At 36.8% G+C, this 244,925-nt stretch overlaps 3 protein-coding genes across 7 annotated transcripts; 1 reads left to right on the top strand and 2 right to left on the bottom strand.

Annotated features, from left to right (window-relative positions):
• Positions 1-7,355: 7,355 nt before the first annotated feature.
• LOC128863168 (uncharacterized) lies at positions 7,356-95,704 on the top strand. Of its 3 annotated transcripts, none has more exons than XM_054102166.1 (6): positions 7,356-7,859; positions 82,367-83,034; positions 83,119-83,313; positions 89,306-89,437; positions 89,590-89,902; positions 95,141-95,704. In XM_054102166.1, the coding sequence occupies exons 2-6, from the start codon at positions 82,714-82,716 to the stop codon at positions 95,341-95,343; spliced, it is 1,164 nt and encodes a 387-aa protein (XP_053958141.1). In that variant the 5' UTR covers positions 7,356-7,859; positions 82,367-82,713; the 3' UTR covers positions 95,344-95,704. The 3 variants fall into 3 exon arrangements, with proteins under 3 accessions (XP_053958141.1, XP_053958143.1, XP_053958142.1); XM_054102168.1 differs by lacking the exon at positions 7,356-7,859 and adding an exon at positions 41,875-41,993; XM_054102167.1 differs by lacking the exon at positions 7,356-7,859 and adding an exon at positions 73,260-73,529.
• A 10,076-nt stretch (positions 95,705-105,780) lies between these two features.
• LOC128863362 (39S ribosomal protein L13, mitochondrial) lies at positions 105,781-112,451 on the bottom strand. Of its 3 annotated transcripts, XM_054102488.1 has the most exons (7): positions 112,305-112,451; positions 112,117-112,240; positions 109,133-109,386; positions 108,921-109,072; positions 107,434-108,172; positions 106,415-106,743; positions 105,781-106,349 (listed from the first exon to the last, which is right to left on the bottom strand). In XM_054102488.1, the coding sequence occupies exons 1-7, from the start codon at positions 112,326-112,328 to the stop codon at positions 105,887-105,889; spliced, it is 2,085 nt and encodes a 694-aa protein (XP_053958463.1). In that variant the 5' UTR covers positions 112,329-112,451; the 3' UTR covers positions 105,781-105,886. The 3 variants fall into 3 exon arrangements, with proteins under 3 accessions (XP_053958463.1, XP_053958464.1, XP_053958465.1); XM_054102489.1 differs by lacking the exons at positions 112,117-112,240; positions 112,305-112,451 and adding an exon at positions 109,464-109,690; XM_054102490.1 differs by lacking the exons at positions 105,781-106,349; positions 106,415-106,743; positions 107,434-108,172; positions 108,921-109,072; positions 109,133-109,386 and adding an exon at positions 111,278-111,777 and having other exon boundaries at positions 112,305-112,449.
• Positions 112,452-119,250: 6,799 nt separating this feature from the next.
• Positions 119,251-241,922, bottom strand: LOC128863010 (insulin gene enhancer protein isl-1). Its single transcript, XM_054101890.1, has 9 exons — positions 240,057-241,922; positions 152,464-152,653; positions 135,296-135,426; positions 134,923-135,111; positions 123,195-123,315; positions 121,605-121,767; positions 121,273-121,488; positions 121,000-121,183; positions 119,251-120,900 (listed from the first exon to the last, which is right to left on the bottom strand). Exons 1-9 carry the CDS (start codon positions 240,190-240,192, stop codon positions 120,521-120,523), a joined length of 1,710 nt encoding a protein of 569 aa, XP_053957865.1. The 5' UTR covers positions 240,193-241,922; the 3' UTR covers positions 119,251-120,520.
• Between the last annotated feature and the right edge of the window lie 3,003 nt (positions 241,923-244,925).

Here is a 244,925-nt window from a genome sequence, read left to right as displayed (position 1 = left end):
TCTCTGAGAGTGAGAGAGCGAGGCTACGAGTTTTGGGTTCCGATGTCGGAATATTTACAGGGGGATATTTACAGATTTGCCAAAGAATCTGGAAAATTCTCACAGGACTAACTACCTTTATCTCTGTCTATATTCTTTCCTATTTCTTTCTCTGATACTTTTCTCTTTCCCTCCTTGACTATCTACCCTCTTTACAGAGCTCTAAATAAAATGGGCTTTTTAGCCTGAGTGTTTTAGGAGCCACCAAATCTCTTGGTGCTCCTTGGCTCGACCTATTCAAATTTCAATTTCAAGTTGCTAGCAGTAATGGGAATGAGTTCTCCAGAGGACTCCAACAATTTTCTACGCATAGACACTAAAACTTATATGGAGCTGCTTAATTCTGTATCTACTTTTACAAAAAAAGAAGTATACTCTGCGGCAAGCAATCACGCCAAATGAAAGATTTTGTGCTTGATATTCCTTGCCTCTGGTCAAAGTTTTGACGATTTTTTCCACTCTGTTTTTTAATAATTCACTTTTTATTTATCGTAATGATGGCTCGTTTTTGAAGTACTCTATAAATACTTCTAACAATTTTTTTATCAACACTTTGAATTTTTTCCGCTTACTCTCATCTCGACGACGGTCAGTAAAAATATGAGAAAATTCACAAACTGCGCAACAAATCCCTGGTAAATGAAAATTTTCAATTACTTTGGATTTGTGCCTGTACCTCGCCATATACGATGGATTTTCTTCCAACTGCAATAAATCGCTGGAAATTGTACCCTGTTTGTGGCCAGCTTAAGGGGGTAGTATGGTATTTTTTTTTTTTTTCATTTTTTTTTTTTTTTTTTTTTTAAATTATTCTATAACATCTTAAGATTATTGTGTGAAAGTTTTAAGTGCATTAGAGTAAAATTGACAAAGACACAAAGGATTAAGTATCTACCTCTCCAACCGGATTTTACGCTGCCGAAAATCTTTAAACGCGTTTTTCTCACACTTGCCTTTTTTACGGTCGGTGTCCACTGTAGATTCATATCTACTGCACCGATTCTTTTCAAATTTGGTTTTTTTGTTTCTTTACTTTATTCACAAGGTAATGACGTCGAGTTTTTTTTTTTTTAATTTTGTCATATTTTAAAACAACAAAGTTTTCAAGTTTTTTTTATGAAAAATCGGTGTTTTGACTTCAAAGCGCTTTAAAAAATTTAAAAAAAAAAAAAAAAAAAAAAATCGACGTTGTTACCTGCGAAACTTTATTAGCTGATGAAATCAATTTGGTTTTTTGATTTTAGTTGATCCAGTAATGAGTTCTGAGGGACACCGCAATAAAACTTTTTTATGAGACGTCCGCGAAGATTCGCTGCCACCAACTCATTTCTTCATAAAAATCAATGAAAATTTCACACAATATTCTTTAAATATGACTTTATAATGAAGTAATTTTAAAATTTTGAATAAATCAACTGTGTCGACAAAAAAAATTTCGAAAAATCCCCCTACCCCCTTAAGGGGGTAGTATGGTTAATTCGGTGTAAAACAAGCATATTTTTCGAAATTTTTTTTGTCGACACAGTTGATTTATTCAAAATTTTAAAATTACTTCATTATAAAGTCATATTTAAAGAATATTGTGTGAAATTTTCATTGATTTTTATGAAGAAATGAGTTGGTGGCAGCGAATCTTCGCGGACGTCTCATAAAAAAGTTTTATTGCGGTGTCCCTCAGAACTCATTACTGGATCAACTAAAATCAAAAAACCAAATTGATTTCATCAGCTAATAAAGTTTCGCAGGTAACAACGTCGATTTTTTTTTTTTTTTTTTTTTTTAAATTTTTTAAAGCGCTTTGAAGTCAAAACACCGATTTTTCATAAAAAAAACTTGAAAACTTTGTTGTTTTAAAATATGACAAAATTAAAAAAAAAAAAAAAACTCGACGTCATTACCTTGTGAATAAAGTAAAGAAACAAAAAAACCAAATTTGAAAAGAATCGGTGCAGTAGATATGAATCTACAGTGGACACCGACCGTAAAAAAGGCAAGTGTGAGAAAAACGCGTTTAAAGATTTTCGGCAGCGTGAAATCCGGTTGGAGAGATAGATACTTAATCCTTTGTGTCTTTGTCAATTTTACTCTAATGCACTTCAAACTTTCACACAACAATCTTAAGATGTTATAGAATAATTTAAAAAAAAAAAAAAAAAAAATTAAAAAAAAAAAAAAAATACCATACTACCCCTTTAAGAGATACATATATCGCTTGTGTAGACCGCTCATGGTAAAAGGTATACGATATTAAGTACGTTATATCGTATGCTTTGATCCGCATGCCAGAAACTATCAAATTCAGGGTTTGACAGCTAATTCATCCAATTTACTTCGAAGCCAATGCAGCAGGAAACAGTGAAATTCGCAGAATAGCAACATTTGGGTATTCAATATTTTTGACGTGATAACGTTTTATAATTCGATTTAACAGGCTGCACGCACGAAAAAATGTGTCGTTACCTTGCTCATTAGTGTTACCTTGCTCATATTAGTGTTACCTTGCTCATATGTAGTTACCTTGCTCATTAGTGTTACCTTGCTCTTTAGTGTTACCTTGCTCATTAGTGTTACCTTGCTCTTTAGTGTTACCTTGCTCATTAGTGTTACCTTGCTCATTTGTCGTTACCTTGCTCATTGCATTGCATGAACTGCAAGCGAGAGCGCGGAACGAACGACAAAGCAAACAAAGCAAACGAACGGCAACGTTCGACATCTTGCTCTCTCCTACTTAAGTGAGCGTATATACGTATGTATATGCGCATATGTACATATATAAATTCATGTATTTGTATTTGCATATGCCTTCTTATTGATTATTATTAATTTGATTCACTCGAAGAATTTAAAATAAAACCAAGTTTGTTAATAATACCTGTTGTTTTAATGTTATTATTATTAATTTTTTTATTATAATATATATGAAGGAAAAAATGTATGGTAATATTTACCACATACCTTATAAGATATGTTGTCTATACTAATATTATAAAGAGGAAAACTTTGTTTGTTTGTAATGAATAGGCTCAAAACTACTGGACCGATTTTAAAAATTCTTTCACCATTCGAAAGCTACATCATCCACGAGTAACATGGATTATATTTTATTTTGGAAATAGGGCTCGAGATATAGGTCAAAACGTGGACCCGGGTAACCTTCGGATGTGTATGTACAATATGGGTATCAAATGGAAGCTGTTGGTGAATGCTTTAGTCCAGAGTATTTTTCATGCCGCTCCGTGACTAGGGTCTCGAGATAGAGACCAAAACGTGGACTCTAGAATGTGTTTGTACAATATGGATATCAAATTGAAGCTGTTGGTGAATGCTTTAGTACAGAGTATTTTTCATGCCGCTCCGTAACTGGGGTCTCGAGATATAGAACAAAACGTGGACCCGGGTAACCTTTGGTTGTGTATGTACAATATGGGTATCAAATGAAAGCTGTTGGTGAATGCTTTATGATATGTTATGTTATGTTATGTTATGTTATGTTATGTTATGTTATGTTATGTTATGTTATGTTATGTTATGTTATGTTATGTTATGTTATGTTATGTTATGTTATGTTATGTTATGTTATATTATGTTATGTTAATGTTAACTCATTCTCTATATCCATACAAAATATCTATCAAACAAATAAAATTAAAATTTTCTTTTGAAAAATGCAACCATTCAATCAGTATTTTCTTATGACGTTATCACGTTAAACTATCGTCAGTAAACCGACTTTACAGACAACCTCTTTTTTTTTGATTTTTTTTATATTTCCAAAAATTTTCGTGTTAAAATTTTTTAATCTCATCGAATTGATTAAACATAAAATAAATATTATAATTGGAGCGTACATTTCTGTTAGTTGTTTGGCCGAACTGCTCCTCCTATTTGTGGTGTGCGTCTTGATGTTGTTCCAGTTTTAAGCCGACTCCGAATGGCAAATGGAGCTTTTTCTTGGCAGAAATACACCCGGAAGTTTGCCTTTGCCTGCCTAGGGATTTTATTAATTAATTTTAATTTTGCTCTTCACTACCTGGATGCCCCTTTTTAGGTTAGGTTAGGTTGACGTGGCTGGCTGAAAGCCATCACATAGACCTTTTGGTTCTTAGTGTTACCAAATGGAGCTAGACCTTTACGTTTCTTTGTAGTAGACATCGTGTAAAAAGCCTGCGTCTTTTGTGAATCTAAGGAAACTCTGAAGCTCTAACTCCGAGAGACATTCTAACTTCTCATATTGTAAAGCTCCTAAGAATTTCATTCGGGTTCTAGCTAAAGCAGGGCAAGAACATAAAGGTGTTCAAGAGTTTCCCTCTCTTCTAGTTCATTGCAAAATCTGCAGCTAGCAGTGTTTGCAATTCCCATCTTGTATGCATGTGCCGCTAACAAATTGTGGCCTGTCAGTATACCTACGATAGTTCCTCTATTTCGCTCGGTGGAGTGTTTTGGTTTTTTCAACTCAAAACGTTTTGCATTCCAGCGAATTGCTTCTCTCGACGACATATTTAAAATGAAATGGTATGCGATGAAATGCCCACAGAAAGATTATCTCTTCAGTTTGTATGTAAGAAAACTGACAGTTCGTATGCGATCGGCAGTCGCAGGTGTAGATGTGCAGTTATGCTGTAAGTTGCGCGTTTGGTTCATCATTTCATGCCGGACTAATCGTTTAATTGTTCAAATGACTTGTGGAATGTTAAATTGAAGAAGCGACTATATACGAGAGTTTCCAAGGCTCAATGAGCCGAAAAGGCCTGATGAATGTAATAAAAGGTAGTAAGGCGCACCATAGCGCCACGAGCTATAAAGCTATAATAAATAAAGCCGATAACAAGCTCAACTCGTAGCGCAAGTCCCTCCTCACTCTTCTGAAACTAATCCGACTATAATATTATAATTTCTAGTTTAATCAGTACACTAGTCTACACCGTTTTTCACATTTGACTATAATTTCTTTTGAAAAATTTTGCTCTGTATCCGAATATGAAGTTAGATAATAGAAAATATAACAGTTTTCCAGATATTCGAGCTGGTTCTGGCTTGGAATATACTTTATATTGTTTTGGTTGTAATCAACCGGAGAAAAAGGAAACTATTTTCTTGCTTTGTGAATGATCTGCCGAATGAAAGGTGAGGATGTTAACTGTTAACCCATTTTGAAAACCCCGAAGAGCTGGCTGGTATAGATGTGAACAACCTTATAAAATTTCTCAATCGCGCAGACTGGATGTAGTCGTGTAGGAATAACCCGTATAACTTGTTGGTAGCGAGGATGTGGCAACAAAATGCTGCGGAAGCGGTAATTATTGGGGAATAAGTTCATAGCGTTTTTATATTTTCTTTTATTTTTTCGATAGAACTCTTTCTGTTCGCCAAAACTATGTGGTTTGTATTTTTGAGTTATTTAGTTTTTTTTTGGGCTTAGAAATGGAATACCCGAGGTCAAAAAGCTGCAGAAGCAGCCCGGGACATTTGCGATGTGTATGAAGAAGATGTCATAGGCGAGTATACAGCCCAGAAACTGTTTGAAAAGTTGAAAAATGGCGCCTTTGACGCCGAAGACATGCCCACAGCGGAAGGCCTTCTGAATCAATGAAGAACATCTCAAATTACTTTTAAAGGAGAACGATCGCCAAACCAGTCGAGAATTGGTGGAATAAATGAACAGCGATAATAAAGCGATTCTCAATCACCTTCATTCAATGGAATTTACCGAAAAATTGGGAACCTGGGTGCCTCACGAGCTCAACGAAAAAAAATTAAAGAAAGTCGTCTTCAAATTGCTTCTCAGCATCTCGCACACCATCCAACATCCAACACACGGTCGTAAACATCGTAATCGTCACAAAAGATGAGAAATAGGGCCTATACAGCAATATGAAGCAAAGAAAGCAGTGAGTAGCTTCAGGAGATATGACAAAGTCGAGAGTCAAGCCGGATCTTCACACAAGAAGATCATGATATATGATTGGTAGTGGGACTGGGAAGGCACGGTGTATTGGGAAATGTTCGAAAAGAATGCCGCGGTCAACAATTTGACATGGTCAAACCATACTCCTTCACGACACCGCCAGGCCCCATGTTGCACAAGTCGTCAAAGCCGCACTCCAAAAATTTGAATTTGAGGTCCTTCAGCATCCGCCGAGTTCTGCGGACTTTGCACTGACCGATCACCATCTTTTCGATTTCCTGTCAAATAAAATGGGTCGATAACAAAGAGGTCTTTAAAAACTGGCCCAACAACTTCTTTGACATCAGACCAGGCGAATTTTCGCGAAACGGCATCAACAGATGGGTCGAGAGGTGGGAAGAGGTTGTAAACAGCAAAGGCGAATATATAATTGATTAACTCGTTGATATACCTATTTATTGTTTTTTGTTTAAATAAAAGTCTTCGGTAAAAACGCTACGAACTTATTCCCCAACCCAATAGTTATGTATATAATTGGCGCGTACACCCTTTTTGGGTGTTTGGCCGAGCTCCTTTTTCATGCCAGATATGTACTCGGAGGTTTGCCTTTGCCTGCCGAGGGGCGACCGCTGTTAATAAACCTTTTTTCTCAAACTAAACACTTTTTTTCATTTTGGTCTTTCAACGAGACTCGAACCTACGTTTTTTCTGACCAACCCATTCGGCTACGGTATAATAGTTGTATAATTTTAAACAAAATTTCATAAAGCTACTGACTTTATAGTAAAACTACGTCTTCGAAAAACATATTTATTAAATATTTATTATTTGTATTATTACAAAACTAAATCATAAATAAAAAATTAAAATATTTTCCTCGAAAATCGCTTTTCTTTAAAACAGCCAAACCAAAATTCCGACACATTGTTTTGCCTTACCCACCAGCACATGGTTTTTTGCGATGTTTTTTGACGTTGACGCTAACCAAAAAGCCATCAATGCAGTTATCCTTTTCACGCCTTAGTCCAAAGGAATGCTCAAACTGAGTTGTGAGTAGAGCGAGCGACAAATTAACCCGCTTGAGCTTGAAAGCTTTATGCGATGCTCTCTCAGAAGAGAAGGAGAACAAACAAAAGGAAGTGAGGTGAATACAATTGAGAGTTACGTGCACTTGAAAGGCAAAAATAAAAATTAGGATATGGTGCAGAGACCTCAACAGCCTCAATAGCAATGAACGGTGAACGGTGAACATGTGCATGTAGATGCGCATAGACAGAGAAGGAGAAACCGTAGAGAGCAGAGCGCGCGCACACTGCAGCGCTATGAACTGAACATCGAAGCATCGCACAAAGCATACAAATAGGCGCTTTTATACACTGCAGCGCCCGACTATATTGGGTTGGCAGGATACGTGAGCCTTTTGGCTTGGTGAGTACTGGCGTTGATGTTCGTGCGTTGTGGTCGTAGTCGTCGCCGTCGTTGAAGTCGTTGTAGTTCGCTGTCGGTGTCGTTGATAATTTGCTGTGCTGCGCCGCTGCTGTTGTGGATTTTGTTGGAATTAAAAGAAATTGTTTTTTTTTCTCGCTACAATTTTTATTCCGTTCGTTTCCCTTAATTCTTCGGTAACAATTTTCATGGTAGCAATTCACAGAAAATCACAAAAATGAAGCAAAGTTAAAATTGAAAATTGTGCAACACGAAAAATTGGAAAAATTACCTATTGCATATTACACATGTGAGCAGAGAAATGTGAAAAAAATGTGAGAAGAAAGAAAGAAAAAAAAAAGAATGTGAAAAATTATGAGTATTCTACGATTATATGCTGCAAGAAAATATATATATACGTAAAACCAGGAAGAGAAACGGAAATGTGTAACTGATCTATGGTTTTGTGTTACGCTGCCCATAAACGACGGTAAACACACAGAAAATCATTGCTTTGAGGTCTCGTTGCTTTCGTTTCATTTGGCTTGCTTTTTATTCAGTCGCATGCACTTTATCCTATTTCCTACATTTTTTTATTTTTTTTATGCCTTTTTCCTGGTAACTGTGTTGGTCGCTGTTGTCGCAGCAGCGCTTTGCAGTCGCTCGGTCGGCTGGTCGGTCGGTCGTTTGGTCGAACGGCTGAAAATTTTATAGAGTCCTTGTACTCATTCGTACGTCGGCTCACTTTTGTAGGAGTTCAATATAATATACTATATATATATATATACATACATATGTGTATGTGTGTATGCACATATGCACCACATACTTATATACATACATTCAGAAATGTGTAAGTATGTATTTGAGTGCGGGTGTAGTTTTTGTTGGCGTTGCCGTTGTGGTGGCGTACGAGCATAAGCATTTTTTCACAGTTACGCACGTTCGAGTGAGGGCAGAACTGGAGCTGGTACTGGAGCTACTTCCTTACTACGAACCATTCTCTTACTCACTTAATTTCCTCGTGCAACCGTCAGCCATACATCCGTCCGCCTATCCGTCCATTCATCCTGCCTGCCACCAGCAAAGATGATGATGATGATGATGAGACCTTAAACAAATGTTAATTTAACAGGGCAAGTGAATAATTAATTTTGAAAGCACCATTGGACCGCAGTGTCCACCGCAGTGCGTAAAACCGACCATCAAAAAGAATAACGAAGAAAAAAAAGTATCAAAAACAAAAACAAAAAACACAATGAAACTACTATGCGAGCGAAAAAAGAAGCAAGAATGTGTACAAAAGTGTCCTTTAGGGAGAGGAAAATGTGCAAAAGTGTGGAAAAATCGAAATATGAATAACTAATAAATATTCCTAAAGTCGCTAAAAAAAGGTGCACAAGTCGCTTTGCAAGTGTTGAAAGAGCGAAAGAATAAAAATGAAAATAAAATTAAAAAATTATATTCCAACAGAATTCACAGAATTGACATAACTTGCAATATTTGTTGTTTGTCAACTCTGTTTGCTGCCTTGCCATCAAAGGTGAAATGTTTGCTATGAAGCGACGAGCAGAAAAAGAAAACGCCACGAATAGATGCAGCGCGTCTCACAGAGGTCTCATTGACAATGTACAAAGCCGAGTGTCGAGCATGAATGGAAAGACATAATTCACCCCCTGCGACGAAAAATCACGCGCAAGCACATGCACACACACACACAGCTATATATCTTTGCATATATATAGGCGCGCATAGCGTACTCTCACTCTCATATACCATACAGGCACACCCATACACCCACATGGCATACACACCCACTACGTTGTACAAAAAAAAGAAAACGTACAAATATTCTGAAAGGCTCAGAAGCATTGACAAGCAAACATAGTATGTATGTATATATGTACACACATATAGGGTGTCTCATTGACATGCGCTTATATTGAAATTTTAAAAATAGAACACAATACTGCTTATTTGAAACTTTCTGCTGCTTTTGTTGCAGTGAATATATTATGAAAGCAAACTGCTTTTAATCGCCGCCTCCTGACTGCTGGCACTCTTTGAATACTTTGACGTAGTTTTTTGGTGATATTTCAATGTAGCGTCAGCGCGTTTTCATCAACGGTGTGGCGAAGCTCATTTTTTAGTTAAAAAATGTGTCTTGAGTTATTGACATATGGATGATTAATGTGTGCATGTATACGTATAAATAATTGGCGCGCTTATCCTTTGTTAAATACTTGGCCGAGCTACTCCTTCAATTTGCGTTATGCGTCTTAATGCTGTTCCATAAGTGTCAGGATCTACAGTTTCACTCCGGCTCCGAACGGCAGATGCTTTTTTATTAGAAGCTTTTTTATGGCACTAGCCCACTTAGAGGTTTTCCATTGCCTATAGAAGAACAATCACTAAAAACAAAACTTTTATACCATTTAATGCTTCATGCCCACAGTGAGTCTCAAAAAAAAAACGGACGCTATCGAATGGTAAAGTGAAACTCAATGCACAAATCCATTCGGCTACAGCGGTTTTCATTGCCATAAACTCGTAAAAAGGAAATCTAAATAGGTCTAATTTTAAAATGACTGACCACAAAAATTCTCATTGCTGCGTGATTGCAACATCCTCGAACGGCTTCCACAAAATATTCCAATGATGAGCGGCCGTGAATTTTCACAATGTTTGTACATTGTGCGCCCGAGTAATCCTTTTGAGTAAGCCAGAATGTTTACAAGGGTTATGTTGTCGAATTGTTTGCTGTGTCATTATAATCCACTAGCACTCGGGTTCGAATCCCGCGGCTTGAAATACCAAATGATAGAAAAAGTTGTTTTCTCATAGCGGTCGCCTCTCTACAGTCAATGCAAAACCACCAAGCATATTTCTGCTATGAAAAATCTGCTTTTAATGTTCAATTTCCTTAATAAATTTTGTACTCTACTTGCATGGACCACGAATTCGTTCTAAGTTACGCTATTACGCTCATAAAAAATCATTTGTCGTTCGGATTTGTCGTAAAACTGTGGGTTCCTCCATATGTGGAAAAACATCAAGACGCACACCACAAATTGGCGGAGAAGCTTGGCAAAACAAGCAACAACGTTGTACAATTGACCGAAAAAAGAAATATCATTAAGCTCAAAATTGCTATTATTATTATTAGTTCCTTTGGGCGCATTCAATTAAAATTCAAAATAATCTAAGTTAATAGGACACCCTTACATACATCACTGCTCCAGTTAATGATATAAGTGACACAGTGTGTCTGATAGTTAGTGTAAACTTAACAAAAAACCGGCTTGATTCTGCTGGAATTTTGCCTTTAAGCCCGTTTTTTTAACACTCAGGCCTATAGCATTGCCTTAATTGTGTAATATAATCATTTATAATCTAAGAGTCATACCTGCTTATCCTCATCATCATTATTTGGTGCTACATATCTGTGCGAGCCTTGGCCTGCTGCACAAAATGTCTCCATTTGCCCCGATATTTGGTTGATTTCTTCCAGTTGTTTACCTTGAGTTTCCGCCATGCCATCTTCTACTTCGTCAATCCATCTTGATCTTGGTCTGCCCATGAGGGGTCTATTCTCATGGTATGGCCTAGCTATCTTAGTCTTTGAACTTTGATGAATCGTACAACAAACTTCTCTTATAGGTTGGCCTAATTTATGCTTCCATCTAATACGCCAATCACCGTTGTATTTGACTGCAGCGAATATTAGCCTCAACATTTTTTTCTCGAATACTAAATTTTTCTCTCGAATACTTGTGGATAATTTGTTTTTGTCTTCTTCCCTTATTGTCCACGACTCCGATCCGTCGTAAAGAACTGGTCGGACTACAGATTTGTACAGCGGTATTTTGCAAGGTCTGTTCAACAGCTTTAATACTCGTATACAAAGTTTGCTAAGCGACTGGGATGCTCTAAATGCTGCTCGTATTCTCTCGTAGATTGTGATACTCGTTACGTTGCCGTGAATTAGTTTAAATCCCAAATACGCGAAAATTTTCAACGCTTCAAATTCATATGTCCCGATTTCGATTGTGTCATGTACCATCTCATTTTTGGACACCAACATATATTTTGTTTTTTTCTCGTTAACTCTCAATCCATTTTCACCGATGGCCTTTTCTATGTCACAAAAATTAGGTATTACGCATATCCATATTTGTGTTGCTTTGTTTAGTTTATGCCCAGTTCTTTTTGCATCAGTTACTGCGTCTATTGCGAAAGACGGTAGAAGATTAAAAATGGTTGTGGAAAGCGTGTCGCCTTGTCTAACTCCGGTCTGCATTGTAAATACCTTAGATATTCTGTTTTGTATCAATACTTTCGATTCGGTATTGCGCAGAGTCATCATTACCATGTGCGTCAATTTTTCGGAGATTCCGCATTGCTCAAATATTACGGGTATATTCATTCTGTCAATGCTTTCAAATGCTTGTTTAAAGTCTATGAAGAGCATATGCAAGTTCATGTTGTGCTCATAGCACTTTCCATTGACTCTTCCAGGGAGGAGGTCTGTCGGCGACCTCCCATATCTGAAAGCACATTTTTATTCCGATAACAACTTTTTGGCGTAACTAATGAGTTTCTTGTTGACAATTTTTGCGAGTAATTTATATGTTGTATTGAGAAGGGAAATTTCGCGGTAGTTTTTACACTTTGTTTTGTCGTCTTTTTTAAGCATTGTTATGTAAGTGACGTCAGTATACATCATTTCATCTTTTATATAATATAAATACCGCGCTTCCATTTTATTAAGCGCTCGCACCTAATTTCGTCTTCTCCAAGAGATTTAAAGTTTGTCTTTGGTTAAGCGCGTCATTGTTATCTATACTGTCTACATCCAAAACGATTTCATTTGCAGGCGTGACTGTTTTTTTGGCATTGATCAGTTCCAACAGTGCTTAACTCATCTTCTCATTACTTCTTCTGAGTCAGTAAGTATTTCATCCTGTTTCTACATATGTTGACGCGTCGCTCCAAACCTGTATTTTCAGTTTTTATTTGCGAATTTCTTTCATTCCGCAATCCTCACAAATGTTTGTAGGTTTTTCTTTAAGTCTCGCTTTTCTTCTTCTGACATATTATTAAGTCCATCCTGAAGTAATTAATAATCCCAAAGCGTTTATCATTCTATAGTATTTTTTTTTTGCGATTCAATTCTCTCTTCAATAAAGCTTACTTTATTAAGAAAATAAATATACAGGGTGCGGCATCTTTTATGTCGGTATGAAAACATTGAATAACTTTGAAAAAGAAAAACAACTGATTTGTTTAAGTGAGATATTTTTATTTAGTTTGGTGATTTACTACTATTTTTTGAATATAATATCAATTAAGTGGCCACCTTTATTAGCAATCACAAGCTGCGATCTTTTTTCTGCGTTTGTCATCACCTTGTCAAGCATTTCGGGTTTTATAGCGTCGATTTCGGCACGAATGTTTGCCTTAAACTGGTCAATATCTGCAGCTTGTTGGCGTAAACCTTACTTTTCAGATAACCCCACAAAAAGAAGTCCGGGGGGGGGGGTTAAGTCAGGTGAACTGGGGGGCCAGTCGATGTCGCCTCTTTTTGACACTAGACGTCCCGGGAATTTTCGTTGCAGAAACTAAATTGTTGCATTCGCAGTGTGGCATGACGTATCGCCTTGTTGAAACCAGTAACCGTCGAAACCTTTTTCACGCATTTGCAGGCAGACATAATGAGCCAACATCCATCGATATCGGTTTCCATCGACCATTTCGTTTTCTCGGTCAAAATATGGCCCAATGATGGTTTTGGGACAAATGCCATCCCAAACAGTTACTTTCCGGTCATGCAATGACGTTTCATGGATCTCGTGTGGATTCTCAGTTCCCCAAATGCGGCAACTTTGTTTATTCACGCTGCCAGAGAGGTTAAAATGTGCCTCGTCAGTCATTAAAATTTCAGCGCGTGGTTGAAATTGTACTGAATTTACGTATCGAAAACATGTTGTTGAAGTCGATCGGTTGGTAAATGACAAAGTTATTCAGCGTTTACATACCGACATAAAAGATGGCGCACCCTGTAGACATTGGTTGAGAGAATGTGAATTTTTAAAGGAAAATATATTATCTCTTCAACTTCATTACCCTTACTTCGCTGATACTCCATCTCTGCAATGATTTTCTGGGAAATCTGCAAAATACTGGTCTAAAGATGCACAGCTTCTGTCGCCGAAAAATGCTTTCCACGAAGGAACTGTTTCTGTGTAGTTTTTGAAGAGGTGGTAGTTGCTGGGAGTAAAATCTGCTGAATACGGTGGATGTTCAAGCAATTCGTTCTGTAAGTCATTCAATTTAGAGTATACTAATTTTTTTCTTCATGTCTTTCATGTCTTTTTTCACGATTTTTTTCATTCAGCTGACCTAAAAGCTTGCAATAATATTCAGAGTTGATTACTTCACAGTTTACTTTATAATCAATCAACCAAATTTCTTTCGTATTCCGAAAAATTATTTCTTTCTGACTGCACCTATTTTTGAGTTGAACAGCCAGCTTCTGTGCACTGTAAATGATCTTGTTTCTGTTTAGAAATATGGTGGTAGATGCAAGCCGCATTCATAGTTACATTTGTTATGTACAGTGAAGTAGAATTAAATCAGGTGTTGTAAATAAGAAACAGCTTGCTTTATTCACCTTGAAAATATCTGTAGTCGGTTAATAAATAGCAAATTTATCTTCAATAGAAAAACGCGAAAACGAAAAGAGCGACATTTTAGAGTAAGGTTTTTGGCCAGATGGGAAAACCGCCATAAACTGAAAATAGTTATTGGGTTAGCAATGTACATACACTGCTGAATCAATAATTAAGACACCTTAGGTAAGATTTAGTTATGTGTGGCAGTCGGCTTAGAATATCCAACTCACTTAGTCAATATAAGTATAGGTCCGTTGTGGTACCATTGTGTAACACGAGAACCTCAGTGTTTATTCATCAGGGAACCACTTAGACGTTTTTATGACGCATCCCAACAAGGATAGTTCCGTAAAAAATTCAGAAGAGTATTTTCCCAACTCTAGCTCTACTCCTAGCTAAGGCTGGACAAGAAGGAACACAAGCAGTGTTCTACTGTTTCTTTCTCTTCCTCGTCTCTACAACTTCTGCAGTATTCATGAGAAAATACTCTTAGCGCAGAAGAGTGCCAACCTTACAGCCAGAATGCCAATGATTGGTGACACAAGCCACAACCTTCGAGATGTTCTCTCTTGAGAGGTTGAGTACCCTTTCTGGCTAGCTCATGGGCTTTACAATTTTCTTCAATACATCTATGTCTCGGAACCCATATAAGGCTACCTTTGAAGACGGTGCTAATATCATTTAGAGCTGCCATGCATTCATGAGCAGTCTTTGATCTTAGTAAAAGTGCCTCTATTGATTTGATAGCCCTCTGGTTTTCAAGAAGATATTTATCGTAGTTATTGCTGCAGTGTGTGTGTGTGTTAAGGTACACAGTTACCTCCTTTATGGCTAAATCTTGTGCTTAGTAGACGCCACAGTATTCCGGTTATAAAGTCCATAGCCTACTTTATTTTCTGTCTTGGATTCATCCGTGTAAGAATTTATTTCCATTCTTCTCTTCTTTAGGGAAAGAGTAGTCGATTTCTTGATTATAACTACTCATAGTATGCAGTATAGAAACGTGGCCGAACCGCCGGGCCATCCATATTATTAAGTCTGAGCGTGTTTCCCTCCCAGATTTAACGCAGGCAGAGAACCTTAGACTCACCGATTTTTATTCATTTATTGCCAGATTCTGTAAGTTTAATGAAGAATTATTCTTTAGTGCACTATAATATGTCTGCAAGTCCATTGTAAATAAAATTCTAAATAAGGCTGACTATCAGTTCACAACCAATCTCACTACAATCCCGTAAGAATTCTCAAGGACAGAGGGTGCAGCTATTTTAAAATACTGGAGTGTGGAGTTTTAGATATTGTTTGCTGAATGGGTAGCATTTGACGTGCGTTGTTATTTGCTGGTCACTAGCTTGTTTTAAGAAGCATTGAATGTTGACCTGGAAACTTCTCTAATTCCTTGAGAGCAAGAATTTCATTCCCTTTGCCAGATTTTGTGCGTATTTTTCAAGCAGTAGAGCTTATTATTGATAGGTACCTCGGCATCTTCGAAGATAGCACATCGTTCGATGGCTAGGCTTAGTCAGATTAGGTTAGCTCTCAGTATAGCCAATTTGGACTCCCAGTCATCGAAATATTCCCACATGAATAAGTAAGCCTTGATAACTACCTTTTTAGCTATCGTTTAAAAAGATAAGTTTCTTATGCTTAGCCCTTTACTGCATGAATTAATGAAACGTTAAAAAAAACTGTTTCACGGTGGAAATAGCTTTATTTAATTACCACTAAGACATATTAAAAGAAAAATAATGAAAAAGTTTTATATTTTTGGTTTGTTTTTACCGAACCATATATAAAAACTAGTTGTAAAGTATAGAAATAGTTGAAAAGTGGAAAAATTATTATCCGACGAGAAAGATGAGTATATTGACTCCATGAAAATATTCTTTTCTTTGTTAAAACTTTGTACTTACGTTTTACACTGTTGTCGTTTTTTGAAAATGAATCACCTACTTACACAAAAGTGAGGCGAATCTATTAAAGGTGGTATCGGTAAGTCAGCTGATTTATTTTTTTCTTTCGCCGTGTCCGTATGACTGTCATCGCAGAATGAATCAAGGCGAATTCATTATTTGGTTTCTACTTTTCCAATACTTCGCTTTGACAATCGAACGTTCAAAGCATTGTTGTTGGTCGCCTTGATGAGGTTATTCCGAAATGTCATAAGATCATGGACACTTTTTTGCGTTTTATTATTGCTAATAATTCGGAAATAATTGAACTGGAAAATTTTAATTGAATCAACCCTGCAATACCATATATGGGCCTACATGATGTAAAAGGTTAAGAGCAAAATGTAGACGTTTAGATGAGACTAAAAGCATTTTACTGTAGCACACATGAAAGAAACTGTGTGTACTTCACCTGGAAGTATATAGATAAAAATTTGTCATTCTTATGTTTTTTGGCCAATAATAAATCCCATGAAAATACTCAAAATTTGGCATATATATATACACGCTTTTTGGGTGTTTAGCCGAGCTCCTCCCTTTATTTGTGGTGTGCGTCTTGATGTTCTTTCACAAATGGAGGGACCTACAGATTTTAAGTCGATTCCGAACGAGAGATAGAAATACATTCGGAGGTGTGTCATTGCCTGCCGAGGGACGACCGCTATTAGAAAAAAAACTTTTTCTTCATTGTGGTGTTTCACGGAGATTCCAACCTACGTTCTTCGAATTCCGAATGGTAGTCACGCAGCAATTCATTCGGTTACGGCCGAAATATAAAATTTTACATAGCTCCACCTTTTTATATAACTATGGCTTGATTCAGAGATCTGGATTACGAATGGAATAATTTAGACAAAAAAAAAAAAAAGTTGAGACAAATTTGGTTCACCCTCTGAGTTCATTTTAATGATGGTTGAGAACGTTTGGCGTTGACTGTTGCAGACTCAGCAGAATTCGTGGTCCTTCACAAACATACACACTCGTCTGTGTATATAGCCAACATAAATATAAATTAACTTAAGTATGAATTGTGAATTTGAGTGTACTTGGGAGTGCGTGTTTCGCGACTTTTTATAGTCATTTAAAGCACATAAAAAGGCAATTTTAGAAAATTCGTCATTGCTTTGTAAACATTTACACCTACACCAACAAACAACTTCACAAGCAAACAAAAGCCTCAAAGTAGGCAAGTGAGGAGAACAAAGTACGCGAAATTGCTGTTGTTGCTGCTACTGCGCTGCTGCATTGCTGCATAAAAAGGTGGGTCAAGTGCAGAAAGCAGGCAAACTGGTGAATGCTAAGGAGTTACAAACTCACACGTGTACATATTTATACGCATACATTTGTACATAATATATATGCACTCATACATATGTAAGCGCTTTGCAAAGTTGACATATGAATTTACTAAGCGTTTGTATGTGTGCTTGTCTACTCTTATATGCTAAAACCCATATATATGCACACACATACAAACACAGGCATGCACACATGTGCAAATGAAGCAACTTCTCGTTACGGCAAAGCTTGACTTTATCGCGGACAATTTACTACAAAAACAGTGACATTATTAGGAACATTAAATCATAAAATGAATCTCCGCGAAAACATATTGCTAATGGTGACCTAAAAAAGGCACGGAAAAAATCTTACTACATAGACATTTTTGTTTTTATGAAATATAGCCAAGTAAGTAATAATATATTCGCTGATACCAAGACTTTGCTCCATGTTTGGTGGCAGCCAATGATAAATTTATGTTGAGGCTGTGCCCAGTTTCTTTCATAAATTATCAACACGCCTGCGGCAGGACAAGCTATTGTAAGCACAATATGAGCGCGAATTCTTCATACCCGTACATACCTATGAGCTTACCAACAGCAGAGCCATTACTAGGTACCATACATATGTAAGTATGTAAGTTTGTTGTACAAACAAATGCGCCTGCATGTACGCGAATATGAAATTTATGCCCCAACTTGCCTGCACAAGCATTGATGAGTGCTTGTGTGTGTGTGTGTGGAAACCAGTGATGGCCTCTGCATAGCCAACATAAACTTTGATGTCGCTTGCCACAACTGCTGCTACTGCTTTTGTTAGCTTGCTGCATTGTTGTTGCTACATTTGCTTTAACATCATTGTAACAATAGCTGCTAATCCCCTCTCAGCGCGCAAGTGCGCGAACGAACGCTCTTCCATCCGTTGGACCAAACTTTGCTTTGGCTTAACTCTATTCTCGTGTGCTCCACATGGATATGTACGTGTCTGTATTGTATGTATGTTTGGTATTTTATGTTTGTGTGCTAATAAAAACATGTATGGTATCCATTGTTTTGTGGGTGATTCCATTAAAAATCCGCAACTCAGTCAACCAAGACTTTCTGTAGCCAATAATCAATAGTTTGTGTTGAAATTGTAACTGTGAACTGCGTTGTCCAAAATTATACTCCATTTAAATATTTTCTAAACAACTGTACATTGATACTTAACCCTTTGGAGTCCAATGTAACATTTGTATAGCAAAGCTTAAAAATTCCTCCAGTAATCTTAATAAGTCGTGAGATTTGCTAGGCAAATATGGCCAAGGTTAAATCTACGTCTGTCCAAGAATATTATAAAATTGAGTAGATTTCAAATTAGGACTTTAGTAGGGACCCTCACAAAACATTGTCTCATAGGAAATCATGCAAGGAGATTAGGCGTTTACATTCAAGATTTCTGTCATAGCTGTGGAATGAGGAGGAGTTGGAAACAATTCAACACCTCTTTTGCACATGCCCGGCTCTAGCCAGAGGCAGGGACCGATATTTAAGATCCTACTTCTTCATGAATATAGATAATCTTTAGATACCAACAACCTTTTACGCTCGGTCCAAAGCTCAGGATGATTCAAACCGTGGATGGCAAAACCTATCGACTTGTGTTAGTTTAAATTCTGTAAATCGCTAATAGCAACAAGCTTGAAGATGTGTAAATTAAAAAAAAAATTGTGTTGTAGTGTTATCTTGCTTGGTGTACTCGTAGCATTATATTAAAATAAATAAAAATATAATTTTAAAGCTTTTCGTTCCTCATAAGCATTTTTAGACGCTTTAACTCAGTGTTATAAAAATATTGCAATGCTAAAACTTAAATTTTTATTATTTAAAAAATTATTTTGTAAGTTTTTAATTTTTCAAGTGTATGTATGTATCTTTTATTTCTGTAAACCAATCCTTTTTCATAGAAATTTTACTTTTCAACTACCTTGGGCTACATAGGGTTAAAACAAAAAATTGAAAATAAGCTTATTGCTTGGTGTATTCGTAGCATTATATTACTATAAGCAAAATAATTTGTGAAAGCTTTCCATTCCTCATAAGCATATTTAGACTCTTCAACTCAGTGTTACAAAATGTTACACCCCTAAACTTTTATTTTATAATATTAAAAAAAAAAATAATTTTTAATATATGTGTTTTTAATTGCTATCAATGTAGGTATGTATTTTTTATTAGCCTAAAGCCATTTTACGTTTTAACTATCTTCGTCTACAAAGGGGTACATTTTTATAGTACCGTATGCATGGCAACTCTTTTAGTAAGAAGCCTTTTAAGATTTTCATATTAAAAATTAGGTGGCAATCCTGTATAATATTACATCTAGACCGGCCTATGTGTGATATCTTTTTTGTGATATTTCATTCAAATTTTTATTGAATTTGTATTTTTGTTTTCAACTTTTTTGAATATATTTTTGAAAGCAATTTTTTTAATTTTTAATATGTAATTTATTTTCGTTTTTTTAATCAAATCCTTTTTAAATATTTTATTTCGTAATATTTCATTTAAATTTTTAATAAATTTGTAGTTTTGTTTCCAACTTTTTTAAATATTTTTTGGAGTATTTGTTTTTAATTTTGAATAAATTTTTATTTTTATTTTAAAAGAGCTTTTTCAGACATTTTTCCATTGATACTTGAATAACTAGATAATAAGGTATGTTACAATAATATTTTCAGAAATAATAAATTTAAAATTTTTCTAAATTTTTTTTACATTGTTAAAAGGTAAATGGCAACCCTGTACGGAAACTTGTAAATCATATTTTATCTATTAACTTTATTTTGTTTTTTTACATAAAATGTTAAAATAGTTAATACTTTGTTTCCAAAATAGTTGGCAACCCTACTTAAATTTTTAGGCAATTGCCAATTTTTGATCTTTCTGTTGATACTAGAATATTTAAATTTGAGGTGTGTGTGTGTGTTGATATTTTCACAAATAATTTTTTTAAATATTTTGTATTAAAAATTAATATTTGTAATAAATATTTGTAAATTAAATTGCCTTTAAGAGCTCTATTTTGATTTTTTGTAGAAAATGTTAAATCAATTGATATTTCGTTTAAAAAATAGTTGGCAACCCTACTTAAATTTATACGGCAATTGCCAATTTTTGAAAATTGCTTCGTTTGGTACACCTGTACATATGTATATTGTAGTATATCACGTTAACTCCTGCGCTGATAGTTAAATTTTTCTTTTCAAAAATTGGGTGGCAGCACTATTTAAAAATTATTTCTGAATAAAAATATTTCTGAAAAATTAGATGGGAAGTCTATTCTAAAATATTCCTGAATAAATATAATATATTTCTGAGAAATGAGATGGCAACTCCATTAAAATATTCCTGAATAAAAATATTTCTGAAAAATTAGATGGCAACTCTATTCAAAAATATTTCTGAACAGAAATGTTCATAAATAAAGCAAACATTGCACTTTCCTGAAGCCGCATTTCTTGGTGAGCAAGCAGTGTACATCATATACTACACTGGGCTCCAAATCGAGCACGTCGGCGTGACACCCGGCTACCCACTTCTCACTTTAGTGAAAGTATTATATTATCTGTGCTAATGGGAATTGGGGTGCACTTCCAATTGATTGACAATCAAAATCTTGCCCAACTTGCGTTGATTTCTGCATTGGGAACCAAACTCCAGGTAATACGCCACAAGTCTTTCAACAAAAGTATGCTCCTCCTTATATTACACTCTTAATAATCCGTATTTTATATGACGTACTAGCAAAACCAATCTCGAATTAAGGGGTTAGGGGTAGTCAGAGGCCCGAAAAAATGATGATTTTCACGAATTTTTTTTTGCTACTTAATTAATTTATTTAACAAAAATAAAAACATAGCATAAAAACATCATGTTTTAACTTGACTTCACCAAAATTTCAAAAAAAAAAATTAATAATTGCAAAAGTTATCGCTGTTTGTGTGAAGCCCGTTTCTCCAGAAGTCCCTTGCGGTGAACATCACAAGTCCTTGCAGATTCATCTAAAGCCAATCGGATGAGAAAAATTATTTTTATTGATAGATAATCTCGAGCCGGATCGAAGCTTTTTTTTTTTTTTTTTCAAAATGAACAAAATGGCGGCCTCAGGAAATATTTTTCAGATTTTCGGGAAAAAACCAACAGTTAATTGTTAAAAAAAAATTGAAATTTTTGAAAAAAAAAAAATCCTTCGATCAGGCACAAGTTTTTTATGTTTTTCAAAAGCTGTATAAATTTTATTGAAATCTACGTAGCGGTTTTTAAGTTACAGTGTTCACCAGTTTGAAAAACATAGTTTTGAGAAAAACGCATTTAAAGTTTTGCTATCGGCTCCGGAGCGGCCGAGCGCCCTTTGTTAATTGTTGAATAACTTGAAAAGTATTTGTCGGATTCACTTCAAATTTTTACACAATATTTTTAAAACATTATACTTTAAGAAAATGCAAAAAAAAAATCGATTTTTTGAAAATTCTGACTACCCCTAACCCCTTAAGATGAGAAGGCAATAAAAGCATTCGAGAGCACTCACTGTTCTACGCTCTGCGTTACGGCTCTATCCGCAAAAGTAACGGAAACTGAACAAGATGGGTTGCTGAAATGTACGAGCTTCCCAAGGACATGTACATTGTACTAAAATAATGAAATGGTAAATCGGCTTGGCATTTATGGTTATACAGCGTCTGCAAACACAATAGATGGACCAAGTACAGAAGGTCTTGTCTGGCGATATATAAATGGGACAAATTGCGAAAGTAGCAAGAAAGAAAGGTAGCTGAAAGGTGAAGTTTCTTGGTTTCTACCTAAACGGACGAATAGTTGTAGAACCACATCGTAAGAGGTGTGATTACTTGCAGTTTACTTCCTCATTGACAGTTTCTTGGCACAGCAGATGACATTAAGATCACAGAACCTCAGCTACTGTACTTTGGCAAAAATTTCCCTCTTTCTGTTGGCAGTGACTAATACACTTTCAAATAATCCCTTTAGCCGACCGCTCTTACGAAGAAATGCGAGAATACAGACTCAGTTAGCCACAAAAACTGCCACCATAGCAAGAGACCATCTGAGCTATCCAGCTGAGATAAATATTATTATGAACCTCTGCGTTCAACAACTTGGCTGATCATGGCTGTGATCCGCGATGGACCAGAACTAGTGTTTAGTGCTACCAAGATATTACACCTTTGTAAAAGTTTAAGCCGGTTTTGGTTCAAAACTTGTGTCATTTTAGAAACTCATACCAAATTTTAGAATAATAGAAATTAATACTCTCCGCATATCGTAACTTGGCGGCGGAAAACTCAACATAATGAACATAGTTGTTGTAGTACAAATGACATATTGTGAACTGGATATTGCCATCAGTGGCCAAGATCATGGAAACAAGCGATCAATGCAGCACAAAATCCGGCTTCATAGGTATGCACCCGGCACTGTGCCTTAATAGTGCCGCGCCTCGTTATTTTTCTATAAATATTCAGGCATTTTTTTAACAAAAAAATAAACAAACAAAAGTCAAGATTAAGTACCACGTAGTATGCACTGGAATTGCCCTAAATATATTTCCTATATATACACATGTGTGTGTGTGTTTGCGCACACTCATGCACTCGTACATATTAACGGTGGGGCTAAGTAGCTAAAACCAGCTAACAGCCAACAATCCGTCGCAGCCGTCACATGAAAACGTGTTTCTTTTTATAGCTCAAAATGCAGAAGCGTTTCCACTTCCCTGAAGTGCCACCGCATATTCCGCATTCGCATACACAACCTTTTAAGTATTGTATGGCCAGTACTCTTGCTGTTTTCCTTTTGCTGCTTTTCTCTTCTTTTTCTCCTCATTGTTCCGTGGTGAAAAGCTTGCTGCTACAGCGCAAGCGTTCCATTATACGCACCTGCTCGCTTTGGCGTTACTTCAGCAGCTCCTGCTGCTCGCTCATATACTCGTACGAGCACACGTAGTTGCGCTCTCATAAGGACAAACTAACACATATGCGTACGCATTCATTCACTCTCGCATGGAAGCGAGCATTTGGCATTTTACATCGCACCTCAAATCCATGCTTCTTTGTTTTGTTTGTTTATTTTTAATTTCTGACAATTTCGCAGCACAGCACAAAGTTCGACCGATTGGAAGCATTGACTGACTCTGCTGGGTTGTTGGGTGGCTTGGTTGGCATTTGGGTAGTTGTCTGCTTGGTTTGGGTGAATTTTCATTGCGGAAGACGCTAAATATAAAACTTACCAAGCTATTAGAGTCGTACGACTATGAAATGTGTGCAAGTAAATGCACACATACACGCATACGAAGGTGTTGAGTTCTATGTGTTGGTAAAATTTTAGGGAACAATAAATTCATATGTGAAATTATTTCATATATCTCGCAAGGAGTGCGCCTGAGGTTTAGCAAGCTCATTAAAATTACGGAAAATTTAATCAAATTATAATATGCATATTAATACTCATTAAAAAAAATAGGAAGCTTAAATAGGGGTATCATAATTTTGTATTTAAATGCAGGCATATCCTTAATTTTTGTATGATGACTTGGGGGTTGTGAATGATAAAAAAAAATCGGTGTTTCTCAAAACTATTTTTTTTTTATTTAATTTTATATTTATAGTATATATTTAAAGAAATTTTTTATATTGTATATTTAAAGTATATTTTTTAAGAAAGTTCTCAGTTCACAAAATTTTACCTTAAATCCTTACAGGCTCAATTGGTCATAAGAAATTAAGCCTCATGACCAATTGAAATATCAAAACTTCTCCGAGTTGGCTCTGCAAAAATTATGCTATTTCTCCACTGAAAACACTTTACATTAGACGCTTCCATCAATCCGTTGGTTCAAGCGTATGCACCTACTTAAGGTTTTTATAGTCGAACTCAACTTATGAACTCAAGTATTCCATTAATAAAAAATCGTTATCACAGCCTACTGAATTTAAAATGATTCATGACTACTTCTAAATCTAAGTGGGTTAGGCAATTTCAGCATACGTTATGAACAGAAGCAGAAAGTAACGGAACCGGTCCATATTTTTTTCTTATGTTGGCAGGACTAAAAGGCACACATTTGTCACTTTTTAGCGCCATCAGATTATTAGTGCCTGCCAGGCCGGCCGGAAATGCGGGCAAACAATTCTGGGATTTTGCATGATGATAACGCGCCATCGCACCGAGCCCAAATTGTGCTGGATTATTTGACCAAACACCAAGTAAATACCATCGAGCAAGCACCATATTCACCTGATATGGCTCTGTGCGACTTCTTTTTGTTTCCCAAGTTGAACTTCAACACTTCGTAGAAGGAGATTTCAGGCGAAAGAGGACATCAAAGGGAATGCGACAAAGGTGCTGAAGGCCATCCCTTCGTCGGCCTAACAGGGGTGCATGGAGGACTGGGTTAAACGTTGGCACATACATATGTGTTGCTTCAGACGGGTCATATTTTGAAGAAGATAAAATAAATTTGCCTGAAATTTAACTCTGTGTTGTTTTATTTAAACATTCCCGGTACTTTCAGATCATAGGGTACATAAAGTTTAACATTCAAAAAGCGGTTTCCTCGCCAAACGAACCTTGCATCTCCTTTTAAGAATATGGTTTTATTTACAGAATTACTTATGACTAACTTTTAGACTAACAGTAAATTTTTAAATTTTATTATAATTAAATGCATCTACTTGTTAGCCCGTTGAGTAGGCTCTTTCTGATCAGCAAATCTCCGTGATATGCTGACTGTTTTCGTCATCGGGCATGAGTACTTGAGGATCTCTATGTCTGTTGGAGTTTTTGACATACCATCGTTTCAGGTTCATATGGCGGAATCCACTGAAGTTTCAATCGGCAAGCTTGAGTGTACGCGCTTGATTGGCTCTGCTAGGGGTCCGTCGACCCCCTCAGCCTTATTGTTATTAGCCGCGCTATTTGCATATGTACGTCTTTCGTTATCGTCGTTACCAGGATCGTCTTCTTTACGAGTCAAGCCACTTTTGTCATCCAGGCGAGTGGAGCAGTTCTCTCTCCATAATTTAAATATACTTAGACATCTTTCATTTGTTCATGAAGTCTTCTGTAAGCCACCGAACTTATTATACACTAACGTTACTTGACCTTTTCGTTTTGCGTTTTTCAAACCCATTTTTTTTCATCCATTCTCTATGCCCAACAGCGCTCAAAAATGACTCTCTTTGCATCCGATCGCGGGTTTGTTTTGTAGAATGCGTCTCTTATTTTTGGTAGACGGATTGGATTTTGGCAAATACGAGGGGTGCCTTTTATATGTCGGGATTAGAGAACAAAAACAAATTTTAATCATTGAAATCACTTTATTGTTTTTAGAAATATTCTCCATGAAGATCTATACACTTTTGCATGCGTTTGAACCAATTGTCGAAGCACTTGTGCCACTCTGAATAAGGTACCTCCAAAACATGCATTCTGAATGCCGCAACCGCTTCTTCAGGTGTCGAAAAACGTTGACCTCTCAGTTTGTTTTTTACGTACGGGAATAAAAAGAAGTCATTCGGTGCCAAGTCTGGACTATACGGCGGATACCCATTAATTCGATGTTTTGGGTGCTCAAAAATGCAGTTGTTTGAGCCGATGTGAGAGAGCTCGCATTGTCCTGGTGAAGAGTGAATTTACTGTTCTGCGTTGTTCTAGTGGTACGGTTGCGACATGCCCAGTTTTTCCGAAAAAAACAGGCGACCATTTGCTTGGAAGTGCTTCGTGCGCGAACAACTCTTGTTGGATGGCTCATCTTGAAACACCCATACAGTCGACTGCTGTTTACTTTTGGGCTCATACGCGTAAATCCATGATTCATCACCTGTCACGATATCATAGACGTGTTTCGACCAATCGACACGAGCCTTTTTTTTAGCGACTGACAAATTGTGTGGGATCCAACGCGAACAAATGTTTTTGACAGTCAAATGTTTATGCAATATTGAATGTATGCTGGTCCCACTAATGCCTAAGATTGTCTCAATCTCACGATAGGTCACATGACGATCTTGCAATATCAGTTCGCGCACAGCATCAATGGTTTTCGGAACAACAACTGATTTTGGACGACCTTCACGAAATTCGCCTTGGAGTGAACTACGACCACGATTGAATTCACCATACCATCGATAAACACTGGTTCTTGATGGAGCTTCATCGCCAAAAAATGAATTAAGTTCATCCATGCAATGTTGCTGAGTTAATCCACGTCGAAAATTGTAAAAAATAATCGCACGAAAATGTTCACGATTTAATTCCATTTTTGGACCGAGATGAATCTTTTAAGTTACTGTAAACAACACAAATATCGCTGGTATTTCAAAACGTTCTGAGTACGTAAAAGCCAAAAAATGTCAAACTTTGCGATACAGCTGTCAGTTGCCAAATTGCAACACCAGGGTTGCCAAATTCCGAAATATAAAATGCACCCCTCGTATGACTACTAAAAGGTGTTCGTTTCTTTCGTGTCTTTTCAATGTAATGCTGTGGCTGGCTATGGCTCTGGTTTTTTTAATGTGAATTTCACAGCCGGTTTCCAAATTACAGACCCATATTCCAGCTCAGTATTGATGAGATATATTTGCTTATAGGACTATCCATTGGGTAGAAAAGATTGGCGTTAGGTTGCTGACTGGCTAACGAACCGGTTACAATTGACCTCATTTTCACATACACCGATTCAATTTGTCTATTGACAGAGAGAAATTAAAAACATTTCAATTTTTGTGTAGTCGAATTGCTAAGAGTTTAAGCTCTTTGGCAGATTCGTTTTGTGTCTGTTACAGAGAGATAAAGAGCCGGATATCCCTACCAATTAATAAAACGGAATGGAGAGGCGTAACCCTCCATCATTTCTAGAAGGACTACTTGCTTCTGCAATGAAGTTATTGTAGCTTCTTATCTTAGATTGAATCATTCTCTTACTAACCTGGTACTATACTCCGATAGAACTTCCAGGTTTTATAGGGAGAAATATGAAATCGAAAAGCATGTTCGCCCTCACGCCTAGCACTGATGCATAAGCGGGACAAACATCTGGGTAAACATATTTTACCAGACGAGTAAATAAAACTATAAAATAGGTGCAAATACTAAAACGTATTGAGAAAGTACGCTCAGAGAAATATTGTGAAACCAGAGACCTTTTGTCAGCTCACAGTGTTAAACCCCTTAGTAATAATAAAAACAGTAATAATATACAAATTGAACGATATGAAGTGTTACCAACTTCACACTGCTTGTATCTGTAAAACAGCTCATGGCATCACAAATCACAACCAACCATTGTTCGTGAGCTCAGTCACTTCAAAGTGAATAAAATGTTTGTGTATCACACTATAAAACGTTAGAATGATACTGGTAGCATTGCAAAACGCTATGGAGGTGGACCAGCAAAAACTGCAACAACGGCAGAAATGGTTCGAAAAGTGAAGGTTCGACTTGAACGAAATACACGTGGAAGTGGAAGAAAAATAGGCAAAGAACTAAAAATATCGCAAGACAGCATTCGACGCATATTGAAAAATGAGCTCAAGGTCAAGGTTTACAAGTTCCAAAAAGCATACGATCTTCACCCCAGCAAAAAAAAGTTCGGTGCGAAAGAGCAAAGGAGTTGTTGCGTTTGCCCGAACGTGGCGAATTTCCTAACATTGTGTTTTCTGATGAAAAAAATTTCCCACTTGAGCAGTTCATAAACACTCAAAACGTTCGTGTTTACTTGACCGAACGCTCATACGAGAATTTGAGCCTACGTATAGCCACTCGAAGCAATTTCCCTTCGCAAGTAATGGTTTGGGCCGCAGTGACCGCTGATGGACGCTCTCCAATCGTTTCTATCAAGCCTGGTGTCAAAGTGAATGCGACTTATAATCGGGAAAATGTTTTAGAAGCTGCTTTAGAGCCGTGGACACGCAAACATTTTGGTCGTAGACCTTGGACGTTCCAACAGGACTCGGCACCGTCTCATAAAGCCAAGAATGGTTAAAAAATCATGTTCCACACAATGGCTTTCGAATTCGCCAGACCCAAATCCGATGGACTATTCCGTCTGGTCCATTTTGGAGAACAAGGTGAGGGCTAAAAAATATGCCAGTATGGATGCGCTGAAAAAAGCGATTATACGAGAATGGGCCAAAATACCTCAAGATCACATTCGTGCAGCATGCAACTCATTTTTTGACCGTGTGAAGGCTATAGTCAAGGCAAAAGGTGGTCATATCGAGCTAAAGTGAATATATGTCAAAATTGTAATCATTTTTGAAGAATTTTGTCTTTGAAATCTATAAAAACTCATTTCACACAAAAAAGTTATGGTGTTTTGAATAGTATACATTCTTATTACAGAAGTTGAAAGTTTCTTCAGCATCCAGGGTTGGAGACGTTTCACTGGAATACAACATACGTTTTGGGCATTTTTGTTCTACTGCGTAGAACATTTCCTCTTTCTATCATCATTCACATTGTTAGCTCAACAGCCCGGTCCGTATCTTGGCGCGCTGTAAGATTTGTATCCAGTTCGATTTATCCCTCGTTTGAGTTCTTGAACAGCGTATATCAAATAGCTCAGCGTCTTGATCTACGCCATCGAACCATCGGAGTTTTGGTCTTCCTTTTCGTCTATTTCTTTTGCACGTTAGCGAATATTTTATAAAAAATATTAACGAATGCCATCGATCCATAGTTCTCACACTTGTATTTGTTTCCCTTATTCTGGAGTGTGCTATTCCGGCTTTCCATTGTCTCGGCTTACGCTCATCCCGCCAAGCCTTTCTAAATACGTCGAATATTTCTCTCAGATATGTTTGACACATATATTTAAAAGTATATGGGCGTAATTCGTCTGCCCCTGGAGTCTTGTGATTTTTAAGGCGGGTTATAGCTCTTACAGATTCATCAAAACTTAGTTATTCTAAGTCTGAAACGCGTTCTGGAATTGAGAATTCAAATACATCCTCAGATACGCTGCTTCCATTGAGATGCTCATCAAGGGAATCTACCCACCTGTTTAGAATAAGATTAGTGTCACTAAGTAGATTTCTACTACTGTCCTTACAATAGATCATTCTAGCTCTAAAATGTGATCTGTCATCATTGATTTCTAGAACTGATGCGAATTGCTTAACATATAAAAATAGGATGAGTTTTTCTCTTATATTTAAAAAAAAAAAAATTCGGCTTCACATCTTCTTTCTCACTTAGATTGGGAGTTATAAATATGAAGCACAACTTATTTTTGTTTGTATAATGGTTTGCATCCATATAAAGAAACCCTTATACTGGATTGGTCCGACTACAAAGACTTTAAGGCTCCATTCTGTGGCTAATTTTACGATGAAGGAAATCTAAAAGTTGAAAGCCCTAGGACACACTAGCATTATTGAAAACTTTGAGTTCATCCCCATGGTGCTGGATCATTGTACACCCACGCTAGGTCCGAGCGGAATTTTTTCCACTCATATTCTCTCAAGGGATGAGTGGGTGGGTGTAACATTTGGCGCGAAGGCATGACAGATATGTTCACGGATGCTCGAAGTTGGACGGAAGGGTTGGTGGTGGAGTATTCTGTGAGTAATGAATGAGCTCCAATTCAGGCTTCCGGACCACTGTAGTGTTTTCCAAGCGAAGATAGCCGCAATTAAAGTAGCAGTGGTTTGGTTGCTTACTTCGATAATTACCGTTAAGAAAGTAAATATTACCTCCGATAGCCAAGCGGCAATTGGGGTCTTGGGCTTGTTGTTTGTGCGTTCGAGATTGCTCGGGGAATGTCCGACTTGCATCCGAATACTTCGATATCGGACTCATTTGGGTTCCCAGTCACAGCGACATAGAGGAAAACTGCTGGACTGATGAGCTGGCTGGACAGGGAACTTTGGAGATGGTTTCTGGAAAGATGAGCTTCGGGTCAACTCAGTGAGCGCTGGGCTAGTGTGCACACGTGCAACGTCGCGAGATCCTTCTGGCCACGGGTAGATCGGGGACGCTCAAGAGGACGCTCCTAAGGCTAACAAAGCCCCCTCTCGAATTTGGTGGGTATCCTTACCGGACATTGTCCGTTAGGTGTACATGCGGTGAGACTTGGGATTGCCTCAAGTCCGTTTTGCAGAAGCTGTCTTGAGGACGAGGTGGAATTATCTCAACGCCTTCTTCTCAACTGCCCTGCTCTCGTCTGGTAAAGATTTCGACATCTGGGCCCTCATTTTTTCGCTACGCCTGCAGATATATATATATATATAGTAACTAGCGCGTACACCTTTTTTGGGTGTTTGGCCGAGCCCCTCCTCGTATTTGTGGTGTGCGTCTTGATGTTGTTCCACAAATGGAGGGACCTACAGTTTCAAGCCGACTCCGAATGGCAGATATTTTTATAAGGAGCTTTTTCATGGCAGAAATACACTCGGAGGTTTGCCATTGCCTGCCGAGGGGCGACCGCTCTTAGAAAAATGTTTTTCTTAATTTTGGTGTTTTCACCGAGATTCGAACCAACGTTCTCCCTGTGAATTCCGAATGGTAGTCACGCATCAACCCATTCGGCTACGACGGCCGCCTGCCGATATAGCGGGTTTAAATATTATACATCTGGTGAAGTTCATCAGTAGCTTGACGCGGCTAATTACGAACGTAAATCCGCCACCGTCGGCGTCATCGTAAGTGCATGGTCTTCATCCTCTAAGGAGCCATGGGATCCTTCTTCCTTCCCTTCTGCTTTTTCATTTCCCCTGTATGGCTTCACAACGGACGAATTTTGAATATTTGTCCAAGTGGGCCCCAAGCAAGGGCAGCCATTTAACCTAACCTAACCTATCAGCCACTGAAAGGGAGGGAACAAGTAAAATATTAAAAAAAAAAAACAAATTGTTTCTCTGTTACCCTGTTTATTGAAAGCACTAAAGCCACTAGACCTGCAACTATTTTGATATTTATCGACAGCCCGTTATTTAAACTTAAGAACCGTATACAATTTTTAACTTCATTCGTGCCGGAACCCAACGGTAAGGTCAGCTTCGTTATTACTTTGAACCCATGAAGGAGCACAACCATAAAATGTAATTGTAAATCCTTTGTAGTCGGTAACAAAGCACCCTGTATGTGTGTAAATATATCTACTCAATTATTTATTTGTCTGCAACTGCAACATAAAGTAACCATTACCAACAATTAAGTCATAAATCTAATGTTAAAATGTAACGCACCAACCAAGAGACATTCACATCAGAGGCAAATGTCAGCACATTGTGCTGCATCAGCGTTCATGTAGTCCATCGGGTCCCAGCGGATTGCCACTTAATTGTTTAACACTGTTAGAACCTCATTACTTCCATACGAATACATAAATTATGCACTCACACATACATAAACAAGTAGCTTACACTTTTCCAAGTGAGAAATTTTCAAGTGAGTGTATGTGTGTTTGTGGCTGAGCTTTTATCTGAGGGCAAGTGATAAGAAATATGTAAAGTATATTGGGAGCATTGACTTGTTTAGGCAGTTGTTTACTTACACACAGACGAGTATATACGAAACGATAAATCGACAATTTGTTTGTTCAAGTAATTAGGGCTATGAGTAAAGGTGTATGCTTTTGTATTTGCACGTTTATATAAATTTGATTGATATGTCATAATTGTGTAAAGTAAATTCTTATCATAAATTGCCAGCTAAGTATAGCTCACACAGTTCGTTACAGTGTCGACAGTGGCTCCGTCAGAATTCGGGGTTTCTTGATGCGCATCGCATTCAGGCATTAATGTAGATGCGACAAGGCATAAATTAACTAATTCACGTATGTACCTACTACATACATACGATATACATAAAGTGATATTTCTGTTTGTTCAGAAGCAAGCAATGTAAAGTAAAACAAAAAAAAAAAAAAAATGGTAAATAAAAATTAGAGCCAAATAAAGCTACCCCTTACACTCATACGTATATACAATTTATATTGCATTTGCCGTGACTAGTAATTTTCGTTAGTATGTAAATATAATAACTTTCAAAATGTGCTGTATTCAAGCAATACATTTTCCAAAGGAATCATAAAAAATTGATTTTGTCGCTTCATTGGCTGTGGCGAGTGCATTGCGTTGTCTGCGATAAACAAGTGAATAGCTGGGTGGGTGTTTGGGTGCGTGCATACATACATACATACATACATACATACATCCATACATACATACATACTAATATGTTACCCACTTAAGGTCATACAACGTATTGGAGGTGGATGTGTGTGTGTGTGTGTGTGTTTAAACTATGTTACTGTTAGTATTTGTACATGCATATGTATTTGTGTTTATACCGTTATTTATATGCTAATGCTTTGTTTATTGTTTGTTGCCACCAAATATTCGGCCATTGGCATTGAAGCGAGCAAATGACGGTAAACTATGTGGCTACATAAGATTGTATGCAACTACAGGGTGTTGTATGCTCTTATTTTACTTAGGGATCGTATATTGAAATAGTACAAAAACCCGTCATCATATTGAGTAACCGATTGCATATATGTATGTATGTTGTGTAAAAAGCCCTAAATATGCGTAAAGTTCAGTTCAATAGGAAATTTGATACACTGGCAATTATTAAACAAAAAATTACTCATTTGGCTACTCATGCCAAATACGTGTGTAGGTATAATTGTAATTTATTCGAAGATGATTGTAACGCAGCCGCTGTAACCGTATGGGTTCTGGGTGATTACAATATGGTAAGACCTGGGTTCTAATAGCGATAGCCCCGCGGCAAGTAATGGCAAACTTCCACCGAGAAATTGAGGGAGAAGTTCGATCAAACACCCAACAAGGGATGTACGCTTCAATTAAATAGAGATATACTATGCGTATATATGTATATTTGTAATTCATTTCTTTCGAGCAAAAATGAAAAAAATATAGTATTTTTTATTTATTCATTGGATTTGATATAACAAAACGTAATCAAAATGATCTGCGCTCATCTCTCGAGAGAAAATGACGAAATACTTGAGTATTTTTAGTTCCAGATGGCAGACCCCTCAAAGGAAAAATAGGCAAGTAAGCATAAACGGTCCCTTAGTTATTGGGTTTTCTACATGGAAATGTGTTTATCAAAAACGAGTCTCGGAAAGGATTAAGTTAAACCATTAAAAGTAGAACTATCGATTGCGTATATTTTTGATGGTTAGAAAGCCCTAAAATGCGTAAACTTCCATACACTTGGAAGTTTTATACACTGGCAATTATATTTACAAAAAAATACTCATACGCCCTGGTGGTTACTTATGCCAAATAAGTGTGAAGGTATTTCAATTATATTAGGTTGGTGAATAAGTAAAGTATATTAGGTGGGTAATAAACAAAAAACAATAAATATATCAATAAGATAATCAATTATATAATCGCCATTGCTGTTTACAACCTCTTCCCACCTCTCGACACATTTGTTGATACCGTTTCGTCAAAAATCCCATGGTCTGATGTCAAAGAAGTTGTTGGGTTGTATTTAGACTCTTTTTTATCGACCCTTTATATTTGACAGGGAACGGAAAAGATGGTAATCGGTCAGTGCAAAGTCCGCAGAACTTGGCGGATGCTGAAGGACCTCTCATTCAAATTTTTGGAGTGCGGCTTTGACGACTTGTGCAACATGGGCCTGGCGTTGTCGAGAAGGAGTATGATTTGACCATGTCGATCAGGTGTTATCAGTCGAATAGCCTTAATCAGGCGGTGTACCTCTGCAATGTAGAGCCCCTTGTTGACCGTGAAATTCTTTTCGAACATTTCCCAATGCACCACGCCTTCCTAGTCCCACCAAACACATATCATGATCTTCTTGGGTGAAGATCCGGCTTGACTCCTGGCTTTGACGAATCTCCTGGAGCCACCCACTCCTTTCATTGCTTCATATTGCTGTATAGGCACTGTTTCTCATCTTCCGTGACGATTCGGTACAAAAAGCGCAGCTTATGATTGCGTGTTGCTGGATGGCTCGCGAGATGCTGGGAAGCAATTTGAAAACGACTTTCTTTATGTTTTTTTCGTTGAGCTCGTGAGACATCTAGGCTCCCAATTTTTCGGTAAATTCCATTGAATGAAGGTGATTGAGAATCGTTTTATGATCACTGTTCATTTATTCCGCCAATTCACGACTGGTTTGGAGACCGTTCGCCTACAAAAGTGATTTGAGACATTCTTCATCGAATTCAGAAGTCCTTCCGCTGCGGGACGTGTCATCGACGTCAACGTCGCCAATTTTGAACTTTGCAAACCATTTCCGTGCTGTAAACTCGCCTCTGGCACCTTCTCCGTACACATCGCAAATATTCCAGGCTGCTTCGGTAACTTTTTGACCCCGCTGAAAAGCAAAGAAGAGCAGGTGTGGAAAATGTTTATTTTTGCCTTCTGGGTATTGCATTTCTAAGCCTCAAAACTAATAAAAAATTAAAAACTCAAAAATATATTTAACATAGTTTTGTAGAGCAGAAAGAGTTCTATCGAATTGTTAAACATCAAATAAATCGTTGTAAAATAAATGAAAATATAAAAACGCTATGACCACAGGACTTTGTATTTGTAATAAGACCACTAAACACATCAAATCTGTTTCAACTTGAGCTGGTCTCTAAAATCTACTTATAATGCGCATTTTTTACAAATCTCTCGCCGTTGTTAATTTGTTGGGCAGAAAGTATGCGTGCATGAGTCTTATTTGCTTTTGTCACTTCAATTATTCAAGAGTATTAAAAAGGTGATGTTTCGCTATTCCAATTTTAAAATCACATACTTTTTTTTCGTACTAAAAACTAAAACCAAAATGCAAAATGAAATAGATACTTTATCTTGCTCTTGGCCATCTACATATCTTTGTATATACAGGTAACTCTCTTATAACACGGTAGATGGGTTCCTAGAAAATGCTGTGTTGTATGCGGCCCAGAGCCGGTACAAAAAATGGGGGCTATGTTCCGAAAACTTATTAAAAACAATTTGTTTTTAATTCTACATAAGCAACTCAATTTTTATTAAAAATATATGTATGTATGTATGTCTAACAAAAAAATATTATTTTAATTTAACACAACTCTATTTTAATAAATTTCAACCGAGAACGTTTTTTCAGTGGAATGATATAGCCTTCACTTTAAGAACTTTTTTCTTCATTTAAAGTTATAGCATATTCTGTCCTCTTACTGTAACTGTACTTTGGTTGCTGGTTCTTACCAGGTCATTGTAAATTTCTCGGTATGGAGCTAGACAGTATTGCAACTCCGTTTTGAATTTTCGGCTTCTTTCAGTAGAAGGGTCTGCATTCAAGAAAAATTACCCGAGATTTTCAGCTAAGATTGGGCCTTCTTTTAATTTTTTTTAATGTTAAATTATTAACTGCGAAATCTTCATCAGTGCTAGTGTCCTCAGAATCGATGTGGCTTACAGCTTCGCATGCCATTTCCAACAAATCTGCTTAGTCAACTTCTCCATCCACCAATAAATCTTGAACGTCCTCAATATCCCCACAGCCCTCGCTTCCGATTAATTTAGCAAGTTCTAATCAAACGATTCAGCCTCGTTTTCTATTTCAACTGAAGCGAGCCATATTTTCTTCTAACATGCATTTAACGTTGATGTTTTCAGTTCTTTCAGCGACGACAAAGATATGATATCGATGCAGTGTTTGATTGAAAATTTCTCCAAGCTTCCATTACATTAATTGATTTTGAGTCGGTTACGTCTAAAATTCACTGTAAAGTTCTTCTTAGTTTTAAGGATTTGGAGCAACGTAGTAGTGTTACCCAAGTTACCCAAGCTCTTGGATTTGCTCTTCAATATACCGGTAAGGTGTTCTTATTTACGCCTTGATGTGCTCGAGGATTTAAAGATCTATAAATTACTAAGGGTTTTGCCATAAAGTATCCCGTCGCATTACTGCACGAAAAGAGCATTAGACGATCTTTAGACCTTAAATCCGGGTGCTGCTTTTTCTTTTTTCGATATAAAGAGCCTACTGGGTTTTTTCCATCAAAGCCCAGTTGATCTGCCATGTATTCCTGCCCTTCTATAGTATTTTTAATTTTTTTTGGATACGTCCCAGTGGCTTCACGATCAGTCGACGCAAAAGGCTTTTTGAATTTTTCGAACGAACCTTTACTTGCCACAAAATCTGGGTTGACAGAGGCTTCTCATTGCTTTTTAAGATGTTTGTGGATTTTTAGTGCTTTTTTTTGATGATATTGCCATCTTTAGGAATTTTTTTCGACAGCAATCATCAATCCAAAAGCTGAGTGCCTTTTCCATTTTCTTAATTATCGACGTCCGGAGGCGAGCTGCACGTTTTGCGGATATCAATGATCCCGCAGTAACTGCATTTCTTATTTCTTTTAAATTTTTATTGATAGTCCGTACCGTTGCTTCATTCAAATTAAGGTTTTTTGCAATGTGCGATGCTTTTTTTCGTTTCAAAAGACGATTGGAAATCTGTATTTTTAAGAAAATAAATTTCCTCTTGAACGTTGTTTTTTTATCTTTCTCGGACATGGCTTGGGACTGAAACTTAATGTTAAAAAGTTATTCTTTAACACACCGCGACTCGACGCATACTGCCGACCACAGCGGAACTATGTTATAAGACGACGTGTTGAAGGACGCCCACCTGTACACATCTTTTCTTAATATAGTTCCGAAGCGATGCTGCCTGAGCAATTTACTTCTTTACTGCCTCAAATTTAATATAAGATCCATCCGCTCTGAACCCTCTTCTGGTATCAAAATGCGTGAAGAGGTCTTTCTCACTTCTGATAGAGCCGTCGATATTACTCAAGGCTGACCATATTTTGTATACTGTATTTCAAGTGCCTTATCAGCTCCTTGATGCTGTATTTGAAAGGGATTAAATTTTCAGAAAATAATTGTAATATTTAATTCTTTAAATTCTTAATATTTATATAGGGTGGGCCATGTAAAATTTGCTTTTTGAATCGGCTATAAAAAAAAAATAATCAATATTTTTTCAAACATTTTTTTTTAGTTTGAAGATTGAACATTGTCATCTATGAGTGAAAAATAATATCGTTCAAAAGACTGTCACGACTGGCTTTACAGTAGGTCATTCGATCAACCCAATTTTTAAGTACATTTTTGATCGTTTGGGCTCCAATTTCGTGTTTTAAAGCATCGATCGTCTCTGGGTGGTTCGCACAGCATTTGTCCTTAAAGACTCCCCACAAAAATAGTCCAACGGGCTTAAATCACAGCTCCGAGGCGGCCCATTGATATCGGAATTTTGACTGATTATTCGGTTTTCAAAAACGGTAGCCAAAAGTTCGAGTGTAACTTTGGCAGTGTGACAAGTTGCACCGTCCTGATGAAACCAAATGTCGTCCAAAAACCGCACCAAACAGTGACTCATTGTGGGTGCATTTGTTTCTCTACAGTAACGTGTGGATTTTCTGAGCCCCAAATCCGACAATTTTGCTTATTGACGTAGCCACCGATGTGAAAATCAGAAAAGAAGAGGAAGACTCACCACTTTGGAAATTGGTTTTCAATATTTCCCAATTTTGTTCAAGCGTATAGCGTCCCATTTCGTAAATGTCAAACATTTAAGTAAATTATGAACACATTTGACATGTCATTTGTGTTACCATTCTTAAAAAAATAGGTAGTTCAAAGAGCAAAGGCTATATGGCCCACTTTGTATTTCCTCTCTATTATTAATATTGGATTTTAAACGAAAAAGTGCAGTAGTGTCGTTACAAGAAAATACTTAGTCTTACCATAAATTCTATGACAGATTTTACAATGCATACGTCTTTTCGCCGTTAGAAGGCGTGGTGAAGTAGTTCTCTGTTCAATGGATAGCTTTGGATTTTCCAGCATGATTCCGCTCCAGCCCATGAGGCAAAAACCACCGAGCAGTGGCTAAAAATTAATATGTCTGGGTTCATAGCCGGAGAAGATTGGCCGTTTGGAATCCAGATTTTAATCCATTGGGTTACAGTTTGTGGTCAGAATTGGAGACATGGCCTGTCAATGTTAGCGTCAATATCCATGGAAACCGTACTTGCTGCAATAGCTGAGTGGCCTAATTGTTTGAAGGCGTGTGTAAAAGCAAATGGTGACCATTTCCACTGAAAATGTAATATCTTTGTTTGTTAATTATTACATAAAACCAACTTCATTAAAAAAGTTTTATTATTTCATATCTATAACGGACTGGGGTTAAGTTACGTTATCCTGGTTGACAATAAGCTACGCATCGTTCTCTTGTTCAAATGGTAGTCTAACAGCAATTTTTGCTATCTCATATACTATCTCGTTCCCCATAACGGACTTAACTTATAACAGAACTTATGGCAGGAGTAAGTATACTTAAGTTTCCTTAAAGTCTCTTAGTGAATTATTTGGAACAAATAAATTTAAAATATATAATACATAGCTAAGTTTCTTTCTTCTTGCTGTTTTATAAAAGCGTGCATAAAATGGCTGAAATTTCCTGCTATTAAGTGAAGTATACGCAATGAATTCCTCTTTCAAAATTTAAATTTCTTTAAAATATTAAATTGATGAAAAAAAACGTAGTATACGGAGTTACTAATGTGTTCAATATATAAATAAATTGTTACTAGCCTAATTATTTTTTTTTTTAAGTTGGTACCCTCTTCATATTAACGTATTTATGCGAAGCTTCATTTCAATCAGACAATTCATTTTTTGTTTATGGTACAAGCCATTTAGTGCCGACGTGTCACCGTATTTTCTGCAATGGAAAAAATCAAGTATCGTGAAGTGATTGAAAGCGATGGAAATTTATGAACGAATATTCAAAGTGTATAAGGACTTTTCGCCATCAATTAGTACAGTAGGGAGATGGGTTGCTGAATTTAAACAAGCAACAACAACGTTTTAGAAAAGCATTGAGTGACTGAAAGAGATTTAGTAGAAGCCTTAGGCATTTCATTGGGCAGGGTAAGCAATATTTTGACTGAAGCGTTGGGTCTCATAAAGCTGTGTGCACAATGGGTGCCGCTTTCGCTAACAATGGACAAACAACATTGGAATGCGTCTTCCTCAGCAACATTTAGAGCATTTTTGAAAGGATGGAGTGGATTTTGTGCGTCAATACATCACTATGAGATTTGGGTCTACTACCATGATCCTAAATCAAAGTAAGAGGCTAAAGAGTGGTGTGTTCCTGTTCCTTCAGCTCCGAAACGAGTTCATGCCCAGAAATTGGTCAAGAAGATGTTAGAATCAGTTTTCTGGGATGTGAAAGGAATTTTGCTTGTGGATTACTTACAAACTGGTAAAAAAATAAATTTTGAATATTATTGTAACCTTTTAGACCAGCTGATGCGAAAAATTCCTGAAAAAAGACCCATTTTGCAAACGGAAAAAATTCCTTTTCATTAAGATTATGGCCGTTGTCCCCTAGCGACTTCCATCTGTTTTCAGAACTAAAAAAATGCATTCGCGGAAAGCGTTTTTTATCAAATGATGAAGTGACAAAAGCTGTAGAAGCACATTTTGCAGCCCTTTCAGATTCTTACTTCACACATGGAAGTCATAAATTAGAATCTCGTTGGAACAATTGTATTAATGCTCCGGGAGACTATACTGAATAATAAAGTGTATTTTAAACCACAAAACTGGGTTTTACTTTCCTAGTATTATCTATGGTAAGGTTTGTAGTTTCAGGTGCATATGCATTTTTTTCTGAATAACAAATTCATAATTTTATGAATGAATTGAATTTTTTGAAGGCATTTTCGAATTATTTTCTGAATAACAAAAAGAAGGTCGATTTTGTTTTGATATGAGTACGGAGTGTCACTCTAATGACTGCGTGCCAGCCTTAGAACCCTCTGTAAGTCGCCGAGGTTTGGTGTATAGTTTTTGAGGGCTTCTTTGGTCATCTCAAGCCTTTCGCACTCATGTATTTGGATTTCCTTCCCCTTTGCTTCGAATGTCTCTACAGAATTCATAGAAATTTAACATTGACATCCTGCAGTCCGTACCGACAGTTGGAGATTTTTTTTTTCAATTAAAAACAGTAGTTACGGCGATAAAGATTTTCGTGAGTGGAAGGCGGTGAGTTGAAAACTATATTGAAGAGAAATTTAATAAATATATTTTTCAGTGGCAGTAAAGGTATAGCACTCACTATGTGAAAAGTGTATTTCTCTCGAGGGAGGTTAGGCTGAAAAATAAAAAAATATAAAACCAATATTTTCTTTCATTAAGTAACTTACGCCATGAGTAACTTATCATCCCCCCCTCGTATAGTGCATGTAAGTAGAGTGAAATGAACATAAACACAAATTTGTATTTGCTTTCAAATAGACCATTACTACTGGCACATAAATGCGCTCGTAATGGCTAAAAGATTATGTCCACGCTCACGATGCAGCGTCTGGTCGTTTCTTCACATTTGTAAATCTGTACGATTAACCATGGCTTTAAACCTACATAGTAAGTAAATGCATGCACTGGCATACATAGGAATGTATGTATGCGCATAAGGTATGTGTGTGTGTGTGTGGAAATGTTTATGCAGATACAAGTTAACTGGAACAAGGTCAACGGGGTTCCACACGACACAGCACAACCACGAACTCAATGCGCTACTATGCGCGACATACGATGTGCACATACATACACGCATACATACATACACACAAAGTGTGTATGGCAGGGTGCCATTGTGCTCTGCCACATACGACATGCGACTAGTGGAAATGAGCTTTCCTTCATTTTGGCGAAAGTGGCTAAACGCTAGCATGTGAAGTCGCGCGTTAAACTTGTCCAGCAGCAGCAGTGCAGCGGCGCGCAAGCAGTGGCATACGCACTGCCATCCTTCAATGCTGCTGCTGCTGCCACCAATGCCTGCACCTGGTGGTCGAATGGTTAGCTGCGCTCGCGTGCAAAGGGCGGGGGTGTGGCACTGGCAAGAGTCACTTGCTATTGACTTTAGTGCACTTACCTACATACGCGTGGCTTTGTGCCCTTATGTGGGTGTGCTGGTGTATGTGCGTCTCTATGGGTGAATTTATTTGTATGCGTATTGTGTTGTTGCTGTTATTTGTATATTCGCAGGTTATTCCGCTTGGGTGCAGCGACTTTGCGCGTCTTTTTCATACGTTTCGTTCTGTGTTTTTTATGTGCGTTTTTGTTTTTTTGTTTTTTTGTTTTTGTGATTTACTAATTTACTGTTTTACTATTTTACTTACTTTGTATGCATTTTACGAATGAGTTAAACCAAATAAAATCCAGCGATTACCCTTTTCGCGCACACTTCAAATACGCCATTTATATTATTTATTTTTCTGCTTTATTTTAGTACATTTTTAATTTTGCTTTTTATTTTTATTCATGCGAGAATGGGCCTCCTCCATTCACTTTGCGCCATTTACTTTTGAAATGCGCATAGTTTTGTTCACTTTTCATTTCGTTTTCAATTTCAAGCGTTAAAAGCAGCCCTTAGTTGCTGCCGTGAAAAGTTCGCGTGTCTAACATCGTCATTGTCAACTGTTTGATTGTCGCGCGTGTCAACTGTTTGCCAGTAGTTAGCAGGTAGGCAGGCGGGCTGGTCGGTCGGTCGGTCGGTCGGCCTGTACGCCAAGTCGGCAAGTCGGCCTAGCCGCCCTCCTCCGCCTGTTGACGTCGCGTTCATTCGTTCGTTCGCTCGCCCATTTGTAAGTATGTCAATATGTATCTGTGTGTGTGAGTGTACGAGCAAGCCGCGTTTAAGTACTTTTTTTACGACTTCATACTAATAAGCGCTACTCTTCTATTCACGTGTGCCGCGTGTACCTGCGCTTGTGCATTCTGCATGCCTTGTGCGTTTGTGTGTTTGTGTGCGCTATAATGTGCCTTTATGTGCTGCTTACTTTTCCAGCGTCAATCGCGAGTAAATTATAGTGCTGGAATTTCACTTTCGTTTTAGGCGTTGAATGCAAAGCATTTCTGCTGAACTTTCCTTGTATTTTCGTCCATTTTTGTTGGCTTTATGCACTCACATGAGCGCTATAATTGCAAATTCCCTAAATATTAGTAAGCGTGGCGCAATAAAAACTAAAGCAACATGCACCGAGTGCCAAGTGTGTGATTAACTCGCCATTAAGTGGATAATTAAAGGATTTCATGAATTATAATTAGTTTAGGACATTTTTCACACTAAAAGCATGTTTTGTATTGACACATAATTATGTGTGTGTGTGTGTGCTTCTATTTTCCAAAAGCAGTTTCAAAGCACAAGAAAATGAAAGGGAATAGTCATGCATAGAAATCAGTGGTTTACAGGTGGCGTACTTAAAGTGAATTTCTTTCCAGCTGCTTCTCAAACATGAAACTGGCAAATTTTAGTTAAGGGGTGGGTATTCGCATCAATTTTGTTGCCTTGGCGGTTTGTTAGTTGTCAGTTCGGCGAATGGTTTTCGATGTGAACGACCATTCCTGGTAGTTTGGAAATGTTTTTTCACACCAGCAGATTTATATTGGGTTGGGGAATAAATTGGTGGCAATTTTATCGTTTTAGCGTTTTTTTATTTAAACAAAAAACAATAATGATATCAATAAGTTAATTAATCAAATAATTTCCGTGGCTGTTTACAACCTCTTCCCACCGCTCGACCTATTCATTGATGCCGTTCTGCCAAAAGTCGCCTGGTCTGGTGTCAAAGAAGTTCTTGAGCCAGTTTTTAAGAACTCTTTGTTACCGAAGGTAACGCCCTCATATGCTTTGACAGGAAGTGAAAAAGATGGTAATTGATCGGCGCAAGGTACAGCAGATGCTGAAAGATCTCCCATTCGAGTTCTTGGTCGTCAAAGTCGCCATATTTCAGCTTTACAAACCATTTTTGTGCTGTAGCCCCGCATATGACACCTTTTCCATACACGTTGCAAATGTCCCAAGCTGCGTCGGCAGCTTTTTGACCCCGCTGAAAAGCAAAGAAGAGGAGGTGTCGAAAAAGTTGATTTTTGCCTCCTGGGTATTCCATTTCTAAGCCTCAAAACTAATAAAAAATTAAACAACTCAAAAATACAATTAACATAGTTTAGCAAAGCAGAAAGAGTTCTATCGAATGAATACCACCCTTTGTCAAACAACAAACAAATCGTTGAAAAATAAAAGAGAGTATAAAAACGCTATTGACTTATTCCCCAAACTAACAGCAATTGCGACCGTCGTAGCCGAATGGGTTGGTGCGTGATTACCATTCGGAATTCACGGAGAGAACGTAGGTTCGAATCTCGGTGAAACCAAAATTAATAAAAACATTTTTCTAATAGCGGTCGCCCCTCGGCAGGCAATGGCAAACCTCCGAGTGTATTTCTGCCATGAAAAAGCTCCTCATAAAAATATCTGCCGTTCGGAGTCGGCTTGAAACTGTAGGCCCCTCCATTTGTGGAACAACATCAAGACGCACACCACAAATACGAGGAGGAGCTCGTCCAAACACCCAAAAAATGTGTACGCGCCAATTATATATATGTATATATAATTTATATATATGTACATATAATAGCAATTTCACTATACAAAATTACAAATTAAAGAAAAAACTAAAACTGCTGAAATACAGCGAAGAACCAAAAATGTTTAATTAATTAATAAAAAAACGCTGCAGCATATACGCATTTCAATTTCACCATTCTCGGTCAAAAAAACTAAAATAAGACTCTGGGCCTCTCACTTCCTTTTTTGGAACCTTCTAGCGCTTGCAAATTAGTTTCGTTTCATCCATTGGAAGAAAATATCTCTGACATATTAAAGTTTTGACTACAAAAATGTCCACGATGGGAAGAATAATCAGTTGGCGTCTATCGTGATCCCGTTACTTTGCTCTCAGCAAATTTGGCAATATCAGCTGATTTTCATGTCGTCATAAGCGCCCAATTGGTGGACAGTGTACTGTCCGTAACTTGATTTAGCATTTTTCTGTTCTCTAGCCTAGGTTTTAGTTCTTTCTTCCGGACATTTTTCTAGCCTCTTATAATTAAAATGTGATATTTATAAATATGTAAAATCTGTCTGCAAGAACAAATCCTCAAAAAAAGTTCGTTTATTTTTGCTTTGGTTCGTATGCGTTGTCTACTCATAAATTGTACTCAGTTTCGTAGCAAATTTCGCTTGTTAACAATGGAGTGGGGAGCTAACGCTCGATCAATCGTTTTTACCCAAACGTCTGAAGTGACAGACAGAAAAAGGAGTGGTCGTCCTCGCGTGGTTCGAATAAGTGCAGCCATAGAAACCGTTCGAGAAAGAATTCGCAGAAGAATCCCATTAGAAAGCAGAAAGTGATGTCCAGGGAAATGAATATATCAATCAGATCCATCTCAGACTAATTAGAGAAAATCTCCACATGAAAACCTTCCGTCGCTCAAATCTCCACATGAAAGTCTTCCGTCTCTCACCTGGTCATCTGTTGGCAACGCGCTTGAAGACAATTAGACTCGACAAATGCAAAGACCTTCTTCGGTGGCACGCAGTCATAAGTAAAAATACAAAGTCAAGGCTAAAATTTCTAATGACGCAAAAAATATAGCTCCAAGGGTCCAGCATGGACACCACCCAGCCTCCGTAATGGTATACTGGGCCCCTTACTTTTTATACTTTTTATTAATGACATTTCTAGTTGTTTTAATAACGCAAATCTTCTCTTGTATGCCGATGATTTAAAGATATACTCGAGGATTGCAAGTACAGTGGACTCTTTAAACCTTCAATCTGATCTAGATAACGTTGATTCTTGGTGTAAAAGAAATAAGTTAGATTTAAATATAAGCAAGTGTTTTTATATTTCTTATTCTAAATCTTGTTCTCTTATACCCACTTCCTACCACATTTGTGGTTCTAGCTTATCTCATCGAAGTGAAATTACTGATCTTGGTGTGGTATTTGATTCTAAATTCTCTTTTCAAAAACATTTAAATCACACTATTTCAAAGTCTTATTCCGTACTTGCGTTTATTCGACGTTTTAGTTCAGACTTTGTTGATCCATATACTCTAAAGTTGTTGTATACGTCTCTGGTGCGTTCCAAGTTAGAATATGCCGTCTTTATTTGGAGACCATATTATGCTTGTCATATTAGTAGGCTTGAACGTGTCCAGAAAGCTTTTGTGCGTTATGCATTGCGTTCTTTAAATTTCACTGATCCAATTCCATCCTATAAAAGTCGGTGCTTGCTTATAAATCTAAAATCACTAGATATTAGAAGGACTATTCTTTCCATTACTTTCCTCTTCGATTTGATAAATGGGGTTATTGACTCCCCATCGCTACTCGAGAAAATCAATTTCAATATTCCTCAGCGAAGTTTACGGAATCATGATTTTTTCCGGTTAGGGATGGCACGTGCTAATTATGCTTCCAATGCTCCGATTTCTAGAAATCTGGGTGATTTTAATTCGCTTTCAAATCATACTGGCCTGGATTTCTGTTCCACAAAGAATCACTTCAAATTGGTTCTAAATGAATTGTTGAACTAAATTCTTAGTATTAATCTAATCTTCTTCTGTAAATTATAAAAAATGTATTCTTTTTCTTTCACTCATTACACTTGAAACTAGTTAATTATAAGTTTAATTTTACTTTGATTAATTTATTCAGCATTAATCTGTTTTCATAGTCTGTAAGAAATATTGTATTTTTAGACTATTAATTAATTAAATAAATAAATAAATAAATAAATAATGGTTTGGTAGGGAGTGTCTTGTAAAGGCGTTGCATCAGAAAGATGTCTTAGAAGCCGTGGTGAAGCAGTTGAGCAGTACTCTCTTCAATGGATAGCTTTGGATCTTTCAGCAAGATTCCGCCCCAGCCCATAAGACAACCCAATCACCCAGTAGTGGCTAAAAAATTATCTTCCTGGGTTCATAGCCGCATAAGATTGACCGTCTGGAAGTCCAGATCTGAATTAATTGGACTACAGTTTGTGGTCAGAATTGGAGAACATGGCCTGTCGAAGACCTCAGACAGGTTTGGAGAGGCTCAAACAATATTTGGTTCAAGCAGCCACGTCAATTTTTATAAAATCTGTGCGTGCTGCAATAGCTGAATGGCCTAATAGTTTTCGAATGAAAATTAAAATTTTTTTTAAACATTTATATGATTACATAAAATTAACTCCATTAAAAAAGTTTTTATTTATAATTTCATATCTTTATAATTTCATATCCACTTAACTTGTCACAGAATTTATGGCTGGACTAAGTGTATTTTTTTAATTATTTCAATTATTCACTCAGTTCTTTTTAGCTTTACTAATGCTAAAATAATATCTTTGTAAAAGGGACGAAAAACTCTTTTTTGCTATATTTGAGGTTATGGTACAAAATAGGGTGTTCCTTTTTCAAAAAGGTCGTTATTGTTTCTTCAGCGTTAGCTGGTATTTTTTGTTTGTTTTTCTTTACCATGAATACACCACTAAGGATATCTAGCGCTTCTGCACCACTTTGTTGCCACATCCTCGTTACCAACTTGTTTAGTAGTTATTTGCAGCACGACTTTATCCAGTATGTGTGGTTTAAGAAACTTATTAGGTTGTTGACGGCTACTTAATTCATACCTTGATCGAAAAATTTCCGGAATATATTCAGAAAATTAAAAAAAAAAGTTCATTCCTCAAGTGATATACTTCAAAGTGGTAGCCTTTAAAATAGTCTCCATCAAATGCAATGCAGTTATGTCAGCATTTCATGCAGCTCTCGAAGCATTTCTGGAACTCTATTTTCGGGATAGCCATCAGAGCTCTCTTTGATTTTTCCACTAATCCTTTCGGCTGCTAAAACGAGTTGCCCGTAATCGTTTTCTGACTCGATCAAACAGAAAAAAATCGCATGAAGCTCTGCCAAGGGAATTCGATGGATGTTAGATGGCATTAGTTTTGTTCTTGTTCAAAAATTCACGAATAATAATGGCACTGTGCTACTGTTCGTTATCATGGTGATAAGTCCACGAATTGTTTTCTCATAAATTCTTCTTTTCTAACGAAATGCTTTACGTAAACGTTTCAAACGCCCAAATAATAGTCCTTATTAACTGTCTGAGCTTCTGGCAAAAATTCTTCGTGTAAAATGCAGTTGTAATCCATAAAAAAGGGGAGTATCGCTTTCTTTTTTGACTGAAAACGACGTGTCTTTTCTTGGTCTTGGTTAATTCGGAGCTCTCCACTCACTCGCCGGATGTCTGAACAGCATGCCGTACGCATAAACCCACGGTTCGCCTCCAGTTATGATGTGTTTGATTAATGTTTGGTCGGATTCAGTCTTGAAAATCATGTCTTTGTCGATTTCAATGCAGTTCCTTTTTTGCATGAAACACAGGTTCTTTGAGATCAACTTTGCAGCAACATCGCGCAAACCCAATTCATTAACTACATTGTCCTGAACGGATCCAAAGGCAATGTTCAAGTCAGGAGGTGGGATAAAGCTATCAATTATTCCATGCGATTGAAATATCTTTTGAAGGAATTGTGGGAAAACGTCAGTCTTCTCGATGTCGCTTTTTGCCTAAACTTTAGAGTTATTTGCTTTGTTAATTTGAGGATTTTGAATTATTAGTTTTTTAAGCTCACTGTGGTTTTCCAAAGAGAATAATCGGACGTCTCATAAGCTGGCCTGGAAGGCGCTGCAAATTTTTGCTGTGCATTTTGTTTTTCTGTTCTTGTAAATTGTCGTTGAGCAGATTTGCCTTTGATTATATTAGTTTAGAATGCTGAAGGCCTGAACAGGTGCAAATACTCAGCCAGGAAGACCATCGTACTACAACCCAATAGTACTGTACTACACCCGTGAGGAGTGTTTTGCCACTCCCTTCTGCAGTCATCAAAACCACATTTAGCAATTCGGTTACTCTAACCCACAAGCGAGCTTGGCAGGCTGAGAGAGGCTGCAGATGGACAAATCCTTTATTACCTGTCATGTCCGACTGACTGTCGCAGTTCCTCCTGTTATTAAGTAGAGGAGACTGTATGCGGCTGGTTGGTCTGCTGACGGGCCACTTTCTATGGGCAAAGCACATGGAAAAGGTAGACATCTCAGACAGTGTACTATGTCCAGCTTGTGAAGAGGAGGATGAGACGGTGGACCACTTTCGGTGCGTCTGCCCCGCCTTCGCTCGAGTCAGGCTCGAGGTCTTTGGCAATGATGTATTAAGAAGTAACCACCTTGGCTCCTTGGCAACACAAGATCTACTCAAATTTCTTTGGAGGTAGAGTAGATTTAAGGAATATCAGAAAGGGAACCCGGGTGTAGTACAATGGACTTGATTGAGTCTTCTGAGTGCTGTACTTGCTAGTCTGTCCCGACACAAATATAGAAACACACCCGGATGGATGGTAAAACTGAAAAATTTATTGGATTATTTTGGATTCATTGATCAGCTTAATAATTTCTGTGCTTAATAAACTATTAAGCTGATTTTCAATGGTGGGAATCGTTTTGTTTGCCATTTTTTCCTTATTTTGGTGGTATACTCGTACATTTTCGTTTAAATGTTGGAGTACTTCACCAAGCAGTTTTCGGTAACTGCATTGTGAAGTCAGTCCATTGTTTCCTTCTCGTTGCCCTCATGGTTGTTAATTGCTTTATTTTCGGTCATAAAAGTATACAACTTATGTTTCAAGAACCCAATCTGTCCACTTATTTGATAGTTCACAGTTCTTTTCATTCGACTTTATTTCACTGGTGATAGTCATCAAAATTGGCGAATTGTCTTAGTTTAGATCTAAACCATTTTCTACAGTTACCAAACTGATCGGAATTTGTCTGACCATAAACAAAGACGTCGATGAAATCTAGGGTCTTATCAGGATCTGCTAGCCAGTAAGTTGGATTTCCGTTAGAGATAGAAATAGAAAAATTTCCGAAAGTATGTATAAAATCTTCAGCAAATCCAAATACATAAGCCCATGTACGCGTATAATTTTCTGCTAGACAAGCACAGATGCACATACTCGTATGATATCTATCAATGCCTACATTTATACGAGTCCTCTTGAATCTTTACGAGTGTGCCCATAATGGCTTCAAAGACAACATCATTTAAGGCTCGTTACCAGAAATGCGACATTACAGTTGGTCACGCTTTTCACATGAGCTAACAAATCACACATTCACACATACACACACACAGAGGCACAGCGACACTCATAAAACAAAAGGCGGGCTGTAAAAAAACTACACTCATTTACGTAGACAGACAGTCATACGCAAGCCACGTGGTAAAATTTGGTATAACTGCGTGAAAACACTAGTCCTATATTGCCATATTTCAACAGTTGTTGCTGGTATGAAAAATAATGCAGGGATTTTATATTTGTTATGGAAATGATAACACTTTTGTTTTATGAATTTGTAATTTAAAGAATTTATAATAATCAGAAAAAAATATTGAAATATATCAGTGAGAACGATTCAAGTGTGCAAATTTTGTTAGTAAGCAACTTTTAGCGAAATGTGAGGAGAGTTGATTGTACGCGAAATAAAGCAGGAGCAGGTTTTGGGAGCTACGCCGTAAAAAATAATGCAGCAATAATTTTTGTGTGCGCCACTTCAGCAGCATTCCTCTAAAATTTAACGGTGATTTGTATGGTGCTAAGACCAAGATGACGGCCCCCGTCGTCAAATGGGTTGGTGCGTAACTACCATTGGGGAGTGCGTAGGTTCGAGTCTCAGTGCATGAAACACCAAAATGAAAAAGTTTTTTCTTATAGTGGACGCCTTTCGGCAGGCAATGGCAAATCTCCGAGTGTATTTCTGCATGGAAAAAGCTCCTCTTACAAAATATCTGCCGGAGTCTGCTTAAAACTGTAGGTCCCTCAATTTGTGGAACAATAACAAGACGCATGCCACAAATAGAAGGAGGAGCTTGGCCAAAGTGTAACAAAGGTGTTCGCGTCAATTATTTATTTATTTTTTTTAAACCATCATTACTTTTCCTAAGCTCATTATTTGTTCCTATTTGGGCCTATTTTAGGGTATTTTAGAATTTTGTTTTAAATATTAAGTTTTCTATGTATCTAAAAATTACCATTATATGGAGAGAATACATGGTTCTTGGGGGTTTCGCTATTTTTAAACAATTTATTAACAAGATTCTGACGATAGGTTATGGAAATGGTGCCCGAGGCATAACAGCTGTCATACACCGTTTTTTCTTTGAAGTTTATTTCTTGTTTCTTTTTTCATGGTCAGAGGCTTACCTCCGGCTATATCTATGCGGAGTTCTGTACCGCAACTTTATGACAAATATTTTTGTAATCTATTCAAAGCCATTATACAACTGCTTTATGCTTTTTTTCTATTTTCTTTGAACTGAAAGCAAATTGTCTTACGTAAAAGAGGTTAATCCTCTAAAGAAATCAATAGGTGAAATTATGATCACATTTAATTCTAAGAAATCATAAATTCCTAAAATAATTTCAAAAAAATTTAACTCCCTCCAAATCCAAAGCAAATCGAGTACTTAAAAAAATTGGCAGTGGGAGGACTGTGACGTTCCAGTACCTCGAATAATGCGACAGAAGCTGTAGAGTCTTTCAAGCTGTAATTTCTATTATAATTCTTTTGTTTTGCCCATGGGTGTACCTAAACTTAAAGGTATTTTCTTTTCTGGTAAAGAAAGAACTATAGATGCTCATTTTATCGACTTTTTCAAACCCGAAATTTTCGGGATGACGTTATTACAATCCCGGCATCCCGCGACTAGTCCCGGAATTGAAATATTCATTATTTTGGAACAACTTAACACGAAAAAGTTGCATCAATATCATTTGAGTATCAACAAAGTTTGCATTTGAAAGAAAACTACAGGAGTGTACCTTGCGCTGGTACACGGACGACTCGAAGACACCAGAAGGCATGGGCGCTGAATACCATATATGGCTCCAGAACAAAGTTTTCTATGCCGATGGGTAGTTTTCCAAGCATCTTCCAAACGGACGGGTATGTCATCTATCTATGTGCAGAGATTAACTTAGAAACGAACTTCCGGAATGAGCGAATGTCGGGCGGTACTCAAGGCTTTGTCATCCTGTGAGATTAAGTTCGCACTGGTCCTTGAGTGTATCAAGAAATTGAATTTGTTAGATACGCACAATCGCATCCAACTAATTTGGATCGCAGGACACAGGGGTATAACTGTGAACGAAGTAACGGGCGCATTGACAAGAGAGGCTGCGGCCTCGTCATTAACAGGACCCGAGCTCTTTCTTGCTATGGGACAACACATCATTAAGGATAAGCTTAGGAGTGAGTGAGTGAGCTAAGGCTAAGGGAGGTTAACTGGCATCAAACTATGCGGCTACGCCTGGCGAAATTCTTACTTGGTGGCGGGTACAACCAAAAGCGGTTTAAAAAACTCATAACTCTCCCCAAGAATAAACTGAAAATGCTATTCTCACAGGCCATTACAGACCGCGCAGTTATCTGCACATGATCGGGATTTGGTCCACTGACTCTTGTCGTTTCTGTGACCAATCCCAGGAGACTCCAATGCACCTTCTCCTTGAATGCAGTGCTATGGCGCGGAGAAGGTTGAGCCATCTCGGCAATTTGCAGCCGGAAGAAAGGCATATACGCTCAGTCCAACTCAACTCTATTCTGAGTTTAATAAGGGAACTGGGTCTGTATGAAGTACTGGTATGAGTAGAGGGCACAAAGGACCATGAAGTGGAAGTGCAAACCTCCAGTAAATCTAAATCTTTAATCTAAAAGTAAGTTTGTACCAGTTTTTCTATTATTTCCAAAAAAAAAACGCTTTTTATGTCGCCTTTCATATGCTTTATAAGAGATTACAAATCCCGAAATAGTGCCGAAAATTTCGGAACTTCATAAATATCGGGACTGGCATCCCTAAAAATGGGATTTTTATATCACCACTTTGTAAGAAATGGCAAATCCCGAAATAGTCCCGAAATTTTCGCTACTTAATAAATATCGGGATTTACATCCCTAGTAGGAACTCTTTCAAAACTAGTACGAAGTGCGGCTCTCCTTATACTCAAACACTATGTCAGTTAAGAGAATGTTTTTAGAAAAGCGTGGACTGGTTTCACTCCGAAATGTACCAGTTTTGCTATTGTGAATTGGCATATTTAATCGTACTGCATAGTACAAAGAAATATATAAAAGCACACAAGCGTACGTGAAAACATATGCGCCTACTATGCCTTTGAAATGCATAGGTGAGACCCACGTAAGGTCCTCCTCATCCTTTCGCACACACCGTCGACCGGCAAACGGTGAAGCGAACATAAATTTAAATGTTAGAAAAGGAAAAAACAAAATTATGCTGAAATGTGCAGAAAAGTGTTAGAACAAACACAGAAACAGACGCGCATACGAGTATACACCAACAAAGAAACCATCATCAAATATACTCGTACTCGTACTCGTGCTCGTATAAAACTTGTATGATGTACATTTGTTTGCGAGCTGAAAGCAATGAGTGACGTGTTGCAAAATGTTTTACACACTTTTTTCCACAATTTCCTTCGTTTTTTGTTCGCTTTCTTTCAATGGGTTTTTGGATCGTTGCATGGTATAGTTGACTTGTTTTGCTGTTTGCGATGGATGGCTTTCATTTCATGTTGGCTGTAATTAGTGCGCACCATCCCCAGAGAGGTGCCATAGAGTTAAAATTAAATGCATGCTTTCATACATACAAACGTAACTGCAACAGAAGCAAAAGTTGCTGTCACAATGCATATACGTACATACATACATACAAGACATTTGTATGTTGTAGTTGTGCTTATATGTGCTTGAATGTGTGCACTCGCATGTGTGTCCGACCTGAATGAGGCCACTGAAGATAATGTAGCCTAAAATGCTTTCAGGTGGTCGGCCACTTTGTGACAGGTGTTGGTTGTTTCCTATGTACAACTGTAAATGGGTAGGTACATATGAATCTACATATGTATGATATGCCTCATGCACAAATACATGCGCGCATTCAACACAATTGGGATTTGATGAGCGAAATGAAACGCTTTGACAACTGAGGGACAGCTAAACTTTTGATTTTTCTTTGTGTTTGTGTTTTTGACACATTTCTGACAATGAGTACTTAAGTTTTCATTATGCGCGTTCGCGTGACAATTACTGGGCATATGTACAAACATATGTATGTATGTATGTATGTATGTATGTATGCATGTATGTATGTGCTCGTACACTCCCCTAGAATTACGCTATAAATTGGAGTAATTGCCTCGCTTTGAATCGGTTCAGTATTGCGGGTGTTTGGCGGGTTTCATTAAAATGAAGGGTGTACATAGTTACTTTGTTGTTATGTTTCTGAGACCTATGTATGTATGTCTAAGTATGTATTGTATATGAAGTGAGCTAACAAGTGCGAAGCGATGAGTTGACAAATGTTCTTATCTCAATCTCGGTATTAGAGGGTAAGACCGCTCTAGCGGCCGGTAAAAATGCCGAGCTTTGGCGATCTACTTATTTCGATGGCATGAAATTAGGATACCCTGTTAGAGGGTTTATTTAATATTATTGAAGTATGGAAAAAAGTGTTGTTTTTAACATTCCAATGGTGGCAACAGTGCTAATTTATGGAATCGTCTTTTTAACTTCCTAATGGGCGAATGAATTTCTCATAGAAAAACACAAGCCTGGAACAATAAAACCAAACTTTGGTTGGGTTTGTTTTTGGGCGTATTTTCGATACTAACTTTTTTGGCCGTCATTATAAGCAACATGTAAAAAAATGTTTACTCTGAGGACAGCAGAGATGGGTTGATGCTTTAGATGGGAGCTGGTTATTTGAGTGTGACAACGATAACCTCAAAGCACCCGGTATATAAACTCTACCAGACATTTTGAGACCTGGATTTCACCGATGGCATCTGCCTCCTCTCTCACAAACTCACTGGCCCGCCAGCGAAGGCGGACAAACTAGTCGGACTGGAACTCAACATCGCCAAGATCAAGGCTATGAGGGTTAACCACAATAACGCAAGGCAGATATTGGGGGACGGATGCCCGGTGGAATTCGTCGAAAGCTTCTGCTACCTCGGCTGCATCATCACGGCAGATGGTGGAGCAGATGAAGATGTCGACTGCAGGCTAAACAATGCAACGGCGGCATTCGGGCGAATGCATACAGTATGGGGAGTTCGCAAATCTCCAGGCGCACTAAACTACGTATATTCGGCTTATGCGTGAAGTCCGTATTGTTGTACGAAAGCTAAACATGGCAGGCCTCTAACACCATCATACAGAGGCTAGAATCCTTCATAAACAAATGACTCCGCATCAACTGCAGAATATTCTGGCCAAGCACTAAAATAAAAAAACATAAAAACCAATTTTTTTTTTAGTTTTATTTTGATTAAAAGTTTTGAAAGTTAAATGAAAATTTGCATCTTGTAAAAAGTTTGAGACTTGGATTAATATGGAATGATTGAACTATCATAGAATGAACTATATTTCTATAAAAAATAATAGCTTCATTTAACAAATAAATAATTAATAAAATAATAAAAAAGTATTAATTATTGAAATAGTCAAAACTTCTCAAAATATTGAAGTGCTATTATATATTTTCCGTCTAGCGTAAATGCATTAGCCCGCCATCCCAGACGTTGTGAGTTCGAAACGCAGAAGGATTATTCTCTCCCTCACTCTCGTTTTTCGGTTTGATAAGTGAGGCGAAGTGACTCTCCAGCGCAACTCGGGAACATTTTTTTTATTATTCCTCAGCAAAGCTTACGAAATCATGATATTTTCTGGTTAGGGAGGGTTCGACCTAATTATACTTCCAATGCTACGATTTCTTGACTTTTAAGAGAATCTAAATCGCTTTCAAATCATATTGACCTTGATTTTTCTTCAACAAAGTAACCCTTCAAATGGTTGCTATATGAATTGATGAACTAAACTCCAAGTATTCTCTAATATTCTTGCTATGTAAATTAAAATAAATATTACTTCTTATTTAAATCATTACAATGAAGCAAATAAATTAGGAGTTTAATTTATTATTGATTGAATTATTTTAGCATAAATCTGTTTTTCATAATCTATGAGAAATACTGCATTTTTAGACTACCTATTAAATGAATTATTTTTTCGAAAGTCCACAGATAGCTACACATCATATGCTATAGGCCATGAAGTATTCACTCAACGCTTTAAATAACTAAGTATTGACATGAACGCCTTTGTGTGTTCTCTTTTTATCAGTTTTGTTTATCAAAAAATAAAAACAAAACCGCGTTTTGTTGTTGTTAACCTGTAACCCTGTTTTAATAGCGAGCGCGTGTAAAGGGCAAAATTTTATGGTGTTAAGTGCAGGCAGACACAGACACTACGACGTCACACTAGCATTGATTGCAATGACGACTGGTAGCGTCTCGCCCCAGCCACTACTTTGCTACTGTCTCTGCACTACTCTACTTGGCAGCCTATGCCGTTTGCCGGCCATTTGGTGGGTTTGTGTCAGAATCTCTATTTTTTTGTTGGCAATTGTATTTAATTTTTTGTGCTACATTTACTAAACAAGAAAGTACATTATAGTTAGATACAGCTATACACATACATATGTATGTTTAGATACGCGCCGTTTGCCTACTGGGCCAAGCAAAGCGACATTCTCGTGCGGCACTCGCAAAAAGCCATTATAAAAACATAAGGCTAATACCCTCGTTCTTTGGAATCAATAAAGACAATAATTACTGCATGCGTTGCGACCATGCCTAGCCAAACTAGGCCAAACCAAATACGAACCCAACAAAACTAATTGAGTAAACGCAGTTTCGGCCGGAATAAAGCACCCCTTGATTCTCGCTGTAGCTTAGTGCAGTGCAGATCTCGAGAAGCGAATGATGAGAGGCGAAAGACATCAGCATAATAAACTGCTCAGCGAGCAGTTCCTGTTTGGGGTGTTACCGCAGGACGCACCCATGCAGACGCCTATAGGGTTTTCCAATCAGAGGTGTTATTTTGATATTCAAAGAAAAATGCTATTTTTTTAATATAAATGATCTTTCATTATAAAGAGGAAGGAATAATAGTGGAAAATAACATCAGGTAAATGACCACCACGACCACGCTTACAGGACAATATCCTTTTCATGAAATTTTCCATAAAGCAGCCCGCACGGCACTGAACACCTTTTCACATGGCCCAACAAACCCACTCATCTAACCACTCTCCCGGCAAGTTTCCTGGGCCTACCGTTAGATGAGCTAGACGAAGGCGACCGCTGATTTACACTACACAGACACAGCCAAAGTTACTGCAACAACAACAACAACAAGCGAAAGACACCAGCAATAAGTTATATGGATTTGGTATGGATATTGGTATGGTAGTAGCTTTCAAAGCCAGTCTGAAATCATTGAAAGCGAACTTAGACGTTCATTGTTATGACCAGCATAGCTCACCTTACACAGCTCGTCAAACAATCGATATTTTGCTTACTAAGTTTAAAGTAATCAAAGCGGCGGCCAGCTGTAAATCTGAAACCAAGGTATTAAATCTCGATCGGAGGGCAGCCAAGCATTCCCAAGTACGATAAATTATAAAGTTTGGCCATTCGAAGCAAGAGAGCAACTTTGGCTACCACGACATAGGAGTTTCGGCAATACAATTGCGCCTGTTCATTTCACACGTATTCTTACGCTCTTCTAATCAGAGAACGGTTCAGACGGTGATGAAATAAGATAAGCAGAGACTGTGTTGTTTTTTCGTATATCACCAACCCAATCTCAGCAGAAATTAGCTGCTTCCTTCAAAATAGATGAGAGCCGATTAATAGTCTGATGTTGGCGACCTCTTCTGAATTCTCTCTAACGCGAGACATTCTACGACTAATTTCAAATATATATTTTTTTTTATTAATTTCACTTTTTGAATATGATATCTCTCAAATGGCCGCCTTGAGCTTCCTTTAGCTAACATTTCGGCTGGAATAGTGGCCATTTCCTAACGGATGTTGTTCTTGAGCTCTTCTATGGTCTTTGGCTTATTAATATAAAGCTTTGGTTTTAAATATCCCCACTAGAAGAAGTCAGGTGGCGTTAAATCGGGCGAACGCGGTGGCCAGTCAAAATCGCCATTTTTCGACATCAAACGACGAGGAAACAATTTCTTCAAAAAATCGATTGTGGTGCGAGCTGTGTGTGGTGGAGCATGTTGAAAACAGAACTGCCTTATACGCTTTCGACGAATAATTGGCATCACAAAAGTGGTTATCATATCGTAATAACGCTCCTGATTGACGGTAATAGCTTGACCATCTTCATTTTCGAAGAAAAACGGCCCAATAATCGTTTTTGCACTAACGCCGCACCAAACAGTGACTTTTTCGCCGTAAAGAGGTACCTCTTGAATTTCGTGAGGATTTTCAGTGGCGTAAATACGGAAATTTTGTTTGTTTACCGTCCCATTCAATATGAAATGAGCCTCATCGGACATGATGATTTTATTCCAAAATTGCTCGTAATCTTCAGCCATTTCGATGACTCTTTGCGCCCATTCCAATCGACGAGGCTTGTCCGCAGGCAACAATCTTTGCGTAAATTGAATCTTATACGGGAATAAATGCAAATCAATGCGGATAATTCGTTGTAAAGTGGTCCGAGCAATGCCCAACTGCTGAGAACGGCGAATTTGGGATGTCCTTGGCGACGTCTCAACACTGGCCTGTACAAGAGCAATATTCTTATCCGAAAGAGCCTCTTTGGATTAGAAAGAGCATCACCAGTCGAAAACCTTTCGTACAAACGTTTAATGGTGTTCTTAGAAGGCGCACTTTTCACATTATTTAATTTTTTATACGCACGTTGAGTTTTTACAATTGACTTCTTTTGTTGAATGTAAATTTCAACAATTTGGGAGCGCTCGCGTGGCGTGTACTGTTCCAGGGAAAAATTCTGCTTGGACTGACGCTTCCAACGCGGTATGTCATCAAGCGATCTGACGTCTCTGTCAAAAGATATAGGGTTGCCAAATGGGCCCGTCGAATATGGGCAACCCTGTATAAAAAACTATTTTCGCAATGAATGCAATTATTTTGGAATTTTCTTCTTTTCAAAACATCATAACACAACAGATATTATATAGAAATAAATGTTTATCCACCGATCCGTGAAAGAATTTCAGTATTTATGTGAAAAACTGTTCAGTTCTTATCTGCAATCGGTTGCTGATTTTTCTATGCAATTCTCGATCTCCAACCCTTAAACTCATTCTTGATATATCTATACAGAGATGTGGGAAAAAACGCATACTTACAATATTTTAAGCCAATATACTGCTTTATTTGTCTCTTCACTATTTCTCCCTGAAAAAGGACAAAAGAGCTCATTCACTTCAATAGTATCATAAATAATATCGAGAAAAATGCCTTCAAAGTTTTCAATTGACTATGCCATGACAGAAGGTTGGCGCTTCCATACTACAACTTTCGGAGAACCTGTTTTGACCCGGAAGAAGAGGAAACAATCACCCCCTATGTAAGTTTGAAGACTTAGCCAGAAGGAGATGTAGCGGATTTAGCGCACTAAAACTAACGCAGGTTAGTTCGTTTATAAAAGCTACAGAATGCTTTAAAAAGGAACTCATAGTTTAAGGATAAGTTCTAGTGGTATGACAATGGTTCTACAACAAGTCTAAGTGTGTCATTACGATAACAACTGCCATGCCACCTTGTGATATTGTCTACAAATATATGCATACTTATCTAAAAAAAATGTTTTTGGATTATAACTTTATTGGAGTAAATAAGCGATGTGTGACAGCGATAAAGTATTAAATTGTTCTAGAAGGAAATAATCTTCGCAGCATCTATATATTCTTTTAACATATTCTATGTCTTAAATATAAGTATCATTCCTTCTAAGAAGAGGTAAATCTCAACCTCGTTCCCTATTCTAAAAAATGGTGGATTTCGTAGCACAGTGGAATTAAAAGTCGCATAATGTTTCATCAAAATCCGTACAGCGCTTCAAGTGCTGCTGAAAGACATGGCGTATGAGCAACCCGAACGCAACAAAGAAGTATTGCTAGCAATGAAAAAAGGCATTTGGCGAACGGTTTATAAGCTACGCAACACAGATTTGGTTGCTGGGCGAAGAAGAGTTAGAGTTGACTGAAAATGGTGCTAAAGGGGGTTTTTTTAGAGGTTAGGTTTTCAAGTTGGCACTACTTTTTTCGTAGATGGTCTTTTTGACAGCTATCTCTTGATTTATGCTCAGTTTGGTTTGCCATTTCATAATGAATAGACTTACACCTGAACAACGTTTGCAAATCGTGCAAATTTATTACGAAAATAATGGTTCGGTTCGCGCGACGCATCGCACGCTGCGTCCAATATTCGGTCGACATAATCGTCCATCAGAGTCACTAATTCGATTAACCATGGATCGGTTTCGCACCACGTTTGCTCTAGTGGATAATACGCATCCTCAGAGACGTCGTACAGTGCGCGCCGAAGACGCTATTGCTGCTGTGGAGCAGAGTATCGAAGAAGACCCGAATGAGTCCATCCGCCATCGCGCGCAGCAATTGGAGATGTGCCCATCCACTTTATGGAAGATTTTGCGGAAGGATCTTGGTTTGCGGGCTTACAAAATCCAACTCGTGCAAGAATTGAAGCCGAACGGCCATCAAGCGCGTCGCACGTTCGGTGAATGGGCCCAAAACGAGATGGCCACCGATCCCGATTTTCACAAGAAAATTTTGTTCAGCGATGAAGCTCACTTTTGGTTGAATGGGTATGTCAATAAGCAAAATTGTCGCACTTGGAGTGAACATAATCCACAAGCCATTGCTGAGACGCCGTTACATCCTCAAAAAGTCACTGTTTGGTGTGCTCTATGGGCAGAGGGAATCATTGGTCCATATTTCTTTAAAAATGAAGCCGGCCATAATGTAACAGTCAATGGAGAGCGCTATAGAGCCATGATTAATGACTTTTTCGTGCCTGAATTGGACGATGTTGATGTGGACGACCTTTGGTTCCAACAAGACGGCGCTACATGCCATACAGCCAACGCAACAATCGATTTATTGAAGGAAACTTTTGGTGAGCGCATTATCTCGCGCCGTGGACCTGTGGCGTGGCCTCCAAGATCGTGCGATATAACACCGCTGGACTATTTCTTGTGGGGCTATGTGAAGTCGCTTGTCTACGCAGATAAGCCCGAGACGATTGACGTCTTGGAAGAGAATATTCGGCGCGTTATTGCTGACATACGGCCCCAATTGCTGCAAAAAGTGGTCGAAAATTGGGCCTCTCGGCTGGAATTTATTCGAGCCAGCCGCGGTGGCCACTTTCCCGAAATCATTTTTAAAACATAATGGCAAACCCTTATCTTTATAATAAAGCTAAATTCTTGGTCATAACATTAAATTATATACGTTTTATTTCATCTTGAAAACCTAACCTCTAAAAAAAACACCCTTTACTAATCTGCGCATACAAGGGGCTCGATAGCAGCCCAATTGATTTTATATTGAATAGGTTGGTGCGTGACTATCATCCGGAAGTGCGCAGGTTCAAAACCACGAGCATAAAACACCAATTGATAGAAAAAGTTTTTTTTTATGTTATTGTTGTCATGCAAAAGCTCTTCATAAGAAAATATCTGCCATTTGGAGGCGGCATAAAATTGTAGCTCGCTCAATTTGTAGAACAACATCCATACGCACACCACAAATAGAAGGAGGAGCTCTGCCATAAACTCAAAAAAAGATTTAAGTGATAGTTATATATATATCTATATATGTAGGCAATGATAATAAAATAAAGTTGCCTGCGATTGGATAGACTAGCGACAATCGATAAAGCCGCAACAAGAGAATTATTGTGCAAAACGAATATCTGCTATTGCAACATAGATGCCGTGCACTCGCATAGTCAAAAGTACTGCTCAAACAGAACTCTGTATGTATTTATGTGTGCACAAACACATATAAAATGAACCTCAGATATTACAAGTACTCCAGCTACGCCAAACCGCCGTAACCGATTATGTTGGCTGACCGAAATACGATTTACTAACCAGTTCTCCATATCGGTTTACCCTTACGCTTGCCTTGCAAACATGCAACTGGCAATTGTGCTCTTGTTTGTAGACGAGTATATGTATGTAGCTGTATATGAATATTTGTTACAGTGTTTGGTAAGAGTACATAGGAGTAGATTTGTTGGAAGAGCATTTGTTTGAGCTTATGAATGATAAGCGGCTACAAAATCTACATGTAGATATGAGGGGTTCCTTAACACAGGGTTCCAGAAAACAGGTGCTGCTCATGAAGTTACAATGTTTATATTAGTATGAAAGTCATTATGGGCACCCTGCAAGGACAGTCTGAAGAAATTAAACACATTTTGGTTTCAGTACTTGTGTATACTTTTTCAGGTCGCGAGAAGCGACATCTGACTTCAAAATGGATGCTTCCCTCATAAACTACCATATAACAACAGTGCAAGAGCCCTGCGCCTTTAGGGGCCGCTTCTGCGGCTTGAGCGCGTTGAAAGGGGCCGCTGTGTTATATGTGGGGAGTTTGAGTAGACCTAGTCTTGTAGTATCATCCCATCTCTCTGTGACGGGTCTTGAACAATTGTGTTGCCAAAACCTGGTAGCTGCTGAGGTGTGTTATAAGGGCAGAAGCGGATGGCTGAGATTTGTGACTGCATCTGTTTATTTTCATTACGATGCCCTGGAAGCGCCACCACCTGGGATGGCAACCAGTCTCGTGAAGTTCTGTGAGTGGCGCAATCTGGGCCTCGTTCTCTGCTGCTATGCTAATGTCCAGCATACAATCTGGGGCAGCAGCAAATGCAATGAGCGAGCCTCGGCTGTTCGAATTTATCGCTTTCTCTTGCCTAAACATACATAACAAGGGCAGAAAGCCTACGTTTGTTACTGCTAGAAGACAGGAGGTAATTGATCTTAACTATTCAAATTCAAAACTTAGGTGGTCAATCGGGAACTGGAGAGTCCTTGCGAAGATTCGAGCTCGGACCACAGGTGTATTGAGTTTCAGTGTGGCGAGGAAGCACAAATGACATTGCCCTCTAGAAACTCCAGACAAACAGACTGGTAGAAATTTAGAGGGGGCGAGGGCTGAGGGCCTTTGTGGGGCTTTGACGAGCAGCCATCAAAGCCACGGTTAGCAAAGGGGTTAGTTACTCTAACTCATAAGCTTCGCAGGCTGAGAGAGCCTGCAGGTGGACAAAACTGATGTTACCTGTCATGTCCGATCGACTGTCGCAAATCCTTCTGTCACTAAACAGAGGTGACTGTAGGAGGCTGGTTGGACTTATGATGGGCCACTTTCTGTGGGCGAAGCATATGGAAAAGGTAGGCATCACAGACAGTGTACTCTGCCCAGACGGTGGACCACTTCCTGTGCGTCTGCCCCGCCTTCGCTCGAATCAGGTTTGAGGTCTTTGGCACTTATGTGTTAAGAAGCGACCACCTTGGCTCCTTGGCACCGCAAGGTCTACTCAGATTTATTTTACAAAAATAAAAACATAGCATTAATACATCATGTTTCGACTTGAATTTAGCAAAATTTCAACAAAAAAATTATAATTGTAAAAGTTATAGATATTTATGTGGAGTCCGTTTCTCCAGAAGTCACTTGCGGTGATCACCACAAGTCCTTGGAGATTCATCTAAAATCAAACGGACAAGAGAAATTAGTTTTATTAATAGATAATATTGTGCTTAATCGAAGCTTTTTTTTCAAAATTTACAATATGGCGGTGCCAGGAAATATTTTTCAGATTTTCGAGAAAAAAACCGCACGAGTTTTTTATGTTTTTCAAAAGAAGTATAAATTTTATTGAAATCTACCAAGCGGTTTTTAAGTTATAGCGATCACCAGTTCAAAAACAAAGTTTTGAGAAAAACGCATTTAAAGTTTTGCTATCGGCTCCGGAGCGCCCGAGCGCCCTTTGATAATTGTTGAATAACTCGAAAAGCATTTGTCGTATTTACTTCAAATTTTCACACAAAGACTTTAAGATATTATACTTTGAGAAATTCCAAAAAAAACACAATCAAATTTTTTGAAAATTCTAATTACCCGTAAACCCTTAATTCAAATTGTGTCTTTGAATTATTCTTTTATTACGAAAAAAACTTCATTTTCACATCTTATTTAAGGCTTTACCAAAATGAATAATAACTATTCTATCGCTGCGAAAAATAATTTTTTTTTCATTGGTTCTCATTATTTGCATAGATGATAGGCAAACATAGAGTCGAAGCCTGCATGCCTTAGTGGGTTACGTACGTCAAGCAGCCCCAAAAATGCAATAAAAAAAACTTTTTCCAGAAGAAATAACAATAGAAATAAATATAAAGAAATGTACACATTGTTTATTAGCATTTAAACTTTATAAAAAAATATATTTTAATTTTTCTTTACAAAATTTAGTGCATAAAAAATCACGTGACCCAAAGGACAATGAAAAATGACGGTGTCCATCATTTCTCCTTGAAATGTTGATGGATCTGTGAAAAGTAAAAAAAAAATCTTGTAAAATAAAGTTCGAAAAATTTTGCAATTTACGGCATTTTACAAAAACAGTATGCGTTTTACGTCATAAATGTCACACTTTAATTACAATATATCTATAAAAATTTTAAATAAAAATATCAATAATTCGGCTCTATAGACACTTTCGAAAATTTAAAAAAAAAATGGCATCAAAAAATTTTGAAAACTGTATGAGTACCGGAAAAAGTAGTTTCGAGAAAAACGAGTCTAAACTTTCAAGTGCATTTCGCTCGAGGTCGCGCGCTTTTAGAGCAAAAACTTAAAATGCATTTTTTAATTTATTTTGTTAACTTACTTCTAATCTCCCATTCCAGCTCCATATTGTATGACTTCCTGATCAGTAAGCAATTGTTGTTGTTTATTTTTTTCCAGTCGGTGAGATGTTTTGACCTCTTTTGTTGCTTTCCTAGCCTGGATTCGTGCGTGTTTTAGCATCAACCTCTCGTCGGGCAGTTACATTTTCTACCATAACTTTATATCTATGGGGAATTCTTGCAATGGACCTCCATAGAAATATACTTTAAACTGAAGAATAAAAATCTGTAAAATAAATTGATATTTTGAAAATTGTGGACGTATGTAATCCCTTAAGCACAATTTGTCATTGTTGCGATTAAAAAGAGCAATCGATTTGAGAAATGCTCCCTTCTTCTTAGGAGAGTGAACTTGACAATAATCGGAGCGTCAGTCTTTGTGTTGGTAGACTTACGCATTCGAGATAGGCAGCGTGGTATTAATTGAGCTACAGCTATTGGTCAGCTGGTGCATTAAATCCTCTCACTTTTGTGTTGGTATACCGTGCAAACATGCAGCAGCGGCGATTTCAGCTCTTTCGTAGCGATCAAGCTGGCTTCGTAGTGAGCAGGCTTCAACGCTAAGAGAATTATTTGCGCACATCTTCGAGTACAAAGACCATTGCGCAACTTCTCTAATTCATCACAGTTACGTTTCACTGTCTCTGCTCTTTCTTCAAGAGATTTTTTGCTTTGCTTTAGGCTTGCAAGCTCCGCCGTAAGCTCTTCTATCAGTAGCAGTATGCGCTCACCTGATTCCCTTGGTAAGTCATGCACTGCACTCACGATTTTTTCGTCCAGTGGCGCGACCCACGCAGCAATAGGCGAACTCTCACCTTTGCACAAATTTTGCTGTGTTGCTATGGCAACAGCTAAAATTTGCGACGACCAAAGTTTTAATTGGGTTCTGTATTAGCAATACAAATAAACCGTCTGCAGAAAACAATCATCCAGAAGTCGTCAGCGTTGCCCAATAGGCGAGAAATTATGTTCTTTCAGGACAACGGTAGGTCATGAACATCGATAGTGGCTCGTTAAAAGCGCCAACACTGGATTGGGAGGTCATTAGGCGTTCTCCTTATAATTCGCGCCCGGCACCAAGTTGTTACCACCTACTTTTGTCTATAGTGAAAGATTTGACCGGCGAAAAATTCCCCTCAAGGGGAGCCTGTGAAAAATAACTGCCCTAATTGGTTTGTATATAGAAACGGGGGTGTCTGGTGGAATTTCGCCCAAACTTATTTCTTTCTTTGTTACTTTTTATTTTGGATATTACAAAAAAATCACATTTATTATAGACCCCACTTTGTAGGTAACTGCTTACGTATGTACATATGTGTGTATGTGTGCCCATAAATTACCTCCATACGGTATGAAAATACGTAAATTATTCATCTGTTCTCGTATGCTGTAGTTGCAACAAAGTTAGTTTTATTTTATATTTGCATACTTTTATTAATACATATGCATAAATGTAAGGGGTGGCTTTAGATGCGTCGAACTTTTGGCAATGAAACTGCAAAAATTGGTGACATTTCCTCTAGGGAACTCATACGACCACAGAACTTCTACAAAGCCGCTGCTTTCGAGCTTGGTGGGGGTCTCTTCCGAACATTGTGCATTTCCCTTCTGCAATCCTTCCCACAGTAGCCAACTGGAGCAGAAATTATCTCAGCATTCTTTCCTCAGCTATTCTGCTCTTGCTGTGCTGATGTTCAGACATCTTGGTTCTCCCTTTTTTGTTATACCTGTGGATATAGCCGCCTTTACTATTCCATAAATATTCCCCATACATGTACGGGGTATACTGCTGGAGTGACAGTTCCTGGCCGCATATAAATCCGTGTCACTCCGGCAACCTCAGAGGATCCGCGAGGATGGGGAACGATGAATTTCATCAGTATTATTAAGCGGTTAACATAAATGTAAATAGTTATTGTTAGGTCTTCTCTACGATCTCCATACTTTACCTCCTTTCCCCATTCGCGAATTCGCCCTGAATACCGCGAAGGAGGAAACTGGCGTTGATTTCATCTCATCGATCAATTTTTGTGACTGATTTTTTGACTAGAAATCGCATTTTAACCATCAATCACTCATCGTATTCGCTCTCTGGGACTTCTACCTATTCGGAAAATTGCATTTGGCCATAAAAGGAAAACGTTTTGCGTCCAAAAGGCTTGTACCGGCATCCTGAAGGATATTCCGGTCAATGACCTGAAACACTCTTTCGAAAAACTTTTAGATCTCGCAAAACAGTACACAAGGCCAGAAGGGACTATAATAAATAAATAAACTCGAAGTTATCAGAACAAAGCTCCTGCCGTTTCTATTTTACCTCAGTATTGTTTATTTTGGACTTCACCCTGTATAACCAAATAAATTGTATTTCTTATATAAAATTTTTGATGAACAGCCTTTAATGCTGTGATAAAGAAGAAGAAGCTTTCTAAATACTGTAAATACTTTTTTCAATTCTCTTACGGAACTGTCTGGCGTGGGGATGACACCAAATGGTTTTACGAAGAAAAATAAATGAGGCTCCCGTGCCGCACAGTGGTATCACAATGGACCTGTAAGGTTTAAGTGTGTTGGTCGTACAGAGTGGCTACCACCATAACCTAACCTAAACTATTGACCCAAAGTAGCACTTGTTGGCAAAAGAGATTCCCACGTTGGACTCATTAGCAAATGAGTAGTAAAGTTTTCTCTCGATGAACAAAACTAACACTCTATAAGGCTCTCATCATACCCATCCTAACGGATGACCCAGAAGGTTGAACGATGAAAATATCCGATAAGGCGCCCATTGGAGAGTTTGAGAGAAAGATTCTGCGTAAGATTTTTGAACTTTTGCACGTTAGCAACGGCGAATATCGCAGGCGATGGAACGAAGAGCTGTATGAGCTTTACGACGACATAGACAAAGCGCAGCGAATAAAGATCCAGTGGCTACGTTGGCTGGGTCATGTCGTCCGAATGGATACAAACGGTCCGGCTTTGAAAGTATTCGATGCGGTATCAGCTGGTGGTAGTAGAGGAAGAGGAATGTCTTCTCTGCGTTGGAAAGATCAGGTGGAGAAGGACTTGACTTCACTTGGTGTGTCAAACTGGCGCCGGTTAGCACGAGAAAGAAGCGACTGGCCCGCTTTGTTAAACTCGGCCAAAATTGCGTAAGCGGTTATTGCGCCAATTAAAAAGAAGAAACTATTGACTCATGAACATCTTTTCAGTTTTGAAAAAAAAAAAAATCGTTCCAAATCCGACCACTTTTTTCATTCCATAGTCAGTGAGCCAGAAGTTAGTCCCATCAGTGAACACAATTCGACCATTTGAAATTTTCTACTAAACAGCAACAAAAACAACATACACGCATATGTTTACTTGAACAGCTGATTCCAAAAATGCCTCTACAATAGTTTTATAAGTCTAAAAAACACACCCCTTATGCCAGTGAAAGATGTGCAAAGGCATCTCTATATACGTGCGGTATGGCAGGCTCTTATTTGCAAATATGCAACAACTCCGAAAAGTTGGCGCGCGTGTCCTTGCTCCACTTGCAGCGCCGGCAACAATAACAACCCAGAAACAGTCATCAGCCAACTAAGCAAAGTGATCGGAGAAGGCAGCAGAGGACGACAAAGCACAAGACAACTGCAACTATACAAATGAAATAGAATGGCAAACTTACTTGTAGCACATCAGCAAATGACGGAATGAGCTTTCTTTAGATATTTTTTTGTTTTTTGGTTTTAATTTTACAACATTTTTGTTTGAACTAAATTTGGGGCAGCACTACAACAACTGCAGCAGCAGAGCTTACCGTTATGTCTTCATTCGACATTGCCCGCTTGAGATTTGTATTTGCCGGAGTGTTAGCAACGCGCTATCGGTGTGACTGTCAGTCTGTCCGCTTCTCTGCTTGTCTGCTCGGCTGTCGTACTGAGTGGCTGTGCATACAAGATATATTTATGCTTCTTCAGAGATTAGCTGTATGCACCTTGTATGCATTTATATATGAAGGCTCAAACGCATGTATGTATGTGTGTGTGTGTGCATGCCGTCAAACTGAAACTGCCCATTGTTCATCTTGCAGCATCTTGCATTGTTTTCTACAAAAAGCAAGTAATGCTGCACATCATTGAGTAGCTGGCTACTAAGCGTACGCTTTTGCTGATGCGGCGTATTTTACCTAAGTAAGCAAGAATTGGTTCTCACCGATTTTATTTCTATTTTTAGCAAGCACTGCACGCCTATGAGTGTTACGTATTAAATGGAAAGCACTTCATTAAGTGATTTCCTTCTCAAAGTCATCGTAGAAAATATTACAACTCCTTAAAATCACTTGCTAAATACTTGGATCATGCACTTGTGGCACGTCTTGCTCTCCACCACCCGCCGTTACGTGCTCTATCGCTCGAATATGCTCGTATCGAATAATTTTTTTAGCGTTGCTGCTTTTGTTTGTTGTTGCTATTGTTTGCGTATGCATTGTGTTGCATTATTTGTCGCTCGTTTACACTTCCGCATACACACGATCGCTCACATCCATCATCAAGTGGTGGTGGTGGTGGTGAACACTTCACAGTTCGCGTTGGGGGAAAACAATAAAATTGCAACGACATCAAAGTAGGTACAACAAACCTATAGTTGTGTACTTCTTATTGCTGCTGCTGCGATATTTTTCCCCAATACATGATTTTGTTTTTGTTGCTTGTGCGCGTCTCCTCCATAAAACATGAATTGCCTACGCCAATATCGCACACAATAGACTTTTGAAAGTGTTATTTGCTTTGCATACTATTAGGCGCGCACACACCCAACATATGCTTACGTATAGATGGTCGCTCGTGTGTGCATGCATATTTGTATTGGTGCATCGATGCAGAAATGTCCTATCGCTATTTACATACATATAACCGAATATTTATACAAATTTGTAGGAAGAACTTGAATGCGAATGCTAGTCGGGCCTGTAGGAAACGCATACACACTTCTAAGGATGTGATTTAAGTAATTTAATGATTTGCCTATCCTTTTAAGTCGAAAACAAATGGGGATGAGAAAGAATCTGAAACCCTAGTTGGAAACGATGGAATCGACATACTAATGATGAAGTGTGCATAGCAATATTGAAGCTTAAGTGTAAATAAGTCACTGAAACCCGTGGTCTGTCTGCTGAGCTTTCAAGAGCTGGCAAGATGGTTCTTCTAACTCAAGCCTTAAATAGGTAGGTAGAAAGTGGATTAGATGGCAAGCGTACCATGGCTACACTGCAAGTAGCACCTGTGCGCCGAGCTAGACCACTACCTGCGAAAAAATTCACAACTTAAAGGAAGAAAAACGATATACAGCCATCCAATGCTGTTGATGTAGCGGAGAGGAGAAACGGAATCTAGGCTGGAGAGCTGCCTAAGGCTATCCTCGAAAGACACACTCAGGAGCCTCAAACGCTTAGCCACCAGACTCGGAAATTTGCAAAGAAAGATGCAGCCCTGTCGGTCCCCCACAGTTTCTGTAATGGAAGTTGTACAGAAGTCCAAGCTTTGCTGCAAGAGTTTCGTTCCCCCACTGACCGGTGACCACCGCTATTAATTTGGAAAAGGAATGCCTGGGGATCCCTAGCACTTTAAATGTCGTGCTTCTGTCGTACTGAGGCCAAAGTGATTTTGAGATAGCAGACGATAACTGTATCTGTCTTGCGCTTTTTGCAGAAAGAAATTGTGCAGTTTCCCTTTAATAACGGGGAAGGGGGCACCGATGTATTAGATCGGGATAATTGAAATCAGTTCTGTCAACCCTTTCCTGGTAAGCTCATCGGCAATTTGATTTATGTTCCTATGCCCTGGAGCCCAGATAGGAGAAATATTTCTTGCAGGAGTTGATCAAAAGAGAGCTGCAACATGGCGACTACAGGGAAAATAAATTTATGTCTTCCTCCCAACAGGGATCCCTAAGCACCTTGCATGTCTGCACTGTCGCGAAAACCTTTGCTTGAAAAAAACTACTACATAGTTTTCGGCAGTTTAAAGGAGACTTACATTTTTGGCTCACCTAGAGAAAACCCTCGCTGCAACGCCAGATTCCATCTTGGATCAGTCGATGAAACCTATGTCCGCGCAGACGCTCTGCACAAAAATGCTACCATGTCCTACAGGATTATCTCCTACAGGATTACCTCCAGAAGCGAACCTCCTTCAATCTAATAACACTCTGAGTGGTAATGGATTGAACTTGAAGATCAACGGAAAGTAAGTGCAGAATGACGTTAGCGGCGGCACTGAAGCACTTCCTTTTTGCCGAAGTGGCCAGGCCAATACGGTATGTGAAAGGGATGGAAGTGGAAGAACCACTCTCATGCTACAAAAGGTACAGAGAATGGCAATAGTTTGCATCAGCGAACAACGTTTACTGTTTGAATGAAGACTATTTTAAAAATCCTTTTGTAAAACTAGAAGAGCTAAGGAACTCTGAAACCCAATATCTCCATACGATTGCACATGAATGGTTCCAGCAAAAAAATCCTCTAGGAATACCAATGCTATTCCGTTTACCTGAGCTTTGTGGGGGTTTTCTAACAGAGCTAGTCGCAAAACAAAAAACTTTCGACACTGAAACTGAACTGCCTCTTAAACTTGTGGCACTTCGTTTTTCACATGGGTTAGATCCAATAACAAAGTAACATATCAGTTAAAGAGAAGGCAAGCGAGTTTGCAAGAAATCATTCTTCCATATCATTTTCACTGGCCTGTAAGAGGTTCGCATACCTGAAAAGCTTAGATATCGAACATCTGCGGATCTCCTTTAGTTTTCGGGTGATGGTGGCATTAATAAAAGCCGTGACACTGCTACAATGTGATGCGTCACCTGCAGATGATATCTTCTTTTTCATTGATAGCCAGGTGGCGATAAAATCTCTCACAAGGCAACCGGCAAACTCCAGGTAGCCATGAAATGCCTCTTAACGAGAGGGTAGCTGAAGGACCGATGAACTAGTGAGACTTTGCACCAAGGGGACTGATGAGTACACAGACAATGATATAGGCATATCCCTATAGACTCGTAGCTACTTCTCTTTGAGAAATTTGTAAGAGCAGCGAACGAAATATGGCGTAATGAAACTACTTCTAGAATCGCTCGACAATTGTGGCCGACTCTCGATTCTAAACGCACAGAATCTGTGCTATTCCAAAATAAGCATAGTTTTTTCTCTAAATGAGGAAGCGACAATTTTGTACCTTCAATTGACCCTTCCTCTATCTAGACGTAGATTCACCATTTTAGGTACAATTTTTTTTACTGAATTAGAACATCTCAGATCGGTGGAAATCAAGGATCGTCTAAAATTGAATTGAAAACTGTGCACGTATTTCAGGAGAGATAAGGACAAGTTCTTCACACGGCGTCACAATGGGCTATAAGCCTGAGTATGAAAACATAGTGGACAACCGCTTCAATCAAAGAGTTATTTTTTTCCTTTTTTCAGTCCTCTCGGGAGCTTAAGGCCCCGACAAGACTCTTCCATCGTACACGGTTCTGTACTGTTGTTTTTGCACCGTCCCATCAAATGTCGGCATCTGCTAGTTCGCAGCATCTCATCTGCCGTTCAAGAAGCGTCTCACACGTCACCAAACGTCTCTTGACATCCCTCTCCTACAATTGATGTGACACCCAGTTACCTGCTTACTGGACCATTTCCATCGTTTTGATACGTTTACCGACGGTTGATCTCTCAACATCCAACTCTTTAGACCTATCATCAAGGGTTCGACATGCGTTTTTATCTTCATCTTGTTGTAGTTGAGTATCTTCGAAGTTTTTCGGTGCCCCTTCGCGATCTTTATCACTCACGTCGAAATTGCCACTTTGGAAGTGTCGAAACCAGTCTTTACAAGTTGCATTTGATGGAGCGTAATTATCGTAAATATTGATCCATATACGACACGCTTCAGCTTCACTTTTCTTTAAGAGGTAATAATGAAGCATGACTTCCCGCAAATGCTGTGTTTTCGAGACGAAAGTAGACATTTTTCACGTCAGATAAAAAGGGATCTTTACGCCTCAAACGAATGTCAACTACTGCGATCGAGACCTCACATATCTATATATGTATAATTGGCGCGTACACCCTTTTTGGGTGTTTGGCCGAGCTCCTCCTCCTATTTGTGGTGTGCGTCTTGATGTTGTTCCACAAAATGGAGGGATCTACAGTTTCAAGCCGACTCCGAACGGCAGATATTTTTATGAGGAGCTTTTCCATAGCAGAAATACACTCGGAGGTTTGCTATTGCATGTTATATGTTTTCTTAATTTTGGTGTTTCATCGAGATTCGAACCTACGTTCTCTCTGTGAATTCCGAATGGTAGTCACGTACCAACCCATTCGGCTATGGCGGCCGCTGAGACCACACATATACACCTTCGAATTACCAGTATGTTACGAGAGCGAACACAAAAATAGTATCAGCAGGGACACCTCTTTTACGAGGGCGGAAACTTATTCCCATACCCAATATTAAGCCCAAGTCCAAAGATTTTAAATTTACAGCTTGCCAAATATGGGATTGCCACGTGTTTTTCACGCATTATATCGATTTCGCATTGGGTCAATTGAAAGCATTATAAAACCACACGTTTACATAGAATCACACACTAATGCAAACTTTTGCAAAGTACAAACAAATATATGCATCTACACTTGCAAACACACACACACGCACACACACATGCCATAGATAATATCCATTTCGCTTGTATGGTCGTGTTGGATGCATTCAATATGAAATCAATTATGCTCATCTGCATATAAACTGCTTTAGTGCTAACCCTCTGATTTCCGGTCAAACCCCGCATTCACCATTCACCATCTGATTCACCCCGGCTCCGGTGTTCCCTTGCCATTAGACGATTGTCGTCGCTTGTGCATCCGGCTCATCGTCTGACTAAATTTGTCAATTGAAGTGCATAAAAGCCAAGATTTTTTTTGTAGGTCCTTTAATATGCAACTCCTTGAGGCACACCCCATTCAGCTTAGCCCGCCAGCCCTACAGCCCGTCAGTTCGTCGGTTAGGCAGTTATTCAGTGCTCAGTGTTCAGTGTGCACGACGGCGGTACCTCGGGTATAATATGCAGTCATATTGTTGCACCGTTGCATTATCATTGTTGTTGTCGCACAAGTCACACGTACAATACACTATAACGGTAATGTGCAGAAGTTGCACTTAGTTGACTTGGCCTGTTTATGGTTGACTTGGCTCGGAGTGTCTGGTCTGCCTTACTTGGCACATTCGTTCGTTATTTATGAACTCGATTTGCGTGCAAACAAAATAACTATTGAAAGGCAGCAGAGTGGCACTTCGATGGAGTGGAAGTTTTAGAAAAAACGTGTTGCGGTAAATATTCTTAATAGCATTTTTAATAATGCCAAAGCAATTTTTTTCTGTTTTATGTAAATTGTTAAGGGAGCACAACGAGTGAACGACTCAAATTCACATTTTGGATTGTAAAAAGTTTTATGCGACAAGTGAGACGAACACAAAAACATTTTCTAAGTGATTGAAAATCCATACAAATAAAAAAAGTTTGTGTGAATTTCGATTTAGTAGAAGTTTCTCGAGCATTACGCATTTTTGTGAATATTTTACTCATTTACGCATAAGTGAAATCGGGCTAAGCAATGAGAATTCTAAGCAATGGATTTTTCCAGAAGAGAAATACGCTGGGCGTCGCAGACACGAGTGTTTTTCAAAGCTTACAAGCTCGATCACCACAGTGGAAGTAGAATATTAGGTGAAGCCGAAAATTCAGCAAGTTTTCTGCTAGATGCCGTACCAGCTTCATGTTCCAAAATACAGGTAAAAAGGTTCAGCACACTAGATAGGGCTAGTTTCCCCTGTTGAGGAAAAACCCGAGCCATTCCGGTAGGTACAACCGTCTGCCATCGGAATGTCCAAAAGTGAAAAGTGAAAAGAAAAAGTCCAAAGTAAACGTTTTTCCGCCAGCCTTAAACGCATTTTCACTATAAGAAATCTCCAGCTTTCACCCACTAAACCCACGGCGACCCTCTTTACTACCTGCATGAAGGAGTTCAAATTGCATCTAAAAATGAAAGCCGAGGACACACCAATATCAACCGTTAACAACGCCAAAATTTTGGGTGTCATCTTCAACAGTTTGCTCTCCTTTTTAGCTCACACAACCGCAATTACCTCTAAGGTCCAAAACCGCAACAAGGTTCTCAAATCGCTAGCCGGCAACATTTGGGTTAAAGACAAAGAAATTTTGCTGGCGACATTTAAAGCAATTAGCTGACCTGGTCGCCTGGTACTAGTGATTCGCAGTAGCTAAAGCTCCGAACCTGTCAAAATACTGCTATCAAGACAGCTATGGGATGCGTCCTGATCAAGGAGCTGAGTAAAATGCTCAGAAAACTATTTTTGCTAGGGTGCTACCACAGGAATCATTTCCGCAAACATTTGCTAGAGCCTGAGTCAAGATATACCTCTTCGACTACACCGACGAGACCCAGGACCAAACACAAGTGCAACTACTGAACCGGACAGTTAATAGACAGACGTTAAACGACATTCATCGGAAGACTCACTACCTTCCTAAACTCCCGACCACCAAATGCTGTTTTCAGAGTACAATCACCACGCAATTGCAGACGAAGAACTTTAGCTGCTTCGGAAGTGCTGCGTAACTTTGGCTCATTCACTGTCTGATAGCAGGCTAAACTCCTCCCCATCCAGAATCGACCCCGACGTACTCAATATATGTCCGCACGACACTAACCTCGCTCAAACCCTCTCTCTCTGGGCCCAACCTGACGAATCAGCACATATGCTGGGTATACCGTTAGTTGAGGTAGACGATAACTCCACTGCACTGACAGGGCCTAGTGAATTGTTACAACAACAACAACTGTTAAAAGGCGTCCAATGCCTCAATCGAAACTGCTTTGTCCACGAAGCATTTAGACTTTACAAATCCCTTACAAATAAAAGTCCAAAGGCGTGATATCATACGATCTTGTTGGCCAATCCACAGGTCCGAGATGAGAGACAAATTGTTCACCGAAACGATAGCAAACGACGCAGTAAATCCTTTGTTTCAGGGGTTATATGGAAGTAGCGCCGTCTGCCGGCTTGTTGGAACCAAATTTTGTAGACATCACGGGCTTCAAAAATGCATTTATCATTGCGCGATAGCGTTCACCATTCACACTTGCATTGGCGCCAGCCTCGTCTTTGAAGAAATATAGGCCGATGATTCCTCCAACCCATAGGCCGCGCCAAACGGTTGTTTTCAATGGACGTTATGGCTATTCTTGAATGTCGTCGGGTTGCTCTTCAGCTCAAATACATAGCCATTAAGCCAAAAATATTATAGGACTCAAATGCTGAACACCAAAAGTTGGCTTGAGCACACGATCAGCACTTTTCACGAGTCGAGTTTTGTAATGCAATTGTACGATTTGTAAACGTTGTTGTAGAGCCGTAAGTCTTTCCATTATGAAATGTCAATGAATACTGAAAAAAATTGTGTATTTAATTAGACAGTAGTCACTCGTGATCTGTTAAAAAAACCCCCACTTAAAAAAGTATCTCCAATCTGATCAGCCTTTACATTGCCCAAGATTCTCTTTCGTCAACACTTTCTGACCCGCTGTTCTTATCGTCAAGCGGGAGATAATTGGAAGCTTATAATGAGGCTTCCATTGCCGAGGAACCAGTATCCAAGCCGGTTCTAGTTTTCTTTCTACTCCTTATAGTCGAGTCGATTTTCTTTCGGTGAACTTGGGTGATTTGCCCGTACTCACTTAGATCGGTGGTAGGTCTTCTTCCTTGAATAGCGATCCGACCCTACTAAGTGAGCAATAAAGTTGATGTCGACATTTCCTTCAAACATCAGGTAGAAATTGAATTGTCCCGCTGCAAACTCGGAAGCCATTTCCTCATCTGTTGAAATAGGAGATACCACGGGAAGGTTGAGGTTGGCTTTTGGCCTCATGAGAGGATATAGGAGTCGCATCATGAACCTTAAGGGTTGTATTCCAAGTAGATACAGTTTTCTGCTGCTTGCCGCACTTCAAAGGAACTAAATTTTGATATGGGCACAAATACCTTTTAGCTTACTTAATGAACTTCGAGTTAAAATATTGTAAGTGTAAACCCATTAATCTGGCTGACACTAAGGTCATCAGTATCATTTAGTAACGATGAACCTAGTATCTAAACCTAGTGGCATGCCACGCGGTACAGTAATAAAGAAGGTGCCTAACGGACTCTTCCTCCTCCTCATTCTTGCAGCTTCTGCAATAGTAGAAATGAGGTACGTTCAATCTTTGAGCATGTCGAACTAGGATATAGTGGGCTGTGACGTGGTTGTTAGGACCAATTACACTGCGTTACAAAAACGAACTTTTGTTCTGTCCTATGAACCAAATATACTTTTTCGGAAAGGGGAGAAAAAATAAAATACGTCAGAATTTTTTTTTTTATTTATAAAATATAGAGCTCGTAGTCCGCCTGTGTGAAAAACTTTGGATCAATTTTTAACCCTTTTTCCGTGATCCAATCGCGCTGAATTTCTGCAGGCAGACTCGTGGAAATGTTGTTATTATGTAAAATTAAAAAAATAAATGTTATCAATTCTCAGATTTTCTTAAACTTTTTTTTCTAAAAAAAAATTGTTTCTAAATTTTCGGCATAACTTGAAGGGACTCCAAATTTTTAAACAACTTATTAACCTTTAATTTATTGTTTCATACAACACACTCTGTGCCGTTTGTGTGTTTGTTACAGTTCCGGAAGTTCCGATCATCTGACAGTTGCGCTACTAGGAGACGTATACTTTGACAATTGTTTTAGGTTCTGTTGCGCGAAAACGTCTTTCTGTATATTTCGAAATAACTTTTGTTACGTTTGTGGCTTATTCGCACCAAGTAAAAATTTTAAAAATATTACGAAAACAGTGGTTAATTCGTTTCAGAAAATATTCAAGACTGCTTATGTTCCTTACTTGTGGCATACTCCTCCGCAAGTCGTGTGCGACTATTGCTATAGAAATTTATGCAGGTTTACTGATGGAAGGTCAACAATAAAGTACTCTGTACCAACAATTTGGCTACCACGTACGGAGCACTGCAGTGAACTGTGCTACTTTTGCGTAAATTTTACTCAAACTAAAGGGTACCAATACTTTCGCCGCAACAAAATTCGCTACTCTAATGTAGAATTCCAGCGGTTATGTACTCACCAGAAGAACGTATAGCGGCTTCAATGGAGATTTTTGATGATGTTCCCGAATTAAGGGATGGAGAACCAACAGTAGCACCAACAATACTATCAACATTTCTTGCATCGAATGCGAGATGCGGGGAACCAGAAGTATCGGAATTTGTACCAACACCCAGTGAACTTGGGACTGCAGTGCCGCATTTAGTAACGTAAGCCGAATTCAATGACCTTGTACGAGAAGGAAATTTGTCAAAGAGAACAGCCGAACTCTTTGCATTACGCTTTCAGCAGTGTAATATAGTGGCGGCTGATTTTAAAATAACAAATGCTTACAAACGCAAAAATAAAAGGCTGAAGTTTCTTTAAAAGCATTAAAATGTTTAATGCAACAATTTTTAATTTTAATATAATAAAATTAATAAAAAAATTCGGGGTTTTATATCTCTATTGTAATGCGGAGTGAAATACCTTTCTTTTGATACCCACATCGGCATATCTCATGCAATTTTTTTTTTAATTTCGAACAGGTGGCAACCCTATGAAACATTGTCAGTGGCAACACCGACGTGAAAAGTCTAGAAATGTGATACACTATCTGTGTGCCCAATTTCATTCAAATCCGTTAAGCTAATCCTGAGATCGTGTGGCTATACAGATATTCATACAAGAATTGCTCGTTTAAAGTTATAAAATACAATACCAAAAAAAAAAACATTGTTACGTGTCCATGAAAATCGCCACGTGTATTTTTATTTTTTATCCCCTTTCCGAAAAAGTATATTTGGTTCATAGGACAGAATTTGTGTAACGCGGTGTTAGCAATTGAGCTTTTGTCCAAAAGATGTGGAGCTAAACTTTCCAAAATATCTTCTGCAACATCAGACTCTCTCTCTCTCTCTCTCCCTGACAAATGTAATAATACGAGTAGTACAGCTCTACTTATTTTTCTATCGTGGTACCAGTATCAAGTTCAAAAAACGATATACAGGAAATTTGATTTCGGCAAAAATTGTCTTACCCCATCACACCCAATGCATCTCTTTAATGGCGATGCTTTCAAGCATATTTTTCACGAGCTCGATGCAAATGAGATTTCGCGTCTTTCAAAAAGACAGTCCAAGTACTTTGATTTTTTTATTAAAGACTGCTCGCATAGCATGACAGTCTTTTACTTATCGTTAATTAAAACCACTTTGACTTTTTGGTAGGTCTCAGTTGAGTGTGAGCGCTCTATTACAATTCGCTCTGCGTATAGTTGAAGTTACAATACTCTCATGAAGCCTTACTGCGGTATAACTGAAAATAGAGGCGCCGCTGTTTATCAAAATTCCTCGTTTAATTTCATTTAATAACATTTTGGTATCTATTGGGTTGGCAACTAACTAATTGCGGTAAGGCAATTTATTCATAGAACTAAATAACTTTATTTTCTAATGTATTTCTCATTTGATCAATGACCTTTTGCCATCTTTCAAGCAGCATCATAATCCCACGTTCATAAAACTTCTGGTTTTTATTAGCAAAAAACTGAATCAGGTACGATTTGACATCATCATCATTATTGAAATTTTTATCATTCAAGGTGTTTTGTAAAGATAGAAACAAAAAGTAATCAGATGGTTCAAGGTCAGGACTATATGGTGGATGTGGCAAAACATCCCAATCAAGCTCCAATAATTTTTGCCGAGTAGCCAAAGATGTGTGCGGCCTTGCATTGCCATGATGGAATACAATACTTTTTCGATTTGTCAATTCGAGCCGTGTTTCTTCAACTGCATTGTTTAATTTCGTTAGTTGTTCAATGTAGACATCAGAATTGTTGTTGTTGTTGCTGTTGTAGGAGCATAAACATTCCCCATATATATATATACGGAATGCTGCTGAAGTGACAGTCCTTGGCCGGATATAAATCCGGGTCGTTCCGGTAACGTAGAACCGACTGTCGTGGGAACGACATCAGATTTGATCTTTCGGTTGGGTGGTAAGAGTTCAAAGCATACAATTCCTTGGTAATCCCACCAAACTGATACCAAAACCTGCTTTTGATGAATATCAGCTTTTGATGTTGTTTGAGTTGGTTCATCGGGCCTGCTCCACGATCTTTTCTGCCTGATATCGTTGTAAACAACCCATTTTTTATCGCCAGTTATCAGTCGTTTTAAAAATGGTTGATTTTCATTACGTCTCTCTAGCAAATCGCAGCTGTTAATGCGTTGCGTTAAATGCGTTTCTTTCAGTTCGTGAGTAACCCATGTATCGAGTTTTTGAACATAGCCAAGTTGTTTTAAGTGATTTTCAATGCACTTATGTGGTACATGAAGCTTCTCTGTAATCTGCCGTGTTGTACTATGACGATCCGAATCGATTATTGCTTTGATTAGGGCGTCATCAACTTCAACTGGACGAACAAAGCGTTTTTCGTCTTTGAGTGAAAAATGACCAGAACAAACCAATTTTGACATGCCCGTTCTTTTAAGGCTTCGCCACCCTAAACAGCACATATCTTTTTATGAGCTTGCGATGCGGTTTTCCCTTTGCGGAAATGAAAAAGCAAAATATGACGAAAATGTTCCTTTTGATTTTCCATTTTTCAATGAACGCCAAACGAAAACTGCGCAACCGATCAGAACACTTTTTTTACTGATTCACAGCTGAACTATCCAACTATCAAATATCAAAATGTGTTTCACATTTGTACTACGTCCGCAAACCTAAAATTTCAACTGAAGCCATCTATGAGTGAAATCCGCAATTACTTAGTTGCCAACCCAATATTTATACTATCCGAGTCATTTTATAATTGATATTCACCGATGTCAAGATAATTTTTCATAGATTATTTTTTTATTGTATTTTCTACTCTCATTACATCAACATACCACAACCACAAGGAGGTCGACAGAGCTTCGAAATTTCTACCTGTGTATTAAAGAGACGGCCGCCGTAGCCGAATGGGTTGGTGCGTGACTACCATTCGGAATTCACAGAGACAATGTAGGTTCGAATCTCCGTGAAACACCAAAATTAAGAAAAACATTTTCTAATAGCGATCGCCCCTCGGCACGCAATGGCAAACTTCCGAGTGTATTTCTGCCATGAAAAGGCTCCTCTTAAAAATATCTGCCGTTCGGAGTCGGCTTAAAACTGTAGGTCCCTCCATTTGTGGAAAAATATCAAGGCGCATACCACAAATAGGAGGAGGAGCTCGGCCAAACACCCAAAAAGGGTGTACGCGCCAATTATATAATAGGACTATGAATAAGTTCGTGCGGTTTTTTTCGAAATTTGAAACTTTATTGACGTAAAATGGTTACAAATTTAATATTCAAAATATTGTCCATCGCTTACTACTACTTTTTCCCATCTTTCTGGCAATTCACGGATTCCCTTTGTGAAAAATTCGGTCGGTTTTGCCGCAATCCACGAATCGATCCATTTCTTGACTTCATCGTAATTACGGAAGTGCTGGTCAGCCAGGCCATGTTGCATCGATCGGAAGAGATAGTAATCGGATGGCGCAAGGTCTGGACTATACGGCGGGTGGGGTAGGACATCCCATTTGAGCGTTTCTAAGTATGTTTTGACCACTTGTGCAACATGTGGCCGAGCATTGTCATGTTGCAAAATAACTTTGTCATGTCTATCGGCGTATTGCGGCCGTTTTTCTCGCAGTGCTCGGCTCAAACGCATCAATTGTCGTCGGTAGACATCCCCCGTAATCGTTTCATTCGGTTTCAGTAGCTCATAATACACAACACCCAGCTGGTCCCACCAGATACACAGCATAACCTTCAGGCCATGAATATTCTGCGCCGACGTCGATGTTGAAGCATGGCCAGGGTATCCATACGTTGCCCGACGTTTTGGATTGTCGTAATGGACCCACTTTTCATCGCCAGTCACAATTCGATGCAAAAAACCCTTTCTTTTGTGCCGTTGAAGCAGTTGTTCGCATGCCATAAAACGGCGTTCAACGTCTCTTGGCTTCAATTCATACGGCACCCAATGGCCTACCTTTCGGATCATTCCCATGGCTTTTAAACGTTTGGAAATGGTTGATTGATCAACTCCCAAAGTTTTTGCAACCTCTTCTTGCGTTTGAGCCGGATCTTGATCGAGCAATTCCTCCAATTCGGTATCCATGAACTTTGGCGGCGCACCCTCGCGTTCTTCGTCTTCCAAGCCAAAATCACCACTTTTAAAGCGTGCAAACCACTTCTGGCACGTTCGCTCAGTTAGAGCATGCTCACCATAAACTTCCACCAAGATACGATGACTTTCGGCTGCTTTTTTCTTCATATTAAAATAATGAAGAAGAATTCCCCGCAAAAACACATTATTTGGCACGAAATTCGACATTTTCAAGTGTGGTAAAAATATTGTTGTTTACGCTTCAAATAAAAAACTTATACTGACGTTTGTGCCTTACGACAGTAGCTCTCCAATGAATGTTTGGAAATGTGGATCGATGGAATAATAATCAAGTTACGCCATCTGTTGTAAAACCGCACGAACTTATAAATAGACCTATTATATATATATATATGTATAAAACAGTCAAAAGTAAAACAAAAATAGTAAAAAAAAAAAATTACTTAATGTACATTATTTTAATTACATCTGTATATTATGGAATTTTTTAGGAGCATAAAAATACTAAATTCGCAATGTGTTTGAAAGTCGGGAATTCGTATGTTCTGTAAATTATAATGGTTCAAAATTCATTTGGAAACACACTTTGGAGTATCTGTATCTAAAATGTCTCAATTATCATCATCATCATTTTGTGTTACAACCCGGGGCGGGCTTTAATCTCAATGTTTAATCTGTCACTGTCTCAATGCTGTCGAAAATTTTTTGTTCCGTTAGTTTATATTCGTGTTGTTATGTTTACATTGTTATCATTTTCTGTTGTCCATTTCGGATGAAAATAAAACTTTATATATAAGTTATAAATTTTTAACTCGAATTTTTTGATTTGTTTACAGATTTTACAGTGAAGATCGCCCGAAAAGTGTAAAACCTTTAAAATTGACTACAACCCTCCAACACGAATCGGATTTCACATAAATATTTGCAGCAGCGTTAACACGATATCTCCCATCCGTCGTCTACATACTTACTACTATCGTAACTACATATTGAACTGCTGGTTGTTTATTGTACAGCTCTATTCAGCTATTCCTGAAGCATCGATTCCAAAGTAATCTTTTTCGCCAACAAATTGCTATCGTAAACTTCAAATTGGCGTCTGGAGTGTGGTTTTTGGGTATTTTTAAAATCATCATAATTTCGCACAAGATCCGGTGATGTGGGACAACCCCCGCAACGGGAAATGCAACAAACCCAACGTTATATACCGTCTGTATCTGATTTATATGGGACGGACGAGATAGAACTCCTACTGGACGAAATACGCGAATTAGAACCGGTCTGCTGTCAGCTGGACGATGAACAGGATTTTGAAATAGCTGGCAGCAGAGCCGGTGAGCTGTCACTATCCTTAGAATCGCCGCTGGGCACGTGCACGTCGTGGGACTCGCACGCCAATTATAAACAGCGCAGCGGCCAAACGCCACTGCCATGGGGTGTCGCCCTACACTGTGATCCGCAACACTTGAAAACGCCTACAGGGATTGTGCGAATTCTTTTGGTGGTTAGCATGCGACGAAGCTAAATACGTAAACTTATATTTAATTATATCAATAATTGTTTTTTTTCTTTTATTGATTTTTTTTAGTTATCGTCAGCCGCTTGTCTGGCCTGCGAATGTTCCGCCGGCACAGTACAAGTAGGCCTCTTTTTACTGCCACTCATCGGACGCTTGAGATTAATGGTCTTCTGTGCGATCTTCTCCTTACTAATCACCTGTCTAATGTTATTTCTAGACATTTCACATATAGCACTCATGTTCCCCTTCAATTGGACTAAAGTTGTAAGCAAATGAATTTATCAAATGAAAGAAAAAATAAAAAATGGATTCAAATAATTCAAGTAATCAATGTAAATTCAATTCAATTAAAAAAAGCGAAATAAAATAAATACAAATAAAATTAAATTAAATGAAATACAACAAAATAAAAGAATTTAAATTATTCAAAGGAAATAAAATAAATTTTTATTAATATAAATAAATAAAATAAAAAAAAATTAACTGAAAAGAAAACCATATTTATATAAAATAAAAGAATACAAACAAAAAATTTAAAAAATTAACTGAAAAGAAAACTAAATTTATAAAAAATAAAAGATTACAAAAAAGAAATTAAAAAAATTAACTGAAAAAAACTAAATTTATAAAAAATAAAAGAATACAAAAAATTTCTCTTAGATGAAATAAATTCAAATGAAATTAAATAATGTAAAGTAAAATTAAAATGAGATAAAGTTAGAAAAGTAAAATAGAATCAAATAAAATAAAACAAAATTATTAAAAAATGAAAATAATTTCAAAGAATGTAAAGAAAAACAAAAATGAAATGAAACAAAGCTAAATAAAGTAAAAGAAATACGAATGAAATAAAATATAAGAAATTAAAATAAAGATAAATAAGTAAAAACACAATAAGGGGATAAAATATATTAATATTGTTTAGAAAAATAAAATAAAACTAAAGAAAATAAAACGCAATTAAATATGATGAATAAAAACAAAATCAAATAAAATAATATAATGCGAAAGAAAACGAGATTGAAGTAAATAAAAAAACTTAAACAAAGTAAAATAATTCAAAGAAAAAAGATTTATTAAAATTAACTTAGGTAAAACTAAATAATAAGGCGAAATAAATAGAACAAAGATAAAAAACAAAATTTAAATAAATAAAAATGAAATGAAATGAAAATAAAACATAAAACAATACAAAATGAAATAAAAGTCAATTAAATGAAATATAACAAATAAAAATAAAATAAAATAATCCGGAAGGAAAAGAGAAAGTAAATTAAAATTAAATTAAATTAAATTAAATAAAAGAAAATGTAATTAAATGCAAAAGACAAAACTAAAATAAAGTAAAATAATGCAAAAAAAAATTAATTCAAATAAATTTGAGTTAAACAAAATAATAAAGCAAAGTAAAATAAATAAAAATCAAATGAAATAAAATTAAATTAATAAAAATGATTTAAAATAATGCAAAAAAATTAGATTAAACAAGTAAAAATGAAATGGTATAAAATAATATAAAGGGGAAAACTTAAAATCAAATCAAATAAAACAAAATTGAAATACAATAAAATGAAAACAAAAGTAAAATAATTTTGCAAACTAAAATAAAATAAATAAAAATGTAATAAAATAGAAGTAAGTAAACGAAATACAAATGAAACGAAATAAAAATTAATGAATTCAAAAAAGTAAAATAAAAAAAAATAATTAAGAATTAAATAATACGAAACGAACTACAAAAACAAATTTAAATTAAATATTGAAGCAAAGGAAAATAAATTTAAATAATTAAAAAAAATTAAATAAATTTAATTATTGTAAAATAATGCAAAAATAAGTAAAGAAAATAAAGGAAAATAAAATCAAATAAAATAAAGTAAAGTAAAGTAAAATAAAATAAATCTATTTAGGATTTGTGACAGATATCCTTCGGATTGAAACGCTGATACGCACCACTTTAACTAAGTTCCAAAGTCATTACTCTCAAAGCGCTGTGGATAGAATATCGCTTCTTCGAAACATTGATGGGAGAGGAATCATTAATATAGCGCGTCTAGACTTTTCGCAAACTTTGAAGCTACGTACATATTTTCTAAGCAGCGAGTCCCATATATTTAAAACTACCGCTATGGCAGATAATGGCTTTACCCCGCTCAGCTTGATGATCGCAGCATGGAATACAAAAATAATACATGGTGCCCATCCCCATGATCTCGAAATGGCATGGATAGACGCATAATCATCCAATTTGTGGTTAAAAAGAGGAAAATTATTTTCTGAAACAAAAGGTTTCGCAATCGCTATCCAGGACCGAATTATTCCAACAAGAAATTTCCGAAGGTCGATACATGGCAAGGCAATAGAAGATAGGTGCCGAAGGTGCGGCATTTACGGTGAAACAATCGACCATGTAATTGCTGGATGTAGCGTACTTGCCCCCGTAAATATGTCATGAGACATAACAATAAAGCAAAGATCCTCCACCAACAACTTGCGATAAAACATGGTCTCTTACAAGAAGAAGTCTTGTATTTTAAATATGAACCAAAAGCAATATTGAAAAATGTAAATTTTAAACTGTACTGGGACAGATTTATATCCACAGATCAACAGCTGCCAACAAACCTGAAATTATCTTGTTCGACAAGACAAATAAAACAATCGAAGTAATCGATATAGCGGTGCCCCTTAATCGCAACATCCAAAGCACATACTCCACCAAAATATCGAAGTATGCAGTTTTGGCCATAGATCTTAAACGGATGCACAAAGCGAGGGAAATAATATAATACCAATAATTATATCTTCCACTGGATTAGTGCCGAAGCATCTAATCAAAACGTTTGAAGACGTTTGACTGCCAACACCTTTTAGAAGACATGCAGAAGTCGACCATACTGGACACATGTGCAATAGTTCGTAGATTTTTAAATATGTTTTTTTTTTTTTTTTATACCCCATTTATTTTATACATCTGTCCTTTGACATTAAGTATGTTGGTTAACAATTTGGTCAGGATTTATATACATCGCTTAATGGCCAGTGTCAAAAAGCGATAAAATTAAAATAAACGAAATAATAGCGATTAAATAATATACAATAATACAATACAAGTTTCACTTTACATGACTACATTTTACAACTATTTTTAATTATTTTTTTTTTTTACATATTTATGGTTTTTTAGCATTTATCATACTAGGTCGCTTGGTCGGGTTCTCTTTAAGCGCCTTTCCCCGTTTCTTTCCCTTTCAAGAAGTTTGTTGATTTCTGCATTACTGTGTGTGTGTATTTTTTCAAAGTGCCTTGTTGTTATTTTTTTGATTTCTTCGTCTGCTCTTGCTATATTAAAAGTCCTGTGGATGTCATCATTTTTTGTGTACCTGTCAGACATGGTCAAAATTCGAAGAATCTTTGATTGCTGTCGTTGGATTTTTTCTATATGAGTTTTTTTAGCCGTTCCCCACACCTGGAATCCATATAGCCAGATTGGTTTAATCATAGTTTTGTACACTAACAGCTTGTTCTGTATAGTGAGTCTGGATTTGGAGCAGACTAACCAATGAAGTTGTCGAAGTTTTTCTTTTATTTGTTTGACCTTTTGCTTTATGTGGTGACTCCAATTTAGTTTGGAGTCCAAGTGAATTCCCAGATATTTAGTAGTTGATTATATTGCTTTATATAATATAATTGCTTTATCATTTATTTTAATTGGAACTGCGGTAAATTTTGTTTTGTTAGTAAATATAACCTGTACGGTTTTGTCTTCATTTATTTTTAGGCACCAGTTATCAAACCATTCCTTAACTGCGTTTGTATATCGCTGCAGTTTTTCAGTAGCGATAATTAAGCTTTTGTCTGATGTCGAACGTAGCAATTGAAGAATTAGTTTCGTCAGGAGGTGGTATATCTGCGGTGAATAAAACATATAGTAGAGGGCCAAGAACGCTTCCTTGCGGAACTCCAGCAGTTATTTGATGAATATCTGAACATTGACTGTCGTATTTAATGTAGAAGCTTCGGTCGGTTAGATAGCTTTTTATGATGAGATAGTAGTCAAAAGGTAGCATTCTTTTTATTTTGTGGAGTAAGCCTTCATGCCACACTTTGTCAAACGCTTTAGCTACGTCCAAAAATACTGCGGCACAGTATCGATTGTTTTCAAGGTCTGATTGGATTCTATTTGTAATTCTATGGATCTGTTGAATAGTGGAATGTTTTTTTATGTTTTTTTTTATTTAAGCAACAGTAATCGCATGGGCGTAGAACTTGGACTACGCTCCACCAGACCACAATCCCTTGAAAATTTTATCCGGGATGTGTAATCTCCGGCAATAGCCGAGATGGATTAAGCTCAAAAAAATAAAAATAAAATAAGAGAAAATAAAAAAATGTAATAAAATAGAACTGAGTAAATATAAAAATTAATTATAAAAATTACTTTGAATTGAATAAAAATGGGATCTAAAGTAAAATAAAACAAAATAAATAAGAATTAAATGATACGAAACGAATTACTGAAATAACTTTAAATTAAATTAAATATTGAAGCAAAGCAAAATAAATTAAAATAAATAAAAAAGAATGAAAAAAAGTTAATAAAATTAATTCAAATAATGCGAAATAATTAAATAAAATCAAACAAAGTAAAGTAAAGTAAAATAAAATAATAAAAGAATTTAAATAACACCATGAAAAAATAAAACCAAAAAAAATAATTTAAAGCAAAAAAAACCTAAAATAAGTAGAACGAAATAAAATAATAAAAATTAAATCAAAAATGTAAACTAAAGTAAAATAAAATAAAATAAATAATAATAATTAAGTAAAATAAAGATATTAAATATTAAAGCAAAGAAACATAAATTAAAATTAATGAAGATGGAATGAAATAAAAGAAAATTAAATTAAATTAATTTAAATAATGCAAAAAATAAATGAAATGAAGCCAAATAATATTAAAGAATAAAAAAAAATTAAATAAAATAAGAAGAAATAAAATAAAACCATGAAAATAAATGTAAATAAAATAAAATAATGCAAAATAATGTAAAATAAAAATTAAATAAGAAAGTGCACATAAAGATAAGAAATCAATAATATAAAAAAATAATAACACTTAAATAAATTTTAATCCAAAATTTACAAAAATAAAATAAAAAAGTAAAACGCTTGTAATATACGGTAGAATAAATAATACGAACCGGTATAATATAATACGAACCGAAATAGAATTATTAAAAAAATTGAATAAATAAAGGGTGATTTTTTAAGAGCTATAGGAAAGTTTTTCAAAAAACCATACGTAAAATTCAGAAAAATGCATGCAATTTTTATTTGAATCGATAGTACAGTCCATGTAATTTAATGTTTGAAGATTATTTCATGCAAATGTTGAAGGCGACTGCGCTTCAAGTGGTCCATCCCCTTAGTCCAATTTTGGTATACTTTTTCCAATGTTTCGGCCGGTATCTCACATATAAATGCTTTAATGTTGTCTTTCAATGCGTTAATTGAAGCAGGCTTGTCTGAATAGACATGAGCTTTAACATAGCCCCACAAAAAATAATCTAAAGGCGTTATATCGCACGATCTGGGTGGTCAATTGACAGGTCCCGAACGTGAAATAAAATGTTTACCGAACTCGTTTCTCAACAAGTCCATTGTTACGCGTGCTGTGTGGCTTGTTGCACCGTCTTGCTGAAACCACATGTCATGCAAGGTCTTGCATTTTCTGCAAAAAGGCAAAAAAAATTTGGATCATTTCACGGTAGCGCTCAGCATTCACAGTTACGTTACGATTCGCAGCATCTTTGAAGAAGTACGGTCCAATGATACCTCCAGCCCATAAACTGCACCAAACTGTGACCTTTTCTGGATACATTGGTAGCTCTTGCAATTCTTCTGGCTGATCTTCACTCCAAAATCGACAATTCTGCTTATTTACGTACCCATTGATCCAAAAATGAGCTTCGTCGCTGAACACAATTTTTCGATAAAAAAGTGGATCTTAAACTTTCTTAACAGAACACGCATTTTTATAATAAAATTCAATGATTTGCAAGCGTTTTTCGTTTGTAAGACGATTCATGGTTGAATTATAGACAAAACTGAAGATGTTTGGCCGTGAAACAAAACACGAAACGTGCGTCAGCTGTTTAAACCAACTGTTTAAAAAGATAATAGCTAAAAAATCACCCTTTAGATATTAAATGAAGACTTAGAAATTTCACTTACTCAAACAATTTGATTGCAGAATACATGGATGTACCTGAGCATTGGTTTGATATTAATTTTGAGCTCGACGCTGGTTATGCATATGGTGCTTTACGCTGAAGAGTACATTGCAGTCAACAAGCACACCAAGGATACACTTTTTACTTCAGCGGTACGTAGAAATAACTGTGGGTTAGAGAATAGTCCATGCGTTTATTTCACAATGACGCATTCAACTTCTTTTTCTCCTCTTAAGAACACCTCTCCAACAAAAAAAAAAAATATATATCTTTTACTATTAATCGGTGTATTTTATTCTTCCAGTTTATCGGTTACATTTGCGCCATTGAATCGTTTATTCTGGCTGGTATTGCTTCATGGCCATGGACGCAATATTATCGTCAGGTGCCCGATGATGGCAGCGAAATGTATATCGAAGATCGTGAAATGACACCAATGAGTCCAATCGAGAGTACTGATGTGCCGAATACACACCATCAAACACAACATAACAATCGAAATAATAGCACTGCACACAGCGAATCAAATCACAATAATCAGCAACAGCAACAACAACAACAACAATACAATCGAATATCATCGTCGTCGTCCTATAATCAAAAGCCTTATATACCTGGTAAGGTAATTTAGCATTAAGTTAAAATATGGCAAAATATGAGAAACCCATTAAAGGACATAGAAATTTATCGAATAGATGAAGAGCAGTATTCAGGGTAGGCATCTGATATTTGATTACACTAGTCTACAAGGAAAAGTATCCGAAATAATTTAAACTAATATCTGCTTCTCTGTCCATGCAAAATTCGGATTGATAACTAAAATTAATTTATTAGTTTGAATTTTCGAGATATCCTAACCTAAAAGTGCAAAAAACCCCATTTTTGCCCATATTTGAGGTTATGTAGCCTTGCAGATGTTTTCTTTCACCAAAATTAAAGGATGGCATCTTTAAATACAATCCTTCTTTTTTCAAATGGCGTTTTGTTTGCTCAAATATCATTTTTTTTCGCAGAGATATCGCATTTTGAAATTTTCATGTTTCGAAATTTTCCTACACCTGAAAATCGATTAAGATAACATAGACATGATATAGTCGCTTACTAATTTTCTTGAATTGAGTCTTATTTTTCTTAAAATTTTGTCTCACACCATAAGTGTGCTGACTCACCACATCCCTACACTATCTAACCTTTGGGTACCGAGTCACACACAGCCCTAACCCCTAGAAACCACCCCTATCATACCGCGAGCAGGCTAACCCACATAACCGCAAGCAGGCTTTCCCACAAACTCCAAATTTACATACTATTAATCCATATATTTCAGGCCCTCAAACCCAAGAAAATTAGTAATCGAATATATCATGTCTATGTTATCTTAATCGATTTTCAGGTGTAGGAAAATTTCGAAACATGAAAATTTCAAAATGCGATATCTCTGCGAAAAAAAATGATATTTGAGCAAACAAAACGCCATTTGAAAAAAGAAGGATTGTATTTAAAGATGCCATCCTTTAATTTTGGTGAAAGAAAACATCTGCAAGGCTACATAACCTCAAATATGGGCAAAAATGGGGTTTTTTGCACTTTTAGGTTAGGATATCTCGAAAACTCAAACTAATAGAGCAATTCTGAGGCCAGATTTGGATTCAGCGCATCATAAACCTTCGGAAATATATAGTCTGGTTTCTGGGTCTGAATGTTGGTTAAATTTTGTCGGCCTGTGTTATCAACAATAGTATAAATACTTGCTGCACGCATTTGTGACGGTGACCAATCCTACAATTCTGAGAAGTCTTAAAATATTTAAAGATATTCTACTACAGCTTTGTATGAACTGCCATCTATGCTTGGCGATTTCAAACAAGCGCTGATGAGAATTTCTCTCTGGATTAACATGAGTGAGCGTACCTGCACCCGGCATTGAGTGACTGGCTCAGATGTACTTTCGGGAGATGGCGTCTTGCGACTAAAATTACTCCTGTACTTTTAATACTAACTTTATTCGTAAACACTTTACTTTTTCTTAGTCATAATGAGATTCATTCTTAGGATTATATACTGCCCTTTATACAGCAGGGTATGAAGAGAACGACAGTATAGAAAAGGATGGATCACTTAACGAGCACTTTTTTGTACTTTTTCTCAAAACCATGATGTGATCGGCACTTTTTGACCCCAGAAGCGTAATCAGCGCATACAATTTGATCGAAAACCAATCTCATATTAAATGAAATAGTAAATTTTGTTGGCCGTGGTTGTCTGGTTTACTTTTATATCCAGCGGAATTTCATAAAAATGTGTTCGGCACGTTTTATTTCGCTATAGTAAAAAAACTACTTGACAATTCCCAATAGTCGGCCTTGCCGTCGGGACTGAAGAGGTGATTCGCGAGCTATCTCTGTGGTTGGCAATCGTCAGTCATTTTTCGAGACCACATCTCAAGACAGAAGACAATAAAGCTAGGTATGCCGCAGGGTTAGGTCCTTTCACACATCTATATTTCGAAGCTCTCCCAACTACTCACTGGTCTCCTTAATCTGACGATTGTTTGATAATGCCGCCCGGCAATTGTTTGTTTTCCAAAGTGAACGTTTATCTCGTTTTTTTCACTAAGAGGAATCCCCAGCTTTCACTCACTAAATCCACGGCGAATCTCATTATCACCTGGACGAAGGGGACCAAATTGGAGCTAAAGGTGAAAGTCGATGGCACACCAATGCTGACACTTAACTACCCCAAAATTTTTGGGCGTCACCTTCGATTGTTTGCTCTCCTTCTCAGTTCATACAACTGCCATTGTCACTAAGATACAAAACTGCAAAAAAATTCTCAAATCGCTAGAGGGCAGCACTTGGGAAAGGCAAAGAAATATTGTTAGCGAAATTTAAAGCATTTGGCCGGCCGGTACTAAATGATTCATAGAGGATAAAGTGCAGACCTGACAAAATACAATGATCAGGCAGCTACGCGATTCCTCCTGATGGTTTCCCTGCAACACCTTCACACTCAGTAAACAATTTCTGCTAGGGGGCTACCATAGGAATCCTGAGCCACCTTCTAGGCGAGTAAGGAGACATCTCTTCGATTAAACCGACTGGACCAGAAAATGTGTAGACAGACATTAAACGACATTCATCGGAAGACTCTCACCACCTTCCTAAACTCCCGACCGCCGAATGCCGTTATCGGAATCCAACCACCAGGCATTATAGACAAAGAGCTGTAGCTGCTTCGTGGAATCCGCCTATTTTTGCCTCAATTACGGTCCGAATATTGTAGCAGGTTAAACTCCTACCTATCGAGCATTTACCTCAACGTACTGAATATATGTCCGGCATATGAAGGTACACTGCACGATACTAATCACCTCTTCGCATGATCTCTCTCAAACCTACTTACCTAGCACCCCTCTTCCTCTGGACCCAACCTGTCGAATCGGCACGTTTCCTGAGTCTACCGCTAGATGATGACGACCGGTTACTACTCCGCACTGGCAGGACCTAGTGAACTGCTACAACAACAATTTGTGTTTTCATCGGAATGAGAGGCCTACCTGAAAGTTCTTTTCTTAGTTGATTTCGCTCTATCCCCCCATCTCTTACGAGTACCAAGCTTATCAGGAAAACTACTGACATTCTCTATACTTGCAAATACAAACTTCTACTCCACCACTACTGGGCTATAGTGTGAACCCCATAGTGCCAATTTAGCTGTTTTTCACTAAGCAATTCACACTGAGCTTATGAAGCAAATTTTAGGGGTGGTCTGCATTTATAAATCATATATGGACAGAACTCTATGTGGGTGACCGTTTGGCTGTAATATGGGTTATTACCACTAACTTTTATAACCTTCCAGGTAGTAGACAGTCAGCATTAGTTTAATATCTTAGAGGTCGCCTAGGAAACCCGCTTATGAAGATAAAGAAGTTATTAAAAATTTCGGGGCGTCCATCCATCAAGACTCATTGAAGAAGTAGTGCAAGGTGGCACAAAATGAATCATCTAATTTGGTTTTCGAACAACTTGTTTACTATATAGTGTGATGGAGTCTCTTTCTGAGTAATGGAAAGCTTTATTTTGGCCTTGACGTGCTACATCGTATGCCTGTTTGTATACAGCAGCTGCCTACTTCACAAGTGTTAAATACCACCTTAATCAAAAAGTTCCCGGATTATATGCAGAACATTCAAAATACGAGTTTATTCCTCAAAAAGGATATTATCGCCTTCAAAGTACGAGGAGCATCAATTGCAATGCACTTATTCCAGTCTTTGATCCAGCTCTCGACACATTTCTTGAGCTTTATTTTCGGTATATCGATTAGAGCTGACTTCGATTTTTCCATTATTGCCTTTCCTAAACGCGTTCCCCGCAGTGGGTTTTTGATTCCATCAAACAGAAAAAATAGCAGGGGCACATATCAGGTGAATTCGATGGCTGTTGGATGGCATTTGTTTCTTTCTTGGTTAAAAATTCACGGAAAATGATGACGCTGTGCGACGGAGCGTTATCATGGTGCAAAATCCACGTTGTTTTCCTAGAAATCCTTTTTTTATTGGCGCATTGCTTCACATCTCATAACGCCCAAATAATAGTCTTTATTGACTATCTGAACTTCTTGAAAAAATTCGGGGTGTACAATGCCGTTGTAATCCATAAAAAAGGTGAGCATCGCTTTCTTTTTTGACCGAAAACGACGTGTCTTTTTTTGTATTGGTTTATTCGGAGCTCTCCACTCACTCGTCTGATGTCTGAACAGCCTGTCGTATGCAAAAACCCACGGTTCGCCTCCAGTTATGATGTGTTTGATTAATGTTGGGTCGGATTCAGCCTTGGAAATCATGTCTTTCTCAATTTCAAAGCAGTCCCTTTTTTCATGTAATTCAGGTCCTTTGAGATCAACTTTGCACCAACGTGGGGCAAACCCAAATAATTAAGTACAATGTCCGAACAGATCCATAAGCAATGTTCAAGTTCTCTGCCGCTTAGTATTTTATGGTTAATTTGCAGTCATTGATCAACTTTTCTTTTTTTATATTGATATTTTCATTAATTTTCGACGTCGACGGCCTGCCTGTACGTTCGTCATTCTTTATGTACTCACGATCCCTTCTGAAACGTTCATGCCACGGTCGATTTCTTTATACCGGCCACCATAACCGAATGAGTTGGTGCGTAACTACCATTTGGAATTTGGAGTATGTAGGTTCGAATCTCCGTGAAAAACCAAAATGAAGAAAACAAATGCTAAAAGCGGTCGCCCCTCGGCAGACAATGACAAACTTCCGAGTGTACTTCTGCCATGAAAAAGCTTCTCTTAAAAAATATCTACCGTTTTGAGTCGGCTTGAAACTTTAACAACATCAAGCCGCGTGCCATAAATAGGAGTAGGAGCTCGGCCAAACACCCAAAAAGTATGTAAGTGACAATAAAACAATTTGAGAAATCTATACCCAACATTTCTAAGGTTTTCGCACCATTGAATTTTAATACACACTTAAAACTGTCCTTCAGCAACACTATTAGAGTTAGTTGGAAAGTTAGATGACAAAATCCAGCCTATGTCTACTCCCATATTGGGCGTTGGGGGTTGGTCAGTGTCTCTTCACTACGTTAGGTGCGACTGGGAGTCCTTGGAAGGGTCGTTATGGCTCTCCACCTGCGGCCTTAAAGGGGTGATGTGAGTTCGCTCTGCCGATGTGTTACCTCTGGTGTATATCAGTAACCAGCTGCCTCGGACCTTGGACAGGAAGCGTATAAACATTATGAAAGCGTTTACACATTTTATTTGAAGTTATCGCTGAGTTCTTTTATGCCAAACGTTTTATTAAATAATTTGCTTACTTTCAGCCAAACGACCCAATGAATTGATTAACCAAAGACCAACTCTGGGTCACACCCAAACAACCAGGAAACCAAATACTCGTTACCGTGAAGGCTATCATTATCAACCAGTTGCGTCAACGTCCCGCCAGAGCCCCACATTCGTCATAGGCGATGACATTGGGGCCGGTCCATCCACATCCCGATCCAATGATAATTCTAGTGCGTGATAGTTTTTATTCCTCATAATAATGTAATAAATTTAAAATATATTGCAAAAAAAAAATTATTATAATAAAAAAAATTTGCAAAAAGACAACAAAGTAACAAACTGAAGCGTACACAATAAGCCATTGTCATTGAATGAAAATTCGAAAAAAAAACATAATAATTATTATAATACGAGTAACAATTGAAAGAGAGGGGGAGAAGTAAGTAAGCAAAAACAGAAATAAATAATTAATTAATTGTAAAATATATATCTGCGGGTATGAAAAAAATTAATCAGCTGAATTTTGATTCGGCAACGAATACTAAAGAAACAAAAAAAAACTATTATAATAAAAAATTTAAACAAAATGCATTTGGTAATTGTAACGAATTGTTTATAGATGAACAAAAAAATAAATAATAAATAAATGAAAATAAAAAGTAAAATAGAAGTGAAAAAAGCAAACAACAGCAACAATAATAATAGTTTTAAATGTGTGTGTATAACAAAGTAAAACGAAAAATTACCGAAAAAGAAAAAGCAAACAAAGAAAAGAAAAAAAACACTAAGAATTCAATGAATTTAAACACTGCAATAAGAAGAAGAGTAGGGATGGAGACAAAGAATAATTAAAATTACAAAATAAAAATAGGTAACGATCAAACATACATATTTATGTTAGGTAATAATAAAAAAAAATTGAAAATTGAACATAAAAAATATCGAATTACCAATTTGTGTGGCGGCTGAAGTTGGCAGTGCCAGCTTTCGCTAACTCTCACACTTTGTAGAGTGTACTGCGTCCAGTAGTGATTAAAAATCATATTGAAGCGGATTCAGATTTTTTTGAGTCCCAGATGTTGAGAAACTACGTAACTAATAAAAAGTTGTATTGTGCAATTTCTGATTTAACTCAAATACACATACCTATATGTAAGTATGTATGTGTGTATCTTTTCAATTACCTCTTCGTATGCTTTCCAAATAGTTAAGAGCACTGTGCAGATGGTACTTTTTTTCTGTTACCAAGTATTCATTTGATTGCGCTAAATATTTTTTATTCATTAATTGAACAAAATGTTTTTAAATATTACCAGGTATATACCTATGAAATGAGACTTTTTTCAATTTCAAACGTTTATTAACAAAAATGGTTACAAATTTAATCTTCAAAATAATAATCATCGCTAGCGACACATTTTTCCCATCTCTCAGGCAATTTGTGGATGCCGCGCCAAAAAAATTGGCCGTCTTTTGTCGCAAACCAATTATCGAGCCATTTTTAGCTTCTTCGTGAGAATTGAAACGCTGCTCGAAAAGTGTGTGGCCCATCGATGCAAACAAATGATAATCGGAAGGCGCCAAGTATGGTGAGTAAGCAGCATGCACCAGCGGTTCTCAATCGTACGTCTCCACCAATTCCCGGGTCGCTCTTGTTCGATGTGGCGGTTCATTGTCGTCAAGAAAAATTCTTTGTAACACCGATCGGCATATTTTGGGCGTTTTCGGTGTATAGCGCTGTTCACATCGGGCAATTGTCGTTGATAGCGTGCACCGTCAACTGTTTCAACCGGTTTTAATAGCTCGTACCAAATCATCCCACGCTGATCCCATTGCCTTGCGGCCGAAGCGATTTGGTTTGGCCGTTGTTTTTGGCTTGTGGCCGGGTGGACCATTCGATCGTTTACGCTTGAGACTAGAGAAATACACCCATTTTTCATCACTCGTAACGATTCGATGCAAAAAAGACTTCCTTTTGAACCGGGAGAGCAGCATTTCCCAAGTGGTTTTTCGGTTCTCTTGCTGCGTTTCAGTCAGTTCATGCGGTACCATTCTTCCGACCTTTAAAATCATGCCCGTGTCTTTCAAACGTTTTATTATTTTTTTTTTTTAATTTCAATTTCTTTCTTTTCCTTCTCTTATGCCAGATCTATTCATGCAAAAATTATCCAGTAACTTGCCCGTAGCTTAATTTCCGAGAATGCGCTCTCAAAGAGATTCAAATAATAAATTTGCAATTTTACGAACAGCTGATTAAATTCTTGATGGGGAAAAATCACAAAATTTAAAAAATTTTCGGTGAGCTACCTGTAATAATTACAAAAAAAAGGCAATAAAATACAAAATAACGAGCTTAGCATCACACGATTTTATTTTGGCCAGAAGAATTTGATCCATTTCCTCATCGCTGTAGGATCAAGAACATTCCATTAGCAATTGTGTTGTTGTGGCAATTCCAGCTTTCTTCATACATATTTTCCTTGCTGCCTATTGTCAAATTAGTTAATAACCAAGAAGTACAAGCATAAAACAGAAAAGATACCTTGAATGCTTTCGATTTGTATTACGGAAACTGCAGCAAGGGTGACTGGAGGCTGTGGTTCAGAAGTGCATGCTTCCATATCATTGGCCGTTTCCTATTTAATATAATTTATGATTTCAAATTAACTTTATAAACTTTATCTCAAATATATTTACATACTTTCTCCCATCCAATCGCCATTTTTATTTAGATTTAGAACTTTGATTCAATTCGCAAATTTTACGCGTTTTTACTTTTACTTTGCCATCAGCTGTTTTTCTCACTTTTCAAACTTGCAACTTCCCCTCAAAATGAAGTGCCATTTTGCTCTCTCACTTTCGCCTCCTTTGCGAGTATTTTGGATACATGAACTCCAAAACTTGATTATTTGTAACTTTTGTTATAAATTATTTGCTTCATGAACTGACCTATTTTTAGAAACAATAATTTTTGCCAGGGAAGTTTGCATAATCATAGAAGTAAAAAATGTATGTATGTACATATATGCGGTTTGTAGATTTAAAACTATCTATTTTTTTTTATGCAACTATAGGCTGCCTTGATCGAGTGAGCTTTTTGGGTCCGTTCCCAGCAATTGAATTTTTCGACCTAAAACCGCTACTCATAAGCAACATCTGCCATTCGAAGACGATTACTCTATACTCGTTGGGTTGTAAGCTCTTAAAAGTCAATGATTGATGACCATCCCCGCTCTACTGCTCAATAGCGCAAATGGAGTTGCTTTTGTTCATGTTTACTCTATCTCTCGCTCCTTTCAATTAAAAAAATCAAATTAATTTTTTTATTACATAGGTTAGGTTATGGACTATGGACCGACTACTGCACGACCAAATCACTTAGACCTTACAGGTTCGTGGAACCATTTTGTGGCTCTATGAAGCGTAGAATTGATCCCAACCCCACGCCAGACAGCTCTGTAAGAGATTTAAAAAAGTATTTACCTAGACAACCTGCTCTAAGTACTTAGATAGGGCTGGACAAGTGCAAAGGAAGTGCTGAATTGTTTCTTCCTTTTCCTCATCTGTACAACTTCTGCAATATTCATGGCAAAAAAATCTCCTAGTCTTGAGGAATGCCTGCCAAATAGCCAATGACCGGTTAAACAAGCCACGACCTTCGAGATCTTGTCTCCTCAGAGACTAAGCAATTCCTTTGTTCTTTTCTTGTTTATTTGCGGCCATAGTAGTCTAGCTGCTACACATGTATCTTCATCTCTCCATTACCTATTGGCCTCTTGGCTAATGTTGTTTTTTATTATTAGTTTACTTCTGGCCATTGGTATTCCAATGGTATTTTTATCGCTGGCTAGCTCATCAGCTTTACAGTTTCCCTCAATATCTCTGTGCCCCGGAACCCAAATGAGGCTGACCTTGAATACGACACTAATATCATTTAGGGCTGCCCGGCATTCCTGTGCAACCTTCGATCTGAGTATAACCGCATTCATTGATTTGATGGCCGCTTGGCTATCCGAGAAGATATTTATAGTAGTAGTTTTTGTTACGCATGCGTGTTCAGATATTTTTTTACATATATGTATACCTAAAAATTGTGGGCTAAAAATCAAATTAATTTTTTTATTACATAATTTACCATTCGTTTTTTTTTTATTTTTTTACGAACTTTTTGTTCAATTTTTTTCTGGTGTGGAATGTTTTCAACATTTTGAATATTGAATATTTGAGAAAAAATGTTTTTAAATACCTTTTGCAAACGCTATCAATTCATTGATTTCAAAGTCTTTGATTTTTTTTTATTTAAAATTTTAATTTGCTTAAATTTTGCAATGAAAACTTAGTATTTAACTTAATTTGATAACTTTGCTTAATTTTTTTATTGAATATCTTTGGTTCATTAGTCAATTGAAAACTTACCTGGGTATGTTAATTAAATTAATATATGATTTTGAAAGAATTTCAATTAAAAAGAAATTAAATTAATATTTAAAAAAGTATGAAATATTAAACAAAAAGTTTTATTGATATTAATAAGTTAAAAAAACTTTTAATTCAGTATATTTCTATTTTATACTTATGTAGGAGTAGATTTCTTTAAATTCTTTTTTTAAATATAAAATTGAAAATAAAATCTTGTTCCAACGAAGTTTTAAAGCAAAACAAAAATAAAATAAAAAAAACCAAATTCTTTATTCCATAATTTCGTTGTGAACTTAATTACAAATGACCTTTGGAGGACATGGCTTCGTCGTGTCCTCAACGACTCGAACTTTGACATTTCAATCCAATCAATTTTTTTGTCATAGTGCTATCTTTACATTTAATTTGTATTCAAAATTTTCAAAACGAAAAGCAAATTTGTGAAGACGTTCAACAAAACCCTCAACAGCAACAAATATAGGTACTACAAAAATAAGTATGTATGTCAAGGTGTCGTATGCTTAAGCGAGTTTAGGGTTGGCAAAAAAATGTAGGCTTAGAAACGAAGGAATTCGAAGAGAATGTTGGCACATACAAATTCACTAGAGAAGTGAAATCATTGATAAAAAAATCATATGCAGTAATTAAGCGAACGTTAAGAAATAAAGTAAAATCAATTTAAAACCAGAAACTCAAACTGTAAAACCATTACTAAATGTGTACATCCCAGAATGAACAACATAAAAAAATATATTTTTTTTGGAAATTATCCTGCAGCCGGTAGTTATAATATTTGATATTAGAAGAACAAATGTAACTTGAAACAATTACAAGAGAATAAAAATAGAAATGAACGAAAAAACACTGCAACAAAAACATATAAATATAAAATAAAATAAAACATTGAACCATGAATAATAAAGATAAATCATGAATACAATGAAATGCTAGCCGATTGCAATGATTTTGTGCCGTTTGAAAAAAAAGACATACGAAGAATACTAGAAATCAACCTAAAATAAAGAAAAAAAAACAAACAAAAAAATAAGAATAATAATGGCTAAGCATGGAACAGAAAATCATCTTGTTATAATCGTAGTTTTGCTTATTTTTTAATAAAACACTAATATCAAAAACTGCGCGCGCATCAAATTTGAAATAGACGGGGAGGAAAATTGTGCAGCATGGTGTAGCGAAGTATGATGCAAGGGGATGGAGGAAAATGTTAGCAAGCAGCTAATTTTTTTTTTTTTTAATGAATGATTTTCAATAATTTTTTGCTAGTCAATTGCTTTATTTTGCAAAAATAAAAACATAAAAGTTATCGCTGTTTGTGTGGAGCCCGTTAGGTTAGGTTAGGTTAGGTTAGGCAGTGATGGTTGCCCAGAGAGTGGGCCCACTTGGACGAAGAAGTTTGGTTCATCCTTTGTGATACCATTGCAAGAGGTGGAAAAGAGTTGAAGGAAAAAAGAGGACGAAAGGGAAAGGGATGGGGAAGGTTGAGTGTTTGAGGACTACGAACGGTGACTAGTCTGCGGTTGTGTTAACCTCTTTATGCTGCTGATGAATTTCATCAGATTTTTGTTTTCAAGACCTGCTATGTATATCAGCAGGCGCAGAAATGAAGTGAGAACCAAGATGCTTGAATCTTAGTCCCGAGAGAGCTGGGCACCTGAGGAGCAGGTGCTGAGATGATTCCACCTCATCCTCCATACAGCTGACGCAAAAAGGGCTCGAAGGAATACCGAGTCTCACGGCATGTATACCCCGCGAACAGTGCCCCGTGAGGATGCCCACGAAATTTGAGAGATAAGATTTTGTCATTCTCAGAATATCCCTCGAACGCCTCCTATCCAGCTTCGAGCCATCCGTGAACAGGTTAACTAAGCGAGGGCACACACTGATCCGTCGACGAGGGGATGAACTCAAAGTTTCTGAGGATGCTTGAGTGCCCATATGTGAGATTGAGCTTATAGCCCAAGCCCCTCAGTCTGATTGCGGTACGTGCAGCAGCAATTCTGCCTCTCAAAAAAGACGGTTTGCGGTGACGACAATATCTCTGAACTGGATCCTCTGAAATTAAAAAAGCAAACAGATTTCGTTTAAGTTATGCTAAATCTAGTAATTAATCGAAAGTATAAGCAACATAAATTTGTTTGACAAAATATCGCTTTCTCAAAAAAATTCGATTTTTTACCAAAATTTCGGCCTTAAATTGTTTATAAAAAAATATTTATCGGTGAGAAAAAATTTTCGATTAATTACTAAAAAATATATTTAAGAAGGTCGTGTTAAAATTTGAGACTAATCAGTTTAGCCGTTTTCGAGTAATGTTGGTCACCGACTTTGACGATTTGAACGATTTTGAGTAAAACGCGTTTCCGCTCTGGTTTTGAACTTTCAAGCACTCTGAAACGCCTTTTCAAATTTGCGCGTAACTTCAAAAATATTCACCGGAACGATATTAAATTTTCTGTGTATATTCTTAAATATGCATATGTATGTACATTAAGAAAATAAAATAACTTCTCATATTGCAGAGCTTCTAAGCATTTCAGTCTGGCACTAGCTAACGCAGGGCAAGAACGTAGAAGGTGTTCTAGCGTTTGCCTCTCTTCCAGTTCATTGCAAAATCTGCAGCTAGCGTTATTTGTAATTCCTATCTAGTCCTAGTTCTATATAAATTCCTACAATAGTCCTGCTTTTTTCTAGACAGTACTGGTATGAATCTAGCGGATCTACCTGCATTCTGTGAGCACATGATTTTCGCAGTTTTGCAAGTGGCTAGATTGTTCCACCTTCTATTTATCCGTTTGCCTGTCGCCGCTTTCCTACAGCAAAGACTTCTGCTTGAAAGATACTACAGGGATCGGGGAGCTTAAATGACTGCCTGATGCCTAGCTCTGCACAATAAATCCCTGCCCCTACTTCGTCCGACCGTTTCGAGCCATCGGTAAATCTATTAAGAGTATTGGGTCTAGGTTTCATTCCTCATTTCTACCCCTCTGCTTCTATTTTTGTTCGGAATTTCTTCACCCAATTGCCTTTCGGGGTCATATAGTCCGTCTTGACTCTGCAACTCATGCCTATGTATGAATGTTTTACGGATAACTTCACCCGTTGCGCTGAGTCTTACGGCAGATTTAGCTGCAATGTCAAGCGGTGGCAGGTTGAGTATTCTTTCAAGCGCTGCCGTTGGAGTTGTTCTCAACGCACCTGTAGCGCAAAGTGCACCAAGACGTGGAACACTTTCCATAGGTTTTTTATATGTCGGCTTTCTTAGCGCAGTCCACCTCACCAGACTTCTAACCTTAACCCTTATTGTTTTCACAGCAGCCCAGGTTGTTGGCAGCCAAATGTTGGACACACAGGCATAAAATGCTCTACAATTAGGCTTGACTTTGTATTTAGTTACCTTACAAGCATGCCCTCCCTTCCACGCTACGTTTGCTGCTCGATTCTTTGCCACGAGTATTACCTATATTATCCTTTACTAGAAGTAGTTAGAGTTTAAGTAAGTTTTCCATCGTCTCATTTCTTTTGTGCTGCGTTACCCAAGAGTTCTCTCTTAGTTGTGACGAACTCAAGTATTACTCATTAAAAATTAGTTCCTTTGTAGTCGCTTGACTACCAATTTAAAAGTTTATCTATGTAGTTAAAGGGCGAACTACAGTACAATCGTGATAGTCCGACATTTCTTAATCCGACACGTTCGGTAATCCGACAACCTCATAACGTCTATGGATTCAATTGGCATTATTTTATTTTGATCAGTCGTAGCAGAGCAGCAGAGGGGGATTGTGTTTTGTTTCCCGGTCACAATGTATTTGTCATTAAATTTGAACGACGCCAGTTCTCTCGCGATTTCTGACGGTGTTGATGTGATTTTTTTCTGTCTTTTCGTGTCCTTATTTTCTGATTTGGTTTTACTTAGTGATGGCATCGACGTCAAACAAACGTAAACATACAACACTTACGCTGAATGATAAATGGGCCATAATTCAGCGATACGAGCGTGGTGAAACACCTCTTTACTTAAGTGGGATCTACGGAGTGGAACCTTCGGTAGTCCGGAATATTTGATAATCCGACAACGAGTCGGTCCCGTATGTGTCGGACTATCACGATTGGACTGTACTTCCTAATAGGTCTGTTCGTGAAGCAAATAATTTCTAACAAAAGTTTTAGTGTTCATGTATACAAAAATCTTACAAAGTAGGGGAAAGTGAGAGAGCAGAATTACACTTCATTTTGAGGGGAAGTTGTAAGTTTTTAGTGGATAAATTTCTACATGCAAGAATTTGCAAGTGAGAAAAACAGCTGATCGCAAAGTAAAAGTAAAAACGAATTGAAATTTTCAAATTGAATCAAAGTTCTAAATTTAAATAAAAATGGTGATTAAAATGGAGAATGTAAGTAAATATATTTGAGATAAAATTTATAAAGTTAATTTGAAGTCATAAATTATATTAAATAGGAATCCGCCAATGATATGGAAGTATGCACTTCTGAACCACAGCCTCCAGTCTCCCTAGCTGCAGTTTCCGTAATACAAATCGAAAGCATTGAAGGTATCTTTTCTGTTTTATGATTGTACTTCTTGGTTATTAACTAATTTGACAATAGCAAGGAAAATATGTATGAAGAAAGCTGCGATTGCTACAACAACACAATTGCTAATGGAATGTTCTTCATCTGACAGCGATGCGGAAATGGTACAAATTATTCCGGACAAAATAAAATCATGTGATGCTAAGCTCGTTTTTTTGCATTTTATTGACTTTTTTTTTAATTATTGCAAGGTAACTCAACTGAAAAAATTTTTAATTTTTGTGATTTTCCCCAACCAAGAATTTGATCTGTGCGTAAAACTTGCGAATTGTTAGTGGTTTTGCGTTTATCTGTTGCGTTCCACTTTTTTTGATATTTTTGTCTTAGAGAGCGAATTCTCGAAAATTAAGTTACGGGCAAGTTACTGGATAATTTTTACAGGAACAGACTTAATATTACTATTCGTACTTATATATTTCTAAGGATGGCAGTGGCTAGGCAGATTGGAGAGCAGTGTATCGCAGCGCGCAGCTTATTGAACCACCACTGAAAATATACTTCGTGTCATTTTTACGCCAGTCGCTTCTATATTACCGGAATGACCAGGATTTATACCCCATCAGACTTGTCACTCCAGAACCATTACTGCATTACTGGTACAAGTATACGAAATGTTTATGCTGCTACAACAACAACAACTATACTTCGTATCCGCTGTCATCCTTACAGTCTTTTGCTATCCATAAGCTTCTATTGATGTAGATGTCCTGTGTTGTATGGTGTGGAGCACAGCTTCGGTGTAGTTTTTATGCCCACAGAAAGAACTGGCAATTGGCATAGAGATCCAGTGTGATAGCGTAGACGTCTTATCTAATCCCTAGCCCAGCATAACCTGGCATGTATAAGTGCATATATACACTGTAATAAAGAACTATAGCACTAGGATTTATGGACAATAATTCGAGCATTCGTTGTATGGGGAAAATGCGATCGATCACCAAAAAAAAAATTGTTAAAAATCATCGCGATTTTTGAGCCACTTAAAATTATTATCAAACCGAAATTCAACAGGCTATAAAACTGCATACCCGAAATTTATCTAGAAATTCTGTTTGCAATTTTGGAAAAAAAAAAAATTGTGGAAATGATGGAAAAAAATTGTTCAATTTTTTTTTAATTTGTCCAAAGTTTGAAAGCGGATTTATAGGATGGTTTTTGTATGAGAATGAACTACATTTTCATAGAAGAGTATTAATGTTATATGAGAAACAAGTAAATTGTTAAAACTTTTCATTAAGTCCTTGCGCTATAGTTATTTAACGCAGTGATAAGTATGTAAGTACGCAGTTAATTTAACTACTCCTATATTCTTCGGCCGCCGTTGCCGAATGGTGTAGTACGTAACTACTGTTCAGGACTTTCCAATCTCCGTGCATGAAGCAGCTAAATGATAGAAATGTTTTCTCTAATAGCGGACGCTCCCGGTAGGCAATGGCAAACATCCGAGCGCATTTCTGCCAGGAAAAAGCTCCTCATAAAAAACCATTTGCCGTTCGAAGTCGGCTTAAACTGTAGATGGAATAACATCAAGACGCACGCTACAAATATGAGGAGGAGCTCGGTCAAATACCTAAGAAAAGCGTACGCTCCAATTATTTATTTTTTTTATTTATTACATCTTCTCATGCAACTCAAAGTTCCGCTCTCATTTGTTATCTTTCTTGTAAACATTTTATTGATTAAATATGCGCCGCCACGTTAATACGTCAGTTTAGTTAAAAAATCGTACAAAATTAAGACACATGAAATGCTTATTTCAAACCCAAATCCTTCTCGATAGTGTGTGCACAAACTGCCATCATTTGATCTTTGACGCGCTGGAAGCTTTCAATCGCAATAGGCTTGGCCTCCGGCCACTGGCCCAAGGCACGATAAATGGGGCGACAGAATTTCATGCGGAAGTTCGAGTTGGCAAATGCAATAATCTCATCGATACGATTCAACAGCTTGGCCCTGATAACCAGGCGCATAACGCGGAAGCGCACCTCAGCATTCTTTGTACTCTTCAAATTGTATGTGCTCTCCAACAAATCGATTTTTTGCGCATTCAATTCGACGACATCTTCGCATTCGATTAATCTACCAAGAAAATCGATAAGCTGATGCGAGGAAATTGGCTTGGTTATGTCCGTATCGAGGCGAAGCTCAGCGGTGGTCTTGGTGCTCCATAGTTTCGCCAATTGTTTGGAAACATCAGCAAGTGTCTCATCGAATCTGTATACATTTAACAAAGATTAAGTTTAATAACTACTTATTTATTTATATGTTCGTATACGTGCTTTGGAATTATTGGTGGCGGTCCCTCCTTGTGTAGCCACAAGTCCCAATCGATTTCGGTTAACTTATCTTTTTTATCGGTCTTGTTGAAGTAGTCATATAAGGCCGCTTTAAAATCATCGGTGACAACTGATTTGTAGGCATACTTTTGCAGGTAGCTGCGCAAGAAAGGCTCAAATACTTCGGGTCCTCCAAGCAAATCTTCCATATAGCGCAGGAAGGTTGAACCTTTGATGTATGGCACACTGGAGAAGGCATCATCCGGGCCACAGTTGGATAGATCAACCACTAACTTTGTGAGTTCCGGACTGTTGACCAATTGCGTACGCATCTGTGATGGATATATACAGTTACAAACATTATACAATACATACATATGTACATCGCAACAATTGTTATAAATTATCAAGTGTTGGTGTTCATGTATCCAAAAAAAACTTGCAAAACAGGGGAAAGTGAGAGAGCAAAATGACATTTAATTTTGAGGAGAATTTGCAAGTTTTTACTTGGAAGAATTTGCAAGTGAGACAAACAGCTGATCGCTAAATAAAGATAAACACGAAATAAAATTTGCAAATTGAGTAAAAATTCTAAATTTAAATAAAAATGGCGATTAAATTGGAAAATGTTAGCAAAAATATATTTTTGATAAAATTTTATTTGAAGTCATATATTAAATAGGAATCGGCAAATGATATAGAATCACAGAATTTGAATCACAGCCTCCAGTCACGGTTGCTGCAGTTTCCGAAACACAAGTGGAAAAATTCATGTGAAGTCTAAGCTCGTTATTTTGAAATTTATTCGCTTTATTTTATTTTTTTAATTTAATACGAGGTAGTTCAACTGAAAAAAATTTGAATTTTTGCGATTTTCCTCGTCAATAATTTAATCAGCTGTTCGCTAGTGTATTTTTTTGTTATTTTTCTCTTTGAGAGCGAATGGAACAGACCTATAACACTTTCGAATACATCCTATGGCTATGAATTGAACTGGTAGATATTAAATTTTTTGTACTCACACATTCCTGCAAATCGGTTAGATTGCGTAGCATATGGAAGTCACGCTCCTTATTGCCTTGCATGCGCCCCACAATTTTTGTTTCGACGAACACCGTGAATCCTTCGTTCAACCAGAAATGCTCGAAATTTTTATTCGTTACCAAATTACCAGTCCAACTGTGCGCAATTTCATGCGCCACTACATCGGCCAAAGACTTATCACCCGCCAGCAACGTTGGTGTTACAAATGTCAGACATGGATTTTCCATGCCACCAAATGGAAATGATGGCGGCATAACCAACAAATCATATTGCTTCCAAACATATGGCCCACAAATGTCCGATGCTGTTTTTAACATTTCCGCAGTTTTCGAGAACTCTTCAGCGCAAGCATCCACAATACCTGCCTCGGCCCACACATCGGAATTGGCACCTAATGGACGTGAGACGAGATCACCAATAGCAATGGCTAACAAATAAGCCGGTATGGGTACTTCTTGCTTGAATGTGGTTAAGCCGGTTTCCTTTTTCTCAACTAGAGCGCTCATTAGAGCAGTTAACTCCGTTGGATGTTTCACAGTCGCTTCATAGGTGAACTTCACAGCTGGTGTATCCTGACACGGCAGTACAGAACGTGCATGAACCGCTTGACATTGGCTGAAGAGATATGGATGTTGTTTGCCGAGTGTTTGCTCGGGTGTGAGCCATTGCAAGCCGCTGGCACGATTGGAAGTCTCATAGTCAATGTGTATGAGTAAACTGTGACAAAAAATACAAAATGTAAGTTGGATGCAAAACAGATGGCACAAATTTAGTTGTTATTGTAGCAGCGCTGCCTAAATCGGTCACTAAGCTGACGGTAGGTAAGTCGTTCCCACGATAGTCGGTTATAGGTAACCGGAACGACCCCGATTTATATCCGGCCAAGGACTGTCATTTGAGCAGCATTCCGCGTAAATGTATGGAAAGGTGCTGCCCAAGAACTCTCTATGGACATGTAGATATGTATAACTTGTGGATAAATGGGGTAATTCAAGTATTGGAGATGCTTTAAACAATATGTAATTTCTCTATCACCGAGAAATCCGCTGGTTCGGAACGACTACCATAAATTCAGTTTTGGATTTGAGATAACGATACGTTTAAAAAATATTCCAAGTTATTAAATTAGCTTTGTCTTGCTTTAATTTCTTATTTTTTTTTTTTTGTTTTTTGTGAAAAAGTAGATATTTTGCTTGTTTACACTTCGATTTCGCGTTCTTCAGAACCTGTTTATGTCTGAAAAATGTTTTTGTGCAATACAGAAAGCGATAAAATTACTTGATTTATGCCCCTAGAAATTACTGCACAATTGAGTTTTAGGCCTGTGGCGCCATAAAGATAAGTGGGCCATGGCAACTATTGTATGTAACTGCGAAGAAATTACATTTTCTAACCGATATTTGTTGAACCCATCTTACGTACTAAATTATGTTATATGCATTGCAAACTGTATAATGTGACTTACTCTCCCTTGGCAGTACCTTCTGGCAGCTCTAATGTCAACTTGGCACCAATATCATCTACAGGATCACTAACAAAGTAGTTAATTGGAATCGATGAACCGCCATTACATAGTATCGAAGCACTGTTTACAGTAACATCGCGCACATCCAACAGCTGAGAGAGAAAACCACAAGTAGAAAAAAGTTCATTTTTAGCAGACACGTCGACACTTACGATAGCTGGTAAATTGTCCTCCAGCACATTGAAATGGTGTGTTACACTGCCTAACAGCTTTGTGTTCGCAAAATCTACTGTCCATTTGAATGCGCTGTGTTTGGTGGTGATACGCTCAGGCTCCGAGTAGGAACTGGGATCTACTTTACCCAAACGACCCATATTGCGTTGCTGTTGTGCGGGAGTAAATAAAGTGCCACTGGTAATAGGTTGTTGCAGAAGACGTCGCTGTGTGCTCACTGAACGCGTTGGAACTGAAAGTGGAGTAATATAGGTTGTTATATGTGCACGTAATCAAATAAGTGCTACTTCAATTAATTAAGCTTCTTACTATCCGGTAATAAATATTGTTAATCTTATCACTACAGCTGACGAAAACTTGTGAAATGTGCGACTGTGAAATCTCAACGGGAACGTTTGAAAAATTCGACCACTTTAGTTATTTTCGATGAGAACATCTACATACAAGCTTGTGGGCGTTTTAAACGACTTCAAAATAGATGGAGTCACTTTTTCTGATTTAGCCAGTCAAATGAAATTTAGCCAGTCAAGCAACAATATGTTAAAATAGTACGCTGACAAAGCATATGAATATTTAAAGAATGTACAGGGTGGTCTATGTGACGCAAGGAATTAATTTAACTTATCATTGACGTACGAAATAAATTATTTCTGTTATTGGAAAGAGGAATAGCTGTCATTAAGCATGGGTTGAATTTTTTTTCAAATTTTCTCCACGACTTACCTTAAGGCAGTCTATGCTGTCGGTCACATGTTTCAATTCGATTTTTTGTCACAAATCTTGAATCATTTCTGGATGGTTGGTTCAAAATTCGTATAAAGGCAAAAAGTTGCTTCCAAGAGCATATAAAGACACGAAAGCCAGTTCCGCTAATAAAACCCAGCTAGGAAATTCCTTCACCCAAACACTAATTGAAAATTATTAGAATCGGAGTATAACCAACTTATTTTTGTTGTTGTTGTTCTTTAATAAAAATTCTGGTTCTCTGTGATATGCCATCACTAATGAGGTGTAAAGGGTAATCGAATAATAAAAACAAAACATAAACCGACTACCCGAATGATACCGAAGAAAAAAACTCTTGCGTTGCCAGATAACGAAAAAAAAAAAATTAGTTCTAAAGGCATATGCATTTGTAATTTATAGCAAATTCTATAGTATTAATTTATAACAGTTTCTAAAGAAAATGTAAATAATATAGAATAATAAAATAGGTATTTTTCATATAATGCGAATATATTAGGGATATCATTTGACGTTTGACTCGAAAAAACAATATTTGCGAATTGCAAGACGCGGTTTTCCAACCAATATTAGTTTGGTGTAGGTACGACTCGGTCGCATATTGTTTTAAATGCAGAGCATTACTAAACCGAAAAAGTATTGTATTTTCCAATGCCTCAAAAGTTGCTAATTTAATTTAAGAATGTAACTTTTTTTTAACTTTCTGTCGCTGCCTGTATTTGAGCCGGGAAGGTCGGCAGATCTTTCTGGCCAAGTGTGGATCGAAAGCGCTCGAGGGAAATTTTGAGGTTATCAAAGCGACAATTATTATTTTTTTGCGGGTGGCCCAACCAGCTATTGTACGCGAGGTATGCATGCTGCGAAACTTAGCATTACTACTTCGAGTCCTTTTTGCGGCCGCTGGGTCAGTTGGACCAGATGGAATCATCTCAGCACCTCCCTCTTAGCTGTCTTGATAAGATTTAGACATCTTGGCTCTCACTTCTAGCTGAGCCTGCTAACACTGCAGGCATAGATATTGGCTACCTTATGAATCTGTTTGACCGGCAGCTGGCTCTGCATCTTGCTAGTATATACATGGTGTACACAGAGATGCATAGTTGCATAGTTTTGAAAGAACCGACCTCTTGTGATATTTGAGAACCTGGTTACGACACTGTATTATAGTCATGAGTCGTATGAGTCAAATTCTCTGAAATACGTTCAGAAAATGGGTTTCTTTGAATTTTACGCTGTAAACTCCAAAAACTTGTGTATGTCCCAAAAACGTTTGATGAAGTTACAACCTTTGGATAAATCTATCTCGGTCGTTCAGCAGCTCCGTATTTACTCTTTCCGAAATCAAATATGCTGTACCTTAAATAAGTTAAGATTTTCAATTATTTTTAAATTATGATTAACTTTTATTCATTAAAAAGAAATAATAAGGACAATAGAATACAGATTCCATTGAATTGCAGTTGTTACCCCAAATATATATCATGTTTTTATTAACGAATTATGTAATCTTTTGGATAATCCATAATAGATGGGAAATTTTCCAGCGTCTCCTTATCGATGTGATCCAGCCGTTGTGGCACTGGCCGCGGGGTTCTTATTTGACTTGTAACATTTTCCAATATATTTTCAGGCACTTTATCGTCAGCAAATAAATGCAATCGCTGCATAGTGTGCCTTCGTTGTAAGTTCCCACGCATCGAATTATACACCGCCTTCTTCATAACCATTGTTGGATCCTTTTCGTGCAACTGCCATGCCAATGTCCAGGAAGCACCGCCTGGATATCCTGTGTGATGGAAGTAAACACGTTTAATCCATTCATCACCGGGTAGTGCAATTTCTTTAGTATTGATGCAAATCACATGATCCCCACAGTCATCTGGAAGGTTAGAAGAGGAAAAAGTGCCAATAAAATATTTGCAGTAAATGAGTTCCTCCTAAAAGTAAAGCGCATTAATGGCAATAAACTACAATTACGAAACAGTATTTGGTATTTACCAGCCTAACGCATTTGTTTGAAAATTAACGCACGATATCAAAAACTTCACACACCATAAATGTAAATAACATTTACACCTAGAATTCTTTTAAACTTGTCACCGTTCACTAATACCGTCGAAACAACAACAAAATGCAATGAATTGCTTTCAATAGAGACAGTGGACGAACTACAATTTTAGTTGTGTAATATAGGTATATTTGTGCTCCCCGTACTTACTCATTGGATGGTAGATTGGCTTGTGCAGTCCCATTAAATGCTTCTTTATCAGTACCGCCGAATCGAAGGGATTTTGCCAGGTACAATCATATATGTGCCATGTACGCGCAAAAGTGGCCCATTGCTGTAAAGAGCCGCTATTATTATAGGGTTTCTTGAATTGAAGCTCATTTATATAGATATCTTACCTGTACACGCTTGGTTATCGACATTTTTAGGACTTATTCATTTAATACTTCAATAAAACCTGCTGTTAAATAACAATTTCCTCACCAATTGCACACAACAGCTGGAGGATGGTGTGCTCAGAGTCGGTGGGTTGCCAGATCTTACTGTTATAGCACACACAGTTTAAGTATTGGGAGGAGTTCTGAACAATTTGTGATCTTATTGGAACTAAAAGTATTTATCTCGAAATTGTAATTTAATATGAGGTAGCAAACATGTTTTCGGTTCACTTAAGATCTGAAATTTTAACAAATGTAATTGTAAACAATCGCATTTACGCGTACTGGTAACTCTAGGCAGCAACCAGCTGAGCGAATGTAATGGAAACGAAACGATTAATCGGGTTTGCTAAAAAATATTAGGGAATCGAGTCGGTAGATATTGCAAAAAATAATTAAAATTATAATTTTATTAGGATTAAGATAAATAAAAACGTCTAACCTTAAAACATTTTTTTCTCATTCGAATTGTGTGGAAGGAAGAGCTTTAGTGCAAAAATGAATAATTCTAATTTGGACAGCATTTCGGTTGGGTTTGTAGTGTGACAACTCTAGACGTAAACTTAACTTATAATACGTTCACATATGCATTAATCACCTACAAATCCACCAAATTAATCTACTCGTTCACATATGGCAGATTACCTGCAAAATTGACAATCAGTTGTCTAGACTTTTTTGAGAGGATTTTCTTGATAGAAATTATTTTGGTGGAATATTTCGGTGTTTTTGGTTTCTTTAATTATCAATTATCAACGATATGAACAAAATACAAGGAGAAGGAATAACTAATTTAATTGCGCAATTGGCTGCTATTAAGTTGCCGTGAGATGTTACTAGCAACATTGATTGTCAAATGAGAAGAATTATGAGCGTCGACCCTGAAGCAATTGGCAAATGTGTTTTTAAACAAATTAACACCCATATACTATAAACTAGCTGTACCCGGCGCGCGTTGCTACGCCAACAACTAAAATAAATTTAAGAAAAATAACTTTAAAGAAAAATCAGTACACAAATATTCAATTCATTCTAAACCATTTTATTGATTTTTATTACTGATGTTTATTTCGAAAAAATCGGTTGAACGGGGCGAGTGGCAGTAATGAGCATATTCTACAAACCTTCTCCGGTCCAGTAGTTTTTGAGTTCATCGAGGACGTACAGACAAACATTCATTTTTATATATAAAGAAGAAGAAGATTAACACACAAAATATAATGGAGATATACTTACACACTTTGCGAAGACGTTTTGCTTCAAAATTACGTATCTTCGGTGTATTCAAACTCAGATACATCACTCCCAAACTAACTGTCACTTTGCGCTCAATTTTAAATGACATACGCATTTTAAATAGGTATGAAAAGAGGTTGCTAGCAACATGTTGCGCGGTGTTTTCACGGCATCAAATGAGGACTGCTTTGCCGTGAGATACATACGCAATGCTATTTGTATGGACTTTGACAGCCATTTCACGTAAAACACGAACTTAGTACTATGCTTATGCGCGGCTGATATAAAGCTGCCTTTGTATTAAGTTATTTTTATAAACGATTTCATTGATACCGCAACATGGCTTTACATCTCTTTTACCCACAAACGCTGTTTTGTTTCCGGCAATTGTTTTACAGCGGCCTGCAACTTGCTGAGTATTTCTGCTTCTTCGCGCGCAGAGAACGTTAATATGTTAATGAACATGTGTTAATGAACATTAACGTTCTCTGTCGCGCGTGTGGTAGAAAGAAAATTTTTAGAGGGTGTGCACGTTTATGCTATGCTCTGTAACTACTCTCACAAGTTGGCATGAAATACACTTTCCATTAATAATTATTTATTTTACAAAATTCAAAGAGAAAAGTGGGAAAATAAATCCAATAAATTTTAAGTTTATGATCGTTGTCAAGATGACATTTCACACTAAACACATTCTTTGTTTTTCTGTTTTAACGTGATACCGACTTATAATTCGATTTAGCCGGCTGCACGCACGAAAAAATGCGTCGTTATCTTGCTCAATCGTCGTTATCTTGCTCATTCGTCGTTATCTTGCTCATGTGTCGTTACCTTGCTTGAACTGCAAGCGAGAGCGCGGAACGAACGACAAAGAGGCAAAATCAGCCCCGCGTTCGACAACGTTCGACATCTGGCTCTCTCCTACTTGAGTGAGCATATATATGTATGTATATGCGCATATGGATATAAACTCACATATTTGTATTTACGTATGCCTTCTCCCTGTGTGCATGGTAATGAACCATTTCATAGAGATGATGGTGCCTCTTAGTGGTGTTGACTTATTAACGTCTGATGCACAATCGAAATTGAACATATCTTTCATGAATTTGATAAATGTTTTGTAATTTTTTACGTTTGTGTAAATGTAACTTGATCAATTCCATTGCGATTCCCTTTACCCCCTTCTCTATATCCATACGAAATATCTATCAAACAAATAAAATTAAAATTTCGTTTTGAAAATTGCAACCATTACATCAGTATTTTCTTACGACGTTGTCACGTTAAACTATCGTCAGTTAACCGACTTTACAGACAACCTCTTTTTAAATTTTTGTGTGTTTTATGGGTGTGCTCATGTATGGGATTCTCTGTAACTACTCTCAAAAGTGGGTATTAAAAACATTTTCAATTAATAATTATTTACTTTACAAAATTCAAAGAGAAAAGTGGGAAAATAAATCCATAAAATTTTAAGTTTATGCTCGTTCTCAAGATGTTCTGTTCAGTTGTGAGTTACAGGGTGTTAACAATGGAAGTCATCAAAGACAAAATTCGGTACATTTTGCCAAGCCAGGCCTTTCAGGCTTTTTCGATGTTAAAGAAAATGTCGATAATTTCGAAAATGGCGATAAAATCACAGAAATAAGCGAGGTTGAGTGGTATGTTAGTAGTCGTAGCATCGCCAAGGAGCTATAGAACAGCTATAGACCATAAACCAGTTTTAAATATATTAACTTATTTTGGTGTCAAATGAAGGGCGGGAGAAAGGAATGTTTTTTACGAAGTCTGAACTTGGTGTATCTAACAAGCGGACGTGATAAACTAATCAATTCGTTAGTTCGATCAAATGATTGACGGATTTCATTCAAAGTAACTGTTTTCAGAGGTTTTGGTGAAAACATTCTATGCTAGTGAGTTCTCAGTATCAGCTGCTCTGCGAATTGTTTTGTGTTCTTTTTTGGCGAATTAATATACATAGGTTAGGTTAGGTTAGCCTGGTTGGCGACAAGCCACGCATAGACCTTTTGGTCCCTAGCGATAACAGATGGAGACCTACCTCTAAGAATACCGAAAGTAGACATCATGTAGGATATCAGCGCTTTTGGCGAATCTAAGCAGCGTTGGGAGATCCGCTTTTGAGACGTCCTAGAGGCCCTCAAACAATGGAGCTCCCAGGCATTTTAAACGCGTTTTTAATAATGCCGGACAAACGCACAGAAGATGTTCTAAATTCTCCTCAACATCCTCTCTGCATTTCCTGCATTTGTCCGTGTTAGCAATCCCTACCTTGTACGCATGTGCAACCAATAGATTAAGACCTGTTAGCATACCTAAGACAGTTCTGCAGTCCTTTCGTGAGAGCGTAAGTACGAATTGAGTCAGTTTTTTGTCGTTAGTTCTACACATGACTTTTGCTGTTTTGCATGTGGTCAGATTAGTCCACCTAGCTTCCACTCGCCTTTTCATGTGGTCGTCCATTTTATTGTATATTGTATTTAGCGGTTTTGGTATGTCGTTCTTTTGTTCAAATGGTAGTCTAACATAACTTTTTGCTATCTCATCTACTATTTCGTTCCCCATAATGCCTTTGTGACCAAGTACCTAGTAGATGTGCAGCCTACTGTTTGCGGCTAGCCTTTCTATGGCCTCCCTGCTCCGTCGAACATTTTTGGACTTAATACAATATGAGCTTATTGCTTTTATTGCTGCTTGACTGTCCACGTACATATTAATTGTTGAGTTTTTTCTTGTTCTAGTGTAGGCTAGCTCCGCGGCTTTCTCCACAGCACAAACTTCCGGTTGGAAAATACTGCTGTAGTCTGGCAGCTTGATAGGCTGCCTTATCCTTAGTTTTGAGCAGTAAATACCTGCTCCGACTCCATCTAAAGTTTTAGATCAGTCTGCATAGATGTGAAAACTTCTATGGCCAGGCTTCATGCCTTTGTGCCATCGCTCCTCTTCAATTGTAGTGCGCAACCTTCTCTCCCAACTAAAGTACGGAATCATGCAGTCTGTGCAATTAATATATCATACATAACTAACTACCTAACTAAAAATTAACTAATATCACTGCCTGCAATAAATATTTTATTAAAACCACAAACTAAATTTAATATTGTAATAATATTTTCTTTTATTTTTTCATTCATTTTTATAATTTTCAAACATTTTCTATGAATACTAAAATTAATTACAATGTTAATTATTTATTCATTTTTCATTCATTTATTTACCATATTTTAATTTAATTTGTATAAGTTTTTGCTGGTTTTTGGATGCTGTATTCTTAAGCGCTGCTTTTGTCCATTGGGAGTTGACAGCCTTTTCGGAGCATCACATCCCCATCATTCTTTGTTTGTGTGCCTTCCTGCCTATGTTTAGTTATTAATTTTCCTTTTCACAATGCATAATACAACTGTTTCACATACTGAAATAACTAAAAACTAACAATTTGTTATTTGTTTCACTTTTTTCTTAATTATTATTTTGTTTTTGTTTCTGTTATTTTAGTTACAATCTTTGTAAAGTACCTAAGTCCCTCCTATATACAATAAAGATTTGCGCACATATTTTTGTATATGTATGTATATGTACAATGTTTACTTATATACAAATCGCGCACCAAGCGGTCGAGTGCAAAGTTTTTATTTTAATTTCGGGTTTTGTTTTTTAATTTACACTTTTTTCATGAAAAGATATATGTATGTATAAGAGTTTTTATATTTCTAGTTAACATTTGGATGGCACTTTTGCGTGCCTATTTTTAAATCAAAAAGCAGTAGGGACACAGACTGAAGTAGGCTTAAGGATTACTTAAAAAAAAGACACACACATATTTAAATAGTTCTCAATAATTCCAATAGTACGCGAAAAGTTATATAATTGGCTGTAAAAGCAGTAAATGTATGCTACATCCACTGATGCCCCTTAAGGTGTGTTTACACAGAGTTTAAAATTAGTAAAAGTAAATTGGCGGTTCCTGCGCCACTGATTGATCGAATCATAAAAATTGTTGGGTTTACGTAGATAAATGAACTGACTTAGATTTTTGCAGCAGTAGATTGCAATTATTATTTTTTCTTTGGAAGCGACCAAGATTGGAAAAATTGTCAAATCAGAACAGAAAATACTGCTAACGAAAGCCACTCTTTACGGCGCGAAATTTCAACGTTTATATGAGTGGTTTTGCAAGAGAAAAAATGTGCCGAAAGATCCTCTAGGTAAACTTGCCCCATGTTTGGTTGATAGAAAATTTCAAAATTATTATAAAATTGAAACTGAAATTTGTAAACTAAAAAAATTGCTAGTCCGAATTTAGAAATCAGTAGCACAAAATATGGTATGTATAGGAAAAATTCCAAATACAACATAGCAAATATTTCGTAATGAAAAAAAGAATTAAAAACAAAAATATTAAAAAAAAAATGTATTAAAAAAAAAGAAAAATAATCAAATATCAATAAAAAATTCTTTTTGTGTGGTCTAAAGTGGCAATGCGCGTAAAATAAACGAGTCTAGGAATTTATCGACCGAAAATCTAATTGGCAGAAAATGTCAAAATTATTTCAAAAAAATAATACCAAATACGGCAAAGTAAATGTTTTGAAATTCCAACGATAAATTATTAAAAAAATTTTTGTTTAAGCGCAAAATACTTATTTTTAAGTTCCAAATTTCTTCTCAAAACTATTTTTATCATTTCTATTCATTCAATTAATTCTTGAATGCATTATTTTTCACTTCTACGTAATGAAAAATTACTGTTATAGCTTAGACAGACGGCGGCGTTAATCGCGAGAAATTTTAGTTTGACAGACGGTTGTTACGCGGATTAGTGAACAGCTAATTTGCTTATTGGATAGTTTTGTCAGAAAAAGAGGGAGCGCAGGCAACAAATACGAGTATTAGCTGCCCTGATCCTAAGAAATAATTATTTATTTAAAAAAATCTTAAATTGCCGTTTCTCGAACTGCTCTGAAATATCGAATCAATTAATGTTATTTCGAATGTGTTAGTACAAACTAGCATTGCATCAAGTCTTTCTTGTACTTCACTACTACTTTAAGTATAGAAATTACTACTTTAAGTATAGAAATTCGAAATATGTATAAAATATCAAAAAAAAAAAAAAAAAAAAAAATTTAGCGCAATCGAAGTTCCATCACTTTGATGCAAATAACTTTGAGTTGAAAGTCATTAGCCTTTTTTACTACATAAACGCCTTTTAGGCGAATATGTGCAAGGTGCAGTCACTAGAGCAACAACAATATTTATATGCATTGTGTGGTTGCAATTTGGTGAATTGAATGTAAACAAAAACAAATCAGAGTGCAAAATGTGAAATTTTTAATCAGAGTGTAAACAAACAAAAAAAAAATAAACAACAACAAAAATTTAGGTCACTTTGATATTCCAGCTATCAAATCGCAAGAAAAAAACAAAAAAAAAAAAATCAGCTGCTCTAGGCAGAACACTTTTTATAGATTAGCCTTGGCTGAATTTTATGTAACATAAATATGTAAAAAATAAATCAATAGAAAAATAACCAAACAAAAATTTTATAATTTTATAATTAACAAAAAATATTTATCAATAAAAAATGTATTTAAAAAAAAATTATTAAAAAAAAATGTATTTAAAAAAATTGATTAAAAAACTTTAAGCGCCAATCAAGCCTAGGTTGCATTATATAATTATATATAATTGGCGCTTACACCCTTTTTGGGTGTTTGGCCAAGCTCCTGCTCCTATTTGTGGCATGCGCCTTGCGGGACCTACAGTTTTAAACCGACTCCGAACGGCACACATTTTTTTTTATGAGGAGCTTTTTCATGGCAGAAATGTACTCGAAGGTTTGCCATTGCCTCGGTTGCATTGCGATCAAAGAAATTTTTAGCGAGTGCTTTGCTCTATCATAGCCTCCTGTTAGATACACACCCCTGCACCCTTCACCTACTGCTTTTTGAAGTTCTTTCAGATATTTGCAAATTTTTTGAGTGAATGTTTTTTTGGTTGTACGTTTTTTGTATTCTGTTAGTGTTTTTTGAGTTTTTCTTAGTTTAGTTCAACTAGAATTTTCCCCTCTTCTAAATTACGTACTTTTCTCCAAATTACAAGTATTAAATTTATGTATGTATAAGTAGTATATACAGTTTTCTAAGATATATAGATTTGCATTTTTTTACAAACTTTTATTTCCCTATGTTTATTTGCCTTTTGGTTTTAGTTTCAGTTATTTTTAATTATGTAATAATAATGATTTTATATTTAATAGGTTTTTTTCAATTTCTTTAAACTGAGTTTTTGTTTTTACAATTAATGAACTTTTCAAGTGAGTGAGCATTTCTTTTGAAAGTTTTTAAATAATTCCAATTTTATGTTCTTTAAAGAGTGTGAAAATGTTTGCCAAACCATGCAACAATTGGATAAAATAACAATTTTATTACTTGATTAAACTGCGCTGCGATTTCGTAATTCAACGCACTAAAATTTCATTACCAAAAATTGCGCCTAACAGTAGGCAACAGTGGGCGTAGCAGTGCACTCTTCATGCTTTTAAGCATTGTTCGTGTAATATTCACACTCTTCACGCGCGCTCTACACATTTTTGGTGACGAAATTCTAGCGCAGCTTGTCTCGCGAATGTTGCCGCTCATTTTCAGCTACTGTTAAACGACATTGCGCGCTGAAGTGCTCAATCATTAACACTCTTATTCAACCGGCAACTAAAGCTTATACTGAGGCGCCTTTTCTACTACGAGCTACATATACACATACTCATATACTTATACTGCTCATCAACTGCAGTTACTTCTCTATACCTGCTTGCCCTTCCAATAGTCGCCTGCTCCTCTTACACCTCCTTTGGAAATTGCACATTTGCCCTTTGCGCATCACTGAGTTCCGGCTTGACGACAGAACTCCTCGTACATCCTTCAAAGCACCGCATGCGATGGCGAAGCGGTTACTTTTTGCAACATTTGCATTAGCTGCTCCGTTGCAGATTGCGCTTGGCCACAGCTCGCTGTGCCACCAAGGCCACCGCCGCCACCACCGCCCATTCCAATGGCTCCCAGACCGAGACCTGTGTTTAGCGCACAAGCTATACCACCAACACCAATACTACCACTAGATCCAGCTCCAGCTCCACTTCCACTAAGGCCGACGATGCCACTCACACTTCCATTGGCTGTATTTGAGGCTGATGGTGGCGAAGCGATTGATGTGGCCGCTGATGCCGATGATGATGATAATGACGACGATGAAGACAGTGACAAAGACATTGACGATGTTGGTGTCAAAGCCAGTTTGGACTCTGTTTTAGATTTTTTTTTTGGATCGACAAGAACGAGAAGAAGAAGAAGAGCAAATTAGATTCGTTTGCACATGCTTTTCTACGGACTGCCTTGCATACTGTCATCGCTCTCCAGATAGGTCACATATGAGTCAGTGCTGTCCGGGTGATGATGTGACGTTATGCCCGAGTCCATGCTGCCAATGGGTGGTCCGTTCATTTGTTGGCCGGGAGGTGGCGGATGTGGTCCTTGCTGTTGATGTGGTGGCAGCGGTGGCATGCCATTGAGATCGTAACCATGCATCTGTAAAACAGCAGCAACCAAAAACTTAGTAAACAAAATTTCGTTGACTCATCTTATAATTGATTTGTGCCATGTGGTTTACCACTCACCTGATTCACCAATTGTTGGAACGCGGGCGTATGCGTGTTTATCGCACCATTGCTGTCCAAATCCGCATGCAACGCGAAGTCGGATAAGGCTTTCCATGGCGGCTGATATGTTTGCACATCGAGGCCCTGCAAATTGAGCGGCGAATCGTGGCGTACCGGCGAACTTGCAATCATCGGTATGCCCTGCATGGCGCCATAACCGAGCTTTCGTCCCTCCTATAAGCGCAAAGCAAAAATAAACTTTCATCAATTAAACTCAACTTAGAGTTCGTAAGGGAATAGGGGTTTCCAAAAAAAAAAAAGTCCATTGTTTGCAGTTGATTTCGACATACCTTCTCCTGTTGCATCTGCAGTTTCATTTGTATAGTTTTCTTCTTGTCTTTGCAGCGTTTATTCTGAAACCAGACTCGTATGACGCGTGGCGAGAGACCAGTCATCTCCACCAGCTGCTCCTTCATGAGCGCATCAGGTCGCGGATTAGCGTTGTAGCAGGTTCTGAGAAATGAAATCGAAAAATTCTTGTTAGATATGCGGCAAAAAGTGAGGTGAAAATATTATAAAGGGTCATCTATAAATAAATGACGCTGCCACTGCTGACTTAACCCACTAGTCTCACTAACGACAACTTAACATCACTTTAACGAAATCTGTTTGGTTTTTTAATTTCGGAGGAATCAGTTCAGAGATATAGTGGTTACCGCAGAAGGTCAGTTTTGAGAGGAGCTCCCGGAGATCCGCTGTAGTTCTTTTCCAAATAAATATTTTTACTAATACTAAGTCTTAAAATACAGTTGTGGTACCATGAGAGTGGTAAATGATATGTCTATAAATTTTTAGATCAATAAATTTAAAAGTTTTCTCAGAAAAAATTCTGGAAAATTTGTTTTTCTTCGGCCTTCTAACTGTATATAACTCTGCAGTTATCTCTGGATGGTTGGCTTAACATTTCTCTTTAACCGCGCCCTACAAAAAATTCTTTAGTTGCTTAAAATCACAGCTTTCAGCCGGACAATTAACATCAACTTTTCGGCTGATTATTCGCATTTCGCAGGTTTTCGCATGTTTTGACTGTCTCATAATTTTTTTCATGCAACTATTTTCGCGGCCAAAGTCCAAAAAATCGATAGTTTATAATGCAAGCGTTAGTTAGACCACCCTGAATAAATCAAAGCAAGTAGAAAGCCAAAGGCAAATTTATTGAGAAAGGCAATAGAATAGATCTTTGCAGGGCATTTTTTGTGGGGTGCAATGGCATACAGTAGAATCTTATAGCCCTCAAGACATCTATGTTTATAAACGAGTTATATTAGGTTTATTGCATTGAAGGTTTGCACCTCGAACTCATGGTCTTTTGTGCCTCTATAAACGAGTTAGAACAAATAAACCCGTTTAGAGCCCTGGGTCACGTTAAAAGTGAAGGCGCTTTAGTCGGTCTCTTATATTTGGTTGGAAGTCTTTCTAAACTCGGAGGTTTTTTGAAAATGATATAGCAGTTTTTTCCGCCCGTCGGCAGGTAATGGCAAAAGCTCTTCATATAAAATATCTGCCGTTTGGGGTCGACACAAATAGGAAGAGTAGCTTGACCAAATACCCAAAAAAGGGTGTAACTGCCAGTTACATATAAATAAGTATACATAAACTTTTCCGCGTCTGCTCGCCCTGAGTTGCTACCAATAGCTGCCGCATGTCTTGGGGCAAACGACTAGCCATACAAATAAATAAAATAAACTAAAGCAAACTATTTAAAGTCACACGTATTTTCATCTGCTTTGAAAGCTTTCTAATAGTTCTCAAACTGTTCAAGCTACATTCTTTGTCCTGTTAGTTCAAGTAAGACCCCTTTGAGAATACTTTAAAACACAAATGAGGGAGCAGCTATAATTTTTATTATTTGACACCTTTTGAAAATATTTGAAACTTACCTCAATGTATGCAGTTGCTTTTCATTCAAGACCGTTCGCACCCGTGTCGGCTTACCATCCGATGGACCCGAAGGCCTTTTTTCCCTAATACTTTTATGTGAGCCCGATTCGCTACCAGAATCTGAAAATGAGATTGAGATTTCTATATCAAAATTTGGCAATTTCTATAAGGAATGAAATATTTGGATTTTTAATTAACACTAAAATAATTTTAAGATAGTTTGTAACGTAAATTGTAAGATACCTATAAATTATAAAGGGTGGTTAAATTTGAAGGGCCGATGTTGAATGTAAACCACACCTAAACGTCAAGCTTTTTCTGCATTTCAGTTGAAATTTTTTCAGACTAACTCAACTTGAACCATGGAAAGATATACAATCGAGCAATGCGTTAAAGTTATTCAGGCTTATTATGAAAACGGGCGTTCAAATCGAAATGCATATCGCGCACTTCGTGAAGAAAATCATCTTCAGTGATGAGGCACATTTTCACCTCAGTGGATTCGTTAATAAGCAGAATTGTCGCATTTGGGTGAATGATAATTCAAGAGTGAGTGCCGAAAAACCAATGCACCCACAAAGAGTGACTGTTTGGTGCGGTTTATGGGCCGGCGGCATTATTGGGTCGTATTTTTTCCAAAATGAGGCCGGTCAGGCAGTTACAGTGAATAATGTTCGCTATCGTGAGATGATAACGAACTTTTTATGGCCCGAATTGGAAGATATGGATGTGGACGATATGTGGTTTCAACAGGACGGTGCCACTTGTCACACAGCTAACGAAACAATGGCTCTTTTGCGCGAAAAATTTGATGGCCGAATAATCTCACGTCGTGGCGATGTCAATTGGCCGCCAAGATCATGTGATTTGACACCGTTGGACTTCTTTCTTTGGGGTTATTTGAAAGAAAAGGTGTACGTCGATAAGCCAGCAACAATTCAAGAGCTAAAGGATGAGATGATTCGGCACATTAATGGCATAGAATCTCCATTATGCCTCAGCGTCATCGAAAATTTGGACCATCGGATGGAAGTGTGCCGCCGAGGCTGCGCCGGTCATTTGGCCCATATTTTGTTCTATACGTAATTGAACCATGCCAATATTATCATAATAAAGAGAAATGACAATAATTTCCTAAAAAATTGTATTTTATTCAAAATCAATACCGGCCCTTGAAACTTAACCACCCTTATATCGACCTCTAATTTTTCACGATGAGACTTAATTTTTATAAATACGAGTACATTTTTTTTTAAATATTCCAACTACTTTAAATAATACTCGAATAATTTATTTGCGAAGTTCTTTCGCTTATACTTTTAATTCAAATAAACTTCTGCAGTTTTCATGTTTGCATTGGAAATCCCTTTGCCTCAAAACAAAAAAAAAAATATTCGTATCTGATGATATTCCCTCTTGAATTTTTGTATGCCAAACTATAATTAGTTTTCTCCGCCGAATGTGTTGAAAAATTGCACGCAAAATATTTACTTTCTGGCGCGTTTCGGTGAGATCAAAGCAAATGCTTGCTGCGCCAGACAAGTTCCGAGATCAATTGTTGGGAATCAGTGGAATTTTTGAGATCTTGCTAATTTTAAAATTAACTTTAAAGAGTTGCGATAAATGCTTCTTTACTTAAATATTATAAAGGAATGACAACTTTTTGTAAATATTTTTTGCATGTATGTATGTATGTATGTAGGTATATTATATTTTGTATATTTGTGTGCAAGAAATACTTTGTATTGGTTTCTTCCGAAATCTTTAGCTGTGAATGAAAGATGACTTTTTTTGTATAAAGCAGGAAAAGAAATTCGCAGTTATAGGCGAGCGCGTACATATTTACATATAGAAATTTTAAAATTCAATTCTGTGGCTCTATGCATACAGTGAAGGGTATAAAAATCCCAACAGCTCGGCGCTTAAAGGGTGAGAGTTTGAAATATGCGGCTAATAAAAACTAAATTTTTTGAAAAATTATTTTTAGATGATTGCTTAGCTCTTTAATTCTACTAAAATCAACTTGAAAATTTGCATTTCTTAATCCATTATAGCATATTTTTTTCAGTTAATCATAGGAGGACGATATGTCAGTGTTGACAATCAGCGATTTGAAGTTGTGAAGGACTTTGTCTACCTTAGCACCAGTATCAACTACAAAAATCAGTTCAGACTGGAGATAAACGGAGACTAACTCTTGCCAACAGTATTTACTATAAAGTATTTAGAGCTCTATCTCGAAGGACTACACTGACACTCTACAAAATGCTTATCATTCTCGAAATGGTACCCCAAAAAGGAAAAAGGGGAAAGGGAGGGAAGTGCAGGTAGGACCGAAAGCAGGACTTGTCAACACTCGGGATTTCTAAGTGGCACTAGTGAGCGCAGGACAGAAAGAGCTAACGCACTATTTTGGATTCGGCCAAAACCGAAATACGGGTGAACCGCCACCCAAGTAAGTAAGTAATTATAGGCGAATGGAATCCATAAAGATAAAAATCGGCTGGTAACGTGAGAAGAAACCAGACAGATGCACCAACCTTTATTTAAGAGTTGTCCGAGAGGTCTGAAGATCTCTCTGAATACAGAGAGGAAAGGACACACACGCGTTTTCGACGTTTTTTGGCAGGAAGAAGCCTTCCAAATGCAACCGACATAGTCGAGTTCATGTTGGAGTCAAAAGAAAAGTGGGTGGAGGTAGCTGCGTATGTTACCCTAATTCAAAAAGTGCTTATATACATTGAGCAAACGATAAGCAATAGCCGATAGAAATTGACGAGGCTTTTTACAAAGCTAACCAACCCAGCGAAGTAATACCTTGAAGCGATTCCGCAGGGAGAGTGGTGCAGGTGACGGAGTTGAGTGTTTAGCTCGTGGGTGTACTATTTCACTAGTCGAGTTTAGTAAGACATCACTGACTGTGCGTGGTCGCAAAAGAGGTGTACCTTTAGCGGGCAGTATGAATCGTGCAAGCCGTCTATGCTGATGGGATCTATGTAAGATTTCGCCTCCAGATAAAAAAACACACACACATAATTAAACATTTAAGGTATCTGGTTAAAATGTCTATTAATCAACCATAAGCCGTATTTTAGGTAGTTTGGGAAACATATTATATATTCTAACGAGCTTTGAAGCTCCTCACGCTACCGGCGCCATCTTCCAAATGCGTCTGTAACTCAAACTTTCAGTAATAAAATACTTATTATGATGCCCTCGATTTGTTTTCCCTGTGAAATGAGGGGACTGTGATTCCCTTGAAAACCTATGGCCTCCATGGGGTGAGACTTAGCTTCGGGTGCTGTCTGGAGAATGAAGTGAAATTATCTCAGTATCTTCTCCTCAGCTCTCTTGCTGTCGCCGAGTTAAGATTCAAGCATCTTGGCTCTCACTTTTTTGCTACCCCTGCAAATATAGCTGGTTTAGGTTTCAATCGCTGGACGAATTTCATCAGTAGCTTGAAATGGTTAACGAAATTGTAATTAGCCACCGTTTTGCAATCATCTTCCTTTAATCTAAAACCTCTTTTATTTTTTTCCACCCTCTGTTCTGTTCTTCTCCCTCTGTTTTCCTCTTTATGATATCACAAAGGACGAATTTAATTATTTGCCCAAGTGGGCTCTCAAATTTAATTCATAATTCGTCGTGTGTTTAGACCTCAGGCTACGGATCTGAAACATTAATGGCAGGTCACAAAGTCAAATTCGACAACAAAGCTGAGCTTAGTAGGTCAAAAATATTTAATTCACGGCAAAGTTATACGCAAACCCGACAGTAGGTTGAAGTGGAAGCGGCGTTTCCCACGAGCCTGGAATTCTCCGGAAGAGGGCAGATTTTTCAGGGTATTCTATATATAATAATTTATTACTTTTCCATAAGCTTTGATGAAAGACATCCAAATATTTTATTTGGGACTGTAAGCGCCACACTATTTTTGTTTTATTTTTATTGATTACAAAGACAAAGTTTTAAAATTCGCTGAAGAGAAAAATAAAGCAAAGAAGAAAATCGGTGAATTTGTTGGCGTCTGAATTTTTATCGCCGTCACTGTATTTTTATTCATTTCAAAACCAAAATTTGAAAATTTGCTCAAATTTGAAATAAAGGAGAAAGATCGGTGAATTTGTAGATGTCTGAATTCTTATCGCCGTTACTGTACGTGCAGAATCAGGATGTACCAAATGTAGTTAACTTTTGAATCATAAATTGTTATGACACTGAAATTCCATCGCCGTGGAACGAAATTAGTCGTTTTTGTTTTAAAAACTTTGGAAAATATTGCGAACTTATTTCCACAAAGGAACCGACAAGAAAGAAGGAACCGGCTCTCGTATACGAATGGGTGGGTACGTGACTACGGTGATGGATACGGTGGGTGCGTAGGTTCGAATTTCCATGCATGAACATTACATAACAGAACAATTTTTTTTTCTAGTAGCGGCCGCCCCTCGGCAGGCAATGAGAAACCTCCGTACGTATTTCTGCCATGAAAAAGCTCTTCATAAAAACCATTTGTCGTTTGGAATCGGCAACTGTAGCTCCTTCCATCAAGACTCACACCACCAATAGGAGGAGTAGCTCGGCCAAACACCTAACAGAAGTGTACGCGCCAATTATTTATTTTTATACACAATTATGCAAAAATTGTGCTGAAATGCCAAAGTTGCCACATGAATGAAAGTGAGTGAACGAACACTTTCCTGGACAAAAATATACTAAAAGATTTTAAGTTTTCTTCCATCTATTCCATTAAAAGAAGATAAACTTGTATTTGGGCCACCCTTTATGTACCAACTAAATTACGTACAATTAATGTGAACGTGCAATAAAAATGCCTGAATAATAAAAAAGCTTCACCACAATGAGTAGGAATTCGTATATCTCCGGCGCAGTAAGATATTCACCAGCGGTTACAAAGCGATATCACAGCAGCGATCTCGGTATTTACGATGATTAAGGCATTCGGAGTCGGGGAAATTGGCAAATTTAGTACTCGCAAAGAGCCGAACATACGAATTGCCATGTCTACATATCATATCAACGTTGACACCAATTCCTGCGATATCTAATAAAGTTAAGGAGTTACGAGCAACTAAGCCCAGTACAGCTAGAACTGCATGTGAATTTGTATATATCTATACATATCCATAGATTTATAAACGTGGACCAATTGGCTATTTGTAGAATGGCTATGCAAGCAGGCATATAAATACCTCGAAGTGAGCAGGTATACACATACATACATACCTACATAGCCGGTACTTACATATTGTATATTTATTTGTATACATGTGTTTGTGTGCATATATGTATAAAAGAATATCGCCATCTGTAGGCACTAGGCGTGGAATTTTCATATTTGCAAAAACAAATTAAGAAAACAACACAACCGAACGCGGTCGACGTTGCCCACAACGTGAAACGATCGCACAAAAGTGCCGCCACCGCCGCTTTGCCAACGGAACACAAACAAAACGCAGCGAAGCGCTCAAGCGCATTCCAGTCAGTCAGCAAGACCGTAGGCACATACACACATACATACATACATAAATATCTACATACCACACTTGGTGGACGGTCAAAACCGAAAGGCCAATATGTAGATGACTAGGCTGACTTCTCGATGGTTGACTGAGTGAGTGAATGGTTGCTTGAATGGCTATTTGCATGGCTGCCCAACTGTTTGGTTGGTTGGTTGGCAGGCATTGACGCAGTATACAATTTTGTTAGTATTTTTTGTAGACAACTTCTTGAGAAATGCAGACAACCACACGCACACGCATACGCACAGGCACATACACAAGGCGTCGTACGGCGAACCAGCGCAGTGTCACCTGTGTGTCGCGCTGACTCTGTGATTTCCGCCCACCACTACACGGCACAGCCGGTACGCGATCGCGATCGTAGTTTTTGGTGTTTATCATAGCGATCACTGTTTTGATTTTGTTGTTCTTTGTGTTTTTGATTTTTGTTTGATTTCCAATCATTGGCAATTGTTTGATGAACTATCGAAAATTGTTGTACCTCTTGTCATTTTGGTGTACAACGGTTGTTTGTTTATTTTTGGCGGCACTTTAATGTTTGAACGGCATATTGAACGTTGCCGAAACGGAGAGCGGGGACATTGAAGATCGCGTGCAAGTAAAACATGGGCCGCATTATACCGAAAACAACTAGTTCTGTATGCGACTGGGTACCAACTGGTGCAAAATGGGTTTGGAGCGCGGGAAAGGTGTTGAAAGGTGTCTAAATCTGAGAAGCTGCTGCTCATGTGCTAAAACTGGCGAACGAAATTCAACGTGGCTAAACCTATTGACTCAAATAGAGTTCAATGGAACGAATGAGATTTTGTCAACGTGAATTTTGCTCGCGAGTTTTAGTATACGAGTTGCACTTTCTCTATTTTAGATGTTGTCTGATTGAGGTCGAAGGGTAAAGTAGCTAAGGTACAAAATCACAATTTTCATAAATGACTGGAGTAGCCGCACAGGGTGACACTGCAGAATTAAAATTGCGAAAATTAAAAAAAAAATTTAATTACGCACGAATTAATTTTAGTAATTAAGAGAGTTCAAAATTTAATTTTTTCTCATAAAGAGTGATCAGATTGGAGGTACTTTTTTCCAATAGGGTTTTATTGCCAGATAACGTGCGACTACTGCCAAACTAAATACATACTTTTTTCAGCATTCATTGACATTTCATCATGAAAAGACGTCTCAACAACGTTTTCAAATCGAGACTGTTGCATTGCGAAAATCATCGACGCTTATCGCGCGCTCAGGTCAACTTATGGCGATCAGCGATGAGTCCCATTTTTGGCGAAATTGCTACGTCAATAAGCCAATTTGCCATATTCGGGCTGAAGAGTAACCCGAAATTATTCAAGAACAGCCATTACATCCATTGAAAACAACCGTTTGGTGTGGCCTATGGGCTGGAGAAATCATAGGTCCGTATTTCTTCAAAGACGAGGCTGACGCCAATGCCACAGTGAATGGCAAACGCTATCGCGCCATGATAAACGACTTTTATGTGTCGAAAATTGAAGCCCGTGATCTCCACAATAAAAGGCGGCGCTACTTGCCACACAGCCCGCAAAACAATAAATTGACTGCCGTCGTTTTGGTGAGCAATTTATCTCTCATCTGGGACCATTGGAGTGGCCACCAAGACTGGTCGTGTGTTATCACATCTTTGGACTTTTATTCGTGGGGGTATGTAAAGTCTAAATGCTTTGTGGATGAACCATCTCCGATTGAGGCATTGGAAGCCAATATTACTAAAGTTATTCAGGAGATACCGACCGACGTTCTCCAGCAAGTCATTCAAAATTGGTGTTTATGGATGGCTGAATTACGGCGCAGTTTAGGCCATTATTTCAGAGATAATCTTTAAAAGATAAATGTCATGAATGCTTCTACACAAAAATAAGAAAGATTACGCGATTAATCTGAATTTTCATTGTTCTATTTCAATTTAAAATCCGATACCTCTTAATTGATCACCCCTTACAATAACATGCTTCTTCTTCTTGATAGGCACAGTGTTCATTTTCGTAATTTTAAAGAAAATCAATTAACTGCGATAGCCGCTTTTTTCCTTTTTGGTACCAACAGACGTCATTTAGAAATGCCAAGTAATTCAAATTCCTACCCCACTTGGCCGACTTTCCAGCGCAGATGAAGACCTCCTCTTCCTCTACCATCAATAGTAGGCACTTCACCCCTTCCATTGGACACCTTTTTTAAAATCTTCGGTTGGGCACTCGGGTCTGGCCTTTTTTCGTCCTATTCGAGGATCTGTTTTAAAAGGTCATATCCATAAATCAATAGAAAATTAAATTTTAGAAAGCTGCCTGGAAGCTCAAGTCGTTGGCTATAATATATTATGTATATATATATAATTGGCGCGTATACCCTTTCTGGGTCTTTGGCTGAGCTCCTCCTCCTATTCGTGGCGTGCGTCTTGATGTTGTTCCACAAATGGAGGGACCTACAGTTTCAAGCCGACTCCGAACGGTAGATATTTTTATGAGGAGCTCTCTCGCTCTCTGGACGTTCTCTCTGTGAATTCCGAATGGTAGTCACGCACCAACCCATTCGGCTACGGCGGCTATAATAGAAATATAGTTTAAATTCACGTCCAATGTCGAAGAAGTCTGGCCAAAAAAATCCGGCACAGGTAGTTTCCACGACCTTGTTATTTTTTAGCCTCGCTTTTTCATTCGGATTTCATGCAGTCGTATGATGAAGTGGTAGTTCGAAGACTATGGTAGTTCGGGTTCCGCATCTTCTGTGGGGCTTTTACTGTCTTAATAATCTAAGTATAAGCTCTGGATGGCGATCAAAAGATAGTTTCTCTAAATTCGCCTCCAATTTTAGATTTTCTGTAAGTCGGCAAAATTTTTTGGTACAATTTTTGGATGTGCAGGATTGCAAGTTCTTCGCAATCGCTTGTGTTTGTGGTCCACTTCACTTACTTCCTCAACTCAAAATCATTGTACTTATATACCTCAATTGACTCTTCCTGGACTTCAACACTTTTTAGCGCGCATACTCTTTTTTAACCTTCTTCCTTACATACCCAAATTCTTATAAGCAAATCAACTCTGTGCTCTTTTAGAAACTTTCTTTCAAACGGCCTTGATGTTCGCAAGCTAGCCATTTTTTACTTCAAACAAAATCAAATGGTTGATGGTTTCCACCTTCGACAATGTTAATTTTGTTGCAAGCCACAGCACAAGTAAAAATAATAAACATTATTACCGACAAGATCATATCCCTGCTCGTGGGCGATATCTCACATTCACCAGCTTGTTACTACAAATTTTTACTTCATTCATTTTGCTCATTGCAGTTTTGATCAAAAAGTTACCGACTCACATGAATGGATGTTGTACGAACTGTAAGCGATCGATTGAATATCGACAACAATCTCGGCAGAGGGGATCGCACAACAAAGAACAGCCGCAATTAGATAACAACTTGTAATTGTGTTGTGAAACAAGTCGTAATTACGAATGTTTTCTCAATTGCCGGTAACAAGCGATACAAAGAGATACGATGGTAGATTAGAAATTAAGACTAGGGTGTAGGAAAGTCGAAGGTTCTCATGGTACGCGATGAAGGCTTAGTCAATAATAATCAGTGGAAGACAATCAATGCTCGTCTTCTAGGAAGGATGAGAAAATAAGAAGGAGAAGAATAAGAGTAATAAGTGGAAGAAGAAGAAGGAAAGAAAATGCGGTATTGCTTCCTGCAACCTTTGAACTGTACAGGTTAGTATTTTTAATTGACTGAAGTAGTGATCGATCGCGTTGTTAGTTCTGCCATTTTCAAACTGGATAAAGAAGCAAAGCGAATGGGTCTGTTGGAGAACGAGGGCAAAACGGAGTACCTCCTGTCATCAAACAAACAGTCGGCGTGCTCACGTATCGGCACCCACGTCACTGTTGAAAGTTATGATTTCGAGGTTGTAAGAAACTTCGTTCATCTAGGAACCAGCATTAATACCAATAACAATGTCAGCCTTGATGCCCAACGGAGAATCTCTCTTGCCTACAAGTTCTACTTCAGACTAATTAGCAAATGAGTAGTAAAGTCCTCTCTCGACGAACAAAACAAACACTCGACAAAGCTCTCATCAAGCCTGTCCTAACGTATGACGTAGAAGCTTGGACGATGAGAATATCCGATTAAGCGCCCATTGGAGTGTTTGAGAGAAAGATTCTGCGGAAGATTTTTGGAACTTTGCGTGTCGGTGACGGCGAGTATCGTAGGCGATAGAACAATACAATCAGTGTTCTGATTTGGTAATATCAAACTCTTCGGTTGAGCTATCCGATGAGATGATGATGTTTCGGGCATGACGATTTGTCGTTGCGTGTCTGCCATTCTTGTATTTTGATAAAAAATTAAATTCGCTCATAAAAAATCAAAGTTTCTTAGGCTGTATGAGATTTACGATGACATTCACATAGTGCAGCGAATAAAGATCCAGCGACTTTGTTGGCTCGGTAATGTCGCGGAAAAAATTTGCCGGATGAAAAAGCGCAAGTATAAAGTAGACCTTGTAATGAGGAAGATGGAACGTCACTCTGAAGTAACGCGTAACTGTTCCAGAGCGGGCGACGACAGCTTTGATGATGTATTAGGCATTTTAAGCCCCGCATCCGGAAAAAAACAAAAAAAAAAATTGTCTTGAGGGATCTATTTGTTAAATAAGCTCACAAGTGTTGCAAAAAATTCTGAAAATTATTTAACCTTCCTAAAATTAAGGATCAAAATGTAAACCAAAATCTGTATCGACTTGGCCTACTAGGAGAGGAGATATTTAAAAAAGTATCCTTTTAAAAGAAATATAAAACACACAATTCAATATTTTTTAGTAATTTTTACTTATGCAGAAGCAGTACATAAATATTCCGATCGATTGTGAACAAATTTTCTCAGAAAACATCGACGGTCCGAGGGAGTTTTGCTATCTCTCCTATCGGACGCCTCCCCAGGTGATGGATAGCGGAACACTTGGTTGATATGCCGTGTACTGCGAAACTAAAATACACAGGGTGAACCAAAAAATAGCCAAATAAAGTTTTAGCATCTGTCCAACAGCAGCGACTGTCTTCAATTAAGCAGCTGAACTTTGGTAACGGTTTTCCTTCGGTTAGTTGTAAAGGCGACACTACAGGTCTGGTGGATAAAACCTCTAGGCCAACTACCTATTGTGTTTGAAAATTTGTGTGTTACGGAAATCAAATGCAGTAATAGAATCGAAACAAAATCTATGACAACAAACTTTGGCAAGAAATTTCGGATACGAAAGTAAATCTGGAATAAAAATTTTGGCACTATGCGCCTCATAATCGGTGCTGAAGTTAACAATAATACATATATATGAGTAACACGCGCTTTTTAAATGAATAATTCACGATATTTTTTGACAGAACGTACATCCATTTCGCCGTTCCCGCAACAGTCGGTTCTACGTAACCGGAACGACCCGGATTTATAACCGACCGAGGACTGTCACTTTAGCAACATTCCTCCGAATATGTATGGGGAATGTTAATACTGCAACAACAACAACAACAACCATTTCGAATATGGCTCGGCCGATATTCGTTTCTGCATAGTCAGCATAACTTCGATCTTTCAACAAAACTCACAAAAATGGGGTCTAATAATGACGCGTTAACCTCAATGCCACGTGCAACAGCATTGTCGTAAAACCAATAAAAAATCAGCATCAATATGTCGCTCTCTGCAGTTGCTTAGGCTTCTTGGCATTTATATGTAGGTTTCCTAATACCAGATGCTGGTTATTTGTTTGGCAAAATGGCCGTCGAGATGAAGCTGCTTAAAAATGAAACTTCTTTTCTTTTAACGAACTGTCTGAACAACAAAGCACGCACTTCGAAAGTATGCTTGCAATATTTCGAAAAAGTGGTTCAACCATAAAGCGATACATTTTATACTGCGGAGACATAAAACTAAGTTTCTGCCTCTTAGCTGTCTGTCTGTAAACAACTTGCGACTTAAAAAGAAACCAGCCGATGGTTTATTTTTGAATAAGTATTTTACGAGCAGCATACCAAATAAGGAATTTATGCGAATAATTTGTATGTAAATTTGTATATTACTAATGCCTATTTTATATATAAATGTATGTAAGTAATTAAACATAGAAATATATGTTAATGTATACGCAATAAAATAAACTCACCTGACATTGAACCCAATTCGCTGGAATGATTATTATTACTAAGACTTGTATTATTATTATTACTACTACTATTATTGTTGTTGCTTTCTATTGATGATGACGTTAGACTACTTTGCGAGGATTTCTCTAGAACATCATGGTCTTCCTTACAATATAATATGCCGCCATCTCGTAACGCAAACTCATCGCCTTTAGAGGGACAAAAATAAAATAAAATACATTTTAATTAATTCTGAATAAACTAAAATTTATATACAATATTTTTAAAAAGAAAATTGTAAGTTAGTAAGCGTGAAAACAATTGAATTGAGAGTGAGTGAAAATATTGCAGAAACGTGAAAAATATTTTATTGCTCTTGTAATATGTATTTACCTGGTAGCAGCTGCCTCGCACACGCCGAACAACGAAAGCATTCAATATGAAATATTTTCGTTTTGGCCCGCATCACAAAGTCATTTTTACTAAATGAGCTACCGCATTTATCACATTTTGTACCAAATAACCTGTAAAGAAATATAATTCGATGTAAATGACATAGAAAAATAACGCAAGTTTGTTTGTTTGCTGACTTTCATACATAGAAAATTTCAATAAAAAATTTAAATATTTTTTTATTTCTATTTTTTATCATTTTTTTATATATTTATATTTTTTTATTTCTTTTTTTATTTTTTCATTTTTATTTTATAATGCAACAAAACGCGTGTAAACAGCGTCACAACCTTGTAAAGGTGCAATATCATTGAAAAAAACAAAATTCAAATAATGTTGCATAGAAATCTGTGTAATTTGGAACATTTATGTACATAGATTTTTGTGTAAGGTTCATTGTAAATTCATTAGCATCCCCCTGATGTAAATTTGTTTTTTTCTTTATCTTATTTACTTGTCCATGAGTTATGTACACATTTTAATTTTCATGAATTTTCATAACTTCGAAAGCCCATATTTGAAAGAGAGTAGAAGGGGAAAGGTATACTATTTATTACAAAACAAAAAAAAATACTGTACAGATTCGGACATACAAATCCGGACGAATAGTGCTTCTTTCAATTTGACTACATCGCTTCTAGTTGCCGTGTATATGATAGCAGAGCGGTGGTATTTACCTAGCGTAATTGGGCGGCCGCCGTAGCCGAAGAGGTTCGTGCGTGATTACCATTCGGAATTCACAGAGAGGTCGTTGGTTCGAATCTCGGTGAAACCAAAATTATTAAAAACATTTTTCTAAGAGCGGTCGCCCCTCAGCAGGCAATGGCAAGCCTCCGAGTGTATTTCTGCCATGACAAAGCTCCTCATAAAAATATCTGCCGTTCGGAGTCGGCTTGAAACTGTAGGTCCCTCCATTTGTGGAACAACATCAAGACGCACACCACAAATAGGAAGAGGAGCTCGACCAAACACCCAAAAAGGGTGTATAATTGTACATTTAATAATGAATAGAGTAATGCAAATAAAAAGTTGCAAATGAACTTGAAACTGTGCTCAAAGGGAATTTCTTTGTGATCTGCATTTCAATCAAGTAATTTTATTTAGCGAGAGTCTCATTGTAGAACAATTAATGAGATTTGTACGAATCGTGAGATTTTTACGATTTTTTATTATATTTCTAGTCTAGACGGCCACGCTGGCTGGGTCATGTCGTCCGAATAGACAAACGCTCCGGCTCTGAAAGTATTCGATGCGGTCCCAGCTGGTGGTAGCAGAAGAAAAGGAAGGCCTCCTCTGTGTTGGAAAGATCAGGTGGAGACGGACTTGGCTTCACTTGGTGTGTCTAACTGGTGCCAGGTGGCATGAGAAAGAAACAACTGGCGCGCTTTGTTAAATTCGGTAATCGCGTAAGCGCTTATCGCGCCAATAAGAAGAAGAAACCTAAGAATTGAAAAATGAAGATTGGTGGTTGAAAACATGGTTTTGATGTTTTTCAAACTATTTTCCAGGATTGTGTTTCCAGAATGTTTTTTTAATTGTGTGCGATCCAAAACGAACACACCTTTTTTAACACAAAATGGTCATGAAAAATCTTAGTGATGCTCTTCATATGAGGCCTAAGTATGGCTCAATCTTACGGCTGAGACGTGATGATCTTGCGCAATAATTTCACGGAACAGAACGATATTTTCCGGCGCAACAACTGATTTTGGACGAGATTCTTCAGTGAGCGAACAGCGACTACGACGAAATTCATTGCACTCGCACTAGTTTTTTAAAGGATGATGCTTGTCATCGTCTAATGACTTTAGTTCAGTGATGCATTCTTGTCTTGTTAATCTACGTCGAAAATTGTGAAAAATAATGGCACGAAAATGTTGACGGTTTAATTCCATTTTTTTCCAGAGACGAATTTGTAATGCCCCGGTAAGCAACACTAATATGACCCACACGTTCTGAGTGAGTTTATGATAAAATATGTAAAACTTTCTAAAGGAAAAGTTAAATGCTGCCTGACAATACTTGAAGTGCTCAAGGCTAGAAATCTAAGCAACAAGTCTCGTATTCATTTATATGACATAAAAAAAAGGGGAGCTGCTGGATTTCGTTCCCACAACAGTCGGTTCTACGGTACCGGAACGACCTGGATTTATATGAGGACAATGACTGTCACTTCAGCAGCATTCCCGTATATGTATATATTTATCGCGTGTTTTTTTTAGCTGCATCGATATTGGTAACTATGGTTTGTGAAGTGATAATGCAAACTGTACTGATATTTCTGTTCAGTAAATTTTGGTAAGCCATCATGAATCGATAAACGCCAGAACGATGCTTTCAAATTGTGGGAATATACTTTCATACATAGACCACTTGGCGGCATCATCGGTTTTTTAAATCTTTCGAAATGTGAAAGTGGTGAGTTCTAACGAGCCAAGCTGACTGAATTTTTGTTTTCACAAATTAATTAGTTAAACACCGACGAAACGGCTCCATACGGCCAGATTTATTGGAAAAAGTAGTCAAAAATTGTTCTTATCGAATAGTCCAATGTAACTCGTAGCCGCGGGGGACATATGCCAGATATCATATTTAAAAAATAAATGCCATAAAATTATCTACCAGATTATAATAAAAAAAAAATTCAAACCATATTTCTGTTTTGTAATATAATTTTATGTTCTCCAGCTTTCAAAAAAAACACCCTTTAATTACTTTTTAAAAACCTCTTCCGTGCTTCTACTCCAATTTATAATGTGTCTTGTTGTCCCACAAATGGAGGTACCTACAGTTTTAGGCCGCCTCCGAATGGTAGATAATTTTTTATAAGAAGCTCCTTCATGGCAGAGGTACACTCGGAGGTTTTCTATTGCGAGTCGAGGGGCGACCGCTATTAAAAAAGAAATCTATCACAGAGATTCGAATTCGGGCTCTACCGACTTGAGCACAAACATATGTATGTATATTTATATGTACTATATACATATTTTATCTTTATATATAAAAATGATTGTTTGTCTGTATGTTATCGTTGAACTCAAGAACTACTGGACCGATTATTATAAAAATTGATATATATATATTTTTTTCCACGGAGAAGGTTTATAGAATATGCTCACTGATGTCACTCGCCACCAGGTGGCCCTGCAGAGTAGCAAATTCTGCCCCGTTCAACCGATTGTCATAAGAATTAGTATGACCATGTATTTTTACGCAGAGGATACGAATATGACATGAATCGGTCCAGTAGCTTTTGAGTTCATCGATGACATACAGACAAACATTCATTTTTATATATATGATCGGAAATGGGCGAATGGAAATTGATGAATCTACTCAATGTATCACCCTGCCAGCAAATTTCTGTAAGATCACAGAAAGCATCGACGAATTGGTGCAAAAAGTTTTCCCAAACATTGCACAAAATTATAAAAACCATCTGTGGCTCAGTACGCGTGCTATATTAGCAGCCAAAAACATCGATGTCAATAGCATCAACTTCACCATTCAGCATGGAATACCCAGTGAAACGACAACATATAAGTCCATCGATACTGTGGAGAATCAAGTCGAGGTTGTCAACTATCCAACTGAATTCTTGAATTCGCTTGATTTGCCCGACATGCCGCCGCACGTTCTTACATTGAAAATTTCCGTACCCATCATTCTTCTTCGAAACATAAATCCACCACGACTTTGCAACGGAACCAGACTCTCAGTCAAGAAAATTATGAACAATGTAATCGAGGCAACAATTTTGACTGGAAAATTCAAAGGTGAAGACGTAATGTTGCCACGTATCCCAATGATCCCGACAGATATGCCATTCGAATTCGAAAACGTTTACAGTTCCCGGTGTGAGTCGCTTTCGCAATGACTATTAACAAAGCACAAGGACAATCGTTACAAGTGTATGGATTAAATTTGGAGAATTCATGCTGCTCACATGGACAGCTCTATGTGGCTTTCTCACATGTCGGAAAACGTTCTGATTTATTAGTCTACGCACCAGATGAAAAAACAAGGAATATTGTGCATCCCACAGCACTTCAATAAACATCGAATTCAAACTAAACTTTGCAATGTCACAATTTTTTCGAAATAATCAAAATCAATAAAATGGTTTAGAATGAATTGAATATTTGTGTACTGACTTTTCTTTAAAATTATTTTTCTTAAATTTATTTTAGTTGTTGGCGTAGCAATGCGCGCCGGGTGTGACACGTCTTTTCTTCAAAGGGTATGCGCGATTTTTTTTATATGAAAGCAAAAGCCTACCAAATACATTTTCTTCAAAATTGCTATCCGAAAGAGTGGTAACAGATAAGCAACCCGGACGAACTTTACTGATAATGCTGAGGCACAATGTAAAGGGTTTTCCAATAAGAGGTGTTATTTTGATATTTAAAGAAAAATGCTTTTTTTTAATATATGTAAATGATCGGATGTTTATTTCATTATAAAGAGGAAGGTATGCCGGTAGTAGGCAAATGACCACCACGACCACGCTTACAAGACAATATCCTTTTCATGAAATTTTCCATAACCGAATTGCAAAGTGGCTGCTCTATGGCCTCGATAGCCTCACGAATTCTTACTTTGAGGTCTTGAATCGACTCTGGGTTGTTGGCGTAGACCTTCTCTTTCACGTGGCCCCAAAGAAGAAGTCCACAAGGTGTTAAATCACAAGATCTCGGTTTCCAATTGGGATCACCTCTTCGAGAGATAACACGGTCTGGACACTTTTCCCGTAAAAGATCAATGGTTTCGTTGCTTGTGTGGCACGTAGTCCCGTCTTGTTGAAAATAAACGTTGTGCAGATCAATACCATCCAATTCCGGCCATAAAAAATCGTTAATCATCTCTCGATAGCGATAGATAACACCTGTTATTGGAAAACCCTTTATTTTGTTTCAGTATTTTAGAATATATTAACTGCAATAAGGTATTAGCCCTTATTAAGAAACAAAAATTGTGATATTAGACTCAAATCATATTATTTTCTACCAACGTATCTGCCGTCCCTATAGCAAACCTCTTTTCTTATAAGACGCTGATATGCTCTTTGTATCTGCCGGCAACCAGAAAAGATACCAACTTTGCTACTTTTTCATGTTCGAGTTATCGGTCTGTATAGTAAGGAAATCGTTTTCTATGTATTGATAGACTCCCTTAAGTCATAGCAGATACTTCCCACAAAAGATCGTAAATCTGGTGATTTTTAATGCCTCACAACTTACTTCATGCCTCTCCAATGCACTCGTGCTCAGGAGTACCTTGCAACTACGCGAAGGTGCCTCACATTTCTTTAGAAAAATTACAGAAGCCCACCGGTTTTAAGCGGTTCTAAGCTTAATGCTCCATGCTCGACATCTTCATTTGAAAGACTTAGGTGCGCAAAATTCAATTTAAAGATCGATTTAAAAGGTGTAAAGAATTTGAATCATTATCAATATTACTATCTATCATTCTGAAAAAAATTAGATTGAACATTTTCTGCCAAAAGGTTGTTTAGAATTTGTTTCGCACTTTTTCCAAAAATATTGTTGAAATGCAGAATTTAGCAACGCTCCTATTGAAAACTTACAGAAAATTTATTCTCCGCCATATTTTCAGTAAGTTGTTATCATGCAGCTATTCACTAAAGAAAAAAGGTTTAGAAAATTTTAATTGGAATAACTGTAATTTTCGGGTGTCTGCAATTTATGATATATCCGTAACTGTATGTGCATGCGAGTGTTTTCCATAAACTCCCTATACCATTTTTTGCTATTATTAATACATTTTTTTGCTTGAAAAATGTGCTAATTTGTTATCGATTGCCTGCCACGTGTTAATAAATTATTTAAATGTTTTTATATGTAAAATTCATATGTTTGTACATGGCACACAATGCACCGTCAAACACATACGCACATATTTAGCATACAAATATAATATTTTCGCTGCTTCTAAGTTTATTTTTAACTGGTTAAAAAGTTTTTATTAGAGTATATTTAATGTTAAACAAATTGAGGCATTTTCGTACACGGCAACACCGCTTATGAATTTTTAAAAATCATTTTCGCCTTTTGACAGCTTTTGGTTAGTGGCCAGTGGCGCATGGTGGTGTGCTGATGTGCTGGTAGTGGTGGTAAAATATTAAATTGTTTTACAAATATTTGTTATTATATTTGTTTACCTACATATGTTTGTGTGTGTGTGTACATTTTGATGGCTACTGTTGTTAAATACTCACGCTTTGTTATTGAAATGTGTTTGTTGTTGTCGTATGTGTGCATTTATCAATGCTCTGCTAAATGCCATTGAAGAGTACAAATTTGCGTATGGAGCTTTTAATTTGTACAACTCATTTGCATTTTAGCGGTATTTTTATGCAATTGGGCAGTTAAGGGAAACTATGTAGATTTATTGATTGCGTATTTTATACGTAGGTATATACAGTGGGAATCCTATCGTTATTTTATATAAAATTATGTAAAAACTCGGGCTTCAGGAAGACTGAAAAATGTTTCTCAACCACTCAACCAGCCTTTGCTACACCGACGGCAAACGTAATACATATTAATATTTCTCAAAAAATAAGAACACAAAAGTATAAACGTTTTCCAATGATTATTGCATAAAACCGCTATAATTTTCTCTTTAACTTCTCTTAATCTCAGTGTTGAATTAATCCCAGTAATGAGTACTGAAATAAGTTGTGGCTTAACTATAACTGATTTCCCTTCACCAACCATCTACCGAGTTGTGTATCACTACGAAACGAAAAAATACTCTTGAATCCTATATTACATATTATTTTGCAGCACTGCATTATTTCGTTTTGACAAACTGTTATGTAACTCTATTGTTTTCCAAAGCATGCCATCTAAATTAAGCAAAATATAATCAAAAAATTATCCCTACTTGTAAAGGGTGTTTTTTTTAGAGGTTAGGTTTTCAAGTTGGCACTACTTTTTTCGTAGATGGTCGTTTTGACAGCTGTCACTTGATTTATGCTCAGTTTGGTTTGCCATTTCATAATGAATAGACTTACACCTGAACAACGTTTGCAAATCGTGCAAATTTATTACCCAAACGAGATGGCCACCGATCCCGATTTTCACAAGAAAATTTTGTTCAGCGATGAAGCTCACTTTTGGTTGAATGGGTATGTCAATAAGCAAAATTGTCGCATTTGGAGTGAACATAATCCACAAGCCATTGCTGAAACGCCGTTACATCCTCAAAAAGTCACTGTTTGGTGTGCTCTATGGGCAGAGGGAATCATTGGTCCATATTTCTTTAAAAATGAAGCCGGCCATACTGTTACAGTCAATGGAGAGCGCTATAGAGCCATGATTAATGACTTTTTCGTGCCTGAATTGGACGATGTTGATGTGGACGACCTTTGGTTCCAACAAGACGGCGCTACATGCCATACAGCCAACGCAACAATCGATTTATTGAAGGAAACTTTTGGTGAGCGCATTATCTCGCGCCGTGGACCTGTGGCATGGCCTCCAAGATCGTGCGATATAACACCGCTGGACTATTTCTTGTGGGGCTATGTGAAGTCGCTTGTCTACGCAGATAAGCCCGAGACGATTAACGTCTTGGAAGAGAATATTCGGTGCGTTATTGCTGACATACGGCCCCAATTGCTGCAAAAAGTGGTCGAAAATTGGGCCTCTCGGCTGGAATTTATTCGAGCCAGCCGCGGAGGCCACTTGCCCGAAATCATTTTTAAAACATAATGGCAAACCCTTATCTTTATAATAAAGCTAAATTCTTGGCCATAACATTAAATTATAAACGTTTTATTTCATCTTGAAAACCTAACCTCTAAAAAAAACACCCTTTACTTGGAAGCACTGACCTAAGTTTGTTGCTTTTGAGCTAAGCGACTATAAGCAAAGTCGCTTGATCATCGCTAAAATGTTGTTGCGTTCATATACTACAATTTTTCGCTTGGTGAGCACCGGAGTTTCCCAGTGAGCAAAGAAGCATAAGTGGTGAATCGAATGCGGCATTCGTTAACATAATTTAGTGACTGCTGAAATGTAATTTATTATACGAATGGTGAGTAGGTAAATAAAGGGTTTTATACGTCTTGCGGGAATTTAGATTAGCCTAGGCATTTAAGTTAGGTTAGCCTGGGTTTGGGTGATGTTACTCTACAAGGAGTGGAATGGAAAATGCCCTAGACTTTATTACTACTGAAGGAAAACTTTTTAGCTAACTTTCCCTTAAAATGGAATGGAAGGTTTTGAACAATTGTTGCATCTAGTTGAACTAAGCATTTCAAGAAAGATTCATTGTTATGGCGAGTGCAGTACAATGACAGATGTAGTGCACAATGATGCAAATTTAGGTGGCGCAAAATTAATGACCCTCTCGTGAACTAGACAGCTGCAGAAAATGCTAGACAGCTAACAGATAAGACAGACAGCTTCTCGATAAATGTATTTGCATGCAAGTAAACTGACGATACCAGACATGGAAACTTACCTTTATGGGCAGAGACATGGTGGGTGGGCTAACAGATAAACGATGAAGATTTAGGTGGCACAAAAAAAAACAGTTTTAGAAGATTTAAAAGTTTTGCAAATGGCACGTCAATCATATTTGATACTTGTGAACTGGACAACTGCAATAAGTGCGTAAAGATCAAAATAAAGATTTCTGACACTCCAAATCATTAATTCTTTTTATTTAGTAAAAATGTTATTCAAAAACAAAATTGGGTGATTAATTTCGCGCCACCTTGTATAGGCGACTTGGACTAACTACTCATATAAACTTACAGCACACTGATAAAAAAAATTTCGTTCTACCAAAAAATGCTTAAACTCAGGGTTGATTTATTTAAATGTTATTCCTTGTTTTATTTGATATAATATTTATAAATAAGTTGAAGGCGTTAAGTTGTACGTCTGATTGTCAAAGCAGAGTAGTGGCAAAGAAGAAAACAAAAAATTATTCGCCTTGTTTCATACTGGGCTGACAGACAAACAAAAAAAAAAACAAAATCAGCTGATTCACCGATACTACCTTTAATAGATTCGTCTTGCTCAACATAAATCATAAATTTAAACAAACAAGGAAAACAAAGGCAAATAAGCAACCCATTCTGGCAACTAAAATACCAAAGTACAAGAAATACCGATACCATCCAAGAATGATATGAGTAATGATTGCTCCTTCAGAATTCGCTGTGTCATAAGAGCCCATAAATAAACAAACAAAAGCAAGGGAACTCAGACTTCAGAGGTCAGACTTGTCAGAATCGCAAAAAATTAAGTAACTGTTTTGGCAAGGCGCTACCTAAGGCACTTAATTCGCTTTGGATACCACCTCTAATAGATTCGCCTTGGTTAAGTTTCTGATGAAATAATTAGGTTTTCAAAAATCACTTCGAATTTTCTTTACGGCCGCCTTAGCGCAGAAAATTATAAGTAATTTAAAAATCGGATTTTCATAATCCTGATCATTTTTTTAATTTTTACGTTTAATTTTTTTTTAATTTATGAAACTGTTTTCGTCTTTTTAAAAAAAAATTTCATTAGTCCTCTGATAATCCTGTAAAATGAAGCAAATCCATTCAAATATCCAAAAACATTGTATATAGGCAGTCAATGGTTTTGCGTCGGTATTTCTATTTCCAAGCAAATGGCTTTAGAAGGCCTTTTCAGTGATTACATCGACCTACAAACTATCCAATGCCAGGGATTTGAGCTGGTTTGATGAGAAATTGATTTTCAGACGTTTTTGGTTGGCGCGTGTTTTGTGTAAGGGTACAGAATATTTGTAGAAATGTTCACTCCTGTTTTACCGCAATATTTTGTGGCCAGTACCTTCAGAGCAGCTTTAAAATCTGTTTAGATAAACTTTAAATTATCCCAGTAAGTGTCTAGCCATAGCCCAATGACATCAACGGAGCCTAGATTTCCTCCTTGTTCTGAGCTCAGTGAGAATTTGTACTTTGAATGAGTCTTCATTTTCAGTGTGATTTTGCGCATCTTTAGGTGTCTTCTATTTTTGCATTATTGAACCATCTTCCCTTGCGCCTATTTCTACCCATTTGAGCTCTTAAAATCTCAACAACTGTTGCTTTAATGGCACAGCTTTTTTCAATTACTCTCGGGCGTTTTGTCAGACTATGTAAAAACACACTTTAGTTCCAATGCAGAGAAAAACTAATTTGATGCTAGGAAAAGCTCGAACTGTACTTTTGATAAAATGCGACTTTGAATTTCGATAAGACATGTGATCGTCCAATGATACTAATTAGGATGAACGTGTACACACCTATGTAGGTGTGTAAATATGCTCACACATTCGAAAATCTCGCGCAAGTAATGATGGGAATTTCATCAAATGCGGGGTTTTTTTTTGTTGCAATGGAATCAAATGCCCAAATTATCATGCAAATATTAACAAATTTAAAGTTTGTATGTATAATAAGAGTATGTATGTATATACAATATATAAAAAGGCAAGATATGTATGTGGATTTTCCTAAAAGTGTCTATTGTAATACCAGCACTTCTATAAAAAAAATATAGTTAGTAAAAATTGGAGTGATGACTAGAAAGCGTGAAAGAGATCGGCATATTTCAATACATACAAAGTTGTGCAAAATTAAGCATCCAATTTTGATTTTGAATAACTTTTTCCCTAAAAACTTTTTTTTACTTTTTTAGAGGCGACAAAATGATGTATCATAAAGTTTTTGATCAATTTTGAGCATTTTTCTTTTTGGTTTGACTATTCATTATTTTGTTTATAAAATTGTAGCTGAATGTCTAACAAAAACCATATAAATCCAGTATTCAAATTTTTTGCAAAAATTTCGTCACTGTTGAAAGTTATGATTTCGATAACAATGTCGGCCTTGATATCCAATGTAGAATCGCTCTTGCCGACAAGTGCTACTTTGGACTACGTAGACAACTAACTAGTAAAGTTTTTTCTTGACGAACAAAATTAACACTCTACAAGGCTCTCATCATGCCCGTCCTAATGTATGGCGCAGAAGCTTGGTCGATGACAACACCCGATGGGACGTCTCTTGGAGTGTTTGAGTGCACGTTGGCGACATCAATGGAACAATGAGCTGTATAAGCTTATATGGCATAGTAGGCATAGTGCAGCGAATAAAGATCCAGCGGCTTCGTTGACGGGCTCATGCCGTTCAAATGGATACCAACGCTTCGACTCTGAAAGTATTCAATGCGGTAACAGCTGGTGGAGGCAGAGGAAGAAAGATGAAGGCTTCCTTTCATTTGGAAAGATTATGTGGAAAAGAACTTGGCATCTTTTGGTGTGTCCAACTGGCGCCGGTTAGCACGAGAAAGAAACGAAAATTTGGAAAATTTCATATGTGGTTATCATGCCAATCAAGAAAAAGAAGACGAACTATACAGCTGCAGTATGCAAACAGCCAAGCAATGGAGCGCGTACCCTTCTGTCATTAAGCAGAAGGGAGTGCAGACGGCTGGTTGGACTGATGACGGGCCACTTTCCTTGGGCGAAGCCCATGGAAAGGTTGGCCATCTCAGACAGTGTAATCTGCCCAGCTTGTGAAGAGGAGGATGAGAAGGGGGACCACTTCCTGTGCGTCTGCCTCGCCTTCGCTCGAATCAAGCTTAAAATCCTTGGCCCTGATGTGTTAAGAAGCGACCACCTTGGCTCCTTGGCACCACAAGATCTACTCAGATTTCTTCGGAGGTAGGGTAGATTTAAAGAAAATTAAAAAGGGAATCCAGTGTAGTACAATGGCCTTAATAAATGTCTGAGTGCTGCACTTGCTAGTTGTCTCGCAAAAAAAAAAAAATATTTGAGCGCGTGGATGTCAGTAAAATAGAGATTGCAATTACTCAAAATCATTTTTTTATTTAGTAAAAATAAAAATTGGATGATTAATTTTGTGCCCCCTTGTATAACATTTCAGTTATAGTCCTTCTGAGCAAACCGTACATAGAATCTTAAAAAAATTAGTTCGAAAAAAATTGAATGACTAATTTTGCGCCACCTTGTAAATTTCAATTTTTTTTCTTTCGAAACAACCCTTACACAGAATCTTAAAGTATAAGTTTTCTTCTATCGAATGCCATTCTGCATGCTCCAATATTTTTATATCGTAGGAATGGCGCAATTAAAAAAATGGTTCAATACCGCCACGTGCGCGTTTCGTCACTCTGGGTTCTACTGGGTGCAGTTAGAAAGTTTTTAATTTAATTTATTTAACCAATTTTCATAAAATGTTTTCTATCCGATTGAGGAACCTCATATACTATACCTAAGTACCTCATACCTCTATCGACTATGCATATTCATTTTTTTTCTTGTGAAATGAATTTTTCAGGCCAATGTAAGCAATGAAAATATTTCTCGCACTTCAAAACATTATAAGTAGATTTTATTTCAAAAAAACGTCCATAACGTCAAACGTCAGTAGCACCTGCCGTATTTGACGTTCAAAAACCAGTTGTTAGCTGTCAGAGCACAAATAGCACCCCTCGTACATAGGCTGCTCTATCCAGCTATAATTAATATGTAATTATTTGTGTATGTGCCCATGGCATGATTCCTATTTACATTTATGCATAAACATGTCTGTGTGTATGTAATTTAGCGAAAATACGCATACGCATATATTAAAGTTATTTTTGATTTTTTCATTAGCATTGATGTTGAAATTTCTTAATTCAATATATCGCACCGCTTTTTACACCAATGCCTATTGGCTACTGAAGTTAATACGAATACATAAATATTATATGTATGTATCTATGCATGTATGTATGTACACTTATAGCATTAATGAGAGATACCCTGATGAATTTTTGACCAATTGGCACACTATCAAATATCAAATATGGAATATAAAATAAATATGTATTATTTTTATATATATTATAAAATATTTGCATGCATTATATATATTTATATATATTATATATATTTATATATATTGTAATAAGCGAAGAGCTGGTCGTCGTCGCCGAAAGCCTTGTGTATGCCTCACGCCGTCAATTCACACATCTTCGTTATTGCGCCAACTACATAATTTTGGGTCTCCTATTTGGATTTTTAGAAGAATGTGAAGATTAGTACCACTAATTTGAAGAGAAGGTCCATCTCACCACCTCTCCAGGATGCTTGACAAGACATAAAATAAATGCTACTGAGATTTTGACCATTCGCCAAAACATTAAAGTTGAATTTATTAATATTCAAAAAATATTTTCTTATGACATACTGGGTTGCCCATATTCGACGGACCCATGTGTTTTTTTTGAAACCAAAGAAAATCACAATTTTTTTGATCTTGACGATAATAATCATTTTTTTTTGGTTCAAGTAGATTTGTTGACATCACTTTTTGAATATGATATCTCTCAAATGGCCGCCTTGAGCTTGTACGGCGTATTGTGTCCGTTTTGCAGCATTTTCCATAGTTTTAGCTAACATTTCGGCTGGAATAGTGACCATTTCCTCACGGATGTTGTTCTTGAGCTCTTCTATGGTCTTTGGCTTATTAATATAAACCATTGATTTTAAATATCTCCACAAGAAGAAGTCAGGTGGCGTTAAATCGGGCCATTTTTCGACATCAAACGACGAGGAAACAATTTCTTCAAAAAATCGATTGTGGTGCGAGCTGTGTGTGGTGGAGCGCCGTCTTGTTGAAACCAGAACTACCTCATACGCTTTCGACGAATAATTGGCATCACAATGTCCTTCTTTTCTTCTTCTTCTTCTTTTCACAATCGACTTCTTTTGTAATGGCGTGTACAGCACACGTCCATGGTAAAAATCTGCTTGGGCTGACGCTTCCAACGCGGTATGTCATTAAGCGATCTGACGTCTCTGTCAAAAGATACAGGGTTGCCAGATGGGTCCGTCGAATATGGGCAGCCCTGTACTTCTTTACTATATCAGATTCTCATCAAACTTGGGAATAGCGGATCAAAACTCACGGCATATGCTGACGTCTTGGCTGTTATCATAGAAAGAGTTATCAACTGGCTTCCAATAAAAATTAGTAGTAAGAAACTCAACCAAAAGATCAGCTCTAAAATTTAAAATGTTAGGACAATTCTCACAGAGGCATTCTGGTCGCAACAACCTTCTGTATGCAAACGGAAAGTCAGACTACGTAATACCACAAGTTAAATTCATCAAATCGTCTAGCGTCCTTATAGAGCGCAATGGATGACAGAAAGATCTAGAATTCAACTATCATCCATACAATTTCTTTACAGATGGGTCCAAAATGGCGGATTGCGTAGGAGCGGCTGTCCTTTGTCCGCAACTTCATCTCCAAAAGTCTTTCAGACTCTGTAGTATAATTCGAGCTGAAATCTATATCGCAACAAAATCAGCTGTATTGGCTCTGGAATTAACCCCTCTTAACACTGGCACAAACAATTTCACTGACAGCTATGCGGCTATTAAAGCAATTATGGCTCCTTGGACTAACTTGAAAAGTGTTCAACAATGCAGATCCAAAATGGATGAACTCTGGGGAAATGATCAGTTCACTTATTTATTGGATACCTGAACACAAAGGAATAGATGGAAGTGAGAGCGCCGATGAGCTCGCTAAGGCCGGCATTTGCTTGCCGAGGTTGAACACGTCAGGCATATTCCCATCACTCTCTGTTCTGAAAACAGAACTAAATAAGGACCTAGCGCTGGAAGCGCAGTCGATATGGGAACACTCAACCTCGTACAAAACATCCAAAATTATGCTAAGGATTGGGAAATTGCAAATTGTGTTTTATCACTGACTGGGAAAGACTGCCAGTCTGACCTCAAATCACGCAGCCAAAATGGGATTAGTCTAGAGCGATGACTGCAACACATGCAACGAAGCGGATACTAGTGGTACTTTGGAACACCTACTTTGCCCCTTCGCTGCTCTTTGTAGGACTAGGATCGGCATATTTCTCAACCTTGAAGGATATTGCTGACTAACGGCTGAACGACTTGTTAAAACTCGCGAAGACGTGCATTAAGAATTGCATAATACAAGGGGTGTTCAAAAAGTATCGCGAATTCTGAATTTTCGCAGGTTACGTACATTCGAATTTCGACAGCTCGCGCGTGTTTCGGCTCGTCGGCGATTTTTACCTATTAAAAAGATGGATCAAAGAACCTGTATCGAATTTTGTGTGAAAAACGAAATTAAGTGCACGGATGCATTCCAAATGTTGAATGCTGTGTTGTACGGAGAAGCTACTTTGGACGAAAGCAACGTTTAACGGTGGTACAAAATGTTCTTAGAAGACCGAGAAGATGTGAGTAAAACATGCCAGATGCCCGAGGACTTCAACAACAGACGAAAAAATTAATGAAGTGAAAAAAATGGTATTGGCCAATCGTCGAATCATAGTTAGAAAAGTTGCTGAGGACCTAGACATATCGATTGGCTCGTGCCATTTGATTTTTTTCAATAATTTGGGCATGAGACGGGTCGCCGCAAAATTCGTACCAAATACGAACATTGCTAATGTGATGTTGAACTCTGTCCGCGACGACCCAAATTTGCTCCAGAGGGTCATAACGGGTGACGAATCGTGGGTTTATGGTTATGACGTGGAAACCAAAGCTCAATCATCTCAATGGAAGCTACCACACGAACCAAGACCGAAAAAAGCGCACCAAGTTCGGTCGAATGTAAAAGTTTTGCTTACTGTTTTCTTCGATTGCAGGGGCGTTGTGCATCATGAGTTCTTGCCATAGGGTAAAACGGTCAATAAGGAATATTACCTGCAAGTTATGCGCCAGAAACGCCCGGATTTGTGGAAGAACAAAAATTGGCTCTTGCATCATGATAACGCCCCAGCTCACACACCGTTGCTTGTGCGTGACTTTTTGGCCAAAAACAACACACTAATGATGCCACAGCCCCCTGTGACTTTTTCTTGTTCCCGAAACTGAAGAGGCCCATGAAAGGACGACGCTAAGCTACGATTGGCAAGATAAAGACGGCATCGAAGGAGAAGCTGAACAGGATAAAAAAAAATTAATTTTTTGAAGTGCTTCGAAGATTTGAAAAAACGTTGGCACAAGTGCATAGTATCTCATGGAGATTAGTTTGAAGGAGACAAAATAGATATTAATGAACAAAAAAATAATTTTTGAAAAAACTTAAAATTCCCGATACTTTTTGAACACACTTCGTACAATATTTCGACTCCAAATACATAGCGCTTGTAACACAATGGAGCCTATAGGTCTAAGTGACATCTTTTTACAGTTCGGTCAGATTTTTCTTCCACATGAAAAAATTCAACTTTGTACGGAAGAAAAGGTGTGAAACCTCAGCGAAAAAAAATGGCAAAAATCAACGGCATTTTGAAGTCTTTGAAACTTCCGCTTTAATAGGCTATAAAATTGCGTACTCAAATTTTTTTTAAATTCTGGTTAAGAAGTTGAAAGTTTTAATGGACTTTAGAAATTTTTTTAAAATTTTGTTTGAAATTTGAATTTTGTTCAAGTTTCATGAAAATATGACGTTTATTGTAGAATGAACTAAATTTTTTTATAATTTTGCAATGTAGTGTATATGAGAAAAAATTGTAGAGCCACGAGTTAAGAGAGGTTAGGTGAAGTATAATTTAAACTAATGGCTCTTTTGTTATGTAAGTTGCCTGTTGATATGTGAGAATCGAAATGGGACTGAAACCACGCGCCTCATGACTCGATCTTGATAAGCGTGACGTCGGCGCGTGGCACAGCGTACATTTTTAAGCGCGTGGCTCAACCGCCTGACGTGCAATAAGTGACTTTGATAGGATAGCAGTTACCGTGCGGCGGTTTCGTACTTGCAAATTAATTGCCACACACACACACAGACAAGGTGTTTTTGTATCAAAACTATGGTTCAACTAATGCGAGATTGTGGCCATAAATAAACATGGCTCAGTACAGTTCACACAAGTACAGTTCACACTAATGTGGCTAAAGTAAACTCAAGTGTTTGTATGTATGCATATTTAAAATTTCATCTTTTTAATTTTTTTTAGAATCTATTTTTCCTCACAGTTGTGTATTAAAAATAATTTTTTTTTGCTTTCTTTAATTTTGGTTTTGTGGTCGTGTGCACTCACCTAACGTAATCACGCTTACAGTACGTCTTGCCGTCACGCACAAAACACGTACAACTCTCGTCCAGAAATTGCCGGCATTCTTGGCATTTGAGGCATGCCGCATGCCATTCAAGATCGGGGGCGACGCGCAGGATATACTGGTCGTGAATTTGGCCGCCACAGCCCACACAAAGTGATAAACGCTGTTTTTCTGCAAAACAAAGTGAAGAAATATTCATAAATTAATAAGTTAAGAGAGGAAAATTTTGATTTTTTTCTACAAAAATATATGTTTTTTTACTAAATAAGTAAAATATTCTTAGAGTTATAAAATAATACGAAATATTTTTTTTTCGGGCTTACGGTTACAAATATATTCAACAAATATTCAAATAATTTTTCTTTTTGGCAGGACGTATTTAGTGAGATAAAAAATAAAAAAAATGAATTAAAACAATTTTTGTTTTCCTAAATTTTTTTTATAAATTTTTGTTTTGTTGAATTCTTATTGATTTTTTTAATGCTTCTAGAAGTTTTTTATTAAACAAAATTTTTTTCTTTGATTTATTTATTAAAACTAATTATTTTTTCTTAAATTTTTTCATTAAACAAATTTTTTTTTAATGTTTTATTAAAAAGTTTTCTTTCAACAAATTTTTTTTTCGTAAATGTTTTTTAATATAATTTTTTCCTTTAATTTATTTATTAAAAAAAATTTTCCTTAAACCAAATTGGTTTGCCTTCTTCGTCCCTTTTTATCAAAAAAAATTGTTCTAATAAAATTAACTTTTTTATAAAAGAAAACTTAGTTTTTTTTAATTTTTTGTTAGTTTTTTTTTGTTAATTTGAATTTTTTCATTAAGCAAAATTTGTTTTCTTCACTTTTATATTAAAAGGTTTTTCTTCAACCAATTCTTTTTTTTCTTAAATTTTTTTAATATAAGTTTTTCTTTAATTTACTTATTAAATTTTTTTTTCTTAAATTGTTTTATTAAACAAAATTTGTTTGCCTTCGATTTTGCTATAAAAGTTTTTTTTTCTTTGGCACTTTTTTTTAATTTTTTCATAAAATTTTTTTTCTTTAATTTTTTTTATTAGATTTCTTAAATTTTATTATTTAATTAACAATTTTTTTTTCTACAAAAAATTATTTTTTTCTTAAAATTTTGTAAGCATTTTCTTTCCTTTAATTTATTTATTAAATTTTTTAATTCTTTTTAAACAAGCTATTTTTTTCTGAAAACTTTTTATTAAACAAATTTGCGTCCTTGATTTATTTATTAAACAAAATTTATTTTCTTAAAACTTTTTTTATCAAAAATGTTGTTTCTCCAATAAATTCGTTTTGGCTTAAAATTTTTTATTAAAATTATTTTTTCTTTTAATTTATTTATTACATTATTAAACCAAATTAGTTTTCTTAAATTTTTTTACTAGAAATTGTTTGTCTTTAATTTTCCTACTATACAAAAAAAAATTTTTTTTTAACTTTTTGATCAAAAACAAAAAAAAACATTGTTCTGATAAATTTAAATTTTTAATACACAAAATGTTTTAATAAGCAAAATGCAGAAAAAAATTTCTTTTTGTCTAATTTTGTTCTTCAAAAAACTTTTGGTTTTCCAATTTGGTTATATAGAGCTGCATCAAACTTTTAAAACCCAACAAAAAAAAAAAAAAATTACGTTGAATCATAAAAATTTATTATCAAATATTTTTTTTCCATTTTTCCATTTTTTCATAATTCATTTTGAGTCGCTTCGAGTGTGATTTTTCTATTTGACTTTAAAATTTATTTTACAAAAATTAGCAAAAGATAAAATAAATTTCATTCTTCCACTTTTACTTTGCGGTTTCCATAATTTATTGGTAACAAGTTTATTTGCATTCACACATAAATATGCACATTTTTTACGTCTCTGCTTTGCGGCAGCCTTTTGTAATTTATTTGATTTTAATTTTACTTTTCTTTACGTCTTTGTTTTGTAACAGAATATTTAAAAATAAATTTTGCATATATTTCATAAACGTTGGACTAATTTATATTTTTTGGCGGACGCCGTAGTCGAATGGGTTGGTGCGTGACTAACATTTTGGGAGTGCGTAGGTTCGAAACTCCGTGCATGAAACACGAAAATGAAGAAACATTTTTTTCTAATAGCGGCAGGCAATGGCAAATGTCCGAGTGTATTTTGCCATGAAAAAGCGTCTCATATCTGCCGTTCGGAATCGGCAGCTGTAGGTACCTCCATCAAGATGTAAGCCACAGAGATGGGAGGAGGAGCTCGGCCAAACACCTAACAGAAGTGTACGTGCCATTTATTTTATTTTATTTTATTTTAAATTTATTACATATTTATGTGTGCTTAAATATTTCCACCTGAAATCAAATGAGATTAGTTTTGGAATTTAAATAGTTTTGAGGAGTTATGACGCAAGCTAAAAATCTCAACAAAAAAAAATGGCTTCATAAATTTTGTGAAAAATTGACGAAAGATGATTGTACTTTTCTTGTAGCTCAGAAAAAGTATTATTTTTTATTATAAGCGGCTAACGTACTTTGTATGCATGTACGTATATACATATGTACATTGCAGGTATATATAATATATAAGGTGGAAAAGTTATTCCATTTTTAGATTTTTGATCCCTTAGGCTTTCGATGATGTCTACAGGGCTTCCATTTAAACTGAAAATCTGCTACTGCTTTTCTAAATTTTAATCTCTACCACCTATCCTTAATTATCTACTCTCTTACTTTATTTATTGTAAATAACACCTGTGATACGCGGGTAAAAAGTTTCAAGTTTTTCTCTGCTTGCCCACCTCCATCAGTTACATTTTCACTTTTACTATTGTCTGTAAAGAATTTTTCGGTCCAGGCTCTCAAAAAGTGTTTAGATCTCTCAAATATTCTCTTGTTGTTAGAATGCCACACAATTCTAATCTAACTGTACTACTGATTGTATAGCCTCTCATTTCACCTCTACTCATTACAAACGAATAATTTTCGGTATTACAAAATTTTCTTAATTTTATTTCATTTTTTTTTATACGCAGTAAAACAACCTGAAGTCTTCAAACTACTTTTGAAAATATAATAAATAACAAATTTTCTTCACATTTATGCTTTCTGTTTTATTTCTCTGCTCGTAGAATAATATTTCACATTCAAGTAAGAAAAATAAAAAATACACAAAAAAACTAAACTCACATTTTTTACGTCCACTACTCCTTAAGTTTTCCCCAGTTTGCTATAAAAAGTTACTTTTTCACAGAACTTAAATTTCTATATATTAAAGTAAAACAACGTATACCAACAACATTGGAAGGGGGGGAGCGAGCAATGCAGTGCAGCCTGGGGGATTGGCAAGTGGAATGTGCCATCCTTCATAATAAACGAAATGAAAACTTCAACGTTATTACGCACATTTAACGTTCTTTTAGTAAGTTTTTTTTGTTCTCTGTTTCTACTTTTTACTTTACCTTCTTTGCTGCGCTGCCCCACAACAACTACAACTAAGAAAAGCGAACTTGCAAAAGTGCAGAAAATGTGCGAAAAAAAGTTGGAATACAAAAGTAGCGCAATGAGGAGCAGTTAGTTGCTAGTTTATCGAGGGGAAAAAGTTAAGTATACGTCCCGGTGGATAGGTGGTAAAATTACGAAAGGGAATAGAAGCGAGTAGCAATGGCTGAAAAAGAATAGGAGGGTGGGCGATTTGAAGAAACACGACGAAAAAATCAATGCAATCACAAAAGCATAACATAGCAAGTATACATATAAAGTCATACATACAGATGCTATTTACCAAAATGGCGGAGCAAGTAAAAAACGAAGCATTTACAGAATCATGGAAAGGTGCGTACAAGAGAAAAGGGCGTACAGATTAACAAAGTTAGTGGACTCTTTTGGAACTTAAACTCTATAGATATACATACATAAATAAATGTGTTTGTGTGTGCTAGTGAGTGAGTGTTCGTAAATACGTACATCTGTAGAAAAGTAACTTGGCATAAGGACCTGCTTCTGCGTAAAGCATTTGGGCCCAAGTGTGAGATTGCAAAATGGCAAAAAAACTTGAGCATGTCATGTTGAAGTTTTTTTTTTTTTTGGTTTTTTATGCGCCTTAAATGATTTTAAATGCCGTTTTATTCGGCCGAATTGCCAGCGAGCCAGACTTTTTTTGTTTGTTTTATCTTTTTCTTTTGGCAGCTGAAACTCTGAAACTTTTCCTTTATACCTTTAACATTTTCTTACTTTGTAAATCCTTTTTTTTCAACTTGTTTCTGTCAGATAAAAGTACGGATATACTTCAATACGTATGTGTGCGTGTAAGCGTATTAAAATGTATGAATTTGAGCTCTATAGCAGCTACTTCCTATGGTTTGTCCTTTATATATACTCATAATTGGCGCGTACAGCCTTTATAGAGTGTTTGATCGAGCTACTCCTTCTATTTGTGATGTTCGGCTTGATGTCTTACGACAATATTTGCCATAGCTGAAATACATTTGAAGGTTTGCCATGGCCTGCCAAGGGGTGACCGCTCTTGGGGGAAAACCTTTTCTATCATTTTGGTGTTTCGTGCCCATAGCGGGTTTCGAAAGCGGGCCGCTCCAAAGCGCAAAATCATGCGTTCGCGGTGGTCGAAGGACGAAATGTAAAGAATTAAAGGCTATAAAATTTTTGTTTAAAGAAATCATTAACTAAAATCTCTGTACTAAAAGATAGTCAGCGAGATAGTCTTTTTAAAGAAAATGGTTGTGCGTTCAGCAAGCATATCAAACATCCTGCGATTTTGAAAAACGATTTAAAGTAAAAAAGCCGTGATTTGTAGTTTATTTCCGTTTGAAAGACAAAATGAGACAGACAAAATTAACAACAGAAGTTAATTATAGTTAGTGCAGACTTTTAGAAGTGAAATAAACGCAATTTTTAATTGAAATTTTTATTTATGGGTTATTTTGCGCAATGCAGTTGCATATACTGATACAAGGTGTGCTCAAAAAGTAAGGTGACTTTTGTAAATTTGTGGCTAGCGTACATTTCTGTTCTATTTTTTTATTTTATTGCGTTGGTACACATCTCCTGAACATGCGTTTATAGTTTCAGCTATGTGGTATAATTAATTTGCTTTTGACAGAGACAAAGGCTAGACGCGAATTGGTGCGTTCGGCGATTTGCTGCTATCGAAGGAAATGGATGAACAAATCTGAAAGCTTCGGCCAAAAGTAACACCATAGTCTGAGACTCCAATGCACCTTCTCCTGGAATGCAGCGCTATAGCGCGGAGAAGGTTGAGACATCTTGACCAACTGCAGTTTAATAAGGGAACTGGGTTTGGACGAGGCTCTGTGATGAGTAGAGGGCAAAAAGACCATGAGGCCGCAGTGCATAGCTCATCAAGAATCTAATCTAATCTATATACCGTAATCTTGCTTGGGCAACTTTTCCTTGTTCCCAAAATAGAAAGTTCTTATGAATATATGGAGTTTCGCCAGAATTGTAGATTAAAGCCCGCATGGTTGGAGGAGCTCAGACCTTACAAAAGCGCTTTTTGGTTAGCTTGGATTGGCAAAAGCCATATCGGAAAGAGGTTACTTTGAAGAGGCTAAACTAGATAGTAATGAATAAATAAATATTTTTCGAGAAAAATACAAGTTAGCTTACTTTTTGAACACACCTCGCATATTTGTATGGTGTTTGGTATTGTGGTATACTTTGCTAAATTTTATTTTAAGCTTCGTTTTACAGCTTTTTAATTTAAATTTATTCGATTTCAAAATTTAAAAAAATTTTCAAACGTTTTAGTTCTGAAATCCTTCATATTCTACATTACTAAAATCTAAAAAAAAAACTAACCAATTCCGCATGAAAAAGCACCTCATAGGTAAAAAGCCATCTGCCATACGAAGCTGACGTAAAACTGTAGGCCTCTTTATTTGTGGAACAACATCAAGATATAAATCGAAAATTGGGGGAGGAACTCAGCCAAAACACCAAAAAGAGATGTAAGCACCAGTTATATTTTTTTTAATTTTTTGGTTTTTAAAATTTTTAAATTGAAGTTTACCTTTAGTTAAATTGAAAAATTTTAAATTTAAATTTCTCCAACACAACTTTAAAAGTTTTACTAATTGAAAAATTAAATGAATGAATCTTTTCCCCCAAATTTTATATAAAAAATATTTTGAATACCATTGTGCTGCCCATTATGCAATTTTTTAAGAGCTTTAATCCAAATAGTTCAAAATTTCTTACGTCACGGTATAAGTAAAAAAATACTTTTTATTAATGCCACTAGAAATCCAAATTTCTAATTAAAATTTCAGAGTCTGTCGATGGTTTTTTAATGTTACGTTATTTTAAATTTTAAGTAATTTAATTTTGCCGTGCTTTTAGTCATCTCTTAAACTAATTTTTGTAATAAAAATATCTGCTTGCTGACGTTTTATATTCCACAAGTATTAATTTTTTATATTTCATTTCATTTCAGTCGATAGTAAATCAGATATATTTTCCGCTATCGCTTAGCTGCCACTACTGTTTATGTTTTTTTTTTGTTTTTGCTTTTTTTTCGTTCGTGCCTTTTTCTTTTCTTCTCTTTGCACCAAACACACACATTTGCCAATACGCCTCATCTCCACCACCAACCAGCCGAGCCTGGGTATCTCAAAGGCTACAGTTCACTTCCATACTCGGCATGTATGTATGTGTGTATGTATGTATGCGCATTACGTACAATACAAATGTCTACTTCCATGAGTGGGCATCTCTCTCCACAACTGGCGTTCACTGTCTTTGCTTTTTTCGCATATTTCTTTTTGTTTTACCGCGCGTTTGCTGATTCCATGAATTATTTATGAAGGCGGAGCAGACAAGATTTTTTCCCTCACAAAAGACAAAAAAAAAGAAGAAACAGTAATAAAAACGTCGAAGTAGTACCAACAACAACGAAATGAGGAGGCGAGTATTATGGCTCAAAGAGTCGGAGAGCAGAAAAGGGGAGCAAAGGGTGACTGTGGCTGTGGCTATGGCTATGGATGTGGTGCGCCGCCAAACGTTGCGTGAATGGATGAATATCTGTAATGTTGGCTGTGTATACAAATGTACTTGATTTCTTATTCATGTTTGTGTCTCAATGTGTGTGTGTGTATGCATGTATGTATGTATGTAGCAGTATTCTTATTGTAGCATTCGTTTAGTTGCTGTTGTTGTTGTTGTTTGCGCAAAGTTGCGGCCCTCCATTAGACTTTTGCTCACTTTGTGTTGGCATTAATGTGTGCGTAAGTGTTCTTATAAGTATGTGTGCGTTAGTATGTATGTTAGTATGTGCATTTGTATTGGCGCACATGTTTGGCGGAATGTTATCTGAATGTCTATTGCGTATTGTTGTTGTGTTTCTTTTTATCTCACTGGTGACTTTTGTTGCTTGTTGCTGCGTTCTCGCCGCTGCTCTTTTGTCTTATTTAATTTACTTTTATACCCAACGCGTAAATCCACATGGCATGCAATCGAGCACTTTTGACTTTGTAACTAGACGAAATTGGCGCACAGTCTAGCTCATCCTCGTTATCAGAAACTTAATAAAGTTAAATATTCCACTAACTTTTGGACCCACATTACGCGTTATAGATCAAAGTTTATATAAATAATACGCGCGAATAACTTAATGAGATTTTATGAAAATAATTGTAAGTTATATCTTTTCTCTTCTGATTATATGAGAGGTCGTCTACCTCTACTATGATACTTTCAACCTTCCCTGTCAGCCAGTTCGATGCTGTCTAAAGAAAATGCAATTTATTTGAAGGCTAGAATTGTCCTTTAATTCCGGTGGAAAAACAGCAACTTTTTTGGCTAGGTGCCCTCATGAACAAGGAGCATATTATAGATACTTATCCATATATATGAACATTGATTGAATTTGGATTTCGACACAACGTTCCAACTGATGCCGAAGCTCCTATATTCTCCGAACTCTGGTCCCCATGAAACCGTAATTACTGCTTCTAAACACAGAAAAACAATAAACTTAAGTCTGCACTATGACGCTGTGTAAGATACTGCAAGCTTTTTAATATAAATATACCGCCTAAATGCCATAAAATCACCCGAGTGGCTGATACCCGAGTGGCTGATAAGTGAATTCAAAATTGATACATCTGTGCTCGCTTTAAAGAAATCCCGCACTAGTAATGAAAGTTTTTTACAATTTTTTTTGTTGAAAATCATCAATAACACAAACAAAGGAATTTTCTAACTATTTTTACTGACGATTCTAAAGCAATAAACACTGCCTTTGCAGTTACCCTATCGAACGGGAGTACCAGCACAGGTGGTACGCATCTGTATTTACGGCCGATACTTCTGCTATCCACAAAGCGAACTGTTTAAACGCAGTTCAAAATATACGCAACAGCTCAGCAATAATACAATAGTAAGGATTCGTGACCTTTGCATTAAACATAGGAAACAAATTGCTTTGCTCTGGGTGCCTGGCTATGTCGGAATGTTGGTAATGAACAAGCAGATAATGCAGCGAAATACTTTTGATTAGTACCTACTTTTAATATGAGACACCCGATTATAACGATGTGAAGAAGAGACTCACTGAATGGACAAAATATCGGCATCTATATCAGCAACCTTAATTGAACTCACGATAAACTTTTCTACCCCACCAATTTCACTCGTCTACAGGCAAACATTTTCACACGCCTAAGGATTGGACATTCACAAATAACTCACCAACATTTTCTTACCGGAAGTCCAAAGCCAACCTTCCCTTTTTGCAGAAACATTGTGTCCGTCGATCCTTAATGTGTCGGTCTCCTTGCCGCGGGGATGAGGCTTAAATTGTGATTTAACCCCATCTATGGAGATTAACTTACCACGAACTAAGAGGGCAGCTCCGTATAGGAATTGGGCATCCACCCACCCGCGGAAAGGCGGAATCAGTGGCCATCCAAGTACTATGTGGAGATTACAGTACCGACGACCTGGCAGGAGGTATGAAATGCATTTCTTTCGTGTAATGTTGAGGTTAAACAAGAATCTCTCCTCCCGTTCAGAAATCGGAGGCTCAGGCATCGGATATGCAGTCCCGAACCCCACATCCCTTTATGACCGGAACTGACACCCAGGGTTCCGAAGGAAGCGCACTACTAGTGGTGAAAAATGGCTATGCCAGTGGAGAGCCAAGTGGGTGAGAGCGATACACCGCCGTCGAAACGATCCGAAGTAACTGAACAAGTTGTGGAGGATATGAAGATAGCGGGCAATCTCTCAATAGACTTATGTGGATCTCTGGTACCGAGTAAGCCTTTGACAACAGTTAAACCTGGTACAAATCAGGAAAGTACAGGTAAAAAAACTTAAGTTATTGGAGATTCGTCCGCATGGCAGCTCAAACGAAGAAGACAGAAGGCGAAGAAAGCCGAAGCATTAGCTAAGGCAAGTACTTGAACATCTTCAACTGCGACAAACGTAATGGAAACGGGAAAGCGCGGCAGAACAGAGGGTTCCTCCATAACGTTGCACTCTTCCGGAGCCGAAACGGGATCTGTGCCAACGACCGGCAAGAGGAGAAAGGTGAAGAAGAGGAAAGTCGAGAGACACAAGTCGAAAATGCCTGCATCCTCGACAAAATCTAAGGCAGATAAACCTTTACCTGAAAAGGCAAAGGCTAAGGAACCTCAAATGTCTAATGACACTCTTCCGTCAACGTCTGGTGAATCATTCACGAGAGTGGCAGCAAAGCCAATGACGGTAGAGATACATACCGACAAACAAGACGGTCTATTGTCCAAAGGGCAACAAGACTATCTTGAAAGCTACCTTTGGAAAGCTATCGGTCAGTCGAAAGACGCGCCTACTTTCGAGGGTAAAAGCGCGGTGGACGGCATTGTAAAAGTGCACTGTTCCAATGCTTTTCCCGAGAATGGCTGGAAAAGGAGATAGCAAAAATTCCAGCCTGCCAAAACAGCATTCTTGTTGAGAGTAGCAAAGAAAGGTTGGTACGAGCGAGTGCCTGGATTCAGGGTCCTTCCTGTAGTTCAGCAGAACTCCTATATACATCAGTCCAACGATAACTTCAACGAACTGTTAAGCATCCAGTTCATGTTTGGGGCTGCTTTAGCCGTTTATTTGTGTTTACCTCCAATTTGAATGCAGTTTTCATTAATCAAATTTGCCAAAAAGCATTATTACCATCAGCTGCGAAGATGTTTGGAAGAATTAGCCAACCTTGGATTTTACAAGAAGATCCCAAGTATCAATGCCGAGGGTGTAGAGATTGGAAAGAGCAAAATGGGATTGAAATGTTGGATTGGTCTTCACAGTTACCTGATCGCAACCCTCTTCAACATGTTTGGGTAAAAGTTAAGCAAAAACTCAGAGTGTAAAAAAAGGTCTATGGAAGAGTGGAACAATAACCCAAAATGTCTACATGATGACTCGCAAAAATGGTATACAGATGGATCCAAAACGCTTCAGGGGAATCCGGAGAAGCAGGAACAGTGAGACCTAGAGCACAAAAATCTTTAACACTCAGTACAGATGCGACAATTTTCCATGCGTAGCTTTTCGCCATAATGAAAACAGTGAAAATCGTATCCAAAAGAGGGTTCGAAAAAGTGAAAATCAAAATACCGTTAGGACGGTCAATCAGATTTCAAAGCCTTAAATAGCTTTACGTTCAATTCAAAAGTCTTTAGAAAGTGCAACAATGCACTGATGCCTCTTGATCAGTTTTCCCTGATTTAGGTAGCAGGACACTAAGGAAAAGAGAAGGCAGCCAAAAACAAACAAAAGCTGGCGGAACGGCTATTTATTGGATCAACCTCATTTTACAGCTTTAACAAAAAAACAACCTAAAACAGCAAACCAAATAAGGGCCTAAATAAAAAGACAAGGAATACTGGAATGGCATGAACGGTCTTAGTTACGCCAAAAAGTTCCTGAACTTTAATATCAATAGAGCAAAATCTGCGCTAACCCTAGACAAAAAGGGCCTTAGATTACACTGTGAAGCACTTACCAGTCACAATAGGACTATCTAGCACTAGTTTATGCAGGCCCTGCTGTGTTGAAGAGGAGTCCATGGAGCACTTAATCACCAATCACTGAAGCATTCGCTCACAGGGGACACAGAATCTTGGGCTCGTATTGTATCTACTAGAGGATGAAGACTTACAAATGCTCCCTCCTAAGCAGCTGGTTCGATTCCTCGCAATACGAAATAATTAAAATTAAGCACTTAGGGGCACACAATAGATCGATTTGGGGACGCAGTGCATAAAGGCCTTAGCCTAACATGTTCAACCATTCGCAAGGACAAAATAAAGATGTCCATCACTCAAAATCATTTTTTTTATTTAGTAAAATTGTTATTCGATAATTAGATTGACGATTAATTAAACAAAATATATTGAAAGCCGCATATTTTCTCATTTTCATTTCTTTCAATGAATGCTGAAAACTGCTGAGGAACTCCTTAACGCCTTGTTTTATTATACAAAATTTAAACGCACGCCTTGAAAATGGAAAATATTTAAAAATCAAGCTAAAAACGATGCAGCAAAAATGTGGCACTCACACGCATTTACGCACTCAAGTTTGAGGAGAATCTTTTTTCACCACAATTTATCATTTTTTATGCTAACTTTTTTGATACCTGTAATTTGTAATTGCACAACAGTACATACATACGAGCTCCACTTGCTTTGCTTCTGTCTTCTCAGCAGTTTTTCTTTGCATTTTTTACCAAAAAACAAAAAAACACCTCACAAATTTTGCAATTCTTTCAGTTGTTTTCACATAACGAGTATTCGCCTCTCCTGCAAGTATCTGTAACTCTTATTTAGATGCACGACCCGAATAGCAACTATGCGTGACTGCACGTCGGCAAGCGTCGTCTTTTGCTATTTGTCTGCAAAATCGGTGTAGGTATGTCGCTGCCATTCGGTGCGCGATGCTCGGTACTCGGTGCCATATCCGCATAATTCGCATGAGTGCTTACGAAAAAAACAACAAAAATGGGGAAAGGGGCGATAACGGATCATGCGCACTGCGTGCAGCAAATGTGTGCTACAAAAAGGATAAGGGTATTATGGTAGAAATTGTTGTTGCTAAATTGTAGCTCCAAATGGTAGTTATTAGGTACTACATTTTCTTGTTGTTGTTGTTGCAGTTGTTACTGCCTCATGCCACTTTTTGTAGCGCCCGTTCTACCCACTCAAAGTGTGTCGACCCCATTTGTTCGCATTTGTTTAACAGGCTGACTGCCTGACTGCCTGGCTGACAACCCTTGGCACCCGGTGGCCAACAATAAAACGTAACAACAGCAGCAACATAAACGCCGCAGCCGCAACAGTTGCTCGCCATTTTTTCTTTTTCTTTTTTTTTTTGCCTGCTTCTTCTTTCAAAATAATTTTTCGTCAAAGGCAGCCATGCTGGCTGCTTTCACTGGGTGGAAGCGAAGTAGATTTATGTTCCAGTAGTTGCAGTGGAGTTTATGTGTAATGGGGTGGAGGGGGTGGAAGGGGTCTGAGCGCACATGTATTTCCGGCATTTGTTGGTGGTTGTGGTGGCCACCACTATATCCAATACAGTCATTGTGGTCATAATGAGAATTTGAACGCATGGGAGAGCATCCCTGCATGCCACAGTACATAGATGAGAGGATGTGGGTGCTATTTTGTATGTGCATATGTATGCGTTACAGTCGTGATTGTGCTGTGGTTTTGAGCCCAGTAGGACTACAGCGCTCGTTAAATTCCTAATGTATTTTAAGCAATAAAATATAATTTTGATCGCAGATTTGTGCGAAAACAGCGCTTCGAAAGCATTCCTAAAGGGTCTGCCATTGATTGTATTATGCAATTACAAAGTTGGCTCTGGACGTGCCTTTTAACTGATATATGTATGTATATGTAGATGTGTGGAGGTTTTTCACCGCTTGCAACTCACAAAACCACACCGCCTCGTATTTAACGCTTTTTCGCTTTTCCGCATTTTCACCAGTTTTTCCGATTTTGCGGCAAGTCCTTTACTACGTGAATGACTCGACCACGAGCATTTCATACACACGCGTATGGCTAAGTACTCATGCCCACATGGTGGCATGCCTGTTTTTATGTGTACCTGCAATGAGCGACAAATAGTGAGCGAAGAACTATTAAAATGAATCCAGTTTTTTTTAACACCATAAAATGTTTGCTGGCGGTTAACAAGGTTTGTGATGGCGATGTTGATGAAAGGTGTTTTTCTTCTTCCACTTTTAGCTGCTCTAGATTTTCTTTTCGCTCCCGCAGGCGAATGGCTTGGTGCGTGAGTACCATTCGTAAGCGCGCAGGTTTGAATCTCCACAAATGGAGGAACCCATAGTTTCAAGCCGACTCCGAACGGCAAATGGTTCTTTATGAGGAGCTTTTTCTTGGCAGAAATACACTCGGAGGTTTGCCATTGCCTGGCGAGGAGCGGCCGCTATTAGAAAAAACGTTTTCTATTATTTTGCTGTTTCACGCACCACCCCATTCGGCTATGCCGAAAACCGTTACTCCCTTAAATTGATAAACCGAACAAATCGAGAGTTCAAAATTTCTTTGGTGGCACGAGAAAGATGAATCCAAGTTAGATTTGGTGCAGGGTGGCGCAAAATGTATCACCCTTTCGGAAAAGCTATAATTTTTGCAAATGGCGTCGTATGGCAATCATATTTAGCACTTGTGAATTAAACAGCTGCAGTGTACAAGCAAACAAGCAATGGAGCGCTAAAGTTAAGACTAAAGATTTTCGTCAATTATTTCTAATTTTTTATTTGGTAAAAAATTTATTAAAAAAAATTATTGAAAAAAAAAACAAAAAATGTATGGTTAATTTTGTGCCAGCTGTTACATCTACTGTAGTTTATACATCCGGCGATTATTCTTATGTAGCTAACTTTTATTATTAATTTTTTATACTACTAACTGATAATAAAGAAACGGTGCAAAATTTATACTTTCATTGAAATTATAAAATAATCATGAACTCAATAGAACTATTAGAAATATGTTTTCGATTTACTATCAAAAGTCGCTTACTGCTTCGCTATCAACCAAACAATGTTGGCTCAACTACAATCATGCGTACAAAAATATCAACACTAACTACTCGGCTGTAAAACTTCCTGCTTCGACCTCTGCTGCAATGAGCAAATGCTTCGTTAGACTCCGCTTAGGACACTTTACCATCGCCCATGCACATCTGCTGAGCGATGAGCCCCAGTCATGATGTCGATTTTATCGTACAACCATACTTACGATCCGTCAAATCCCTCCTTACTCAATCTAGAAATAATTTTTTCCATAGCTAAAATTCCTTCTGACCCTTACTGATAGGGCCACTTTACAAATGATGAGTTTTTGAAAAATGATTATTTAAATGTCGGATTAAACAGATTAATAAGAAAGTTGTTCCAATTAATACATGAATTCCATGGAATCCTGTAGCTATAAAAAATGTAGAGCCGAGTCGGCAATTGTAAATGCGGCTTCAATGTATTCATATGCTTGTAAAATAGTAAAATATACTCCTAGTAATACTGTGAAGAATAACCCTTGTGTGGCTTGAGGTCAGGAAGCCCCTAATTCAATTGTTGGAGATAATCTTCTGTGAAAAAAAGCTCAAAAGAATGATACGAAAAATAAAACTTCTGATAAAATAAATAAAATTATTCCTCATCGTAGACCTAATGTTACGTTCAGAGTGTGTAATCCTTGGAAAGTTCCTTCACGAGAAACATCTCGTCATCATTGATAAACAGTTAAAATATTTAGTAATAATATTACCTCATAAGAATAATGTAATATCATATTGATGAAATCATTTAACTAAACCTGAAACTGATGTTATTGCTCCATTAAAGGTCAATAGCTCCTGTTAATGTGATAGGGCAATTAGTTCAAAAACTATCGATTAGGTTAAAACCAACGAAAAACTCAGTATTGCTAGTCAATAATCCAAAGTAATATATGTAAGTAATATATATAAGTAATAATAATATGCTATATGCAATTTTTCGACTACAATTTCGGTCAATTCGAGGTGAGGGTCCAACTGTCAGTGTAATAGAAAATTTCAACTGCGTTTTGCCTCTATTGAGCCTAATTACATTTTCTAATTATCTACTGATGTAATAGACTTTACTAATAAAATTTTGCCGAAAATAAACTTGTTGGTAAAAATAAGAAATCATTGCAAACAAATTTGATAGAACCTCCCTAATCCACACGTCGCTTGCATGCGCAAATGCATAATTTCATAAACATCTGTAGACTTGTGTGTATGAGTGCTTGTGTACACATGCAAAAATGTACATATCGACGCATAGATACATATGTATGTATGTAGGCATGCATATTTGTCTCCGCACTTGTGCGAAGGCGTGTTCTTCTTGTTCGCTATCCATCGCTTTGTCCAACGCTACTTCGCGCCACTGCGACTGTGGCTCGTGACGCGTCAAAGTGTACCTATCTTACAAAGTTTACATTTTATTTTATCTAATTACACGCGTTTTGTCGTGTTTTTCTTGAATGCATATACGTCTTGTTCGCTCACATACACACACACACACGCACAATGCTCGTAACAAATACTCGCCCACCTTCGCTACCACTGCGACCTCGAATGGGTTTTCTCTATTTTCTTAAGCGTTTTGCAAGTACCTTGGGCAACTGTCGGCTGTTTTTAGTTTGTCGGCTTCATGTAATTTGCTTTTGTTTTTGTAAAAAATATGTTTATTTTTGATCTAACGTAGTTGTTATTGTAGTTTTTTGACATGAAGTAATGAAAGTGACCTTCCTTTTACACGAAATGTGTGACGCTTTACAGAGTTGCTTTGCGTTGTTAGTAAAACTTCTGCGCTTTCTTAAAGGTGATTAAGTTAACAAACGAAATCTCAACAACTGTTGATGGGAAAGCCCACTGGGGGGAGATAATCAAACTATCAACTTGAAAGTCAAACTGCCAATTTTCGCGCTATGGTATCGCATTCGAGGAGAAGGTGTATTCAAGTTTCTGGAGAGTGATCGCAAGAATAATAGGAATCGGTGCAGCAAATCGCGGGTCTATGCCGATGGCAGCGTAATCTGCAATGACCTGTGCTAAAGTCTGTGAGCATTCTAAGTTTGTTCTTGAGATGCCTGAATCTCTTTTGATTGAACGCTAAGTCCTTATGGGGAGACTTAGCCTGACGAAGCCACATTGTTTGGTGCCAGCTTACATCTCCTAGCTTTAGCTCTTCATTTTTAAGCTCTTCCTTGATGGCATTATGTTCCAAGGCAAGTAATGGCTCTGGCCCCCTATTACTAGCGAGGCCGCAGCCTTTTCTTGCCAATGCATTTACCGCCTCAATTTCAGGTATTCCGATATGTTTGATGCCCAAATGAGCCTGATGTATGCAATAAATAAATATCTAATAAATTGATTTTCTTTTTGTATTCACGGACTATTAGGGATTTAACCTCGAATGAAGATTTTGCTTCGAGTGCAGCCTAACTGTCGCTCAGAATGGGAATTCGCTTATTCCGGAGTTTATTTCTAAATTGATTTCTTCACATAGACAGATGACACTTCCGTTTGGAAAATGTTGGGTAAATTACACAGAAATTCTGAAAAGGGTCACATAGTGCCAAAGGCTATGATTTCTATTTTTTCTTTTTAGCTGTTGTTGGCTGTTGGTTTAGCTTGCGTCCAGGTGAGCTTGTTGCTATGTTGTACTATATAATTCTTCGTCAAGGCTGCACCGCCAGGATTCTTCGGGTCATCCTCTGCGCTGGTAACCTTGAACGTTTCACTCTAAGGCCATCACTGGCATTTCTTGCATTGGTTTTCTAAGAGTGTGTCCTGATTTCAATATTGTATGCGTTTTGATTGCATCGACGTTATAAACTGTATCGATTATCATTATTTTTAATATATATACAATATATATATATTTTTTTTTAATAATATAAATAATTTGATGAAGGTAGATCCCGCGCCCGGCCCAACTGCATGTGAAATTTATCATTAAGGTCATACAGAGACCTTTTTTAATTTTTTGACGCGACCAAACGGCGGGCTTTTTTTTTAATTTCAAGATAAAAGTCAACAAATGTTGTCTAAAAAATACTTCGCAATACAGTCATTACTCGGCCCTTCCAGGAAAAATGCACTTGTGCATAAAAATTTCAGCCCAATGGGTCAAGATTTGTTCGAGTTGTTAGTTCGGAAGGCTTGAAAAATTCAGTTTCGAGGAAAACGCGTTTCAATTTATGGTCAAATTCACATCAGAACGAGAGAGGCGCATCAAAATTCAAAATACAAGGTGGCGCAAAATTAATCATCTAATTTTTTTGTTGTACTTTTTTCACGAAATAAGAAAATAATGATTTTCAGTGATGGAGATCTTTACTTTGACCTTCACGCACTTCATTGCTTGTCTGTTTGCATATTGCGGATGTCTAGCACCACTACTAGAAACAACTTTTTCATTTTGCTGTTTCATGATTCGAATCTACGTACTCCCGAATGGTAGTCACGCAGCAACCCCTTCGGCTAGCCCGTCCACCTCTATAACAAAAAATTGTTTCAAATAACTCCATTCTAAAAGGAAAAAAAACCATGTGCTTGAGTCTGTAAAAATTTACGAGTTCTATAAAAGTTCGTTGTGTTGTTATTTTTTTATTTCAGCTTGCCCCTACCACCCATTGCCATTTTCTAAATTTTTTCGTTTTTTAATTTTTTCTTGTAGCGGCTATTACCATTTTTGCTTAAGTTTCATTGTTTTAGTAATTTCTCAGTTGGCTTTGTCTTGTGATAGCCATTACATACATACGGGCAAGTTTTCAGTTTTCATTTTTACTTGCGTCGCTTTCAAATTCTTTTATTATTATTACGCTGTCAATTTAACCTATTTTACTTTTATTTCAGATTGTTTATTGGCGAGGCTGCGCTGCCCTTGCTGTGCGATCTCACAGGCGATCGCGCGATCGTGAATTTGCTTATCAAGTCGGAAATCTTTCAAAGCAACCGGGCAAGAACCAAACAAGGCAAACTGGGCACATAAAGGAAATGGAAACACATACGCAAAATCGAAATAAAAAGAAAAAAACATGCCAAAGTAGAAGTGGGTAAGTAAGTAAATAAGTTTGCGCGGAAATGTTACACGCATAGTTTTGGCGAAATAAGCTTCGCGCCAGTCAATACTAAAACGTGAACGGTTTTTACTTTTCCCATTCGCTTTTTTTTGGATTTGGTCTGTTTTTTCATCTTTAAAAGCCACAATCGAAATTGAATTGAAGGAGTTACCTTCAATTGCGCGCGAGCATCAACCCTTTACGTTCGAAACACTCGCGACCGACAACATCGCACACAACAACGAAAACAACAACAACAACAACACAAATCCCTTGCACATCGCACTCAAATACAGCCGCTGATAAGATACGGATACCCTTTGAACAAAACATCTGCAATAATAACAACAACCAGATTATTGCAATAGCAGTAATGCAGCAGCAAATCATGGAAGCTGCAGGCAAACGCAAATCCGTTGCAACTACTGTGCAACAAACCGATCAACAGATGAATTTGCACAGCAAGACGATCGCCGTTGGTTGTTCGTTGGACGCATAGTGGCTCCACACAAGCAAAACACAAGCAACCGTGCGTTCTTTAGTGGAAATGGCAAGCCGCTACAGCCGGTCTCTCTTGACTTGCTCTACTACTCGTCTGTATGTCTGCATGCCTGTACATATCTATCTATCTAACGAACGCATGCGCAATATGTAATTTTCATGGCCAACAGTTTAATGGGTAAATAAGTCAATAGCCAATGTTGAAAGCGACAACAATTCCACTAAGTCTTTGTCAATGGGCTGGTTTTCTAACAATGTTGCTTAGCTGCAGTAACATTCTAGTAAAAGTTATGACTCATAACATTAAAACAAAGCACAAATAATACAACAAAGTATGCGAATGAATTACGTGCGGTGATTTTGTTGTAAAGCGGATTAAAAACATATCGTAAATGTTTAGGAAAGCAGCAACAAAGTCAACCAAAATCAACATGGGGACATAAAATCATAAAACGTTTCTTTTTTTTCTCTTTTTCCTCGCTTTTCATTCAATGAAAACATTGATTTCTGTTTGCCTCTTTGCTGCGTTGGGTGAAGACAAATCGCAGTAGACTATGGAATTTCACATGGCCATAAAAATACAATATTTCCATATAGTCACAGCTGTGGTAATTGCTCGGAGTCAAGCGCGATCAGGCACAAAGAAAAGTACATATCGGACACACATTCAACTCATGGTAGTATCGATGGTCGTAAATATAAGGCCAATAATAATTGTGGCCGTCTTAGCTAACAGTTTGAAGAACTGAATCTCATTTATGAGCCTGAGACTATGAGGAAGTAGCCGCATTTATTGTGCGTCTGCGAGCGGCGGTAGATCTTGCTTCGCTAGCTTTATGGCAAGGTTACTTGTCTAATAGCGGACTTGAATCAATCATTGCGGAGAATAAGTGCGTACGAGGTAATAAGCAAAGCCTACCACAGGCGAATGAGCTTTTTCATGACGTGGAGTTTGAGAATTCACAAATGGCAATTGCAAATTAAGTAATGCCAAATCTTCGAGTGCCATGAATAGCTTCTCATAAGAACAATGTAAAGGCAACATGAAACCGCTGACTCCTTCAATGGTAAGAAAAAATTAAGACACAAACTCTCTCATTTATCTACAACGAAGCACCCTCCAAAGCTACTGCTGCACTTGCCCCAATGTTAGACTCAAGAGTGAAATTATTTTCGGAGCGATTCAGACAATAGAGTTTCAGTTCATCTGTGGTTATGTAAACCCGCATTCTCTATCTGTGGAAATACCAAACTAAAATTCAATGAAGGAAATTTCATGTCAAATCAATGGAGTAATTCAGAGTGCATTTTAAAATGTTTGACGAGTATTTTCTCTCCCGATGGGTCCAACAATGAAATAAATAATGAAATTAGTAGCTGCATGGTATCCTAACGCTATGGGAGGAATGGCAGTTGTTTTTCAAACGGAAATTTTGCCATTCTGAAAGTAGCAGAATGGATAATTGGGAGGTGATGGAGCGGGAAACAGACTGGAGTGTTTAGAGACAGTCAGGCTGCACTAAATTCTCTGGAGAATGCAAAGAAAACCTCAAAGGTTTTCAAGAATGTAAGAAGAAGTTTAATTTTGTTGCAAGACAGGGTGCAGGACACTGCGGTGTTCAAGGGAATGAAATTGCCGATGAATTGGCCAATTGTGCATCAGCGGTTACCCCACAGGGACCAAAGCCAATAATTGGAATCAGATCTGCAGTAATCATGAAGTAGATCAGTGATTATGTGTTCAATTTACATAAAAAGCGATGGCCCGTTCTACAACGGTGCAGCACTGCAAAATATTTTGTGACAAGCCCGAGCAAAAAACTGTCGAGCGTTTTTCTAAAACTTGGAACAAAAGATGTTCGGTTGATGGTCGGTTGGACCCATGGGGTCAGCATATGACCACCATTGGAATCATTCGAGACCTCAATTTACCCGTCTTGTTTAGAGGAGGCGGATAGCACTGAACATTTTTTTGTGAGTGTTCCGCATTTGCTAGAGCAAGACTACGAGTTTTGGGTTCGGATGTCGTGAGAATGAGTAAACTTTCGCTCCCTGAAGCTGTAGGATATTTTCAGATTTCTCAAAGAATTTGGAAAATTCTCACAGGTCTAACTGCCTCTATGTCTCTATACCATACTATATTTTTCTTTTTGTTACTTCTGTCCTTTTCTCCTAGACCAACTACCCTTTCACTTTCCAGAGCTTTAAATACAATAGGCGTTTTAGCCTGTTAGAAGTTACCAAATCTTTCGGTGCTGCTCTTCTCGACTTTTCACATTTTAATTTGTTTGTTGAAACCAGACTAACCTCAGACTAGCCATATTAAGATTCGCGTTAAGCTCTTTGCGAACGCGATCTATTGCAAGTTGAACCGCCCAATTTCAAGCTGATAAGTCTGTTCATCTCACCAGCTCTTTCACCTCATTTTCTGGCAGCATCCTCTGTCTATAGAGTTTTTGTTCAACCAAACTCCAGTCAATTACTCGTTCACTTTGCAAACACACATACAGACAAAAAAAACAAAGCTGGAAAATATCTCTCTATACATCTTTGGGGAAATACCCGAAGCAATCACAATGCAAGGCATGACACAACCAGGCAAGTGTAACCCATAAGGTGTAGATTCCGAGAAAACTCACTGATATTCCAGGAATAAAAATCGAGTGGTGCTCCTACCTACCTACCTACCTACATACACACATACACACATACCTACATACCTTCCTACCAATTTACTCGTACTTTAATTCATTAATACAATTTTTTTTATGCCTGGCAGTGTAAAAAAAAAGCCAGCCTTTGTGCCTTACCTGTCGGCGAGATGCTAAAAAGGAAGGCATAAAACACATACTAATGCAAGCGATGGCCTTATGCAAGTATGTATGTACGTATGTAAGTAGGTAGCTGGACGGGTATGCCATTGGGTATTTAGTGGCGTCGGTGGACGTGCGTTTGGCGTCACTACCGCCACCGCCAACGGCTGTCGCTGTTCGAATTCAATCTTCAGTTCGATTCGTTTGCGATGACGTCCTCACGCTGGCATTCTGCGCCAACGCAATGCATGAACACGTGCCTGTGAAATGCCCATTTTGACAGGCTCATCAATTTTGTAGATAAGCACAGACGCGACACATTTTTGGCGTGAAGTCAGATCGTGCATAGGTAGGCAGGCACTTAGGTAGAAAGGTTGGTAGGTAGGTAGGTACAGAAGTATGAGGATTCATATGTCTGTTGCTTGTCATTGACGGAGCATCGGAATGGAAGAGCTGCATTGCAGGGGAAGAATGAAATTTGCGTATGATTAAATGTATTAAATTGATAGTTAAATATATTAAATTGATTTTTTTATTTTCTATGCGTGCGGATTTTATTATAGGCTAGAATTAATTAGGTAATTTTTTTTTTTAAATAAAAATTGTATATTATTTTATTTAATCACATGCAATGCTAGCTGAGCCTAACATTTTTACGTATGTTATGCTATGTTATGTTATGCTATGCTTTATTTAGTTTTTATTTCTATTTTTTCATTTTATATTATATTATTTCATTTAATACAATGCTATGTTAGCTGAGCTTGACATATTTATGTATTTTATGTTATGTTATGTTATACTATGTAATGTTATGCTATGTAAAGTTATACTATTGTATGTTTTATTTTTTTATTTCTATTGATTTTATTTCTTTTTTATTTTATTTCATTTTAGTTTATCCCATGACATATTATTCTCGGCTGTACTATGTTATAATATTTTATTATGTTATGTTGTACTAAGTTATATTAAGTTCGGGTTCTTTCGAGCTACTACAACTTTATTTGAACTTGCTTTTTCAATTCTATTTTAGGCTATGCTACGTTTTGTTGATTTTCATTGTGTCATATTATATCATATTGTGTATGCTATGCCATACTGTACATGCTATGTTTTGTTTCGTCCATTGATCTTTTTTTTCATCTTTTTGTGTTTTTTGTCATGTTATGCTAGTTTAGTTTATTTATAATATGTTTTGATATGCCATGTAATGTTATGTTATGCTATGTTATGTTATGCTATGTTATGTTATGCTATGTTTTGTTATGCCACTATGACATTTATTTTTACTTCTATTCTTCATTTCGTTTATTCTACTATATGTCACAACACTTACGGCTATAATAAATTATATTTTGTTATGTTAGGACGAGAGAACCCGATCTTACATAGGTTCATTTAAAATTCGTTTTTTTAGTTCCATTTTAGGCTATGCCTGTTATGCTGGTATCATATTATATTATAACATTATTATATTTATTATGCAAAGCTATGTTATACTATGCATACTATGTTGTGTTTCGATCATTGATCTTGTTTTTAATTTTGTGTTTTTTGTCATGTTGTGTTAATTTAGGTTGTTATATAATATGTAACGTTATATAATGTTATGCTATGCTATGTTTCATTAAGTTACGTTGATTATTTACATGTGCTATTGTTCTATTTCATTTTAGTTTAACCCATTCCTAATTTGTGTAGGCTATAATGTCCTATATATTTTCCTATGTTATTTTATGCTATGTTATGTTTCATTATGTTACGTTTATTATTTCCATGTGCTTTTATTTTACTTTATTTTGGTTTACTTCATTTCCAATTTGACTTGGCTCCAATATGTCATACATTTTGCTATGCTATGATTTATTATGTTATGTTATGCTATGTTTCATTATGTTAAGTTGACTATTTATTTGTGCTTTTACTTGTCTTCATTTTAGTTTGCCTCATGTCCAATTTCAGTAAGCTATAATATGTCATATATTGGTTATGCTATGTTATGCTATGCTATGATTCATTATATTAAGTTGACTATTTATTTGTGCTTTCACTTGTCTTCTTTTTAGTTTGTCCCATTCCCAATTTGTTTTCGCTATAATATGTCATATATTTGATATGTTATGTTATGCTATGCTATGTTTCATTATGTTAAGTTGACAATTTATTTGTACTTTTACTTGACTCAATTTTAGTTTGCCTCATGTCCAATTTTAGTAATCTATAATATGTTATAATCTGTTATGTTATGTTGATTTTTTATTTTCTTTTTTTTTATTTCTTTTATTTTATTTTAAATTTTTATTTTAGGGATCTTACTTTTAATTTAAATTAATTTGATTGATTTTAAATTAGTTACTTAAATGAAAACTCGTGAACTCCTTTTGGTTTTCACATCCCCTTTTATTACTACCTCGCCACTACAGCCTCCCTTATGCCTCCCTTCTTTTAATGCCGCTCCTTTCTTTCCGTTGAAGATTTGCCAATTGCATGGTCCTCAATGAATGTCAATTAATTTACAATGCTGCTCGCATTCTGGCAGTGATTGTGGGTGATTTTTATTGACTGACTAAATGATTCACAATACCAAAGGATTGCTGCATTGGAGAAATTAAGGCAATTACTGTGTTGACATATGAGAAATGTGGCCAATGAATACAAGGTTGTTTTTTTGTTTTTGATTTACTGGCAACCGAGGAAAGAAATTTGCGAATATTTACGATTTCCTAGAAGTGAGCGGTAACCAGAGAAAATCAATAAAAATTGCATTCTTTTATTTACGGAGTCATTAATTTTACGCCATAAATCGCCGGAGGAGATCAGCTGAAATGTGGCTAATTAAATACCCAGAAAGCAAATGCGAACCAAATGACTCTGAGTGCGCGAGTGAGTGGGAACTGCCCCACAAATCGATGACATAAGGCCGACGATCGAAAGCAGCAATGATGCCTGTGTAAATAAGTAAATTTAGTAAAAAAACAAACGTTTGAAGAGCTACTCATACCAATGGCTACTAAATGCTAACAACCATCATCCCAATCACAATCACTGCCTACCTTTTTCGAGTGTTTGCTGTAAACGCATTTGAATACATGACAAACCGCCACAAACAGCCGCTAAAGGTGGTGGCCATAGACAAAAAAAAAATGAATAAAAGAATAACAAAAATAAAGTGTCACAACCGCAAAGCAGCACTGCAACTAAGCAACCAGTTGTCCGTACAGAAAGTACTACATGCGCACACACACACACATACTCGTACTTATGTATGTATGCTTATGTGCCACGTCCTGTCGTAAGCCCACACTTCTTCTTAAGCATCAAAGTCGCTGACCAAGTGAACTGCAGTCGATTTTGTGTGGTGTGTTTGGTGATGCTGTTGCTGTAGCTGTGGATAGTTGTAGATGATTTTTGTTGTTTTTCTTATTTTTGTTGCTAGCGGATGCAACAATTTATGTTGTATGCAACCACAAACAGTCAAGACGAGAAAACACACAGTCAAACCAAGCAAATGCCAATACAAATAAAGAGTCAAGGCGAAAAAGGATGGTGCCTCGGCTCGAAGACACAGAACAAGGCGCATCAATATGAAAGGATTTGCCGCCATTCAAAAAAGGTGCCTACATACATACATACCTATAATACAGTTGAATATGTGTGAACGTATGCGCTATGAAGTGTAGTGTTTGAATATTTGAGTGTTGTACCTTAATTTGATGATGAAGCGTTGCATTTTGTTGTCGCTTTTTCAGTGTTTTGGTTTCTGTTTTTTTTTTTTTTGTTCCTTTTTTTGCTTTTTTATTGACCGACAGCTTTGATGTATGAGTACAAGAGCCGTGAATTGAGGCTAATTTGAAGGAGTGCTGACTAAAAGTGTCAGCGTCAATGAATTGGGTGATTCGAGAGATTTGTTGACATTGATGAGTTTAATTATAAATGGAGGGCCATGGAAGGTATTTACAATATATGTAAGTAGGTATTTGTAAATAAGTATTTGGTGATTTTCCAAAAGAAGTAAAAAAAACTCACGCTTTTGAGTGCACTCTTATGGGTAGCAGCTTTATGCGCACCTCGCACGGTCAAATGGTTGATGTCCAATTCGTGCCTGTGGGGCTTGAAGTGTGTAGGTGAGGCAGTTAGGTAGGGCTGGCTGATCTGTAAGAAGATCTCACTTCGGTGCCTAGGGTCCATTGTGTTCCCAGTGCTATGTATCTGGAGTCGAAGTGTGGCACACAGCACTGACTTAGATTGTAAAGTTTTTGTTTTTTTTTTAGGCATTTTCTTCGAGTGTAGAAAGGTGACGGTAGTGTTAAAAAAACTTGTCAATTTATATTTAAAGCAAATATAAAAAGATAGGAATGTAGACGTAAAACAATTTTTTTTAAATATAAAATTTATTAAAGGCATTGAAAATAGCGGGTTGAAGCACATTCGCAGCTGTGTTTACCGATCACTGGACGGTCGGCTCACACGCGGAAAAACTATGCTTACCATTTAACTCCTATTGCAGAAGCTGCGGGAGAAGGAGAATGTCCAGGCTTGGCAGCTAGACTATTAAGGTCACTGGGTGCTCCTTGCTTCGATAACCTGCGACAATGCGCCAACCTAAATCCCATAAATCTTCTCCATTTCATCAACAGCGTAACGAGGATGTGGCAACAAAATGGCGCGGAAGCGCTAGTTGGATTCTGGAAGAATCACCACAAAAACCAACTAACATGAACAGTTTTGATTGGCTGCAGCTATCGGCCTGTTGGATGTCTCATAATGGTATCAAAGCGGCGCTTTAGTGGTATTTGAGGAGTGTCAGAGTGGTTTTTTTTACCACTATGCGCTCCATTACTTGCCTGCTTGCATACAGAAACTTTCTAGTTCACAAGTATCAAATATGATTGACGTACAACGTCATTTGCAAAAATTATAAATCTTCTGAAAGTGTGATTAATTTTGCGCCCCCTTGTATAAGGAAAAGCTCTCTATAAACCTGAAGTAAATTTAGATTTTATATTTTTGCATTTTAGCTTCAACTATATATTTATTCCTTTTACTTCATAGTGAAGTATAGGCTATATCTATGGGTGTTGCCAAAAATTAAACAGCTTAACTTCGAAGACATTTGGTTCCAACAACAAGGCGCAACTTGCGATAAAGCACGCACAACAGTCGGTTTATAGCAATATTCAAGCCAGCATTGCCGTCATACGTACAGATTTATAGGAAAAAGTAGTCAAAAATTGGACTGATCGAAAGATCAAATGTAACTCGCAGCCGGTGGACACATTCAAAAACATATTTGCATGATATTTCTATCAGACTATAATAAAAAAAATCCATTCCAGCAATATTTCCGTTTTGTATTATCATTTAAAGTTCTTAAACTAAAAACAACACCTGATATATGATAATAATGAGTTCCTTAATCAAAATCAGCTGATTCAAGAGAGTCTGGTGAAGAAATAAAATTATTTCATTTCTTGTCCCATTCACACTTCACAATGCGTCATCCGCCGAATGTATTCAGCGGAACCAGTACGAAACTATTAAATGCCGCACCATTGTTTGAATAAATCCATTCGAACTGCCAAATTAGTGTCAAACTCACAATGGCCTTGTCAATTTATTAAACATCATTTTTTGTACTCTTTGACAGATACATAAATTCGTGCGTGAAAAGTAGAGGAACAAGATTTTATGGGTACTTTGATGAGATGTTCATTGTAAGTGAGGCGCTTTTTTTAACACGAAATTTACAGTGTTTGTTACAAGGGAGTAGGTAAGAGGGCCAAAATTTTTGGAAAAAATTATAAAATGAAGATTTTTGAAAATGATGTAAACTAAAATTTTTATGAATAAAAATAATAGCAAGGAAGGGATAAGATTGCTAGAGTCGTTAGATTTTTTGTTTTAATTTCAAGGTTAGGTTAGAGGAAGCTGACAGCTGAAATACTTGTAATTGATCGACTGCTTGTCAGTCAGACATGGAAAAAAATTTAAAGGGGCGCGTACATCTTTCCGTCGGTTTTTTGCCTAGCCTCTTCTCCAATTTCTGGTGCGCGTCTTGATGCTATCCCACAAATAAAGGCGTCCACAGGATGCTGCCTCTGAATGAAAGTTCGGTTTTATGACATTTTTTCTTGACAGAAATACACTCGGTTTTTTGGCATTGCCTGCTGAGGGGCGACCGCTATTAGAGAAATTTTTTCTGTCATTTGGTGGCTTATGCGCACAGTGGGTTTCTGAACCGAGTGGGTTGGTTACGGTGGCCGCCATTTTTTAAGTAATTAAATTATTACATTATCTTCAAATTAAAATACAAGTTTAAACCAAAATAATGAGGCACAGATTTTATTTCATTTTACTTATTATTAAAATTTTTTTTATTTATTTTATTCTATTTTATTTTACAATGTTTATATTTTATTATGCATATTTTTTGTTTGTTTTATTATTTTTGTGTTATTTTTTTTTTATTTATTCTATAAATATTTATTTTTTATTTTATTTTAAGTAACATTTTTTCGTTTTGATGTTTTCATTCGTTTTATTCTATAAATTATTTGCTTTTTATTTTATTTCTTTTTTCATATTTATTTTTAGTTTATTCATTTTATTCTATAGTTATTTTCATTGTTTTTTAATATTATAAATTTTTTTTTAATTCATGCTTTTTTATTTCATTGTATTTTATTCCTAATTTTTTTATTTATTTTTTATATATCTTTCTCATATATTTTAATTTATTTTCTTTTTTATTTTAGATACTAAATTTTTTTATTTCCTTATTTTATTCCATTTTATTCTATAGTTGTTTTATTTACTTTTATTGTTTTTTAATATTATTAATTTTTTTTTAGTTCTTGCTTTTTTATTTCGTTACATTTTATTCTATAATTTTTTTATTTATTTTTTATTTTATTTTAGATATTAAATTTTTTTATTCCCTCACTTTATTTCATTTTATTCTATAAATTCTTTATTTTTTATTCATATTAAATTTTATTTTAAATTTTCTAATTTTTTATTTCCTATTGTTTTATTTTATTACATTTTATTCTAAATTTTTTTATTTATTTTATTTTAATTTTTTTAATTTTTTATTTCAAGTTGTTTTATTTTATTGCATTTTATTCTAAACATTTTTTATGTATTTTATTTTAAATTTTCTTATTTTTTATTTCACATTGTTTTTATTCCATTTTATTCTAGAAATTTTTAATTTTTTTATTCATGTTTTATTTTATTTTACATATTATTATGTTTTATTATGATTTTTATTTTTAACTCATTTTTTTAAATTTTTTTGTTTTATTTAATTCCAGTTTTTATTTATATATATATATTTTTTTTTCATTTATATATTCTTTATTTATTTCACATTTTATTATTTTTTATTAATTTTTATTTTATTTTATTTTTATATTTATTTTTCTTTCATATTTTTTTTAATGAAAATTATTCTTCACTGAGCAAGGTATACCAAAATTTCGGTTTCTCTTCCCGCATTAATTGGATTTCATATCATTTAAGGCAATTTCAAGTTTCGTGTAGCTTTCGTCAAGTCGAAGATGCCGGATTGCTCAAAAATGATGACCGAAACCGAGCCAAACGAATGGTGAGAAAAAGTTAATTGCTGAAATCTACTCATAATTTGTGAGTAAAGCAACTAGAAAAACAAAAAAATAAAGTTTGGATTGAAATAAAATGATTTTTTAAATTTACTTGAATACATTTTAGAACCAGCTTTTTAGAAAATAATAGTGAATGAAAAAAATGTTCTTTTAAATAACGCAAACTTTAAACATTCACGTGCAAAGTGAAAGATTTCTGAATAAAAACTTATTCAATTATGTAAGTTATTTATTTTTGAGCACTTAAAATCTTGATTCACAGAATAATTAATTAAAATACAAATTTTATTATTCAACTCACTCGAATAACCAAAGGCATAGCTTTAATTTTGGTGTTTTAATATTTTCCTTAAAACTTTAATCAAACTTTATTGAGTCGACGGTGAGCGCTGCCAAAAATATTGTATGTGTGCAATTGTTTTTTTTTTGTTTTTTCAAATGACAGCTGACAGTTGTAAGATAAATGCGCATAGCCAAATATATTTCGTCCGCTTTTATTTGCGATTTATGCACCTGTCAAAACTATTAAAGACTCCAAGCCGAAGTTATCGAGTCGTAAAGTGAAACGTTGTTATTGTGACTGCCTTTGGTTCAGTTGCCGTTGTTGATTTTTTATTATACTCGTAGCTTAGTTAGGCGTTTGTGTTGTTATTTTCTGGCTTGCTGGCTTGCTTAAACCTACACGTATTGTTGTTGCTTTCGTAAGTCGAGCTTTTGTGTTTATTGTGCTCCTAAGCCCATTTTACTCAGGGGGCTCAGTTGATTTTCTGCGCACACTCAAGTGTGATCGACTGTGCATGTGTGCGTTCGTGAGTGGTGTATGTGTGTGTGTGTGCGTGTGTGTGGTAATACAACTTTGACTCTTTCTGCGTAAATATTTGCGCGCATTCATATTTACCACATATTGACTTTGGTTTTTATAGTTTACTTGTCGCAAATAATGAACGAAAAATTCTCGCCGATATTTGTTTTAGAGTTCAGCGTTGATGTTTATACATTTCTTACTCGATTCTTATGAAATCAGTAATAGGTGTAAGACTTGATTTGCTTTCTGTTGCCACACCAATGCATCTATGCATACAAAGGGTATTTCAAGCGCTCTTTTAATTTATTAATTTCAATGGGGAATTTTTTGGATATATTTTTTTTAATATTTTGTATTCCAAATAGTGTTAGAAACAAATGAATGCTGTACTTTTGTCCACTATCGAACACTATTTTCGTCTGAGAAGGCTCTAAGAGATTGCAATTTTGAGCGTAAATATTTTTGTAGAACATTTTAAGCCTTCATGGACCTTACAAACTTAATATTTTTCAGACTTTAAAAAATGAGGGTCTACATGACCCACATGGGTAAGCATTGTAGCTAAATATGCGATATAAAAGACAATATTAATGGTAAATGCAGTTTTATACGAGTTTTGTCCAAAGAATTTACATCGAAATTTACGAAATTAGAAAATTTTAAATACTCTGGAAAAAATGTCACGTTGAGAGACAAGATTGCAGGTGGTTCAATATTCGACGGTTTCTCTATCTCTTTCATAATTTCTATACTTCATTCTTTTTTTTTTTTTTGCTGCTGCACAGTGTTCTATTTATATGATTTTTGTGCGGAATTGCACTCATTTTTTAGTAGACTGTAGATTTTCTACTTAACAGCTGTGAAAAGCGGCGCTAACGAACTGTTACTGCTGTCAAAACAAAAACCAATTCCTCGCACTTGAAGGACCCTGTACATATCAGTATGTAATTGTTGGCGGCTTTGCAACATACTTGCATCGCGGAGTACGCACATTCAAGCAATTAAGTGCATCTTATGCTGTGCTGCATTTTCACCTAGACACAGTGTCTGCAAATTGTGGGGACACAGCTATTTGAAGACGGGCTTCTTTGACGCACATTTCGAGCTAGCCATATGCGGGGCATACTACACTGGAAAAAATCAAATCTTTTATATATATTTATTCCCCGTAGAGCAGCAGAAGGCCGCAACAAAACTCTTAAATCCATCCCTCTATCCAATGACATTATTTTTGTTTCATTCCAGTTCAATTCACTCAATAATACAATACATTTTTCAATCATTTTCCTTCTCTTTCTGTCTTCTCCAAGTGTTTTTTTTTTACGAGGAGGAAGCATGGAAAGTGTGGGACTTTAACCCGAACTAAACCTTCTACTGTCAAAGTACCGATCCCCCCGGTACAACCGTTGAGTATTCGTCGGGAGGCGGTTTGAGCGCTAAACTCAATTCTGTTATTGTCCTGATGCAATCCGTCGAAAGTAACATCTGCTTGTTACCACCCACTGATTAGGCCATCTGATGAGAGAGCCACCTCTGTCAAAACAGTACTCCCCCACCCACCATGTCTCTGTCCATACCACAGAAAGGTAAGTTTCTATGTCTGGTATCGTCAGTTTACCTGCATCCAAATAAATTTGTCTAGAAAGTCGTCCTACAGCACAACCGTAACTTACTAAATCTACTACTACAGGAAAAGTGCAGTGTTGGCTGGATGACCCCTTCTGCGTGACCTCTGTGGGTTTCATTCCATAGCTTGCCTCGTAATATCTTGTCGAGCTTTTCCTCTCATTTTCCTGGCATGCGTCTTGATTGCTGTCCTGCAAATGGAGGAGCCTACAGTTTTAATCAATTTTTAAGCTTTTTATGAAACTTTTTCATGATCAAACAAAAGTTGGATATTTATAAGTATATGATTTCCTATAACTCCTAGTAGAGCATAGGGCTCCCAGATGCTGGAGGTTTGCCATTATCTGGTGGGTGGCGTTCACTGTTTTTTTTGCCATATGATTTTAATAAAAGTTTTCTAAGATTTTAATTTAATTTTTTCTATAATTTTAATTTAATTTTCCTATAATTGAGGTACTTCATGCTCACAATGTGTTTCATACTCGAGTCCAACTGAGTGATATTCTTCCACAAACTCGCTTGGCTACGACAAACGGCGCTTTACATAGATTGCCATTTCGTAAAATATTAAAAAAATATTTTCCTATGATTTTATCGCAGTGTACTTTTCTCCAGGTCACCAGCTTACATGTTGCAAGTTCAAATATTGTACCAATATGTGGCAAACAATGTTGGAATGTGTTGTAAGAGAATGTTGCAAAAATGCCGCAAAGCAATCGTAGCAATGGAGCGACAAGATTAAGCATTATGAAGACGAGCAGAAATAGTAAAGGGGACGATTGGTTGAAGGAATTTGTTAGGTACATAAACACAAATAAATAATACTTTCAGCAAACATACAAATTTACTTAAACATGCATACCCTGTAGGAGCAACACGTATAAAGGTGGTGCAAAGGTTTAGTGGCCGCCGTAGTGGCCTCGGGTTGGAAGTCTTGCAAATGAAATACGAAATTATGGAACAAGTTGTTTCTAAGAGTGAACCCGCCTACCTAGCATTCTATTTCTGCCATGAAAAAGCTCATTATAAAAATAATCAGACGTTCTAAGTCGGCTTAAACAACATCAAGATGCTCGCAACAGATAGGAGGAGAAGCTCGGCCAAACACCCTAAAAGGATATAAGCGCCAATTATATGTATATAAAGACTTAAGTGATTATTCATATGTTGCTGTAAGAGCTTCTGACATTAAAAAAATTAATCACCAATAATTATCTGCCAGCTCAAAGTTTACTTTGCTTTGTTCTCTGGTCTTCGATCTTCAATTTCAGAAAGAGTTTTTCAATCCGGATATTCATCGAGAAACGAACAAGGAGAGTACGTAGTTTTAGAAATCTACTCATTTAAAGATACGCATGGCCCAAAATTCGAAATAGAATAGAAATATTAGAAAAAAATGCGATCTGATTTAACAACTCTACCACTAAGATATGGATATATAAAAGCAAGATTTACTGTATTCGAAAGTGGGGACTTCACGCTGACGGTCGTGTGCGTCAAGGCATGCGTACATCTTCTATAGCAGCGCCAGCATCGTTATTGAGCCGCATCTCGCATGTACTCTGTTGAAATCAATCGGCTGAGGCGAAACCTCAACGAGTACAGCGATCGTTGAGAGTAAGTTCTGGCTGAGAGCTGGCAGAGCTGGCCACCAAATTTTCCATGTACGTAGTATGCGTGCCGGGTGATATAGAAATAGTATTGTAGTTAGACAAGATTTCTGCGGAAGATTTTCGGACCTTTGCACATTGGCGACGGCGAATATTGTAGATTATGGAACACCAAGTTGTAAGAGCTTTGCGGTGACATAGACATAGCGCAGCGAATAAAAATACAGCGGCTCCATTGTATAGGTCACACGCTTCAAATGGATACAGCAGCTCCAGCTCCGAAAGTATCCGTTGCGATACCTGCTGGTGGAGGAAGATATGTAGATGAAAGTCTTCTTTGCGTTGGAAAGATCAGGTGAAGAAGGACTTGGCTTCACTTGGTGTATGCAGCTGGCGCCGGTTAGCACAAGAAAGAAATGGCTAGCTTTGTTAACCTCCGTCAAATTTGCTAAAGCGATTATCGCGCCAAGAAGTTAGACCAAGTGACTACGCAGCAGATGAACTGGTAAAAAAAGAAATATTCCTATCTGATATTAATGGCTTTCCGAATTCAGGCAAGGAATTCAGGCAAGGAAAACTTTCTCCGATAGGTAAACAAAAAGATGCGCTGCAGAGATTTAAGCTATATTAGATAAAGTAAGAACTAACGTCCAGCAAAGAAGGTGCTCATTTAGAAATGCACTGATGGAACTCGCAAAAAAGGACGTCCTCATCTACGTTGAAAAGACCAAGTTGACGACGACCTGAGCGCCCTTGGTGTTTCTAACTGGCGTCAATGAGCGCAATGCAGAGGCGATTATCGGACCATTTTGGTAGCGGCCAAGATTGCCCAACGGGGTTAGTTGCCAGCTAAGTAAGTAAGTATAAACTAATGTCACCTCCTCAAATAGCGTTTGAACGAGGTCATCACATCCTAATGGGGCGCATACCAATACAACAGGTCTTCGGTCAAACGATCCTTGTCCCTGCACAACCCACATTACTTCTTTGATTTTCCGGCGGATCAGAGTTCAACGAGCGTTAATGAACTTCTTCGCTTTAATGAACAGATTAAATGATTCTTTTGTATATCCGGGAAAGCGATGCTCTACTAACTATACTCGAGGTAAGAATGAAATCACAACATACGCTCCAGACATCGTTGGATATGGATGACGGCAACCACTATAACCCAACCTAACCCAATTGGTGGTGAACCTGCTCAATGCCTCACAGGGTACTTTCAGTTTATAGGAGTGTACATATGTATGTTTTTTGTAACCTCGATGTGTGTAGAAAGTATGTGACCAGTATGAGCTTTAACATTCCCAGCAAAATGTAAAAACGTATTGTACAGCTGGCGCGATTTAAGGCAAATAGTTTGCTTATGTTCAAAGTATAATTCTAACAGGGTTTGTGTGAGTTTGGTGAGCCACCTTAGTTGCAAAAACATAAGCGCGAGCACAATTGACTCAACGCCGCTGCGAATTCCTTTAGCCATGGACCTATTTGTTTTCAAAGTATTTCAGAGTAAAGTGCGAAATGTGACACTGGGCGCAAAGCGTCCTTACCGCTTTTTCTATATGAATGTTGTATAGAGTTTCAGCGGCCTGATTAAATGACAGGGACTTGCATATTGGGTTTTCTTCAATGAGCTTGCAGTGAGTACAGTGTACTTCTACTCCGGCTTCTCCAGTGACTAACCAGAAACCTTTTGATGTGTGGTAAGTAGGTAGGTGAAATAGTTCAAGCAGGCCCCAGGCTGTCGAGAAAAGGAGCACCTTAATTGTCTCGCCGCCAAACCCGGACATTTACAGAGAAAATACTCTACAGTCTCCTTCTCTAAAACGACTCACAGCTTCTGCAATGGGGATTAAATGGTAAACCCAGCTTTTATGCGTGAGTGCCGATCGTCCAAGCGGCAGTAAACACAGCTACAAGTTTGGAAATTGAATGGCGTGATGTTCGTATGACTTTCTGAATCCTGTGTCCATTGTGGTGGAGCCATAGGATTTTCGAAATACCACCGGAAGAAATGGAGCTCCATCTGATTTGTGCTCTCTTGAGAAGTAAGTTGTGCAATTTGTGCAACGTCGTGCAATGCCGACGGATGGGGGAGAGACCTCTGAAACCAATTCGGTCAACTCCTTCCTGGCAAGTTTTCATTTCCCTCTATGCTTCTAAGTCCTGGAACTTTGATAAGAGAAATGTTACCTTCATACCCAAGAGATTTGATCACCTTACAGAAGTTGACCAATTTGGATGTGCACCGTCGTCAGAGCCTTGATCGCAGCGTGACTATCAAAAAAAATTTTGATATCTCCCTCGCTTCTACGTTCCCTAAGAATTCTGCATGCCTGTACGATCGCAAAGACTTCTGCTTGAAAAACGCTAGCAGTATTCGGCAGGAAATAGATAAATTGACTGATTTGGAGAAAACCCCTGCTCCGACTCCCGTTTCCATCTTGAAACCCTCAGTGAAGACAGAGGTGCAAGCTTCGGTGCAGATTTTCTCCTCGTTCCAATCCTGGCTACTTGGAAAAATGCCCTGTCACGACTCTCAAACTCCCGTTGGCGGATAGAGAGATCTGTACGAAGTTCAGAGAAATACGGTTTTAATTGCTCTAAAAAACTATCATGTGTCTTGAGAGATCGCCTCCAGAGGCCAACCTGCTTTAACTTGATTGTACTTTGAGCAGCGATGGAAATAACGTGAAAATCGACGGAAATAGGTGCAAAAAGACATTAAGCGCAAGATAGATACCTTAGCCTAATTAATAAAACCATCTCGAACCTTTTAAGAATTTATTGACACCCACTATTGTGAGCCTTGATAAGTCTGTTAGCTGTCGTATTACATATTTCCGGAGGTTCATATGCCTCAAAGATGACAGTGCTGGACACTCGCTAAGAAAATCTTGCGACAGGTTCTTGCCAGAGATCTTTAGATTTTAAGCACGAATTTCTTTGTATTTATCTGAGAGGGCATCCCAGTACGACGTCTTAACCTATCCACTTATTCGATTCTGCTGGCGTTACTAAACCTGGGAGCCAAAAAAAATAGATTTTTATTGATTGAGGTGTTAATTTGCGTCGCGTGGCTGAGTTAGATCTACTTTTGGGCGAGGGAAGCGCTAAGAGTGCCATCTGGCCAAGAGAATTTATTACTGCTCTCGTTCTCTTAGTATTCCCACTTCCCACGGTTCTGCATGCTTCGCAATTACCTTGCACTTCCACTTGGAAAATGGTTTCGCTTGCTTGGTTTCCAGCCTTTGTGACTGCGTCACGCCAAGCTCTTCCAAATAAACACCTGCCATAGTCCATCTTGGGTATGTCTGTATGAGGAGTTATGACCTCTTTATCGAAAACTTGGCCCTTGCTGCATATGTGAAAATATTTTATGTGAATTACGATTCCGCGGCAGATCAGTACTTAGCAGGGGGGCCATATTACACAAGAATGCCAAAATGAAGCGCATAAATACTTAAATGTGTGACCACATGAATGCAAAGCCTAGTCGAACTACATACAGACGAATATTTTGGCAGTGCTTTGTTAAGCGCGAGCTCTCTCTCTCTCGCCGTAGCGCCCTTAAAATTATTGACACTTCGCGCTGATGGCAGTAAACGCGCGCATATGGCGCAGAAATAAAACTAAATATATTGCAGCGGGAGAAAACTTCACATTTGCTTATTAAGTGCGCCTGCAAAGGCGGTCAAGCCAATAAAAAAAAATCAATAATCGCCGCGCCACAGCGCGCTGCTAATAATAACCGCAGTAGCAACACCTTTTTGGCGCGCCGCAGAAATTTAGCTGTTAACTGTCGACGCCTGCTTTTATGTATGTCAAATACATGTAAAAATATATACATATAAGTGTTTAGCTATGTGCGTGCATGCATCCCTTTTTTTGCTTGAAATTTTTACTGACCAATTTTATTAGTGTCGTCCACTGAAAATCCACCCGTTTCTTTCGAGCGATTACGCGCACGCATAGTCAGTCAGCACGCACGCAAGTTTTATTTTTATTTATTTTTTTCTGAACTGACCGCTCCTTCAGTCGCTCCATTTTTGTTATTGTTTTTGCTTTTTCTGCTTGCGCGCGTCTTTTGATTTTTATGCAAATTTTCATTGCGATTTATATGACCCACGCTATGTTGGTGCGGGGAGAACGCGCGCGCGCGCAACACAAAGACAGCGCCTCATCAACAGCGCCTGAGCAACTTGGCGTAGTGAATTGGCTGGGGAGTCGCATCGCCACCATCAGCGTTGCCTTGTGTTCGTTGTCGCGGTTCGTTTAGTTAATTAATTTATATTATTTTATTTGGGTGCCGTATTTTTTCCGGTTCCTTATGCGTTTATTTTTACAACGACCAATACTGAATGAGCCATTGGCGCTGCTGATCGCCGCCACCAACCGTTCGCGCATCACGGCGTGGCTCCGCTTGCCTCGCTAAGCAATGCAACACCGTATTTTGGTTGGTGCTGCTGCTGCTGCTGCTGGCGGCTGCCGCTGCACGCCACAAAATACCCAACGACAAATTTATATTTAATGAGTGGCATAAAATTTGAATTTCAAGAGGAAAATACCGCTGCGGCATGTTTGCTACATTCGTTGGTTACTTTTGGCTGCTTTTGAGCACGCCGCGGCGGGTAAAAGTGCGCGCCGAGATACAAGGCTGACTCGGAGTTTAGTTTGAGCGCAGTTAATACCTTTTTTTAGTGGCGTTGTATATGGCTATGTGTGCGTATGTAAACGCCTGTGGCACACTTGCATTACGTTGCCGCGCTGCCACACTGCGCGCGTATCTTGCTGACCATCCGACAGGGCTGCATAACTGGCCATGCGAATGACTGCCGCATAAATAGCTGATTTTATTACAATTTAAGTATGGCTGCTTTATTGGTGCTGATATCCTTTATTTTTATTATGCTTGCATATCCAAAAAATGCGTGTGAGTATGCGTGGTGAGCGTATATTTACACACACACATAAACATTTGACCGAATGCTTACAGCAGGCGCGTAGCTGAGTGTTTATGGCTGCTGCAAGTTTATAAAATAATGCCTGCGCATAAATTTTACGCTGCTTAACCGCACAACTGCGGTGGTCTGACAGAGCGCGCCGCGTTAAACTACTAAATCTTCAGGATAGCAAAGAATGCGCTCAAGCGACCCACGATTCACAACCACCTGAGTCATCGGGTAGAAGAGCCACCAGTGCGCCGCTTTTATGGTGCCAGCCATAAAAATTAGCAGCACCCCACAGCGCTGACGTACTTGCCAATGGTGTTGTAAAAATAATTTTTATTATTGCAATTGTTGTTGGTTTTATAATATTTTGCATTGCGTCTACAAATGCGCTTTGCTTTATTAGCATCAAAAGCCGATTCTAAAAGTATGCCTCTGCCGCGCGTCGCTGCAGAAATTCCGCAAAGTAAATGGAAAATTTATAGTAATTACAAATACAAAAAAAATTGCTATTAAATGACTTACTAAATGCCTACAACAACAATGGACATACAAAAAACTCAGCATCTGTAACACAGATCGCAGCGATTTGTCACAACGATTGTATTGCAAGCGATTGCCGACGTAGCAAGTGGTCATCGCGTTGCCATTAACAACAACAACCTATGATGCATAAGCACCAGCGCGCGCGCATGCAAACCGACCGATTGACCGACCGGCCATACATTTATTCACCGCAACATTTCAATTTGACATAATGAGAGATACTTGTTTGCACTTCACTGCCGCGCCTTAGTACAAAATAGCGGAAAGTGGAGCGCGTAAAGGCGCTGCGCGGCTTAGCGTAAAGCTGCGTATTAATTACAAAAGGCAAGTGCGCGCGCTCGGCTTTGTACAGGTTTTAAGGCGTACAAGCAAACCTGCTTGCTACCACACGACACACATACATATGAATGCAGGCTCTTGCAAGCATTTCTGTTTCGGAGCAATGGCGTACGCAACCAGTTAAATCGGCACAGTCCTTGCAATATTTTTCCTTTACGTACCATCTTCGCGCGCTTCCTCTGCGCTTGTGCGCTTAATGTAAAAATGTGTAGCAACTCCAAAGTGCAGCGCGCAGCTTATAAATTAGTCACTTTTAACCGGCTGTGGCAGTAAGGCAATGCAATTTACATCGACGCGCGGCAAGTGGCAAGATAACTTCCCAGTCTGGTTGACTTGCGCGCGATCAATGAAGCGGCAGTTGTTTGTGGTTGGCAAGCGGCAACTTTGTAGCGCATCTTGTCATGCCTGCCTGCTGTGTGGCAAGTAGAGCCTCTGTGTATTTTTCGAGCATTTACACTCTTGTTGTTCTTATTATAACGCATTGCTTGTTGAAGTGTTGGCATAAACGCAGGCGCGGCATTTGCGCCCTTCCTCTTATTCCATTGCTTCTGATTTCCCATTTCTACGCATTTAGTTCGCTTTTTTTATGAAGTAATGGCTCAGTAGCGCGTTGTAAAGTTGATACGTATCGTATCGGAGTTTTGTTCCTTTCCACCAACTTTAGGTAGTATGAACATCCAAGGAATTGTGCAACCAACTGGTATATGCTTACCACTTATATTGTGGCTCATATCAGGCGTGGAAGAGGAGGTGATCGTAGTCACTGAAGTGAACTAAATAATACTCAAGTGAAATAATTGAAGCCAATAAGGACTTCGCCTGACATAGCCCCATAATTTCGCGACTAGAATCACAGTGAGACATGCTGAAGAATCAGTTAGGTCCGAATTAGGCAAGCCTTACTGAGGCACGCCTCACTATTACTTTACCAGGCCCACGTTAGGCAAGGCAAAGATTGGCTTGCCAGAACAATACCAAATTTGGTTGTGGTCACGAAAGTCTGTGGCAGTGTCTCACTTAGGTATAAATTGGAATCCCTAACTGATTTGTAGAAGGGCATCCGGAGTATTACCGAAGTTCGGTTTTTCGAAACTGCGCCTAATGAGGTAGATGTGTGGCGATACCTTTCGGGACTTGGGCCTAGTTTGGCTGCCTTATGAGGTGCAAGTTTGAAATAAACGCGGTATGCCTTATTTGCGCCTAATCATCGCCTTACCAAAATTTCTAGTCTGGTTGGTGCTATCTCTTGTCTCTTAACCGTAGCTCCTCTCTTATATTATCTGCTTTTTGATAGTGTGTTGCCCTATGGTAAGGAAAAGATTGGTCTCTAGTATTAACGAGGCCGCAGCTTCTCTAGTAAATCTATCCGCTACTTCGTTCGTTATAGCCCCTGTTCTGGGACCTGTAGAAGCCGTATGCGATTGTGTATTCCTAGCAATTCAATTACAATTTCTCGATGTACTCAAGGAATAATGAGCGATTGACCTAAAAGGATGACAACGCCTTGAGTGCCGTTTGACTGTCGCTCAGAACTTTAATACTTTTATTCCAGAGGTTTCTGTCTAAGTTGATTTCTGCACATAGACTACCGCTTGCTCTTGGATCTCTGGTAATAAAAATTAGGCTTGCAGCCTTTCAATTGTCTGCTCGCTCACGTGAAGTTACAGAGGGATAAATTTCGCCTAGACATCCTATCTAATATCATCTATTAGGCAGTAATGGATTGACAAATAATAGTTAAAGAGAACCAATAATGGTTACAAATTACGGAGAGACTTGTATGGATAGTTAGTGACGGATAGTTAAGTGGCAGTGATGGGTAGCTTACACCTTTTAGTTTCGAACTAAAAATAAGCGCCAGTGAAGGGAGTATGAAGAAGCATAAGCCTTTAAATTCTCTTACATTTCTCTTATAAGTAAAATAATTGGTAACAAAATTGCCATAGTTGATTGGCAAATTTGCTAAAATATCCACCGCTTGCAGTTCCTCCAGCCAAAAAGTCATCAAATTCCAGTTAATTGGCGCGACACCTGGTCAACTACTTAAGCGCACAGACAAGTCTAATTACATTGTCCAGCATTTATGAGCAGCCGTAAAATGCCCATTACCGTTGAGTATTATGAGTGCCTATATAAATAAATGCAAACTGGCTTGCATAGGACCGAATGAAACTCAAATTTTTCATGGCAACAAATAATTGAAAAAAGAAAAATGTTTGTGCTCATAATTCAAAAACAAAGAGAGACAGATGCCTTTGCCGTTGACTACAAACACTAAGCAAATAGAAAAGACAACAAATAAGGACAAAAGCAAGCAAGAAGACATGCTAAAAAGGCATGGTCCAAAAAGGACCAAATCCCTATACTACTCGACGAAAATTCCTTCAAACAAACAAATAAGCAACGTCTGTAAGTTCGTATTTATGTGCATGCATATCTACACAATGAAAACAAGAAGAAAAAAATTAGTTGCTAGTTGAATGCGGATATGCGGTTAATAGGCAAGGCTGTCGAGACCGAGGCAGGTATCGGATAAGGTCGCATGCGATATTTCTAGGTAGCTGTAGGTTGGCCGTGCCACCTTATGTGCAAGAAATCTAATAGGCAACTAAATACACGCACACACACATACATACTCGCATTTGGAAGTTTATATGAAGACATAAATATATGATTAAGTATCTTGAAGTGGCTAGTGGCGACGGCGACCGCTGCGTAGACGGCTTTCTTCTTCACGGTGGCAAGTTCGGTGTAGCTCAACCTTGTGCTCGTGTCTGCTAGAGAAGGCATCTTGCGCGTCTCACCAGCCAACACTTATGAATGGGAAATCGCCTGCTGTTTTATGGGTAACCAACTGAAATGAGGCGAAGCGAAACGAATTGTGGCGAGCCAAATCCTGAATGTGGAAGAAAGGTAGTGAGTGATGAAGGTAGTGAACAGATTAGTAGTGACAGCACAGCGGGTTGCCAGTTGGCACAAAAAGTACCCGTTGCTGCTGGTTTTGTTGACAAAAGGAGTGGCTGGTGATGGTTTGACGACCAAGACGGCGATGTAGAGGATCACTGGAAATATGCAGATAACTTGATTACCTTTATTTTGAAATTTTTACTACACTTCCGGTGACGCCAACTTGTTGATTTCATTGAGAATTTGTATTGTTAAATTTTGCGGAAACTTCAAAGTTCAATACGAGTATTGGGGTTGGGCAACGGGAGTTGGCGTACTCCGCGCCTTGGGCATGTAAAAATATAGCTTTTGAAACTTTATGAGAAGATTTGTAACTTGCATTTTGCATGTAGCTACTAGGGACGCAAATTTTTTCGATTTGTACGATCCCGAAATTTTCGGGATCCTGTTATTACAATCCCGCAACCTCGGGATTTAGATATTCATTATTTGTTGCAATTATGATATCACCCGTGGGAAAGTAAAAATCCCGAAATTCTCCGGGATTTTAGACAAATGATCTCGAACTTTTCGGGATTTGCAAATTTCTTACGAAACATATGAAATAGAGACAGAAAAATCTCTTTTAAATTGTACGATTTCACGATTGTAGACATATAGTCCCGATATTTTCGGGATCTCGTTATTGCAATCCCGGAATACTGGGATTTAGATATCCATTATTTGTTGAAATTATGATACCACTCGTAAAAAATTAGAAGTCTCCAAATTATCTGGATTGTTGGCAAATGAGCCCGCAATTTTCAGGATTTGCAAATTTCTTACGAATGAAAATGAAATTTACAATACCGCCATTTCGGTAGTACAGAGTCCCGTAATCCAGATATTGACATCAATAATACGTACATACATATATACCCCCCACGAGGTGTTATCAAACGGCCGAAGATATGGCGCCAGCGGCTACTCTAATTTCAATCAACATCTGGTTGACAACTTCAAAAGGTCAGTGAGAATTTGTCAACATTGAATTTCTTGGAGGTGGTCGCTACAAACGGTCGAACATACATACGTAGTTATATATGTACATTCATACATATGAGCAAAATTACATGAAGCACTTCTTCAGCATATTTGTAGTGTATTTCCTTTGCTCCCCCGACATTGCGAGTGGCATGTGGCATACTTATGTATGTATGTATGTAAATTCGTAAGTACTTATTCATCAAATAACATGTTTACGTATTTATTTATATATTCATTCTCTCCTTCTTGCTGATCTTTGTTTCACTGCTTGTAATTCTATGCCACAATATGATGCAACATTTGGCAACTCAAGTGCTGCATGTGCTTCAAGCGCCATACAACTCTATTTCACGCATCAATATATGTGTGTATGTATGTTTGTTTGTTAGTATATTTGAAGTATGGACTGAGTAATAGTGGCTAGACATCGGTGGCGCGACGTTAAGTACATTGTTGTTGTCGTATTGAAAGAAATATTAGGTTACTTAAGCGCCACTTAAAGTGACTCGAAAATTCAGTTCAATTTCAAGCTGAGAAAATTTGAAGAACAAAACAAGCACAAAATTTAGGCTGATAGGTGAAAAATTAAGATGGAAAAGAAAACGTTTTTCTTTAACCACGAATGGCATACTTTTATGCAGGCATTCAGTGAGAAGTCTCTAGTCACAAATAGAAACTTTTAGGGGTGAAATCTCATGCCTAGATCAGTTGCTGTTCAGCAAGTGGTCTTTAGTCTCTTTTAGCAGATCATAAAAAGAAAAATATAGAGGCAGAGATTGTTGGATTTAATTTGATTGAAAAAACAAGCGAGGTAATGTTTCATGAACACGAATAAAAGGATATTTCTTCATTTTCTAAGAATACCAGTAGGAAAATTCTGATCATTTTATTAAGTGCGGATGAAACATTTTTTATAGGCTAAAATACTTTAAGGACTCTGTTTTTAGATTTCCGAAATCATGTTGGAACTTTATCCAGGAATTGCGGCCACCTAGTAACTACACTCGGAAATCTAGAATTCCATTTGAATTTCGGATTAGTTACCAACATTCATACACGGAAAGATGAGTGCCACTAAATATTACTGCCATTTTAATTTATTTCATTCCTATACCGCCTTTGGAATGCTGCTTATAAATCACTTCATAAGTGAAGAGTACTTTTATTCATGACTGTACATTTAACAGAACAAAAACATTTTCGATTTTCATGACAAATTTGGTCTTAACAGAGTAATAGACAAGGATGATAGATTACAGAGTTTGGCCATACGAAACAAAATTGTAAAAGTAACTTCAGCCCGCTCAAATCTCACATTTTCATACACTCGTCCAATTAGTGCTCACAATCTCAGCTTTATCGTAAACAAATCGCTGTCACATCTGTCACAATGTTCAGATGCTCGCCACACCTTCTGAATCCTTTTCACATTGAGAAATAGGTGAAAAAAGGTGCTATAAACTGTCAATATTCAGTTCATGTGTGAATTCAAGATTGCTATATGGAAGTGAAACTTAGCTGCTCTCTAACACTATCACACAGAGACTACAATTTTTCGTCCTTCAAATGCCTCCGTAGCACAGCAACAATGCACTGTGGTGATTAAGGGGGGGGGGGGGGGGGGGGGGGGGGGGTAGGGTTTAGCGCTAAAAAAAAACACTTTTTTTTTGAATTTTTTACAGAAATATGGCTTAAGATACTTTAATAAAATCAGTTGCATGTTATTGTACATCTTTTCAATAAGTTTTTAAAAAATATTAATAATAAAATATTGACGACGGCATTCGTCGTAGAATCATCTGAAACTAAAAAAGTCGAATTTTTCAGTTAAAGTATGACGTAATGCTCCCCCCTACATTAATAAAATTTTTTTTTTTTCATTTTTGTAGTTTTGGTGGCAAAAAAACGTAAAACGAGCATTTTTGGCGACAAATTTCGCCATATTTGTAAGTGAAAAACAACCTTAAAAAAAAAAAAAAAAAAAAAAACAGTGTAGGGGGGAGGTATTTTTGATTTAGAAAACGTGTGCCAAATTTGAAAAGAATCGGTTGAATAGTTTCGGAGTTGTGATTGGCACCGACTTTTAAGAAGTCGTTTCGGGAAAAACGCGTTTGAAAAAATGACTCTGAGAAATTATCGATGCTCCGCATTCGAGGTAGAGTGCCTACAAAGGCTATAACTTTGAGAGTTCTGCTCCGATCCACTTAAAATTTTGACACAACATTCTTGAAATGATTTACTATAAGATGAGTGAAAAAAAAAAATGTCGATTTTGTGACCCTACCCCCCCCCCCCCCCTTAAAGAATCAGGAACCCTTCCTATGGCAAATCAAACGCAGAAAGTGGCGCTGGATAGGTCACACGCTTAGAAAACCACCAGATAGCATCACGAGAATGCCACTGGACTGGAGTCCGCAAGGGAGCAGAAGTTGCGGTCGGCCAAAGAATACTTAAAGGAGGTCGATGTTGCGCGAAATGGCAGATGCCGACATCAGACGGACAACGCTAAAACAACAGCTCAGAGTCTTGTCGAGTGGAGTGAACAAAAAAAAAAAAAAAAAAAAAAATTAGGTGCTCTTTACTCTATGTGCAGTAAATATAGTAGCGTTTTTTTTTTTTCCTAGCTGGATACAGTCGTTTTTATATTATATTTACGTCGAGTTGGTCCTACATAATATCTTTCGGTTATCCTAAGTGCCACTGCCCAGACTCAATTTGCTCAAAAGATGCCACTTTGATGCAATACTTGTAGAACCACTGCTTTTTATTAGTCAAACGTTCTTGATTTTACTATGAGACTGCCTATTTCATATATTTTCTTTTCTGCAACTTCTTTCAAGTTAATCATCGAGAATCCCAGTATTCTATGTCACCAAGCACCCAGTCTTGGCCACTCACACAGATAGTGAAATACTGTTACCTTAGATTCTTCTTGATTGCAATTTCTACATCTGTCGTTGTGCGGTCACCCATCTAGCTGGCATGGTCTCTCCAAGGCCTCAGGGCGGTGAATGTTGACGTAATTCTGAATTTTTGCTTGTGGCTGTCTTAACAACTCGTCAGTTGTGGATTTGTTGAAATTGGGCCACGTTTGTTTAGTTATTTTGCAGGTATCCGTGCTAGCCCAAGATCTTCCTTTTGCGCTCTTCTTGGGGACAGTCTATTACTACCACTTCGGATTCGTTATAAGATGCCCCCTGTCTTGCCAATTCATCAGCTTTCTCATTTCCTTCCATATTCCTATGGCTAGGTACCCAGATGAGAGTGATGTCTGTCGTGCGCGCTAAAGCATTAAGTTCTTTTTGGCATTGTCTGACAATTTTTGAATTGAATTGAATAGCCTAAAAATTTACAACCTTACAGACTGCGAATGGCCCGAAGTAACTTAATTTTAATTACTTGTAAATATTTCAAAAACTAAAAGGTGGAATTTAAGAGATTCAAAGGAGCTGCCTTGAAACAGAAAGGTCAAGGAAAATAGTATCATATAACTTAGGGCATGCGACGATGCAATGTTTGTACATTCGATGAATAGTTAGTTTTCCCGTTATCCTTATTGAACGGAAGTAAATTACGAAAAAGAAGCTGGGAAACCTTAAGTAAAGTCAATAATACCAAAGACCTCGACTTGTCATTTACTGGAGTAACATCAAAAAATTTAGTCATGGATAGTAAGAATATATCGACCCCTTAGTATTAAAATAGCCTACAAATTTTTTGATGTTTTGAGAAAATGAATTTCAAACTGTTTGTCGAAAGTAGCTCTCACTCAAATCTCGTTATGTCTGTAAGTATTTATTATTTTTTGACTGACGTTTTGACCCACTTTGTGGAACTAGAATTTGACCAAATTTTGACCACATATAAAATCGACGATGGAGAATCCAAAAATTCAATAAAAAAAATAATAGCCTATGAGCACGATATATGCTTTCCTTGGTTAGATAAACAAAAAAAATTTAAAAATAAATAAATCTGATTCAAATAAATCTGTTTCAAGTCCAGCAAATACGCTAACAAGCAGAAAAGATTTAAAGTTAATGAAACATTTCACAACCAGAAAATTTAGCTTAAAACTGATGAGTCAAATTATTACATAGCAACGCATTTTAGCAGCGATAAAAAATACAAAAATCGGAAAAAGACAAAATAAAAAATAAAATATGAAGAGAAAGTGATCTCGGTTCTTAAAACGCTTTACATAACAAATCGAAGTTAAAACGTTTCTCCGCCGCTTCCTAATTTCAATTGCTTGTTGTGTTTATGTCGCATTGATTTTCTCATTTGCTTAATCGGTATGGTTTTCCTTAATATTCTTCTTTGTTTTCCCGCGCTCGTCAAGTGGCAGTATTTATATATGTATGTAAGTATGTATGTACATATGTATGTATGTGTGTATGTATGTATGCATATACAATATATGCGTTACAACCGGTTCTAAGCACATTTTTGAACTACAAAATGCAGGCATACAAGATTAAAAAAAAAAAATGTCGCTCGAGCGGCTTAACACTTTAATGCTTCAGCGCAATTCTTTCAACGATAAGCTGAACTAGTTTCTGTTGTTGTTGTTTTCAATACTTTTTTTATATCATAGTAAAGTATGAAACCTACGCAACCTACTCTACTTTTATCTCTTCCTTGTTTTTACTGCATCTTTTTTTCGTTTTATGTGAGCACAGGCACCTTTTTCTCATACTCATCCGATTTTTTGGTTTAATACCCTTTTTTTATGCTTTGCTACTTTTTATACAAGAACTTACATAGCTAATTAAATCTGGTTATCGCTGAAGGTTCCCAACTGACCTTTGACACGTTGCACTTTTTTCACAATTTTCTCTCATCTTTTGATGTATTTTTAGCAGCTTAAGATGCCGATACTTTATGGTATTGGCTATTTTCAGCAGCTTCCGGTTATTCGATTTATTTTATGTAACGACTTTTACTTAAATTTAACTCTCTACCTAACTTTATTGCAGTATTTTCAATTTAAATTTAGTTTATTTAAAACAAATTTCTTTATAGAATTTTTTTCTTCGCAAAAAGTCTCAGCCTTTTTATGGTAAAATTTCGCTTGCTTGTGCTTATAGAAGCATTCCGGCATCGGTAAACTTTGCTTCCTACTGGATGTGCAAGCACATGACTTCTGCAGAAGCTGTGGAGATGAGGAAGAGACAATCTTGCACTTTCTGTGCCATTGTCCTGCTTTATCAGAAGTAGATTTACCATTTTAGGTAGACAATCCTTTAATGAATTGGCAGATCTCAGTACTGTGGAAATCAGGGATCTTCTAACATTTTTGAAAAGTACATACTGCTTTTAGGTCAAATAAGAGCAAGTCCCCCACGCGGCATCACAATGGGCTATGCGCCTGAGTGTGTTCCACAGTAGACAAAAGCTTCAACTTTACCAAGCCTACTTGAAGCGAACCGAAATATTTAAAATACCAATCCTTAAAAAAAGTGGCAAGTGTCTTGCAAAACCTGGGGCCCAACCGCGCCAACGGAAGCTCTAGAGACTTTCAGCACAACACTCAGAAAATGCAATATGCAACTTCTTAGAAATTGTGAGAAATCTGAGTTTCTGGTTCGGTGGCGTTATCCAAGGACTCGTATTAACTCGTGCAAAAAAAGTCGCTGACCGCTTTCTGGAACACAATCGAGAGAATTTGAGAGCTCTTAATGGCAATCTTAGAGTAGAACGCAAATTAAGATATGTTGTCTTGGAAATATTGGTATTTCTAAAGAAATGGGCTGTGGGTTTTTTGGGATGCTAGAGGAACATAGTTGATATGATAAATGCTCTTAGAGAGCTACTAACTTGTACACCTAAAATTTGGAAATTTGGATATTTGAAATTTCTAAAATGCTTTATTTTCTAAATGGCCTAAGGTTATTTTAATTCCGAGCCGATTCAAAGAGGCCTTTTAGGTTGCAGTGCAAGTTTACGCTACTTAATAATAATAAAAATAGTATTGTACTTAAGGTTGGTTCCAATGATGAGTACGGAACCCATTTAGATACGGTATATCCATGAATGCATCCATATGAACGAAAATGGAGGTGCGACTTCAGACTGAGTCCAGTGCCTTTCACTCGGTAGTTTCAGCAATGCGATGATTTATTGGGAAACCCGCGAAATAGCATCTAATGCGGACAAATGGGTTTGATGACGCGATTACACAGCCTATCCCTCCCAACTGTCGACCGCACCTTCACGTGGTAGCCCCCTGTTTAAATCGAACGAAGCTCTTCGACCAAATAAAGGTGGTATAACTTTGCCACAGCAGGCAATAAAAAGACTTTGAAAATTTGTAACAGAAAAAATGCTCTTGCAACAAGCCACAAATTTTGGCAGCAAGTCTGGGAACTTTAGTTGAAACGTTGGCGCCAGAATCGAAAATATATGCTGATAACCTGCTAAACTTAAACCTTATACTATCAACGAAGCCGGTGACTTTTAGCTTCCTCGCGGAAACATAGGAAGTTATATATTAGATGTGAGTGATGCTACGCTCGAAAATCAATCAGGAGAGTGTAGAGTGAGGAGAGGGGACAGCCCTGTTGGTATCACAATCGGCCTACAGCAGGCCTAATTGTGCCAATTGGCAATCACTATACTTATTGTACCTACCTACCTACGCTCGAAAAGATCCACTAACATTTAGGGTAGTGTGTCCGTTAACATCAGAGATTCCAAGCTCCATAGCGATCAGTTTTGGTATTATAAAACTACTATAAAAGAGAGCAGGAAATGCAATGTTCAAAATTACAAAAAGGTCTATGAAGCTGTTCAAACGTGTTGTGCTTTTAATTCAGATTTGCAAGCAGCACTTGAATATCGGTAAATAATAAGAATTTTGTTTTAAAACACTAGTTTGGCGTGTCTAGGTAAGGTTAGGTTAACCTGGTTGGCAACAAGCCACGCATAGACCTTTTGGGCCCTAGGGATACCAGATGGATACCGACCTCTATGAATACCGAAAGTAGACATCATGTAGGGTATCAGCGCTTTTGGCGAATCTAAGTAGCGCTGGGAGATCCGCTTTTGAGACGTCCTAGAGGCCCTCAAACAATGGAGCTCCCAGGCATTTTAAACGCGTTTTTAATAATGCCGGACAAACGCACAGAAGATGTTCTAAAGTCTCCTCAACATCCTCTCTGCATTTCCTGCATTTGTCCGTGTTAGCAATCCCTATCTTGTACGCATGTGCAGCCAATAGATTATGACCTGTTAGCATACCTAAGACAGTTCTGCAGTCCTTTCGTGAGAGCGTAAGTACGAATTGAGTCAGTTTTTTGTCGTTAGTTCTACACATGACTTTTGCTGTTTTGCATGTGGTCAGATTAGTCCACCTAGCTTCCACTCGCCTTTTCATGTAGCCGTCTATTTCATTGTATATTTATTGAGTGCTTTTTTAATATCGTTCTCTGGTTCAAAATGTAGGTTAACAGCGCTTTTTGCTATCTCATCTACTATTTCGTTCCCCATAATGCCTTTGTGACCAGGTACCCAGTAGATATGCAGCCTACTGTTGGCGACTAGCCTTTCTATGGCCTCCCTGCTCCGTCGAACATTTTTGGACTTAATACAATATGAGCTTATTGCTTTTATTGCTGCTTGATTGTCCACGTATATATTAATTGTTGAGTTCTTTCTTGCTCTAGTGTAGGCTAGCTGCAAGGCTTTCCCCACAACAAAAACTTCCGCTTGGAAAATACTGCTATGGTCTTAGGCGTGTATAACCTTAAGTGGAAATGTATGACATAATTTTCAGGGGCTTATGGATTTGTTTAAGATTATTTACTAGTTTTTTCACAGCGTCGTGGTGTTTTTAAGGGAGAGAGAAGGAGGCAGAGAGATAGAGAGTGAGAGACTTGGGCACTAACTGTGACTCAGTAGCGTCAGAAAAATAGGGATAATTTCTTCGATAGTTGTTTCGGAGTAGAATGAGATGCCTGGCTTAATCCCATCCTTGAGCGATTTTCATTCAATCTTTGTGAGAAAACCCTTGAAGAAATAAAGAAGTTTTAATTTCTTTGAAAACCATTTTTTTTTTAATTTAATCTTAAACTCCATGTAAAATAATTTACATGAAGCATTCTTAACCAATTTTTCTTATTTACTATTTTTTAGCCCATTTTCAGTTATTTTCATTTGTTTTCCAGTGCTAGAATTTCTGAAGAAAAATCTTTTCGCTGGCTCCGCACGGCGCGGATCAGATCAAAGAGAGTCATAAAATTAAGATGGGTGAAAATTTAACCGGCCTCAACGAGGCTGGCTGCTGCAATTTTTATTTTCACTGGCTTGAGTTCAAACTCTAAAGAAACTAACAGCAAAAAAAAAAAAAGTTTTGAAAAGAAGTTATCATAATAGCAGTAAAAGTGAGAGACCTTTAACCAGCAGTTAAACAGGTATACGACTAATTAGCAGTTATGAGTAAGTGTCTATGTATATGTACGTATGCACAAATGCGTATGCATCTGTATGTACCTAAGTATGTATCGGGAGCACTGAAATAAAATTTTGTTGACCCCCATAAAAAGCAAAGGTAATTGCATACGGAATGTGAAAAAGCGGTAATTTCTTCGAAAGCAAGAATTCTAAATTTGTAATTATCAACACATACATACATACATACATAACTGCTTTATGGCTACAGAATAATAAAAATCACAATAATTTATAAATAACATCTTTTCGCAATGTCTTTGTGACACAAATTAATATTTATTATTTTATATTCTCATACTTATTAACAGTCTTAGTGACTCTGAAAAGTTGCAAGCTGACTTGCACAATGTTCGGAATTGGTGCTATTTAAACCGTTTGTCACTAAATATTAGCAAATGCTTTCACGTAAAATATGCTAAATCAAACAATACTTTGCATACTTCGTATAGTATTGCTGGCTTCCCTTTGCAATCCGTTGAGGAAATTAAAGACTTAGGCGTTATTTTCGACTCTAAGCTGATTTTCACCAGCCATGTTAACCACGTCATAAGACGATCATATGCGATGCTAGCATTCGTACGCCGAAATTGTTCTGCATTTACTAACCCATACACTCTCAAAACATTGTATTGTGCTTTTGTTAGATCAAGATTAGAGTATGCCGCTATTATTTGGAGACCGTACCAAATAGGTCTGTCTAATCGGATTGAGAGAGTTCAGAAAGTATTTCTTCGTTTTGCGCTCCGATCTTTAAACTTTTCTGAACCTGTACCATCGTACCGCTCTCGATGTTTATTGATTGACTTAAAACCTCTTGATAGCAGACGATCTATTCTATCGTGCTCATTTATTATTCGTATCATTTCTGGATCTATTGATTGTCCTTCTCTTTTAAGTAAAATTCAATTTAATATACCCAATATGAGGCTCCGACAGTACGAAACCTTTAAAATTGGCTTCTCGAGAACCAACTATGGGGTGAATGCTCCGATTCCTAGGGCATGTGCAGATTTAAATATGTTTTTCAATTCTTCCGATGCTGATTTTACGTGGCCGTATGGGATCTTAGTCAATCATCTTAAATCGTTCTTTTCTTAGTAACTACTAAACTATTGTACATTAGCTTAATATAGTCTGTAAGAATGTATCCATTTAAAGACAATAAATAAATAAATAAATAAATAAATTATATGTGCATATACACAAATGGAATAAAACTCACTCTTTAACAAATTATTAATCGAGCGCTTAAAGTTTGGGGGGAAAACTAAGGGTTGCGGATTAGCGTTAGAAGCCGCAGGAATTCGACGCCTCAGTAGAAAAGTGTAGGCAAATACCGATCTGGCTGTACATCTACTTGACGTAAAAAAGTGCATTATTTTTTCTGTTTTTTTTTTTTTATTTTTTTGTTATGCTCTAAAATGATATGTTATGTTTTGTTATGCTTTGTCATGTTGTGTTATGTTATGCTATGCTTTGCTATGCCCTGCTGCCTTATGTTTTGTTATGTCAAATCGCGTTGGGTTATATTATTTTTCTTATGTACTGTTATGTTATGTTTTTTGTGTTATGTCATGTTATGTTATGCATTGTTATTTTGATTTTTATTTTATTCCTTTTAATTTATTATTATTTTATTGCACTCTGCTTAATTTTTTTGCAAATTTAAATTATTTCCATTGCATTTTCCTTATCGCTCGCTTAAAGCCCACTTTATCTCGCCGACATTTGCCAAACGATATGTTTTCTCGGCTGGCAGCCTGTCTTAGCAAGTGTCAGCGCCTGTCAGCGTTTTGGCTACTGCCAACAGCGCAACAAAATATTGTATGCCAACAACAACAAGTAACCGACCACATGCAAACATAAAGGAGCAGTTAGCAAGCGCGAGCTTTGCCAGCACAAAAATATTAAATTTCAAAAAAAAAAGCCGAAGCAAATGTTAAAACAACCACAAAAGTATAAATGAATGAACAACGCCAGCAACAACACCAACATATTGTTGCAAGAATCTACTAAAAGTACTAAGCACACACACATGCATATGTATGTTAATGTGTGTAGCCTTGGCGCATTCATAATTGGCAGGCAAGCCAACACGCACACACATAAATCAAGCGCACATACACTCACTCACACACATTTGTACATTAATAGTCTGGTTGCAGTGCAAAGCGCCGCTTGCACCTCAAACGCGGGAACACAGCTGCTTACTGACTTTGCAACGGTGCGATATTTGTTTGTATGCGTCGGTACAGACACACACCCATCCATATTTTCATAATGAGCGCCACGCCCGTTTATCGCGTGTGACTGACGCTATGCGCTCATTAAGCGGCATATTCCCGCGGGGATACGTTGCCGCGCGCAGCAATAAGCAGACGGTGAAGCGGTGGCAGCGGTGGCGCTGGTAATGACGCGCCAGCAAATGAGCAGAACCGTCCTGGGAGCTCACACAGTGATCGCCCGCTGCGATATGACACTTTACGTTGGGACTGTATGTGCAGGCGTATGAAAACAAAGCGCATAGCTAAGCCACATACACTAATGAATGCCATGTGTGTGTGTATGTGTGCACGGCTCACTGAAAGTTTGCAAATTTGCGTTGTGCATGTTGCATGCGCTCAGGTGCAAAACGTTGCGCCCAACACTCGAACATAGCAACAACGAAGGTGGCAGCGGTAATACCAGTAGTCACCATCACCAGCACCAACATCATCTGTCAGCTTTTGGTGTATCGCACTAAATACAAAAAGAAAAAAAATGCATGCAAAAAATAAACTAAATAATAAAATAAAGGCAACACCAAAATCCATTCGTTGCCGTTTAACATTAAAAGTGCCGACAATATGGCGTTCTTTACACTGCTTTGCGCATACCTACATAAATATAAATATACACACAGTGCCTATGTTGCAATAGCGCGCCGACATGCAACGCCAGCAATTCTTTGGCCAATTTTATGCCACACGGGCGGCAGCAGCAGCAGCAGCCACCACATAACAATGGTCAGGCCGCAATGGCTGCCGCTTTGTGCCCCAATGGGTATGTTTGTATGTCTGTTTATTTGCGTGTTTGATTGTGGCAGCACTCAATGCGCCTGTCACGCAATTGGGCACGGCATCGGTGTCAGTGTGTTGCATGCAGCGTTTGTCGCATGCCTCAAATACTAGCAATAAATGCCAAGTTTTTATTTGTGACAGCCAATGAAAATTTAAAAAAACAACATTGATTTATGTTTGAGAAACTTCTTTTGGGAGAGATATTAAATTAAATGACTTTAAAATTGCTCGAAAGGCAACAATCGAATTTTTGAAAAAAATAATTGTTAAAAAATTATCGTTTATTACAATCGATTTTGGAGTACTACTAATAATCAGTATGTTTCTTTGCTCGACCGAGATTGCCCGCTTATGCCCGAAACTGCCCATTTTGAGTTTCTTTTGTCGCTTCTCGGCCCGTTGAGAGCCACCTTGAGAGAGTAATTTGTATCTGTAGCTAGCAGGAAAGTAGTGAATAGCGGTGATTGCAGGTTTAAGAAAAAGGCCGAATAACAGTCTCTTCGTCATGTGGGTAACATCTGAACTAATTACGAGTAAAACCACAGATTTATCCAAACATTAAAAGATGAGATGCCTAAACCTTAAGCCTATGAGTGCAGGACCCCCAAGATAAAGGTGCTGTGATGATTCCATCTCTGCTTCATAAACAAAATTCAAGAGGTGATCCTATGTTAGCCTTAAAAATTTCCTCGAGCACTTCCGATCCATTCGTGATCAAAAGGATCCCCCTACCTTGCAAGCCGGTGTACTTGCCAAGTGCTCGCTCAACTTTCCGTTACGGTTGCCTTTAAATGGGCAATTAAAGAGTTTAACAAAACGCGCCAGTCGTTTTTTCTCATGCTAACCGGCGCTAGTTGAACACACCAAGTGCCACCAAGTCCTTTTCTAGTTGACCTTTACAATGCAAAGGAGGTCGGACTTCTTTTTCCTCCGCTTCCACTTTAACACTAAATTTATTTATGATGTTTTATAAAGGGTATTTTGCCTTCTCGAAAGCGCCAGAATTACCGATTTTACTTTACATTCATCACTAAATTTTCTTGTTGCAAACTATTTTGTACTATAAATTTTTGGGGTGATGTTTCCCTTCACCTCCTGTCTAGAAAATTCCTCGCAATATAACTCTTGTGAGCGGTCGTATTGTCATGCAAAAGGAGCACATCTCGTGACGATTTCACTTACTTTTTTCTTTAATGACATCTTTTAGTTTTTCTTAAAGTGCATTATAGCATTCTTCCGTATTTTCCCTCAATACTTTTATTACTGGCCAGTCGGATACATCCTAAATCTCAAAGTAACTTTAGACTTCATCTTTCCAGCCGTTTCTTACATCTTCGGACACCTTTTGATGTGTATTATTGGAGACTGTATGGATATCTGCTTCGACTCGGTTTTCTAGGGATGAATCTATGTTTCGTTTTCGAATCATAAATTTATTCCTTTTCTCGCTACTTGGGTCTTATAAAATCCTCTCAATGCTCAAAAAAAAAGTGTAATTTAACAAAAACCTTTTAAAATGGAAACAAATTAGGTCTATATCCCAATGAAGCAAATAATGGCTTTAGTCGCATGAAAAAAAAAAAACTATAATTTCGCTTGTTTTCAGCAAATTTTACTAAAATTCCTTCCCCCATGGATGTTAGGCCATTATAAATATATGGAATGGATGTGCTGCCCCATTAAACAACTCTTGTGACATCGTTCTTCCAAATACATTTCCCGCCACTTAATTAAGGTCCAATAATTTATATTTGTTTTTGTGTCAAATTTCTTTTTGGAGTTGTCAAAAAAAAAAACCCCTCTTCTTGGTCACGCGGATGGGCCTGAGCATTCTCGGTACCCATCTTGCAATTACCCTAACTATATTAAGCTGATCATCGTGAATGTTCAAAACGTTTCTGCAATTTATTTATTTGATTTATTTTTCAAAGATTTTTTTCTCCGTCATTGGCCGAGGACGCTTTCTCAATATTACCGCCTGAGTGATAATCGTCTGTCCTCAGAATACTCTCTGCCTTGCTTGAATCGACTGTGCCACATATAAGTCATTGTTTTTATTGGGAAGTACCTCAGTTAAATGGCATCAGATTTTATTCCCGTTTTCCCTTATTCAGTAAGGATTTTAATCATAGATGAAGCAAACAATTCTCTATAACTTTGACTTGGTTATCTGGCGGCAACTCAAAGATAAATACACAAATTTCTCTGAAGCTTTACGAGTATATTTAAGTTGAAGTGAAATACTACTAAGAACTCGCTACCCCTTTTCTCTCCCCTTCTCTCTTCAATGTCTTCGCTCCACTTCTTGGCCTCGGTTCGTAATTCTAATTCGTGCTAAATTAAAAAGAAAATTATTTTCTTTCTATTTGCAGTATGTCATTGCAAAAGAACGTAGAATTTTGCTGAGGTCACAAAATAAGACTACAAAAAGTAAATACAAATTTGACGGACTAAACCAGTTTAAGGACTGTTTTCTCAACTAACCTTTAAATTTACAGGTCACTTTATCGTAGCGGTAAACGCCTTTCCATTTTCGCCAGCGCCTATTAAACTCTCGACACGACAATATTTGAAGGTAGTTGATATACTCGTATCTTTTAAAATTCTATGGCTGGGTTCAAAGTGTTTGAGTTCAAATTGTAATTTTTCAATAAATTACTTGCTGTAGTTTCGTAATCGACAAATTTCTGTTTGGCGGACTGTTGAGGAAATGTAAATACTTGTTAAAGGGCACTTTAGCTTAAGTTATACTGGCTGGTCAAAGCTACGCAGCAATCATTTTGGACCATAGCGATACCAGATCAGAGTTCTAAAGTGATCTAAGAGAGATTTTTTAGCTATTATCTTTTTAAACAGTTGGTTTAAACAGCTGACGCACGTTTCGTGTTCTGTTTCACTGTCAAATATCTTCAGTTTGGTCCATAATTTAACCATGAATCGTCTTATAAACGAACGACGCTTGCAAATCATTGAATATTATTATAAAAATACGTGTTCTGTTAAGAAAGTTTATCGCGCGCTTCTTCCATTTTATGCTCAGTTTAATCGACCCACTGAAGCGGCTATTCGAGCTATTGTGACTAAATTTAGAACCAAATTTACATTATTGGACATCAACCCACCAACACGCTTACGTAGAGTGCGAACTGAAGAAAATATCGCAGCTGTATCGGCCAGTGTTAATGATGACCATCAATTATCGATTCGTCGCCGTTCGCAGCAATTGGGCCTCTGTTACTCAACAACGTGGAACATTTTGCGAAAGGATTTAGGTGTGAAACCTTTCGAAATACAGCTGGTGCAAGAATTGAAGCCGAACGACCTACCGGAACGCAGAATTTTTGGTGAATGGGCTCTTGGAAAGTTGGCCGAAGATCCACTTTTTGATCGAAAAATTGTGTTCAGCGACGAAGCTCATTTTTGGATCAATGGGTACGTAAATAAGCAGAATTGTCGATTTTGGAGTGAAGATCAGCCATAAGAATTGCAAGAGCTACCAATGTATCCAGAAAAGGTCACAGTTTGGTGCGGTTTATGGGCTGGAGGTATCATTGGACCGTACTTCTTCAAAGATGCTGCGAATCGTAACGTAACTGTGAATGGTGAGCGCTACTGTGAAATGATATCCAACTTTGTTTTGCCCAAAATGCAAGAGCTTGACTTGCATGACATGTGGTTTCACCAAGACGGTGCCACATGCCGCACAACACGTGTAACAATGGACTTGTTGAGAGGCGAATTCGGTGAACATTTTATTTCACGTTCGGGACCTGTCAATTTTACGTGTGTTTTTTGAAAAACTTTCCTATAGCTCTTAAAAAATCACATTTATTTTTATCGAAAATATGCAACGTTTAGGGAGCGCTCATTATTCCCGAGTTTTAGGAATCGCTCAAACTTCAGTTCGGGAAAGGGCACTTTAAAGTGAGAAAAACTTAACGTTTCAGTTTGTAATAAAGCGCACTCTATGAACGAGAAAGTTCGCAAGTTCAAAAGGTTTATTTTTTTTTACTTTTGCTTATAATGCGAACTCCGCTAAGCGTTATCTGTATTTTTCTTCTTTTTTGGCAACTAGGTTTGCATACATTTTTTTCCACATAAAGCGATCCACTCTGAGATCTGCTACTTTCACCTAGAAATTACTCAAAACAGGGCTTGAGCTATTAATATTCGCCTATGTTTGGAAAATTAATTTTATTACGGAACACCCATCGTGGATAAATTCTTTTCAATACACTTTCTCGGCTTTGGTGCATAAATATTTTTATGTTCATCCTTTTTTGGTTGGCAATACCAATTTTAGAAACGAAAAATGTCATGCCACACCAAAGGGTAACGCCAGTAAAACAAACTTTATCGTATAATCAGCTAAAATATTTGAAGGAAGCAAAAAACGCAAACAAAAACAAAAAAAGGTCAATACCAGAATGAGTCCAAAAAAAATTGAGACACTAAAAGCGACAAAAAATCAGCGACATTCAAATTGGCTACAGGTAAATATTTAGGTTTATTTTATGCTGGCTAAATACCCACATATTTTCTATATGCACGAGTATACTTACATATATCTTTTTTGGGTATGAGGGTGTCTGATCGAGTAATCTTTGTTTATGAGCAGCCAAGATTTTGCACATCCGGTGTACAATACGATTTGTGGTGGGAACGAGAGTGAATAGGCGATCGAGTGGTCATGAATGGCTGGTCCATCTCCAGCTGACAGATGTGTGCTGATTAAAATTAAGAAACACGCGCACACACACACACATGCCATCATGTGTACCTGTGAGAAAAAGTAGCTCCTAAGCATATCCATTATTTTGTATTCGATTTGAGGCGACTTTTGTGCCAATATTGTTTTACGTAAATAGGAGTATGCGAATGTGTATTGTTGTGGACTTTGTTGTGCTCACTGGTGGTTGTGATGATTAAGATTTTCGTGTGCGCATCATAAATTCTTAAAAGGCCACCAACCACTACCTTTCGGGTCTTCGAGCAGGTTTTATTCTGCATACTTTTATTTTGTCTGCGGTTATTTAGGTTTATTTGTTATTGGATGCTTTTACCTGTGAATAATTTTTCTATGGCACTGTATATTCACTAGGATTGTGGGTGCAGCTGTGCGTTGTGAGATTAGAAAGGAATTTGCGAGAGATAAAAAAAAATTTCACAAAGGTCTAATACTCATACCGAATACCAAACAACGACGACACACTTGAGAAGATTTATAGGAATATTTGTTGGAATTAATTAGTAGAAGCGATAGAAGTATTTATGAAGCGCCACCTTCAATAATTTGTGATGGATTTATGATTGAACTCATACAAAAGTGCAGACATTTTTGAAGCGTGAAAGCTTTAAAATTCCAAGTGGAGTTTAGAATTCGGCGCGAATTGTTCGAGTAGCACAATTAAGTTATAAAAATGCGTAGGAAATGGATGCCACCCAAGTGATAACATTTTTGAATTGGATTTTTCTCAAACCGCTCACACAGAGAGATTATATACAGAGTAGTTGAGAAGTATTCGGATCATTAAAATCATTGATACTTAAGAAGGGAAATTTTAAATGTGGTATAAGAGACCACCAAAGGTATGAAGGTACCAGACAGTAAACTGACGCTATTTTTTACCAGAAAAATGTTTTCAAAAGTTTCGCTTGAACTGTCGGGTGTTTTTTTAGAACTAGCGATATTGATAACTATGGTTTGAGTGGCACAGTGTTGCCATTTCTGTTCAGTAAAGTTTGGCAAGTCATCAGAAAACGTTAAACGCCAGAACGACGCTTCAAAATTGTGGAAATTTACTTTGAACAAAAAAAAAAATATCTGTTCGCGGCACTGGCAGCATCATCGGTGCTTATTTCTTTCGAAATGAGGCAAGCTGTCGTTATGGTGCGAGCAGTATCCAGCCATGGTAATCGAATATTTGTTTCCAAAAATTAATCAGTTAACCAGCGACGACATTTGGTTCCAAAAAAGAGGCGCAGTACAGCAAACTTAGTAATCGATTTATTGCAATATGCAAGCCTCAAAATGGTTTCATAAAAATAAATAAACAAGGTTTCCGTGTCGCGCAGTGGTATCACACCGGACCTGTAAGGTCTAAGAGAGCTGGTCATCCGCACCGACTTCCACCATAACCTAACCTAACCTACTACCTACGAAAGCAAAACAACAGCAGTTATGGCAGCAGCTCTGGTAGCAGCTATGGCAGCAAAAGGGCATCTATAGCCATAGCAAAGTCTGGCCTTTTCTAAATGACTGTTGCAAGTTTACAACAATGCGACATCATAGCTTCAGTTTTTTTGATATTGATTTGCTTCCGCAGCAACACCTTCAAACTGCGCAGCCAACGTGCAGCATAAGCAAATAAATTGAGAAATTGAAAGCAATTTCAAACCAAGCCAAATCTGTTAAAGGTGATAGATAGAGCCAGATAGCATCACGGGAATGACAACCCGCAAGGGAGCAGAGGTCGCGGTAGACCAAAAAACTCTTGGAGAAGGTCGATGCTGCGCGGACTAGCAGATGCTGACATCTCATGGGACGGTGCAAAAACAACAGCACGGAATCGTGGAAGAGGCCCTGTTGAGGCCCTATGCTCCCAAGAGGAGTAAACAAGGAAAAAAAGTAGATATAGTCTAGAAAGTGCCAAACGTATATCTTCAGAGAGCGAAAATGTATTTCAGAAGATATCCAATACCTTTAAAATATCTCACGGCAGAACCTTTTGCTTGAACATTTGTCAACAACTTTTGAATTGTCGACTCATACGGATGACTCTTTTCACCAAACAAAAATCACGAATTTTGCGATATGTGGTTCTTAAATATCAATCATTTTCATATACTTAACTCTCAATAATTTAGCGCGTTCTTTTATAGTGTAAAATTGTCCACTTGTCCATGTTGTTGTTGTTGAAGTGGTTCAGTATTTCTACTGAAATAATCCTAAGTGGCGACCAGCACGATTTTCTTATTTTTATTCTAAGTCAGATCCGTTTTGTGAGGCCCAAGTATAGCAGCAAATTCTTTATTTCGATGTCTGAGGTCTCATTGATTTGCTGTAAGAAAGGCTTACCGAAAGAGTGAAGTCATGTCGTAGCTAGCGCTGGACATTCACATAAGTAGTGGGAAAGGCTTTCCCTCATCCCTCCCGCTTGACAGCTTCTGCAGATGCGATTGAAGCGGAGGTTGAGTCTGGCTGCATGACCTGTAAGGGTTGCAGTGATGCGTGAAATGTTTGAACGAGTCAAAGATGATTTGACACTTTCAACTCAAAGGTACCTTCGAGAAATGTTTCACTACTGATATCTAGGCGTAACTTTCGTACATTTGATATGTTTTAAAATACTCTAAAGAACATCAAACACTTTCTGAAGTATGATTTACCATTCTAAAGCACAGTTGACTGTTTCTGCAGTACTTTTGAAAAAGGTGAAGCTACAAGGCATTTTATAGAAGTGGGGTAAACAGAAGCGCGGAGAATCATATCTTCAACAGTACTCAGTTTTCGATAGTATTGCATTTTTTTTAAGATTCGCATTGATATCACCAGAAATGTCCCACGAAGAGATCATCTGGCTGCTATAGAATGACTCTGCATAATTTAGACCTTCGGTCCATATAAATAAAGGGTGGTTAAATTTCAAGGGCCGATGTTGAATGTGAACCACACCTAAATGTCAAGTTTTTTCTGCATTTCGTTTGACATTTTTCAATTTCAGACTAACTCAATTTGAACACTTTGTGATTTTTTCGGTCAATTTAATCGTCCAAATATGCGTACAATCGGAAAAATTTTGCAAAAGTTTGAGCAAATCGGGTCTGTAGAAGATGTGAAAATACCAGTGCTGCTGTTCGCGATAATGTGGTTGAAGAGCCGTCCACCTCAACTCGTCGTCGTGCCCAACAATTACACCTCTCACGCTCGTCGTTGATGAACATTATGCATAAAGACTTGCATTTATACGCTTACAAGGTGCAATTGACTCAAGAACTAAAGCCTCTTGACCATTTCAAGCGTCGTCAATGGTCAGAATGGTGGCAGGAAATGGCAACAGTGAATGACCAATTTTCGAATAAATAGTGAATGGTGTTCGCTGTGGTGAGATGATAACGAACTTTTTATGGCCCGAATTGGAAGATATGGATGTGGACGATATGTGGTTTCAACAGGACGGTGCCACTTGTCACACAGCTAACGAAACAATGGCTCTTTTGCGCGAAAAATTTGTTGGCCGAATAATCTCGCGCCACGGCGATGTCAATTGGCCGCCAAGATCATGTGATTTGACACCGTTGGACTTCTTTCTTTGGGGTAATTTGAAAGAAAAGGTGTACGTTGAGCCAGCAACAATTCAAGAGCTAAAGGATGAAATAATTCATCAGCGTCATCGAAAATTTGGACCATCGGATGGAGGTGTGCCGCCGAGGCCACTTGGCCGATATTTTGTTTCGTACATAATTGAGCCATCCAATATTATCATAATAAAGAGAAATAATAATAATTTCCTTGAAAAAATTGTATTTTATTCAAAATCAACACCGGCCCTTGAAACTTAACCACCTTTATAAAAGTAGTAAGTGCACATCCATAAATGCACATCTATATTTATGTTTGTGCGTGCATATTTTTCATATTTAGTATATGCAAATGCTACACATGTTTCTTTTGCCGTGGTTGCTAATAATTTGATTAACGATAATTTGTATTCAATTGCGAAGAGTAGCATTTGCACTAATTGGCTAAATTGGTTAGTTTGTTTCACAGACAAAGCAATTATTTCCACTAATTTATGGGAAATGAAATTCATCTGCTGAATACAACCTGCAAATGCAAAAGCTAGCACAAATTAAAAAAAAAAAAAAAATTTTAAATATAAAAAAAATTTAAAAAATGATGTGGCATAATGGACACTGCAACAGATTTCTAAGACAGCATTTGATTAATGTTGGAATCGATAAAGATATGAGCAAGTAAGATTTTTATTTGTGCAAAATAAGCTTTTTGAACGTTCATGCGATTTATATACTAAAAATTTTAGTAAAGCATAAATGCACAAACAAATTTGCGTGAAATAGCTGCAGTGTTCATTCATTTTTTTCCGTTTTTTGGAACTCCGTAAAGAGGTCAATTAATTATTAAACAAGTTAAAAAAAGTAAGCAAATATTTTACAGCCTTTCAGAATTAAATTAAATGGCGTTGTCTCTGGTAGTCGCTGTAGCCTTTGTTAATTTGCAATGCTTGCAAAAAATATCAACATTTCGCACAAATCGCCGGTGTCACCTCTTTTATTAAATGCACACAATCAATTAGTTAATCAGTTAATCAGTGAGTTGATTTATAATACCGGTTTGCATTGCAAGCGAAATGTGGGATGCAGTATCTGATCAAAAAAATAGCAACACTAAAAATTTTCGACATTTATTTATCATTTATAAATTTTAAAATTCTTTACAAATGAGGTGATAATTTTTTTTTTTTTTTGGAAAATTTTTACTATCCATGAAGAAATCATATTTATACAGCCCCGAAAACTACATATTATAAAGGCTATTTACTTCTTTATTTACTAATTTCAGTTATTTTTTTTATAAATATGCAGGAGCACCGCCGTAGCCAAGTGGGTTGATGGGTGATTACAATTAGGAAGTGCGCAGGTGCCCGCTCACAAATAAATTTGTAATTTGATACTGATTTAATTGGCCGGCTACAAGTTGATTATCATTACAGTGGTTTTTTTCGCAATACTACCTGTAAATATCTACATTATTATAAAAAAACGAAAGAAAACTATAAATGGCTGCACAGGAATTACAGTTTATCTACACTTCATTAGCGAAATCGGCAATAAATGCAAATGTGAAAAATGTTATAAAAATTTGCGTGCGAATACCGCGAATTGATGCGGTGCTCATTAATTTCATGCAAAAAATGTAGAGGCCGTAAAAATTTGTAAGCAGTAATTGGCATCAAATTTACCAACAAATCAGTGACGATTTTTTAATTAAAATAAACTTGTTGAGCAGTTAACAGCTTCAGAGGAAGAAAAAGGTTTTCGGAAATTTGAAAAAATTTGAAATTGAAAATTTGATGGTACGTAAATGATGAGGCGCCATAATGACAAATTATTTTCTGGAATTTCGTTTAATAATTTATAAATTTTTTTAAGAAATCAAAGAAGAATAAGGTAAGAAAAAAATGAAATTTCATTCTTGCCTGACGACCGAGGTCATCCGCATAAATACGAGCACTACCGTCAGCAAAAGAAACAAATAATACATCACACAAGATTGAGAAAAATAGACATATTCAACTCTGCATTATCTTAATTATCTCATCTCGCACGAGTGTTCGTCCACAAAGGCAACGGAATCTCGACAATTCTGGTTTTCCGTACGGCCTCGTCGTCATGAGAGATGAAGGAAGTTTTTGGAAGACTGGAAACTATGCCTTTCCGGCACCCTCCATCCAATTCCATCACATCAAGAAGTGAAAGAGAAGTGAAACTTTCAAGACAGACAAAGAAAGAAAGAGGGAGAGACCCGAGAGAGAATGAGAGGAAGAGAGAAAGAAAGAATATATATCTAAATAAATGCACAACATTTGCAGAGAATACAAATAGACAAAATTGACAAAAACGGAGAAGGGTCGACCGGTGTAGGTAAACGCCGGACACAAACCGTGGCAACAACGCCCACTACTCCGAGCGTTTATCACCCGCACAAACGCAGCGAATCCAGCAACGGCACAAATTACCGCAATACCAATAAATCCGACGCCGGAATGCCGCCAGTAGCCAGGAGACGGAAATAAGGGCCAAAAAGTAGGCACCAAAAAACAAACGCCAAAAAAAATTGGGACCAAAAAACGCCCCAAAAAGTAGTCACCAAAAATATATTTCCTACAAGTTTGCACCAACAAACAGGTGCCAAAAAGTAGGCAGTGTTATTTCTCACTAGAAATTAGCAACCACAAGAAAAAACTCAGGAAAAATAGCCTAAAGTGTATCTAAGATATATATAAGGTATAGCTCTCTCTCTCTCTCTCCTTTTCCTCACCGTTATATCTTTTTTCTCTCTCGCAGAACGAAAATGCCCAAAACGTTGCATGGCCTTGAAATTTTACTGTCCATTCTCGCTCGTCCATCGACGCCTAAGAAGTTTCACTTCAACTAAACAAAAACCGCACACAATCGTTGTGAGAGACAACGGATGCTTTAAGGGAAAGACTGGAAACTCGTCTTTTTCGGCTCCCTCCTTCCAATTCCTTCACAACCGAAAACAACTTTTGCACGATCGACTTGAGGGATAACGGAAGCTTTAAGAGAGACTTCATCCACGCTTTTGTTCGCGCCAAACATTCATACAAATACCTACACAATTTATGCGCTCTATTAAATATTTATTTAAGTAGTACTCCATAAACTCTTCGCGCAGGCCACCCCACCAATCCCATCCAATATTTCTTGGTAATTAGCCGAGTTATTATTTATAAGGTGACATAAAATTGTTTACTTTACGTGCACAAAAAGCGCCACACCACGCCAATAAAAACAAAAACGCGCACCACTGCAGATCAAATGGCATAGAGCTCGAGTTCACAGCTGTTCATTGGCTGCTGAAAGCTAAGCTAAATTTACGCGTTGATTTGTTTTTAAACAGCTAAATAAATTCACTTCACTCAGCAGCACTTCACTCGCTTGGTGTGTGCGATTTGTTTGCGCAAGTAAATAATAAATACTGGAATTGCTTGTGAAAAGTGAAGAGTTGCTGCGGAGCTCGGTGAGTGTATTTTTAGAATCTTGCGAAAAACTTTACTAAAATAAATTTGAAGTTAATGACAGTTCTAAGCTGATGCAGAGTGAAGTGGAAGTAAAAAGTTTGACAAATTTTTGCGTAAACAAATATTTCGCACGCACATGCACGCAAACCAAAGAGTGCGCAATCGAACAGAAATCGATAACAAAAAAGGAAAATTAAGAAGCCGAAAAAACAAGGTAAGCGATGAATAAATAAAAAAAGAAATAAAAAAGTTTGAACAAAAAGTAGAGAGAATTTTTCGTACTATTTAATTAATTTAACGACTACTTGAGAAGTTATCAGCAGTGGCGTTACAACAACAAACAACCAAACCTACTGCTGACTGAAAAAATAATAAAACACGAAAAACTCATTAAAATATTTACGTTTGCTCAGGAGTACAAAAAAAAAGAACAAAAACAAAAAAACAGCAAAAGCTGCAACTCTTTGCACACAAACAAACATGCACATACACATACACAAACATAGCTACGGTCTGTACATATCCACATTCAGTCAGTGAGCCTTGGGTATTTTTTTTTTGTTTTGCGGAGTTACAGTTCCTAAGTAGAGTGCGACCATAAACCAAAGCCACTAAGCGCATCCATACGCCAGCTCAGCAACTTAGCAGCTCGGCGAGCATTGTTTGCCAAGTTGAGGAGCAGTCGCTTTAAAAATAAACTGGATATTTTTGATTCTTTTGACGAGTTTAGTAGCAAAATGAGCGGAAAAGATGAGCGAATATTCTTTTAGGAATTGAATTTGGTTTTTATATACAATACATATTTGATTTTCACGTGTGAGTTTCGTGGATTTATGATGAATAAGAAAGAAGAAATAAGGATTTTAAAATTTTTTATATTTTTAATTTTTTTTGAGATTAAATTATCTCGGATTCAAAGCAATTTTTTCTGTAACTAAGGGTAGAATTTATTTTGTTTAAGCAAATTTTATTTTTACGTGTGAGTTTTGTGAATTTATGATAAGTTAAATTGTATTTCAATTTTTAAATTAAATAAAAATAAGAAATTAAAATTTGAAATTTTGTATATATCTAATTGTTTTTGTTTTTTTATTCAAAGTTTGAAATTAAATAAAAATTTCATTTTGAAATTTTTTATATTTTATTGTTTTTGTTTTTTTATTTAGAATTTTAAATTAATTCTTGTTTTTGGAATTAAATTAGATTGGATTGAGATCAATTTTTTTATGTCTCTTTGAATTTTTTTTTTATATATTTTATGAAGTTTTGGCTATTTTGTTTTAAGTGTGAGTTTCGTAGATTTATGATATATAACAAGAAAAATGTTATTTAAAATTTTTTTTTATACAATATTTTACTTAACATTTTTTACATTTTCAATTTTTAAATTAAGTAAAAATATAAAATTAAATTTTGAAATTTTTTATATTTTTAATTGTTTTTGTTGTTTTTTATTTAAAATTTGGAATTAAATTAGATTGGGTTGAGAGCAATTTTTATGTAACTATGAGGGCGGATTTTTTTTTTTTTTATGAAGTTTGGGCTAATTTTTTTTTTTTACATTTGAGGTTAGCGGATTTGTGATAAATAATAAACAAAAATTAATTTAATTTAATTTAATTTTTTTTTCAATTTAATTTATTTTTTTTTTCATTTTCAATCTTTAAATTAAATAGAAATAAAAAAATTGGTTTTAAAATTTTTTTTAAGTTTAGAATAAAATTTTTTTTGGGACTAAGTTAGTTCGTTAGCGACGATTTTTTTATGTAACTATGAGGGTAATAGAAATAAAAAATTTGGTTTTAAAATTTTTTTTATGTTTCGAATAAAATTTTTTTTGGGACTAAGTTAGTTCGTTAGCGACGATTTTTTTATGTAACTATGAGGGTAGAATTGGGTTTTTGTTTTACTATATTTTATGAAGTTTTAGCAAATTTTTATTTTACATGTACATATATTGCACCCTAAATACAAAAGGGTCACAACTCAAAATGTACTTCTGCTCAAATATGAACGAGACGTTATCAATAAAACGGTCCGCGGATGACATATGGCAAAAATAATTTTTTGTTTTTTGGTAGGACTGTTATAAGCTTACATGGCAAATTTTAGCGTGATATGTCACATAGTTTGTTTTCTGTGCTACTGTAAGCAAGTCAAGCTCGAGTGTGGAAAATTTTGAGTTGTGACCCTTTTGTATTTAGGGTGCGATATGTGTGCTGTTGCATGTGAAAAATAAATAATCGTATGAGTTAAGGGGGGAAACCGGTTTAGGGGGCCAACAATTTTGGTGTTTTTCGAGAATTTTTTGAACAAAGAAGGAATAATCAGAAATTGTTTAAGTTTAGAGGATATTTTATTTTTTTTTTTAGGTACACTTTTAAATTTTTTTGAAGCTATTTCCGCGAGAGATAGTGGCGTTAGAGCGTGCTGTCCATGGCCGATCGCCATCCGAGTGTCTTGCTTGTGGGAATTCCTGCAGTTGCAATTTTTCTCTGATATCAACAGCAATTTTTTTTATTAACAACATATTTCCGAAGAATGTGAACCTAATTGCGGTAAAAAAATATTGGAAATTGCATGCTTTTGAGGCGCTGGAACACAAAGTAGTTTTTTTATGCCATATTTTAAATAATACAATAATATAATCCCAGAATTAGGTTCATATAGATTAGAATTGAATAAAGAAAAAATCCTGAAAAGTTTTAGAACGATTGGACGATAACTTTTTAAGCTACACTGCCCACTAGTTGAAAAAAAGTAGTTTCGAGAAAAACGTCGTTCTAACTAACACGCGCTACGGTGCGGAACCGACTGGCAGTCACTTAAGTGCTCATAGAATCGGGAGTAATGCGAGTTTCGCTTTAAAATTTTTACCACATATTCTTGAGTAGTTATATTAACGATTTATTCAATAAAAAAAATCGATTTTTTTATCGATCTAAACCGATTTCTCCCCTTAAGTTTTCATGAATACTAATTACTTTCAAAGTTCACCTTCAGATTTTTAAATCGTGTTTTTGTTTTTGCTAAAAAATATTTGAATGAAAAAGATTTATTTTTAAAATTGAATTTTTAATATAATTACATATACAAGGTGGCGCAAAATAGATTTTTTATATATGCCCTTCAATTTAAAGAGGTTAAAATTCACATTTCTCTATAATTATTTTAAGAATTTTAAAATTTTTTGTTTGCTTGCAAATTACGAAAGGAGTCTCAGCACTTTTATTTATTTTGTTTTGCGATCCAGAAGTAAATTTTAGAGTTTTAGATAGTGCTTTTAGGGCAAATATTCTAGAAAAATATTTTCTAAAAAAGTTTCCCTTTAATTACTTTTAATCTGCATTTTATTCGAAAACCCAAGTCAGCGTTAAACTGTCAGCTTAATTCCCTTCCAAATCAGTTCATAAGCTTTCTTTGTGCGTAGATATTTACTATATACTCCGTATATGCTCAGGAGGTCCTCTGCCTGACGATGCACCTAAAAAATTCGCCTATTTGGAAGTACGACCATTACAGGCGTATTTAGTTTTCACATTAAAGCTTTAGAAAGGAGAAAAACTACGCAGAGAGCCCTTTTCAGAAAAAAAATTATAATACAATAATAAATAAATAAATCAAAATTAAAAAAAAAATGTAACAGGACACCGAACAAGATGAATTCATTCAAGGTGATCACAGAGCAGCTGATTTTGGGATGTTCTGGTCAACGTAGCCTGCTTGTTGCTGCTTTGCTTGCTTGTTTATATTCTCAAATTATTCTCTTTATCGCCTATAAATGTTGTTATTGCTCAAGTGCTTCAAGTACCAAATATCACCTTTAATAGATTGAACTTGGTTCCGAACTACAATTTTTTTATTGTGAGATTAAACAATTTTTAACATAAGACAAGAAAAAATGTGACAGCGTAAATCAGAAAATGTAATGCTTTAATGCTCAGCTAATGAACTAATTTCGCTTATCTAACTAAATATGTCCGCTAAATTTTCGTTACTTTTGCACACTTTGATATTTTTCTGAAAATAAGCCTCTGAGTGGCCTCCTCACTAATATTTTAAGGCAATAATTTAATGAAAAATACTCATGCAACTCGTCACCAAAATGGCCAATTTACCGCATTTAATGAGACTTTTGGACGTTTCGTTATACAAATGCAATTGACTGTAAATCATAAATGAAATTTTAGCAGCATAATTTTTTTACGTTTAAAAATTTAAACATAAATGAAACTCTTCGATTATCACTTTACTTTATTGAATTCTTGCGGAATCCCCATTCGAGCTATACTTTGTGTGGCAAAAAATGCGTGACACCTCAGCGAAAAAAATTGCCAAAAATCAACGGTATTTTTTAGTCACGGGAAACTTTCACTATCAGAATTCAATGGGCTATAAAACTGCATATCCAGAAGAATTGTATTAAAAAGTTGATGGTTTTGATAAAATCTTAACAAATTTTGAAAGTTTGAAACTTTGCGTTACATGGATTTTATTGTAGTATGAACTATATATATTTTTATAACCACAAAATAGTGATGGGTTTATAAATTGGCAACGTGTAGTATATGAGAAGAAATCGTAAGAGTACGAATTAATGGTGGTGGTTAGGGCAAATACTTGTAGTAGACGCGTGTAAGGACTTTCAGTAGGGAAATAAAAGAAGAATGGAATGGAAGAAGCCTTAATGAAAAAACAGGATTTATTTGAGAACAGCTAGAAATTTTCTCAATTTTGAACTTGTATTCTAGAATTCTTAGGATAATTGAAAATAAAAAATAAAATTCATGTATTTACTTTTTTTCACAAAATTCTTCTTTAATGAGTTTAAGTTGCACCTATTGTATGGATTTTTTCTCTAATAACACTACACAACATGAGTTTTTATCCTGATCTGGAACTATTTTTTTCACTTTGGTTCGATCTTCCAACCAAGTTAGTAAACATAAAATATTGAATTGTAATATTTTTCGCCAGATTTTTAAATATTTTTTCCGATTTTCGAATTCAAGGTGAATTGAATTTGAGTTTTTATACTGAGCTAGCACTATTTTTTTCTCTATGTGTCGATCTTCAAACCATGGAAGTAGAAATAGAACATTAAATGGTAATATTTTTCTCCAGATTTATTAATTTTTGTCTTCAGATTTGGGAGGCTTCTCAATATATTTGTATATGAAAAGCGTTAGAAAAGTGAATACAAAGTCAAAGGGAAGGCATTACTGGCGCATATCTAAGCTATTTTTAGTTAGTAACATCTCTTGCAGCAACACACACCAAGTTTCAGCCCGATTAGTTCATTTCTTTGTGTTTGGCATTCGTTTGAATCGAGGAAATCGAGTGAATTTCCTTTTCCATCACGGCAACGCACCATCTCATGCCTCAGCTCACGTCTCAGCAATGGCAATAGGGTTCCAACTCTTTTCGAATAACCGCGTTTTTCTAGACTTGGCTCTTTGGCTCCCTTGGACTACTATTTGTTCCACAATTTGCAGTAAACGCTGGCGGGAAAAAGATTTTATACAAACGAGGAGGTGACTCTAGAAATGAAGGGCTATTTTTTAGACTAGGACAAATCCTATTATTCGGAAGTGATCACTAAACTAGAACAGCGTTGAACGAAGTGAAGTCTAAAATGAGACTATGTTGAAAAATAAAAAAGGTTTAACTGATAAAATTAATACAAATAAAATTTTTCCACGGACTTTTCAAACGACCCTCATAACTGATTATGGTGACTAATAGCGCGCGAAATAAATAATAATATCCTTCAATTAAGAGGTTCTTCAAAGTTAAGTCAAATAAGCAAACTTTTTTTTTTTTTTTTAAAAATAATTTCAATTTAAAAAAATGAATTTAAAAAATTTTAATTTCAAGAAATTAATTTAAAAAAATTTTAGTTTCAAAAAAAATTTTAATTTCAAGACATTTTTTACAAAAGTTTTTTTCTTTAAATCCTAGTTCTCAGTATTCATTAAAAATTATATTTCTAATTTTGTAAAAATTTTCTTTACAAATTATACAAAACATTACTTAAAACAAAAAAAAAAATTTGCCAGGTAAATTTTTGACGAATTACTCCATTTTTACGTCCTGCCTTCTCAGTATTCATTAAAAAAAATTTTAATTTTATAAAAAATTTATTTACAAAATATTTTGAAGTTTGGTTTTCACTCACAAGGACATTTATGATTTGTACGAATTACGTTATAAAAAAATAAATTTAAAAAAAAAGTTTCAAAACATTTGGTCAGGTAAATTTTTTGTGAAGTGCTCCATTTCTAAGTCGTAGTGTCTCAGTATTCATAAAAATTTATATTTGAAATATCCTACAAGTTTTCTTTATAAAATAAAAAATTACTTTTTAAGCAAAACAATTTTTTTTTTTAATTTCGCCGGGTACTTGTAAAGTCCTGGTGTCTTAGTAGTCATAAAATTTTCTTTTCGTTTTTTAATCAAAAAATTAATTTAAAAAAATTTAATTTTATAAAAATTTTATATTATATTATTTAGAAAAATTTTGGAACTTTGGTTCTCACTCACAAGCCCATTTACGGTTTGTACTAATTACGTATACAAAAATTTACTTTTTAAACAAAACGAAAATTTTTTCTCTCATTCTCTCAAATTTGGCCGCGTACTTGAGTAACAAAGACCTGGTTTCTCAGTAATCATAATAAATTATATTTTAAATTTTAGAAAAATTTTCTTTACAAAATATTTTGAGTTCTGGTTTTCACTCACAAGACCATTTGTGATTTGTACTAATTAAGTTATAAAATGTTTTTTGCAAAAAATTGGGCCGGATACATTTTTCGCGAAGTACCCCAGTTGTAAGTTCTGGTTTTTCATAAAATTATATTTTTTCATGTTTCAAATTTTATACAATATTTTTTTACAAAATATTTTGAGCTCCGGTTTTCACACACACGTCCATTTATGATTTGTACTAATTACATTATTTTGCTCATTGAAGCGAAAATAAGTTAAACGTTTTTAACTGTCAGCAAACAATTGATTTGACCCAGAAATCATTTTAGAAAAAGTCACTAATTTGTTTGCTGTAGTCGCAGTATTGCACTTTAAATATTTATTGAGCATTCGAAAGCGTCAAATCGATACACGTACATACACATACTCATATATACTTAAGCATACATGCATTATGGCATTGAATTTTTTCGCTCTTTGCCACGTCCAAATTGCATCGAGTACAGAGCTGGTCAATTGGTTTACTAATCTTGGGCCTAGGAGAAGTGTTTGAAAACGTAATAGTGAATGGGAATAGTGAACCGAGATACGAAATCTTCTGCGCTTTACACTGCGCTAATGATAGTCGACGCGGTAAAATATGTCAGAAAGCCGGACTGATGAGGCAGAAAATGTTGGTATACCTCAGTACCTCAGCAGAGTAAAATTACTCCTTCCTGTTGTTTCAATTGAGATTTAAAAGGCAGCTAAATTTATCTATGAGTGCAGCGATTATTCATAGCCGACTGTTAGAAGACAATTTAACTGCCCGAAGTCACGAAAAAGTGGCTCTCTTAACAAAAAAATAATAATAATTATAATATTCGTTAACAAAACAAAAAAAAAATATTTTATTGTCACATTCGTTAAAAAACTATATTGTGGTCAGAAGAGAGTGAATTTTTTTATTTGTTTTTTCTTTTGATGTGCTGATTCCGTCCAAAACTACGCATTTTCCAGCTACTCTACAAAAATACGAATGGTCAACAATTTAGTTACAAAAATAAGAAATGTTTACCATTAACGAAATTAGAAACGGAAATACTGAAAATAAACTTTTCAAAAGTGGTCTCTTCGTTGAATTATGCGCACCTTAACTATTTTTAATTTTTTTACCAAAATTTCCCCATTGATTACCATCAAAAAGCAGCCTCTCACGCATCCTTTCCATTCAGGCGAATATTTCCCAATAAAACCAACTATGAAATGAAATGCACCGCTACAATACGCACACACGCGACATATCGTATTGACACCAACAAAGCGCAACTAACTTCGTGCCGCATACACCGCGCCCACTGCCCACCTTCGCGCCTTTGTCGTTGGCTATTGTGTTTGCCGCTTTCAAAATATTAATTTGTTTCACTATTTGCACACTTTTAAAGTGTCTCCATAGTGCGTACATTGGCTCTCGATGCGGCTGTGGCGGCCAACTGCTCACCCGGCCATACGTCCGTTCGCTCAGCCGACGTCCATCCATACGATCATTCGTTCGGTCGTGCCTTTTTGATGGCTGTCACAAATAATTTATGCGCTTCTACCCAAATATTAGTTATTGCCATTTATGCGCGAGTATATATGTGTGTGTGCGTAGTTATGCACATAAATGCTTGTTGTAATAGTTGTTGTTGTATGTCTTTGTTTGCTTTAGCTATTGCAATTGTAATTAATTTTTATTTAGCGGTTGTAAATTTTGCAAAATTTGCTGGAAAATTTATTGCAAACGGTTGGTGTCAAGATATCTGAGGCAGCGGGCGAACAAAGTCCACCCACGTTTTAATTGTTTGTGGAAAAATATTTGAATTTGATACTTCAGACAGACAAATCGTAAACGATTTTTGAGTTTTCAAATTGGTGTGAAATATGGAAAACTATTTAATAAAAATTATATTCTCCTCTCTTTCGAAACTCTTTTACTTCGTAATTGTGTTGAACTCTTTGGAAATTTGACAACTTTGTGAATTTTTTCACTCTTTTGAGTTTACAAAATTTTGAATTTGTGAGCTAATTTGATTTAAATTTTTGTAATTTTTTAAATTTTGCTCTTTGAAGTTACAAAAAATATCACAACATGTTTTTTAACCCACAAGGTGGCGCAAGATTTAGGGCTTTTCCAAATGGCTTAATACGTCAATAATATTTGACACTTGAGACATTTTTCGGCCCTTCGGATTGAATTGAATAATTTAGGGTATTCAAATAATTTTTCGTTTTCGCAGGACGTACTCAGTTTTTATTGAAAAATTTCTTTTTTCGCAGGAAAAAATTCTTTCTTTTTGCTGCAATTTTTTTATTGAAAAATTCTTTTTCTCGCAAGAAAAAATGCATAATAAAACCAGAAAAAAATTCTTTTTGAATAAAAAAAAAATTTTGAAAAAATTAAAAAATAAATTTTAATTTTTTTAAAGAAAAATTTGTTTTTCTAAACAAAAATATCAAAACAAAATTTTTTTTTCTTCAAATTTTTTAAATTTTGTTTTGGTATTTCTTTCTTAAATTATTTTCTTAAATTCTTTTATGGAAAAATTTCTTTTTTCGCAGGAAAAAATTCATTCTTTTTTCTTCAATTTTTTTATTGAAAAATTCTTTTTCTCGCAGGAAAAATTCCTAATAAAACCAGAAAAAAATTCTTTTTCAATAAAATAAAATTAAGAAAAAAAAAATTTAATTTGTTTAAGAAAAAATTAAATTTTTCTAAACAAAAATATCAAAGCAACATTTTTTTTCTTCAAATTTTTTATATTTGTTTCTGCTATAAAACCTTTTTCAATAAAACAAAAATTTAAGAATAAATAAAAAAAAATTAATTTTTTTCTAAACAAAAATATTAAAAAGAAACATTTTTTTTCTTCAAATTTTTAAAATTTTTTCTTAAAATTTTTTATTAAAAAACAACTTTTTCCTGGTTTTATTGGGAATTTTTTCCTGCGAGAAAAAGAATTGTTCAATAAAAAAAAATTGAAGAAAAAAGAAAGAATTTGTTTTCTAAACAAAAATAGAAGGAACATTTTTTTTTGTTAATAAAATTTTTCTCTATAAAGCGGCAAAAACGTTTAAAACGCAAAACAAATAACGTAGAATAACATGGAATCACGAAAAATTTGTTCTTCAATTCTTTTATAAAAAAAATAAATTTTTTTCTTCATTTGTTTTATTAAAAACATTCTTTTTTCTTAAATTTTTTCTTCATTCAAATCGGATTCAACAATTCAAGTAATTTTATTTAAATATTCCCCTTTGAAGTTACAAAAAATAAAACAACATGGTTTTTAAATCCCAAGGTGGCGCAAAATTAGTCACCCTATCGAAAAATTTATAATATTTTTAAATGTAGATCTTTTGACACTTGTCAACGGTAAAGGTCAAAATCAAAATTTCCGTTACTGAAAATCCAATGATACTCAATAAAAAAGTTAGTTAAAGGCAAAATTTTATGACAATTGGATGATTAATTTTGCGCCACCTTCCATGCACTCGGCTTTTCTTTTTAATATTTATAGCTAATTTTTACTCTTCAAACACAAAATTAGATGATTAATTTTGCGCCACCTTCCATGCACTCTGCTTTTCTTTTTAATATTTATAGCTAATTTTTACTGTTCAAACACAAAATTAGATGATTAATTTTGCACCACCTTGTATGTACTTCGCTTTCCTTTATAATATTTATACTTAATTTTTACTGTTCTAAAATCCTTAATTTTTCATAATTTTTAAATGATCAATTTTACTTTTTTTATAAATGCTTTGAATTCCTTCTTCTTCTTCTTCTCTTCTTCAGATTTCAAAGAAATAGTGAAATAAATTTATGTGGTTCTTAGAATTTCAAAAAGGATAATTAACTACTTATTACTGTTTCTTATTTATTTATTTATTAAAAAGTAGCAAAATTTTGAACGGTAATTGGCGGTCAACGGCGAGGAGGACGTTCTCGTGTCCGGTGGAAGGACCAAATTGATGATGACCTGGTTCTCTTGACTTAAGATACTGGAAAAGGTATGCGGGAAACAGAGACACCTGGCGAGACATTATTCGGCAGGCTGTAACTCCAATTAGGAAAGTAAGAAATCAAAATAAGCTAACCTTATTTTTGAAAATTCGAAAAGATTCTTTCTTAACTTTTGAAAAAATAACACAATAAATCATGTTTACGAGTGACCGCCACCGAATTGGGTTGGTGCGTGACTGCCATTCGGTAGGTTCCGGTTGGCAATCTCTGACATGAAAAATAAAATGATAGAAAAAGTTTCTTCCAACAGCGGTCGGCTCCCGGCAGGCAATGGCGAAATGAAATATGAAATAAAATGAAGAAATATAAAGATCCGAGTACATTTCCGCGTTGGAAAAGTGCCCTCATAAAAAACTACCTCATCGTTCGGAAGCGGCATAAAACTTTAAATTCTTCCATTTGTGGAAAAAAGAGTTTATTTTTCTTGAACATTTTTAAAAGAGGTGGTTTTTAAAGTTTCTTTAAATTTTAATTTATAATTTACTTTTGCTTTGGAAATTTGGAAACAAATTTTTTTATCAAAAAATAACAGAAACAATTTTTTTAAGACAATACAAAAATTTTAAATTTCTTTATTTACTCGTTTTTTATTATAAACTTGGTTTACAATATTTAACATTTTTTTCAGTGCTTTAAAAAAAAAAATTCAGTGTTTCAAAAAATTAATTTTTCCTGGTTTTATTGAGATTTTTTTCCAGCGAGCAAAAGAATTTTTCAATCAAAAAATTGAAGAAAAAAGAAAGAATTTGTTTTCTAAACAAAAATATCAAGAAAAACACATTTTTTGTACGAGAAAGCAATTGAAGGAAATAGAAAGAATTTGTTTTCTAAACAAAAATATAAAAAAAATTTTTTTTGTTAATAAAATTTTTCACTATAAAGCGGCAAAAACATTCCAAAATGCAAAACAAATAACGTAGCATAAAACTGAATCACGAAAAAATTGTTCCTCAATTGTTTAATTAAAAAAAATATATATTTTTTTCAATTGTTTTTTTAAAAAAATTATTTTTTTCTTCAATTTAAAAATTTTAAACTTCCTAATCTATTCGTTTTTTATTTTAAAATTGGTTTACAATATTTATAAAATTTTTTGTTCAGTGTTTTCAATAGTTTTTTTTTTTTAAATAATCGAAAGTACAATATTTCCAGTGAGTTCGCTTCCAATAATATACACCAACAACAGTAAAAGCTGTACAGAAAAAATTTGATATTCACATGAAATTCTAGACTTAATATATTATAGGAATGCTACACAGTTTTTTTTAAAGGCCTTTAAAGTTTCAAAGGCCTAAAATTTCAATAAATAATTTTATGTACCTAAACTCAAACAAAAGGGGATACCCGGCTTTAAAAAAATGCTTCCTTACTTTCTTTCTATTATATAATTTTGGGTTTTTTCTTATTTTTCTATTTCATATTTATCGAGGGAATAGGAAATTTTAAATTAAAAACTATTCATGATTTATATTTTTGAAATAAAATTTCGTATATTTTTCTTCTTTTGTTTTGACACTCCAAGTTCTTTGAATTTCAGTAGCAAATTTAAAATTGAAAAAAAATATATACATATATATTCTTATTATATTCTCCAGTATTCTTAATTTACACCCTATTGCATGTTGTAAAATCACCGAAACCTCAACTTTTTTTCCCAAATGCCTAAAATTTAAACAAAATTCCAAAAATATATAATTTTCCACATTTGCTAAAGGTTTATATTTTTAGAAAGGTTCAACTGATATAATTAAAGTTGTCATGAAAAGGCTCAAAATAAAAATATTTACCTTTCGGAGTTGGCTTAAAACTGTAGGTCCCTAGTTTGTATTAGTATTCCTAATTTATTCTCTAATGCATGTTCTAAAAACAACAAAAAAAAAATTGTTTTTTTTTGCAAGAGTCTAAAACTTAGCATTCTACTAAATTACAAAATTCCAAAAATATATAATTTTCCACATTTTTCGCTCATTTTTAATATTATTTATTATAATTGAGCAATTTTTGGTTTGTTTATTTTCGCCACATGTCTGTCCAACAATCTGTGTTTTATTGCTCAAATATAAAAATTCATTTTTGCAGCTACTTTGACTCGCTGCAGTCCAAACACAATTAAAATGTCATTCAACCAACTAATCGAGCTCAAAATCATCAGACTACTAACTACTGTACTGGTAATTACAAGCATTCGGCGACCGTTGAAGTCATAAATCAACGAGCATTTAAAAAATCATCCAAGCGCAGTCGCACTGGGGCACATAAAAAAAAAGTAATTAAATGAGCGCAAAATAATTTAAGTAAAATTGCGCAGAAATTAAAGCGACAAAAAACAAAAACGAAAAATAAGATCAAATGAATTGGAATTACAAAGCAAAAACTTATATCACTTAAACCATTTTCATTTTGTTGCTAGGCGTGCAGCTATTTTTGATACAAATTTTTATAAAATGTGAGCTTAACGTTTAATAAGTGAATCGCCAGCTTTTGGGCGCGGAGGTGGTGGGTGCTCGGTTTGCTTTACCCCAAAAGCATGGAGGCAGCCATGTGTGGCGGCATTAATGCCTCTATGAATACTTATTTTATAAGCGCCAGACACGTGCGAAAAATTTGCTTGAAAAATGTGGGAATCAAATGAAAATTAAGCTTTCAAATGGGATTCATAAATGGAATTAAAGGAAAAATACACATAAAGGCCATTGGCATTGGCAGAATTTCTTATATAAAAGAATAGCTGTCTGGGAGACCAAAAGCTAACTCGAGATATCAAGCTGAAACAAATAGCATGGGGAGTCTAGGAGCTAAATAAATAAACTGAAGTATTTTATTATTTATTAATTTTTTTTTATTATTATTATTTTACTTTTTTATTTTTTATTTATTTGCCTCCCTAACACAAAATAATAAAAAAATTTATTTTGGTATTGGGTTAAATTATACATGTAAATTTCGAATTAATTATTTATGATAGGTAGTTAAAGGGTAATATCCTCTTTTATATCATAAACTGCTCAATTCTCTCCTTCTAAGATGGTCTCCAATTCCCCTAAACGCTATTTAGGAGGAGAGCGAGTACTTTATCAAGTATCAAGACATTTATTCTTGAAACCAACAAAAGGCAGCGCGTGTACGAAGAGAATGAGGCGACACCTTATAGCGGTATCAGGAGCGGCTACCAATACTTCGTGAGCTAGGTACGTAAGGGATATTCTGCATATGCAAGCATCCATGCAGAAAGTACATGGTGTAGGTGTCTCAAAGAGAGTAGTATGAAAGGCAAATCCAAATCGCCGCTCAACTTAAATTCGCTAGAGGCTATGGGGATTGGGCAGCAGCAGTGCAATGTTATTTTCCCATGCACGTAATTTACTCTCTCATTCGTAATACACTTCGCAAGTACCGTGCGAGTTACGTAATTCGCCATACACATTTTCGGGAGCGAAATATTTCATTTGTCAGTAATTCAGTCTCAATTACCTTGCGAATTACGAACAAATAACAACCAGAAAAAGTTACATAAATTTGAATAATAGAGGCAAAGAAGGAATTGCTATAAAATTATTATTTTATATCAATGAGATTGCTGAACACCTCAAGAATTGTAGAAGCGACCAAATTCTCTTCTGACAAACTGACGCATCTCCATGAGAAGCAGTGAAGCTTTCATTCGCCTCTAAAAATTTAGCCTGGAAGAAAGCAAGTCCTTTGGAAAGTTTATAAGAATTGAAAAATGGAGTTTTAGTTTTAACTTGCTTTTTTCCTCCAAACCGATATTCACAGCAAATAATAATAATAAGAAGAAGTAAACAAGAACAAGAAGGAGATCTGTCAAAATGAGTTGCGAATGTGCCATGGAAAGAGGGTAATTCGTGAATTACCTAGCGAACTAAATTACGCGGAAACACGGCACAAGCTCGCTATTTGACCAGACCAAAACAAAATCAATCGTTTAAGATCAGCTGGCCGTGTGTAGTTCTGGTTCAACCAAAATAAAGCAACACGTTTAACAATATTTAGGAGACGCTTAGGTGAATACATCTTTTGGCGGTGCTTCAAGTGTAGTAAATTTGGATTTCGATAAAATATTTCACATTCTATTTGCTAGGACTTGAAGTGATATTTCGTTGTGTTTCAGATGATACCTTTTTTATGCAGAACAGCGACAGCAAAAATTACATTGCGCTTGCGCCAGGAGTAAAATATCTATGCAGAGCCTAGATTGCCCGATATAATCATCACAGAATCGAGAGAAAGTGTGAAAAATAAAATAAAATTATTATGAGAAATGCGGTTTCATAAAATGTACGGGAGCTTTGAGACATGTATACATGAAAAGCGTTCAAAAAATTATGGTTTCTTCAAAATTTCTTTCAAAATTTCGCAGTTCAGCATGAAATCCCAATTAGGTCTTATGCGATTTCTCTGATAGGAGCGCGAGCTAGCCGGATACAATTTTTGCTTTTCAGAGTTATTTGTCTTTTAATGATTTAAATATGATATATGGCCATTATAAAAAAAATAGAATTCGTTGAACTTGATTTAATGTGTTTACTAGTCCAGCTTTCTACTGATCTCAGCCCCACTGATCCCGGAAGTCCTTCCTTCCCTCTAAATGACATCTGCAACCAGACGGTAACGACTTTTACGACGACATGCAATTCAAAATTTTCGAGTGTAAAAATATTCCAAAAATTGTATTTTATTTTACCAAAAAATATTTCATTAAATTCAAATATTCATTTTTTACTGTTGATTTATTTATTTAAATTTTATTTTTAATTGTTACATTTTAAATATATTTTATTTTGAAGAGCGCAAAATTCATATTTTTACGAACTGTTTTGCAAGTCACTGTCACTTACATGTGCAGCAATTGTTGTAACCTTGTGTTGCAGCCAAAAAGCTGTTGCTTCTTGAAAAATGCCAATGCAAATAGAAAGCTTCAGATCATTGCATTTGGTTGGAGTAAATTTTTCCATCATTCTGAGAGACCACTACTCTTCTTTATTTTATCAGCAGTTCGCAATGCAAAAACCGCAGCCGCTACTACATGTACACCCGCACATAACTGCATAAGTGCACTCATATCAACATAATGATCTACACACATCCATATATGTACGTACCCATTACTACGGTCGCAGCAACAGCACTGGGTAATTGCACTGGCTGCGCTCTTCTTGTTATGATACGAGACCACTGCACTCAGCGACGGCGCTCTTTGCAGATCACCTGAGTACCTTAGTTAATCTTTTGAACAGCGCTCTGCGCCTTATCAACAAATAACCTGATAACATTCTCTTCGTTAATCCCTTTAACAAAGTGATAACTGCATAGCAGCGGGAATTGAGATGCTCTCAGTGAAGTGATGAAAGATCATAAATTCACAACGATTAGATGGGTCATAGACACAATATATAGTATGCAAATATATGTAGGTCTCTTCTTTTCGCCAAGCGTTAACATGTATTTGTAAAATAGTGCGTAGGTATAACCATACTCTCTATCGATGAAATTTACTAGATCACTTTGTTGTTTCACATGCAAATCTTTCAGATGCAAATTTTTCATCAAGTGAGCGGAGCAGAGAGATAGCAAGCAGAGAAGTGGCGAGTAGAAGAGACCTTATATGAATCGTATAAATTATAACATGTAATTTTCAAGGCCAGCGCGTAGCGATGCATGGCAAATTTGTACATAAGTGCACACTGAGTTATGTACAGGACAGTCCACCAGTGCTTGTGTAGGCCCAGTAGGATTTCGCTGTTAAAAAACAAAAAAAAACCAAATTTAATTTGGCATTTTAATTCCAAGACTTTTTGGTAAAGACAATTAGGAATGATTACTATTTATTTTTTATTTCACATTCAATATTTCTTTAAAAAATTTCAGAGGCCACAAATTATAAAATTGAGCTCTTTCCCATTGCGCTTTTTTCTAGCTAAAAAATTTAAATCGTAAATATAAAGTAAACAAATTTCTAGCGAATAATGAAAATTGTTTGAAATTCTACAAGCAGGATTTTATTATTGTTAAAATCAAAAGAGTTTGAAATCATGAAATTTGAGTTATGAAACTATCGAGCCTAGGTGGTAAATATTTTGCTTCCAGTAAATCCATGGTATGGGCTATTTCATTATTGGAAAATATCAATACGCTTAGACAATTCAATTTAGTTCATCTTTAAAACTTAAGCACCAAATTCTTCGAACAATTGCACTGCCTTTTGTAACTAACTGTATTATCCACCTTTGAATTTTGAGTTTTTCTTAGCCTCTTTATTTATAAATTTTTAAATCCCTTTGCAGGAGAGCAGGTATGTTCATGCCGTTAATCCTTTAAATTATGTTACAGAAACCTGTTTCACAGGTGTTTCACACCGTTCTTAGAATACGTAGTTTTGCGGATTCTACAGTAGCTTTACACCTGGCCTTAATGTTTATGACAAAGAGCGCCATTCTAGTGGAAATGCCTCTCATTTTGGGTCATTTCGATATGAAGCCATAGCAAAATACTGATATGAAAATATGCCAAACTGGCATTTTGTGCCAAATTATATCGTCAGAAAAGTGGCATAATGAAAACCAGACTCGGTGCTGAGTGAATTTGACAAAAACAGTTGTTGAGCTGACGTTTTATAATTTTAAAAATATTTGTTTGCTTACAAATAACTCATTTACAAAAAAATTAATACAAATAACCAAACCTAACTTTTCACTTTAACCTTTCGGTTATGCCTAAACCTGTCTGCGCCGTAATTGAACACAAGTAAGTACTAGAATTAAAATTTTTTTTACTAAATTGTATTCATTTTTATAATAAAACTATGTATCTAAACGAGAAAAAAGTTTTACCCTGATGGTTCTATTAAATTTAATTGTCATTGGAGACTTGCGCAGGAGCTCAGAGACTGTTCGCGTCGGATCATTAATAATCTAGATGCTCACAATGGACAGCAAAGAGTAACACATGGGCTGAAAAGTCCCGTATTTAAAGTATTTTAATTTTACACTGCTTTTTGATGGAAAAAATACCGTTCAAGCGAAGCAATGGCTTGAAAAGTGTTATGCGGACTCCGCTCGATCAGAAAAACAATAAAACGATGGTTTGCTGACTTCGAACGTAGTCGTAGAGACACCGATGATGCACAATGCAGTGGACGTCCATTGAAGCGGTAACACCAGAAAACATCAAAAAAAATCCAAAAAATTGTTTTGAATGATCGAAAATTGAAGTTGCATGAGTTAGCCGATATCGTAAAGATATCAAAGAACCGAGTTGACTATGAGAAAGCTCTGTTTAATGCGGGTGCCGCGTCTGCTCACTGTTGGCCAAAAACAAGAAGTAACAAAGCAATAAAAATAATGGCAAAACTACCTGAATTCAAGTTCGAATTGCTCACACATCTTCCTTATTCACCAAATTTGGCTCCCAGCAACTACTGGCTGATCGTAGACCTAAAAAAATGCTTGCCGGTAAGAAATTGCGTTCGAATGAAGAGATTATTGCTGCAAATGTGGCCTTTGAGGAATTTGAGGCAAAAGAAAAATCGTGCTACAAAAGTGGTATCGAAATGTAAGAGCAGCGCTGGTATGAATGCGTTGTTCTTGATGAGAGTAACGTTGATGAATGTAACTAATTTTGAACCAAAAAAAAAAAAAAAACGTGTTGTCTTTGTTAGGTCCGGGACTTTTCCGCCCATGTGTTACATATTTAGTTATTTTTCGCCTATGCTTTTAATTTTAACTAAGCAATTAAAAACGCATTCCGTTGGGACAATCTCTTTATTTACCGTTTCAAAATGTTAATTAAAATCGTTACTGGTTCATTTGGCATAGTCTTCAAAGTTTAATGCCGAAATAAGTTTTATTAAAAATATTTTACCTAATTACACATTACATACATACATTCATATGTGTAAGAAATTGGATAACAAAAATAGCAAAAATAATATAACAATTTTTGCATGCATCGCCATTTCTGATGGATAATGAAAGAATTCAGAAATCGCTTCAGAGATGTGAAAAATTAGCCAGAATTATGAAACTATTATATGAATTTTCCAAATTAATTACCAGGTATTTACCCGTGAAACCGAAATTCACATATGTATATAGAAAGAGTTCCCTACAAAAGTTGCATTTTCGAACTGCATCAACTGCGCGGTCTTAAGATTTCGACCTGCAGTCACATCAAGCACGAGCCGAAGGACTTGGCGGCCAGTGCTGCTTATTTCTTATAAAAATTATACTATTTTTCCTTGTTTTATAAATAAATAAAGTAGTATCATGCATTTCATTACAAGTTCATCACTACAAATAATTTTTCCTTCTGCTAATTATATCGGGTTTTGCGCTTTCAAGTTCTGATATACGCACATCATTAGTTTTAGTAATTTTGAAATTTGGTATGAGCTTCTAAACGCTTGAAACCTTGAATTCAACCGCGCTTTGTTCCAAAAAAAGTGCAAAATCTTGCCAGGGGAAGGGTAGAGGCGCTTAGCTGGGTTGCCTTCTTTGATGAATAAGAATTATTTTCCATTATTTTTGAGTTTATTATACCGTCAATCAAATGTTTTCAAAATATTTCTTGCACTAAAATGATTTATTTTCACCCCTTCCGTTTATTCAACTAGTTTTTCCTTTTAATACATCATTCATAGTTATACTTCCATTTTATATTTATTGGTTTCTTTCAAATTTGCATTTCACTCTTCCTCTTGTTACTTTGAAGACCCTAGCTTATTTCTTGTTAGTCATGCAATATCAACGGTATCAGCATCGCCCTCAGTACTGATCTCATCACCGATTTCGATATCGATCATTGAAGCCTCTTTTTCTCCTCTGTATCACAATGGACGAATGCTGATTATTTGCCCAAGTGGGTAACCTAACCTAATGGCCTACAGTATTGCCATTTCTGTTCTGTTCTCTTCGGTATTCATTCATATAAAATGTACTACGATTTGCATTGGACTGTTATCTCAGACATCTCTAAGATGTATTTAATCCATGCAAGATATTTTAGATTTTATTTAAAAGTTTATAGGCTGTTAAGATTTCTATAATTAATGACGAAGAATTTGTTCACATCTAGCAGAAAAAGTTGGGGAAATAACGCTAAAAATTAATACAACCTTTTTGTAATCTTGCACTCTCTCAGAAGCCTTTTTTCATAGAAGAGCAGTTGAATAAAAAACAAATGTATATATGTATGTGTACACATACAGTGTAACTTCTCCTACTGTACGCCTCTATTTGACGGCCACTTGCCTGAGGTGAACAGATTTCCCCACAACAAGCCTTAGGTAACGGAATAAATTACCCTCTCCTGAGCGGACACTTCTCTTGGTTAAACACAAGTGTGAGTGAATTTATTTATTTATTTACATATACAAAGTCAATGAACAACTTCTTACAGACTACCAGCACAAATTAAATAAGTTTATAATAAGATTTCGAAACTGTGATTAAAAAAAACGAAACTATGATAAGATTTATATTATAAAATCTCATAGGATAAGATGGCTCGGACACGTATTAAGAATGCCCAAGGAGAGGACAACTCGAAAGGTAGCTGAATTACGCTCTGTTGAAGGCCGGTGAAGAGGACGATCCAGAAATAGATGGCTTGAAGTCGAGGACCTTGAAAAGCGAAACGTGCGACGATGGAAGGAGGTAGGCTTAGATAGAGACAGATGGCGCAAGGTTTCGAATGAAGCAATGGTTTACCAAGGACTGTGATGCTAAGAAGAAGAAGAAGATTTTAAAAGGTTAGTGAAAACATAATTAGACAAAGAGAAATGAAGATCGATAAGAGATGAGATCTGGTTGAACTCATGAAGAGCGCGTGCAATTGACGCTTTTCGGGCATAATTCTTACTTCCATAAAAAAGGCGGAAATTTGGAAGTTCTTTGCTTAGATTGAGTGTCCGCATAAGGGAGGTTTCATTGTACATATTAAAGTGTTTCTTTAATAGCTTTAAAAAGGACTTAGGTTAGGTAGTGCGGCTGGTCTGTAAAAAGATCTCACTCAGACCCCCAGGTCCATTGTGTTGCCAGTGCTTAAAAAAGACTTAAAGCCGCTAATTTTGTATTATATTGGGTAAAAGTCTTAGAATTTAAAAAAAAATTATAAAGATTTTAGGTTATTTTGAATTCGTCTTCTAAATACAAAAGACCCTTTTCATATCCGCCGATTATGAGAATTCTCCAATCATCTGAAGGATTCTTATAAGCTAAATATGCAGTAACACTTTTTTTTGTAACTTTCATTGAAATAGCCGCGTGAAAAGCCAGAAAACGCCAGGATATTCCAGCTTTCCCACGACAGTTGGTTCTACGTTACTGGAGCGACTCGGATTTATATCCGGCCAAGGACTGTCACTCCAGCAGCATTCCCCGTAAATATATGGGATATGTTTATGCTGCTGCAACAACAACATATTCCACCGTCTGTGAGATCACTAGTGTGTCAGGGAATGCTAAAATTCAATGTTCTTTAATAAACGAAAGCAACAAAATGTGTAAAACCTCACGATCGATTTTGCGTGGCACCCTTGCAGTAACACTTCAATTCCTTGTTTTTTAATTTTCGTAAATAAATAAACAAAAAAATACAAAAACAACAATCATTTCGTCTACTCACTTATCACATCATGTCCATGGCAATCCAATTCCAGGTGATGGTTCATCACCAGCGACGGTTGTAATCCACTTTGTGTGTGGTTGTGCAAATTTGGTAGCTGGTGAGCCAAATGGCCACCAATCTCTGCCATTACCATATATTAAGCTTAAAACTGGCGTCTTGCTGATAGATAATGAATGATGATGAGTGCTCAAGAATGCAGTTTTGAAACGCACACGCGCGCACACACACACACGCACACTCACCCACTATCGAAAAACAACATAGAAACCGGACAAAAACTAAACGGCGGTTATCGTTGTGTGTTGTGTTGTTGTATGATGTTTACCAGCGCACAACGTAAAATGTAACTGATGCGAATGCTGAGAACAAATCGTATATTGGAGTTGATCATTAAAAGTCAATTGGCGAGAGCGCAAAAGAAGAATACAAGAATGATTTAAGCGACGGGGTTTTTTGTTTTTTTATAGTAGTAAATAAAAACTATGTTTAAGCTGTAGAAGATTTGTTTTTGTTTTGTTTTGCTGTTAAGTGTTATTTTGGTTGCTAAATTTTATTTTGAATTATTTTTTAAACGCCTGTTGGAAATAAGGAAATTTTCATTCTGCTGCATTGTGGGGTTTTTCGTGCTTAAACTTTACTTGAAATGCGCTTTTTTGTGTTAAAGTTTTAAGTGCCTACAGCAAAGATTTAGCAAAATGGTAGCTAAGAATTTTTTCAAATTTTTGGTTTTATTTAAATTCATTTATTTATTTTTTTTTTTTTGTCATATATTTTTAACTTTTTTATTTTGCTTGATTTATTTTTAATTTTTCGTTTAATTCTTTCAAAAAGTTTTTTATTCTATTTATTATTGATTATTTAACGGTATTTAAGTTGGGCCAAAGGCAAATGAAAATTTTCCAAAGAGTTGTTTTATGAAATATTGAGCAAATAATTTCTGTTTAAGTTTGTTTTTAATTTTTTTCGGTATTTTTAAGGCACTTCCAAACGGCGCTTTGGCTTTTCTAGTAGTCACTTAAAGGTGAAATAATATGCTTAAGTGTTGCTAAAGCGGTTTTACGTTATGTTTTTTAGTTGTTCAAAAATGTTTTACAGTATTACGAACTTTTTCGCTACTCCTTTTTATAAGATTTTATTTCTCTCTCTCTAAAGTTCCGATCTCATTTAGCGTTTTTTGTTTTTGTTTCAAATTTTAACTCTACAATATTTATTACTTATTTAGTTTATATAATTTGTTTATTATCCAACGTAAAACGCATTAAAGAGCTGATCTTGTTTCAATTTATCTCTAACAACTTCATAGACTTTGTTTTTGTTTTCACGTAGATCCTGCATTAGATCACCGAATCTCGCATATGACAGTTGTTGTTGTACACACCCCACTGCAAATTTCTTAAACTGCACTTAATTTTGAGAACTAAACTTCATCGCACTTTCAAATGCAACACTGTTTACCCACAAAAAATTTGTTACGCCAAAATTTGAGGTTAGCTCCTACTTTTTTGCCAAGTTTAATATTTAAAATTTCATTATTTAAAACTTTTTCCACTTTATATATTTTCTTCTATTAGGTTGTTCTATCTGTTCCCTTCGCGTTGCTTCCACTGCGTGTTTGCTCACGGCAGTGCCTACGAACACACTTTCTCACAAATATCCGTGCACGTAAATTTTCTTTTTGTTATCCGTTGCACTTCGTTCGTTTCGATAAATTCACATTTGTTAAATGCGGACGTATCTATAGAAAATTCGCACCGGGAAAAGCCAATAATGACGACGGCAATCGAACTACACAAAGACGCGCACCAACAACACCTCCGAGTTGGGCAACAGCGTACTATCGAATTGTAGCTATGTTTACGACAAAGTCCCACGAGCGACTAAACCGGTATCGGAGTCAAGTCAGCTCGCCAACCGTCAGCCGCCAGTCGAAGAGGAAAAAAAACTCCACTGCACAAAAAGGCCAATGTAGCAGCAGCAGCAGCAACAGCAGACGCAATTTCCTGCACGGGTGTGTGTGTGTGCATGTGTTGTTGCATAGCGGCAGTAGTGCAAGAGTGTAAGTTGTGTGCCCACCCCTTTTCGAACATCAGGCTACGCTCTTCTTACAGTACTCGGAGTAGCATTGCCGAGCGCATGAATCAGAGCAACATCGCTATAACCAAGCAAGTAAGTTGCCTGTCTGCTGTTGTTGTTGTTTTGCTACGCTTTGGCTGGCGAGACAGCTGTCCAAGTGGTGCAACCGGTTTCGAACTCGAACAACGGCTACTAACCATTAAGGCTGAGTGTGTATGCTTCTTGCAATTGTTGTTGCTGCTTTCGTTATTATTCTTGCCTCGTTTTTGTTCTATTTCTTCCTTCCCTTTGCCTTGCTAAATACCATTCTGATTCAAAACTTCATCTTCGAAAAACAGGTGTTCGTACCAAATCCTCTCTTATCGCAATCGTCTTGTCTCTTTTCCACATACATCGCAAATTTTCACTGTGCAGTGTTGTTGGACACAGTCGACACCAACCACTCCTGGCACTTTTTACTGCTTCCTCTGCCTTGAGTATTTATTCTGCTTCAAATACACTAAATTTTTTCTACTCCTTCATTTTTTCTTCGGAATAAACTTTGTGCGAGTTTCTACGTCCGTCCGTTGAGCTGTTCGTTTGTGTACATATTATTTTTGTAAATGGCGTCCAAGCGGGCCAATCGGGTAGCGCTAATGCGCTTGCGCTTGTCTGTCCAAAGGCCGAGTGGGGCAATGCGAATGCAAGCAAGGTAGCCAGCCGAGCGAGCAGTGGTGCCATGTAGGAGCTGATGGGAATGCAACCGTTTACGTTATACTGACAGTGAATCCAACTGGTTTATGCTGCTGTGTGCCCCTCCTCTCAAGGCGATGCATACACATACATATACATATATGTAACATAATGCTCTTCAGCATATCTCATCCATGTGTAGGTAAGTTTGTGCGCCGCATTTGAAGTATATGAATTGATAGGCGCTAAGCGAAGGTGCGCACAGTAAGCCAAGTGCAGACTCTAAGTTTTGTATTATATCTTCTTGGTTTTTTTCATATTTTTTCTTAGTTTGAAGTTCATTTGGAGAGTTTATAAATATATGCTTTAATGATTTAAATTTTCCTATGGATGCCATTAGATGCATATGGACCAAAGTGGCAAAGAAAGTCAAAGAAACAATTTTCTGCTTCTAACTTTTATTGAAATTTCATCATTCCGCGTTCTCGTCGCTGTAGCGAAAAACTGGACCAGCTCACTTTCTTACGATTTTCTTGATACCAGATTCACACCATCAAAAATATTTCACAAATGCTTGAAAAGGTGATAATTGCTTGAGGCAGGGCTTGAACTATGCGACGCATGTGAAAAAACCAGCCATTCAAGGACTCTGAGCTTCTTGCGTATCGTTAAAGATAAATTTGTGTATATACACCTGAAAGTTTTGTAAAAATGCAGTACTGAAAGTCCAGTCTACTTCCAGGTACTTCAACCATTTCCCCTACCTACCTACAGAGCTAGTTTACTAAACTTCTTCTTTTACATTTTTTTATATTATTTTTTCGTTATTTTTCACTTTTCGACCATTTTCGCTGATTTCAGAACAATTTTATAGGATTCTGAAACGAAATCAAATAACTTTCAGCAAATTTTACATTTTCTACTTAATATTTGTCAAAACAGACGCCACCGAACTGACAGCTTTAAAAACAGAACACTACTAGAAACCCGAACTTGATACATGTTGCACCTACTTATTTTTTTACTTATGTCTTTTTTAACACATTAAGCGCCTTATCGTAAGTTTTTGTACGACACTTAACACTAGGTCACCAGCGTCCTCAGAGGTATCATAACGGATCACTGCACTATTGGCACTCTAGCCAGTAGAATAAGTGTACCTCACAATGTCTTCTGCAGAAGTTGTGGAGATGAAGAAGAAATTGAGTTGGTGCAACAACTTCTCTGTGAATGTCCTCCACTTCAAAGAAGCCATGCCAAATATCTTGGCGGTTATTTCTTTAAGGGCCTGGGAAATTTGGAGGAATTAGTTACCTTCTTAAAAAGATCTAAGTGGTTGAAACAACTTAGTTAAGGAATGGAAATCAAATGTCGGTATCACAATGGACCTTAGGGCCACCGAGTGTCTTGTTCGAGGCAAGAAACCTGGCTAACTTAACCGAACCTAACCTAATCCCAACTGGGACGTCACGCAAGCATACAGGATTTTTTTTTTGGTTTTGTTTATAGAGTAGCCTATAATGATTTTTATAATTTTAGCTCTGCCATCTAAGGTCATGTCGAAAAATAACAGTTATAAATTTATAGATAAACAACAAAGCAGATCGCGAATCGTTCAGAAATCAATATAAAATACTACCATTGCTTTCTAACCAAAAATCTGCTTGGATCAAGGTGAAGATTCTCCTGAAATCCGCTTGCTTGGCACTCAATGTGTTAATGAAAAAAGTAATTTTTAAGCTCAAATCAATAAAAATATATATTTTTTTAGATAAATTCTATTATATTGATCTAATTCGGCACTTCCCCAGCCACTCCTCTACAAACTATGAAACTTTTCTAAGTCTTTTCAATGTCTCTGCTTGAGCATTTGTTGCGCCACATAACTGGTATCAACTGAAAATGTTGAGGTTAACAAATTTTTGTCAGCTGGCGCAGAATTAATCACCTTATCGGAAAATTAATAATTCTTGCAAGCTAGACAGCTGCAGTATACAAAAAGGCAAGTAATTTTTTTATTTATTGTAGTAAAAAAGTTTTTCAAAATTGGATGATTAATTTTGCGCCACCTTGTACTTATGGGACAGCTGGAGTATATAAAAAGACAAGTAATTTTTTTAT

Source organism: Anastrepha ludens, chromosome 5, assembly GCF_028408465.1.
Source record: "Anastrepha ludens isolate Willacy chromosome 5, idAnaLude1.1, whole genome shotgun sequence".
In the NCBI taxonomy this organism is placed as follows: Eukaryota; Metazoa; Arthropoda; class Insecta; order Diptera; family Tephritidae; genus Anastrepha; species Anastrepha ludens.
This window is presented reverse-complemented; position numbering and strand designations above follow the sequence as displayed.

Coding starts and splice junctions, on each gene's coding strand:
- LOC128863168 (XM_054102166.1), top strand. CDS start 82,714: ATGCAACAAACCCAACGTTATATACCGTCTGTATCTGATTTATATGGG. Junction 83,035..83,118: donor TTGTGCGAATTCTTTTGGTG/GTTAGCATGCGA, acceptor GATTTTTTTTAG/TTATCGTCAGCCGCTTGTCT. Junction 89,438..89,589: donor ATACACTTTTTACTTCAGCG/GTACGTAGAAAT, acceptor TTATTCTTCCAG/TTTATCGGTTACATTTGCGC.
- LOC128863362 (XM_054102488.1), bottom strand. CDS start 112,328: ATGTCGATAACCAAGCGTGTACAG. Junction 109,073..109,132: donor AGGACAATTTACCAGCTATC/GTAAGTGTCGAC, acceptor TTTCTCTCTCAG/CTGTTGGATGTGCGCGATGT. Junction 106,350..106,414: donor CCGCCACCAATAATTCCAAA/GCACGTATACGA, acceptor AAATGTATACAG/ATTCGATGAGACACTTGCTG.
- LOC128863010 (XM_054101890.1), bottom strand. CDS start 240,192: ATGGTAATGGCAGAGATTGGTGGCCATTTGGCTCACCAGCTACCAAAT. Junction 152,654..240,056: donor CCATGGACATGATGTGATAA/GTGAGTAGACGA, acceptor TTTGTTTTGCAG/AAAAACAGCGTTTATCACTT. Junction 135,427..152,463: donor TGTAAGCGTGATTACGTTAG/GTGAGTGCACAC, acceptor ATTTCTTTACAG/GTTATTTGGTACAAAATGTG.